Below are 288,358 nucleotides of genomic sequence, written 5' to 3' on the forward strand. Positions count from 1 at the left end.
AACTCGAAATTGAGGTGAGGTGCATCCTGTTTCCATTGATCATTCTTGAGATGTTTCTACAACTTGATTGGAGTCCACCTGTGGTAAATTCAATTGATTGGACATCATTTGGAAAGGTCCCACAGTTGACAGTGCATGTCAGAGCAAAATCCAAGCCATGAGGTCGAAGGAATTGTCCGTAGACAGGATTGTTTTGAGCCAGAGATCTGGGGAAGAGTACCAAAACATTTCTGCAGCATTGAAGGTCCCCAAGAACACAGTGGCCTCCATCATTCATAAATGGAAGTTTGGAACCACCAAGACTCTTCCTAGAGCTGCCCCCCCCACAACAAACTGAGCAATCGCAGAGAAGGGCCTTGCCAGGGAGGTGACGAAGTACCCGATGGTCACTCTGACAGAGCTCTAGATTTCCTCTGTGGAGATGTTAGAACCTTCCAGAAGGACAACCATTTCTGCAGCACTCCACCAATCAGGTGTTTATCGTAGAGTGGCCAGACGGAAGCCACTCCTCACGAAAAGGCACATGACAGCCCACTTGGAGTTTGCTAAAAGGAACCTAAAGCACTCTCAGACAATGAGAAACAAGATTCTCTGGTCTGATGAAACCAAGATTGTACTCTTTGGCTTGAATGTCACGTCAGGAGTAAATCTGGCACCATCCCTACGGTGAAGCATGTTGGTGGCAGAATCATGCTGTGGGGATGTTTTTCAGCAGCAGGGACTGGGAGACTAGTCAGGATCAAGGCAAAGATGAATGGAGAAAAGTGAAAAGTGCATAGAGATCCTTAAGCACACAGCCAAGATAACGCAGGAGTGGATTCAGGACAAGTCTCTGAATGTCCTTGAGTTTCCCAGCCAGAGCCCGGACTTGAACCCAATCGAACATCTCTGGAGAGACCTGAAAATAGCTGCGCAGAAACGCTCCTCATCGAACCAGAGACAGAGCTTGAGAGGAGCTTCAGAGAAGAATGGGAGAGTATCCCCAAATACAGGTGCTTCAAGTGTAGCTTAAAATACTGTACTGTAAAATACTCAGAAATCCTGAAAGATAACCCTTTTGGTTAGACTGCCACTTGAGGTCTAACCAAAAGGGTTATCTTTGATTTCAGAGTATAAAAAATTCATAATAGAAGTTATAAGTTTGAATATTTATTTCCCTGAACTGTATCTGACGACACCCAAACAAAACAAATCACAGAACCTGTCTAAAGTGTCTGTGTAGGATATCATGCTATGCAGGTGGCCCATTGGGCACAGACATAAATTCAATATCTATTCCACGTTGGTTCAACATAATTTCATTGAAATGACATGTAAACAACCAGTGTGTGCCCAGTGGGATGCTACTGAGCACTGGAAGTTTAAGACACAACGATGAAGTGAGTGACAGAAGAGTTGCTCTTCTATCAAAAAATGCATATGTTAATTATTTGTTTGAAGTTCATGTTTCTTGATGAAGTGAACATGCACTTCTTGTAATTATCTAATTATATTTCATACACATTTTAATCATATTGTTCATGATTGCAACAGAAGATTCAGATAAGAAGCAGTAATTGAGGCTTAAAGGTGGGCAGCAAAGGTTCCAGGGGGGGCAGCAGAGTTCTTCTCCCTAGAAGTGTCTCCATCGCACCTCCATGACTCCTCCGATTTGTTAAAGAAACTTAATAAGAACTTCAAGTTATGGTGGTTGAACAACTTTTATTTAGCTCTTTTTCTAAAATGCTGCCAATAGCTTTGTTTACTTACCTTCTGAATTGTTTGCAATTAGTTTTAATTAAAAATTGTTGATACACATATTATTATATGCCAATTGTTGAATGTTAATTATTACTAGTTATGTCCAGTTTGTTTATCACACTAATAAACTGCAAAATACATTTTTTAAAAGAGAATGGCTGGGCAATGCATTATTTATTAAATGTTTCATGGCAGTTCAGGAATACTACAGTATTTGAAAAGTTTGTTCCAATGCAAACATTGCCAAGGAAACTCAAGAAATGCATAGAACATAATGTATATTACATGTTTTATTTCAAATCAAGTACATTAGATCTTGGGACACACTTCAATGATTAAATACACACAATAAGAATTCATTTGCCTATTCAGTTACAGAAAACAAATAAAATGTGTATGATAAAGCTTTGCTGAAAACAAGTTATTTTGGCATTGTTCATTCTCAGCTAGTGTTTCTTAAATTAAACAAAACAAACAAAAAGAACAAACCTAAGCAACAAAGAATAGATGGCTCAAAATCTATTCAACACTAAGAATATGAAAACGTAGCACCTTGTACCAGTCAACATGTTTTTGGGGGGGGACTGGTTTGTAGTGGATAAGAAGCAATGATATTGAATGGGGAGCCTCAAACATAAATGAAAGGGGTATAGAACATTTCCCCTCCCCAACTGATTCTTTTGGACTGGGGAGGCAGACAGTACAGAAGGAAACACTTTGATCAGATTAATTCTGGTCATCAGGTGAAAGTGATTTGACTACTTTGATGTCAAATATCAGTCTGTTGTAGTTCATGTTACCCAGGACTCATCAACAATATTAGAATACCCACTGTATACTTGGTGCCAAAACATGACAATCCTGCCAAAAGAAATACTGTACATTATGTGCTGCTAAAATACAAAGTAAAATGAGCTGACGGTTTCAATGGTTTCTAATAAGAACTAAAGCTAACCCTAAGGCACTGCTCAAAATAAAGCAAAATAATCAAATAAAAAAAGATAGGGAGAGGCAGTGCAATCTAGCTATGGAAACTGGCAAGGCTCATGAACTACCACGTCTCCCCTAAAACTCATTACATCAGTAAAACAATGGAACACCAACAGCAATACCATATGTGGCATTGACAAGGCCTATAATGTTACTTAAAACATTGACAGACATTCCCCACTAATTGGTGAACTGTTGCTGACCAGAGGTAACAACAACCAGGTCTGTGATAGGCCCACGGTATGGATGATAACAATCCTACATATGGTTATTATATATAGTGAGAGAGGCCATTCAGGAAGGGAGTTCCACTCACTGTTCCTTTGAGACCTCGGCTTGATCGAAAATATAGTTTGATGCAGGTCTCTATCAATATAATTTTTATTTTCAATCAGTGCAAAACTTTTGAGTCGACGTTAGCTTAGCATAGTTAGGTTGATGTCTACATCCACACCACTTCAAAACACAAATGAAAAAAACTAAATGAAGGGAAAAAGTCATCAAACACATATACTCTCTAGTCTTACAATAGTGGTCCTGTTTGGCTCAGTTGGTAGAGCATGGTGCTTGCAATGCCAGGGCTGTGGGTTTGATTCCCACCGGGGGAACCAAAACAAAAATGTATACACTCACTACTGTAAGTCGCTCTGGATACGAGCAGCTGCTAAATGACTAAAATCTTGTGGAGGATACAGAGATATACATATAGGTGTGGACTAGGTTATTGTATCAGTGGGACATGGATACAGTAGCAGTAATGGAGCTTTAGTGTAATGTTTCAATAAACTGTTCTGGCTACAGTACCAGTGATACATCATGCCACGTATTTCTAGGGATGATGGCTGGGTTACATTCAGCATTTACATGCAGACAAGTTTGCTCTCCTTTGAGTTGTACTGTACTGATGAAACCAGCAACATGAAGGATTGTTTCATTTCAAAGTTGCATATCCAAATATGTTTTGTCAAAGGCAATTCAACAAAAATATATATATTTTTAAAATCAGTTTTGTTCAATGTTGTATGAGACATACATTAAGGAAAACAAGTTAGATTTACATGGGTGCCTTCAAGATTTCTGTTAAGACATTCCGTTATTAACATTAGATCCCAATCATATTTGGTATGAATGTATTTACTATAAAGATTATTTTTCAACAATAAATACTAAATGAAATATATTAAAGTAACTGTCCAGTTACCAGATTTCTATGAAATATGACATATAATGAATTACAATATGAGTGAAATAGTTGTTTTCCTTCCACAGTTTTTGAATGAAGAATGTAAAATTATTTTTATAAAAAGAATGCTATTCTGTGTTGGAATGGTGTGGGCATACCCCAACAACAGAATGGTGTGGGCATACCCCAAAAACAGAATGGTGTGGGCATACCCCAACAACAGAATGGTGTGGGCATACCCCAACAACAGAATGGTGTGGGCATACCCCAACAACAGAATGGTGTGGGTGTATACCGGTCATTAAAAATATTAACGTGAGTAGACCGCTGATTGGCCAGCTCACATCATCCTCTATAACCCTCAATCTCAACTCTGGATTTCAAAGTTAGTTCCACTGCATTTTTTCATTGTACCCTCTAATCAGGGACTAATTTAGACTGTGGACACCAAGTGAGTGCAGTTAACTATCAGGTAGAACAGAAAACCAACAGGTTTAACCCTCAAGATCTGATTGCTGTAATTGCAAAATAATAATAAAGTTCACCTGTGTGTACATGGGGGAAAGTGTTTTGTAAACAAAATGTTGAGCACTACATGCAAAATCAATGTATACAACAACACTTCTTGATTTACTGTACATAATATGCAACCCTCCATAGCTTATTCTCATACCTACCCACAACAATGTAGTTACTGCCTCTGCAAATATGTAATCTTGATGTATGTACCTTTGTCAAGTATAACACCCCTGTTGCCAGTGGAGACTGTACATGGAAGACACTTTGATACAAAATAATCAAGTTATTATATGTTGAATCCTGTCTTAGAGTCACCCAGGATTTTAAAGAAAGAGAATAATATTGGGCCCATTGTGGGCCCATTGTGGTTAATTAATCTAGCGCATCTGTAGGCTTTTGTCATATTTTCTAGTGGGGTCCTATCTGTAGTAGCAGTAGTATAGTTGCAGCCTGCTTCATGTCACTGTTTTCAGTACTTTTCCATCTTCCCCAAGGATTAAAACTGCCCCAAGGACTAAAAACAACAAAACTTAAATATTCATATAAAGGTAAGATGCTAAAGTGTATTTACAAATGTCAAGCAATAAGTAAGGGCCACATATGCCAATGTAGAATTTTGCACTTAACTTTCCTCATATAGTGAAAATGGTCAGGCAGCTAGTATGATACACCTTCACTCCATAGTCTCTTCAGCACCAGGAAAGACACCATTTCCACCATGAGAAAGTGAACCCAGACCCATATTGTAAACCTCCCAAATGCACAAATCAAACTTATATATTATATATATATATATATATTTAAAAAACATGAATATGCAACAGAAGTGTGACAGGTTTTGCTGCGTACCATGCTCAAGCCTGCCTTGCAAGTGTCCTAGCTGTGCATGCCACTCTTTCCCAGAGTCCCAAAGCGAGCGCGCGCACACACACACACACACCTCTATGAGCGATGTAAATACATTCTATAACAAAACAATGACATGGAGAGGGACGGAAGACATACGGTTGGTTTCCCTGACGACAAAACCTCCTGATGTGATAGGAGGAGAGGCATGGAGACAGTGGTTATCCAATGAGTTCCCCAGCTGCCTGTGCTGTGTGACGTCATAAAGGTCCTATCTATCCTATACTCCAAAAAGATCATCTAAGGCCACAATGTTCATCCAGAAAGGAAAGTGTAAACACTGCAAAAGAAGAGAAAAGACAGTCAGCCACACATCTCTTGTTGGATATATATTTACATAATGTAATTGTGTATGACCCGACTGTTTTCAGACAGACATTTTAGTCATTTAGTCAAGTCTGATAAGCAGTAGATCCATTATATGTGCAATATTTCTGTTTCCCCTCCACAAGTTTAATTTTTGCTTCTTTTACTTTCCGATTTGTACATCATTTTCAAACAGCTGAAAAATATTTTGGGTTATAAAGCCATTTCATATTTTTGGCTATAAAGATATTTAATATTTTTGGCTATAAAGATATTTCACAGTGGTTTAGATGGTACAACGATTCTCTATATTTGCTTGATGTCACAAACTGAAATCTGGCGAACATTTTAGAATTTTAGAAAACAGGAAAAGGCAGGGCTATTTCTACATATTGCACATTTAAGAAAAGCAAAAAGAGTAGTACTAGATAAAAGATAATTTTCTGTCAATATTAGCCTATAGATTATGGAGGAGTGTCCGTGTGTAGGAAATAGAGATGTGATGGAACAAACCCATTTATTTAAGGCACTTCAATAGCTACTCCTAGAGTCCTGTTTAGGAGTCGACCCACTGTTGAGGATTTCCTCTTCCTCTGCATCCCCCTCCTCTTCCTCCGTCCAGCCTCCCAGACGCAGCGGGGTGGGCATATTAGACAGGCTGACTGCTGTGTGGACGCTGTGCGTCTGAGAACCTGATTGCGTAGATAGAGGGTCGGAGCATAGACAGTTGGACAACTGGATGTCATAAGTTAAAAACTATCAACTACCAAACACGCTCCATCTGACGTTAGCCAAGATCTTATGTAAGTAAAAACAGATGAATGAATGTTTCGTACCTGCATTGCTGCTTAGCTCTCTCATTGGCACTGGGTTCTGCCACTGGCCGAATGTCCTCTGGTGGGGGAGCGAGTTCTGTTGGTGGACCTAGGGACAGAGTGGAACACACGTCACACACTCGGTGTGTGTGTGTGTAGAAAGGTAAATGAAAAGAAGGACCCTGAGGCCACCTCTTCGAGGTAACCTACCTCATGCATGTAAATAGCATGGAGACTCATCTCAGCCGAGGCAAACTCTGATAGCAATGTAGTGCTCTTCATTCGAGAATCACTGGCTGACATGCTGAGGAAATAAAAACAAGCTATTATCAGCAAGTCTAAAAAAAAAAACATCCAAGTACATTGTTATTAATCACTTAATTCACAGACTATGAACTAACCTCATATTCAATCAATAATGCACCTTCGACAAGCAGGTACTGTATCAAATCAATCAACACTTTTGCATTATGGATGAACCTAGACAACAGTGTTGTGTTTGCAGAGCATGGTGTCGGTCTACCTACCTGTCGATGATGGTGCGGTCACTGCAGTACATGGTGCTGTCGGGGTGGGTGGAAGGCAGATGGACATGCGAGCGGGAGCGGCTGGCGTGGGGGAGCTGAGAGTGGGAGCTGGATAGCGAGGCCAGGACACTGGCGGCGGCAGAGGCAGCCGTGCTGGGAGGAACGAAGCGGCGGTCTCGGCCTGGTAGGCCTGACGCGGTCAGCACCGGGTGGGCCAGGACACTTGCCAATAGGTTGTCAGGCTGGACAGGAAAACATAACCCAGAGGGCAGTATACAAGCAAATTGTCAAGATATAACTCAACATACTGTAATCCAATAACAAACCTTAGACAAATTGCAATACATTGACATCATTGTTGGATGAAACAGTTCAATGACTAGCAGAGTCTGGTTGCCGTTATAGTGTTGAGGCAAAAATCTACCTGTGTCCTAACTGTGACTGACAATGAATTAGCTGGATGGGGATGTGGGTGTAGTGGGGAGTTACTGTAGTTACTAACTTCATTGCCGGACCCGTTGGAGAACAGTGAGGAGCAGAGCGGGGCCTCAGAGAGCAGCAGCTGGGTGGGGGGTCCTCCCTGGGCGTCCTGGTGCACCTTCTCCTTCAGATGGCTGATGAACACTGAGCTCTCCTGGGGGGGCTGCCAACGGGGGTTCTTGATGGTGAAGTGCATCAGAGACAGCTCAGTCTTGCCGTTCTCAGCCTGCTGGTACACAGACGCCTCTGTCTGGCCCTCAGACATCCACTGAAACAGACAACGTGTGACAATTACTCACTGGAACAATGCAATATTGAAAAAAATTAACTATGCGGCCTCCCGAGTGGTGCAGCGATCTAAGCCTTTGCATCGCAGTGTTGTGGCATCACTATAGCCTAGGGTTAAATTCCAGGTTGTGTCACAACCGGCCGTGATCGGGAGTCCCATAGGACGGCGCACAACTGGCCCAGCCTCGTCCGGGTTAGGGGAGGGTTTGGCCGTTGGGCTTTACTTGGCTCATTGCCGCTCGAGTGACTCCTTGTGTGTGCCGGGCACCTGCAGTTTTACTTCAGTCGTCAGTTGAAAGGTGTTTTCTCTGACACATTGGTGTAGTTGGCTTCTGGGTTAAGCGAGCGGGTGTTAAGAAGTGCAGCTTGGCAGGTCATGTTTTGAAGGAAGCATAACTCGACCTTCGCCTCTCTTGAGCCCGTTGGGGAGTTGCAGTGATGAGACAAGATAGTAATTGGATGGCAATTGGATATCATGGAATTATGGAGAAAAAGAGGGTAAATAACAAAAAATTAATAAATAAATAACTATGCATAAGTGACTAATATCAGGAGAGGACGCATTCACATTCATTTCTGATGCAATAATGATGACCTGGTGATCACTGACCTAAAAACAGCAGTGAGAATCTTCATTTCAACAAAGTAATGACAATACTTTCCATAGCAAAGTCCCTTTCCCATACCCTAAATTACAGGCACTAACCAGAGGGTTCCCATGACGACGGATGTCCATCTGTGCGAAGGAGCAGATGTCTCCGACCCCAACTACCTCCACAGTGAAGTTCCTGAAGAAGTCGATGATGTCCAGGGACTTGTTCCTCAGGAGGAAGATGAGAATGAAGGGCGTGACGATGGGGCTCAGCAGCTCCTCCAGGATAAACAGCTAAACAGACAGACAGACACACAGACACAAAGACAGACAATACTGGATGAGAATTTGGCGCTATTCAGACTTGAGATCTGCACCCTTAACTTGAATTTTTTACATAGCCTATGTCATTCACTGATTTTTAATGCGAGAGTTGCGAGTAAAGTTAAGCACTTTGATCAAGTCTGAATACTTTCCATTGTGTCCCCCAAACAAATGATTAAATTGGCATAATATGAATTAGTTCCTGTGTGGAAAGTGACATACAATATTATGGTGAGGTCATATGAATTGGAGTGTACAAGCATAACTTAATACAATTAAAGCACGTTTAGGCATTGATCAAATATTGAGCAAACCCTTACATGTGTGTTACAAGTAGGGCTGTGGTGGTCACAAAATTTAGTCAGCCGGTGATTGTCAAGCAAATAACTGTTGGTCTCACGGTAATTGACCATAAATTAACATAAACATATTTAGCATCTCCTGGCTTCCACACCATTAAAAAAAACATGATACTTCAAAAATAAAGTATATTTCAGAAGAAAAGCAGAGCATACTCTGAGTTGTCCTTATGTTTTGCGGCAAATCCAAGATGGCAGCATGTCAAGTCGTTTGTCTTTGACTAGTACATTTTAACCTACTAATAACCTATTTATTTATGGTTGAGTAACTTCCTTGTTGTGTAGTGCAAACTTTTTTGTTTTTGCTGGTGTAAAGATTACGGGTCTCTCTCAACTCGGCACTTCATTACTTGAAGTTACCAAAGTAACCCCATCTCTGGCTGGCCTGAGTTCCTTCTTCATCCGCGGAGTGTCTCGTCCAAGCTGCTCCTTTTTGCTCTTCCCCTGGATGTCAGTGGCAGCTCAACAATCCCCAACCCGTTCTCTCAATCGACCTCAACACCCAATCTACTCACATGCGCAAACACTCACATTCAGACTCATACATACACGCTGTCCCTCTCTCCCCTTACCTTTGTTGGCCTCCATTTCTGACATTTGTCAGAGAAAAATGACAATTTTCGTGATATTGCTTTGTGCACTGACTTTACTGAACTCTGGAGAAAACTAAAATTGTCGCTGGGTGAGTACATCTGACAATGTGCTCTCCTGTCCATTAAGACATTTTGTCTCCAGGAACTTGCTCTTTTTCGCCCAGTCCACTCGTCCAAGTGCCTATGTATTTGTGGCATGATGTGAACAGTACGAATGTGTCACTACCAAAGTCTAATGGTTTTAAATGACTGTTGTATTGTCTGGAAACTCACTTGTAGAATTTGCTTGGATTAGGTCTCTTAAAAAAAGAGAAGCAGTGCAAGGTTAATAAACAGAGATGCCGAGTTATTCTTCTTTTGTTGATATCAGGTAACGTGCAACCTAACCCTGGCTTTGATATGCAATGTCTCCAAACCCCCTCTGATTTTAAATCAAGTTCTGGTTTTGGTATTTTTAATTTAAATGTACGCAGCCTGTTGTCAAAAATTGATGAGGTTAGGATTTGGGCTAAATCAACTGATGCTGATGTAATTGTGTTTTCTGAAACCTGGCTCAGCAAGTCTGTTTTTGATAAGGATATTTGTATAAGTGGTTACAATGTTTATCGCACTGATCTGGTTAAGAAAGGGGGGGTGTGGCTATATATGTAAAATCTAAATTCCCTGTAAGTGTGGCAAAGTCTGAAACTATTTGTAAACAGTTGGAATTTCTTGCTTTGAATATTGAGGTTTCAAAGGGTCTCTCTATGACTGTGATTGGCTGTTATAGACCCACCTCTGCTCTCGGTGATGCATTTTCTTCTTTGACGCACCTTATGTCTAAACTGCTTTGCAGTGAAATGATCTTGATTGGTGATCTCAACTGGTGTTGGTTAAAGCCGGTGTCTGATGATTTAAAAATGTTTTGTAATTCTATGAATCTTACCCAGTTGATTAACTCAATCACTCGCCCAAATCTTAAATGCCCAGATAAATCTACCCTGATTGACTTGATATTGACAAATGTTCCACATAAATATTCTGCGGTTGGTGTTTTTTGTCATGGTTTAAGTGACCATTGTGCTGTTGTTGCTGTTAGAAATACTAAGGTTCCTAAGACAAACCCACATTTTATTCGTAAGCGAAATCTGGCAGCTGATTTCATAGCTGAACCACTTACATACAGTGCCTTGCGAAAGTATTCGGCCTCCTTGAACTTTGCGACCTTTTGCCACATTTCACGCTTCAAACATAACGATATAAAACTGTATTTTTTTGTGAAGAATCAACAACAAGTGGGACACAATCATGAAGTGGAACGACATTTATTGGATATTTCAAACTTTTTTAACAAATCAAAAACTGAAAAAATGGGGCGTGCAAAATTATTCAGCCCCCTTAAGTTAATACTTTGTAGCGCCACCTTTTGCTGCGATTACAGCTGTAAATCGCTTGGGGTACGTCTCTATCAGTTTTGCACATCGAGAGACTGAAATTTTTCCCCATTCCTCCTTGCAAAACAGCTCGAGCTCAGTGAGGTTGGATGGAGAGCATTTGTGAACAGCAGTTTTCAGTTCTTTCCACAAATTCTCGATTGGATTCAGGTCTGGACTTTGACTTGGCCATTCTAACAACTGGATATGTTTATTTTTGAACCATTCCATTGTAGATTTTGCTTTATGTTTTGGATCATTGTCTTGTTGGAAGACAAATCTCTGTCCCAGTCTCAGGTCTTTTGCAGACTCCATCAGGTTTTCTTCCAGAATGGTCCTGTATTTGGCTCCATCCATCTTCCCATCAATTTTAACCATCTTCCCTGTCCCTGCTGAAGAAAAGCAGGCCCAAACCATGATGCTGCCACCACCATGTTTGACAGTGGGGATGGTGTGTTCAGGGTGATTAGCTGTGTTGCTTTTACGCCAAACATAACATTTTGCATTGTTGCCAAAAAGTTCAATTTTGGTTTCATCTGACCAGAGCACATTCTTCCACATGTTTGGTGTCTCCCAGGTGGCTTGTGGCAAACTTTAAACAACACTTTTTATGGATATCTTTAAGAAATGGCTTTCTTCTTGCCACTCTTCCATAAAGGCCAGATTTGTGCAATATACGACTGATTGTTGTCCTATGGACAGAGTCTCCCACCTCAGCTGTAGATCTCTGCAGTTCATCCAGAGTGATCATGGGCCTCTTGGCTGCATCTCTGATCAGTCTTCTCCTTGTATGAGCTGAAAGTTTAGAGGGACGGCCAGGTCTTGGTAGATTTGCAGTGGTCTGATACTCCTTCCATTTCAATATTATCGCTTGCACAGTGCTCCTTGGGATGTTTAATGCTTGGGAAATCTTTTTGTATCCAAATCCGGCTTTAAACTTCTTCACAACAGTATCTCGGACCTGCCTGGTGTGTTCCTTGTTCTTCATGATGCTCTCTGCGCTTTTAACGGACCTCTGAGACTATCACAGTGCAGGTGCATTTATACGGAGACTTGATTACACACAGGTGGATTGTATTTATCATCATTAGTCATTTAGGTCAACATTGGATCATTCAGAGATCCTCACTGAACTTCTGGAGAGAGTTTGCTGCACTGAAAGTAAAGGGGCTGAATAATTTTGCACGCCCAATTTTTCAGTTTTTGATTTGTTAAAAAAGTTTGAAATATCCAATAAATGTCGTTCCACTTCATGATTGTGTCCCATTTGTTGTTGATTCTTCACAAAAAAATACAGTTTTATATCTTTATGTTTCAAGCCTGAAATGTGGCAAAAGGTCGCAAAGTTCAAGGGGGCCGAATACTTTCGCAAGGCACTGTAACTGTTCAATATAACCCTGGAATGTAATGAATTTCCGAAAATCTGGAAATCAGCATTTGTCCTACCACTTTTAAAAGGGGGAGATCCAACTATTTTAAATAATTATAGGCCAATCTCAAAGCTGTCACCCCTGGTGAAAATACTTGAAACCCTTGTGAGTGAACAGCTAAAAGAGTTTTTATTTACTAACTCTATTTTATCAATGTACCAATCAGGCTTCAGGAAGAAGCATAGCACAATTACATCAGCCATGAAGGATTTAAATGATATCACTGAAGCCATTGACAAAAAGCAGCACTGTGTCTCACTTTTTATTGATCTCTCTAAGGCTTTTGATACAGTTGATCATGCTATACTATGGCAGAGATTGTCGAGTGTATGTCTTTCAGAGCATGCAGTTGCATGGTTTGCTAACTATCTGTCTGATAAAACTCAGTGCACTCAATTTGATGGGCTTATGTCTCTTAAATTGTCTGTCTTTATTGGTTGCCCCAAGGCTCTGTACTTTGTCCTCTCTTATTCACTATTTATATAATTTATTTAGACAAAAATATCCAAAATGCCAACTTCATTTTTATGCTGAAGATACTGTTATTTACTGTTGTGCCTTGTCTCTTACAAAAGCTTCCCAGAACTTGCAAACTGCTTTTTATACTGTTCAACATACATTGTGTCAATTGAAACTTATCCTCAATACTGCTGTTTTTGTTTTTGATATACTCTCGTGAAATCTATGGTTTTTACTAGATTACTTGCAGTTTTTCATGTTGTTTGTCTGTCATTTTTGTAATGACTTGGTGCTGCCTATCTTGGCCAGGACGCTCTTGAAAAAGAGATTTTAAATCTCAATGAGCCCTTCCTGGTTAAATAAAGTTGAAATAAAAATAAAAGGTTAGGTCCTGGTGTGGCTATGCCAAATGGCTATGGGCTACACTAGTTAATTTAGCAGAGAAGATTTGCTTATAATTCCGTGGCATTATTTTATAGTATTTTATAGTATGAAGGATACAATGGAAAATAATATAAATATGGTTTCCAAACGATTTGAGGGAGTGCACAAGTGGTTATTCTGTGATGTTAACAAAGAAATAGGTATTTACAAAGAAATAGGAATTCCTATATGCTTCATTTAGAGTTATTAATCTAACTTTAGTTGTTCTACAAACACTGGGCCATATGTTTTTATTTTTAATACATTGTACGGTTGCATGATGAGACGCTAATGATGATTTGAAAAAAACTTGCTTGAAAGGCACGAGCTGTGCTTTGTTTTTTTGCGCAGGCTGTAAACACTCCAATTAGTCTCTCATTCACATTTTGACAAGCATCCTCTTTGTGACGATAATGAACCCTAAACAAATTCATGTATTTTGTGGCCCAGAGTGCTGTATTGTGCCTTTCTCCCTGAGTGTGCTGCGCAATCCGAAGGGTCTCTCACTCGCATTGCTCTCCGTCACATGATTGGTTCATTCTCACAGAATTTCAGCATGCTTATTGGGAAGGACACTCAACAAGCACAGCACTTACACAAATGACTGATGATTGGCTGAGAGAAATTTATGATAAACTGATTGTGGGGGCTGTCTTGTTAGACTTCAGTGCAGCTTTTGACATTATTGATCATAGTTTGCTGCTGGAAAAACTTGTGTTATGGCTTTACACCCCTTGCTATAATGTGGATAAAGAGTTGCTTGTCTAACAGAACACAGAGGGTGTTCTTTAATGGAAGCCTATCAAATATAATCCAGTTAGAATCAGAAATTCCCCAGGGTAGCTGTTTAGGTCCCTTACTTTTTTAAATTATTACTAACGACATGTCACTGACTTTGAGTAAAGCCAGAGTTTCCATGTATGCAGATGACTCAACGCTATACACGTCAGCTACTACAGCGACTGAAATGACTGCAACGCTCAACAAAGAGCTGCACTTAGTTTCAGAGTGGGTGGCAAGGAATAGGTTAGCCCTAAATATTTCTAAAACTAACAGCATTGTATTTGGAACAAAACACTCACTAAACCTCAACTAAACCTTGTAATAAATTATGTGGAAATTGAGCAAGTTGAGATGACTAAACTGTGTGAAGTAACACAAGATTGTAAACGGTCACGGTTAAAAAATATTGATGCAGTAGTAGCTAAGATGGGGAGAAGTCTGTCTATAATAAAGCGATGCTCTGCCTTAACAACACTATCAACAAGGCAGGTCCTACAGGCCCTAGTTTTGTCGCACCTTGACAACTGTTCAGTCGTGTGGTCAGGTGCCACAAAAAAGGACATTGCAATTGGCTCAGAACAGGGCAGCACGGCTGGCCCTTGGATGTACACAGTGTGCTAATATTAATAACATGCATGTCAATCTCTGCTGTCCGAAAGTGGAGGAGAGATTGACTTCATCACTACTTGTTTTTCTGAGAGGTATTGACAGGTTGAATGCCCCGAGCTATCTGTCTAAACTACAGGCACACAGCTCGGACACCCATGCATACCCCACAAGACATCTTGGGGTCTGTGAAGAGGTCTCTTCACAGACCCCAAGTGCAAAACAGATTATGGGAGGCACACAGAACTACCTAGAGCCATGTCTACATGGAACTCTATTCCACATCAAGTAACTGACAAACAGTGTGATTTGATTTTGATTTAAAAAACGGATAAAAAAAACATCTTATGGAACAGCGGGGACTGTGAAGCAACACAAACATAGGCACATAGGGATTTAGTACTATAGATATGTGGTAGTAGTGGAGTAGGGGCCTGAGGGCACACAGTGTGTTGTGAAATCTGAGAATGTATTGTAACGTTTTAAAATTGTATCAACTGCCTTAATTTTGCTGGACCCCAGGAAGAGTAGCTACTGCTTTGGCAGCAGCTAATGGGGATCCATAATACATACAAATGTGATTAATTTTAAGAATTTATTTGGCGACTTTAGTTGTGATACAAACCTTATTAAAACACACACATCGGCCTATGGGCTAGGCTACATGAGATGTGCGACTATGAATCAAAAAGTTGAAAAACAACAACATTGTTTCTGATGCTGGGCATCATTAACAAGTGATATTATATAATTCACAAGTGACAAGGCTAATATTGTCACCCATCAGACTATTCTTCATTTATTCTCGTCTTTACATACACCACCGGTCATTTTAGAACAGGGTTTTTCTTTATTTTTACTATTTTCTACCTTGTAGAATATGTGAAGACATCAAAACTATGAAATAACACATATGGAATTATGTAGTAACCAAAAAAGTGTTAAACAAATCAAAATATATTTTATATTTGAGATTCTTCAAAGTTACCACCCTTTGCCTTGATGACAGCTTTGCACATGCTTGGCATTCTCTCAACCAGCTTCATGAGGTAGTCACCTGGAATGCATTTCAATTAACAGGTGTTCCTTGTTAAAAGTTAATTTGTGGAATTTCATTCCTCCTTAATGTGTTTGAGCCAATCAGTTGTGTTGTGAAAGGTAGGTATATTGATAAAAGACCAAGTCCATATTATGGCAAGAACAGCTCAAATATGCAAAGAGAAACCACAGTCCAACATTACTTTAAGACATGAAGATCAATAGGGAAAATTTCAAGAATTTTAAAAGTTTTCTCAAGTTCAGTTGCATAAACCATCAAGCGTTATGATGAAACTATCTCTCATGAGGACCGCCACAGGAATGGAAGACCCAGAGTTACCTTTGCTGCAGAGGATAAGTTCATTAGAGTTACCAGCCTCCAATAAATTGTTCACAGAGTACAAGTAACAGCTCCCGAGTGGCGCAGCGGTCTAAGGCACTGCACCTCAGTGCTAGAGGCGTCACTGGTTCAAATCCAGGCTGTATCACAACCAGCCGTGATTGGGAGTCCCATATGGCGGAGCACAATTGGCCCAGCGTCGTCTGGGTTTGGCCGCTGTAGGTCATTATAAATAAGAGTTTGTTCTTAACTGGACTTGTCTAGTTAAATAAAGGTTAAATAAAAACAGATATCTCAACATCAACTGTTCAGAGGAGACTGTGTGAATCAGGCCTTCATGGTCAAATTGCTGCAAAGAAACCACTACTTAAGGACACCAATAATTAAAAGAGACTTGCTTGGGCCAAATTTGAGAATGTTGGTTCCAACCGTCGTGTCTTTGAGAGACACAGAGTAGGTGGACAATCTCTGCATGTATATTTCTCACTGTAAAGCATGGAGGAGGAGGTGTTACGGTGTGGTGGTGCTTTGCTGGTGACACAGTCTGATTTATTTAGCATTCAAGGCAGTTAACCGGCATGACTACCACAGCATTCTGCAGCGATACACCATCCCATCTGGTTTGGGCTTAGTGGGACTATCATTTGTTTTTCAACGGGACCATGACCACAACACACCTCCAGGCTGTCTAAAGGCTATTTGACCAAGAAGAAGAATGATGGAGTGCTGCATCAGATGACATGGCCTCCACAATCACCCGACCTCAACCAAATTGAAATGGTTTGGGATGAGTGGGACTGCAGAGTGAAGGAAAAGCAGCCAACAAGTGCTCAGCATATGTGGGAACACCTTCAAGACTGTTGGAAAAGCATTCCAGGTGAAGCTGGTTGAGAGAATGCCAAGTGTGCAAAGCTGTCAAAGGCAAAGGGTGGCTAAAATAATCTCAAATATTAAAAATGATTTGTTTAACACTTTTTTTCATTACTACATGTGTTATTTCATAGTTTTGATGTCTTCACAATTATTCTACAATATAGAAAATAGTAAAAAGAAAAGAAAATCCCTTGAATGAGTGGGTGTTCTAAAACGGTTAACCAGTAGTGTATACTAAACAATATATGTGACATTTGTTTTGATTTAGAAGAGACCATTATCATGCACCTGTATCGAAACAGGGGCAGCGGGAAAAAAGACATGTCACCTACGTACTTAAAATAGCGAATGGAGGATGCTTTTTCCCATGGTTCATTTTCATGCCAGCCAGGTAGGCTATACTCCAGTTTTAAAGAGAAGCAATGAGCTTAATATTAGGAAAGTTGAGAAATATAGTAGGCTTAGCCTATAGAAAGCTAATAGGATCCTCCTATTTTTATTAGCGGCCATCACTGTTTTCTTCCACAATTGCATAGCCTATAGAAATGTTGCGCAACATGAGCTCTCACGAAGTGTCTGATTCGATTCTTGATTACATTTGCATTGATGTCAGAGTGACAGTTACCAAGTTTGGTAGGCTACTAATGACCAGCAGCAGAATCAGAGCTTGGAGAAGCCTAATTACCGAGACTAAACGGTCATGTGGAATTTGACTGCCTTCATGACTCATGACCACCAGTGTGGCGGTAATACGGCCACCGCAACAGACCTAGTTACAAGAGCATTTCAATTTCAGATCATATGTCATAAAGTCATACACTGACCAGCTGAATCCAGGTGAAAGCTATGATTCCTTATAGATGTCACTTGTTAAATCCACTTCAATCAGTGTATATGAAGGGGAGAAGACAGGTTAAAGAAGAATTTTTAAGCATTGAGACAATTGAGACATGGATTGTGTATTAGTGCCATTCAGAAGGTGAATGGGTAAGACAAAAGATTTAAGTGCTTTTGAACAGTGTATGGTAGTAGGTGCCAGGCACCTGTTTGTGTCAAGAACTTTAACACTGCTGGGTTTTTCACGCTCAACAGTTTCCCGTGTGAATCAAAAATGGACCACCACCCAAAGGACATCCAGCCAACTTGACACAACTGTAGGAAGCATTGGAGTCAACATGGGTCAGCATCCCTGTGGAATGCTTTCGACATCTTGTAGTCCATGCCTCGACGAATTGAGGATGTTCTGAGGGCAAAAGGGGTGCAACTCAATATTAGGAAGGTGTTCCTAATGTTTTGAACACTCAATAGTTCAGTAGTTCCATTCTATCTAAGCTGCAGCCAATGAGCAGTCTCTATTTACTGTCTGGCCCTTCTCACCCACCGCTTTGTACTGGAACAGCTGTGCTACCTCGTCCCGGGTCTCGCTCTTGTTGGCGTTGCCCCTCCAGTGGTCTGGCATGTAGTGGATGTGAGCAAGCACACACTGCAGCAGCTGCTCCGGACACCACACCATGTGTTCGTCTGGGATGAAGGACCTAGGAGGAGGGCATATTCACAGACATCATCTCTCTATTTCACACAACATATTATATGGATTATGGACAGACTGGTATGTCTGGAGGTTTAACATAGGCTGAAATATTCTCTAACAAAGACGTTTCCTTCTGCTCCCTCGCTCATTACTGTCTGTTAGAACTGGTGGGGTGACAACAATATGGTGGAATCAAGGTGGAGGTGTTGCATACCAACTCTGCAATGGGAAGGGGTAAGGAACACATTTTTCAAATGTTACACAGCCACAAATCACTGCAAGATCATCCCGAGAGGTCACCATTCCCCCTGTCCCCTGGCTTACCTGGTGATGGTGATAACCACTCCCAGCACGGTGATGGCGGTCAGGATGTGCTGCACGGTCAAGACATCCTCATCATACACGGTCAGTGCGATGAGCACGGCCAGCACCGAGCCCGAGAAGAACGCCACGTTCTTGGCCAGCACGGTGAGGAGCGGCGAGGTGAACGAGTTCATGTACTTGGAGATGGGCTTGTAGCCGCGGCCTAGCCTGCCGTGCAGCTCGTGGTCCAACTCATTGAAGTGGCGCAGGTAGAGGCGGCCGAACATAGACCAGCGGCGTGCTCCCAGACTCCCTGGCTCCCTCCTGATGACCTCGGTGTAGCTGAAGAAGGCGTAGAGCACCTGCCACACCAGGATGAAGGGGCAGAGGAGCAGGTTGGCCACGCCTAGTAGAAGAATGACCCGGCTCAGCTGCTGGGCCAGCTCCAGACGGTTCCCTGCTCGCTTGTACTTGGGGTGCAGGTTCCATTTGTTCTGGAACAGCGACCCCGGACCCCAGAAGAGAATCAGCTCAAAGTTGTACTTGAGGCCCTGGGTGAGAAACACCAGGTTTCCCAGAAGGGGGAGCTGAAGCTGTACAGGTAACAGTGACTTATTGACCATGGCCACCATGTAGTTCTTGAAGCGCAGGATGCGGTGGTAGATGTCCAGCTCAGTTAGCTCCTTCTTGTGGATACACATCTGCTGCTCCCGCTGCAGGCTGATCAGACGGTCCTGGACCTCCTGCCATGTGAAGTTACACAGCTCGTCCTGGAAAGGGGAGAGGTCAAAGGTGTTCAGACTTTGTACCCTGATATGAGGGACACTTACTTGCAGGTAAGCTGGGTGGGTATAAACATTTTTCTTCATATCTTTTGAAACCAATGGATTCCAAGAAAACTGACAACTACAGTAAGCTAAAATGGTCTGAAAAATCAGCATACCACTGTTTCATAAGACTCTAGGATCAAACGTAAAATAGGGTCAATTATCCCTTAATGTGTTATTCCTGGTCACTGAAACCTTTAAGGGGTTGACATAAAATGTCAACCCCTTATGTCCAGTGGACATAAAAAAAGCCTTACCATACTGATCTTCAGTGCTTTGATGTAGAACTGGCGTATCTCCCAGTAGCTGAGGATGTTGCAGAAGACCTTGATCATCCGGTAGACCCAGAAGATGGTCGCCATGATGAGCAGGAAGATGATCCAACTGTTCTCCTGGATCCTGGGGAAAAGAAGGGATGAAATAATTCAGATTTTTAGTCTCTGTTTGACATTAAAGGTTCATTTCAATTAATGGAAAATGCATGTGTATAGAGGGTATAAAACATCAGGAACACCTTCCTAATATTGAGTTGCAACCCTCTTGCCCTCAGAACAGCCTCAATTCGTCGAGGCGTGGACTTTACAAGGTGTTGAAAGCGTCCCACAGGGATGCTGGCCCATGTTGACTCCAATGCTTCTCACAGTTGTGTCAAGTTGGCTGGATGTCCTTTGGGTGATGGACCATTCCTGATACACAAGGGAAACTGTTGAGCGTGAAAAACCCAGCAGCGTTGCAGTTCTTGACACAGTCAAACAGGTGCATGTGGCACCTACTACTATACCCCTTTGGATGATGATGCAGGCCATGCATAGGTCAAAATTATTTATTTGCACCATTGATGTATGACCATAACTAACTATCTTATAAATATGTTAGTTTAAGACACAGGTGACCTTAACCAACCTTATAGTGTACCGTATGTTGTTGGGCCTGAGAGATATCTTAGGTAAATTAACTCCTGCTTAAGGTTTGTGGCTTGGTTATGTCCGACTAACGTGGTCTCTCCTGCGTATCAGAGAGCTGCTGAGAATCAGCTGGTAAACTTTTAAGTATCCCATGTCATTTCATAACACAGAACAAGTCACACAAAGGTTATGTTCCTCAACTCCTATTTTTCTTTTTAAAGGAACTTAGTTCACTTTTCAACTTACTCTTGAAAGTTTAAATAGTGGAATGCACAAGGTGCCATTTAAAAATTGGATAGTGCATCATTAGTGGGGGGGTGTTCCCTAATGCTGGAAGTTTGGGAACCCCTGATCTAGGTAACCACCCTGGAAAAACAGGAGAATGAACAATGAACATAAACATACATTCAGGAGTTTCATTTGGAAGTTTAAAAAACGAAAACAAACAACGTGACAAAGTCAGGCTACTTTGTGTGACATCTTTTTCATTTCCAGACCAATTCAAATGTTAAAATAGAGAGGAGTTAGGGGGAGGATGGGAGAGCAGGCAAATTCTGGTTTTAAATGATGGGACATGCTGTTCCTTGATTAGAATTCCTAGCAGTGGTGTGTCATCATCTTCCGTCTAAACACCCATTCAGTCATGGAGGGTTCTTAGAGAAGGGATTCGGGGGGGGGGCAGCATAAGATTGTGTTTGTGTGCAGAACCAGATTAATGATATGAAAACAGGAAAGCTTGTTTATCCTTATTGGAAAGAAATGTGGCTGTGGTGGGGGTGGAGGGGATTGGGTCTAGCAGCAGAGCTTGGGTGTGTCATGGGGTCCACAGACTGCCTGCCCAAACCTCAAGAGTGACTCCTTTCAGCTACTCAGTGAGCTGTCCCTGTGTGCGACTTACCATGTAGAGGCTATCCATTACATTGTTTTCCCTGGTATTACTCTGAACACAGTGCACTGATACACAAATAACCTGCTTCAAGAACCTGTCATCAACTACAGGCTGACGGTGTTGCAACTTGCCTCGTGTCTCCAAGTGTTTTAGGCCGAGGCTATGCGGATGATTTAGTATTTTGAAATAAACTATTCAAATGTAGTTGCAGGGACCTTAATTTATATTTCAGATTTGTCTTTGACAGAGAAGTCATGACTACCAAAGCCTTTGCTCGGTAGGTCTAACTAACTAAGCTCTTCAACACAAGGGTTCACCTAGTTCACAGCACACAAGGCTAACTAAAATAACTTTGGATCAAATTTAATTAAAACAGCAGCCCTCCCTCAGTCCATTGAACACAATTAGACTAAGATGCCAATAGCACTCCAAATGAATTAAATTAATGTCAACTTCCAATTAGATAATAGAAAACGACAATGATAAGACTTCACCACTCAAAAGAGCTCATATCGCAATTAGCATCTCTGATAAACAAGAAAAGGATTTCTTCATCATAATGTTCTGAGTGGAAGTATAACCCACAGGCAATGTGAAAGTAGGCCAGAGCTCTGCGCTCCACAGTGTATCTCTATGAATGTGATCATGTCTTACAGTAAAACCTCATCTGACACAACCAAATAAGCAAACATTAGCCTCAGAATTACTGGTCATCATTACATTTTGCTGGAAATCCCCTTTTCAGGCCTGATGAAGTTCTGCAGGTCCTGAGATGTATACCCTGGTATAATTCTGTCTAGTCACAAGAGAATAAAATACCCAATGTCATGAAGAAGGATTTACATTCTGGCATTGGCAGTGATTTTGGGATCCCCATTGGTGACAGCTAGTCTTACTAAGGTCCGACATATAACGAATAAGACATTACAGACAAAATACTTTACAATTGACATACATGTAAAAACATTAACAAGTAGTGTGTGTGTGCATCTATCAGTTACACATACATGTCAGTAAATACACATAACAAGTAGGTTACATGGGGGAGAGGCGTTGTAGTGGTAAGAAAACCACCCAATTTATCTATGCAGTCAAGCACTCAGATTTGTTTCTGAGGGATCATGTACAAAAACAATAAACCTGAACTGGCAACAAGGACAACTATTTCTACCTCAACTACATATTCTTATAGCCATCCATGCCTATATAGGCTACCAATCCATCTATTAAGCCAATGCTGATTGACCTACCTCTCAGTGCACTGCTGGCTTGGTAGGATGGCATCAGGCAGAGAAACCTTGTTCCTGTCCAGGGGGTTCTGGCCAGGTCCTGTGTGGTTCACTGCCCGGTTGGCAAACAGTATATCATACTCCACACAGTTGAAGAGGAATGTTGTGAAAGTGACCACAAACAGGAACTGACTGCAATAAGGAGTTTGAGATGTTGGGGTTAAACATTAGCCGATATAAACTTTGAATATTGTCTTAAAAGTTGAAACAATCTTAGATTAACATAAGGTTGGTAAATAAATGGATATACTTACAAAAGTTCAAAGAACTCTGATAACATCATACAAGCAAAGCCATTTTTCTGATGAAACTGATAGATGTGGAAATTTGAGTTAAGGAAAACAGAGTCAAGTGTTGTTTTTTTTGTCATAGCCTACAAAACAACCACTCTTGAAGTAATCGTTGATTGCTAATCAAATAATAACCGTGATGTAGGTTTTTTTAAGTAGACTTAATACATCCATTACAGAGAAACAAGACCACAACAAAGCAACGTAAAGTGAACCAGTATGGCATCAATATCATTAAAGTACAGAGGACGTTCTGGAAGGACACACATAATTGAAAATCGTTCTCCTGAGGCAAGTCTCTTATTTAAAGTCACTGTGCATCACGAGTTGCATTTATTTACAGCCACATCGTACTGTTAGAATCATATTCATGTCAAAGTGGTTTAAAATGGCTCCTTCCTAAATTAGATTGTTAGGTGATAATAATGATAACAGGCATGATAAAGCTGCAATTTTAAACATCATACTGAAAGTAATGCTTATTTACATAACAATAAGCTACAATACACAATACCAGTCAAAACTTTGGATACACCTACTCATTCAAGGGTTTTTCTTTAATTTGACTATTCTACATTGTATAATAATAGTGAAGACATCAAAACTATGACTTATGCTTGCGCCAAGAAACACAAGCAATGGACATTAGACCGTTGGAAATCTGTCCTTTGGTCTGACGAGTCCAAATTTGAGAATTTTGGCTGCAACCGCCATGTCTTTGTGAGATGCAGAGTAGGTGAACGGACGATCTCCACATGTGTGGTTACCACCGTGAAGCATGGAGGAGGAGATGTGATGGTGCTTTGCAGGTGACACTGTTTGTAACTTATTTAGAATTCAAGGCACACGTAACCAGCATGGCTACCACAGCATTCTGCTGCGATACACCATCCCATCTGGTTTACACATAGTAGGACTATCATTTATTTTTCAAAAGGACAATGACCCAATACATATTCACACTGTGTAAGGGCTATTTGACCAAGAAGGAGATTGATGGAGTGCTGCTGTAACCGATGTGAAATGGCTCGCTAGTTAGCAGGGAGTGCGCTAATAGCGTTTCAATCGGTGACGTCACTCGCACTGAGACCTTCAAGTAGTTGTTCCCCTTGCTCCGCAAGGGCCGCGGCTTTTGTGGAGCGGTGGGTAATGATGCTTTGAGGGTGGCTGTTGTCGATGTGCGCAGAGGGTCCCTGGTTCGAGCCCAGGTAGGAGCAAGGAGAGGGACGGAAGCTAAACTGTTACACTGCATCAGATGACCTGGCCTCCACAATCACCTGACCTCAACCCAACTAAGATGGTTTGGGATGAGTTGGACTGCAGCGTGAAGGAAAAGCAGCCAACAAGTATGTGGGAACTCCTTCAAGACCGTTGGAAAAGCATTCCAGGTGAAGCAGGCTGAGAGAATACCAAAAGTGTGCAAAGCTGTCATCAAAGTAAAGGGTGGCTACTTTGAAGAATCTAAAATATATTTGGATTTGTTTAGCACTTTTTTGTTTACTACAGTATTTCACTTCATAGTTTTGATCTCTTCACTATTATTCTACAATGTAAAACATTTTTGAAACAAAGAAAAACCCTTGAATGAGTAGGTGTCCAAACTTTTGACTGGTACTGTATATTGCCAGAGAAACATGTTTATCACAAACATGTCTTAAAAGGATATTCTTGTAAAGAAGTTGTCCAGATTCTTGATATGGTGCCATGAGTCTGCAAATTAGGGGTGGGAATAAAAGTAACATTGAGACTTAATGAAACCATTACTTTTGTTCAACAAAACAGCAATAACAGTAGTAATCAGGTATGATTTGAAGAAAACAACAACTTTCAGTGAATCTAGAGCCTGGGTTTATAGGAAATAGTTGTACTGTGTCATTCATTACAATGAATCACATTATCACACCAAATCATATTATACTATAACATAGCCTTTATGTCTATCCCTGATAGAACAATATATATTACGTTATAATATAACCAGTACAGTACCACTCAGGCCCTCTGGCACATGCACTAATAGGTCCTCCTCCCCGGGAGGTGAGTCCTCCTCAAAGTCATCAATCCGCTGGTACTCCTGGTAAGCTTCAAAGTTCGCCATTGTCCTTCACATTCTCCACTGTTCCTCCTCCAGTAAGCAAGTTGGGAACACACACACAGTGTTATTGTGGTGTGGATTGGAAAGAGCATCATTCATCAACGACGAGTGTCAGACACAGTGAACACACACTACATAGATGATGTCAGCGGTGTGAGACAATTTACAGCAAGATGAGCTGTCAACAACATTCAACTGGAGAGTTAGATAACCAAGTAAGTGTAACGTTAGATTTAAAATATCTGGTCTATTTGGTTTTCTATGCATTCTTGCCTTTCTTGGAATCTAACGTGCTAACGTTGGCTAGCAGTTGTGTTCACGACAGTGTGACAGGTAACGTTGGCTAGCTAACAGAAATAGGCACAACGTTACATAGCTAACGTTAGTTAGATTGACTAAATATTGTGTTATGTTGGTTACTTGTTGTCAACAACCAACCAGTCATTTTACAGATAAATAACGTTAGTTAGCTAACATTCGCTAAAGCGAAATCAGACAGTTGGGGACAGCTTGCTACTGCTATTATGCTAGTTGATGTTAGTTAGATACGTAGCATTACAATGTGACGTTGAATGGTTAACGTTACCTAACACCAACAAAGGCAGCAACAAATTACCAAGTAGCTAACTATCTAGCAAGGTAGCTAAATGTTCTTACCTCGATCAGCTTATTTTCTTGCTTGCCAGTCAGTTAACGTTACTCGTTTATCCTTGCCTTGATGTACTGCTATTAACGTTATTGTTCCCTTCACGGTCCATTCGCAGAATTCTACATTCAAATGGCCTGGACTTCAACGTTATTTGTCGAGCTATTGGAATAACCAATATTATATATTTAACTAATAGATATTAATGGTTGCTAACAACCTAACTAACAGTAGCTGGCCAGCTAAATAGCTAGAGATCATTCGTGGGCTTCCACTGTTTTGTCTTTCACAAACATATGTCAACAAAACACAATTTGACGTCACTTAATTTTAACGATCGTCACTTCCGCGAGACGAGTGTCTTTTTTTCCTTCTTTTTCCCAATGACAGAGATAATCCTTGCCAATGATAATGAATAAAGATTCATGTTGTAGCCTTTTAACATTGTTTTTAGCGATCAAAATGCGTGTTTTGTTATTGACATTAAACATGATCCCATTTACAGTGCCAATGAGATGCATTCTGGGATAGTGTCAACATGGCAGCCTACATGTTGTTCCTTGTACCCTTCTGAGTTAAGCGCTCAGATTCTTTGAATTTTGTTAGATTTCCGTGAAAACGTCTAAATATGTTTCACTTACTTTGTAATAGAGTCAGCACAACTGCACCGTTGCGCCCCCTCTACTCGCATTTGAATAGAACACAAGGTTTATGGAGACAGCCACGGTAGGACAACGTTCTAGTTGGCTAATGCCGGTAGTCAGCTGATCAGACAGCTACTATAGTTACAGACCTTAGAGTTTGCACTAGCTAATATTCCTTATGAAAACAACATTAGTTCAGCAATGTCCCAAAGTTGTAAGTAGTGTTGTTAACTGTTCAGTAAAGTGATTTTAATGGAATGGACCATCCAGAAGTGTCATGCCTTTTGTAATTTTTTTTGTCACAATTTTAACAATACATTGAGTGAAAAGCCCACCACATAGTTATTATTAGTTGTTAAGCTCATGTTGTCCATGTCTCTCAAACTTGTATAATACAGATCACACTACAAACAGTACAGCTTGTTATATTGTTTGTTTGTTTTGTTTTCGTTTCAGATCACGGCTATACACAACACAATTGGCCAATGCAGGCAACTCCTCTGGACAGCCAAGTAATGCTGCTGGGCGTATCTGGGGTCTGGCTCAAGCAGCAGTTCGCCAATCTGCCTGCTGGATGTCAAAACCACCAGGGGGGGCCCTGAAGTTCATCTTGGGGCCAGTGGTTCTCACCATCTCTGCTCGAGTACTTGGTAGTGTAGCATATTGCCAGGCAGATGTGAATAACAATGTTCTACTAGAGCTTCAAGCCAAAGAAACTGAGCCTGAGTTCGACTGGCATATCCTGTGGGAGTTTGTCAAACCCCAGCTTTTTGCCCTTCTTGGTGCTGTTGTGGTGAGCAACATAACTTAACACTACTGGACAATCTACTGTTTAGACAGTAGCATGTTGGCTAAACTCCAGTGGTGTTTTAATTGTATTGGAATGCAGAGATATTTCAGACCAATCATGTTTTTTTTGCAGCTTGCTTTTGGTGCTGCCATCTTGAATATTCAAATTCCCCTGATGTTGGGCGATCTGGTGAACATAGTGGCACGCTACATGAGAGAACATACTGGGAATTACATGAGAGAGATGAGGGGACCTGCTCTGAAGTTGCTGGGATTGTATGGTCTCCAAGTAAGTTGTTTGTCAAAAACGTCATTGTCAATTATTTAATTTAAATGTAGATTGAAAAATCTACTTCTGTGGAATACATAGAAAAACAATATGGTCATGAAATCTCTTTCCTGGCTTCAGGGTCTGCTCACGACTGGTTACATCATCCTGCTTTCCAGGGTAGGGGAGCGAGTAGCAGCAGACATGAGAAAGACTCTTTTCCAATCTTTACTCAGGTATACACCCAGTTGCAGTAATATATATTGAAAGCAACAAGAGGTAGAATAGACCAGTTCCAAGACAGAGAGTAGAGTGACTGACTAGATGTCACTAGACCTGCTATCCACTGTCCAACTTTTACTCTTGCTAACACAAGACTTGGCATTTTTGTTTCAGGCAAGATGTGGCCTTCTTTGATTCCAACAAAACTGGCATGCTGGTGAACCGTTTGACTGCTGATATTCAGGAGTTCAAGTCTTCCTTCAAACTGGTTGTCTCTCAGGTATGGCTGTGTACCAATGAATTTATTGGATAATTAAAAGTAGTAGGCTGCTCCAGCCGAAGACAACATACATTCAAAATTATCTCAGATAAAAACAAAATAAAGCTTATGTCCATTGTGGTTCCCTATGCACTTCCCTATTACATATTGCCATAACTTTTCAGTATAATTTATTAATTAGCTGTTGCTCCCATCTAGAGACAGTTCACAAGATCGAAATCTAATGATATTGCCTCAATTACTCATATCTACAGGGCCTGCGGAGTGTAACACAGACGGTTGGCTGTTTCGTGTCCCTTTATGTCATCTCCCCTAAACTCACTGGTATGACAGTGGTGATACTTCCCTGTCTGGTGGGGGCAGGAGCTCTGATTGGCTCAATCCTTCGCAGGCTGTCCCGATTGGCTCAGGAACAGGTGACATCATCACTCATTCTGACTCATTCACTGTCTGAAACACATTTAGAGAAATAGATAAAAGTGTCAACTGAGAAAGCATTCTACTGAGTTTATCAGAACTACAGCATAGAGAATAGGTGTCTGTTTGTGTCTGGACTGATATACAGTATGTGTATTGTTGTGGGTGTGTAGGTGTCGAAAGCAACAGGGGTGGCAGATGAGGCCCTTGGCAATGTGAGGACAGTGAAAGCCTTCGCCATGGAGGAGCGAGAGATGCAGTGAGTGACAGTCCAGATCAGACAATATTATCAGACCTGCCTTATAATAAAGTCACAATTGTCTTTCAAAGCATTCCTAATTTCACCCCTTATTAGAGGGATTGTGTGAAAGAATGTAACTATTTGTCTGTGTTTTGCAGGTTATATGCCTGGGAAGTGGACAAATCATGCGAGATGAATGAATCTCTAGGCTCAGGGATAGCTGTTTTCCAAGGAATGTCAAATATCGTCCTGAACTGTGAGTTCCTTTTATCATGAATAGTGGATTGAACTCGCTATTTATTTAAGTATGCCATTGCTTATCTGTTACATGGTTCCTTTTCTTGCAGGCATTGTTTTAGGCACCATCTTTGCTGGCGGGTCATTGATGGCAGGTGATGAAATGTCTCCAGGTGACCTCATGTCTTTCCTGGTGGCTTCACAGACGGTGCAGAGGTAAAATATTTGTTGTTAGCAAAGATAACACTTAAGCTAATCTCTCACACTGTAACGTGCCAAATGCTTGCATTATCAAATGGAAGTGTTCAATGAATGTTAGGTGAATAACAAATTATTTTTCTTAGGTCTTTGGCCAGCATCTCTATCCTGTTTGGCCAAGTGAGTAAAGACTTGACGTATAGAAGAAGTCAGAAATACATTGCTATCAATGTAGAGTTTCAGGTTTCACAAGGTGATCATTTGATATGGCAATAAGAAATTAGAACCTACCATGTTTTGCAGATGGTCAGAGGCCTCAGCTCTGGGGCCCGTGTTTTTGAGTACCTGTCTTTGGAGCCTACCATTCCACTTTCGGGAGGAGGCCGCATTCCTTACAAATCTCTGACAGGACGGGTGGACTTCATGAACATTACTTTCAGGCATGACCACATCAGAAAGACAAAATTAACAAAAAGACACACACAAACACATACAAATTATATATATCAGTAAGTGACATTTTTTGTATTTGTTTTTCCACAGTTACCCAACGAGACCTGGCCAACAGATCCTAAAGAACTTCAATCTCATCATCCCCCCCTGTAAAACTGTCGCAATCGTTGGAGAGTCCGGAGGAGGTAATGTTCCATGCGTTCCCATGGATACAAGTTCTCAATTAGTCTGATTACATAAACATAATGAAATATTTATGAAAATGGTGTGTCCGTTATGGTTCTCCTGCACTGCAGGGAAGTCCACAGTGGCCTCCTTGTTGGAGCGTTTCTATGACCCCAGCAGTGGTGTGATCATGTTGGATGGTCTGGATATCCGGACACTGGACCCATCCTGGCTCAGAGGACAAGTCATTGGATTTATCAATCAGGTAAATGTTCTAGAATAATCATTATGTTTTCTAGTGCATAAGTATGTTCTAGGATCTTCTTTCAGAACTGCTTCAGATTTGGTTATTGTCCTCCGTAAGAAACAGCCTTCTTGTGTGATTTTTGCCATAATAACAGTGATAGCAATGTTACTTTGTTATTAACAATTCAGAACCCACCCCTGCGTGTAGGAGCCTGTGCTGTTTGGCTCCTCCGTGATGGAGAACATTCGCTTTGGAAAGCCGGAGGCCACTGACGCTGAGGTCATCAATGCTGCCAAGCAGGCCAACGCCCACCGCTTTATCACAGGCTTTCCAGATGGATACAACACTGTGGTTGGTAAGTGACAGCACATATTTGAGAAAAAAATATATATATATTTTTGTGAAATCCTCTGATTTATTACTAGTCTATACCACTCTAATAAATCCCAGACACACACATTCAAATCAAATGTACTTAAATACTTTTTAACATAAGTAGTACTAATTGCATTACAATAAGTGCTTTTACTGAATATTGTACCTCTGTGGACACACAGGTGAGCGAGGAGTGACTATGTCAGGGGGCCAGAAGCAGCGTATTGCCATTGCCCGCGCCCTGATCAAGAACCCCAGCATCCTGGTCCTGGACGAGGCCACCAGTGCACTGGACGCAGAGTCAGAGCGGGTGGTGCAAGAGGCTCTGGACCGGGCCACCACAGGACGCACTGTGCTCATCATCGCCCATAGACTCAGCACCATCCAGAGGGCAGACCTCATCTGTGTCATGAACAATGGACGCATTGTAGAGGTGAGGGAGTGGCTAAAGCACTGAAGGAAGAGAGGGATGTCTATTGTCCTCTGTCCCATTGGTGTTTTTTTCCAGACATTGGACACTTTTCCCAATCACGTTTTCTTGTCATTAAAGTAATTATCGTAAAGTTTTTTAAAGAGCATCACAACACTTAATGATGTCAATTTAACTACAAATGCTTGGTTGTATAGTTTTTGTCTTGTCTCTTCCTAGGCTGGAACTCACACGGAATTGCTGAGCAAAGGAGGGCTGTATGCTGACCTGATACGCAGGCAGAGATCAGAGGGAGAGAAGTGAACACTACTTTGATATGGCACAGAACTGTAGGCCTATATCATGAACTAGGGACAACCTTTTCATAAGAAATGAAAAAGATGCATAGGTATTATCACTTGTTTTATGTTGGTGTAAAGTTGATTTAGTTTAATGGTCCAATGTCAAATTCCATTTTTTTTTTAAAGCCAAATGTATGGGTGGACCAATTGGATTATATTTTGTGGCCCAAGTAAGGCTGCTGAAATTGCAAGTGTGTATCATGTGTTGTTTATAGGAAGAGAATACTAACTGTACAGGATGTGAATGTGGTTTTAGCAGGGTTACTTGGCCCTGTCCTGTGTCTGTACATTTTGCAAGACTTTTAATCATTAAATTCTATTCATCCACACACACAGAGAGAGAGAGAAGAGGTAATTTGGTACAGAGCAGACCTAACCCATTATTAAATTAGTCAAAACAGGAACATTATACATCTGGCTAGAAACAGAAAAATGTCCTTGTGTGCTACCTACAGTGCATTCGGAAAGTATTCAGACTGTCACGAACCCGCTCAAAGCCTGTAACAAAAGGGAGACAACATGGAGATAAGGAGTAACAAAATATATATTTATTAAATAAGTAACTAAGTATAATATACAATGGTGTGTGTAATCAGTAGTGTAAGTGAGTGTTTTTCATGCATGAATGTGATAATGCAGGTTGTTGAAAGATGCTAAAGCAAACAACCAAAAAACCACCAAGAAACACAACAAAATCTATAAAGGTGTCTGCATGGAGAGAGTCTCTTCCATGAATGTGGAAGAGGTCTATTTATCCTGGGACACACCGGGCCCAGGTGTTTCCCATGTAGCTGATGACCCTCCCTACTCCGCCCACCGGCATCCTAATAAGGAAACAAGAACAAAGAGAGAATACGGCAGGCAGAGTGGGAGGGTCGTCACAAGACCCCTTTACTTTTTCCACATTTTGTTACCTTACAGACTACTTCTAAAATGGATAAAATATTTTTTCCCTCGTCCACACACAATACCCCATAATGACAAATTGAAAACAGATTTTCTGGAATCAAGAGGGAATAAGTGTGACAAATTCTTCCAACCATCCCTAGTTTTTCAACTGGAATTTCTGTAGGAAAAAAAAACAGAACCAACCGAGGCTGAGTTTTAACCCACCGGTAGATCAGTGGCGGTCTGTGCCGTTTAAGATGAGGGAGGATGATTTAAAAAATGTATTATAAACCATTTACATAAGGATTCAGACCCTTTACTCAGTACTTTGTTGAAGCACCTTTGGCAGCGATTACAGCCTCGAGTCTTCTTGGGTATGATGCTACAAGCTTGGCACACCTGTATTTGGGGAGTTTCTCCCATTCTTCTCTGCAAATCCTCTCAAGCTCTGTCAGGTTGGATGGGGAGCATCGCTGCACAGCTATTTTCAGGTTTCTCCAGAGATGTTAGATCGGGCTCTCGCTGGGCCACTCAAGGACATTCAGAGACTTGTCCTGAAGCCACTCCTGTGGTGTCTTGGCTGTGTGCTTAGTGTCGTTGTGCTGTTGGAAGGTGAACCTTCATTCCAGTCCGAGGGCCTGAGTGCTCTGGAGCAGGTTTTCATCAAGGATCTCTCTGTACTTCGTCCCGTTCATCTTTCCAGCGATCCTGACTAGTCTCCCAGTCCCTTACACTGAAAAACATCCCCACAGCATGATGCTGCCACCACCATGCTTCACTGTAGGGATGGTGCCAGGTTTCCTCCAGGCGTGACGCTTTGCATTCAAGCCAAAGAGTTCAATCTTGGTTTAATTAGACCAGAGAATCTTGTTTCTCATGGTCAGAGTCCTTTAGGTGCCTTTTGGCAAACTCCAAGAGACCTGTCATGTGCCTTTTACTGAGGAGTGGCTTCCGTCTGACCACTCTACCATAAAGGCCTGATTGGTGGAGTGCTGCAGAGATGGTTCACCCATCTCCACAGAGGAACTTTGGAGCTCTGTTAGGGTGACCATCAGGTTCCTGGTCACCTCACTGACCAAGACCCTCCTCCCTCATTGCTCAGTTAGGCCGGGCGACCAGCTCTAGGAAGAGTCTTGGTGGTTCCAAACTTTTTCAATTTAAGAATGATGGAGGCCACTGTTCTTGGGGACCTTCAATGCTGCAAACATATTTTAGTACCCTTCCCTTCCCAAGATCTGTGCCTCGACACAATCCTGTCTCGGAGCTCTACGGAAAATTCCTTCAACCTCCTGGCTTGGTCTTTGCTCTGAAATGCACTGTCAACTGTGCAACCTTTTATAGACAGATGTGTGCCTTTCCAAATCAAATCCAATCAATTGAATTTACCACATGTGGACTTCAATTAAGTTGTAGAAACATCACAAGGATCAAGGATGATTTTTTTATACATTTGCAAAAATAAAATAAAAAAAATCTGTTTTCATTTTCACTTTGTCATTATGGGGTATTGTGTCTAGATTGGAGAGGATTCTTTTATTTTTTATGAAGCTGTAACGTAACAAAATGTGGAAAAAGTGAAGGGTTCTGAATACTTTCCAAATGCACTGTATATCCCCCCAATAGAATCCCCATACTTTAACAATGACAGCTTCTCCATCCTAGAGGAGGAGATCAACCATTTCCAGGCCCAGGGACATGTACTAGTCTGTGTCGACGTAAATGCCAGAACTGGACAAGAACCTGACACTCTCAACACACAGCGGGACAAACACCTACTTGGAGGTGACAGTATTCCCTCCCAAATATTCCCCCCTGGACACAACCATGACAAAACAACCAATAAAAACATGTCACAACTCCTACAGCTCTGTCGCACGCTGGGCCTGTACATAGTCAATGGTAGGCTTCGAGGAGACTCCTATGGTAGGTACAGCTCATCCCTTGGCAGTAGTACTTTAGATAAATTTGTCACTGACCTCAACCCAGAGTCTCTCAGTGTTCCCAGTCAGTCCTCTAACACCCTTATCAGATCAAAGCAAAATCAGTCTATTTGAACAGAGCAATACTCAATCATGATGTGTCAGCCAAAAGGTACTGCACAATATTAAGGAATGCTATAGATGGAAGGAATCTAACGACTTCTGGGAAAATGTAAACACACTAAACAAACAACAACATGAAGACGTATCTATCCAAAATAGAGATGTATGGATAAACCACTTCTCCAATATTTGTGGCTCTATAACAAAGAACAAACAGCAAAAACATATACATGATCAGTTACAAATCTTAGAATCAGCTGTTAAAGACTACCAGAACCCACTGGATTCTCCAATTACATTGAATGAACTACAGGACCAAATACAAACCCTCCACCCCAAAAAGGCCTGTGGTGTTGATGAAAACCAGCTATATGCACACAACCCCAAAAATGAGGTAGAAACTGAGCTGCCCTTCCTAACCTCCTGCCAAATTAGAGACACATATTTCCCTCTGATTACACAGACCCACAAAGAATACCATAAGAAATCCAATTTTGATAAACTCCCATATCTATTGAGTGAAATTGCACAGTGTGCCATAACAGCAGCAAGATGTGTGACCTGTTGCCACAAGAAAAAGGCAACCCATGGAGAACGAACAGCATTGTAAATATAACTCATATTTATGTTTATTTATTTTCTTTTTTGTACTTTAACTATTTGCACATCATTTTAACTATGTACATAGTCATAATATGACATTTTAAATGTGCCTATTCCTTTGAAACTTGTGAGTGTAATGTCTACTGTTAATTTTTGATTGTTTAATTTACTTTTGTTTATTATCTATTTCACTTACTATCAAATCAAAGTTTATTTGTCACATACACATGGTTAGCAGATGTTAATGCGAGTTTAGCGAAATGCTTGTGCTTCTAGTTCCGACAATGCAGTAATAACCAACGAGTGATCTAGCTAACAATTCCAAAACGACTGCCTTATACACATAAGTGCAAGATGCAGTAGATGGTATCGAGTACAGTATATACATATGAGATGAGTATGTAAACAAAGTGGCATAGTTTAAAGTGGCTAGTGATACATGTATTACATAAAGATGCAGTAGATGATATAGAGTACAGTATATACATTTACATTTACATTTAAGTCATATACGTATACATATGAGATAAATAATGTAGGGTATGTAAACATTATGTTAAGTAGCATTGTTTAAAGTGGCTAGTGATATATTTTACATCAATTCCCATTATTAAAGTGGCTGGAGTTGAGTCAGTGTGTTGGCAGCAGCCACTCAATGTTAGTGGTGGCTGTTTAACAGTCTGATGGCCTTGAGATAGAAGCTGTTTTTCAGTCTCTCGGTCCCAGCTTTGATGCACCTGTACTGACCTCGCCTTCTGGACGATAGCGGGGTGAACAGGCAGTTGCTCGGGTGGTTGTTGTCCTTGATGATCTTTATGGCCTTCCTGTGACATCAGGTGGTGTAGGTGTCCTGGAGGGCAAGTAGTTTGCCCCCGGTGATGCGTTGTGCAGACCTCACTACCCTCTGGAGAGCCTTACGGTTGTGGGCGGAGCAGTTGCCGTACCAGGCGGTGATACAGCCCGACAGGATGTTCTCGATTGTGCATCTGTAGAAGTTTGTGAGTGCTATTGGTGACAAGCCGAATTTCTTCAGCCTCCTGAGATTGAAGAGGCGCTGCTGCACCTTCTTCACGATGCTGTCTGTGTGGGTGGACCAATTCAGTTTGTCTGTGATGTGTACGCCGAGGAACTTAAAACTTACTACCCTCTCCACTACTGTTCCATCGATGTGGATAGGGGGGTGTTCCCTCTGCTGTTTCCTGAAGTCCACAATCATCTCCTTAGTTGTGTTGACGTTGAGTGTGAGGTTACCACACTCCGAAAGGCCCTCACCTCCTCCCTGTAGGCCGTCTCGTCGTTGTTGGTAATCAAGCCTACCACTGTTGTGTCCTCCGCAAACTTGATGATTGAGTTGGAGGCGTGCGTGGCCGCGCAGTCTTGGGTGAACAGGGAGTACAGGAGAGGGCTCAGAACGCACCCTTGTGGGGCCCCAGTGTTGAGGATCAGCGGGGTGGAGATGTTGTTACCTACCCTCACCACCTGGGGGCGCCCGTCAGGAAGTCCAGTACCCAGTTGCACAGGGCGGGGTCGAGACCCAGGGTCTCGAGCTTGATGACGAGTTTGGAAGGTACTATGGTGTTAAATGCTGAGATGTAGTGATGAACAGCATTCTCACATGGGTATTCCTCTTGTCCAGATGGGTTAGGGAGTGTGGTTGAGATTGCATCGTCTGTGGACCTATTTGGGCGGTAAACAAATTGGTACTTTGGCAATGTAAACATGTTTCCTGTGTGTGTGTGTGTGTTTGCGATAATCATTGTGTAAAATAGATTATACTGTGTGAAGATGGTGGTTCTAGCTAAACTATTAACATATTTAACAAGATTGTACGCCTACAGGCTGTCTAATTGGACCAATGTCTGAGGATTTCGTTAGAAGGTAACATTAGAGGTGTTACATTTTTTGTAAATATTTCTAAGATTGACAGTCATTACAGGTTCATTATCCACATGAATGCTGTTTCACTGAGGGAATGGGTGGTGATTCACCCGCATGTTGCAGTTCATAATTTGACCGCTTTAGATGCCGGTGTAGCAGCAACATTGTAACTGTGAATAACAGCTGGCTAGCGAACGTTCGTTAACAACATTTCCACTGGGGCTGCATTCCACTACTATTAGCTAGCTAAAGGCTAGCTTTATTGACAAAATATGCAGAAGTATGAAAAACTTGAGAAGATTGGAGAGGGTAAGTGTGCCTGTTTCTTTCCCAGATAATCTCTGTTATCTAATAATGTTGTTTTCTGTTAGCATTGCTAGATCGCTAACGTTAGCCAGCTAGCGATTTTGAATGACAAGTCATTGACATGTTACACACGTTTGATATTATTTAGCTAATTTGACAATGTCTTTCCTACTTAGCAGCAAGATTAAGCCACAATTACATTTTAGTCAGTTAATTAAGTTAAGTTTGTTAGTTAGAGCTTGAGCTAGCTAGCGTGTCATTATTCCAGTCATGGGCAAGTTAGCTAGCAATGTAGCTAAGCAAGCTAACATAACCCATTCAGCCAAGCTAAAATTTGTGATTTCTTTCTGCAGGCACATATGGAACTGTTTTCAAAGCAAAAAATAGAGAAACGCATGAAATCGTGGCTTTAAAAAGAGTGAGATTGGATGACGACGATGAGGTGGGAATTATTGAGACTACAAATATAGCTATGCTAAAGCTAGTCAATCGGTTAGTTTGCTAAGGTTATGGCATATTTGTTGACGGCTCAATTTGCTTGCTGGTTTCTTGTAGGGGGTCCCAAGTTCTGCCCTGCGAGAAATTTGCCTCCTGAAAGAACTGAAGCATAAAAACATTGTGAGGTATGTCTGATGTGAATGTTGTCAATCTGAAAAATGCATAAATTAGCTATGTCCAACTAACTATTGTATGGCATACATCTTCCCGAATCAGAATTTAAGTGACTAGTAAATAACTTTTCAACAGTGTAATTTCTAGCATTATATTAAATATCTAGCTATGCAAAGAGTTTAATTCTCATTTAATTTTTGCTTTTCCTAGATTGCATGATGTTCTGCACAGTGACAAGAAGTTAACATTGGTGTTTGAATTTTGTGATCAGGTGAGTGCTGCCAGATGTATGTGAATGCCGTTTTTGTATGAAGAGGAGTTTGTTGCTTTAGCTATGACAATTTACCAAAATCTATTTAAAGTAGAAGTGCCCGCCCACAAGAAAGTTTTCTCCCCAGTTATTCACTTGTTTGATTTGATGTCTGATTTTATTTTTGCTAGGGTGCAGTGATTTAACTTGACTCTTACAACCACAGGATCTAAAGAAATACTTTGATAGCTGCAATGGAGACCTAGATCCAGAAACTGTCAAGGTGAGTCATTGAGATTCAAATAAGATGCAGAATATGGCTCTGAGAAACATGTTTGTGTAACCACACCATAATGTCCCATGACTGTAACTAGGTCAAATGCATGTAATGTCACACCAGTGGCGGTCAGTGCCGTTTAGTGCCCTGATTTATTTTTTTCAAGAGCATAGCCTTATTTCTATTACAGCATATTGGATGAGACTCATTCATATTCCATTCACCCAGTTTAATGTAACAGCGATAGGTTTAGGCTACTACATGTTACTCAAATTTTCCCAAAACCCAACATGTCGCTACAATCTATCCAATGAATGAAAGTAGGTGCACACAGGTCGAGACAAGTTTGAGGTGACAGACAGTGATATTCAATACTGCCTTGCACACTTGCTTGCATCTAGCTGATATAGGGTGTAATCATTAGTCCAACAATTGCAAACGAGTTTCTATTGGATAAATACAGGTTTTGGTCCTCGTTTTGTTTCCGTTTAAGAAACGTTTTTGAACAGAATCGGCAGAATTAATACACCACTTATCACGCTTAAACACAGTTCACTTTCATAGCAGCCACGTTGTATTCCTTCTCGTATCAATGCACTCTCCTCCTCTCACCTCTTCCCTTCACTTGTGGACTTCAATGCACAACACATCAGCTGTATGTGACCAGGCAACAAGCCAAGCTAAACCACTACACACAGCCTACATCATTGTCACCATATTATGTAAAGTATTTTTTTATTACCTTTATTTAACCAGGTAGGCTACTTGAGAACAAGTTCTCATTTACAACTGTGACTTGGCCAAGATAAAGCACAGCAGTTTGACACATACAACAGTTACACATGGAATAAACAAACATACAGTGAGTGCAAATGAAGTAAGATAAGGGAGGTAATGCAATAAATAAACCATGGTGGCGAAGTAATTATAATATAGCAATTAAACACTGCAATGGTAGATGTGCAGAAGATGCTTGTGCAAGTAGAGATACTGGGGTGCCACGGAGCAATACCAATACAGTATGGGGATGAGGAAGTTGCAGGTGCTGGGTGGCCTAGTGGTTAGAGCGTTTGACTTGTAACCGGAATGTTGCAAGTTCAAATCCCCGAGCTGACAAGGTACAAATCTGTCGTTCTGCCCCTGAACAGGCAGTTATCCTAGGCCGTCATTGAAAATAAATGACAGATGGGCTATGTACAGGTGCAGTGATCTGTGAGCTGCTCTGACAGCTGGTGAGGGAGGTAAGAGTCTCTAGCTTTAGTGATTTTTGCAGTTTGTTCCAGTCATTGGCAGCAGAGAACTGGAAGGAGAGGTGGCCAAAGGAAGAATTGGCTTTGGGGGTGACCAGTGAGATATACCTGCTGTGTTACGGGTGGGTGCTGCTATGGTGACCTGTGAGCTGAGATAAGGCGGGGCTTTACCTAGCAGCGACTTGTAGATGACCTGGAGCCAGTGGGTTTGGCGATGGGTATGAAGCGAGGGCCAGCCAACGAGAGCGTACAGGTCGCAGTGGTGGGTAGTATATGGGGCTTTGGTGACAAAAAGGATGGCACTGTGATAGACTGCATCCAATTTGTTGAGTAGAGTGTTAGAGGCTATTTTATAATGACATCGTCGAAGATCGGTTGGATGGTCAGTTTTTCCAGGGTATGTTTGGCAGCATGAGTGAAGGATGCTTTGTTGCGGAATAGGAAGCCAATTTAATTTTGGATTGGAGATACTTAATGTGAGTCTGGAAGAAGAGTTTACAGTCAAACCAGACATCTAGAATATGTGGACAACTACAAATACCTAAGTCAGAACCGTCCAGAGTAGTGATGCGGAACGGGCGCGAAGGTGCGGGCAGTGATCGGTTGAAGAGCATGCTTTTAGTTTTACTTGCAATAATGTCATAGTCAATGTAGCTAATAGAACTAACGCGTTAGTAAACCCACTACAATCATGCAGTAACGTTAGTGTACAGTCAGTAAGCAGTTACACGGGCGGGCCCCGGTGGCAATAAATTAGTAATACCAAAAGCTTACCATGACTTGGAAGAGTTCCAGTGTTGTGTTAAAGTCATAGCCAGCTATCTAACATAGCATCCCTCTGTTTGAGCAGGGTGTTTCAATGTCTAACTGTATTTGCTAGCTAAGTGAAACTGAAGGTGAAAAAAAAGACTCTTGCTTCTCCTTCATTTTGGAAGAAATTAACTGTTCAAATATTGTCTTCCTCTCTCTTTGAGTCAACTACTAACCACATTTTATACACTGCAGTGCTAGCTAGCTGTAGCTTTCAGTACTAGATTCATTATCTGATCATTTGATTGGGTGGACAACATGTCAGATCATGCTATTGACATTTGTTTATTCCATGTGTAACTCTGTTGTTTGTGTTGCTCTGCTTTGCTTTATCTTTGCCAGGTTGCAGTTGTAATCCTACCTGGTTAAAAAAATAAAATGCTGCAAGAGCTCTGATAGGCTGTAGGACAATGTCCTACAGCCTGTCATAATTACTATAAGTCTATGGAAGGGGGTGAGAACCATGAGCTTCCTAGGTTTTGTCAAGTCAATATAGCCACAGGAGAACGACGCTAGCTTTCCTCCGGCTGCACCATTGTGCTACCCTACAGAGTTCTGTTGAAGGCTACTATATTCTTTCCAGATAGTGTGTTTTAATAAATTCTTTGTTGACGTGATTATATTTAGTTTAGTTTCATTTAAAAATTATAACTTTTTAAATGTTTAGACCTTTTTTTATTTTTATAAAATTCACTGAGGATGGTCCTCCCCTTCCTCCTCTGGGGAGCCTCCACTGTGTGACACAAATTATCGTGTAACTCCGAAGACTACCACCAATGTCCCTCTCATTAATAATGAGAATGAAGTATTACTGCTTTGTTGTCTTTCTGTATCTCTGTGCTTAACTCATTCTTTCCCTACTTTCTGTATGTGCAGTCGTTCATGTACCAGCTGTTGAAGGGGCTTGCCTTCTGCCACAGTCGGAATGTTCTCCACAGAGACCTGAAGCCACAGAACCTCCTCATCAATAGGGTAAGTCAGTGGAATGTTAGGCTTTGACTGGTTAGGTTCTAGTTCTTGAAAGTTAGAGGATACACTGTGCTGTAAGTGTCTTAACTTAATTTCTGTTTATCTTGCTTGGTTAGTGAGAAAATCATTTACCTTTTCCATAGTCTACAATGTGGAATGATTTGCTCCTTTTTAGAATGGGGAATTGAAGCTGGCTGACTTTGGCTTGGCTCGAGCCTTTGGAATCCCAGTGAGATGTTACTCAGCAGAGGTGATATGACAATTATTGTATTAATTTGGATACGAGCAAAGAAAATGAATGCTTAAATTACTGGTGACATTCAAGCTTCTCTCTCTCTCTCTGTAGGTTGTGACATTGTGGTATAGGCCCCCAGATGTGCTCTTCGGTGCTAAGCTTTATTCTACCTCTATTGACATGTGGTCTGCTGGATGCATATTTGCAGGTATGTATAACCTTGAGGTCAAAATTGCACAGCAAATTAAAGAGGATGATTGTACACTCTACTTACCTGTGTTATATTCTCTGAGTCACCCAGAAGCTTCTCGACCCATTTAATTTTGCCTATCAACCTAGCAGAGGAGTTGATGATGCCATTCTTACCCTCCTTAACATGGTCTATAGACATCTAGAGGGTGCCAAATCCCATGTTAGAGTTCTGTTTGTTGATTTTTTTCTTCTGCCTTCAACATAATCCAGCCCTACATTCTGGCACAGAGACTCATTTGGGACTGCTCTTTAGATGGGGGGGGGCTGGTTTTGTGGCTGTTGGACTTCCTGAGCCAACGCTCATAGCGAGTCAAAATAGGTCCCCAAGTGTCAGACATACGCAATACCAACACAGGCTCTCCTCAGGGATGTGTTTTGTCCCCACTCCTGTACATATTGTTAAGTTCGCTGATGACACTGCCTTGGTCAGCCTGTTGCATGATGACGAGGAACATCATCTCCCAGTCCTAGATGACTTTGTAGAGTGGTGTGAGGAATCACACTTGGTCCTCAAGACCAAAGCGATGTGCATAGACTTCAGGAAGTGTACAACACCTTCAGAGATCAGAATATAAAGATTGTCGAGGAATACAAATACCTTGGTGTCCTCTTGGACAATTAACTTCAGTGGAGTAAATGTACAGACCTGACCTACAAAAAGAGCCAACAGAGACTATTTTCTCAAAAAGCTGGGATCTTTTAATGTAGGCTGTACTATACTGACTCTGTTTTACAAATCTTTCATTGAAAGTATTTTAACTTTTTGAATTATTTGGCAATGGCACTGTCAGCCAGAGAAATCTGCTGAGAAGGATTATCACCAAAGCAAGGTACTTGGAGTCAAACAGAAAGGCCTGGATGAGATATTTAAGGTCAGGGCCCTCCGCAAGGCTCACAAAATCATTTTAGACCCAAGCCACCCCCTGTACCCGGACTTTGAACTGCTCCCCTCTGGGCGCAGGTATAGGGCACCCCTCAGCAGGAAAAACAGAACTAGACATTCATTTGTGCCAAGTGTGATATCCCTCCTAAATAGCTCTGGCTAATTTTCCTATTGACTCAGTAAGGCCGCAGGCTAGTCTTTAAAACATTTTTTTATATATATATATTTTTATATTGGTATGTAACTGTTAGGAAAGTTGTATAGTCAATTTTGTTTTGTATTTAAATGCCACTTTAAACGTGTACATGACACTGCAACAATATTTCCCCATGGGGACAATAAAGTAAGTAAATAAGTTAGGGCCTCTACCTTTTGATCTTCTATAACTTTAGCTTTTTTTCATTTAGAGTTGGCAAACGCTGGAAGGCCCCTTTTTCCGGGTAATGACGTTGATGACCAGCTGAAGAGGATCTTCCGATATCCTTTCAGAGATGTTTAGATGGTAACCAGGTTCAATATACTGTCTGTGTTGTATGGTATGTAGAAACAAAGACACGGAAACTAAAGTTGGTCCACTTTGTTGAGATTAATCTATTGCAATGACTAAACTTTACCAGTCCTATTTACTGGTGAAAGTCTTTCCTTAATGCTGTGGCACATTGTTGGGTACACCAACTGAAGAACTGTGGCAGACAATGACAAAGCTTCCAGACTATAAGGTAGGCTATCCCACTGATGTTGTCAATTACTGATGACCATTCAGAAACTCATGTTTTCTACTGCCTTCAGGAAAATAAGAATATATGATTTACAAGGTATGAGAGTAATTGACATTTGTAGATCAGATTCATCGATAAGAGATGGAACAAATATTTTCTGCGCTGCTGTCTGTTTACTGTACATCCATTTTCTCTATCATTGTTTTTACCTACAGCCGTACCCCATGTATCCAGCCACGACCTCACTGGTGAATGTTGTCCCCAAACTCAGTAGCACAGGACGGGATCTCCTGCAGGTTAGTATTCCCCCACCATAACCAATATATTAATCAGTATACAATGTATTATCATGCTATATTATTCCTTGATGTTAACATAAACTTACAATGCAATGTCCTTCACTGTAATACTCTGAATTCATATGTTCCATATGAGCAAACCCACACTGGAGTTACAGCAAACTAGTTGTGTGTAGTGTACCTGGCAGACAGCTTAGACAGGAATGTCACGTTGTCACTAGGTGGAGTCAGTGGCTAAGCTTTTCCCAAATGCCACTTGAATACTTAAGACATGTTGCCTTACAAACAACACACATCTGACTTGCATTATTTATTTTTTCTCTCTTTTAGAATCTGTTGAAGTGTAACCCTGTCCAGAGGATCTCTGCAGAGGAGGCATTACAACACCCTTACTTTGCTGATTTCTGCCCACCGTAGATGAGGTGCCCAAACACGTCACTCAACTGAACCTCCTCCATCGGAATCAATCCTCTTTCACTCCCATCTTCTCAACAGGATCTGTCTATCCCGACTCCCTACAAGGCTCATCCTTCAGCAGCACCTGTTTTGACTAAGACACTTCCCTTCAGTTCATCCTGTTGTGCCTCCAAATGGAATCAAGTCCTTGTGGGCTCTGCAATATTTTAGATTTTGTTAGCAAACCTGTCTGCTTTTGTCTGTGAAGCGCACTGATATGGAAACATATATAACATGTAGCGAATAACAAATCTGGATCCAGAGAAACCGTGAATCCTTCTGAGCCATTAGCTGCGCAGCAGAGTAAGAGGTATGAGCAATTGAAGTTGTGTGCTGCATAATGTACTGGCAAAATGTAGGTATATGGATACATTGTTCAAATAGGTTTAATGTGCTACTGCTGTTAACTTGTCGATGTTGCATTTATTGGTCATAAGATTGGAGACAGACTTGCATATTTCCCTTGTTCTTCATCATAGTTTTAACAATATTCCACTTACAATAGGAGATTGTAAAATGGAGGGGGGGCATATTTATCAGTTACTTCTCAGGCTTGCTTTTTGTGTTTTTTTTTTTGTGCACTTTGTAAATAGCAGTTGCATTTTTAATAGTTTAGATCTCATCTACTCTATCAAGTAAAGTTGAACACTGAAAGACGGTATTGTCAAAGCTGGGGCCAACGGATATATTTTATGAACAGTGGACCATACGAACTTGAGTCATTGCTTTTATTTTATAGTTACATTTTTGTAACTTTGTACAATCTTTCATAATTGACCTAATCTCTTATAGCTTAAGAGAAAGTGAAGAGGAGGAAATCCACTGATACCTGTATTACCACATTACGATTGTTTTGCACCACTCTGACTTTGACTGTTCACTCAGATGGGTAACTTAATTTTGGCAAGGAACTAGCACATTTTTCAGTATTATTTTACTCCAGCTACTTATCCCACCAAAGCCACAATTATAAGTAATCTACCAAAACATTGATTTGCATGGAATAGGGAAATATGTATTTTGATGATGTAAGATGACAAGCAGAATGCATGTATTTATTGATAATTGAATGTCTGCTTATGTGTGCATTGTCTTTTTTTTCTATCAAACAAATTACTTTCAGGAGTTGTATAAGCTCTTCTTATTCAAATAATGACAATTGTGACACTTAGTTCCATGGCATTTTTACAGCTCTTTATAGTGTGCATTGATGTTTGCATCTGAGTTGAGATTCAGTTCCATTATCACATGCAGATAGATATGTTGGATCTTAATTTGACCAGTTTCTCACAGCAGAAAATGTGAATTATTGTGTGGATTATAATTAATAGACATTTTTATAGAGTTTGATACATTTTTAGATGGTGCAAATAAAGTCTGACATTTTAAAGTGAAAATTGCAAACTTTAGAAGCCTTTTAAACCTCAAATACACTACAAGTTTGCATTTCCTGTTGTGCAGGAAATTTCTTGCAACAGGGTGATAAAATTAAGATCCTACATCTGTAAAGACAAGCAATTCCAGTGCTTATTTTTTAGACAAGACTGCTGTAGATTATTAGTTTAAATATGACTCGTTTCTATTTTGAAAGAAGAATGGACTTTGCACTTTTATTATTATCATTGTTTTATTGTAAAACTTGGGTCAAGTATTTAGACAATTGCTGTGAGCAGTGGTCTTTTTGTGTACATTTTAAAACACAATGGTTCAGTATTCAATAAAGTGGACTCAACATTTTTTTGTTGTTGGAAAATGATTTCCTTTTCAGTAAAATCAAGACAAAGCTCCATCAATTTCAGAGCAGGGGCACGGTGGAAAAGATGGTCAACAACCACCAGAAGTGAAGAGCCTTTTCCAACTTTCTGCCCTATGCACCAGCTGGCGTGAGTGAATTTCCGTTAAGATGTTACCATGGTCCATCACCCAGGATTTTAAAGTAACTTTTTGCACCAAATATTGACAAATAGAATACCTCAGTTACACAAATGGTTCAAATAGTTGAAGGAACTCATATCATGGAGTGATATGTCACCATGTGTCTCCCGACCCCTCCTGTCTCAGCCTCCAGTATTTATGCTGCAGTAGTTTGTGTCGGGGGGCTAGGGTCAGTCTGTTACATCTGGAGTATTTCTCCTGTCTTATCTGGTGTCCTGTGTGAATTTAAGAATGCTCTCTCTAATTCTCTCTTTTTCCTCTTTCTCTCGGAGGACCTGAGCTCTAGGACCATGCCTCAGGACTACCTGGCCTGATGACTCCTTGCTATTCTCAGTCCACCTGGTCGTGTTGCTGCTCCAGTTTCAACTGTTCTGCCTGCGGCTATGGAACCCTAACCTGTTCACCATGCTACCTGTCCCAGACCTACTGTTTTCAACTCTCTATAGTAGGAGCAGTAGAGATGCTCTGAATGATCAGCTATCAAAAGCCAACTGACATTTACTCCTGAGGTGCTGACCTGTTGCACCCTCGACAACTACTATGATTATTATTATTTGACCCTGCTGGTCATCTATAGACATTTAAACATCTTGACCATGTTCTGTTATAATCTCCACCCGGCACAGCCAGAAGAGGACTGGCCACCCCTTATAGCCTGGTTCCTCTCTAGGTTTCTTCTTAGGTTCTGGCCTTTCTAGGGAGTTTTTCCTAGCCACTGTGCTTCTACACCTGCATTGCTTGCTGTTTGGGGTTTTAGGCTGGGTTTCTGTACAGCACTTTGTGACATCAGTTTATGTAAAAAGGGCTTTATAAATACATTTGATTGATTGATTGTTTAAGGGTAGATAAAGATGGTGTTACATGATCTACATGTAATTACATGAACGATGATGCATAGAAGACCAAACAATGCTGATTACATTTCCAGATAATTCTGCACGTGATGTTTCACGTAAGATTGAGAATGTTACACCTGGTTAGGAGAGGGTATTCATTATTTAATGGATATTTAAGGTCAATCACATGGTGGGAGTATCATATACATACAGTACATAGTGCCAGTTGATCCTAGTTCAGTTCCACAGCTGTCTGTAGGCCTCCAACAGTGCAAGACATACTATCATCTACTCTCTGTAAGATCCAGTCTTACAGAAGAATAACATTCCTTACAAGCCAGTGGCCACATACTGTACGTACAATATATATATTTTTGTTGTCAGGAAACATATCCCGGCTTCTCAGCCCCATGTTCAATACTTCATGGTCACTGAATATTGCACAACCCTAAGCCTAGTTTTTCATTAAGATTTTTTCATTCTAAAGATTGAACAGTACCCTACCACACAACATGGATATTAACCATCTCGCTCCCAACAAAATAGTAAAGTAACATGGCGGCTGATTATACACATGGATTATACACATGGAGTACACAATGATCATGCAAGGAGGAAAAGAGGTGAGGCGCAATAACAATACACATCATTAAGCTGCAAGAATGAAGGTCTTTAGACTATTAGTTGACATAAATATACAATACTGTCATCTACTTGGCTGTAATTTATTATGCTATAAAATACCCATTAAAAGACTTGAATCAATAAGCACAACCAGTATTGAGGTATTATTCAAATATGACAGGATCATGTCCATATTCTGTTTCAGTCTACTGACTATTGTGTTGCTTCTGCTCTGCTATTCTTTGATTGGCATTAAGGCAGGGTTAGATAAGGATTCTAGTATGGGACACAGTATGGCGTAGTACAAAGTATACATAAAACGTTAACCCCTTAAATTTGCTACCTGTTTTACTTTCAATCTCATTTATAATGAATTGAATGTAAATTAGATTGATGCTTACAAACATAAGCAAATAGTTGCAATGTATTCTGATTTCTGTATTTTTTCAGGAAGGACAGGTGATACCCCCTTGGTGGTGAGTTTTATAACTAACCTCCACATTGTCATGAAAGACCAGACGACAATGGGGGACACAGTTAACACCAAGACAATGTCACATCATCAGTTGTGGTAACCCAGTACAAAAATGAATTCCTTTATGCCAAATCCACAAATTCCATTAGTAGGGGAGTTGTGTGACCAGACTTGAAAATAAACAGTGTTAATAGCATTGATTTGACAATTACATTATTTTTGGACCAATGCATTTATTGCTCATAACAAAACACTGATTAACCATATCTTAAAGTTTACAACTTCAAAAAATAGACCCTTACTGAGTGATGTTTGGCTTGGTTCTAGTCTCACCCAAGACAAGGCTTATCCCAGGATACATAGTTGGATATAAGACGTGCCAATAAGGTAGCCAGTCTTGATCAGAGAGGGAGGTAATTGGCTCAGGAACCAAGGCTGATCTCAAGGTCTTTGTGCTTCTCATCAACAGTCATCTAATAAACAGACAAAAGCATAGAAATATAACTTCTAGAATTAGACATTTTCCATAGGAAAAAGGGTAAAGCTACAGATGTCACTTTGAATGTCCCTTTGAAGTGTTCTGGTTTCTTTTCTCTAAAATGACCACATAACAAAGTTTAACATGACTTGAACTAATTTCACATAGATAAAAAAAACTATGTTGTTAGCTAATTAATGCAAAGATCAACATGAACAGTAGCATATGAGAAAATAGACACAAAGGATTTACAAAAAAAGGTATGTACATAGGAAGATGGTTAAATATATAGTTTATTATATTTGATAATTTACACATCACAAACTGACTGTTAAGTTAGTCTTATTACATGTACTGGAATTCCAATAACAATAGTATATAACAATGCAATTATACAATGCATTTCAGTGTTTTAAACCAACTGAACTGAATAAAGTAGGGAACCTGGGACATGTATGTTTTTGAAGCACTGTATTAAACTGCCTCTGGCATCTAACAAATTCTACTCTGTGTCCGGTCCTAAAATTAAATAGAAGCTGGAAGACACTTGAAGTCCACTTGGATAACAACACAAACTAATGGACTCTTGGGGTAGGCCATTGTGTGCTCGTATGGCAAGTCTGCAGCTCCCTTGTCCTCCAATTCCCTTATGGTGCAACAGCAGTAATACATTTTTTTGTCTTTTTTTTTACATACTATAAACATATCAACATATGAGCGAGATTGAATTTCTTAATGGCATTTTGATCTGGTATTTACACATTTCAATCATTATTTAGAACACCACCTTGACAATGTTTGTACTCCACTAGTTTCCAATAGAGAATAGTTTACGATCACAGGGGACTTGTGCTAATGAGTGTTTTTGTAGCAGTTAAAAGCCATGGTCATGGAACAAAACCATTTGAACAACACCCACATAAACTAACTTTAAGTTTGGTGGATCATCTTGCTTGTTTGTCTATTCTATTGAAAGTGGTGATGAAGAGGGGGGCTGAGTTACAGCAGACTCCTGTGAAGAGTGTCCATTTCCAGTGACAGTACGGTCAGTACGACTCTTTTCCCAGAAAAAATGGGAAACCACGACAGAAGAAAATGTTGTCATTGATGTACATTTTTTCAGCAGTAAGCAGATAGAAAGCATGTCGAGCACTATATATAACAATGGGACATGTTCCTATTTTCCCCAAATCTCATGGAAAAGTTGTGATTGTTCATATGTGAAAACATAAACAGTTTTTTTCTACTTTCCAATATGTCACTTGAAAACAAAGAATTGCATTCAATTATCTTGCAATAGTTTATCTTCCGGGGGCCTAACGCGAGAAGCTTTCATTACTTGATGGTTTATAGTTTCAAATCAGTGATAGGATCAATCTCTAAACAGAATCATTTGAGTATGAAGGCAGCACAATTACTGTGAACTGTCTATTACTGGGGGGTTCAAGTTAGGTCTGCTGTTCTCCTTTGAGCATTGTGATCATAGTTGAGTGGGCATCACTGAAATCTGCATTCTCTTACTCTCAATGAGTTATAAATGAAAGAATGGTAACATGAATATGTCTTTAAAACCCCTCTTGATTCTACTAATGAATGGACCTGGCTATGCTGATGCTACACATGCTAACCATGGCTAGCCTCTCAATTTGATATTCAGCACACCAGAACTGACTGCTACACTGAACAAAAATATGAACGCATCATGTAAAGTGTTGGTCCCAAGTTTTATGAGCTGAAATTAAAGATCCAATAAATGTTCCATACACACAAAAAGCTTATTTCCCTCAAATTGTGTGCACAAATTTGTTTATATCCCTGTTAGTAAGCGTTTCTCTTTTGCCAAGATCCCCCTGACAGGTGTAGTATATCAGTTATCTGACTAAACAGCATGATCATTACACAGGTGCACCTTCTGCTGGGGACAATAAAAGGCCACACTAAAATGTGCAGTTTTGGCACACAACACAATGCCACAGATGTCTCAAGTTCTGAGGCAGCATGCAATTGGCATACTGACTGCTGGAATGTTCACCAGAGCTGTTGCCTGAGAACTGAATGTTAATTTCTCTACCATAAGCGTCGTTTTAGAGAATTTGGCTGTACATCAAACCGGCCTCACAACCGCAAACCACGTGTATGGCATTGTGTGGGTGAGCTGTTTTCTGATGACGTGAGCAGAGTGCCCTGTGGTGGTGGTGGTGGGGTTATGGTATGGGCAGGCATAAGGACAACGAGCACAATGGCAATTTGAATGCACAGAGATACAGTGACAAGATCCTGAGGCCCATTGTCGTGCCATTCATCCGCCGCCATCGACTCATGTTTCAGCATGGTAATGCATGGCCCCATGTTGCAAGGATCTGTACACAGTTCCTGGAAGCTGAACATTTCCCATTTCATCCATGGCATGTATACTCACCAGACATGTTACCCATTGAGTATGTTTGGGATGCTCTGAATCAATGTGTACGACAGCGCGTTCCAGTTCCCACCAACTTCACACAGCCATTAAAGAGGAGTTGGACAACATTCCACAGGCCACAATCAACAGCCTGATCAACTCTACATGAAGGAAATGTTTAGCGCTGCATGAGGCAAATGGTGGTCACACCAGATACTGACTGGTTTCCTAATCCACACCCCAACTTTTTTTTAAAGGTATCTGTGACCAACAAGTGCATATCTGTATTCCCAGTCATGTGATATCCATAGATTAGGGCCTAATTCATATATTCCAATTGACTGATTTCCTATGAACTGTAACTCAGGAAAATCTTTGAAATTGCTGCATGTTGCGTTTATATTTTTGTTGAGTATATTACAATGGTTTAAATAAGTTGACATGAACTGAGACCACCACTCTGAAGTCCTTTCCATCTACATTACTAGTCTTATACATTACTAGTCTTATACATTACTAGGCTGATTAAAACCAATTCAAACACACTAATGTCACCCTGTTTAATAGAATGCAACATGAATGGAACATCAAATAAATAGTGTCGTCGACGCCTTGATATGTCCGTCACCTGAGTTCTGCTTTGGAAATGGTTTTATTCTTATGATAGTGTTCTATTTCTAATCAGGCAATCGCTAGATCCTACTACTCTACACTAACCATGTTTGTAATAATACATGTTATTTCACAGTTTTCTGTCAACCCCGAATATCCCATGTGTCCCCCCCCTCCCCCTGCTTTATGTCGTCAACAAGCAAACTCCTCAAAGTTGCCTAGAGTCGGGTGACGAGGTAACATGTTCGGCGTGAATCCGAGACTGTCCGAGTGACTCCGGAGGGTGTCACAGGTGCTCTGTAAGACAAGGGAAGGGAGGGAGGGAAGAGGAGTTCAACCGTATTAAGGGAGGGGTGATGAGGGAGGGAGGAGAAGAGGAGATCGAGAGGCACACAGGTCACAGTAAAAATAGGAGGGGATGTGACATAAATAGGTAAAAAGTGGGACAATTTAACATAACCAGAACCAAGTGGAAACAGAATAGATGTAGATAACATGACGTTAACCATCATTGATACATCAGACAGAGGGAGAGGGTTGAAAGCATAGTACACACATTGACAAAATAATACAATACAAATGGGTGAACATTAAATTGGTAGTGTAGGGGACATTTAAAGTAGGTCAGTTGTGTTTCAGGGTATGGGTAGAGAGAAGAAAGAGAAGAGGGGTATGGTATGGATGAAGAAGGGAAAGAGAAAACAAAACAGTTTTTTAGTCCTTGTCTCTATGTTAGTATCTTGATTCCTACATGTTCATCGACATCCACATGATGTCTGCATACGTTTTGTGCAACTGCGGCTGTTTCAGTTAATATATTGCTGATATGTGGGTTCAAAAGAAGCATGAGCCATACTGTAGATGTAGATATCTATTTCAGCAGACAAAGAGCCATTTAATTTGATGCAAACTGCATTGCATGCAGACCTGTGATAGCATCACAAAGGAATGCATCTAGTGATGTTATTGGACACAGATTCCAGTAAAATGGTCCCTTTAAATGGACCTTGTTGCTGCAGGGAAGCAATATGTAGATGATCCCCTGCGGATCAGCTTTTGTTGTGCCATCTACAACAAATTATGTATGTATACACATTTATATTTTTCTCAGGAAACTGCATTTTATCCTAAGGGAAGGAAAGCATCTTTATTATTCAGTGAAAACAATAAGAAAGAAGCTAATTTTCTTATTGCAGAGTCCCAAATTGTCTTAACAGGTGGATAATCCAAACAATTCATTGTTTATAATAAACCGATAATAATCTCAGAATGAAAAATCCACACAGCAAACCTATTTACGGCATTAAGAGTCATTGATTTCAGAATAGACTCCACAGAAAATACATTGTATTGTATTTAGGAAGATTGACCTAACGCAATGTTGGAAAAACAAATGTATAAAGCAATCACTACTAGTATGTTTTACATCTCTGCAAAATCACCCACCAAACCAGCTTCAGGTGAACCAACATCTCTACAAAATCACCAACCAAACCAGCTTTAGGTGAACCAACATCTCTACAAAATCACCTACCAAACCAGCTTCAGGTGAACCAACATCTCTATAAAATCACCCAACAAACCAGCTTCAAGTGAACCAACATCTCTACAAAATCCCCCACCAAACCAGCTTCAGGTGAACCAACATCTCTACAAAATCCCCCACCAAACCAGCTTTAGGTGAACCAACATCTCGACAAAATCCCCCACCAAACCAGCTTTAGGTGAACCAACATCTCTACACAATCCCCCACCAAACCAGCTTCAGGTGAACCAGAATGGAAATGATGTATGAAATGGTTCCCAGAATGTCTGAAAAGGAAGGACAGTATGGGTGGGAGGAGCTATTATCAATGGGGTTTGCTACCTGGGGGCATGATTAGGCGTGACACCAGGGCTGGTTGGGTTCTCTGGAAACTCCTGGAATAGACATGATGAAAAGAAAGATGAGGGTGACTGAAATGAAATTAAAATACAATGCAGAGCTGATAAGTAAGTAAACAAGTGGCCCCTCCAAGCAAGTCTGTCTGTGCACAATGGCTAGGCTACAGCCCTGTGTAATTGATTAGTTACAGAGAAGAATGCTGCACACCTATACATAAATATCAGAGAGCTAACTCCATTCAGCCATTTAATTTTGATGAAAGTCTCAAAATCAGAGACATTTGAGAATGCAAGAGACCATTCTTAGTCTCTGTCCATGTATGTTTTTTGTAATTTAAAAAAATTTGTAGACATTCATTGAAATAGAAATCACTAATATACTGTATCTTGATATGAAAGGGTTGCTATTGGCGCCATTCGTCTTACATGCCATCTAATGTACTATGTAAAGTCAGTAGTCTTAGAACTATCATACCACTATGTTTAACATTAATGTGCATTACTGATTTTACGGTTTTCATATAGCACTTGTCTTGATCTCATCTAGGTTGATTCATTGGGTGGTTAGAGAGGAGAGGAGGTGAATGGAGTTGGACGTAAAGGAGAAGAGGATTGGGGAACATGACAGTAAAAGCTATTAAAGATGGCTTATCATTATGTTTCAATGCAAAGAAAGCCTCCAATAATGGATGATTACATGACATGGGTGGAGAAACAATGTTATAGTAAAACAGCATTACATCCACCTAAAGCTCCATGTCCTTGTTTCATGTTGCAGTATGTGCCTCTAGTCAGGGTATGTTACATAACATTGTTGGTTCCTGCGGATGAAAAGCATCTATAAAGCTGAAGCCTGAGGAAAAACTGTTGTGATGCCACAAAGGTCTTTTTTCTACTCTAGTCTGTTTTGATTTTACTAGGATCCCCATTAGCCGACACCAATGGCGACAGCTAGTCTTACTGGGCTCCGACACACAACGAAAAATACATTACAGACAACATACTTTACAATTTACATATATTTAAAAACATTTGCATGTAGTGTGTGTGGGCATCTATCAGTTACACATACATGTCAGTACATACACATAAAAAGTAGGTCACACGGGGGAGAGGCTTTGTGCCTTGAGTTGTTTCTTTATTTTATTTTTTTAAACCAGGTTTGATGTTAATTTGCACTATATGAGATGGAAGGGAGTTCCATGCAATCATGGCTCTGCATAATACTGTATGTTTCCTTGAATTTGTACTGGACCTGGGGACTGTGAAAAGACCCCTGGTGGGTTCTGGTGGGGTAAGTGTGTGTATCAGTGCTGTGTGTAAGTTGACTATGCAAAGAAAATTGAATTTCCAACACATTCATGTTTCTTATTAAAGCAATAAGTGATGAAGTGTATTTCCTTAACTCTTAGCTAAGAGAGACTGGCATGCATAGTATTGTTGATTCACCAAGAAACAGTTAAGTCAACAGGCATGAAAATAGGTTTGGGAGAAGGGTTTTTCTCCATGTGTCCAGATTTAGCTGTTCAGATATGATGGGTTCTACCAGTATCAAGCTGAGAGTGATAGTGCTGACACAATGTGATACTAAAGACACTATTCTATGCCTGGAGCGGATCTCTCATAGGGTACATCCAGTTGAAATTGTTTACTTCTCTCTCCTCTTTGTCACGTAGAATGCTCTGAATAAACATGTTATTTCCATTTGAACAAACAAATAAAAATACAGAACCTTATCTATGATATTAATTGTCAAACATCTCTTGCCTTTTCGACTGTTTAAATTACTATATACCTTTTGACTGTTTAAATTACAATAGACCCTTTAAACTGCTTTTTGTAGGATACTGTAAGTCAAAATGTATCCTAGTGACAACATGTCCAAATCTGTAGGCTGTATCCAACTGGACTTTCTATTTTACACATAATGCAAAAAGAGCTGAAAGCCAAGTAACAAAAGAAGTGTATTTTAAAGACTTCCTGTTCATTCAGTCTTAGAGTTTTTTAAATGTATTATTTGGTTTATAGGTTTTACAAAAATATCAGTAGGAGACATACCTCCTTGGCACATGCAGCTACAGTTATCTCAGTAGTGGAGCCAGGACATCTTTATCTAATATTTCCACCACATCAGTTTACTGGAAAAACTCCAAGACTGAAGCAACTGTGCATGCAGATAGCTCATGCAGAAACAGAAACCCAGGGCTTTTTCACTACCTTGGAACCAGACTTTGGGCATATACAGTGCCTTCAGAAAGTATTCACACCCCTTGAGTTGTTCCACATTTTTTTGTTTTACAGCCTAAATTTGAAATGGATTACATTTAGATGTTATTGTCACTGTTCTACACACAACACACAATGTCAAAGTAGAATTATGTTTTTAGACATTTTTACAAATGAAAACAAAATGAAAACCTGAAATGTCTTCAGTCAATAAGTATTCAACCCATTTGTTATGGTAAGCCCAAATAAGTTCAGGAGTAAAATTTTGCTTAACAAGTCACATAATACATTTTTAAAGCCCTTGAATGAGTAGGTGTGCCCAAAATGTTGACTAGTACTGTATGTAAATGAGATAATTCTGTATTTCATTTTCAATCAATGTGCTAAAATAAAAAATAAAAAATGTTTTCACTTTGTTATTATCGGGTATTGTGTGTATATGGATGAGAAAAAATCTATTTAGTCCATTTTGAATTCAGGCTATAACACAACAAAATATGGAATAAGTCAAGGGGTATGAATACTTTCTGAAGGCACTGTATATAACTAAAGAAAAGGTGCTCACTTTGATTTGCATTCCACATCTGTCATTGATTGGTCATGAAAAAGGCTTGAGATTCTGACACATTACAGTGCTTTACTTTGTTTGTAGTGCAGTGCAGAACTACAAACCAGTGCATTGTGGGAGACTCAAATTACCAGATTGTCGCTTGGACAACGCTGCGGTCGTTTCTTGCGCATGAAGTAACCCAAAACTTTATCCTTAAATACCTAAATACAAGAGTATCTAGTTAACATCACAACAAACCAGATATTGCAAACATTTGAAAACACTTAAAACCATATAGACAGACAGATCATTAGGACAAGGGTTTCTCGTATTTTTGATTACATTTAAATACTTCATCATCATGAATGAATTGTGTACTTTCAACATATAACCCCAACTCTACTACTTGAGAATACTTTTAAGTGATTAAACAAATGTGAATGCCTCCACTTTACCTCATATAAGTAGTCAAATATTTCCAATATCGTTAAAACACTGGCTCCAATGAACAGACCCATCTGCCCACCAATGTCACCTGAAAAGAGGATGACAGATGAAAAGACATAAACAGGCAATACCACAGTCAGACAGATAATAACCCATCATCACTATCAAACACTCCCTAAAACACTTCAGCGCACACGCCTTTCTAATCGACCTGGCCCGGGTATCCTGGAAGGATATTGACCTCGTTCCTTCAGGAGAGGATGCCTGGTTATTCTTTAAAAGTGCTTTCCTCACCATCTTAAATAAGCATGCCCCAATCAAAACATTTTGAACCAGGAACAGATATAGCCCTTGTTTCACTCCAGACCTGACTCCCCTTGACCAGCACAAAAACATCCTGTGGTGTACTGCATTAGCATCGAATAGCCCCTGTGATATGCAATTTTTCAGGGAAATTAGGAACCAATATACACAGGCAGTTAGGAAAGCAAAGGCTAGCTTTTTCAAATAGAATTTTTCATCCTGTAGCACAAGCTGCAAAAAGTTATGGGACACCGTAAAGTCCATGGAGAATAAGAGCCCCTCCTCCCAGCTGCCCACTGCACTGATGCTAGGAAACACTGTCACCACCAATAAATCCATGATAATTGAGCATTTCAATAAGCATTTTTCCACGGCTGGCCATGCTTTCCACCTGTCTATCCCTACCCCGGTAAACAGACCTGCACCCCCCACAACAACTTGCCCAAACCTCCCCCATTTATCATTCACACAAATCCAGATGACTGATGTTCTGAAAGAGTTGCAAAATCTGGACCCCTACAAATCAGCTGGGCTAGACAATCTGGACCCTGTCTTTCAACCTTTCTTTCGTATCGTCTGAGATCCCCAAAGATTGGAAAGCTGCTGCGGTCATGCAACGCCAAGCGTCGGGGATTCCCCCGCCAAGCGTCGTGGGACCCCTGGGACCACCCTTAAAAGTGGGGGAGACACTCTAGACACAAAATGTTACAGACCTATATCTATCCTATCCTGCCTTTCTAAGGTCTTCGAAAGCCAAGTTAACAAACAGATCACCGACCATTTCGAATCCCACTGTACCTTCGCCGCTATGCAATCTGGTTTCCGAGCTGGTCATGGGTGCACCTCAGCCACGCTCAAGGTCCTAAACAATATCATAACCGCCATCGATAAAAGACAATACTGTGCAGCTGTATTCATCGACCTGGCCAAGGCTTTCGACTCTGTCAATCACTGTATTCTTATCAAATCGAAGGGCCTGTTGTCCAGACCTCTGGCAGTCTCTACGAGGGTACCACAGGGTTCAATTCTTGGGCCGACTCTTTTCTCTGTATATATCAATGATGTCGCTCTTGCTGCTGGTGATTCTCTAATTCACCTCTATGCAGACGACACCATTCTGTATACTTCTGGCCCTTCTTTGGACACTGTGTTAACTAATCTCCAGACGAGCTTCAATGCCGTACAACTCTCCTTCCTTGGCCTCCAAATGCTCTTAAATGCAAGTGAAACTAAATGCATGCTCTTCAACCGATCGCTGTTCGCACCTGCCCGCCCGTCCAGCATCACTACTCTGGACGGTTCTGATATGTGGACAATTACAAATACCTAGGTGTCTGGTTAGACTGTAAATTCTCCTTCCAGACTCACATTAAGCATCTCCAATCCAAAATGAAATCTAGAAATGGCTTCCTATTCAGCAACAAAGCATCCTTCACTCATGCTGTCAAACATATCCTCGTAGAACTGACCATCCTACCGATCCTTGACTTCGGCGATGCCATTTACAAAATAGCCTCCAACACTCTACTCAGCAAATTGGATGCAGTCTATCACAGTGCCACCTGTTTTGTCGCCAAAGCCCCATATACTACCCACCACTGCGACCTGTATGCTCTCGTTGGCTGGCCCTCGCTTCATATCCGTCGCCAAACCTACTGGCTCCAGGTCATCTATAAGTCTTTGCTAGGTAAAGCCCCACCTTATCTCAGTTCACTGGTCACGATAGCAGCACCCACCCTTGCACGCGCTCCAGCAGCTATATTTCACTGGTCACCCCCAAAACCTATTCCTCATTTGGCCGCATTTCCTTCCAGTTCTCTGCTGCCAATGACTGGAACAAATTACAGAAATCACTGAAGCTGGAGACTCATATCTCCCTCACTAACTTTAAGCATCAGCTGTCAGAGCAGCTCACAGATCATTGCACCTGTACATAGCCCATCTTTAAATAGCCCATCCAACTACCTCATCCCCATATTGTTATTTAAAAAAACATTGGGCTCCTTTGCACCCCACTTGCACATTCATCTTCTGCACATCTATCACTCCAGTGTTTAATTGCTAAATTGTAATTACTTTGCCACTACGGCCTATTTATTGCCTAACCTCTCTAATCTTACATCATTTGCACACACTATATATAGATTTTTTATATTGTGTTATTGACTGTATGTAAATATATGTGTTTATATGTGTTATTGACTGTAAATAGTCTCAAAAGGAGTTTAGACCAGCAGGCATGATCACACAATGGGACAATGTGCAGTGCTTGCTGAGGATGTGATGTTCAGGCCTAGTGCGTTTCCTCTCAGTCGTAAAAACAGATCATGAACCTGATGGGAAAACTTGAATCAATCGCTCACCAAGCAACCCTGCAATTTCATACGCCTTCTTCTGTTCAATCTTCTCATAATTCAATGCCTCAAAGAAGATGTCCAGGACTAGTAAGTTTTCTCTAGAGACAAAAACAAATACATCGAAAAGGTGTTACTTTATAACGTACATCTATCTTAGAGATACAATTGATTGATTTAATTGACTAATTCTGAGACATTTTGCATTAATTTACAATAAAGGTGAACGGTGGAGACCAATATCATACTTTTATTATGATTTCTTTTAATAAAAATGCAAACCTCTGATCGTTATGTCACTTACCGTAAAACTTCAATTAATAGCCAGGGTGATTATTTGCTTAAATCATTGAACACAACAAGCGCTTAATAGATAGAGACTTCTGTTTCCTTAATGTACACAGATTTTGCTCATTTGCATACAGTTGAAGTCGGAAGTTAACATACACTAAATACATTTAAACTCAGTTTTTCACAATTCCTGACATTTAATCCTAGTAAAAAAAATCCCTGTCTTAGGTCAGTTAGGATCATCACTTTATTTTAAGAATGTGAAATGTCAGAACAATAGTAGAGAGAATGATTTCTTTCAGCTTTTATTTATTTCATCACATTCCCAGTGGGTCTGAAGTTGTTTACATACACTCAATTAGTATTTGGTAGCATTGCCTTCAAATTGTTTAAATTGGGTCAAATGTTTTTGGTAGCCTTCCACAAGCTTTCCACAATAAGTTGAGTGAATTTTGGCCCATTCCTCCGACAGAGCTGGTGTAACTGAGTCAGGTTTGTAGGCGTCCTTGCTCACACATGCTTTTTCAGCTCTGACCACACATTTTCTATAGGACTGAGGTCAGGGCTTTGTGATGGCCACTCCAATACCCTGACTTTGTTGTCCTTAAGCCAAACTTTGGAAGTTTGCTTGGGGTCATTGACCATTTGGAAGACCCATTTGCGACCAAGTTTTAACTTCCTGACTGATGTCTTGAGATGTTGCTTCAATATATCCACATAATTTTCCCCCTCATGATGCAATCTATTTTGTGAAGTGAACCAGTCCCTCCTGCAGCAAAGCACCCCCACAACATGATGCTGCCAACCCCGTTGTCACGTTCTGACCATCGTTCGTGTGTGTTTTCCTTGTTTTAGTGTTGGTCAGGACGTGAGCTGGGTGGGCATTTTATGTTGTGTGTCTGGTTTGTCTATTTCTATGTTTGGCCTGATATGGTTCTCAATCAGAGGCAGGTGTTAGTCATTGTCTCTGATTGGGAACCATATTTAGGTAGCCTGTTTTGTGTTGGGTTTTGTGGGTGATTGTTCCTGTCTCTGTGTTTGTTGAACCAGTATAGGCTCAGTCACTTTGGATTTTCTTTTTTCCTTGTTTTGGAAGAGAAGAAAATGAGCGCCATTCTTCTTGCGGAGATGGTGCAAAATACATCAACTCGGTTGGTCCCTGGGATTGGGCTGGCCAACACGATTCGTTTTGCTTGGAAGGAAAAGGAGTTGGAGCCTTTAGGACGGGAAACTTTTGGAAGGATAATATTGATGGGGATTCTAAAGCTGACGGTGAAGGACGTGTTTTGATTCCAAGGCAACTCGTTGGAGGGAGCATACAACGTGGCACTATATACAGAGGAGAAACACAATGATATCCTGAGAAGGGCAAGAGCAGTGGGAGGTGAGAGGCCGATGAGCCACTACGAAATAACAAGCCTGGCGAAGAATAACTTTAGGGTTGTAACTGTCAACATTTACAACCCATACGTTAAAGATGAAGAGGTGAGGGCCTTTCTGGGGAGATACATGGATAACGTCTCCTCAGCTAGGCACCTCAAAGACTCCCTTGGGTTTTGGAATGGGAGGAGAGGCTTCCAGGCCCTCCTCAGGGAGGACCCAAAGGGACATGGTGGCTACCGCCATCCTCCTGCTATGTTCTCCCTAGGGGTTGACAGGGGGACGTTGTTTTATGCACATCAGCCCCCATTTTGCAGGCGCTGTATGGCCTACGGACACATTATCGCCTCGTGCAGCATGAGAAAATGCAGATTTTGTGGATCTGAGGATCGCGAGGCGAGGGATTGTGACAAGCCTAAGGCGTGCCACGGGTGTGGCTCGTCAGCACACCTGTGGCGAGGGTGCCCGGCTCGTCAGAGGTCATATGCGTCTGCGGCTGGGGGGGGAGCAGGAGCGGGGGATGGGGGAAGAAGAGGAGGGGAAGGAAGCACGCCTCATGTCCAGAGTACAGGTCCAGAGGGGAAGGCCGCAAGGAAGGAGGAGGAGCAAGAAGCGGCGGATGGAAGAGAGAAGGAAACGGAAGGCACGGGAGTAGAAGAAACAGCAAAAGTGGCGGAAGAAGGCAACCGAGTGGAGGAGCATGAGAGAGAAGAAAGCGAGGGAGGAGTGTTGGAGAAGGAGACGGTGGAAGAGCAAGTGGACTGGGGGGAAAGTGCCCTGGTGGAAGAGATGAGGGGTATGGTGGAGGAGCTGGCGGGGGGAGGGTGGTATCTCTCCACTACCGCCATCACCAAAGAAGAGAATGAAGAGGAGGGTGCGATTGGCCGACAGTGAGAGGGAGGGGATTGCCAAGAGAGTGATGGGGGTGGGAGAAACTTCTGGGTTGCTGCTGGTTTCCCCAGGCCCTCAACTTCTGTTGGGTGGGGACACACCTAACAAGACTCAGGACTGGGTACAGGAGGAGGTGGGGAGTTTGTTTGGGGACTCAGCCTCCCCGATTTTCTTTTCCAATCCAGCTGCAGCACTGGGGAGGGGGAGGATTGTGGGGGTAGACCCAGGGTGCAGGGCACCCCGGAGCCAAACACTATTCCTGCATCCTGGGTTGGTGAGATGGAGGAAGAGGTGGGTATGTCGGGAATACGGATGGTGTTCTCACCGGTAGATATGGAGGAGGGGAGCATCGGGTGAGTCTCCTGATTTTGTTTTTTTTCTGTCTGGGTTTAGAATTTGAGTGTATTACATGTTTTTATTTTTTCATGGAGTCTAATTTCACTTTTGTTAGTTTAAATGTAAGGGGTTTAAGGGATTTTGTTAAGAGGAGGGCGGTTTTTAGTTATTTGGAGGGTGTGGGGTTTGATTTTTGTTTTTTACAGGAGGTTCACCTGAGGGATGGAGGGGATGTTAGTAGGTTTAAGAGGGAGTGGGACAAGGGGGAGTCGGTTTGGGGTGTTGGGGGGGGGGTGCACTCATCGGGGGTAGGGATTTTGTGTGGGCACAGGGAGCTAAAAGTGGAGGATTCTTTTGTGGTAATGCAGGGGAGGGTTATAGGGGTGGATGTCATGATAAGGGATTGTAAATTTAGATTAGTGGTGGTGTATGGGCCACAGGTGGTGGCAGACAGGAGGGAGATGGTGGACTGTCTGACGCCCCTGTGTGTCACAAATAGGAAATTAGTGATAGGGGGGGATTTTAATACAGATTTAGGAAGAGGGGGATAGCAGTGCAGGCGCCATTGCCAGGCTAATGGCTTGCCATGGTCTGGTAGATGGTGGTCTGCACACTACTCCGAAAATGGACGGTCCTACATGGCGCAACTCCAGGGGGGTTGAGCGGAGGCTCGACTATATTTTTGTACCCAGGTCTTTGGGGAAGTTGTCTGGGCGGCTGTTGCCTGTTTTCTTTTCGGATCACGACGGGGTGCTCCTGCGGGTGGGGTCGCCAGTCTGCCTCTTTGGTAGGGGGTACTGGAAGCTAGATCGGGATGTGCTGGAGGAGCAGGCTTTTGTTGACAGGTTTTATGGTTTCTTTTGGAGGCTTGAGGGCCTCCGGTCCATGTGCGAGGGGGTGTTAGAGTGGTGGGAATTAGTTAAGGTAAGGATTAGGGCTTTTATAATAGGGTATTGCAAGAGGAAAAAAAGGGAGGAGAGGAGGGAGGTGGATCGTATCCAAAGGTTAATTGAACTCGAATACGAGGCAGGCAACCTCGGCGGGTCGTTTGACTGGGAGAGATCCGCAACCCTAAAGGCGCAGCTCAGGTAGTTGCAGGAGCGGAAGGCTCGAGCTTTCCTGGAGCGTGCGCATAGTGGCTTTCTAGAACATAATGAGACTTGTTCTGCTATGTTCTTTAAGTTGGTTAGGGCAAGACAGAGTAGGAAGGTAATGCATGGTGTTAGGGAAGAAAATTGTAGTATAGTTAGAGAACCAGGGGATATGGTCAGGGTGACAACTGATAATTTCCAAGGTTTATTTAAGGAAAGGGAAATAGATGTAGAGCAGGGAAATGTGTTTTTAGAACACTTATCCAGGCGGTTGCCGGAGGACATTAGAGAAGTGATGGAGGCCCAGATCTCACTAGAAGAGGTTGAGAGCGCTCTTAGGAGGATGGGAAAAGGGAAGGTGCCTGGGATGGATGGGTTGCCGGCTGAGTTTTATCCCAAGTTTTGGGGTATACTTGGACCAGTGGTCCTCGAAGTCTTGAAGGCCATCCTTGAGACGGGGGTCCCGGGGGGATCAATGGCTGTTGGTGTGCTGTCACTTTTATATAAGAAGGGGGAAGTAACAGACCTTGGCAACTGGCGGCCGTTGACCATGCTGTGTGTAGATTACAAGCTACTTGCAAAGGTTTTAGCAGACCGGTTGCGCACAGCCCTTCCCTACGTCGTTCATGAGGATCAGACGTTCATGAGGATCGGGGCCGCTCTATTAGATGGGACCTACAGTTAATCAGGGACTCCATCGCTTGGGTTGAAGATAGAGGACTGCCTGTTATGTTAGCAGCGCTAGATCAGGTGAAAGCCTTCGATCGCGTGAATAGATCCTTTTTATTCAGAGTGTTAGGTCGATTAGGATTTGGGGAGAAGTTTATAGGATGGATTCGTACATTATATGTCGGAGCGGGGTGCCGAGTTAGTGTAAATAGTCACTTGGGTGACGTTTTTGACCTCTCGTCTGGCGTCAGGCAGGGGTGCCCACTCTCGGCTCTCCTCTTCGTTCTGTACATGGAGCCTCTGGGGGCTGCCATTAGGGCAGACACAGGGGTGGAAGGTTTGCTGATCCCTGGAAGTGGTGGGCTGCGTGTTAAGATGATGCAGTACGCCAACGACACTTCCTTGCTGTTGTGCAAGGACTCGTGCCTGACAAGGTCCCTTGCCATCTTTGGGGATTTCACCCGAGCGTCGGGAGCAGTTCTGAACCATGCAAAGTCTTCCGTCAAGTTTTTCGGAAGATGGCGCGGTAGAACGGATGTGCTTGGGGGGTTATCTCTCTGTGAGGGGGCCCTGAGGATTCTCGGGGTCCATTTTGAGACCTCCGGCTTCAGCGACACTAAACTGGAACATGCGTATCGCAGTGGTACAGAGGAAGCTAGCAATGTGGAAAGCTAGGTATTTGTCTTTTATGGGCAAAGTCCTGGTCCTAAAGGTGGATGTGTTGCCGTCTCTTTTGTATTTGGCATACATCTACCCATTGCCGGCTTGTCTGAGGAGGCCTCTAGTGAGGCTTGTGTTTCAGTTTATGTGGAGTGGCAGGTGCGAGTGGGTCGCCAGGGCACGCATGAACTGTCCCATCGGGGAGGGAGGTAGAGGGGTACCACATTTCCCCCTCAAGCTGGACACAATTTTTGTTTCTTTCTTGTTAACGGAGCTTGCTCAGCCAGTGATACACCCGTCCGGTTACCTCCTGCGGGTACTTTTCTCGTATCAGGCGAGAAGCATAATGGTGTGGTCTAACACGGGTCCTCGGGCGGAACAGCTGCCGTGGCACTTTGGTCATGCGGCCAAGTGGCTGCGTGCGCACCCTGAGGTTGAAGTTGCCCGAGTAGGTTTAGATCATAGGCACCTGTACGAGGAGGTCAGAAAGGCAGGGAGTCCGGCGCCTGTAGTGGGCATCTCGGAAGTGGTCTGGGAGGGAGTGCAGGCGTGGGGTCTGGACAACAGGCTCAAGGACCTGAATTGGTTGAGCCTTCATAAGTGTTTGCCGGTACGTTCCATCTTGTACCGGTATAGTTTGGTGCAATCCCCCACCTGTCCAAGATCCTCTTGTGGCAGGGAGGAGACTGTGCGCCATGTCTTTTGGGACTGTGCCTTTGCCGGAGTAGTATGGGCTAAGGCACGGGTGTTGTTAGGTTTGGTAAAGGGGGATTTTGTATTGACGTGGGCCAGAGCAAGAGGGACGGATAGGGACAGGTTTCTGCTCTGGCTTCTCATGAGTCTCTTTAAACGGGGGCTGTGGGAAGCAAGGCAGAACATGGTGAAGACAGGGAGAGATTGGGGGGTGGAAGGGATAGTGAGGAGGGTGGAAGGAGATTTGAGGGGGAGGATGAAGAGGGAGGAGAGGAAGTGGGGGCAGCATGCTGCTCGGGAGAGGTGGAAGGGGGTTTAGGGCTGGGTGTCATTTAGATTTGTAAGAGGATAGATTAGGGACGGGGAGAAGGGGAAAGGTATTTTGTAGGGTGATGGGGAGGGAAGATGCTCCCCTGAGGTTTTGTTTGGGGTTTATGTTTAGTTTAATTAGTTTAATTAAAATACCATTATTTGAGTATGTATGTAAATTATGAGTTGTAAAGAATGAATGGTATTGAAGATAATAAATTATTTTTTATAAAAAAAAAATAGGGCTGGTTTGGTTTTTCCACATTTCTTGTTTTGTAGATTGTTCATCTTTATTAAAGATGTTTACAAGTAACCACGCTGCATTTTGGTCCGCCTCTCTTTCCCCAGAAAACCGTTACACCCATGCTTCACGTTTGGGATATTGTTCTTCGGCTTGCAAGCCTCCCCATTTTCCTCCAAACATAACGATGGTCATTATGGCCAAACAGTTCTATTTTTGTTCTATCAGACCACAGGGCATTTCTCCAAAAAGTACGATATTTGTCACCATGTGCAGTTGCAAATCGTAGTCTGTCTTTGTTATGGCAGTTTTGGAGCAGTGGCTTCTTCCTTGCTGAGCGGCCTATCAGGTTATGTCGATATAGGACTTGTTTTACTGTTTCCTCCAGCATTTTCACAAGGTCCATTGCTGTTCTGGGATTGATTTGCACTTTTCACACTAAAGTACGTTCATCTCTAGGAGACAGAACGCGTCTCCTTCCTGAGCGGTATGATGGCTGTGTGGTCCCATGGTGTTTATACTTACGTACTATTGTTTGTACGGATGAACGTGGTACCTTCAGGCGTTTGGAAATTGCTCCCAAGGATTAACCAGACTTGTGGAGGTCTACAATTTTTCTTCTTAGGTCTTGGCTGATTTGTTTTGATTTTCCCATGATGTCAAGCAAAGAGGCACTGAGTTTGAAGGTAGGCCTTTAAATACATCCACAGGTACACCTCCAATTGACTCAAATCATGTCAATTAGCCTATCAGAAGCTTCTAAAGCCATGATATTATTTTCTGAAATTTTCCAAGCTGATTGAAAACACAGTCAACTTACTGCATATAAACTTCTGACCCACTGGAATTGTGATACAGTGAGTTGCAAGTGAAATAATCTGTCTGTAAACAATTGTTGGAAAAATGACCTGTGTCATGCACAAAGTCGATGCCCTAACCAACTTGCCAAAACTATAGTTTGTGGAGTGGTTGAAAAACGATGACTCCAACCTAAGTGTATGTAGCCTTTCGACTTCAACTGTAGTTCATTGTTTAAGTCCACTTCCAGTATTTTAATACATTTTTTTATTTCCTGCACTAATATGTTAACATTCTCTCTAAGTATACCTCTTTTAAAATAAAACTTCCTTGACAGAATAATTATTCTCCTCTGACTGTGCATTTTCGTCAGTTCTTACTTTTGCCACCAGAGCGTAATCCGCAACTGGAGCATGATTTCTGGGGGTCCGTACTCCCAAAGTTGTTAGCTCTTTTTATGCTAGCCAGCTAGCTAGCAGTTCTCAGCTGTTAGCAGCCAATGGCTGTCAATTTCTTAATGGCAATAAAAACAGATTGCCATATTTTTTCAGAGTCATTACTTAATTATTTAATGCAACAAATCTCACGTTAAACCGAGTAAACAATTCATGGCAAAATTGGAAACAATTCATTTACACCCAGCGTTTACTTGAAACAGTCATTTATTTGCTGAAATGTGTACCATTGCCGACTATTAAAAGGGACAGGTGGCTATTTGAGACTAAATGAATTTGAAGTTGTTAACTCACTGTAACTATCCAGATACTTACCCGATGTACTGTTCAGTTTTGTTGAATTTCTTGGCCAGATATTTGGCAGAGGCTTTACTGGGTATTTTCACCATGGACAGCTCTTTGCCATAGCGAGTCATGCTGCAGGGTGTCTCACACACACAGTAGTCGTTGTCTTTCTCTACCAAGAAGTCTGTGGGGGATGACAATAGAATGGGAGTCCTGGGCCCAATTCACTACAGGCCCCATGATAAAAGGTAGTACAATTCAAAAGAAGCTGCAAAAACAACCTTTGCTGCTCAGCAGTTCCTTATTTCAAAATGCTGTATTGTATAAACGCTTTTGTACTCATATCTCAAACTAAAATATTGTTTGGTGTATCTACTGATCAGTGATAACTGGTTCATATTCCTAATCCTTATATCATTACCATTGTTTCTGCCTTACCTAAAGCTGGGTCTGCACAGTCTTTGTACTGCTCTGGTGTGCATACTGTTGAGGTCCCTATTCAACACGTCAGAGAGAGAGAGAGAGCGGGGAGAGAGAGAGAGAGAGAGGGGGCAAAACAAAAATGTAATGTTAACATAACTACATATTCCTATGAATAACAACAACACAGAAAACATTATTAATCCATTGAGGAACTATGTGACTGTCAAGCCAAGATGTGTGTGAGTACCAGGCATGTGGACCATCCTGCAGTTACAGTTCTCCACCAGGTAGCGTGTCTCGCAGTCGATACGGCAGGCTGTGATGCTGTACGTGGAGAAGAACTCAGAGTCGATGGGAGTGGACTTGCAGTCTCCCCATGGGGGAGGGAGGTACTGAAGCTGCGACAGAACAGAGCATAGATTTCCCCTCAGTATATTGGCCACTTTCAACAACATCTAGTCAAGCCCAGCAGGAAATCCAAAATAAAAGTGCACACAAGCAAACAAACATATGTATTGATCATTTAATAAGGGAACATAATGAAATAAAGACATGTTTTCTGGCTTCTGTTCACATCTATAAGAATATTCCACACAGACAACGGTGTAACTGATAAGCACAGCTCACAGAAAGCAACAAGCAGACACCATGCAGAAAATCAGTGATGCAGGTCAGGTCTAGTCCTGAAAGTTTACATACACTTAGGTTGGAGTCATTAAAACTTGTTGGAGACAAAGATCGTACTTTTTGGAGAAATGTCCTGTGGTCTGATGAAACAAAAATAGAACTGTTTGGCCATAACAACCATCTTTATGTTTGGAGGTTAAAGGGGGATGCTTTGCAAGCTAAAGAACACCATCTCAACCGTGAAGCACGGAGTTGGCAGCATCATGCTGTGGGGTGCTTTGCTGCAGGAGGGAATGGTTCACGTCACAAAATAGATGGCATCACGAGGAGGATGGACAACGATGTGGATATATTCAAGCAACATCTCAAGACATCAGTCAGGAAGTTAAAGCTTGGTCGCAAATGGATCTTCCAAATGGACAATGACCCCAAGCATACTTCCAAAGTTGTGGCAAATGGCTTAAGGACAACAAAGTCAGGGTATTGTAGTGGCCATCACAAAGCCCTGACTTCAATCAAATAGAACATTTGTGGGCAAAACTGAAAAAGCGTGTGCGAGCAAGGAGGCCTACAAACCTGACTCTGAGTTCTGTCAGGAGGAATGGGCCAAAATTCACTCAACTTATTGTGGGAAGCTTGTGGAAGGCTACACGAAACGTTTGACCCAAGTTCAACAATTTGAAGGCAATGCTACCCGATACTAATTGAGTGTATGTAAACTTCTGACCCACTGGGAATGTGATGAAATAAATAAAGGCTGGCTGAAATAAATCATTCTCTCTACTATTATTCTGACTTTTCACAATAAAAGTTGTGATCCTAACTGGCCTAAGACAGGGAATTCTACTAGGATTAAATGTCAGGAATTGTGAAAAACTGAGTTTAAATGTACTTGGCTAAGGTGTATGTAAACTTCCCACTTCAACTGTATTTGTGTATGTACCAACATTCAGAGAAGCACATAGCCCATTGGACATAACAGATAACTGAAAAAGACCTTGGTGTGGCTTAGAGATTTTCCGAACTTCTCAATCATTTTCCCCAAATCTACCCTTGACCGTCTCTTGCGTCTGCATGCATTGGAAGACTGAGTGTGACAGATACAGACTGAGTGTGACAGATACAGACTGAGTGTGACAGATACAGACTGAGTGTGACAGATACAGACTGAGTGTGACAGATACAGACTGAGTGTGACAGATACAGACTGAGTGTGACAGATACAGACTGAGTGTGACAGATACAGCCTGAGTGTGACAGATACAGACGGAGTGTGACAGATACAGAGTGCCAGTAAGTCATGAAGTGACTTGAAATGGAATACTTGATTCATTCTTTATGGAACTTGATTGCCAGGCTACAGCCTCTCATAAACATTAATCATGTAGGAAATAAAAACCCAGAGAAAATAACAGGCCCTCTAGACATTAAACACTCATTATCCAGTCTTTGTCTTCATACAAGCTGTTGAATATGGTGCAACCAATATTATTTTGCAGTTACAGTATGTTTATTTGTTTTGTTGTTTTTGTGCTTTGCATTTGAATGTTGCATACTCCTGGGATCCTCTGAATCTGGTTAATGACTCCTAGGACTTTACTCTGGGAGGGTAATAGAACCACATTAAACACAACGATTGGCTAACAGAAGGCATTAGCCAGATGTAGATTATCCCAGCAATATAGAACATTCAAATGCAAAGCCCAAAAACAACAAAACAAACTAAACATAACAGCACAATAATATTGGTTGCACCATATACACAACAGCTTTTATGAAGACAAAGACTGGAAAATGAGTGTTTAATGTGTTAGCTGGAAAGGATAACATTATGTGCTAATATTCTATAGTGATGGTAGTTATGAAGAGACATAAGACAGAGATGAACCAGGAAGTGACAGTCGTTGAAATGAGGTCACTACAGCCACATGGAGGGAGGTGAATGGTCCATTCCATCATGAAGACTTGATCGGTAATGAGATTGGGAGGTTTGCTATGTACGCTACTGTACATATGGTATGCTACAGTACGCTACGTTAAGCTACAGTACACTACGGTATGCTATAGTACGCTACGGTATACTATGGTATGCCACCCGCTGCACTTGGGAGGAAACTAACGTTTGGAAGCCTGGGGTTACAGTTGGCCGAGGGCTTCCACCCCAAAACCCATCTAGTGTGGGAGAGGAGGCTCTGACTAGTGAATCTGAACCTTTACTCAGGCCTCATAGGACTTCTCATTTAGGGGAGGGACCAGTGAACATGTCACCAACAACAGAGAGCAGCAACAGTGATGCAACGGACAACATCTGTCAAAGCCCTTTGTTTGGCTCTCAGATATACAGTAAGCAGCCAGCCAGTCAACCTATAGGTGTTCATCTTACTGAGCCCCAAAACAGCTGAGCCCACGTCTGAGGACACAAACCCAAAACTGGTTCAGAAACATACATTTCTTGTCATTCAGCCATCTCTCAATAATTGTTCTCGGCCACTTGAAGCTCGATTGTTGGTAAAAATAGTGTTCCAAATTTCCACCCCAAGTTATTATACTGTATTTGCTTGCTGCAGAATGAAGTTGTCCTTTATTTAGTTCAGACATTTCTTCCACTGACATGTGTATCATGTATCATGTGGTTGAAGTGAGGCAGATTTGAGTGGTTCTGGTGAATGGAAGTATAATCATATATTGATATATTGATCAATCCCTCCGAAAAGGGTTTGAAAAGCATTAAATAATCAAAAGGATATGGGGTTAAACATTTTTAGCAATCAATTTGGATTCATTTGAGATGGTGTTACTAGTATGATTATTATAATATTTTTTTGAACCTTTATTTAACTAGGCAAGTCAGTTACGTAAAAAATCTTATTTACAATGACGGCCTACCCTGGCCAAACCCTACCCTAATCCGGACAAGGCTGGGTCAATTGTGCGCCGCACTATAGGACTCATGATCATGGCCGGTTGTGATACAGCCCAAGATTGAACCAGGGATTGAACCATGGTCTGTAGTGATGCCCCTAGCACTGAGATGCAGTGCCTTAGACCGCTGCGCCACTCAAGAGCCTATGATAGATGATTCCTATCAGATTTAAATGGCACACTAATCAATTCAGTACAATTATTATAAATGAATTGCTCTAGTCATAAGAGCAGATGAATTTACATATCACCTTATATATCTACTCATAGCTACTTTACAAGGGAAGTCGATTGAATTCCGAATTCAGTGTTGTTTGGATTGTTGTGTCCAATTGTCTGTTTTAGAGATGCACTGCATCGATAACCCTATGTTATTCTGTTGAATATGGCGTGAGGGATTTTGAAGAGACTTGTGACTTGTACCAAATAATATCTTCTCTGGGATCAAAGACTTTTTTGAATAACTTGTGGTTCAAGGTGTAATTCTAGGTATTATAATTAATTTCTGATGAGTTTGTAACTCATTCAGTAGGAAAGGTGCCACAAACCCCTACTCAAGAGAAACTGAGTTCTGACACCTAATGAGATTTGTATCTTCAATGGGTGTATAAAATGTGACATTGTGACATCAGTGACACTTTGCTGAGGTCCTTTACAATAAAGTGGTTGCCAAAGAAAATATCTATCAAAAGATCACAGCTGTATTTCACTGTCCTGTCACTGTTTTCAAAACACAGGATTTCACAAGCCGCAGCCTGAGTGGCATGTTATTGCAATAGATTTTATTAGATTTTATTTTATGGACAAAAAAACAATGTGCAATGCAGGGCTGGCTCTAGCATTTTGGGGGCCCTAAGCAGGTTTTGTTGGGGGGCCCCCACCTTGCGGAAAAACATTTTAGTGGCCCCCTCTTGAGAAAATTTCAATTCTCCACATTTTGCCATGGGCAATAGAGAAAATGTTGTAGTTTTAAAGCAAGTGTTCTGCTATTCTCTACATTTTGCAATGGGGAGAGGAAACTGCAATATTATAACATTTCATTCAATTCTACTCATTATGCATGGGGCAGAGAAAATTATTTTGCAGTTTTAGAGCAAATTTCCTGAATTTCTACCGATTTTGACATGGGTTTGAGAGACATTTTTGCAGTTTAGAGCAAATTTCCTGCAATTCTACCGATTTTGACATGGGCTTGAGCGGAATATTTGTCGTTTTAAAGCACATTTCCTGCAATACAACACATTTTGTAATTTCTTATGCCATGTTAATATGATATCTGAGTGAGAATGACAAAAAAAATCTATGGGGGCCCCTGGAGGTCAGGGCCCCTAGGCATGTGCCCTGTGTGCCCAGTCAGTATTTCGCCACGCGCTCTCACCACTGGTGTCCCCCAGGGCTCTGTTCTAGGCCCTCTCCTATTCTCGCTATACACCAAGTCACTTGGCTCTGTCATAACCTCACATGGTCTCTCCTATCATTGCTATGCAGACGACACACAATTAATCTTCTCCTTTCCCCCTTCTGATGACCAGGTGGCGAATCGCATCTCTGCATGTCTGGCAGACATATCAGTGTGGATGACGGATCACCACCTCAAGCTGAACCTCGGCAAGACGGAGCTGCTCTTCCTCCCGGGGAAGGACTGCCCGTTCCATGACCTCGCCATCACGGTTGACAACTCCATTGTGTCCTCCTCCCAGAGCGCTAAGAACCTTGGCGTGATCCTGGACAACACCCTGTCGTTCTCAACTAACATCAAGGCGGTGGCCCGTTCCTGTAGGTTCATGCTCTACAACATCCGCAGAGTACGACCCTGCCTCACACAGGAAGCGGCGCAGGTCCTAATCCAGGCACTTGTCATCTCCCGTCTGGATTACTGCAACTCGCTGTTGGCTGGGCTCCCTGCCTGTGCCATTAAACCCCTACAACTCATCCAGAACGCCGCAGCCCGTCTGGTGTTCAACCTTCCCAAGTTCTCTCACGTCACCCCGCTCCTCCGCTCTCTCCACTGGCTTCCAGTTGAAGCTCGCATCCGCTACAAGACCATGGTGCTTGCCTACGGAGCTGTGAGGGGAACGGCACCGCAGTACCTCCAGGCTCTGATCAGGCCCTACACCCAAACAAGGGCACTGCGTTCATCCACCTCTGGCCTGCTCACCTCCCTACCACTGAGGAAGTACAGTTCCCGCTCAGCCCAGTCAAAACTGTTCGCTGCTCTGGCCCCCCAATGGTGGAACAAACTCCCTCACGACGCCAGGACAGCGGAGTCAATCACCACCTTCCGGAGACACCTGAAACCCCACCTCTTCAAGGAATACCTAGGATAGGATAAAGTAATCCTTCTCACCCCCCCCTTAAATGATTTAGATGCACTATTGTATAGTGGCTGTTCCACTGGATGTCAGAAGGTGAATTCACCAATTTGTAAGTCGCTCTGGATAAGAGCGTCTGCTAAATGACTTAAATGTAAATGTTAAATGATTACAGCATGTTTAGATAGCTGGCTCGACTCACTACCAATCTAAAAGTTGTTCGCAAACATGGCTAATTGAGTGACTGTCAGTGACAGACATAACAAGAGAAAAACTGATGATGCGACCACCATTTGCCTCATGCAGCGTGACACATCTCCTTCAGATAGAGTTGATCATTCTGTCGATTGTGGCCTGTGGAATGCTGCCCCACTCCTTTTCAATGGCTGTGCGAAGTTGTTGGATATTGGCGGGAACTGGAACACACTGTCATACATGTCGGTCCAGAGCATCCCAACAGGCTCAATGAGTGACATGTCTGGTGAGTATGCAGGCATTTTCAGCTTCCAGGAATTGTGTACAGATCCTTGCTACATAAGGCCATGAGGTGATGGTGGCGGATGAATGGCAAGATAATGGGCCTCAGGATCTCGTCACAATGTCTCTGTACATTCAAATTGCCATCGATAAAATGTAATTTTGTTCATTGTCCTTAGCTTATTCCTGCCTATACCATAACCTCAATGCCACCTTGGGGCACTTCTTTCACAATGTTGACATCAGCAAACTGCTTGCCCACACAACACCCTACACGTGGCCTACGGTTGTGAGACCGGTTGTACATACTGCCAAATTCTCCAAAACAACGGAGGCAGCTTATTGTAGAGAAATTACCATGAATATCTCTGGAAACTGCACTGGAGGACATTCCTGCAGTTAACATTCCTGCAGTGCTCCCGAGTGGCACAGTGGTCTAAGGCACTGCATATCAGTGCAAGAGGCTTGGGAGTGATTGGGAGTCCCATAGGGGGTGGCGCACAATTTGCCCAGTGTCGCCGGGGTAGGCCGTTTTTGTAAATAAGAATTTGTTCTTAACTGACTTGCCTAGTTATATATCTTTTTAAAATTAAAACGTGCCAATTGCATGCTCCCTCAAAACTTTTGAAATCTGTGGCATTGAGTTGTGTGACAAAATTGCACATTTTAGAGTGGCCTATTATTTTTCCCAGCAGAAGGTGCACATGTGTAATGATCATGCTGTTTAATTAGCTGCTTGATATGCCACACCTGTCAGGGAGATGTACTATCTTTGCAAAGGAAAAATGCTCACTATCAGGGATGTAAACAAATTTGTGAGAGAAATAAGCTCTTTGCGCTTATGGAAAATTTGTAGGATCTTTTATTTCAGCTCATGAAACATTGTACCAATACCAACACAATACTTGTGCCGTTTATATTTTTGTTCAGTGTAGATGTTGCTGTTCACAGTGCCCAATTGATATAGGCTACTGTATAGGACTGTGGTTACAGGCACTGTCTGTAGCCTATAGCTAGGTATTTTTTTTCATCTGAAATGGATCCATACAATGTAAATGAAATCCTCTGGAAATAGTTTTGATTCAATGTACCAGATGCTCCATCATGTATTTATTTAGCATGTGGAATTGATTTGAACGAGAGAGAGAGCATCTGAAGCAATGACATTTCTGCTGAATTCTGTGCTAATCTTGGGAGGCATTTCTGACTACACTTCAGTCACAGCCGGTAATTTACAAAGCTTAATGATTTTGTTGGTCCTCTCTTACTCAAAGCCATGATAATTGTGGTACCATTGCCTTTTCGTTACACCACAAAATGTAACTCTATCGTTCTTTGTATTTTATGAAAAGCAAACCAAAGTCTTCCGAATGTTATTTTTCTCTCTACACAGTGTTATTATGCATAACTAAATCCAATTTATGTATACATGTAGGATCTTAATTTGAGCCAGTTTGCTACAGCAGGAAAATAATCCTGCATCAACAGGAAATGTGAATTATTATGTGGATTATAATTAATTTATATGTTTTTCCTAAGGGAAAATCAAAAATGACAAACCTCAGAAGCCTGCATTGCAGGAACGTCTTCATGCAACAGAATGATCAAATTAAGATCTTACATCTGTAGCATATATTATGCTATTGTTCTCTATCCAACTGGTATCAGCGACAGCAAGATTATATGGAAAATATACCTTTGAGCTGTCAGAGATTGCATGTGAACTGCCTGGGGTACTGTAGCTCTGGCCACCGATAACAGTGTAAGTACATTTACAGGCAATATCTGCTTTGTACATCCAATCTGTCTCTCCTTCTGTATTCCTTGTTGGATACATACTAGGTAGCAAATATTATATTGTTACTACTTCAGTTCAGAATCATTAGACAGTTTCTGTTCAGATTTAGCGATTGTGCTGGTCGCATGTTATTACGTGCATTATACAATAAGATAAACAGAATATATTTTCTCCAGGCTCTGAGACACAGATGTATAGCCAATGACAGGAGAAGGAAGAAGGGTTGGGGCTTTGGATAAAAACACAGACAAAAGCAGAGCGAGAGGAGGATTGAAGTAGAAAAAATGAAGGAATGAAGGGATAGGTGTTTGTGCAAAAGGCTAAGCAGTATGTACCAGTTGCTGCTGACATGACACAAAAGTTTGAAAACCAGGGGCCACACCAAATCCCAGCTGGTCAATGAAGGGAGGTTCATCCTGGCTGTGAATCTGAACCTTGATGCCTGCTTCGTACGAGGTCTCATCTGTGGATACATACAACAGCAGGCTAGAGAATGTAACAACAGAAAGCTCTGCTGATCGGTGTTCCCTGGTCAGAGACATTGGTTGTTGTGTTGGGAATGAGATATGTGTTTTTACTGGATATTGGACATCTGTTGTGATAAAGCCACGTGTTGAAAATGCAGTGCTAAGAATGAAATATTTTTTTCCAGGACGGAGACAATAAATGTGGTGTTGGATAAGTTGTTAAACTATATATTGTTGTAATAGTGTACAGGTCAAATTCAGCACTAGGAAAGAACCTTGAATGAATGCATGTCAGTCGGCTGGTTGATGTGTAAAGTTCATTCTACCAATGTCCCAAAATCCAAAGGCATTATTGTATTTATGGACAGATCAGTTATTGTGGTACTAATTAAGTGGTGTCATACCACTGGGTACTCACCTGTCTCTCCCCAAACAGGTAAGTATTCATCTTGTTGGATATCTAACATGATCTCCAGCCCATTTCCTGTCCCGCCTTTCAACGTTGTCAACATCGGGTTGCCATCCAAACCAGAGTTGAACGTGTAGCATTTTCCGTACCGCGTGTAAATCTGCAAGAAGAAGAAGGTACATGACATTAACTCAATGCAACAAATTGTTTTGACATAGCGACAACACAGACAGTAAACAGCACAGTCACTTTGAGCAATGGTCGCTCTCTGTGTAGACCAATTTAAACTGCGGTTGGGGATAGGGTTGCTGGGCAGGAAAGCTTTGCAGGTAATTATCTGAGAAAACACTGAACCAAACAAGATACTAGAATGATGAATGAATAAATAAATTAACACCTCTACTGTGGCAACTGGCAATCTTTACCCAGACCCATTTTTTTTTAAATTTCCCCTGAGTAATTTAGATACTTCTTTAGGATGTATTTTCCATTAAAACTGAAAGTTCTAGTTAATCCAAAGCAATATAGCCAAAACCCAACCTCTTCCATCCCACAAAACACTAAATTAGATTGTTCAAATACAATTTGTATTAGGAAGTGTCTTATAGACCCCTTCGAAGGCATTAACTTGTACCAATGCAGCTCAATGGTAATCTATAGATGTAGAATCTTAATTGGATCACCCTTTTGCAAGATAACATTTCCAGGAAATGTACAACATGCAGTAGCGTTAATGTTTTAAAAGGCTTCTGAAGCATGTCATTGTCACTTTGAAATTTCAGACTTGACTTTCCCTTAAGAAAATGTATCAACCCCTACAAAAATGTTTATTAATTATAATCCGCATAATAATTCACATTTCCTGTTGCTGCAGGATTGTTTTCCTGCTGTACAAACTGGTTCAAATAAAGATTCTACATCTGTACATAAATTGGATTCAGTAATGCATGATAACATGCAGAGAGAAAAATAACATTGACTGGTTGGCTTTTCATAAAATACAAAGAACAAAGGCAAGCTGTTGTCAAATTCCTTTTGTATAAAAGTAAATCCATTTCCTTTGAGTGTGAAAATAATATTTTGAGGTGTAACAGAAAGGCAATGGTAGCAGACTCTGAGTAAGAGAGAACAAAATAAATAATTAAGCTTTGTGAATTACCAGCTGTGATTTAGGTGTTTTAAGAATTTGGTTCCCAAGAGCAGCACAGAAGTCAGCAGAAATTCCACTGCTTCAGATTGCTGTAGCAAACTGGCTCAAATTAAGATCATACTTCTGTACTATTAAGTATTGGTACAGACAAAATTTTGCCTACAGCAAATAGCCAGCTGGTTTAACTGATTCAGAGATATACCGTGCTGATATTCCAGTATAGCACCACCATGTTCTTTAGCACCATCTCTCACACATTTCATATTGATGTTTTATTTTTTTGTTTCATTTTTTAAATAAAAAAAAACAAATTCTCACAGATGGGCGACTTTGCTTTCATGTGTGCCAGTAGAGCAGAAATAATCATTAGGAGCCTCTTAGAATGCTGCATCTGATTTTGCATAACTGACAAAATTCTCTATGCATTTTGCTGTGTAAGTGATTTAATTTCACCGAGGTGGAATTGATTGGTCATGCAGTGCTCTAAGGGTTTTATCTATACTGTCATACAGTTATCACCGACATGTACAGTGGGGCAAAAAAAGTATTTAGTCAGCCACCAATTGTGCAAGTTCTCCCACTTAAAAAGATGAGAGAGGCCTGTAATTTTCATCATAGGTACACTTCAACTATGACAGACAAAATGAGGGGGGGGGAGAAATCCAGAAAATCACATTGTAGAATTTTTAAAGAATTTTTTTGCAAATTATGGTGGAAAATAAGTATTTGGTCAATAACAAAAGTTTATCTCAATACTTTGTTATATACCCTTTGTTGGCAATGACAGAGGTCAAACGTTTTCTGTAAGTCCTCACAAGGTTCACACACTGTTGCTGGTATTTTGGCCCATTCCTCCATGCAGATCTCCTCTAGGGCAGTGATGTTTTGGGGCTGTTTCTGGGCAACACAGACTTTCAACTCCCTCCAAAGATTTTCTATGGGGTTGAGATCTGGAGACTGGCTAGGCCACTCCAGGACCTTGAAATGCTTTTTACAAAGCCACTCCTTCGTTGCCCGGGTGGTGTGTTTGGGATCATTGTCATGCTGAAAGACCCAGCCACGTTTCATCTTCAATGCCCTTGCTGATGGAAAGAGGTTTTCACTCAAAATCTCACGATACATGGCCCCATTCATTCTTTCCTTTACACGGATCAGTCGTCCTGGTCCCTTTGCAGAAAAACAGCCCCAAAGCATGATGTTTCCACCCCCATGCTTCACAGTAGGTATGGTGTTCTTTGGATGCAACTCAGCATTCTTTGTCCTCCAAACACGACGAGTTGAGTTTTTACCAAAAAGTTATATTTTGGTTTCATCTGACCATATGACATTCTCCCAATCTTCTTCTGGATCATCCAAATGCTCTCTAGCAAACTTCAGATGGGCCTGGCCATGTACTGGCTTAAGCAGGGGGACACGTCTGGCACTGCAGGATTTGAGTCCCTGGCGGCATAGTGTGTTACTGATGGTAGGTCATGATCATTTTGACCACACCGGGTGAGATCTTGCGTGGAGCCCCAGATCGAGGGAGATTATCAGTGGTCTTGTATGTCTTCCATTTCCTAATAATTGCTCCCACAGTTGATTTCTTTAAACCAAGCTGCTTACCTATTACAGATTCAGTCTTCCCAGAATGGTGCAGGTCTACAATTTTGTTTCTGGTGTCCTTTGACAGCTCTTTGGTCTTGGCCATAGTGGAGTTTGGAGTGTGACTGTTTGAGGTTGTGGACAGGTGTCTTTTATACTGATAACAAGTTCAAACAGGTGCCATTAATACAGGTAACGAGTGGAGGACAGAGGAGCCTCATAAAGAAGAAGTTACAGGTCTGTGAGAGCCAGAAATCTTGCTTGTTTGTAGGTGACCAAATACTTATTTTCAAATAAATTCAAATAAATTGCAAATAAATTCATTAAAAATCCTACAATGTGATTTTCTGGATTTTTTTTCTCATTTTGTCTGTCGTACTTGAAGTGTACCTATGATGAAAATTACAGGCCTATCTCTTCTTTTTAAGTGGGAGAATTGCACAATTGGTGGCTGACTAAATACTTTTTTTGCCCCACTGTATATTCATAACCACAGGACAGGTGATACATCAGTAAGGTACTGTGTATGGGCACAATTATCCATGACAGTGTTCATACACATATTACACATCCAAGATCATGGCACGAGACCTGCTTGCCTCTGCCTGCTCTCTCGACTACCATGTAAAAGGTACACCTGTTTGTTGGGAGTATTTTGTCTCATCAAACTAATGAGGCCTTATGATGGATAAATACCCACTATTTAATCCTTGCACAATGCCAACTACCATTTGATTTGAGCTGGGGCATTATATGTCAGTATTTAATAGCCGCTAACAGACACTAGCATGGTCAAGACAAGCCCTGTTGCTGAATTAATCATCACCTGGCTTAATACTCTGGTCCCACAGATATACATTAGAAGAGAAACAGGTAGCCCAGTACTCTGTAGCTATGGGCTACAGATTTCCCTTTCAATATCCATTGTGGTGAACGTTTTAGGGAGAGTGATGATGGGGAAGAGAATGATGACGCTGACAGCGTAACAAAGCCTCTCTCTAGATATCAGTCAGGCTTCCATGTCCCGTCTCAGATAGACCAACATCGGCTCAGACGGACATGACAAGGCTTCAGTTTCCTCTCTCCTCCTGTCCATAATGAGGCCCTCGTAGCAACTGGCCCCTGCACAAAATGGCAGCTGGAATTCAATTTTTTTTGCTGTTGGTTTGACCTTTGAAAATGTGCTGGTTTAATATAAAATAATCCCTAGGATGAAGCTTTACAATGCCTCACAATGAAGTACCAAATCTTTGTGGATAATCTCTTTGTCAAAGCTGTCAAAAGACTGAACCTAAAGAGAAAAGTCCTCCTTTAGATGGAATCTCATTTAATCCGATAAAACTTGAAATGACAGACGATAAAAATCTCTGGATCTGTCAGCTACTTAAACGCAAATCCCAAATTGTCTCTTCATATTTTTTCTAAACCTGTGCCATTGATAAATTGGTCATGTCTACTAAGCACTTGAATGTGACTAACAATGACATCCATTTTCTTTTCATGTCAAATTTAGCAGCAATCTGTTTGAAGAGTGCTAATAGCTTTGAGGTGAAATGATTGAGAGTAGCTGACTGTTATAATTATAGACTGGTGCATTCAGGGGCTTATTTTCACTGATAAGCCTAAAGCAATCCACCTCTCCGAGGAATAAGCTCATGAAATGGATGCACACAGTCAATAAACTTCCAGATATTTAATATGAGATGCAGAAACTTTAATTTTGTACATTTATAATGGTTGAATTATTGATGCCTTCATTAGTCTTCCCTGAAGCTGCCACTGTGGTTTGAATAGCAGTTACTAAAAGGATCATGTTTGGAGATGGAGATAATGTGAATGTGGTAGGATTCACTTTGTTATACCGTACCACTCCGGCTCTAAAATCATCTAGCGTTTTAACAATATGTAAAGAAATGGATCAATAACCTTCTCTAAACTGTATTTGGATTATTTGGATTCTTACAATTCATTGAACAACTATTATGTTTAATAGGCTCAAGAAAAGACTGAAATACTTTATGTGAAGGGTCCATAAATGTTTTATAAGGCATTTCTAAAACATTTCCAAACTGTTTGCGCACCATTTATGAATCATTACTCCCACATTTGAAAATCTTAGTAAGCTAATTATTCACAAATGTATATATATATATTTCCTTAAATATCCTCTATTGTGTGCCTATTCTTTTACCAGGTACTGCTGGAATGTCAACCAATGGCATGACAATCTTCTTGTGAGAAATAACACTGGACACTCCAAACATTTATAAAGTATTTATAAAGCATAAATAGCGCTCACTTTAAACTAGGGGCTGCAAAAAATACTCTACTAATGCTTAATAAACAGTGAACACATACTTTATAAATGCCTTATGTTTTATAACGGACCCTTCAAATAAGTGTTACCAAAAAGACATGGCATGTTTACCAAGGACCAGACAAATCATCTGACTTGATACCAGCAGCTACCTTCAATCCTCCTGCCTAGAGATTACCTGCTAGAGTGAATATCATTCAAACACACCCTTGAATTAATTATCATTACCATGTACACAAAATGCCATCAACAACACCTCTCAAACATTGGTCTCTATATCTCTGGACTACATTACTTTACATACAGTGGTGAAGTTCTGATGGGTGCAGTTCCCCCCCCGGAACCTGCATTCCAGCAACATGTCCTCCAGTTGGTGGCCCAGCCTGCCAATCATCTCAGTTGTGTTGACATGGTAATGTGGAGACGGGGTGTAGCCATTGAAGTCCAGCAGGTTGAGGAGGCTGTACTTGTGGTTGTCCCTCAGAAGAGCCAGGCTCCTCTCCATGACCGTGTGGTTCTGATGCATCAGGTCCATCCAGTAGCCGCTGTGGTATAGGTCAGCCTTGGTCAGACTGGACACCCGGAACAGGTTGTGGTTGCAGAAGGTCACGGCCGGGAAGGACATGTTGTGAGCCCACACCATCTTGATCTTGGTGACGGCCGGGTAGGACATCAGGTAGAGGATGCGGTTCCAGGACCAGGTGAACAGGAGACCCATGCACACAAAGAAGGCCAGGAGCCAGAGGACCCGCTGGGGTAAGGTCTTGTCTGGGGAGAAGACAAACTTCAGCCCGTGGACCTTGGTCCTCCTCATGAAGGCTATGGTGATCTCCATCCATGACTGTTTCAGCATGCTCTTCTTCCTCCTTCCTGTTTTGTTCTGGATAGTGGTTTCCTGGGCATCGTTAGGTAGAGACCCCAGGCTGTTTAATTCTGATGTGGGGGCAGTTAACATCATGATCTCCGTCCAAAGGCAACCCTGTAAGGTTCAAGCCAAAATGCAGTCTTCTTAGGCAAGCTTTAGGGTTTTCATTTTGCATACAGTGGCTTCCTGGAAAATCATAATGGGTTTTCTGGTTGAACTGGTGTCATCAATTCCAGGAAAAATTGAAAAAGAATATCCTTTTCAATGCTCCAGATAGACTCAGCTGTCCAGTACTTAGGCTTGATAACTTCACGATTTAATGAAAAAAATAAAAACAAAATTACATTTTTTAAAGAGAAGATAACCAACACCAGTCTCTCATCAACAGATGGGTGTGATAATACTATGTTGCAGGTGCAGGCATGTAGTTCAATTCCTGAAGCAATCAGTCACTTAGGAAATCTGTAAACACGTATCCCTGTTGCTCAGATGTTGTCTCTCTTTTTCTTCTTCACCTTCCTCTTCATCTCCACAATGAGACAATAGTTCTCCCAGTTTCCAGGGGTTTGTGCCTTTTGTGCGCAAGCTGCCTAGAAAGCAATCAACTCCTCCCTTCTGCTCAGCTGGAAGATATGCTTTTGTCTGTGGACTTGCAGCAGGAATATATAGCTACTTTCCCCCCTCACCCTCTTTTCTCTACAGTCGAATGGGAATGAGGTGGAGCCACTGAGTGAAATTGTTTTCCTCCAGTGATAGAATAGGCACAGATGCGAGGAGGGGAAGGGGAATGGTATTTCGAAAATACAAGCAAGAATACAGCAAAAAGTCCTATTGCAACAGGGAATGCCTCGGTTCCATTTCCATCTACTGCTACCTACACTCTGCTACAGTAGTGCTGCAACAGTAGCAGCTTGTTTACTGGGATCCATGACAACTGTATTATTGATAAACCAGAGAACAGTAAATCAGATACTAGCCAATAAACATGAACTCAAATTACACCCTCAGAATTCTAGTTGAAAATCAATCAAATGCATTTATAAACTTTGATATATCAGTCACAAGGGCTTTTACCGTAATCAGGCAGTATCAAATGTCACTTTTACTACTTGTTTTTGATTCTTTGGGTCTTAGACAGTTTTACATGTTAGTTTCACAAATAAAGTGCAATGCGGCCAAGGAGCTCCTACACAATTAACAGATATGAAAGAAGCAGCTTTCTTTTCATTGAATCAGAGCCTCAGAACCTCGAGAGCCAGCCAGGCAGAGGAAATTGGACCCAAGAGTATTGAGAGCCATGTCATTTTACGACATAATCAGCACAACACTTGCATGCGTGGTACAAGTTTTTCCCCACTGGAGTATAATAGACATAATATTCTGTTAATTGGGAAAAGTCCTACAGTATTTGTAGCATATATTTATTGAGGGCTTAAAACACTGAGACAGATGTTCAAAGACTGCAGCAGAAACTCTCTTGAACTACCCAGTCACCTGTATCTAAGTGGTTACAAGTTGGGAGCATGTTATGCATTTGTTACTGCAATGGAGCAAACATATTTTAATACATTTTAAATCAGGTTTAGGGTGGTGGAGAGTGAGCCAAAGGGTTAGTTGAGCCACACCTTGTTTCTAGGAAACCATACACAAAATAAATCATGTGAACAAACATCATTATATGGAGTCTGTGAAGGAAGAAACCACATGGACAAAGTGATACTCAATTTAGGTCCAAAAAACACATTTTCACAAAGTCAAATGAATTTAGTTTTTTAAAGGTTTCATGATGCTTGTTTCCAAACCAAAGTAAACACACTGTAGTTTTATACATCATTTGGGCTCACTACAATTCACAATATGAGGCCCTAAAATTAGAATGAAAGTGCATCCTTGTAGCTGTGTAGGCTAATATAGTCAAACTGTTGGCCTTAGGGTAATTTGAGACAAATGCCACCGTACCACCGCACAAATAACAACTGGTCAAGAAATGGAAGTGATATTGAACAGACATTCTTGGAAAATTCCATAAAATGATGTCATGGCTTTAGAAGCTTCTGATAGGCTAATTCACATGATTTGAGTCAATTGGAGGTGTACCTGTGGATGTATTTCAAGACCTTCCTTCAAACTCAGTGCCTCTTTGCTTGACATAATGGGAAAATCAAAATAAATCAGCCAAGACCTCAGAAAAAAATTTGCAGACCTCCACAAGTCTGGTTCATCCTAGGGAGCAATTTCCAAATGACTGAAGGTACCACGTTCATCTGTACAAACAATAGTACGCAAGTATAAACACCATGGGACCACCCTGTCGTCATACCGCTGAGGAAAGAGACGCATTCTGTCTCCGAGAGATGAACGTACTTTGTTGCGAAAAGTGCAAATCAATCCCAGAACAACAGCAAAGGACCCTGTGAAGATGCTGGAGGAAATAGGTACAAAATTATCTATATCCACAGTAAAACGAGTCCTATGTCAACATAACCTGAAAGGCTGCTCAGCAAGGAAGAAGCCACTGCTCCAAAACCGCCATAACAAAGCCAGACTACGGTTTGCAACTGCACATGGGGACAAAGATTGTACGTTTTGGAGAAATGTCCTCTGGTCTGATGAAACAAAAATAGAACTGTTTGGAAATAATGACCATCGTTATGTTTGGAGGAAAAAGGGGGAGGCTTGCAAGCCGAAGAACAATATCCCAAACGTGAAGCACGGGTTGGCAGCATCATGTTGTGGGGGTGCTTTGCTGCAGGAGGGACTGGTGCACTTCACAAAATAGATGGCATCATGAGGTAGGACAATGGTGTGGATATATTGAAGCAGCATCTCAAGACATCAGTCAGGAAGTTAAAGCTTGGTCGCAAATGGGTCTTCCAAATGGACATTGACCCCTAGCAAACTTCCAAAGTTGTGGCAAAATGGCTTACGGACAACAAAGTCAAGGTATTGGAGTGGCCATCACAAAGCCCTGACCTCAGTCCTATAGAAAATGTGTGGTCAGAACTGAAAAAGCATGCGCGAGCAAGGAGGCCTACAAACCTGACTCAGTTACACCAGCTCTGTCAGGAGGAATGGGCCAAAATTCACCCAACTTATTGTGGGAAGCTTGTGGAGGCTACCCAAAACGTTTCACCCAAGTTAAACAATTGAAAGGCAATGCTACCTATTACTAATTGAGTGTATGTAAACTTCTGACCCACTGAGAATGTGATGAAAGACATAAAAGCTGAAATAAATCATTCTCTCTCCTATTATTCTGACATTTCACATTCTTAAAATACAGTGGTGATCCTAACTTACCTAAGACAGGGAAATTTTACTAGGATTAAATGTCAGTCATTGTGAAAAACTGAGTTTAAATGTATTTGGCTAAAGTGTATGTAAACTTCCGACTTCAACTGTATATCTGAATGTAGGCATACATTTAAGATATACAGTACAATATACCACACTCCCATTCTATGAATATAACTTTGATTTACCAGCATCGTCACCCACTGTTAAAGGACACCATCCCCCACATACCCCAAGGCGACTCAACTTACCCTGTCCCTATGCTCAACTTACCCCATTCCCAGGGTAAATGGTGCCAACAAACCAACAAGCTACAGTCTTACAAAAAATGGTTCCAAAATGGTTCTTTGGTTGTACCCATAGGAGAACCCCTTTTTGTTCCCCATTGTAGCCTTTTCAGTTCCATGTAGAACCCTCTGTGGAAAGGGTCCTACGTGGAACCAAGAAGGGTTCTACCTGGAACCATAACAGGTTTTTCAAAAGGTTTTCCTATGGGGACAGTTGAAGAACCCCTTTTGGATCTAGATAGCACCTTTCTTTCTTTTCACCTTTTTTTTGTATGTTTTCAAAACTGTTAAATTTACATGAATTCTGTTTATTTCCAGAGATACACATTATCCTGAAATATATGTAGATATATCTGTTAGAAAAAAATACTATATTTCCCTTGATGTAGTGATGCTGAATGTACAAATGGCTCAACATACCCCACAGCAAATAATCCTTAGATATACTTATGTGACTTTCTCCTTGGAACCAGGTGTCTGTCTGTGTTTGTCATTTTGAGCTGATCATCCCTGTGGTGAGTGTGATACTGAAATAAAGCATCCATTTAATAGTAAAAGATGCCCATCTCCTATATTCATAAACAGGCCAGACTAATTCTTTAAACCATACTTTGTGGATTCCCCAAATCTCATTAAGCAAAAACGCTGTGTCAAACCTTATCCTGTTTAGTATTCAAGGCTATGATCAAATCTCTCCCGGTGAGGAGGGGAAGACTGGGTGAAGAGTTGACTGGGGTTTGAGGGCTTTACAATAAATATTTGTTGGAGCTATAAAACCATAAGCGATTTGAAGCACTGCCTAAATCTTTAGCTTCAATTACCTTTTTCTTGCACAGTCCAATAGAGTTCTTAACAAACACAAGTTCTTATCTGATCATTAAATGCCTGCCTGGGGTCTTGTCAAACCAGCTTTTTAATTACGCTTCCCCCCCCGTTCTTTTTGCTACAAGAAAAAAGTACACTTGAAAATTTAATGAGCCCAGATGACATTTTTTTCTCTGATAATTTTGTCTAAAAACAATTTGAATAATAATGTATGGCATGAAAAAAATCTGTAGACTGAAGGTTGACTACTGACTAGGGCTGATGCGGTGACCGTATTACCGCCACCCTGTGGTTGCAAGTCATGAAGGCAGTCAAATTCCACATGACCTTTTAGTCACAGTAATTTGGCTTCTCCAAGCTCTGATGCTGCTGCTGGTCATTAGTAGCCTACCAAACTTGCTAACTGCCTGGCCCCTCTAATCACTCTGACATCAATGCAAATGTATTTGAAAATTGAATCAAATACTTCATGAGGGCTCATGAGCTTCTCAACATTATCTATAGGCTATGCCGGCTATTCCCAAACTGAGACACGCGCAATGCCGTCGGGTTGCGCCAAATAAAAATGTGATTCACATTTTCAAACATTTTTCCTCACCTGAGAAACCTCGTTTCACTGCCTAAAATAAAATTAAACCATCTAGTGTTCAGCCAAATAACAACAAAATGTGAAATACAGGTAGCCTAGTCAAATAATTAACATCCATTCACATTAACCATTACACTCTCACAGGAATTCCACTAATTGTCCAAATGTAGCCAAATGTAGCTGCTGCTCATTCCATTTGCTCAAAAATGTATAAATATGGAAATAAAGTAAGGCCCGCGTCCATAGAGACACATACCAGCTCTACTGGTAGTACTGCTACAACCAGTACTACTCCACATGCAACTGTCGACTACACAAATTGTTCTGCTTCCACGAGCACATCCAATGCTAGCATGAGTAATTCTACATTTGTTGCTAGCCCAGCTAGCATGGGCACTGACAGTTGTCAATCTGATGCAGCTGAAGAGCTACTGCCCACTCACGGGAAAGCGGGAAAGCATTGAAGAGGCACAAATATGTTTACTTATATTGGGAGTAGTGCCTTTCCTCAGCCACAGTGTGTTATATGTGCAAAAGTACTTTCTCACAACTCGCCGAAACCATCACTCTTGCCCAGACATTTAGAAACGAAACATGCCAATTCTAAAAAATAAGCCACAGGAGTTTTTTTTATAGCAAGAATTAAGATGACTTTGGAGTAGTAAGACATGTATAAAAGCAACAGATATAAGAAGGGTCCAGAAGAGTCTTATGGTGAGCTACTGAGTGGCTAGGACAGGCAAGCCCCATGCTATTGTGGCGGACTTAATTATTCCTGCTGCCGCGGATATGGCTGGGACAATACAAACAACTGGATTCGTTATTAGTTTCTTAACCTGCCTCTGTGAAAATGTAATTTAATCAGAAGCCACTGCCAGATTTTTGGATAGGGCTGCGCTCAGAGTTTCCTGCCTTGGCAAATCATGCTGTTAAGACGCTGATGCCCTTTGCAACCACGTACATATGCACCCCTACGGCAGGGCAGCCTAGTGGTTAGAGTGTTGGACTAGTAACTGGAAGGCTGCAAGTTCAAACCCCTGAGCTGACAAGGTACAAATCTGTTGTTCTGCTCCTGGACAACCCACTGTTCCTAGGCCGTCATTGAAAATAAGAATTTGTTCTTAACTGACTTGCCTAGTTTAAATAAAGGTAAAAAAAAGTGTGAGAGTGGATTCTCAGCCCTCACCAGCATAAAAATTAAATACAGGCACAGACTGAGTGTAAAATTATGTAAGGCTCTCTACAATACAACGTTGCAGAGTTATGTGCATCCTTTCAAGAACACCCTTCTCATTAAGAGTTATTCACAATTTTCGATGAACAAATTAGGTTTTATATGTAAGATGGAAAGATAAAGAGCAAAATTAGATTATAATTATATTATTATTTGTGCCGTGGTCACGTCCCACGAGCCGGGTGGTGACAAAAACTCTCACTCATTCTTATGTTTAATAAATGTATCGTATAGTGTGTAGGCTTACAATAATGGCAAAAAACAACATCTGAGAGTGCACTGACCCTTGTGCTAGAGGGTGTACGCAGCTGAAGGTTGAATGTTTGAAGGGTTACGGGACTATAAAAAGTTTGGGAACCACTGGGCTATGCAATTGCGGGAGAAAACAGAGTGAAGCCGGTAATAAAACGAAGAGGATCCCATCAGCTTTCTATAGGCTAGGCCTACTATATTTATATCTCAGCTTTCCTAATATTAAGCACATTGCTTCTCTTGACAACAGGAGTGTAGCCGACCTGGCTGGCATGAAAATTAACCACTGGCAAAGCGTCCTCCATTCGCTACTTAAGTGCATAAATGAAATGGAACGCAATGTTCTAATCTGTTGCATCAGCCACATTACATGAACAAGGTTTTTGATGCTAGTGGTTGTATTAATATGGGATCTATGGCATCCTTCAACTGTTCCAGATTGTTTGGAAAATGTATTTCTCGCACAGAATAGAACAGGTTGACTTTTGTACTATGAGGGATAGTAGATTGACATAGGCTAGTCCCGATGTGTTTGTCTTAACTTGTAGCCTGTGAAAAAGACCTGATCATTTGACAGAGAGTGAGAGATGCTTCGGATTGCACACTCAGGGAGAAGTGCACAATGCAGCACTCCAGCCGCAAAAGGTATGGATTTGTTTAGGCATGGATTTTTTTAGGGTGCATTACGGCCACAAAGGGGATGTCGCTGTGAAATTCGAAGCATTATCAAGTGCTTGTCAAATTTTGAATGAGAGACGACTGAAGTGTGTACAGCCTACGCAAAAAAACGAAGCAGAGCTCATGCCTTTCAAGCTATTCTTTTCAAATCATCATTAGTCGCATCATGCACCATACAATGTACTAAAAATCAAAACATGTCGCCCAGTGTTTGTAGAACTAAAATGACATTAACAGCTTTAAATTAAACATATAGGAGAACCTATTTCTTTTTTAACCTCTCAACACAGAATAGCTGCATGTGCGCACTTCCTCAAATCTGTAACGGGATTCTTCCTGGGAAGGAGAGGCGGACCAAAATGCAACGTGGTTGAAGTTCATGTTTTTTTAATAAGAAAACTAAACATGAACATAATACAAAACAATAAACGTGGGAAAACCGAAACAGCCCTATTTTTTAAATATTTTTTCAATAAAAAATAATTTATTACCTTCAATACCATTCATTCTTTACAACTCATAATTTTCATACATATTCCAATAATGGTATTTTAATTTAACTAAACAAAAACCCCAAACAAAACCTCAGGGGAGCATCTTCCCTGCCCGTCACCCTACAAACTACCTTTCTCTATCTCCCCGTCCCTAATCTATCCCCTTACAAATCCAAATGACACCAAGCCCTAAACCCCCCTTCCCGAGCAGCATGCTGCCCCCACTTCCTCTCCTCCCTCTTCATCCTCCCCCTCAAATCTCCTTCCACCCTCCTCACTATCCCTTCCACCCCCCAATCTCTCCCTGTCTTCACCATGTTCTGCCTGGCTTCCCACAGCCCCCGTTTAAAGAGACTCATGAGAAGCCAGAGCAGAAACCTGTCCCTATCCGTCCCTCTCGCTCTCCCTACACCTCTCTCTAACCTGGCCCACGTCAATACAAAATCCCCTCTTACCAAACCTAACAACACCCGTGCCCTAACCCATACTACTCCGGCAAAGGCACAGTCCCAAAAGACATGGCGCACAGTCTCCTCCCTGCCACAAGAGGATCTTGGACAGGTGGTGGATTGCACCATACTATACCGGTACATGATGGAACGTACGGGCAAGCACTTATGGAGGCTCAACCAATTCAGGTCCTTGAGCCTGTTGTCCAGACCCCGCGCCTGCACTCCCTCCCAGACCACTTCCGAGATGCCCACTACAGGCGCCGGACTCCCTGCCTTTCTGACCTCCTCATACAGGTGCCTGTGATCTAAACCTACTCGGGCAACTTCAACCTCAGGGTGCGCACGCAGCCACTTGGCCGCATGACCAAAGTGCCACGGCAGCTGTTCCGCCCGAGGACCCGTGTTAGACCATACCATTCCGCTTCTCGCCTGATACGAGAAGAACACCCGCAGGAGGTAACCGGACGGGTGTATCACTGGATGAGCAAGCTCCGTTAACAAGAAAGAAACAAAAATTGCGTCCAGCTTGAGGGGGGAAATGTGGTACCCCCCTACCTCCCTCCCCGATGGGACAGAGCATGCGTGCCCTGGCGACCCACTCGCACCTGCCACTCCACATGAACTGAAACACAAGCCTCACTAGAGGCCTCCTCAGACAAGCCGGCAATGGGTAGATGTACGCCAAATACAAAAGAGACGGCAACACATCCACCTTTAGGACCAGGACTTTGCCCATAAATGACAAATACCTAGCCTTCCACATTGCTAGCTTCCTCTGTACCACTGCGATACGCATGTTCCAGTTTAGCGTTGCTGAGCCGGAGGTCTCAAAATGGACCCCGAGAATCCTCAGGGCCCCCTCACAGAGAGATAACCCCCGGGCACATCCGTTCTACCGCGCCATCTTCCGAAAAACTTGACGGAAGACTTTGCATGGTTCAGAACCGCTCCCGACGCTCGGGTGAAATCCCCAAAGATGGCAAGGGACCTTGTCAAGCACGAGTCCTTGCATAGCAGCAAGGAAGTGTCGTCGGCGTACTGCGTCATCTTAACACGCAGCCCACCACTTCCAGGGATCAGCAAGCCTTCCATCCCTGTGTCTGCCCTAATAGCAGCCCCCAGAGGCTCCATGTACAGAACGAAGAGGAGAGCCGAGAGTGGGCACCCCTGCCTGACGCCAGACGAGAGGTCAAAAACGTCACCCAAGTGACTATTTACACTAACTCGGCACCCCGCTCCGACATATAATGTACGAATCCATCATATGAACTTCTCCCCAAATCCTAATCGAACTAACACTCTGAATAAAAAGGATCTATTCACGCGATCAAAGGCTTTCGCCTGATCTAGTGCTGCTACCATTAAAGGCAGTCCTCTATCTTCAACCCAAGCGATGGAGTCCCTGATTAACTGTAGGTTCCATCTAATAGAGTGGCCCTCTACCCCGCACGTCTGATCCTCATGGACGACGAAGGGAAGGGCTGTGCGCAACCGGTCTGCTAAAACCTTTGCAAGTAGCTTGTAATCTACACACAGCATGGTCAACGGCCGCCAGTTGCCAAGGTCTGTTACTTCCCCCTTCTTATATAAAAGTGACAGCACACCAACAGCCATTGATCCCCCTGGGACCCCCGTCTCAAGGATGGCCTTCAAGACTTCGAGAACCACTGGTCCAAGTATACCCCAAAACTTGAGATAAAACTCAGCCGGCAGCCCATCCATCCCAGGCACGTTCCCTTTTCCCATCCTCCTAAGAGCGCTCTCAACCTCTTCTAGTGAGATCTGGGCCTCCATCACTTCTCTAATGTCCTCCGGCAACCGCCTGGACAAGTGTTCTAAAAACACATTTCCCTGCTCTACATCTATTTCCCTTTCCTTAAATAAACCTTGGAAATGATCAGTTGTCACCCTGACCATATCCTCTGGTTCTCTAACTATACTACCATTTTCTTCCCTAACGCCATTCATTACCTTCCTACTCTGTCTGGCCCTAACCGACTTAAAGAAAATAGCAAAACAAGTCTCATTGTGTTGTAGAAAGCCACTATGCGCACGCTCCAGGAAAACTTGAGCCTTCCGCTCCTGCAACTCCCTGAGCTGCACCTTTAGGGTTGCGGATTCCTCCCAGTCAAACGACGCACCGAGGTTGCCTGCCTCGTACGCGAGTTCAATTAACCTTTGGATACGATCCACCTCCCTCCTCTCCTCCCTTTTTTTCCTCTTGCAATACCCTATTATAAAAGCCCTAATCCTTACCGTAACTAATTCCCACCACTCTAACACCCCCTCGCACATGGACCGGAGACCTTCAAGCCTCCAAAAGAAACCAAAAAACCCGTCAACAAAAGCCTGCTCCTCCAGCACATCCCGATCTAACTTCCAGTACCCCCTACCAAAGAGGCAGACTGGCGACCCCACCTGCAGGATCACCCCTTCGTGATCCGAAAAGAAAACAGGCAACAGCCGCCCAGACAACTTACCCAAAGACCTGGGTACAAAAATATAGTCGAGCCTCCGCGCAACCACCCTGGAGTTGCGCCATGTAGGACCGGCCATTTTCGGAGTAGTGTGCAGGCCACCATCAACCAGACCATGGCAAGCCATTAGCCCGGTGATGGCGCCTGCACTGCTATCCTCCCCTATTCCTAAATCTGTATTAAAATCCCCCCCATCACTAATTTCCTATTTGTGACACACAGGGGCGCCAGACAGTCCACCATCTCCCTCCTGTCTGCCACCACCTGTGGCCCATACACCACCACTAATCTAAAATTACAATCCCTTATCATGACATCCACCCCTATAACCCTCCCCTGCATTACCACAAAATAATCCTCCACTTTTACCTCCCTGTGCCCACACAAAATCCCTACCCCCGATGAGTGCACCCCCCCAATACCCCAAACCGACTCCCCCTTGTCCCACTCCCTCTTAAACCTACTAACATCCCCTCCATCCCTCAGGTGAACCTCCTGTAAAAAAACAAAAATCAAACCCCACACCCTCCAAATAACTAAAAACCGCCCTCCTCTTAACAAAATCCCTTAAACCCCTTACATTTAAACTAACAAAAGTAAAATTAGACCCCATGAAAGAATAAAATAAAAACATGTAATACACTCAAATTCTAAACCCAGACAGAAAAAAACAAAAAAAAACAGGAGACTCACCCGATGCTCCCCTGCTCCATATCTACCGGTGAGAACACCATCCGTAATCCCGACATCCCCCCTCTTCCTCCATCACACCATCCCAGGATGCAGGAATAGTGTTTGGCTCCGGGGTGCCCTGCACCCTGGGTCTACCCCCACAATCCTCCCCCTCCCCAGTGTTGCAGCTGGTTTGGAAAAAATTTGGGGAGGCTGAGTCCCCAAACAAAAAACTCCCCAACTCCTCCTGTACCCAGTCCTGAGTCTTGTTAGGTGTGTCCCCACCCAAACGAGGTTGAGGGCCTGGGGAAACCAGTAGCAACCCAGAGGTTTCTCCCACCCCCATCACTCTCTTGGCCATCCCCTCCCCCTCACTGTCGGCCAATCGCACCCTCCTCTTCATTGGTGATGGCGGCAGTGGAGAGATACCACCCCCCCCACCAGCTCCTCCACCATACCCCTCATCTCTTCCACCAGGGCACTTTCCCCCCAGTCCACTTGCTCTTCCACCGTCTCCTTCTCCACCACTCCTCCCTCGCTTTCTTCTCTCTCATGCTCCTCCACTCGGTTGCCTTCTTCCGCCTCTTTTCCTGGTTCTCCTACGCCCGTGCCTTCCGTTTCCTTCTCTCTTACATCCGCCGCTTCTTGCTCCTCTTCCTTCCTTGTGGCCTTCCCCTCTGGACTTGTACTCTTGTCATGAGGCGTGCTTCCTTCCCCTCCTCTTCTTCCCCCATCCCCCGCTCCTGCTCCCCCCCAGCCGCAGACGCATATGACCTCTGACGAGCCGTGCACCCTCGCCACAGGTGTGCTGACGAGCCACACCCGTGGCACGCCTTAGGCTTGTCACAATCCCTCGCCTCGTGATCCTCAGATCCACAAAATCTGCATTTTCTCATGCTGCACGAGGCGAAAATGTGTCCGTAGGCCATACAGCACCTGCAAAATGGGGGCTGACGTGCATAAAACAATGTCCCCCTGTCAGCCCCAAGGGAGAACATAGCAGGAGGATGGAGGTAGCCACCATGTCCCTTTGGGTCCTCCCTGAGGAGGGCCTGGAAGCCTCTCCTCCCATTCCAAAACCCAAGGGAGTCTTTGAGGTGCCTAGCTGAAGAGACGTTATCCATGTATCTCCCCAGAAAAGCCCTCACCTCTTCGTCCTTAACGTAAGGGTTGTAAATGTTGACAGTTACAATCCTAAAGTTATTCTTCGCCAGGCTTGTTATTTCGTAGTGGCACATCGGCCTCTCACCTCCCACTGCTCTTGCCCTTCTCAGGATATCATCGTGTTTTTCTTCTGTATATAGTGCCACGTCGTATGCTCCCTCCAACGAGTTGCCTTGGAAACAATACACGTCCTTCACCGTCAGCTTTAGAATCCCCATCAATATTATCCTTCCAAAAGATTCCCGTCCTAAAGGCTCCAACACCTTTTACATCCAAGCAAAACGAATCGTGTTGGCCACCCCAATCCCAGGGACCGACCGTGTTGATGTATTTAGTACCATCTCCGCAAGGAGAATGGTGCTCGTTCTCTTCTCTTCCAAAACAAGAAAAAAAGAAAATCCAAGGTGACCGAGCCTATTCTGGTGCAACAAACACAAAGACAGGAACAATCACCCACAAAACCCAACACAAAACAGGCTACCTAAATATGGTTCCCAATCAGAGACAATGACTAACACCTGCCTCTGATTGAGAACCATATCAGGCCAAACATAGAAATAGACAAACTAGACACACAACATAGAATGCCCACTCAGATCACACACTGACCAAACTAAACATAGAAACATGCAAAGCAAACTATGGTCAGGGTGTGACAAAATCATTTGGAGAAAATATTTTGTATTCTTCATACTGTAAAATTATATAAAATAACACCTCGGAATTCTAAGCAAATCTTCTCTGTTAAATGAACTAGTGTAGCCCACAGCCATTTGGCATAGCCACGTTGGGACCTAACATCAGAACAAATCAGAGCATCATGGTACTATTATGTTCTACTGAAATAGACTACATCTTCTTCATATCATGCTCCTTTAGACCAGTCTTAAATAAATCATGGATTTATTGTGTAGGCTATATTACATGGATATATTAGACTTTATAAAATGGCTTGTAGGCTATGTGTGGAAGCGGGGAGATGTTAAATGTGTTTTATTAAAGATAGACCCCTTAAATATGCACTATACAGGCCTCTCCCTGACATTTCCTGGTTGACAAAATTCTAATAGTTTGCCTAATTTCAGTTTATGTAACAAAACAAGCAAGTATAGTGTAGAGAATCATTGTTCCGTCTAAACCGCTGTGAAATAGATTTTCCATAACCAAAAATATTGTATTTTTAACTGTTTGAAGCTATTGTACAAAGCTGAAAGTAAAAGATGCAGAAAACTTAAGAACAGGAAGCATGTAAAAATAGCAAACATCAAACAGATCTACTGCTTCTTAGACCTACTTTCAATGAGAATCACAGATCTATAACACACATTTCGATGTGAATTTGGTCGGGTCGCCCAGAAAGTTACATATTTCAGCTTTAATTGAAACACGAACGAAGCAGTCACCCCACCTCTGGTTTGATTAAAAGCTGATGGATGGGACTGGAGAAATATAATCACTCAAATTCATTGACAGAACTATAGATGCAAAGGCTGACTATCTATGATATCAATATTATAGTTTTAGTCATTAGAGGCTTTACAAGAGGCTTTACAATGTTTGCTTTACTTTGTTAACTAACATTGTAGTAAAACAAGCTTAAAATCCAAGTGCTTCACTATCCAAGTGGGTACTCATGGTACCAAACACTTTACAAAGAGAAGGATTAAATCTAGTTGATCTATTCCAACATTCCACTCATCTACTATAACTGTATATAATCAGAAATTTCAATAGTTTTCTGCACTGATCAAGTCAAATCTCATTTTATTTGTCACACTCGCCGAATATAACTTACTTACAAGACCTTAACCAAGCCCCAGTTTTAAGAAAGGAATTAATAAACTATTTACTGAATAAACTGAAGATAATAAACAGCGAGCAGCAGCAGTGCAAAAACAATTAATTGTTCAGCAGTATTTTGGCATAGGGGTAGAAGCTGTTAAGGAGCCTTTTGGACCTAGACTTGGCCCCTTAAGGTCAGACTTTTATTTATTTTTATTTCACCTTTATTTAACCAGGTAGGACAGTTGAGAACAAGTTCTCATTTACACTGTGACCAAGATAAAGCAAAGCAGTGTGACACAAACAACACAGAGTTACACATGGAATAAACAAACATACAGTCAATAATACAATAAAAAAATCTATAAAAAGATGACGAGCAGTTGCCATACCAGGCGGTGATGCAACCATTAAGGATGCTCTCATTGGGGCAGCTGTAGAACTTTTTGAGGATCTGGGGACCCATGCCAAATCTTTTCAGCCTCCCGAGGTGGAAAAGGCGTTGTCGTGCCCTCGTCACGACTTTCTTGGTGTGTTTGGACAATGATAGTTCGTTGGTGATGTGGACACCAAGAAACTCTCGACCCGCTCCACTACAGTCCTGTCGATGTGAATGGGGGCGTATTTGGCCCTCCGTTTCCTGTAGTCCACAATTATCTTCTTTGTCTTACTCACATTAAGGGAGAGGTTGTTGTCCTGGCACCACACTGCCAGGTCTCTGACCTCCTCCCTATAGGCTGTCTCATCATTGTCGGTGGCCACCGTTGTGTCGTCAGTAAACTTAATAATGGTGTTGGAGTCTTGCTTGGCCATGCAGTCGTGGGTGAACAGGGAGTATAGGAAGGGACTAAGCATGACTGAGACAGTCAATTGTTGCGAAATTCCTGCAGCTCAGTCCAACACACAAAGCCAAGGCACTTCTTAATAAACAAAGTGGCATCTCAAAATTGTAACAGATATTCAAGGGGATTTTAACTTTCCACATCTCAAGCTACAAACAAACTCCCAGCAGCAATTTTTTGGACATTTCCAGAAGGGTCTTTTTTCCCCAGTGATATCATTTAATGACACTTGCCTCAGCCTCACTGTGGAAAAAGACATCCAGGCTGTAGCATAAAAGTGAGTGTGAAAGATGGAGCGATTCACAGGGTGCTCCCACCCTGCATGATGCATTTTCTTTCACAAGTTGCAGTTTTAATGGTGAATCTTTAAAAAAAAATAACAGTGAACAACTGCTTTCATTAATGTCTGCAAAATGTTTATATCTGTCTTTCCCACATGCTTGAAATACCATAAAGATTTCACAACTTTAATTTCTGTATTTTCTCCAGTCAACAATTGACTATTATCTTCATAACTTAATCTCTCTCTATCTCTCTAACTATAAATCATGTGTTAAGAGTTTGTTATCCATAGCTGGCAAGTGGATTGGTCAAAGATTGGTCCAAACACTTACTGTATTCTGTGTTTATGTTCAAAAATATTTTTTACGGATGAGACTGTCATCCAAACTGAGATTTTTCTGTTATGAGATCTTCTCAAAGGCAGCGTTCAATTTATTCATGAAAATTACCAGCTCAAGGGCAATCATTAATGACTTTTCTGCTCTTTAAAATTGGAACCGCTACCCCAGCTATTGAAAATACATTTCTATCGCCTAAACATTTGCATTATCATTTTTCAAAGTGGATCTAACAATAAATTACCATTTAATTAAACATTTACACAGTATGCATAATTTGAAGACTGCCTTGTAAACCGATTTACCTTAGAAATTAAACTCCATTGAAGTCTGCAGTGCTAAAGGTAAGGGTGCATTTAGGGCCATATATGAAGCCAATCAAGCCATAGAACCCTTCTTTGTTCTATCTAACACCATTTCATCTACAGTAGCAGCGTGATTTCAATTCCAGGACTGTGTCCACACCTTGAGAGTAACTAAAACCTCAGCTATACCTGTGCCGTGTGTCAGACAGAATCCTCCCTGACCATGTACAGTTGGTTTGAAGACCCAGAGGACTCATTAAAAGGCCAGAGGAGCAGAATATGGTTTGGACTGTATGGAGAGAGCTAGCTCCTTCAAGGGCCAGTGAGAAGGAATGCTAGTTGCTTCACACATCACATCCTTCCCTAGCTGGCACCAATTAGACACACCTCAAAAATACAGAGAGGGAGGGGGGAGGGAGGGTAGAGAGAAATAGAGAAAGAGAGAGGGGGGTGGAGAAAGGAGGGAAGGAGATGGAGGAGGTGAACTGTGGATAATACAGTCATGTTGCTACAAGTGGTTTAGGACTCATTCATTCTCTGATGATAGTCCTGCTGTCTGAACCTCAATACAAATTTGATTGGAAATGAATCTGCAAACCTAGAAAGAAAAACATCTCACATGTTGTCCTAACTACTGGGATTTATAGGGTTCTAACAATTAAAAAGAGACAACAAAAAACTGTGAAAGCATCATGTACCATCAACCCATCAATTCATCCTCGCAGATTGTGACTCTGGCCTCTTCTTTTGTCGAAGAGGGACATCTTGTGGCCTGTTTTTAAATTAACCTAACCTCTGGCCAAGAGAGGGATCAACACATCCACTCTACATTCTACAGATGGAACGCAGGGAAACCAAGAATACATTCACATCAAAGACTACTTCCTGCTGTAATGTTATTCATGTAAAATGTACAGTTAGGGTGAATATTGAACCATCCTACCTCCGAAAAATCAAGTACATTTCAAGGAAGAGGACATTTCACATTGTTGCGGATTTTGTGCAACCGTACAGAGTTTTTTTTGGAACCGTTGCTATTTGAAAGATTAACTTGAAGCTATCTACACTGCAGAACATATTTGTTAAAAGCTTCTTGAAGACTTAACAAAAACTGTCATCTTTTAAAAAGCTCCTATTTAGTTATTCAGTGGGGAACGGGGTCTAAATTCAAAATAATTACTACGTTGCTCTCAAGTCTAAAATGATCTCTCTCCCAGACAGAGAGAGTTTTTTTTCAGGTAAGAAGAGGCCAGGAGTCAGCAGCCGGCAGCGTTACTTATTTGAAATCAAATTGCCAACATCTCTGCCTGAGTGGGTGTTGTGTGTATTCCCTGGGTGAACTGAGCCTGAGCCCCGAGCAGAGCAGAGCAGAGCAGAGGAGAGGCAGTCTATATCAATAAATACCAGATGCAGTTGCCTTCACAAACCCAGCAGGCAGCCTTCATCTAAAGGAAACATAATGAACTGGGCACAGACATCAGTTCAACATCTGGTTTTGATTTACAATTGATTGAGTTGTCAACAAACCTGAATTCAACGTGAAATCAACAAAACATTTCACCATGTCATTGGATTTAGGTTAAAAGTTGGGTTTTAAAAAAGACATGTTGATTCAACGGCATCACAACATTGATTCAACCAGGGTTTGTTTCAACAGTGGAAAGTGTTCTGTCTGTCAAAGACTTCTAGTCCATAGCTTGCAGTCACACTTTGAAAGACTCCTCATTCCTTGAATTCTCTCATTCTCTCCAACACATCATCTATTACATGGATCAAGCCCCTTCTGGTGTGGTAGTGCGGTAGTGCTTTCATACACCCCAATGCATTGGGTTTGGGTTGTTCACATTCAACTTTTGAGGTTTCTTCTTGAGATCTGACTTTGAGAATTAGTTTGCCCATTCTACACAAAATCAAGTGGACTAAGCACTTGCCTTGTGCATAGTATGCTGTAGCTATTTAAAATCCAATAACATACCGTTATGATTCGACAGGCACTTGTAACCACAAAACCTGTGCATTAACAATATTTCATTGCCTAATCTAAATGTAAAGCATTTGAAAGAGCATAAGTTACTATAAGTACCTCATCAGTCAATGCGACCAAACTAGGGGAAGTGGGTTCGGAATAATGTGAACTTTCTGGTCATTGTCTGATCTCCCACTTCCCCACAGTACAAGGCCACGGAACCCCTTGGGGAATCTCAATTTACAGGGAAGTAGATACACAACACCACGGAAGGTGCTACAAGGCTGTGCATGGATCGGAGATTCCATTAGAGGGAAACCAAAGCCAAATATTGACCTGAAGAGGTAAGAGGTAACTCTATATCAAAGGTGATTTGATATCAAATGATGATGAAGACTCCAGTCTAGTGATTCTGCCCAATGATAATCTGAGGAAAACATTATGTACAAGGTAGACAGTGGATACTGAGCCAACATCATAAAAACTATAATCTATCTAATATGATAAAATAGTGGTGTGACTGCTATTTGTTGTGGATGAATGTACTCACGCTTGGGTCTAATGTCTCAACCTTACAAAATGATGAGGTTAAATGGTCTGGTCACCGAGCTCTTCCACATTCTGACCTCTGTTCGATGTCTCTGTCTCTCTCTCATAGTCATTGCACTTACACTTAGAGTAACCATAGCTCGCTAGTTCTATGGCCTTGTCTTCATTCTATCTCTCTTGAGTCCTGTCTGCTTGTACCCATCCCTTCTCGACCTCGTATGCTGCTGACATCACAGCCTTATAATCCTTAGACTCCTTCACTCTATTCTGTCCTTCACCTCACTTAATGCCTGTTTCCAGTTGTAGTTTGTAGTTTCCTGGACGGCTGGGCTGCTGGCTGAGCTCCCAGCATTGCTGAGTCACCATGTGCCTGTCAGGCCTAAGCCTCCATCCCACTTCTCTTACTGGGACTACTACTGTATCTCTCTCTCTCTCTCTCTCTCTCTCTCTCTCTCTCTCTCTCTCTCTAGTAGTCTTACTCAATTAAATTTAAATTTAAGGTCTTTATTGGCATGGAAACATATATTAACATTGCCAAAGCAAGTTAAATAGATAATAAACAAAAGTGATAAAGACATTTCAAAAATCTGATTATGTGCAAATAGTTAAAATACAAAAGGGAAAATAAATATTTCTGCTGTGATGGCACACTGTGGTATTTCACCAATAGATATGGGAGTTTATCAAACGTTTTCGTATTCTTTGTGGGTCTGTGTAATCTGATGGAAATATGTTTCTCTAATATGGTAATACATTTGGCAGGAGATTGGGAAGTGCAGCTCAGTTTCCACCTCATTTTGAGGGCAGTGTGCACATAGCCTGCCTTCTCTTGAGAGCCAGGTCTGCCTATGACAGCCTTTCTCAATAGCAAGGCTATGCTCGCTGAGTCTGTACATAGTCAAAGCTTTCCTTAAGTTTGGGTCAGTAACAGTGGTCAGGTATTCTGCCACTGTGTACTCTCTGTTTAGGGCCAAATAGCTTCTAGTTTGCGCTATTTTTGTTGTTGATTCTTTCCAATGTGTCAAGTTATTATCTTTTTGTTATCTCATGATTTGGTTGTGTCTAATTGTGTTGTTGTCCTGGGGCTCTGTGTGGTCTTTTTGTGTATGTGAACAGATTCCCAGGACCAGCTTGCTTAGGGGACTCTTCTCCAGGTTCATCTCTCTGTAGGTGATGGCTTTGTTATGGAATGTTTGGGAATTGCTTTCTTTTAGGTGGTTATAGAATTTAACGGTTAATTTCTGGATTTTGATAATTAGTGGATATTGGCCTAATTCTACTCTGCATGCATTATTTGGTGTTTTACATTCAAGCTTAATGATGAGCTTGGGTCTGGGTCTGAACCCCGCCCTGTGCAACTGGGTCCTGGACTTCCTGATGGGCCGCTCCCCAGGTGGTGAAGGTAAAAAACAACACCTCCACTTCGCTGATCCTCAACACTGGAGCCCAACAAGGGTGCGTGCTCAGCTCCTTCCTGTACTCCCTGTTCACCTATGACTGTGTGGTGCCAGGAAAATAACCTCTCACTCAACATCAACAAAACAAAGGAGATGATTGTGGACTTCAGGAAAGAGCAGAGGAAGCACCCCATATCCACATCCATGGGATCGCTGTGGAAAAGTGGAAAGATTCAAGTTCCATGGCGTACACATCACTGACAAATGGAAATGGTCCACCCACACAGACAGTGTGGTGAAGAAGACGCAACAGTGCCTCTTCAACCTCAGGAGGCTGAAGAAATTTGTCTTGACACATAAAACACTCACAAACCATTCCAGATGCACAATTGAGAGCGTCCTGTAAGTCTGTATCCCCACCTGGTACGGCAACTGCACCGTCTGCAACTGCAGGGCTCTCCAGAGGGTGGTGCGGTCTGCCCAACGCATCACCGGGGGCAAACACCTACCCTCCAGGACACCTACAGCACTCAATGTCACAGGAAGGCCAAAAGATCATCAAGGACAACAACCACCCGAGCCACTGCCTATTTACCCCTCTATCATCCAGAAAGCAAGGTCATTACAGGTGCATCAAAGCTAGGACAGAGAGACTGAAAAACAGCTTCTATCTCAAGGCCATCAGACTGTTAAATAGCCTATATACTGTACATAGACTTGAAATCACTGGCCACTTTAAATTAAACACTAGTCACTTTAATTATGTTTACATATTTTGCATTACTCACCTCATATACTGTAATCTATTCAATTCAACTGCATCTTAGTCTATGCCGTTCTGACATTACTCGTCCATATATTTATATATTCTTAATTCCATTCCTTTACTTAGATTTGTGTGTATTTGAAGGGAAAGGGAAAGGTGGATCAGTCCTTAGTTCCAATTATTGGGGAAGATGCCAGAGCTGAGGATGATGTAAAAGAGCTTAAGTATAGCCAATTGGAATTTGAGGTCTGTATATTTTATAATTTCATTTAGGATACCATCAACACCACAGGCCTTTTTGGGTTGTAGTTTTTGCATTTGGTCTTGTAGTTCATTCAACGTAATTGGAGAATCCAGTGGGTTCTGGTAGTCTTAAATAGTTAATTCTAAGATTTATATTTGATCATGTTTATGTTTTTGCGGTTTGTTCTTTGTTCTAGGGCCAAAAAGATTGGAGAAGTGGTTTATCCATACATCTCCATTTTGGATAGATAACTCTTTCCCAGAAGTGGTTAAAGTCTATGGATTCTTCTTCTTCAGCTGATTTCTGTCCCTCCTTTTCCGTAGTGTATTTCTGTATTGTTTTAGTGATTCACCATAAAAAAGGCATAGGCTCAGGTTTTCTGGGTCTCTATGTTTTTGGTTGGATAGGTTTCTCAATTTCTTTCTTAGGTTTTTGCATTCTTCATCAAACCATTTGTCGTTGTTGTTAATTTTTCTTAAGTTTCTGCTTGGAATTTTTTTGATTTGATAGGGAAGCTGAGAATTCAAATATACTGTTTTTAGGTTTTCTACTGCCAAGTTTACAGCTTCACTATTACAGTGAAATGTTTCGTCCATGAAGTTGTCTGAAAGGGGTTGAATTTGTTGTTGCCTAATTGTTTTTGGTGGTTTCCACACTACTTTGCTTCCATCTATAGCATTTCTTAATATTATTCAGTTCCTTTGGCTTTCATGCCTCATCATTTAGTATTGCTCTGTTCAAGTAGACTGTGATTTCTCTCTGTCTGCCACCCTGGTGTCACCCCCCCCCCCCTCTCTCTGACAGACCAGAGGTGGCATTCCCATTCCAAACCCTTTTCTCACCCCAACCCAAGGCCGCCCAACAGTAAATGAAGGTAGCTCGCTATATTGCAAGAAGTGAATGAATAGCATATTTGGAGTTGCTGGGGCACAAGGACCGTCTGGGAGACACAGACGCTGCAACGCTGCAAAAAATCCACCTGAAGGCATTTTAAAAGTTATCCTTATCCTCAAGAAAGTGACAACTTGAGACGTTGACGGTTTGGAAACATCCATCACACCACACAAAATAATCGATTACAGAAAAATGCGTTAGTGTATTTACCCACCATCCTGGCACATCGTTGGTACACTGATGCACAAAGCCAACGTTTGATAGCGATGACATTACGCAACGCCAACTTCAGCCTGAGCAGAGCATGTATTCACTGACAACCAGGCTGATTTATGTGATCAGGGTTCTCGCTCCCTGCTTCAGACTTGTGAGTCAGGTTGAGCCGAACACAGATGTCTCTGAGTATTAATGAGCCTATCCATCAAACTCCACCTCAGAAGATAGCAGATCTGGGTTTAAATACTATTTGAAGTCTTTTAAATACTGTTAATGTTCGCTTTAGCCTGCCTAGAGGGCCAGATGGGAGGGATTTATTGTGTTGTGAATATTCTATTGGATCCATTGCGCCAGCCAAGTAAATCATGCCCTGATAAAGTATTTGAAAATGCTTCAAATAGTATTTGAACCCAGGTCTGGAAGACAGCCGCTATGTGATACAATGAGTGGGCAGTGTGAGATAGGTTCACTTTGATAATTAAATAAGGGGTTATGAAATTTACTTTGGGCCGATATACAAACGTTTCTGTTTAAATGTTTAGAGACTCATGCAATCGTTTTGCTTAATTTAAGATGGAATACTTAATAAGACCTATCAGAAAGGACATGTACACACCCAAACGCGCGCACGCACACATACTATACAAAACACAAACACACCTTTGCTGCAGATATAAAATGCTTACTGTGGCATTACAGGAAAATGTACATGACACCAAAAATAAGTCACAGATTCACATTTGTAAAACCAGGCAGTAGGATATATTTTAGTTTCTCTAATAATGACTACAACAAAGTCCAGGGAGAGACAAGACCATTGAAGCGTTTGTACTTAATACGGTAACACATTTATATTTAGCACTTGGCTGAGATACATATCTGCCATCTGCCAGCATCTTTCTACTTGATACTGTTTCTTCTCCAGTGAATTCCTGCACCCAGAAACATTCCTTCACTACTTGCAGAGGAAATAATTATTCCTGGTGCCCTGATATTTCTCTCCCAGACTCCTCAATATTATCGCACCAATATCTAACTCATTAACGGAAACATCTGCCGTTTCCCCAACTGCTGTAGTCATGCTGTGACATGGCTCATGCTTCCTCTCTCTCTCTTTCTTTCTCTCTCTCTCACACACACACACACACACACACACACACACACACACACACACACACACACACACACACACACACACACACACACACACACACACACACACACACACACACACACACACACACACACACACACACACACACACACACACACACACACACACACACACACACACACACACACACACACACACAAATCAAATGTATTTGTCACATGCTTCGTAAACAACAGTGAAATGTTTACTTACGGGTTCTTTTCCCACAACGCAGAGTTAAAGCTAAAAAACATGTTTTTTTTAATAATGTGAAAATGTATGCATGCACATTTTATCACATTTTATTGGTTGGATACACATATTTAGCATATGTTATTGCTGATGTCGAGAAATGTTTGTGTGCCTAGCTCCAACAGTACAGTAATATCAAACAATACACAAAAATACACACAAATCTAAAAGTAAAAGAATGGAATAAAGAAATATAGTAATATTAGGACAAGTGTGTGTATATATATATATATAGTATATACACAATGGGGAGAACAAGTATTTGATACACAGCTGATTTTGCAGGTTTTCCTACTTACAAAGCATGTAGAGGTCTGTAATTTTTTATCATAGGTACACTTCAACTGTGAGAGACAGAATCTTTTAAAAAATCCAGAAAATCACATTGTATGATTTTTAAGTAATTCATTTGCATTTTATTGCATGACATAAGTATTTGATCACCTATCAACCAGTAAGAATTCCGTCTCTCACAGACCTGTTAGTTTTTCTTTAAGAAGACCTCCTGTTCTCCACTCATTATCTGTTTAAAAGACACCTGTCCACACACTCAATCAAACAGACTCCAACCTCTGAAACAGCACATATGGAATCATATCGTAACCAAAAAATAAATCAATCTATATCTTATATTTTAGGTTCTTCAAAGTAGCCACCCTTTGCCTTGATGACAGCTTTGCATACTCTTGGCATTCTCTGAACCAGCTTCACCTGGAAAGCTTTTCCAACAGCCTTGAAGGACTTCCCACATATGCTGAGCACTTGTTGGCTGCTTTTCCTTCACTCCGCAGTCCAATTCATCCTAAACCATCTCAATTGGGTTGAGGTTGGGTGATTGTGGAGGCCAGGTCATCTTATGCAGCACTCCATCACTCTCCTTCTGGTCAAATAGCCTTTACACAGCCTGGAGGTGTTTTTTTTGGTAAATGATTGTCCTGTTGAAAAAAAATGATAGTCCCACTAAGCGCAAACCCGATGGGATGGCGTATTGCTGCAGAAAAGATACGGCAATTGGAACCAAAAATCTCAAATTTAGACTCATCAGACCAAAGGACAGATTTTCACTGGTCTAATTTCCATTGCTCGTGTTTCTTGGCTCAAGCAAATCTCTTCTTCTTAATGGTGTCCTTTAGAAGTGGTTTCTTTGCTGTAATTCGACCATGAAGGCCTGATTCAGGCAGTCTCCCCTGAAAGTTGATGTTGAAGTGTGTCTGTTACTTGAACTCTGTGAAACATTTATTTGGGCTCAATTTCTGAGGCTGGTAGCTCTAATTAGCATCCCCTGCAGCAGAGGTAATTCTGGGTCTACCTTTCCGTGGCGATCCTCATGAGAGCCAGTTTCATCATAGCGCTTGATGGTTTTTGCGACTGCACTTGAAGAAACATTCAAAGCTCTTGAAATGTTCCGTATTGACTGACCTTCATGTCTTAAAGTAATGATGGTGTGTCGTTTCTCTTTACTTACAGTATTTGAGCTATTTTCTGTATACCACCCTGTAAACCACCCCTATTCCACAAATTAACTTTTAACAAGGCACAGCTTATTAATTGAAATGCATTCCAGGTGACTACCTCATGAAGCTGGTTGAGAGAATGCCAAGAGTGTGCAAAGCTGTCGTCAAGGCAAAGGGTGGAAGTATCGCAAATATTTAAGATATTTTGATTTGTTTAACACTTTTTTGGTTACTACATGATTCCATATGTGTTATTTCATAGCTATGTCTTCACTAGTATTATACATTGCAGAAAATAGTAAAAATAAAGAAAAACCCTTGAATGAGTAGGTGTGTCCAAAATTTTGACTGGTACTATATACTGTATATACACTACCGTTCAAAAGTTTGGGGTCACTTAGAAATGTCCTTTGTTTTTCAAAGAAAAGCACATTTTTTGTCAATTAAAATAACATAAAATTGATCAGAAAAACAGTGCAGACATTGTTAATGTTGCAAATGACTACTGTAGCTGGAAACAGCAGACTTTTAATGGAATATCTACATAGGCGTACAGAGGCTCATTATCAGCAACCTTTGCTCCTGTGTTCCAATGGCACGTTGTGTTAACTAATCCAAGTGTATCATTTTAAAAGGCTAAGTGATCATTAGAAAACCCTTTTGCAATTATGTTAGTAAAGCTGAAAACTGTTGTCCCTTCTTCAGACTAGTTGAGTATTTAATTTTAATTTTATTTCACCTTTATTTAACCAGGTAGGCAAGTTGAGAACAAGTTCTCATTTACAATTGCGACCTGGCCAAGGTAAAGCAAAGCAGTTCGACACATACAACAACACAGAGTTACACATGGAGTAAAACAAACATACAGTAGAAAAATAAGTCTATATACAATGTGAGCAAATGAGGCAACCCCTTGAATTCCCTAGTCTGCAGTTGTCTAAAAAACAAACAAAAAATGTCCCCTTTAGTGTGTGTACTTTACTATTTATTTATTCAAAAATCGCTGGAGGACGTCTTTAACAAAAGGCACATCTCAATAGGTGCATCAGGTCAGACATGACAGATGGGGTGGCGTGTAGTTGTAGCGGGTCAGGTGTTTTTCACCCACACCCTCCCTCAATTGCTAATAACCCAATTTAGATATGTTTCTGCTTATACTTTCCAACATTTTAGTAAGCTATTTATTAGTCAACTTGTCTATAATTAGATACATGCAGCATCTCTTCTGTCATTACTTGTAGCAGTATAACACTAAATAAACCCTTGCTCATCCAGAATAATGTCATAAATGGATAGAATGCTTCAATCTAGTTGACATCAGTCAAGTTCTCTGTCATCTCTGCTTCTTTCATTTAGGGACTGAGGAAAAAGTCAATAATAAATAAATAAAAATAGAAACATTTCTAAAGGACATCAGTTTGACTGGTTCTAAGTAAATAGAAACCTGTGGAAGTGACCAAACACATTTCTGATAAGATTTTAGTTTGGCTTGGATTTTATTTTATTGAAATACTGTCAGCTTTTATGATGCTTATAAAGATAGCACCTCTACAGATGTTCTGCGCATTCACATTCTCTCAAGCTGCTGAAAGAAAGAAATCATATTTCTCCACTCCTGTTCCTGAGTCAAAATGTACATTTGGTGTAGAATTTTAATGCAAGAAATGATTCATTCTGCAGAAGTTCATATTCAGGCTATGTGAGAGGAACTACAATTGGTGTCCAGATTTCATTTTCCATTTAACCCATCTGAACAGTAGACCTAGGCAACAGTTCTCTTGACATGCCAAATGCCAATTTTAAGAGTGTCTTGTGACTGTTGAATTTGTATGGCACCTTACAATCATCACACACAACATAACCTACATTGCTATCATCCTTTTACCACTTTACCAAATATTTCCCAAACATAACTTTTCTGGCCCTCCCTTCTCTTTATTTTCAACTCGACATTTCACAGCTTTTGTCTTATTGAATTAACTCTGACAGTGTCCTTTTTGCCTCAGTGGATCGATGTTAACTTTTTCTGCCAGTTCCCAAAAGCATTTGGTGATTGGCGTGTAGGCTATTTCACACGTACAGTTAGGCCCTAAAGTTTAGGCTTATGCACTAATGCCAGACAGCCTAAAATAATGGAAGAAAAACCTCAAAGTAGCCTATAGATACAAATTGCTCAAGAATGATACACTCATGGATTGTTTTCTCTTACTCAATCCATTTATTCATTACCGTAAACTCGCCCGCCTCGATGATATAATTGCGGGTTATGAGTCAACCCGTGTATCACTAGTGGTGTGCCTTTCTTTTTTTTCTCTATTGCCCCAATATTGTTCCTCAATCAAGGGGAAGCTGATGGCATCACATTTGACCTGTATTTATACTTGGGTTATTGCTTTTCAACAGGAAAAGTAAAAAAAATCGATCAAGGACATTTTACCGTGGGTGACTCTGGGTATGTTTTGAACATGTCCTCTAGGTCAGTGAGATGTGTTTCACACATAATTCACCATAATGATTGTGGGTCTGGGCTTCCGGTGCTCAATGGTACACCTGATGACCGCATCTGGTGTACTGACAGGGTGGGCAAGATCTGAAAATGAATGTAGTCCTGCTTTTCTGTGTCTTTTCGCAAAGCCTCTATGTTATACCGATCACACTATACAGGGTATTCAGAAAGTATTCAGACCCCTTGACTTTTCCCAACTTTTGTTACATTACAGCCTTATTCTAAAATTGATTAAATTGTTATTTTTCCCTAAACAATCTTCACACAATATACCATAATGGCAAAACAAAAACAGGTTGGTAGAAATGTTTGCTAATTTATTAAAAATAAAACAGAAATATCACATTTACGTAAGTATTCAGACCATTTACTCAGTACTTTGTTGAAGCACCTTTGGCAGTGATTACAGCCTTGAGTAAGCTTGGCACATTTTTTTACCTTTATTTAACTAGGCAAGTCAGTTAAGAACAAATTCTTATTTACAATGATGGCCTAGGAACAGTGGGTTAACTGCCTGTTCAGGGGCAGAATGACAGATTTGTACCTTGTCAGCTAGGGGGTTTGAACTTGCAACCTTGCGGTTACTAGTCCAACGCTCTAACCACTAGGCTACCCTGCCGCCCCAATATATCATATACAATGTGATTTTCTGGATTTTGGTTTTAGATTCCGTCTCTCACAGTTGAAGTGTACCTATGATAAAATTACAGACCTCTACATGCTTTGTAAGTAGGAAAACCTGCAAAATCGGCAGTGTATCAAATACTTGTTCTCCTCACTGTAAGTTGTCATTTACCTTTTGGGTTTTGTGGGATCTTGTTTTCTGTTTAATGTCTGTGCCTGACAGAACTGTTCGCTTTTGTTTTCGCTTTTGTTATTGAGTTTAAGTATTTTTTTTATAAAAGGAATCATGAACACTGACCACGCTGTGCTTTTGTCCACTCTTCCTACCACCAACGAGAGCCGTTACAGAGAGTCCTTCAGGTGCCTTTTGAAAAACTCCAAGCGGGCTGTCATGTGCCTTTTACTGAGGAGTGGCTTCCATCTTGCCACTCTACCATAAAGGCCTGATTGGTGGAGTGCTGCAGAGATCGTTGTCCTTCTGGAAGATTCTCCCATCTCCACAGAGGAACTGGTGCTCTGTCTGAGTTACCATTGGGTTCTTGTTCACCTCCCTATCCAAGATCCTTCTCCCCCGATTGCTCAGTTTGGCCGGGCGACCAGCTCTACGAAGAGTCTTGGTGGTTCCAAATGTCTTCCATTTAAGAATGATGGAGGCCACTGTGCTCTTGGGGGATCTTCCATGTTGCAGAAACATCTTGGAACCCTTTCCAAGATTTGTGTCTCGACACATTCCTGTCTCAGAACTCTACGGACAAATCCTTCAACCTCATGGCTTGGTTTTGCTCTGACATGCACTGTCAACTGTGGGACCTTTTATTGACAGGTGTGTGCCTTTCCAAATCATGTCCAATCAATTGAATTTCCGCCTACAATCAAGTTGTAGAAACATCTCAAAGATGATTACTGGAAACAGGATGCACCTAAACTCAATTTCGAGTCTCATAACAAAGGGTCTGAATATTTAGGTAAATAAGGTTTTTACATTTTTTATTTGTAATAAATTAGCAAAACTGTCTAAAAACCTGTTTTTTTGTCATTACGGAGTATTGTGTGTAGATTGATGAGGAAAGACATTAATTTAAACCATTTTAGAATAAGGTTGTAACGTAACAAAATCTGGCAAAAGGGAAGGGGTCTGAATACTTTCTGAATGCACTGCATGATTGTGTGCATGTAGATATGGTTGTCCTAAAGCAATAGAACCATTGGATGTCTTTCAGTAATGTTCCTATCAGCGGATTCATTGCTAGATATACTGAACAAAAATATAGACGCAACATGCAACAATTTCAAAGATTTTACTGAATTACTGTGCTTATAAGGAAATCAGTCAATTCAAATAAATTAATTTGGCCCTATTCTATGGCTTTCATATGACTGGGAATACAGATATGCCTATTTTGGTCACAGATACCTTTAAAAAAGGTAGAGGCGTGGATCAGAATACCAGACAGTATCTGGTATGACCACCATTTGTGTTGTGCAGCACAACACACCTTCATTGCATAGAGTTGATCAGGCTGTAGATTGTGGCCTGTGGAATATTGTCCCACTCCTCTTCAGTGGCTGTGTGAAGTTACTGGATATTGGTGGGAACTGAAACGCGCTGTCGTACAAGTCAATCCAGAGCATCCGAAACATGCTCAATGGGTCACATATCTGGTGAGTATGCAGGCTGTGGAAGAACTGGGACATTTTCAGCTTCCAGGAATTGTATACAGATCCTTTCGACATGGAGGCAGATGAATGGCACGACAATGTGCCTCAGGATCCCGTCATGGTATCTCCGTGCATTCAAATTGCTATCGATAAAATGGAATTATGTTTGTTTTCTGTAGCTCATGCCTGCCCACACCATAACCCCACCGCCACCAAGGACCACTCTGTTCACAACGTTGACATCATCACGCCGGTTGGACGTAGTGCCAATTTTTTAAATTATGTCAGAGGCGGCTTATGGTATAGAAATTCATTTTCAATTCTCTGGCAACAGCTCTGTTGGACAATCCTTACAGTCAGAATGCCAATTGCATGCTCCCTCAAAACCTGAAAGATCTGTGGCATTTTGTTGTGTGACAAAACTGCACATTTTAGAGTGGCCTTTTATTGTCCACTGCACGAGGTGCACCTGTGTAATTATTATGCTGTTTAATCAGATACTTGATATACAACACCTGTCAAGTGGATGGATTATCTTGGCAAAATAAAAATATTTACTTACAGAGATGTAAACACAGTTGTACACATAATTTGAGAGAAATAACCTTTTCATAAATATGCAACATTTCTGGGATATTTTATTTCAGCTCTTGAAACATGGGACCAGCACGACATGTTGCGTTTATGTTTTTGTTCAATGTACAGTACCAGTCAAATGTTTGGATACACTTACTCATTCAAGGTTTTTTCTTTATTTTTACTAGTTTCTACATTGTATAATAATAGTGAAGACATCACAACTATGAAATAACACATATGGAATCATGTAGTAACCAAAAAAGTTTTAAACAAATTTAAATATATTTTATATTTGAGATTCTTCAAAGTAGCCTTTGCCTTGATGACAGCTTTGCACACTCTTGGCATTCTCTCAACCAGCTTCATGAGGTAGTCACCTGGAATGCATTTCAATTAACAGGTATTTCTTGTTAAAAGTTCATTTGCAGAATTTCTTTCCTTCTTAATGCCTTTGTGCCAATCAGATGTGTTGTAATAAGGTAGGGGTGGTATCCAGAAGATAGCCCTATTTGGTAAAAGACTAAATCCATAGCATGGCAAGAAAAGCTCAAATAAGCAAAGAGAAACAACAGTCCATCATTACCTTAAGACATAAAGGTAAGTCAATGTGGAAGATTTCAATAACTTTTAAAGTTTCTTCAAGTGCAGTTGCAAAAACCAGCCAGCACTATGATGAAATTGGCTCTCAAGAGGACCGCCACAGGAAAGGAAGACCTTGCTGCAGAGGATAAGTTCATTAGAGTTACCAGCCTCAGAAATTGCAGCCCAAATAAATGCTTCACAGAGTTGAAGTAACAGACACATCTCAACATCAACTGTTCAGAGGAGACTGCATGAATCAGGCCTTCATGGTGAAATTACTGCAGAGAAACCACTACTAAATGGTACCAATAAGAAGAGACTTGCTTAGGCCAAGAAACACAAACAATGGACAGTAAATGTAAGATTGTTGAGTGTCTTTGTGAGACGCAGAGTAGGTGAACTTTTGATCTCCTTATGTGTGGTTCCCGCTGTGAAGCATGGAGGAGGAGGTGTGATGGTGTGGGGGTGCTTTGCTGGTGAGAATGTCTGATTTATTTAGAATTCAAGGCACACAGAACCAGCATGGCTACCACATCATTCTGCGGCAATAAGCCATCCATTCTGGTTTGCACTTAGTTGGACTATCATTTGTTTTTCAACAGGACAATTATCCAACACACCTCCTGGCTGTGTAAGGGCTATTTGACCAAGAAGGAGAGTGATGGAGTGCTGCATAAGATGACCTGGCTTCCACAATCACCCGACCTCAACCCAATTGGGATGGTTTGGGATGTGTTGGACCGCAGAGTGAAGGGAAGCAGCCAACAAGTGTTCAGCATATGTGGGAACTCCTTCAAGACTGCTGGAAAAGCATTCCAGGGGAAGTTGGTTGAGAGAATGCAAAGTGTGCAAAGCTGTCATCAAGGCAAAGGGTGGCTTCTTTGAAGAATCTCAAATATGAAATATATTTAGATTTGTTTAACACTTTTTATGTCTTCACTATTATTCTACAATGTAGAAAATAGTCACACAAAGAAAACCTTGAATGAGTAGGTGTTTTGACTGGATATGTATATCAATCAATCAATCAATCAATCAATCAATCAATATCTTTATTGTCCCAATTGGGAACTTTGTTGTGCAGTCACGTTTCAACAATAAAATCAATATTAAAAACAGTGACAACCATACAACAGATATGCACATAAGATAAATAATGAGCTCGGTTTCAGTCTTAAAATCATATTGGCCTAAAGGTGACATGTGGGGTGGTGATTCCTCCTCTGGCCTCATCGTGCATTGTCCATTCACAATGAATGTTGGACCTTGTGTTACTATGAGCAGACAAATAAACAGGTGGTTGAAACTTCCTGATTCTACCAGTGAAATGCGCTTGTTCTAGGTTGGGTTGAAGAGATTTTGAATGTTTAGGACAAAACATAATGTTGTTAATATAATAATGACTGTATACAGTGGCAGAGCTAAGATGCATTGTCCCTTTAACCTTAGCTCCATGATGCACGTTAGAGGAGGAGTCATCTGAATTCAATCACCTCTTATTGTATCTCCCCACTACTGTCAGATCATCAGGCAGAGGAGAGGAGGAGGAGGAGGAAGAGGAGGAGGAGAGGATTAGAAATGAGAAGGAGAGGAGGAGAAGGACAAGGAGAGGATGAGAAAGGAGTAGGAGAGGATGGGAAGGATGAGAAGGAGGAGAAGAAGGTGAGATGAGATCGAGGAGAGGAGGAAAAATGAGTAGGAGATTAGATGGAGGAGAAAGAGGAGTAGGTGGAGAGGAGAAGGAAGAGGAGAGGGGGAGAGGAGAAGAAGGAGGAAGGAGAGGAGAAGTGGGAGAAGGAGGAGAAGAAGGAGAGGAGGAGGAGGAGAGGATTCATGCAGCCAGAACCTGGCTGAGACAGAGAGAGGAGATCTTCATGAATCTTTAATCAGGCTCCTCTATACTTAGGCCTTCTCAGCTTCTCCAATTTCGGACATTTAGATGAAATCTGCTCTTCATATTGTGAGGACGTGATAAGCCAAGGTCAGCACACTGACTAACCACAGACACATAAAAACCTGCTTCTTCTGGCCCCTCTATATGCCTCAATTAGCTTAGTACAGTAAGTGCTGTATTTATCTCAATTAATTTAGCTCAACAACAAACAGCATTATAGTTATTTTTAGAGTTCTGAAAGTGAAAAGAATAATGCTCCATTACAATACCTACAAAACCCAATTTTTAATTCTCTGTCTTAATGGACTTACTATACATGGATTCAAATACTTGCCTATTATTTCTATGTGAATGGTGACAATGCATGGAACACTAAAGGAGTCTGTGTCGGCACACGTTTAACAGTGGGGCATCATTTTTCAATTTAGACCTTTGTCTCCCCACACAAAACCTTAATGGCCACGGTGAGGCGTCTATGTAATTATGATAAGTCATTTGCCTCTCAGTTTCACTTCTGCTGCTGTACAAAGACACCGCGCTGCATGACAAACTCTTCCTGGTTCTAGGCTTTCATTACTCAAATCAATGGCCCATTTCATCGAAATACAATCCTTCCCCTGTCTCCGCAGCAGGACGATTAAGTTCCATTCAAATTCTGCTGACATGATTTTATCTCCTCTGCAGGGGGTTGTGGGTAAAGAAAAAGACTGAACCAGACAGAAATGACAGGTGAAATGTTGGAGAAAATAAATGTTCCTCAGCTTACTGCAAATCAAAATGCTGTGTTGCAAAAGACTTGTGAATATAAAATGTACCTGAAATGTTTTAAGTTCCGAAGATACAGTAGTTTAAATATCTGAGTGTTTGTCTTAGTTACTGCTGACAAAGCCTTCGAGATGATTAAAAGATTTCCAAGAATAACAGTGATATATTGAAACCTCTACTGTACTGGAAATCAGCATATGTTTGCTTCATAATGCATGATGAATGGGCTCAGAAGAGATTTGGTCCGGCCATCTGACACCTTAACAGTTTACATTTCAGAGCAGATACAATTTTAGAAATGGCTAGTATTCTCAACTGCTAAGAAAAAATGACCCTTGTTAATAAAATGAGGGACAAAAACTTGTGGCAACTGTTGAAGAAAGTGGTTTGGCATTGCACCGTATAGGGATTGGCATCACACCGTAGGAACTGGCATTGCCTACTCGGGATAGATACAAATCCCGCCTTATATTCACGCCTGAGACAGAAAAGTTCACACTTTGTCTCGTACCTGAATTTTAATCACCCCAGAGCTACGTACAATATTCCTTTAATCAACATGCCAGGATTGCTGTCCAACAATGCCAAATGCTTAGTCCTAATGAGCAGCTTGTGAATTTTAATCATCTACTCCACAATTTGAAAAGGAAGACATATTTAACATATTTGTTAACATATTTTGAATGTTTAAGTCATATCTACCCCAAAGGGTATTACTGTACTGTAAAATACGTAGTCTGCATCTACTGAGCTCATTAACTTTTTTTATTCTTATATTTTCTTATTGTAGAAGCATTATTGAGAGGGAACCCACAAGTAAACACTTCATTGCACTATGTATACCATATGTATCCTGTGCGAGAATAAACTTGAACTTGAACTTAAGGTGTGGTGGGTATCTCTTCTCATGACCGCCTTGGACACAGCTGGAATGACGTAGAACGAAATGAATCTTGGCCACAATAAATCTCCTAATTTAAATCTCCTGACATTCATAAACATCATTCATAAAAATAAATGTAATTATAATTAAACTCACCATCTGGTATATCTTCAAAACCATCTCTTGAAGCAACAAACTACTTGAATTACTACAATTAAACAGAAAGATCCCCTACAGACTTTAAAAGTACCAACACAATTATATTACCTTATATTCAAATGTATTCATAACTTAAGTAAGAGACAGGATCCTATTTCAAAAAATGAATTACAATCCATCTCCTGTGTGCATAAGCTTGGTAAGGTTTTAGTTCTTCAACTCATTGACAGCATCTGTCTGGTTTTAATACATTTCATAACTGAGTGTACCCAATTAGATCCCTGATTTAGATATATTGTAACATTGTTGGAAATGTCATGTAGCTCTTTCTGTCTGTAATTCTGGAGTCTCGGAAAGATCAATAATAGTCCTCTGTGGATCAGTGCTTACTACTTTACTCTGACAGATCCCCTTCAGTTGAAGCCGCTGATACCCATAGACTGCCTCTGAGACTGCCCCATCCATCCGTTCTTACCGTTGTAAAGTTCTCCGGACCGCACTCCCTCCCTCTGTATTTGCAGTCGAGCAGCATCTCGTCTATGTTGTGACTTGTCCGCTGCACAAACTCCAGCATGTTGAACGTCTTGCTGGGGAAGAACTTACTGTTGTCTGTGGGCGTCCCCAGTGCAGCCAGGAAGTCATCAAAGTCTCCCTGCTCCACGCCGAGCATCCCGGCCATCCAGAACAGGTCGTTCCTCGTCATCTGGGACTTACGGAAGCTGTTATAGTTACAGAGAGTAATGGCTGGGAAGGGCATGACAGGGCTGTCCATCTCGTCAGGATGGTGACGTGGGGGTACTGGTAGTACAGCATCACCATTCCTGCCACCTGGTAGAGGAAGGAAGACAGGGAGCTGGTGAACGCGATGGACCAGAGAAGACGCCGGATGGTCACCCCACCGGGAAGGAAGATGTGGCTGAGACCGTGGAGAGTGCAGTTGGCCCCGAACACCGTGATGTCAGAGGGCCCCCGGGGTTGCTCTTCTTCCTCTGTCGGGGAACCCATCCTCCTAAATCAAGTAGCGAATTTGATTTGATTTTTGATTTGAATGTAGGAGTTCCTTCACAACCACAATGTCTGCTCTGTTGGCCTGGGAAAGCTCTAAAAGACAGTTCAATTCAACCCCAACTTCTACTAATGTACACAAACTCCTGGTGCTCCTGTGAAGCTCAGAGAGACCGTTGGTAGCAGGGAGGTTGTCCAAAAGTAAAAGGGGCGAAGGCAATAGAACCAGGAAGGGTCCAGTTTCCCCAGCACCCAAGGGAGAACAAGGGGTGGGTTATCATCAGAAGCAGGAAAGGAGAAATGGATTGCTGAATCAACCAATCCTTTGCGAGATCTTAGAGGGCACATTGAAGAGCAGGAGATAGAGTTTCATTAGGATATGAGACATAGGGCTGGGTGGAGGGTTCAATCAGAGACACAGACACCACAGCAATGACGCACATTTAATTGAATTATAGGAGATACGGGACTAGAAATTCACAGGCGGCACATATAAGAAAGTGCTATATGCCTAGAAGAAACATAAAGAAACGTCTTTGGATCTCAATGTTCTCTGCATGATGTGGCTACAAGGTCATGATCAGCATGGAGTTATAATGTTATTGAATAGACAAACACTGGAATTCATATTTTCACTGGCAGCATAACGGTACTATGCTACAGAATATAGGAGAAGGTATCAATATTTGTGTAAATGTATCATTAAAATATTTTTAGATTTTTTTGCTTCTTCAATGATTCTGTCTGGCCTGACTCATCTAGCAAACCAGTTCCATCCAATGACTTTAAGGCTGTTCCACAATCGAATGAAAAAAAATGTCTGCATCGCCTGTATGCTTCTCCAAAACCAAAACGTCAACTAGAGGGAGCTGGACTCTTAACTTTGCTCAGCAGTTTACAGTGTGTCTTATTCTGCAGCCTCCCTACAACATACATAATTAATGAGGACTAAGGTATAATGGGGACTAGGCCAATGTGATGCAAGCCTGGCCAAGGCCATTATCATAGGCATCTGTTCCCATTCAAAATTTGATCTGGTGCAGACATGCTAGGGCAGAATTTCAGGTTAAAGAAATGTCTAGGTTTCTGAAGAGCGCTATCAAATTGTTTATGAGCTTTATGTTTTACCAAACATAACTATATATAGACATGTTCAATCTTTATTATTATTATTATGTTTATAATTGTAATTCAGTGTGATGTAGATCATAGGTGGGCAAGAGAATTTGGTCAAAGAGCTAGGTGTACTATATCAAATATACTCTTGTATTTGAAGAGCCAATGTTTGAGTTGGTTTTACAGCCACTGTGGTGAAGTGAATTTCCTGTGGAGATTTTCAACAGTGGGAAAGGGCTTAGAATAATCTCTGTTCCCTTTGTCCCAACGCAGGGAACAGACAGGACTGTGCAGGAGGGTGGCTGTGAACACTATCTTTACAATAGTCAGAAAATAAATCCCATTCCACCTTGGGCTGGCAGCACAGACCATAGAGTTTGTAAGAAAAGTGGTTGTAACTGAATTAAGGTTTAGGTGAGGGTTATCAGGGTTCCAATCACAACGCTGTTGTGAACCCAGAAATTATAGTATATGATTTTGAGTGACATGTTTACACTGAGTTGCTCTTATACCTATGTAATAACGCTGTAAATACTCTAGTAAAAACATAACAGTGAAGATGGCCTATAAAACAGTAATTAAAATGAACAAAAATATAAATGCAACATGTAAAGTGTTGATCACATGTTTCATTGGTTGAAATAAAAGATCCCAGACATGTTCCATATGCACACAAAGCTAATTTCTCTCAAATGCACAAATCTGTTTACATCCCTTTTAGTGAGCATTTACATCCAGCTGACAGGTGTGGCATATGAAGAAGCTGATTAAACAGCATGATCATTACACATGTGCACGTTGTTCTGGGGACAATAAAAGGCCACTATAAAATGTGCAGTTTTGTCACACAGAACAATGCCACAGAAGTCACAAGTTATGAGGGATCGTGCAATTGGCATAAAAACTGCAGGAATGTCTACCAGAGCTGTTGTCAGAGAATGCAATATTAATGTCTCTACAAACTTTGTTTTCGAGAATTTGGTAGTACGTCCAACCTGGCACATATCCGCAGACCATGTGTAAGCACGCCAGCCCAGGACCTCCACATCCAGCTTCTTCACCTGTGGGATCACCTGAGGCCAGCCACCCAGACAGCTGATGAAACTCTGGGTTTGCACAACCAAATCATTTCTGCACAAACTGTCAGAAACAGTCTCAGGGAAGCTCATCTGAGTGCTTGTTGTTCTCACAAGGGTCTTGACCTGACTGCAGTTTGGCATCATAACCAACTTCAGTGGGCAAATGCTCACTTTTAATGGCCACTGGCATGCTGGAGAAGTGTGCCCTTCACGGATGAATCCTGGTTTCAACTGTACCGGGCAGATGGAAGACAGTGTATGGCGTCATGTGGGCAAGCAGTGTGCTGATGTCAACGTTGTGAACAGAGTGCCACATGGTGGAGGTGAGGTTATGGTTTGGGCAGGCAATGAACACAATTGCATTTTATCGATGGTAATTTGAATGTACAGAGTTACCGTGACGAGATCTTGAGGCCCATTGTCGTGCCATTCATCCGCCACAAACTCCTCATGATTCAGCATGATAATGCATGGCTCTATGTCGCAAGGACCTGCACACAATTCCTGGAACCTGAAAATGTCCCAGTTCTTCCATGGCCTGCATACTCACCAGTCATGTCACCCATTGAGCATTTTTTGGCTCTGGATTGACATGTACTACAGCATGTTCCAGTTCCTATGAATTTCCAGCAACTTCCCACAGCCATTAAAGAGGAGTGGGACAACAATGAACAGGCCACAATCAACAGCCTGATCAATTCTATGTGAAGGAGATGTGTCGCGCTGCATGAGGCCAGTGGTGGTCACACCAGATACTGACTGGTTTTCTGATCCACGATCCTACCTTTTTTTGGAAAATTATCTTTGACCCGACAAGTGCATGTCTGTATTTCCAGTTACAGTTTAGGTCGGGAGTTTACATACACCTTAGCCAAATACATTTAATCCCAGTAAAAATTCCCTGGTTTAGGCCAGTTAGGATCTCCACTTTATTTTAAGAATGTGAAATGCCAGAATAATAGTAGTGAGAATTATTTATTTCAGCTTTAATTTCTTTCATCACATTCCCAGTGGGTCAGAAGTAAACATAAACTCAATTAGTATTTGGTAGCATTGCCTTCAAATTGTTTAACTTGGGTCAAACGTTTTGGGTAGCCTTCCACAAGCTTTCCACAATATGTTGGGTGAATTTTGGCCCATTCCTCCTGACAGAGCTGGTGTAACTGAGTCAGGTTTGTAGGCCTCTTGCTCGCACATGCTTTTTCAGTTCTGCCCACACATTTTCTATGGGATTGAGGTCAGGGCTTTGTGATGGCCACTCCAATACCTTGACTTTGTTGTCCTTAAGCCATTTTGCCACAACTTTGGAAGTATGCTTGGGGTCATTGTTCATTTGGAAAACCCATTTGCGACCAAGCTTTAACATCCTGACTGATGTCTTGGGATTTTGCTTCAAAATATCCACATAATTTTCCCGCCTCATGATGCCATCTATTTTGTGAAATGCACCAGTCCCTCCTGCAGCAAAGCACCCCCACAACATGATGCTGCCACCCCGTGCTTCATGGTTGGGATGGTGTTCTTCGGCTTGCAAGCCTCCCCCTTTTTCCTCCAAACATAATGATGGTCATTATGGCCAAACAGTTCTACTTTTGTTTCATCAGACGAGAGGACATTTCTCCAAAAAGTGCAATCTTTGTGCCAATGTGCAGTTGCAAACCGTAGTCTGGCTTTTTTATGGAAGTTTTGGAGCAGTGGCTTCTTCCTTGCTGAGCGGCCTTTCAGTTTAGGTCGATATAGGACTCGTTTTTACTATGGATATAGATACTTTTGTACCTGTTTCCTCCAGCATCTTCACAAGGTCCCTTGCTGTTGTTATGGGATTGATTTGCACTTTTCGCACCAAAGTACGTTCATGTCTAGGAGACAGAACTCGTCTCATTTCTGAGCGTATGACGGCTGCGTGGTCCCATGGTGTTTATACTTTTATACTTACTATTGTTTGTACAGATGAACGTGGAACATTCAGGCGTTTGGAAATTGCTCCCAAGGATGAACCAGACTTGTGGAGGTCTACAAACCCACTGGTGCACCTCCAGATGACTCAAATGATGTCAACTACCCTATCAGAAGCTTCTAAAGCCATGACATCATTTTCTGGAATCATTTTCAGCTTTTTCAAGCTGTTTAAAGGCACAATCAACTTGTATTTAAACTTTTTAAACTTCTGACCCACTGGAATTGTGATACAATGAATTGTAAGTTAAATAATTTGTCTGTAAACAATTGTTGGAAAAATTACTTGTGTCATGCACAAAGTAGATGTCCTAACCGACTTGCCAAAACTATAGTTTGTTAACAAGAAATTTGTGGAGTGGTTGAAAAACGAGTTTCAATGACTCCAACCTAAGTGTATGTAAATGTATGACTTCAACTGTATATGAAATCCATAGATTAGGGCCTAATTATTTTTTTTCATTGGACTGTTTTCCTTATATGAACTGTAACTCTGTAAAATCGTTGAAATTGTTGCATGTTGCATGCGTTTATATTTTCTGTCCAGTGTAGATCCCTTTAAACAGCAAACACACACCACATGCTTACTCCAAATGGGACAACACTACTGTGTGTCTCCAGAATATTATATTTGCAATTATGAGAGCAAACGTCACCCTTGGGAGGCCTAATCTTGAGTTTGTGGTAATGTAAAAGCACATTTCAGTAATTAACCTCTGCACGCTGAGTGGAGTACAAGTCCCTGGGACTCTGTGATCGATAGGGCACCAAGAGTTTTTCACACACTGGAAGTTAGCTTTAGGTGCATGGTTAATACCCTGCCTCCAAACATCATCACATCAGTAGAGTAGGACTTTTTTGCAGCAGGGCTGGCTGGCCAAACTCTTTTTATTTTCTTCCCTACAGTGGGGCGAGAGAAGCTGGAGCAGAGCTGCATTCACACGTGTGGAGATTACTGATCTCTTCGGAGACTAAGTGCCCCTTCTCATCATCCACTTTGTATCCCGGCCCAGCCATGCGATGGGAATGTCAGGCAGACCTGGTGTAGTGTATCTATAGCTGGCTGAGCACATGCTATCAGCAAACTACAAGGCTGCTATTTTCATAATGCTGAAAGGGCATTTGAATAAGCAGCATTGAGGGAGATGTTCTTTCTCTCTATTCTTTACATGATAATTACTTTCTCACCTGTTTTTTTACAAGACCCCATCATCATCATAATCTGGATAAACACCTTAGAAACTACGTGCCCCCAACTGTGCCCCCAACTGATTGTGTTTTTTGTTTGTTTATCTGCGATGTTTGTCTTTACTATTTCTTTACTATTTTTGTACATAATGTTGCCACTACTATCTCATCTCTAATGACCTGAAATAACTTCTAGACATCAGGACTGTGATTACTCACCACGGACTAGAAGAATCCTTTTTCTTCTTTTACGACTCTGACGAGCCCGAGGTGGAGGGTATACGGCTCCCCCAGGAACAGGGCCCGTCCAAGGGATCTACGTGAAGAGGAGGTGGAGAAAGAGAGGCCGGAGGGCGGGCTGCCTTCCGAGGAGTCAGAGGCGATCGAATAAACCCCCGCTCCCCTCAGTTCTGCTCCAAACTTGCAATCTTTGGACAATATAATTGACAGGTTGTTGGGAAGATTTAACTACCAATGGAACATTAAAAACTGTAACATTTTATGCTTCATGGAGTCGTGGCTGAACGACGACAATATCAACATACAGCTGGCTGGTTATACGATGAACCGGCAGGATAGAACAGCGGCATCTGGGAAGAAGGGGCAGCACAGCTAATGCACGATATCTAAGGAAGTCTCGAGCCATTGCTCGTGTGAGTTTCTCATGATAAGCTGCAGACCACATTACCTACCGAGAGAGTTCTCATCTATATTCTTTGTAGCTGTTTACATACCACCACAGTAAGAAGCTGGCACCAAGATAGCATTGAATGAGCTTTATTCCTCCATAAGCAAACAAGAAAACGCTCACCCAGAGCTGGTGCTCCTAGTAGCCGGGGACTTGAATGCAGAGAAACTTAAATCTGTTTGACCTAATTTCTATCAAAATGTTAAATGTGCAACCAGAGGGAAAATAACTCTGGACCACCTATACTCCACACACAGAGATATATACAAAGATCTCTCTCGCCCTCCATTTGGCAAATCTGACAATTATTATATCTTCCTGATTCCTGCTTACAGGGCAAAAATTAAAGCAGGAAGCATCAGTGACAAGATCAATAAAAAAGTGGTCAGATGAAGCAGATGCTAAGCTACAGGACTGTTTTTCAAGCACAGACTGGAATATGTTCCGGGATTCCTCCAATAGCATTGAGGAGTACACCACATCAGTCATTGGATTCATCAAACAGGCAAAGAGTCAATACAGGACTAAGATTGAGTCGTACTACACCGGCTCTGACACTCGTCGGATGTGACAGGGCCTGTAAACCATTACAGACTACAAAGGGAAGTACAGCCGAGAGCTGCCCAGTGACACGAGCTTACCGGACAAGCAAAACTACTTCTACGCTCGCTTTGAGGCAAATAACACTGAAACATGCATGAGAGCACCAGCTGTACCGGAAGACTCTGTGATTACGCTCTCCGCAGCTGATGTGAGTAAGACCTTTCGACAGGTCGACATTCACAAGGCTGCACGGCCAGACTGTCACGCCCTGGCCATAGAGAGGCTTTTTATTCTCTATTTTGGTTTGGCCAAGGTGTGACAAGGGTGGGCATTCTATGTCCTTTTTTCTATGTTTTGTATATTTATGTCTTGGCCTGGTATGGTTCTCAATCAGGGACTGCTGTCTATCGTTGTCTCTGATTGAGAACCATACTTAGGTACCCTTTTCCCCCACCTGTTTTGTGGGAAGTTAACTTTGTAGTTGTTCAGGGCACATAGCCCAAAGCTTCACGGTTGTTTTTTTTGTTCTTCGTTTTGTCGTTATTTTTAAATAAAGTTCAAATGTACGCTTACCATGCTGCACCTTGGTCTAGTCCCTCAGCCAGCCGTGACACAGACGGATAACCAGGACATGTACTGCAAGCATGCGCTGACCAACTAGTGTCTTCACTGACATGTTCAACCTCTCCCTGTCCGAGTCTGTAATATCAACATGTTTTAAGCAGACCACATAGTGCCTGTGCCCAAGAACACTAAGGTAACCTGCCTAAATGACTACCGACCTGTAGGACTCATGTCTGTAGCCATGAAGTGCTTTGAAGTGCTAAGGACCCTGGCAATAAACACCTCCCTCTGCAACTGGATCCTGGACTTCTGGACGGGCCACCCCCAGGTGGTAATGGTAGGTAGCAACACATCGGCCACGCTGATCCTCAACACAAGGGCCCCTCAGGGGTGCATGCTCAGCCCCCTCCTGTACTCCCTGTTCACTCATGACTGCACAGCCAAGCACGACTCCAACACCATCATTACATTTTCAGATGACACAGCAGTGGTAGGCCTGATCACCTACAACAACGAGACAGCCTATAGGGAGGAGGTCAGAGACCTGGCCATGTGGTGCCAGGACAACAACCTCTCCCTCAATGTGATCAAGACAAAGGAGATGATTGTGGACTACAGGAAAAAGAGGACCGAGCAGGTCCCCATTCTCATCGACGGGGCTGTAGTGGAGCAGGTTGAGAGCTTTAAGTTCCTTGGTGTCCACATCACCAACAAACTCCCATGGTTAGCACACCATGACAGTCGTGAAGTGGGCACAACAAAACCTATTCACCATCAGGAGACTGATAAGATTTGGCATGGGTCCTCAGATCCTCAGAAGGTTCTACAGCTACACCATCAAGAGCACCCTGACTGTTTGCATCACTGCCTGGTATGGCAACTGCTTGGCCTCCGACCGCAAGGAACTACAGAGGGTAGTGCGATCGGCCCAGTACATACATTGGGGCGGCAGGGTAGCCTAGTGGTTAGAGTGTTGGACTAGTAACTGAAAGGTTGCAAGTTCAAATCCCCGAGCTGACAAGGTACAAATCTGTCGTTCTGCCCCTGAACAGGCAGTTAACCCACTGTTCCTAGGCCGTCATTGAAAATAAGAATTTGTTCTTAACTGACTTGCCTAGTAAAATTACATTTAAAAAAATCACTGGGGCCAAGCTTCCTGCCATCCAGGACCTCTATATCAGGCGGTGTCAGAGGAAGGCCCTAAAAATTGTCAAAAATTCCATCCACCCTAGTCATAGACTGTTCTCTCTGCTACCACATGGCGAGCGGTACCGGAGCGCCAAGTCTAGGTCCAAGAGGCTTCTAAACAGCTTCTAACCCCAAGCCATAAGACTCCTGAACATCTAGTCAAATGGCAAGCCAGACTATTCACATTTCCCCCCCTCCTCTCACCACTGCCACCCTCTGTTGTTATCTATGCATAGTCACTTTAATTAACTCTACCTACATGTGCATACTACCTCAACTATCCAGTACCCCCACACATTGACTCTGTACCGGCACTCCCCTGTGTATATTGTTATTTTTTACTGCTCTTCCTGTTACTTGTTACTTTTACCTCTTATTCCTATCTGGATTTTTTGAAACTGCACTGTCGGTTAGGAGCTCGTAAGTAAGCATTTCAATAAAGGTGTAAATGTTGTATTCGGCGCATGTGACTAATACAATTTGATTTGATTTGATCTAAAAGGTTTCTCCAGCTGTCCCCACAGGAGAACCATTTGAAAAACCCTTTTCGGTTCCAGGTAGAACCCTTTTGGGTTCCATGTAGCGCTGTTTATACAGGGGTTTCTACATGGAACCCAAAAGGGTTCTGCCTGGAACCATAAAGAGTTCTATCTTGAACCAAAAAAGGTCATCTTTGGCGACAACCGAAAAACCCTTCTGGAACCCTTTTTTCTAAGAGTTTACTGACTAAAAACCTTGAGTATGCATTTTAAAAAACATATCATCCTAACTTCATGAACAACTCACCGACAGTATAAGAACCCTGTTTTCAGATGCGCTGCTAAAGTCGAAGCAGGGTAAATTAGCTCAATTAAAAAGCGCTGAAAAATATGATAATACACTTTTCACACCCTTGAATCCTACTGAGAAATTTATGAACAAATATGCAAAACAACAAATTAGAAGAAGAGCCTATAACACAAGATGAAAATAAAGACAGAGCTCAGCGAGTGTTCGACCCTCCCACTGGATACCTTTATGTCAGCAAGCATCTGCTGTTATCCCCTTCTTTCATGTTCAGATGACACCTCTACTGAATAAGTTGAGGTTTTTTCCTTATCTTTTAAAGGTTCAAACCACTTCCTGTCAGGACTCTAAATGGCAATTAGTTGTGATCACACCTGCAATAGCAGGGCCTTTGGGATTTCAGTGCAGGAGGATGGAAGCTTCAGTGCCTTCAGAAAGTATTCACACCCCTTTACTTTTCCCACATTTTATTGTGTTACAAAGTGGGATTAAAATGTATTTAATTGTAATTTTTTTGTCAACGATCTACACAACATACTTTGTAATGTCAGTGGAAGACAAATGTATTACATAGAGTAAGTATTCAACCCCCTGAGCCAATACATGTTAGAATCACCTTTTGCCGTGATTACAGCTGAGAGTCTTTCTGGGTAAGCCTCTAAGAGCTTTCCACACATGGATTGTGCAACATTTGCCAATTTTTGTTTTCAAAATTCTTCAATCTCTGTCAAATTGGTTGTTGATCATCCAGACAACCATTTTCAAGTCATGCCATAGATTTTCAAGCAGATTTAAACTGTAACTCGGCCACTCAGGAACATTCACTGTCTTCTTGATAAGCAACTCCAGTGTAGATTTGGCCTTGTGTTATAGGTTATTATCCTACTGAAAGGTGAATTCATCTCCCAGTGTCTGGTAGAAAGTAGCTGAACCAGGTTTTCCTCTAGGATTTTGCCTGTGCTTAGCTCCATACGGGTGATTTTTTTATCCTGAAAACTCCCCAGTCCTTAACTATTACAAGCATACCCATAACATGATGCCACCACCACTATGAATGAAAACATGGAGAATAGTACTCAGTAATGTGTTGTATTGGATTTGCCACAACATAACACTTTGTATTGAGGACAAAAAGTGAATTGCTTTACCACATTGTTTGCAGTATTACTTTAGGCCCTTGTTGCAAACACGATGCTTGTTTAAGATTTTTTTTTGTCTGTACAGGCTTCCTTCTTTTCACTCTGTCAATTAGGTTAGTATTGTCAAGTAACTACAATGTTGTTGATCCATCCTCAGTTTTCTTCTATCACAGCCATTAAACTCTGTAACTGTTTTAAAGTCACCATTGGCCCCATGCTGAAATCCCTGAGCGGATTCCTTCCTCTCCGGCAACTGAGTTAGGAAGGACGTCTGTATCTTTGTAGTGACTGGGTGTATTGATATACCATCCAACGTGTAATTAATAACTTCACCATGCTCTAAGGGATATTTAATGTATGTTTTTTTTTCATGTGTGCATTGGAAAATCTCCCTGGTCTTTGTGGTTGAATCTGTGATTGAAATTCACTGCTCGACTCAGGGACCCTACAGATAATTGTATGTGTGGGGTACAGAGATGAGGTAGTCATTAAAAAAAGCATGTTGAACATTATTATTGCACACAGAGTGAGTCCATGCAACTTATTATGTGACTTGTTAAGCACATTGTCACTCCTGAACTTGTTTAGGCTTGACATAACTAAAGGGGTTGAATACTTATTAACTCAAGACCTTTCAGCCATTCATTTGTAACGAATTTGTGAAAATGATATTTTGATATGATGTGGTATTGTGTGTAGGCCAATTACAAAATCTCAGTGTATTGTATTTTAAATTCAGGCTGTAACACAGCAAAACGTGGAAAAACTCAATGAGTGTGAATACTTTCTGAAGGCACTGTAGCTCATAGTATATCTGAGGTTGGGTGGGAAAATAAATGGTGAACACAAATTGACTCATTATCCTACTACAGTATGTAGTAGAAGAGACTGAGCTAAGTGTGTGTGTGTGTATCTTTATATAGATTTGCTTTACTAGGAGCTACAGTTGCTTGATTCCACCATCCCTCTGTGTTAGTATGTTATAGTAATAAAAGCATTCCCTGCCCAGAATGATGTAATGCTTTAAATCTGCATTGGAAATCATTCATCAGAGGGCCACAGGAGACTTCATAAAGCTGCTAAAGTACTCAAACAGAATACAAAGGCAAGCAAAGGCTTCAATGTGGTTACTTCAAAGGTCCCTCTCCAAAATAAATTCCTCCCAGTCGAAGAAACCAATTAGCTAGTACACAGACAGCAAGCGTAATATGAAAATTAAAGGTGACTTTTCATCCCCACTTAAGGGGATGATGCAGTATTATATTCTGACAAAATTAGAATTGGAAGATTGCTCATAAACCTTGACTCTTTCCTTTCACTTTACATCACCCTCCCAATCAATGGTATTGAAAGCAGTGTTTTTATACTGACTGTCCGGGGGACTCTTTTCCAATTACATAGTAAATTGGCTTGGTGTAACTGTCATCAGGCTACTGCTACAGACTTCAGTTAACTTATTAGGCCCACTTCACCCTGTAATGGGCGTGTTCAAATGCATGAGCAATTAAATTAAAGAGCCCCAGTAAACATCCTCTCCTACAACCTTTGACATCCACTCATGTGAAGACTGATAGACCTTGCTTCTCTTATTCCCCCTTCCAATTACAATAGTCACTATTTTAGCTAACTACATTACTTACTGTGGTTCCGGTTGGTCAGTGGTTTAGAGTGTTGGTATCATCAGGATTATGGTCTTATCTACAGTATATCTTGCAATAACAACTACAGTACATTGAAACCATGTAAATATACACAGAACGAAAAAATAAATGCAGCATGCCACAATTTCAAAGATTTACTGAGTTACAGTTCATATAAGGAAATCAGTCAATTTAAATAAGTGAATTAGGCCCTAATCTATGGATTTCACATGAGTGGGAATACAGATATGCATCTGTTGGTCACAGACACCTTTTAAAAAAGGTAGGGGCTTGGATTACAAAACCAGTCAGTGCAACCATTTGCCTCATTCGGCACGACACAACTCCTTCACATAGGTTTGATCCGACTGTTGATTGTGGCCTGTGGAATGTTGTCCCACTCCTCTTCAATGGCTGTGGGAAGTTTCTGGGTATTGGCTGGGAACTGGAACATGCTGTCGTACACATCGATCTAGAGTATCCCAAACAGATTCAATGGGTGACATGTCTGGTCAGTATGCAGACCATGGAAGAACTGGGGCATTTTCAGCTTCCAGGAATTGTGTACAGATCCTTGCGACATGAGGCTGCGTATTATCAGGCTGAAACATGAAGTGATGGCAGTGGACAAATGGCACGACAAAAGGCCTCAGGATCTCATCATGGTATCTCTGTGCATTCAAATTGCCCTCGATAAAATGCAATTGTGTTCGTTGTCTGTAGCTTTTGCCTACCTATACCATAATCCCACCGCCACCATGGGGCACTCTGTTCACAACGTTGACATCAGCAAACTGCTCACCCATGACACACTGTCTGCTATCTGCCCTTACTGATGAAACTGGGATTCATCCGTGAAGAGCACACTTCTCCAGCATGCCAGTGGCCATCAAAGGTGAGCATTTGCCCATTGAAGTTGGTTATGACAACAAACTGCAGTCAGGTGAAGACCCTGGTGAGGCCAACGAGCATGCAGATGAGCTTCCCTGAGACGGTTTCTGCCAGTTTGTGCAGAAACTATTAGGTTGTGCAAACCCACAGTTTCATCAGCTATAATGAAGTGAAAAAAGGTGGAGATTCTGGGCTGGACTGGTTACAAGTGGTCTGTGGTTGTGCATACCATCAAATTCTCTAAAATTCTCTTATGGTAAAGAAATTATCATTAAATTATCTGGCAACAGTTCTGGGGGACATTCCTGCAGTCAGACATTCCTGTGGTATTGTGTTGTGTGACAAAACAACATATTTTAGAGTGGCCTTTTATTGCCCCCACCACAAGGTGCACCTATGTAATTATCATGCTGTTTAATCAGTTTCTTAATATGCCACACCTGTCATGAGGATGGATTATCTTGGCAAAGGAGAAATGCTCACTAACAAGGATATAAACAAATTTGTGAACAAAATTGAGAGAAATAAGCTTTTTTGGGATCTTTTATTTGAGCTCATGAAACATGGGACCTATGCTTTACATGTTGCGTTTATATTAGTAAAATAGTAAAACCATAATCTGAAAATGTTTTTCTCTGTTGTGGATTGAAAGATTTCAGCCCCACCCCCAAAATTGACATTATTTTGGTAAAAACAGTAGGATAAATAGACATATAGGTAGAGTCCATTCTCGTAATTTTTTTCCCTTTCAAATGACTTCTCCCACACCCACAAAGTGTCCTACAGTGAAGGAAAGATACAGTAATATTATTTATGAGGAGGTACTATCAGACGTTTCCCTTCTTGTGCCCCACAACTTTTCTCTCATCACAGTCCAGGTGTTGTAATGTCACTGAGGACAGTTGCGAACACAAAGGCAACTCATTACTTTGGACGTAGTCACAATGTTCAGGAAAACATTTTTGCCGTTGCTTGGGTGTTCACACCGGTCTTCGTTGTATTGGGTGCATTTGGGCTGATCAGTGGTGTTGTGCTGGACCCCTCAGAAGACAGACAGTGCAGAGAAAGGCATCAACTCGTTCTCCTTCCAAGAGCTGCCTCCTTAACAAGCTCTCTAGTGAGCCTAACAGATATCCTGCTTCTTCACTGAACATCCACCAAGTACATACTGACAGTATCTCAATCCAATTCTGTCTTCCACACAAGACCTAAGACACGCACGCACACACACTGACACACAGACGCACACTAACACACACGCTCCTTCTCTACTCCCCAGTAACTAGCCTAACATTCTCAACAGCCACCCACTCCAACCCTAAGTCTCCTACAGGGGCGGATACTATTAGCATTCGAACACATTACAGTGTAGTGTATTTAGCATGATATGTACAACTCATATGTCCTGGGGCTAAGTTACTGAATCTTTACCATTCTTTATACACACATACATTAATAGGATTTACATGAGCATTAGCAGGGTTAGTGGCGTGACATTTGTATCCACTGAATAAGCCTGTCGAGTTAATCCATGGACGATGGGAAGAGAGAGGATGGCTGTCGTTCACTACATCTCTCTGTAGCAGAATCGAAAAGCAATTATTTTGTGGCCAAACCTGAATTAATAGAGTCTGGCAGCAGGTGGCAATGTTTATTTAGTGAGGGGACGCAGACAGTGGAACTGTCCTTGCTTTGTTTCTGGCTTGATGAATAGACAGACATTGAGACACTCCTACAGGAGTCGTGCTATGACTAATTGATATAAAAATGTAAATAAAAACATTTGGCATATTTTGACAGATCAACATTATCGACATTGGAAACACTGCAGCTGTAGAAGGCTATTCAAGTCAAGATGACAGTGACATTTCCCACGCCCACAAGGTGTCCTATAAGTAGTCCATTTTAAATTGTATGCTGATTGATTCGACAGCGGCCGGCCTTTCAATCTTCCATCTAGGCTGGTCTGAATCTCAAGAGTTGCCTTACTTAAGCAATAAGGGGTGTGGTATATGGCCAATATACCACGGCTAAGGGCTGTTCTTAATTAAGCACGACGCAATGCAGAGTTCCTGGATAAAGCTCTTAGCCGTGGTATATTGGCCATATACCACAAACCCCTGAGGTGACTTATTGCTATTATAAACTGGTTACCAACGTAATTAGAGCAGTATAAAGACATGTTTTGTCATACCTGTGGTATATGGTCTGATGTACCATGGCTGTTAGCCAATCAGCATTCAGTGCACGAACCACCCAGTTTAATATGTTTTAAACACCTCACAGGTGGTCTTATCCTTGATTTAGGTGATTTAGGTAGATGACGTTTATAAAAAATATGGTGTTTTTTAATTCATAATGGAAATGCATACATCTAAACCATTACACAAGCAATAGATAACAAATGCAGGGGCTGGATGGACATGATGCCAGATCCGACTTTATTCACGAATAAACCGTGGCTCTTGGACAAATACCAAAGTATTCCATCATTGTGCAACTATTGAGCCACAAATCATTCTGTTAGCATTCACAAACAAGCTATCTATCCTCCCAACACAGGATATGCCCATGTCAGAACAAACAAGTGTGTAGATGCTCTATTTCCCCCCAGTCTTACTCGTAATGCATTTTCCCTGTATGCTAGTATTAAGACAAAGGGTCCAATTTTGAGGTGTAGATGCATAAAAGATGCATTACATTAGAAGTTCACCTTCGCCATGCATACCCCACCTGCTCTCAAGCCTCCATGACCAATACCAGAAAGGCTAGAAAACAAGCCTGTCCAGCATTGATAAATGCTATCAGGGAAAAACTGTGAATGTGCCTGTCTGTCTGATAGAAAAGCCATTTACTGCCTCCACATAAACACTGCAGGCAATTTGAGGGGCTATCATCATCTACTCTTATGTCCATGTCACTGTCAAGGAGAGAGAATAGAATGTAATATCAATATCTTGGTCGCTCCCTAGTGTATGTGCATATAGAAATAGAGCCTTTCATCATATACACACTGTAAATGTCAAATATGACATACATTTTCAACCATGCCTGTTCAAGTTCATGATCAATTGGCCTTTTGATCTCTTTGTCTTTATACCAATCATGTGTGAGGCTGCAGCTGTTGGTTGTCAGATAGAGACTTGCCCTGTTTTAAAGACTAGCCCTGTTTTAAAGGCCCAATCTGTGATATTCACAACCATTTTGGATCATTCAAATGAATGATATGTACCCATCATTAGATACATAGTTCCATCTATGAATTTGAGATTGTCTCCATTTCTCCAGCCCTATTCCTCAGCTTTATAGCAAATTAAATCAAATTGTATTAGTCAAATGCGCCGAATACAACAGTGAAATGCTTACTTACGAGCCCCTAACCAACAATGGAGTTTAAAAAAAATTGTAACAAGTAATTAAAGAGCAGCAATAAAATAACAATAGCATGGTGGGGCTGTCGTTTTTCCAAACAAGGAGTTTACCTTTAATAAAGATGGACCACTGATGGACCAAGCGCTGATGGATGGGAGGTTGGATGGATTTGGTTTCAGGGCTGAAGCTTTTTAATTTGTGCGAGATCTTTAACGGAGAACGCTCTCTTGTTTGTGGCTCTGGAGAAGAGAGAGAGATGAAAGTAACGCAACAGAAGTAAAGCCCCTGATCTACCTTCTACCTAGCAGCTATTCATTCCTTGGTTTCAGACTGCTAAACAATTCCAACACACAATATAACAACATTCTATACATTCATATGATATATTCTATGCACATACATAGTTTATTAATGCTGTACAAATGTGACTGTAAACATTGCAGAGGAAGAATACCAGACAACCAACTAGATTTTCTAAGAAGTCCAAGCTGATTTATCCTGTATTTGTCATTGGATCCCACTCCTACGCTTGCAGCAAGGTGTGTGGGCTTTAAGTGTTGAACCGGGGTCTTATTTAGTGCTGCAGTCACTATGTCAAGTAGATGCATATATGTAAACAGTGGTACACATCTGAGCTGGATTTGCCTGGCGGGGTAAAAATAGACATGTGGTGCTGTAACCTCCAGCCTCTTTCCTTCCTGTTGCACTCTTTCAATGGTGCGTCATTCAGGCTTGCTCAACACCTAAGGAAATGTGTTAGCATGACTAAATTGAGTTTACTTTACTCTGCATAACTTATCATGGGCATTTCTGAGTCACACTATCGTCCCCAGTAGGGCAATCATTGGCATAATGGATTTGATTCACACAGCAGCATTTTCATCAGGAGTTTGAAGTGCTTTAGTGTAGGCTACATTGTATGAGGGTATCTCACCTCATCCACTATCAATGTGTAGCACCCACCCAAATCATCATAATAACACCTATGGGTATTGTGTGCTGAAGCGCTCTAACTAAAACACACCACCTACTCACATAGATGTAAGCCATAGCCTGCGGATTAGGATTCAATAGAACTGCCTGCCAGTGGAGACAGGATGGTTGTTGATACATTGACAATGTATTCAAATGAATGATAGATTCCAATCTGAAGTCCTTTTGACAGTTTTAATGATATAAAAGAAACACCCATACTGGTGATCTTGATGCTTCCAAACATGTCAGTGTTTCAGTGATAAAATAGGTGTTGGATTTCCTCTAAATGGGGACAGACGTTCCATATTCCTATGGGAAGCTGACTCTGGCACAATGCTCTTCGCTGGTTAAAGATGGAATCCGCAGTAGTGGGAAACAGCACCACTGTTCGCCTCACGGATGTTGTTATTGTTTTTGTTTTGTTGACAACCAGAGGTGGGTAGCACCGCACATTCAAGGTATCGCCCATACAATTACAGGCGGCAGGTAGCCTAGTAGTTAATGCGTTGGAGGTTGCAAGATCGAATCCCCAGGCCGACAAGGTAAAACATCTGTCGTTCTGCCCCTGAACAGGCAGTTAACCCACTGTTCCTAGGCCGAAATTGAAAATAAGAATTTGTTCTTAACTGACTTGCCAAGTTAAATAAAAGTAAAAAAATAAATAATAATTACGTTACAGCTTTAAGGAAGTGGTTAAATGAACAGTTTCTGTTAGCTTTGTCTGTTAGAAATGAATACCCCATGAGTCAGTGGGTGCTTCCCCTCCCCCTAACTCCCCCAAATCAATATAATACAACCAGGTATTGAACACGTCTTAATTGTGATTGCTTTTGGAGATCAAATGTTATCATAGCCAGGCTTATTTAACTAACTAGGTTGGCTACATGAGAATTAATTACAAAGGTGTGGCATTTGGTTTGTTACCCTACATTATCCTTTGTTACATTAAAATGGAAGATGAATCTAGCATCTTCTATTGGCAAGTAGCTAGAAGACTGTTATCGACGATTGTCTTTGAGTGGCCAATCTTCGGAAATGCTTAAATGTCTTCTCCAAACACAACTGGTTAGAATGAAAAAATGCTGACAAAGCAGTAATGGATGAGTCTGGTACATAAGGTTAGTTTGTCGTTTTGTTGAAGCTAATATTTATGCCATGGTTCCAATGGAATTTTTCTGCTGCGGAGAGGGAGACGGGGAAAGCAGTTCTGCTGCGTCGGTCATATTAGATGTAAATGGAAAGTATGGTGGTGAATAATGTAGGTATTGAGGAGAAGGTATGTGTGAGAGAGTGGTAACTGATGTTGGATGCCGCATTGAATGGAGCTGCAAATCAGTCAGTTATTTTGCTTAGTCGTCATTTACGTTATTATTACCATAATTCAAATGTCTAATAGTTTGTTAAGCTACAGGTTACTACATGTGATAAGAAGGCTCTAATCTCCAACTTGGGAACAGAGAATAACAAGACAATAAACAGTAAATAGCTCATCCCTAACTTCAGTTCCTTTTCTTAATTTCCTATTTCACTTTTCGAACATATTCGGTAATTATTCAGTCTATAACCTACTAATCCTCACAATAAAAACTCAATTAGTTTTACACAGAGAACACCATATTCCCCAACACTTCTCTGCTGCTAATCCTTCAAAATTTTGCCATTGTGCAGAATTTATGATTCATTAAATTGACACTCATCTCAATTAAACAACGTGCATTCATCTTTGCTAACATTGTTTTCATAAACAACCTCTTTAAATGTCCACCTTCTCCTATCTGTGATAACTTATCAAGGTGAAACTACCCGGGTTAGAGCCTGTTTAATATGCATCTGATGGCAATCTCAAAGCAGCCAATCTTAATTCCCATGTTACAGTATATTTTGGTGCCTGTTCGTGTGTACGTAGTACAACATTGACACTGTAGTATCTGAAAACGATCTGAGCAACAATGAAACTCATTACATTAAGGTAATAAGTAAATGGGGGCTCTAAAAAACACTATTTGAATGGGTGTAGTCAAACATAATGTTCCAGAGACATTCCGACAAGGTCAGAGCAAAACATGACATTGTTTTCAATTCCTGGAGCTCTGAGAATGTTTTCCTCAGGTGTTTTGGGATAGGATATTACGTGAACTGCACGTGGTTCAATTAGTAATTAAACTACATTTTGCCGTAGGTTGGTGGTAGTTCAAATCGATGTGGTGTTTTTACTAGTTTTTTCCCCATGTAGTGGTGTAGCTAATTACTGAAAATACTTGTTTTTGCAAAAAGAAAATAAAGCATGAGGTAAAGTAGACAAGAATGTGCTTTCTTTCTCAACACCAGACCTGCCTAATTCTCATTTGAAACATAGTTTGTATGTTAAACTGATGGATTTTGATGGGGATTTTTTTATTATGTTACGTAGATTGATGCACAGGTGCGTCTATGGACTCTTAATGTCACGCCCTGACCTTAAAGAGCTTTTTATGTCTCTATTTTGGTTTGGTCAGGGTATGATTTGGATGGGCATTCTATGTTCTATTTTCTATGTTTTTGTAGTTCTTTGTTTCGGCCGTTTATGGTTCTCAGTCAGGGACAGCTGTCATTCGTTGTCTCTGATTGGGAATCATACTTAGGCAGCATTTTGCCCTTTTGTCAGTGTGGGAAGTTGACTTGTGTTAGTGGCACTTAGCCCTCAGCCCTCGAAAGCTTCACGGTTGTTCATTTTGTTTCTTGTTTTGTTGGTGTCATTCCATAATAAAAGGAAAATGTACGCTGCACTTTGGTCCACTTCTTTCGACGGCCGTGGCACTTAAGAATTTTTACAGAATTACAGAATGTGTAATTTAGCCTATTAAGCTAGAGATATCTGCATGGGCTGCGTCTCAATCTGCCACATCCGCCTATATCGGCGTTCCGCATCTGCTGTGGAAGGTGGCTGAGCTACTGCGGTGTATGTAAGACCATGAGACATCCCAAAAATCGGTCCTCTTACGAACACGATGGTGTTCTCCATTTTGCTCTACAACCCTCACAAGCCCCACGGGACTCGTCTGACGTCGGTAACGCTGATGTGCCAACTTCTGTCTGTAGCATTCGAACATTTGGGCTACAAACTTTCCACTGTGGAAAGGGGAGAATCTCTCAAACACGATGGTGTTCTCTGTTTTGCTCTATGACCCCAACAATGGTCCAGTGGTGTAAAGTGCTTAAGTAAAACTACTTTAAAGTACAACTTAAGTAGTTTTGGGTGGTATCTGTACTTTGCAATTTATATTTTTGTCAACTTTTGCTTTTATTTCACTATATACCTAAAGAAAATGATGTACTTTTTACTCCATACATTTTCTCTGACACCCAAAAGTAGTCATTATATTTTGAAGGCTTAGCAAGACAGGAAAATTGTCCAATTCACACACTTATCAAGAGAGCATCCCTGGTCATTCCTATTGCCTGTGATCTGGTGGACTCACTAAACAGAAATGCTTTGTTTGTAAATTATGTCCGAGTGTTGGAGTGGGCCCCCGGCTATCTATAAATAAAATGCAAAAATAAGTCAATTGTGCGTCTGGTTTGCTTAATACAAGCTATTTCTAATTAATTATACTTTTACTTTTGATTCAGTACTTAATTATATTTTTTGCAATTACATTTACTTTTGATACTTAAGTATATTTAAAACCAAATACTTTTAGACTTTACTCAAGTAGTATTTTACTGGGTTACTTTCACTTTTACTTCAGTCATTTTACATTAAGGTTATCTTTACTTTTACTCAAGTATGACAATTGTGTACTTTTTCCACCACTGCAGTTGTCACGGGACCCGTCTGAAGGTAGCCCATACAAATTAATGGAAGTGTGGAGGTAGTTTTGTGCCAAATAAAACAAAGGGTTAAATATGTGTCCATTTTTTTCCCTGAGCTCTCCTACATCTCGTAGATATAAGACAGACTTTAAAATCATATTCCTTATGATTTATTTATATTTTTGCCATTTATGGATGTGTTATTCAATACATTGTAATGTGCTTTTTTATACCTAAAGGGGTCCTACAATTCAAAAAAAATAGCTAAATGACCCATGGTATGACTTTGTTAAAACAATTCCATATGTTAACTCAGCAGTCCAACAAACAAACAACAACCAGTCTACTTGATCCAAAAGGATAGCTTTGCTTACCCCCAGGGGTACGCGCAATGCCGTTGGGGGTACGAAGCTACTCAGTCCATTTATATTTTCCAACGGGGCTACACATTTTGGTGAGTTCTTTTTCTGACCTGAGTAGCCTCGTTTCACTGCGTTTCATCTAGTGTTCATCAAAATAACAACACAATGTCAAATACAGGTAGCCTAGTCAAATAATTAACATCCAATCACATTAACCATTAGTGGAATTCGACTAACGGTCTGAATGTAGCCAAACGTAGCTGCTGCTCATTCCGTTTGCTTGAAAACAGAAAAATGGTTAAAACAAGTACGGCCCGCATCCATAGAGACACATACCAGCTCTACTGGCAGTACTACACCTGCACCTGTCGACAACACAAGTTGTTCTGCTTCCATTAGCACATCCAATGCTAGCATCAGTAATTCAACATTTGTTGTTAGCCCAGCTAGCATGGGCACTGACAGTTGTGAATCTGATGCAGCCGAAGAGCTACTGCCCCCTTACAAGGGAAAGCACAGAACAACAGACAGAGACGTTGGATCATCATAGAGGCGCAAATATGATGAGAACTACTGTACATTGATTTGGGGTTCACGTATATTGGGAGTAGTGCCTTTCCTCAGCCACAGTGTTGTATATGTGCAAAAGTACTATCTCACAACTAGATTAAACCTTCACTCTTGTGCAGACATTTAGAAACAAAACATGCCAAATTTAAAAATAAACCACGGGAGATTTTTGAACGAGAATAAAGACGACTTTCGAGTAGTAAGACATGTATAAAAGCAACAGATACCATTAATAAGAAGGGGCTAGAAGTGTCTTATATGGTGATCTACCGGGTGGCTAGGACAGGCAAGCCCCATACTATTGTGGATGACTTAATTGTTCCTGCTTCCGCAGATATGGCTGGGACAATGCTGGGGGAAAAGGCCCAAAAAACTATACAGCCAAAGCCTTCATCAAACAATACTGTTTCACGACGCATCAGTGACATGGCAGGAGATGTTTTGAAACAATTACTACTTCCCATACAAGCCAGTGAATTCTATGCATTACAGCTGGATGAGTCAACAGACGTGGCGGGCCTGGCACAGCTCCTGGTATATCTCTGTTACGTTTATGGGGGGTCAATTAAGGAAGGCATTCTCTTCTGCAAACCACTGGAAACCAGGACAACAGGAAAATATATTTTTTATGTAGTGGACAACTTTGTGATATCAAATGGACTTTGGTGGTCAGATGTGTTTATCTGTACTGATGGCTCAAAAGCCATGACAGGGAGACATTGTGGAGTGGTAATGCGCGTGCAAGCAGTTGCTCCCGACACCACTTGCATACACCGCAGAATCCACCGAGAGGCCCTTGCTGCCAAAAGAATGCATGACACCTTGAAAGACGTTTTGGCTACTACAGTGAAAATGGTTAACTTTGTGAAATCAAGGCCCTGAACTCTTGTGTACTTTCTGCACTATACAATGATAATGCATGCTGAAAGATCCTTGCTGATGGAAGGAGGTTTTCACTTAAAATCTCACGATACATGGCCCCATTCATTCTTTCCTTTACACGGATCAGTCGACCTGGTCCCTTTGCAGACAAACAGCCCCAAAGCATGATGTTTCCACCCCCATGCTTCACAGTAGGTATGGTGTTCTTTGGATGCAACTCAGCATTATTTGTCCTCCAAACACAACAAGTTGAGTTTTTACCAAAAAGTTATATTTTGGTTTCATCTGACCATATAACATTCTCCCAATCTTATTCTGGAGACACTTCTGGCACTGCAGGATTTGAGTCCCTGGCGGCGTAGTGTGTTACTGATGGTAGGCTTTGTTACTTTGGTCCCAGCTCTCTGCAGGTCATTCACTAGGTCCCCCCGTGTGGTTCTGGCATTTTTGCTCACCGTTCTTGTGATCATTTTGACCACACCGGGTGAGATCTTGCATGGAGCCCCAGATCGAGGGAGATTATCAGTGGTCTTGTATGTCTTCCATTTCCTAATAATTGCTCCCACAGTTGATTTCTTCAAACCAAGCTGCTTACCTATTGCAGATTCAGTCTTCCCAGCCTGGTGCAGGTCTACAATTTTGTTTCTGGTGTCCTTTGACAGCTCTTTGGTCTTGGCCATAGTGGAGTTTGGAGTGTGACTGTTTGAGGTTGTGGGCAGGTGTCTTTTATACTGATAACAAGTTCAAACAAGTGGCATTAATACGGGTAAAGAGTGGAGGACAGAGGAGCCTCTGAAAGAAGAAGTTACAGGTCTGTGAGAGCCAGAAATCTTGCTTGTTTGTAGGTGACCAAATACCTATTTTCCACCATAATTTGCAAATAAATTCATTAAAAATCCTACAATGTGATTTTCTGGATTTTTTTTCTTATTTTGTCTGTCATAGTTGAAGTGTACCTATAATGAAAATTGCAGGCCTTACTTGCACCATTGGTGGCTGACGAAATACTTTTTTGCCCCACTGTATGTGAGAGTGGATTCTCGTCCCTCACTAGCATGAAAACTAAATACAGGCACAGACAACGTGTGGAAAATGATTTAAGACTGAAACTCTCTCCAATACAACCCAACATTGCAGAGTTATGTGCATCCTTTCAAGCAAACCCTTCTCCTTAACTTCTTCGGGCTAGGGGGCAGTATTCAGAAGTTTGGATGAATGAGGTGCCCAATGTAAACTGCCTGTTACTAAGGCCCAGAAGCTAGGATATGCATATAATTGGTAGTATTGGATAGGAAACACTCAAAAGTTTCCAAACCTGTTAAAATTATGTCTGTGAGTATAACAGAACTAGCAGGCAAAAACCCAAGGAGAATCCATCCGGGAATTTGTTTTTTGGGGCTCACCACTAATTATAATGGCTGTCTATGGGAATATAAAAAGAATACCTCCCCGATTGCAGTTCCAGGGCTTCCGGTAGATGTCAACAGTCTTTAGAAAGAGTTTCAGGCTTGTTTTTTGAAGAATTAGCTAGAATTTGTAGTTTTTGTAAGTGGCTCCCATGTTGGCTGTAGTGTTTGTTGCGCGCTCAGGTGAGGGCGTGCACTTCGTTATTTATCTTCGGTAATGAACATACTATTCTCCATCTTAAATTTGATCCTTTATTTACATATTAGTGTACCTGAGGATTGATTATAAACGTTGTTTGACTTGTTTGGACGAAGTTTATTGGTAACTTTCAGGATTCATTTGTATGCATTTTGAACAAGGGAAACCGGTGGATTACTGAGTCAAGCACGCCAACTAAACTGACTTATTTGGGATATAAAGGAGGACTTTATCGAACAAAGGACCATTTGTTATGTAGCTGGGACCCTTGTGATTGCAACCAGATGAAGATCTTCAAAGGTAAGTTATATTTCCAACCTCTGCTTGGTTGGAAAATGTATGTAATGCCTTTGTGTGCGGGGCTCTGTGCTCAGATAATCACATGGTGTGCTTTCGCCGTAAAGCCTTTTTGAAATCTGAGAAAGCGGCTGGATTAACAGGAGGTTAAGCTTTTAAACGATGTAAGACACTTGTATTTCCATGAATGTTTAATATTACGGATTTTGGATTTTGGATTTCGCAATTTCACCAGATGTTGTCGAGGCAGGGAGCTAGCGGTACGCCTATTAACCTGTGGTGAGTAATTCACAATTTCTGATGAACAAATAAGGTTTTATATGTAAGATAGTTAAATAAAGAGCCAAATGATTGATTATTATTACATTATTATTTGTGCACTGGTCCTATAAGAATTCTTTGTCACTTCCCACGAGCCGGGTTGTGACAAAAACTCACACTCATTCTTATGTTTAATAAATGTATCGTATAGTGTGTGTTTGGCAGGCTTACAATGATGGCAAAAAAATACATTTGACAGTGTGCTGACACTGGTGCTAGAGGGGGTACCTAGCTGGAGACTGAATGTGTGAAGGGGTACAGGAATATAAAAAGTTTGGGAACCACTGACCTAGAGGGAAACAAATACCATGCTCATGACTTATTTGTTAATTTCTCTTCAACGTTTAATACAATCAAGCACTCTACCTTGGCTCAGAGACTTATGGACATAGCCTGGTGTTGAGGATCCTTAAGTACTTGAGCATCAGAACACAGGAGTTCAAGGTGGCATAGTGGATTTCGGACAAGCGCACCACCAGCATGATCTCTCCTTAAGACTATGTGCTTTTTCTTCTGTTGTACATCTTTTACACCCAGAGTCGGCTCTAGCCGGTGGACTGCCTCGCAGCAAAACATTTTAGTTGCTTCTGTCTTGACGGAGGAGGTTAATTTCCTGCAATTCTCCACATTTTGCCATGGGCAATAGAGAAAATGTTGCAGTTTTAAAGCAATTTTTCTGAAATTCTACACATTTTGTAATGACGTTTGCCATGTTAATTATGCTCGGCTATGAAAAGCCAACTGACAGTTACATTGTTTATGGATGTATACAAAGAAATGTCAATTGAAAAAGCTAAAACAAAGCGGAGTGCAGCTAGTTTGCAGTCTTTCCAGCATCAGTTTGAAGTGTTTGTGTTAGCTGTGTTGTTGGCTAGCTCCTCTGAACAGTGTCCTTACGAAAGAGCTCTTTTTCTAGGCAAAATCGTGCCTCATTGGGGCGGCAGGGTAGCCTAGTGTTTAGAGCGTTGGACTAGTAACCGAAAGGTTGCAAGTTAAAATCCCAGAGCTGACAAGGTACAAATCTGTCGTCCTGCCCCTGAACAGGCAGTTAACCCACTGTTCCTAGGCTGTCATTGAAAATAAGAATTTGTTCTTAACTGACTTGCCTAGTTAAATAAAGGTCAAAAAAAACATTTGTTATGGATGTATCCAAATAAATGTCACTAGAAAACAGCTTAAACAATTGCAGCTACTGTTGTCATTCTGTCTGCACTGTTTGGCAATGGAACATTCAGAACGAACGACTGGGTTGCATCCGTAGATACAGAACAAAAAGACTGAAAGACTGGGTTGCGTCTCCAGCAACTGAAAGAACAGAATGAACGACCAACTGGCTTGGGTAGCAACCCTAGGTTTGTTTTGCGACTATATTGTATCTTGTGGAAGGATGAAATAGTACGAATAAATTCATCAAAATAATGTTTTTTATGAAAATATGTCAATCATTATTTGAATATGTTGGCAACCCATTGTATAAAAGTGATAATGACCACAAAGTTGGGGTTTGTAGGATATATTGGCATGGTTTGCCTGCCGTCGCCGAACAACACAGGTGCCAATATATCCTCCAAACACCGGCTTCTTTGGCATTATCACTTAAATGATCACTACAAATTTAGATAGCTGGCTAGATTAACTACCAGTCTAAAAATTGTTAGCTGACATGGCTAATTGAGTGACTGTCAGTGACTGATATAACAAGAGAAAAACTGCTGATGCACAACCACATTTCTAAATTACGCCTGGTGTATCTACTATTCTTGCTCTCAATAGTAAGTTGAGACCCAGACCGAGTTCCTCCTAATGGCCAGGGGCCCTAACGCTTATGCCTGGAACCGTCTCTGTGTACACCAATGACTGTAAAAGCTTTTACCCTGCTAGACACCTGGTAAAATTTGCAGACGACACAACGCTAGCCAGACTACTCTAGAATGAGGAGGAGGAGCATGGGCCAGTCTTGGAGGACTTTCTGAAGTGGTGTGAAGACTCTCACTTAGTGATCAACACAAAGAAGTCCAAAAAGATGCAAATTGAAAAATGTAACAGCCCCCCCCCCACTGACTGTTGTTAAGAGACATAGAGGAAGTGAAAGAGTATAAATAGACTATATGACCAAACGTATGTGGACACCTGCTTGTAAAAAATCTCATTCCAAAATCATGGCTATTAATATGGAGTTGTTCCACCTTTTTTTGCTGCTATAAAAGCCTACACTCTTCTAGGAAGGCTTTCCACTAGATGTTGGAATGTTGCTGCAGGGACTTGCTTCCATTCATCCACAAGAGCATAAGTGAGGTCGGGCACTGATGTTGGGTGATTAGGCCTGGCTCGCTGTCTGTGTTCCAATTCATCCCAAAGGTGTTTGATGGGGTTGAGGTCAGGGCTCTGTGCAGCCCAGTCCAGTTCTTTTACGCCGATCTCAACAAACCATTTCTGTATTGACCTTGCTTTGTGCACAGGGGCACTGTCATGCTGAAACAGGAAAGGGACTTCCCCAATTATTGCCTCAAAGTTGGAAGCACAGAATCGTCAAGAATGTCATTGTATGCTGTAGTGTTAAGATTTCCCTTCACTGGAACTAAGGGGCCTAGCACAAACCATGAAAAACAGCCCCAGACCATTATTCCTCCTCCATAAAACTTTACAGTTGGCACTAAGCATTTGGGCAGGTAGTGTTCTCCTGGCATCCGCCAAACCCAGATTTGTCAGTCGGACTGCCAGATGGTCAAGCGTAAATCATCACTCTAGAGAACGCGTTTCAACTGCTACATGGTCCAATGGCGGCGAGCTATACACCACTCCAGCCAATGATTGGCATTGAGCATGGTGATCTTAGGCATGTGTGCGGCTGCTTGGCCATGGAAACACATTCCATGAATCTCCTGACCAATAGTTATTGTGCTGACGTTGCTTTCACAGGCAGTTTGGAAGTCGGTAGTGTGTGCTGCAATCAAGAACAGATAATATTTACGTGCCACGTGCTTCAGCACTCGGTGGTGCCGTTCTGTGAGGTTGTGTGGCCTACCACTTCACGGCTGAGACGTTGTTGCTCCTAGATCTTTCCACTTCACAATAACAGCACTTACAGTTGACCAGGGCAGCTCTAGCAGAGCAGAAATTTGATGAACTGACTTGTTGGAAAGGTGACATCCTATGACGGTGCCACGTTGAAAGTCACTGAACTCTTCAGCAAGGCCATTCTATTGCCAATGTTTGTCTATGGAGATTGCATTAGCTGTGTGCTCGATTTTATGTACTGGTCAACAACAGGTGAGGCTGATATAGTACAGTCCACAAATGTTATGTGGTGTCCACATATTTTTGTAGATATAGTGTACTTGGGTGTCATACTTGACCACAAGCTACAATGGTTAAATCAGAGCAGATTTATAACAAAGAACAGCAAAGGCTCTACTTTTTAAGAAATCTACACTCTTTCAATGTTGATCGTGTTTTATTATAGCTGTTCTACAAGTCATTAATTGAGAGTGTCTTAACATATCTGCTAGTAGCCTGGTGGTTAAGAGCATTGGCCTAGTAACCGAAAGGTTACTGTTTTGAATCGCCTGACTGACTAAGTGAAAAATCTGTTGATGTGCCCTTGAGCAAGACACGTAACCCCAATTGCTCTGGATAAGAATGTCTGCTAAATTACTAAAATGTAAAGTGTCTTAAGAAAAATTGCTTGCTCTGCAAGTAAGGTGCTGAGGGTCAAGCAGATGAGTCTGAAATTATGATTAAAGAACCCTCACTAAAGCCCACAAAGTACTGATGGACACCAGAAATGCTCTTTACCAGGAGTTTGAGATATTCCCCTTGGTTGTTACCAGGGCAACAGGGCATAAATGGAATAGAACCAAACAATAATTTGTCCCAGTGGCAGTAAGGCTCCTGAAAAATGACAACTACTAGTAGGACAAGCAGGCTGGCCTACAGTTGACATTGTAGATGACAGAATGTTATGTTGCGTATAGTGTATGAAGTGTCCAGACAATCATTGATCACTCATGAACTGCTTTTTCTACCTGTATTATATTGTCTTTGTCTGTCCTTGTCTGTTTTTATATGCACAGAGCCACAAACATACTTTCCCCACGGGGATAAAGTAATTCTCTCATCTAGCAATAGTCAATTTGTTAAAAACACACGCGCACACACACACACACACAACACAAACAGTCACAAGAAGCTGAAACACTTTCTCTATGTAATCTAGCAGTAATCGTTAATCTCTCTAGTCTAATGCAATCATGATTACTGTGCTGCATCTGTATAATATTAAGCTTATACACAATTATCAGAGCTGAGCTACTTTACTTTTCATTTTGTCGACAGTCCAGTTTTTTTCAATTGTTTAAGCACAATTTTGAAAACAGGGCCCGGTTTGTCAAAACACTACACACAATTAGCGCAACCCTACACCAAAGTAGCACAACACTTCAGATCATTTGCAAAATGGAACACTTGTTTAAACTATATACACTATACTATATATTTTGTTACCATATGAAACACACATTTCATATGACTTCAATCTCTTTGAACCAGTTACACACTGCTGTTGCTAACCTAAAACACTTTTAGCAAGTATAATTGTCAGTGATTAGAGTACTATAAATTAAGTACACACAGAAAGTGCAACTACACAAACACTACACAAGACCAATGCTGCAGACTGAGGAAAATATAATTTATTTCTCTCCATATACCCAAATCAGTCAACATGTCAACATGGAGAATCACAACATAACATGTCCCAAGGTTTCATGCTACTACAGTAAATCAAATTCAAATTTTATTTGTCACATACACATGGTTAGCAGATGTTAATGCGAGTGTAGCAAAATGCTTGTGCTTCCAGTTCCAACAATGCAGTAATAACCAACAAGTAATCTAACTAACAATTCCAAAACTAATTTCTTATACACAGTGAAGGGGATAAAGAATATGTACATAAAGATATGATTGAGTGATGGTGCAGAGCAGCATAGGCAAGATACAGTAGATGGTATCGAGTACAGTATATACATATGAGATGAGTATGTAAACAAAGTGGCATAGTTAAAGTGGCTAGTGATACATGTATTACATAAGGATGCAGTAGATGATAGAGTACAGTATATATGTATACATATGAGATGAATAATGTAGGATATGTAAACATTATATTAGGTAGCATTGTTTAAAGTGGCTAGTGATATATTTTACATCCTTTCCCATCAATTCCCATTATTGAAGTGGCTGGAGTTGAGTCAGTGTGTTGGCAGTAGCCACTCAATGTTAGTGGTTGCTGTTTAACAGTCTGATGGCCTTGAGATAGAAGCTGTTTTTCAGTCTCTCGGTCCCAGCTTTGATGCACCTGTACTGACCTCGCCTTCTGGGTGTTGTCCTTGATGATCTTTATGGCCTTCCTGTAACATCGGGTGGTGTAGGTGTCCTGGAGGGCAGGTAGTTTGCCCCCGGTGATATGTTGTGCAGACCTCACTACCCTCTGGAGAGCCTTATGGTTGTGGGCGGAGCAGTTGCGGTACCAGGCGGTGATACAGCCCGCCAGGATGCTCTCGATTGTGCATCTGTAGAAGTTTGTGAGTGCTTTTGGTGACAAGCCAAATTTCTTCAGCCTCCTGAGGGTGAAGAGGCGCTGCTGCGCCTTCTTCACGATGCTGTCTGTGTGAGTGGACCAATTCATTTTGTCTGTGATGTGTATGCCGAGGAACTTAAAACTTACTACCCTCTCCACTACTGTTCCATCGATGTGGATAGGGGGGTGTTCCCTCTGCTGTTTCCTGAAGTCCACAATAATCTCCTTAGTTTTGTTGACGTTGAGTGTGAGGTTATTGTCCTGACACCACACTCCGAGGGCCCTCACCTCCTCCCTGTAGGCCGTCTCGTCGTTGTTGGTAATCAAGCCTACCACTGTTGTGTCATCCGCAAACTTGATGATTGAGTTGGAGGCGTGCGTGGCCGCGCAGTCGTGGGTGAACAGGGAGTACAGGAGAGGGCTCAGAACGCACCCTTGTGGGGCCCCAGTGTTGAGGATCAGCGGGGTGGAGATGTTGTTGCCTACCCTCACCATCTGGGGGCGGCCCATCAGGAAGTCCAGTACCCAGTTGCACAGGGCGGGGTCGAGACCCAGGGTCTCGAGCTTGATGACGAGCTTGGAGGGTACTATGGTGTTAAATGCCGAGCTGTAGTCGATGAACAGCATTCTCACATAGGTATTCCTCTTGTCCAGATGGGTTAGGGCAGTGTGCAGTGTGGTTGAGATTGCGTCGTCTGTGGACCTATTTGGGCGGTAAGCAAATTGGAGTGGGTCTAGGGTGTCAGGTAGGGTGGAGGTGATATGGTCCTTGGCTAGTCTCTCAAAGCACTTCATGATGACGGAAGTGAGTGCCAAGGGGCGGTAGTCGTTTAGCTCAGTTACCTTAGCTTTCTTGGGAACAGGAACAATGGTGGCCCTCTTGAAGCATGTGGGAACAGCAGACTGGTATAGGGATTGATTGAATATGTCCGTAAACAGACAAGCCAGCTGGTCTGCGCATGCTCTGAGGGCGCGGCTGGGGATGCCGTCTGGGCCTGCAGCCTTGCGAGGTTTAACACGTTTAAATGTTTTACTCACCTCGGCTGCAGTGAAGGAGAGACTGCATGTTTCCGTTGCAGGCCGTGTCAGTGGCACTGTATTGTCCTCAAAGTAGGCAAAAAAGTTATTTAGTCTGCCTGGGAGCAAGACATCCTGGTCCGTGACTGGGCTGGATTTCTTCCTGTAGTCCGTGATTGACTGTAGACCCTGCCACATACCTCTTGTGTCTGAGCCGTTGAATTGAGATTCTACTTTGTCTCTATACTGACGCTTAGCTTGTTTGATAACCTTACGGAGGGAATAGCTGCACTGTTTGTATTCGGTCATATTACCAGTCACCTTTCCCTGATTAAAAGCAGTGGTTTGCGCTTTCAGTTTCACGTGAATGCTGCCATCAATCCACGGTTTCTGGTTAGGGAATGTTTTAATCGTTGCTATGGGAACTACATCTTCAACGCACGTTCTAATGAACTCGCACACCGAATCAGCGTATTCGTCAATGTTGTTGCCTGACGCAATACGAAACATGTCCCAGTCCACGTGATGGAAGCAGTCTTGGAGTGTGGAATCAGCTTGGTCGGACCAGCGTTGGACAGACCTCAGCGCGGGAGCTTCTTGTTTTAGTTTCTGTCTGTAGGCAGGGATCAGCAAAATGGAGTCGTGGTCAGCTTTTCCGAAAGGGGTGCGGGGCAGGGCCTTATATGCGTCGCGGAAGTTAGAATAACAATGATCCAAGGTTTTGCCAGCACTGGTGGCGCAATCGATAAGCTGATACATTTTAGGGAGTCTTGTTTTCAGATTAGCCTTGTTAAAATCCCCGGCTACAATGAATGCAGCCTCAGGATGTATGGATTCCAGTTTGCAAAGAGTCAAATAAAGTTTGTTCAGAGCCATCGATGTGTCTGCTTGGGGGGGAATATATACGGCTGTGATTATAACCGAAGCGTATTCTCTTGGTAGATAATGCGGTCTACATTTGATTGTGAGGAATTCTAAATCAGGTGAACAGAAGGATTTGAGTTCCTGTATGTTTCTGTGATCACACCACGTCTCGTTAGCCATAAGGCATACGCCCCCTGCCCCTCTTCTTACCAGAAAGGTGTTTGTTTCTGTCGGCGCGATGCGTGGAGAAACCCGCTGGCTGCACCGCCTCCGAAAGCGTCTCTCCAGTGAGCCATGTTTCCGTGAAGCAAAGAACGTTACAGTCTCTGATGTCCCTCTGGAATGCTACCCTTGCATAACACTGTTAGCTCAGCAAACAACAAACGTAAAATACTGTATCCAGTACAATTACAGTAAATAACAACAACAACAAACATAAAAAATATTCTGAAAAACACTGACAATATTGTACAGAAAATACTACATTAAGCATACTATACATTATCTCTTCACCTAGCTGGATCTGGCCAGAGAATTTCATCAACATCACAAGCAATATCATCATTAGCAAGACAACGCGGGAAGAACCGTCTTGAAAGTCAAATCCATCCTTGCACAGCTGCGGCATCGACTTGGTCACAGGCGTCCTCCATGGCCTGAATGAGGGGTACCTGAGCCTGGGGCTGGAGATCGTAAACCTTCCTGACCTGAATGAGGGGTACCTGAGCCTGGGGCTGGAGATCGTAAACCTTCCTGGCCTGAATGAGGGGTACCTGAGCCTGGGGCTGGAGATCGTAAACCTTCCTGGCCTGAATGAGGGGTACCTGAGCCTGGGGCTGGAGATCGTAAACCTCCATGGCCTGAATGAGGGGTACCTGAGCCTGGGGCTGGAGATCGTAAACCTCCATGGCCTGAATGAGGGGTACCTGAGCCTGGGGCTGGAGATCGTAAACCTTCCACCGCCATGCAGAGAACAACTCTTCGACAGGGTTTAGAAACAGAGAGTATGGTGGAAGGTATAGTACTTTCAACTGTGGATGGTGTTGAAACCAGTTCTGGACCAAAGCAGAGCGGTGGAATGACACATTGTCCCAGATGACCGTGTATTGCATCTGGTGCATTTCATTACCTGCTGTGACGATGTGATGCAATCGGTCCAAAAATGTGAGAATGTGAGGTGTGTTGTAAAGGCCCATTTTGGCATGACGGAGGACAACCACATGCTGTGAAATGGAAGCGCAAAGGGTGACGTTACCCCCACATTGCCCTGGGACATTGATAATAGCCCTGTGGCCAATGATATTTCTGCCTCTCCTTCTTGCTTTTGTGAGGTTGAAACCTGCCTCATCAATATATATGAATTCATGCAGGATTTCCTCAGTATCCATCTGCAAAGCTCCCTGAAATACAGTGGAAGACAAGATTGTGTAGTTCAGGATAGGTCTAGTATACAGTCAATGTAAAAAGGTCATGTGTGCAGTATGCAACATCACAGTACTAAAGTGAACAATACAAACCTCCACATACTCATGCCGCAGCCATTTGACCCTCTCTGAATTCCCGCTCAAAGGGCACTCGATAAAGTTGTTTCATTTGAACCTGATGTCTTTTCAAGATACGTGCCAGTGTTGACTGAGAGACCTGATGGACATTATTGAAAATGGCATGGTCACCGATAATGTTGGCTTGTAGTTCTCTGAGCCTGATAACATTATTGGCCAAAACCATGTTTATTATCTCTCTCTCTTGTTCTTGCGTGATTATGGGCCCCCTTCCTCCTTGTCGTTCCCGACCCTCAATCCTATGTAGAGAATAATACATGTAACTTAATGTACAATGTCTCAGGAAGGGGTATCACAAGTGCTGATATGGTGCATACAATAAGCAGCTGATTACTGTAACTGTAGACAGATCTTTTACCTGTTTTCCTGTCGAAAAGTCCTTATGACAGATGCCACTGTATATCTGCTAAGATTTGGCTGAACTCTCAGTCCAGCCTCCCTCAGTGTCAATCAATGGTTCTCAACATGGTCCACTAGTGTTGCACGAATGTCATTTGATAAGTTTGGTCCTCTTCTTCTTTGTGCACTCCTCCTGCTTCAGGTCTGCCTCTGCCTCTGCCTCTGCCTCTGCCTCTGCCTCTGCCTCCTGCCTCCGCCTCCGCCTCCGCCTCCGCCTCCGCCTCCGCCTCCGCCTCCTCGGTGTACTCCTCGTCTCACCCTCACTCTTCTTCTGACTCCTTCCATTTTGGTTGAAGGCAGGTGAAACTACCTGCTGCATTTTTATAGTGCTTAAACCTGATTGGTGTGTCAACAATTTAGCAATCATGTGTTTGTGCACCTGATGGCTGTGTTTAACAGATTGGCTCATCGGTGTGGTAATTGACAGTCAGTGCTTTGGAATTTTAAGGAAGTGACATCGTGATATACTTCTGTGTCTGATGTATACAAGTACGTTTAGTGTTTTGCAAATCACTGTGTGTAATGTTTTGTAAATAGTGTGAAGCTGACAATGTGCTTACAGTTGTGCAAATCTAGCCTTGCGTTTTGCTCCTTGAGTGTAAGGTTTTGCCAGTTGTGGGAAAAGTTCAATGTTAGTGTGTAAGCAATCGTAAAAAACTGTAATAAGAGAACTGAATAAACAAAAAAATGAATCTAGGAAGAAAAAACATTCAAATCTTTCTTTCTACAATCAAAGGAAACAATCAATAGAATGAATGAAGTGTATGCCCTAGGACCCTTTGGGTGAATTAAATATCTAGGACTTCTCTATCATCAACAAAACCATCTAAGAAATAATTTGATAAAAGCTGAGAACCAAAGCAAGCACTGTGACCAAAGGTATGATCTACACAGAATTGTAATAACTTGGGCCTCTACACACTGCAGCTATTGAAGGTATACACCCAGATTAGAATATATATATATATATTTTGTAGCAGGCCTATGTAGGCCATATTCATCAAAAATAATAAGCGTGACGTCATTGTTATTAAGGTCGTTTTTAGAATAATGATGTCACCGTTATGGTTTCTTGAGCTGCTCCTCATTATACACACAGGTCTCGTCATGACGGTTCACCCAACATTCATGATTGAAGGTGGGGGAATGAAAAGAAGCTCATTTTCTGATACAACCTAATATGGCGCCCCCATTTACTCCCTGACATTGAGGGAGAGCACTGGCTTAATCGCTTTATGGTAATTAAATGTTTGAATGAAACATTTTACACTCGCAGTCAAAGTAAGGAACATATTTCATTTGTAGCTGTGTATTTAAGGTGTGTATATAGGCGAGAAAAGGGAAGAAAGGTGTGCTTCAATGGAGCAGAAATCTAAAACCAGGAAATTCCTTTGCCTTCAAGCTTGCTGCAGAGATAAACATATGGATTTTCCCCCCACCGCCTTCGCTCTCTCTTAATTAAATGCAAAGCTCTCCACAAAGTGATTTAATGTACAACCACAAGTCAATAAGAATGGATGGTGTGCAAATTTCTCATGAGGGGTAAAATAAAGAGTTCAAAAGATTCCAGATTGACCATGACAAGCGTTCATGCGTTGCTTTCAGTAATAAACTGTAATAAAAGAGAACAATTCTACAAACAGCTCAGATGAACATATAGTCACATGAAAGTCTATGCATTTATCACATAGACCTGCTGTTGGTAACAGTGTTCATAGATTGGCCATTTGATTTGTCATATGCTAACATAGCTATCTGTATCTCTAAACTTGTAAGACCTTTGAGTCTGTTTACGAGTTAGAATCAACTAGGAAAATATAATATAGTGTACAAAACATTCTGAACACCCAGTGCTCAGTGGTGGTGAAAGTACCCAACTGTCATACTTGAGTAAAAGTGAAGATACCTTAATAGAAAATGACTCAAGTAAAAGTAAAAGTCACCCAGTAAAATTCTACTTGAGTAAAAGTCTGAAAGTATGTGGTTTAAAATATACTGAAGTATCAAAAGTAAATGTAATTGCTAAAATATACTTAAGTATCAAAAGTAAAAGTATAAATAATTTCAAAGTCCTTTATATTAAGCAAATCAGATGGCACCATTTTCATTTTTTCTTATTTTTTTAACGGAAAGCCAGGGGCACACTCCAACATTCAGACATCATTTATAAATGAAGCATGTGTTTAGTGAGTCCACCAGATCGGAGGCAGTATGGTTGACCAGGGATGTCCGGTTGATAAGTGTGTGAATTGGACTTTTCCTGTCCTGTAAAGCATTCAAAATATAACGAGTAATTTTGGGTGTCAGTGAAAATGTATGGAGTAAAAAGTACATCATTTTCTTTAGGTATGTAGTGAAGTAAAAGCAAAAGTTGTCAAAAATATAAATAGTAAAGTACAGATACCCCCAAAAACTACTTAGATTGTACTTTAAAGTAGTTTTACTTAAGCACTTTACACCACTGGACCACATAGAGCAAAACATAGAACACAATCGTGTTTGAGAGATTCACCCCTTTCCACAGTGGAAAGTTTGTAGCCCAAATGTTTGAACGCTACAAACAGAAGTTGGCACATCAGCGTTACCGACGTCAGACGAGTCCCGTGGGGCTTGTGAGGGTCGTAGAGCAAAATTGATTATATTGTCAAAAATATAAATAGTAAAGTACAGATACCCCCAAAAACTATTTAAGTGGCACTTTAAAGTATTTTTACTTAAGTACTTTACACCACTGTTTATCCATGACATAGACTGACCAGGTGAATCCTGGAGAAACCTATTATCCCTTATTGATGTCACTTGCTAAATCGATTTCAATCAGTATAGTTGACGGTGAGGAGACTAGGTAAAAACATTTTTTTAAGCCAAGAGACAATTGTGACATGGATTGTGTGTGTGTGCCATTCAGAGAGGGAATGGGCAAGACAAAAAATGTAAGTACCTTTGAACGGGGTATGGTAGTAGGTGTTTCAAGAACTGCAACACTGCTGGGTTTTTCACCCTCAACAGTTTCCCGCGTCTATCAAGAACGATCCATCACCCAAAGGACATCCAGCCAACTTGACATAACTGTGGGAAGCATTGGAGTCAACATGGGCCAGCATCCCTGTGGAATGCCTTCGATACCTTGTAGAGTACATGCCTCAACAAACTTAGGCTGTTCTGAGGGCAAAACTCAATATTATAAAGGTGTTCTTAATGTTTTGTGCACTCAGTGTATTTTCTGAAGGATAATATATTTGCTGAAGAGGAGAATGATTCAAAGCATTCTCAGGTGTGATGATGCATCCCAATACGGGTTTACAGGTCTAGACAACAACTAGGAGGAATACATTACACATACAAATAAGGAGAGAGAACATTGTGTATTGCACCATGAATCTGAATTTGAAGTTCCATAATAGAGTTGGGTTTTCACTCAATGTTCTACCATTTCTTGGAATCGCTCGGAAGCCCTTTATCCTGTTCTATTAGGTCTGTGAGTTCTATCTCCCATTCCTCACACTGCAATGTTCCGCCAGCTAGAGACAGTAAATGACGGATGAAAAACAACACATTCTTTTTCAGTCAGTTAACTTCACAACCATGGAACCCTGAGACTTAATGACATCCCCGAATTGTCAATAGCAGTAGTTGCACAATGTGAACGCTTTCTTTGGGATCAGAAATACAGAATGTCAGAATGCTGAACAGCCAGTGTGAAATCCAAGCAGCCCTACTATGTCACAACAAGGGGCATAATGTACAGTAGTCATTCACACTTTATGCAATGTACTTCATGTTACTCTGCCTTTGATCCATCTGTGTAGGCACTTCCGTATGTGCCAGATGACACTGGAGCATCCCCTTACCCCTCACTGTAAGGGCATAGCTCCTACAGCAATAGCCAACAGCAGGTATTCCTGTGCTTCAGTGCCATAGACAGGAGACATAACATCCACCAGCTTGTTAGTGGCTCAGAGGAGACTATGTACAGGTACAGCTGGTCTACATTAACCCACAAGTCCAGATCATATCCACCTGGGACAGTAAACTGTGTGGTGTTCATTATATCTGTCCAATGGTAGTAATTGCCACCCCTATTCATTCCCATGAATCAACAGGAGATTGACCTCTGTGGAATGTTCTATGGGTATTTCCTCATTTACAGTGGGGTCCGAAATAATTGACGCCCTTGATAAAGATGAGCAATGACTGTATAAAATAAATAATACAAAGAAAGGCCCACACCACCCACCAAACCATTGGTGTGCATAACCAGAGCACCAGTTCCAATCCAAGTACAATGTTGATTAGCAATCTCCAGACGGTGTGGTGGTCAGATGACATGAAAAAGAGCTCTTTGGCCACGCACACCAACCTGGTTTCTTCAGCAAGTGGGCTAGAACTTGGCTGCAAGTCTTCCAGCAAGTCAATGACTACAAGCACACATCAAAATCAACAAAAACATTGTTAATTGACCACAAAATCAACATTTTAAAATGGCCATCTCAGTGTCCAGACTTGAACCCCATTAAAAACCTGTGGTTTGAATTTGAGGGCAGTCCATAAGAGCAGAAGACTGATATCAAGGATCTGGAAAGATGTGAAGGAATGGTCTAAGCCCTCTCCAAATCTGTTCACCAATCTCAAAACATTTTAGAAATGTCGTTATCCTATCAAAAACAAAATGTCTTTCTCTCTGAGCAAATCTATTAGTGTACAATATAGCTCAGCATTGAGATTATTATTTTATACATTCTGTACAGTGCCAATAATTCTGGACCTGACTGCACATCTGTCTTTGTGTCCCAGATGTATACTTCTATGTCTTAGGAGAAACACAGAGCGAAATATGATACATTGGGATTGATTAAAACGACCCCACGATTTGGCCCTTTATACCAAAAAAAAAAACAGAAATAGAGGATAGGAAAAGGGTGTGAGGAGGAGGAACAACTGTAGGAAAGCCCCTGTGATCAGCTTTCAACGGGAACCTGGACAGGGGTGCCCTTTCACTCCATCACCACAGTGAACATGTCACACACACACAGACACATGGAGACACAGCAGGGGGGTAGCTTCATCAATCAAACCAGAACCATGAAGAACCACAGATATCTAGCTTTGTACCTCCCTTAGGGAGAACTTTGAAGACAATCAGTGTGATAAAAACGTGACAAAATATCAACACATGAGTCATGGATTGCAGATGTTTGAGTTAGAAACAGAAATCTGGCGTGAAATAAAAACTGCTGATAAGGATTCATGTAAACTTTTTGTTGTTTCTTTACAACTTTTTAATGAAGGAAAGGAAATGAGAGGATTCAACACAATACAACTTTTTTGTGTGGCAGACTGTGGCAGCCGAACTGCGCCAGAGAACAATATGAACGGTACCTGTAAAAAAAGATAGCAATCCATTTTTTGAAATTAAGGAAGAGGAGAGTATGCATAACACATCTCAACGCAACAGTGGAGCCCTGGTCTGCTCTACTCAGCTCCTGTTCCAGCAGGCTTCAGTGGAGCAGTTGAATTAAGATGATTTATGTGGACCTATCCCGACTACACACCGCTTGATTAGGAGACATTCCTGCTAAACAGAGATAACAGATTGAGATTCTGCACTGTTCTGTGTTCTCCTCAGATAAAAAAAAAACGAGTTGAGCTGGGATGACACAGGGCTTTAGCGAATGGGAAGAGAGTAATCTGCAGCACTGAACCCATGCTGTCAAATCAGAACACAAATAGCAAACCGATTGCATAGACAGAGGATAAATCATTGGCCAATCAGATTGAGAGGCCCATCAGTTTCATATTAGCAACAGTAGAGTAATAGGGGAGTCAATTGGTGCCTTTGTACTGAAGACCATTCATGTGGCCATGACCAAAATAAATTGAGAGAATTAACAGGTTTGGTGATGCATTTTTGTGACAAATATCTTACAGAGAAGCTGAACCCACAAAATAAGACTTCTCTTGAACAGGGAGTATGTGGCATCAATAGTAGTCATTAACATAAAATATAGTTTGGTCATAAAGTCAGTAACTGTGTTTTGAGGGATGGAATCGAGGATGTCACCAATTTCATAGAATAATTTAGGTTTGAGTTTAGATTTCAATCATGCCCACATGTCCACGGGACCAAATCATCTGAGCATGCTGCACAGCTGCACACTATCCAATCGTAGGAGCAGAATCAACCTAAAGCCCACCCATTTCTTTACAGACAGCAGAACAACCCAATTGAGTCATTAGCACACAACATGAGACCACGAATGAGACATAGATACAATACATCATTGCCAATGTTATGTTGAAAGAAAGAGACTGGGGTTTTATCCAACTCAAACATCTACACATTTGTGAGTTAACGTTAGCATCACAAAGACAACTATCACTACATTAGCCAAAGTCAAGGATAGTACGGTGGCTCAGAATGTTTAAGATAACTCAACTTTGGTGAGTGAAGAGGAAAAACAACAGTAACTGCCAGAATATGATATAGCGAACATAACACACCAACATCAAACCAGACCCCCAAGATGCAAATCTCATTTATGTGTACAGATGATTACTGGAAAGCTGTTATTACTGTCAAATTACCAGGTTTAAGTTATCATTATTGATTACTCATCTGAATTAGAGAATTACATTTACATTTTATTTTTTTTTTAGGCCATCTAACGTCAGAAATTGATGCCCATCAGTCCCTTGTGATGTAAAACACATTTCAACAAATGTGAGACATTTCAACCACATCTAAACCACATATATAACATCAATTAACAGCATAACATTTGAACATGAATTGCAAAATTAAGTAATAATAGCAGGTGCATTGTTGACAAGACAGATGACAGGCAACTATCAGCCTTGGGTTGAATAAAAATCTATTTGTATGCAACTTGAAATGATACCACACTACTGTACCTAAATCAAGTCACCACATACCGTAGCTGCTAAATCAAAATACAGTATAGGCACAAAACTTTATTTTGTGCCTATAACTTTTTCTCTCTTTCATTGTGTCTGAGACCAGCTGCTTTCTGTAAACTCTATGGAGGGAACAGAGCAAATTCTTCAAAGAGCTTCTGATGCAGTCTTAAAAGACAGGTTGGCTTTTAACATAAACGCTTTAAACATTTAACACAATGTGGTTACGGTTGTGTGTGTGTGTGTGTGTGGGGGGGGGGTCTCACAGGTCTTTTCTCAGAGTCTGGAGTATGACCTTTCCACATATTTAAGTCCCCAGATTCAAACAGATGAAAGTTCAGACGCTGATCAACTCTCTCAGCTTGTCTCTCATGCTCCCTTGAGTGATCTTACCTGCTTCTAACTTCTTGTGTCAAAAAATGAATTAGTTAACCTCTTGCACTGTAAAAGTTTTCTGAGGGTAACGAACTAACTTTCCAGTGATGCTAATGTGAAGTATGATTGAATTTGACTGTTTCATTCTTGTCAAAACCCTAGCCCTCCATCTGAACCTGACCACCGTTCTACAAAGAAGACAAGGCATAATCCTCCCTTCTCTAAGTGAGTCAACCTGTGTTTGGTTAGCGGTGGTTGAGTGCTCAATTTCATACCTTGTGTATTCAATAACAGTAGCTAATGCAATTTGTATTTTGTATTTATTATGGATCTACTGCCAGGGCAGTAGCTACTCTTCCTTGGGTACAGCAAAATGTAGAATTAAAAAACAACAACATAACAATACATTCACGGACTGTGTGCCCTCAGGCCCCTAATCCACCACCGCCATGTACTGTATATACTGTACAAAATCCATGTGTAAGTGTGTGTATAGTGCATATGCTATTGTGTGTGTGTGTGTGTGTGTGTGTGTGTGTGTGTGTGTGTGTGTGTGTGTGTGTGTGTGTGTGTGTGTGTGTGTGTGTGTGTGTGTGTGTGTGTGTGTGTGTGTGTGTGTGTGTGTGTGCCTATGTTTGTGTTGTTTCACAGTCCCCTCTGTTCCTTAAGGTGTATTTTTATCTATTTTTTTACTGCTTGTATCAGTTACTTGATGCGGAATAGAGTTCCATGTAGCCATGGCTCTATGTAGTACTGTGCACCTTCCATTGTCTTCTCTGGACTTGGGGCTGTGAAGAGACCTCTTGTGGCATGTCTTGTGGGGTATGCCTGTGTGTCCGAGCTGTACACCAGTAGTTAAAACAGACAGCTCAGTGCATTCAACATGCCAATACCTCTCATACATACAAGTAGCAATCAAGTCAATCTCTCCTCCACTTTGAACCAGGAGAGATTGACATGCATATTATGTATATTATCTCTCTGTATACATCCGAGTGCTGCCCTGTTCTGAACCAAATGCAATTTTCCTAAGTACTTTTTGTGGCACCTGACCACATGACTGAAAGGTAGTCCAGGTGTGACAAAACTAGGGCCTGTAGGACCTGCCTTGTTGACAGTGCTGTCAAGAAGGTAGAGCAGCGCCTTATCATGGACAGACTTCTACTGTTGTTTTGACCATGACGGTTTACAATCCAGGGTAACTCCAAGCAGTTTAGTCACCTCAACTTGCTCAATTTCCACATTATTTATTACAAGATTTAGTTGAGGTTTAAAGTTTAGTGAATGATTTGTCCCAAATACAATGCTTTTAGTTTTAGAAATATTTAGGGCTAACTTATTCCTTCCCACCCACTCTGAAATTAACTGCAACTCTTTGTTAAGTGTTGCAGTCATTTCAGTTGCTGTAGTAGCTGATATGTATAGTGTTGAGTAATCTGCATAAATAAACACTCTGGCTTTCCTCAAAGCCAGTGGCAATTCATTAGTAATTATTCAAAAAAGTAATGGGCCTAGACAGCTGCCTTGGGGAATTCCTGATTCTACCTGGATTATGTTGGAGAGGCTTCCATTAAAGAACACCCTCTGTGTTCTGTTAGACATGTAACTCTTTATCCACAATATAGCAAGGGGTGTAAAGCCATAACACATACGTTTAGCCAGCAGCAGACTATGATCGATAATGTCAAAAGATGCACTGAAGTCTAACAAAACAGCCCCCACAATCTTTTTATCCTCCATTTCTATCAGACAATCATTAGTCATTTGTGTAAGTGCTGTGCTTATTGAATGTCCTTCTCTATAACCATTGTGAAAGTTTGTTGTCAATTTGTTTACTGTAAAATAGCATTGTATCTGGTCAAACACAATTTTTTTCAAAAGTTTACTATGGGTTAGAAACAGGCTCATTGGTCGGCTATTTGAGCCAGTAAAGGGGGCTTTACTATTCTTAGGTAGCGGAGTGACACACATTCTAGTAGGCTTAAATTGAAGATGTTGCAATATCGTCCGCTATTATCCTCAGTAATTTTCTGTCCAAGTTGTCAGACCCTGGTGGCTTGTCATTGTTGATGGACAACAATCATTTGTTCACCTCCTTCACACTAACTTTACGGAATGTAAAATTACAATACTTATCTTTCATAATTTGGTCAGATATACTTGGATGTGTTGTGTAAGCATCTGTTGCTGGCATGCCTACGTTTGCTAATCTTGCCAATGAAAAGTAGTTGGCAATATCATTTGGTTTTGTGATGAATGATCTGTGTCAATGAATGATGGAGCTGAGTTTGCCTTTTTTCCCAGAATTGAATTTAAGGTGCTCCAAAGCTTTTTACTATAATTCTTAATTTAATTTATCTTTGTTTCATAGTGTAGTTGCTTCTGATTTTTATTCAATTTCACATGATTTCTCAATTTGCTATACGTTTGCCAATCGGTTGTGCAGCCCTCTCAGCCATACAATTTTTCAATTCCTCGTCAAACCACCGGGATTTAACCGTTTTTACAGTCATGCTCTTAATGGGTGCTGCTTATTAGCAACTGGAATAAGCAATTTCATAAATGTTTCAAGTGCAGTGTCTGTTTGCACCTCATTACACATCACAAACCAACAGATATTCTTTACATCAATAACATAGGAATCACTACAAAACTTATTGTATGACCTCTTATAACCTATATTAGGCCCAGCCTTTGGAACTTTGGTTTTCCTAGATATGGCTACTATATTGTGATCACTACATCCGATGGATCTGGTTACTGCTTTCAAGCACATTTCTACAGCATTAGTAAAGATGTGATCAATACATGTTGATGATTTCATTCCTGTGCTGTTTGTAACTACCCTGGTAGGTTGACTGATAACCTGAACCAGGTTGCAGGCACTGGTTACAGTTTGAAGCTTTTTCTTGAGTGGGCAGCTTGATGAAAGCCAGTCAATATTTAAATCACCCAGAAAATATACCTCTCTGTTGATCACATACATTATCAAGCATTTCACACATTATCCAGATACTGATGTTAGCACTTTATGGTCTATAGGAGCTTCCCACCAGAATGGGCTTTAGGTGAGGTAGATCAACTTGTAGCCATATTACTTCAACAGTATTTGACATGAGCTTCTCTCTAATCTTTACAGGAATGTGGTTCTGAATATAAACCATTACACCTCCACCATTGGAATTTCTATATTTTCTATAAAAGGTATAACCTTGTATTGCTACCACTGTATCATCAAAGGTATTATCTAAGTGAGTTTCAGAGATAATCAGAATATGAATGTCATCTGTTACTAGAAAATGATTGATTTCATGAACCTTGTTTCTTAAGCTACATAAATTAATGTGGGCTATTTTGAGCACGTTTCTTCTGGGATGCTTACTTTCTTTCATTGCTTTCCTGAGAATCTTAACAGCAGTAGATGTGCTCATGTTATTTATGTTAGTGCAGGGTGAGCTGCACACAGTGGACTTCCTCCTAGGGCACACCGGCTTAGTGCTAACAGTATAAATCTGCTTAATAGGCACATGATTACTGAATACAATAGCTGTAGGTTCAGTAGGGGCATTCAGGGCAGTTAAAGGGACATCAATTATGTTACTTATATTGTGTCTACTGATGCCCCTGGTGTAACGTACAATTGCTGAAGCATTATGACAGCTATGTGTCACAATCGTAGCGATTAGCTGTGCTGGGTTTGAGTCATTGATAAGTCATTGTCTCAACGCATCCTTACAGTGCTGTGAAAGGATCCAGGAACCCAAATGATTTGGGTGGATCCCATCCTCCTTAAATTGTCAACAAAAGTTATACCCATTGAGCTGCAATAATCATATAGCCAGTTGTGAAGAGAAAGAATCCTGCTAAAGCGTTCAGAGATGTTGGGTCTTTTGTTAGTGTTTAGCAGAGAGTCAATTAACTCTTGAAATCCAGTTTCAACTTTTCAGAGGTGCCCTTCATAATGTCATTAAAACCCACATAGACTATGATAGAATCAATTTCCATGTCCTGGTGTAGTACATTCGGGAGCACCTGAGTAATGTAATTTACTCCAGCTCCTGGATAAGATATTGTTTTTGGACCAGGAACGGTCAAATGTTTTACCATGGAATTGCCCAGAATCACGGCTGGCGAGAAGGACGAGGAAATCCGCCCACTCCCACGCTTCTCAGGATTCTGAGGATAACTTGAGCCTGTTGCAATTAGGGAAGTTAGGGTGGAGCTGACCTATAAAAATCCAAACATCATTACTAAACACGAGCTGGTCAGGGCCCACATCAAGGCCAGCATGCCAGGCACACTGGACCCATTCCAATTTGCCTACCTCTCCAACAGATCCACAAACGATGCCATTTCCATTCCTATTCACATGGCCGTAACACATCCGGACAAGAAGAACACCTATGTGAGAATGTTTTTGACTACATTGACTACAGTTCAGCATTCAACACTGTTGTTCCCTATAACCTCGACACCAAGCTCAGAGCCCTGGGTCTGGACACCACCCTCTGCGACTGGATCCTGGACTTCCCGGCGGACAGATCACAGGCTTTGAGGATTGGCAACAACACCTACTCCATACTCCATAACTCCTACCTACTCCACAACTCCTACTTCACACAGGGGCCCCACATGCGTGTGTCCTCAGTCCTCTGCTGTACTCCCTGTTCACCCGTTACCGCGTGGCTTTGCAAGAGGGAACATGCCCTAATCCACATTAATGTAGAGTGAACATGCACAGATCCACGTCAATGTAGAAGAGAGAGTGACGGGTTTTAAGTTCCTCGACGTCCACCTCAGCAAGGACTTATCATGCACCAACAACACCACCACTCTTGTCAAGAGGACGCAACAGCGTCTCTACTTCCTAAGGCGGCTGAAGAAATTCTACTGAAGAAATACTACTGCTGCACCATCGAGAGGGTCCTGACCGGTTGCATCATGGCCTGGTACAGGAATTGCTCCGTCCACAAGTGCAAGACTCCAGCGGGTGGTGAAGATGGCCCAGTACATCGCTGGGACCGTGCTTCCACCCATCCAGCTGGTACCAGACTATTATTAATCTGCTCAATTTATGCACTTGCCCCCCGCCCCTCCCCCCTTCCCCAATACAAATGTATTCTACTGAGCATTTCATTTCTGTTCGTACTCTTTTTTTAAACTATTTATAGTTGTTGTTGCATTGTCGAGAATTAACCTGCAAGTAAGCATTTAGTTGGATGATGTATACCATGCTTGTGCTGTACAAATGCATTTTGCCCATGTATTTAATTTGCACTCAGACACATCTCAGCAACAGTGTAAATTGACTGTGAATGTAACCCAGGATCTTGTATGCATTCATAATGACAGGCCTACACACGGCTCATTCTCTTTCCTTGTATACTGGGAGGTTGTTGTTGTTGTTTATTCTAGTTTCCAGGGTAAACAAACTACAGTCAGACATTTTCAACTTCCTCTTGACAAGTCGGCTGAGCCAACCACCAACTGCTTCTCATAGAACCGACTGGTTCTATTTAGGGTTCAAACGTAACACCACCCTGCATGGCAGAAGAGACATTAAGGAGACATTAGCGTGGACAAGTGTATATTAATACCTGTGGTGTTTGAGGAGGCCTCAGTCAATATTCCACTTGGCTTTATCTTAACTTTGCTGAATGGAATTACTGATTTATGGTGCAGTTTTATCGACTGAATGCAAAACTCAGGGTTGCACCAAAATCACATTCAACGACGGCTGGCAACAGGCCCTGAGATATGAAACTGCAAATATTTCTTCCACGTCTGGGTTGGTGTATGGCTCTCTACATTCTGCCTTGGTAACAGCTCTGTCTTCTGACCTCGCACACTAAGAAGGTGATGAATATTCAGTGTTTCCCCTATCATTGTACATACCGGAAGTGCCTCACCACCTGTTTCCCCCAACCTTAACATTTACTTTACTGACTTTATTGTCCCAGTGGGGAAAAGGTTGTATACACATTTAAAATGGTGTTAAAAATAAAAAAGAACAATACATACTGTACATTCAACAACAAATTCACAATACAAATTGATAACAGTGATACACAGAATAAGCAGTATGTGAAGACCAACCCCAGTTGTTAAGGAGGGATATTGCTCATGGCACAAATTATTGTCCTGTTTTTTTCTGCAAGCAGATGCCATGTACAGTACTTGGGCCCAGACGGCAGTAGTTCAAAGTCTTGCTGCCTGTCTGACCTTGAGTACCTTGCTTGCTGTTGGCTTTGATTGGTTACAATTGAAAATGCCTGGATAATTATTCTTAGTCTTCAACTGCTATGCTTTATCTTGGCCAGGTCGCAGTTGCAAATGAGAACTTGTTCTCAACTAGCTTACCTGGTTAAATAAAGGTGAAATAAAAAATGAATAAAAAATTACAGTAAGGAGATGAAGACGACATATTATATGTATTACTTTGTTGTCATTGTAACCCACTGAGATTTAACAACACCACGTTTCAATGTAAAAGAAAGTCTTAAAACTGATTATCCTCCTCATATGTTCATTCATGTCTAGCTGTCAGAGGAAAATTAATTATCTTCCTTTAGTCCTTTACAAGAACACGTTGAAATGCTACTGTAGCCTGTTTTGCAGAAATAGGTATACACCGAGTGTACAAAACATATTTCCATGAGATAGACTGACCAGGTGAATCCAGGTGAAAGCTATGATTCCTTATTGCTGTCACCAGTTAAATCCACTTCTATCAGTGTAGATGAAGGGGAAGAGACAGATTGATGAAGGATTGAGACAATTGAGATTGTGTCTGTGTGTGATATCAGACGGTGGATGAGCAAGACAAAATAATAAAGTGCCTTTGAACGGGGTATGGTAGTAGGTACTAGGCGCACTGGTCTGTGTCAAGAACGCTGCTGGGGTTTTCGCACTCAACAGTTTCTCCTCTGTATTAAGAATGGTCCACCACCCAAAGGACATCCAGACAACTTGGCACAACTGTGGGCCAACATGGGTCCTCATCCATGTGGAACGCTTTCAACTCCTTGTAGTCCATGGGCCAAACGAATTTAGGCTGTTCTGAGGGAAAACGGGGATGCCACTCAATATTAGGAAGGTGTTCCTAATGTTTTGTACACTCAGTGTATACAACGTTGCGGGAGATGAATATGTTTCCATTTCACATGCCACCTACTGAGCTTACTTCAAATTGGAACAAACGATTAGACTGAATGAAAGAGAAAAAACTCCTAAATCTCCACTGCATTCAGTATCTGTTAAATTTGGGCTAAAATCCCAAACCAAATGTAAAGCTGCCTGCTCAGCAGTTTCATCTTTGAGGAGGAGTCAGTCAGCCTACATAGTGGAATAACAGAAAGATACACGACGCAGCACATCTGGTTGCCACCAGACAAAAGTACATTTCCTGATATCTTCAAAACCACTGCCTACAACGGTATAAAAAAATCTATGTACATCAAAAATATATTTCGTATGACAGAGGCATCATGCCCATAGAGGATTTGTTCTGTAAAATCTAACTTAGCTGGCATTACTGCTGGCAAGGTTAGTAGACATTTGAAAAGCAATCAATGACTAAATATACTGAATCAATCTTTTACTCAGATTTTAGCTGATGTAACAGAGTTATTATTGGTGACTCCTACTCAACATGGAATCTTACTGGCTGGATTGAGTGGCTTGCTTACGAGGGGCGGTGTTTGAGTTAGAATCGTCCCAATCAAGAAGTGCCAAGCCAGCGGTACATGGAATCTTACTGGCTGGATTGAGTGGCTTGCTTACGAGGGGCGGTGTTTGAGTTAGAATCGTCCCAATCAAGAAGTGCCAAGCCAGCGGTAAATGAAAGGGATTTTTATACTCCTACGTGCAAAATGGAATGTACAGGTTATATTAATTTGTTTGTAAACATTTCTATAATATTGTACATGAGATTGTAAATATTTGTGGTGCATTTTGTCCAATATAATTTCAGCTAATACTACATTCACTGTGTCTGGTGGTGTTTTATGTATTTTGTAAAGCGCGCGTGCAGAGATTAGAATTATCTGTGGTGGCTGCATTGCATGATGTGCTATCCATGCTGTTTCCCTATCAAGTACATTTGTGCATTTATTAGTATATTGTATATTGTAATTTTCATGTATTCCTGTTGTGATAAACACATATTATTTTTGGTAGCTATGCTTACCCAGATCAACAAGCATTAAACCAGGGCGCGTGTATGGAGAGTAGAATGATCTGTGATGGCTGCATCACAGACCATGCAGTTTCCCTATCAGATAATAAACCCATGACTGGTGCTACATGTTGGAGTCCTTGTCGCTGATTGTTCATAACACAACACAAGAAGAGTACTGTTACACAGAGAAGTTGCAGAGTAGTATATTTTGTTAATTTAAAAACAACCACCAGTCAGGAGGATACAGACAGCTCAAGAGCTGTGCTTAGATATGCAGAAAAAGAGACATAGAATTAAGAATAATGATTATAGCTCTAGATTGCAGGAAAATGCTTTTTCAGGTGTTTGAAAAATGCTAAATTATCCATCATCACAAAATTGTCGAAGTTCAACTTTTCCCCTGATGCCTTGAGATGGATGAAATCATACCTTGAAGGCAGAACTCAGTGTGTCAGAGTGAGCAATGAGCTGTCGCCCTATCGTAGCTATGATGTGGGCGTGCCCCAAGGGTCAATACTGGGGCCCCTCCTGTTCAGCCTGTACATTAATGATCTGCCTTCTGTCTGTACTGGGTCTGAAGTTCAAATGTATGCAGATGATACAGTGATATATGTGCATGCAAAGAGCAAACAACAAGCTGCACAAGAACTCACTACTGTAATGGTCCAGGTTACAAAGTGGCTCAGTGACTCGTGTTTGCATCTCAATGTGAAAAAAACTGTTTGCATGTTCTTCACAAAGAGGGCAACAGATGCTACTGAGCCAGATGTCTATGTGTCAGGGGAGAAGCTCCAGGTGGCATCCGATTTTAAGTACCTTGGCATCATACTTGATTCCAACCTCTCTTTTAAAAAGCATGTGAAAAAGGTAATTCAAATAACTAAATTCAACCTAGCTAATTTCCGATTTATACGAAATTGTTTGACTACAGAGGTAACAAAACTGTACTTCAACTCTATGATACTCCCCCACTTAACATACTGCTTGACTAGTTGGGCCCAAGCTTGCTGTACAACATTAAAACCTATTCAGTCTGTCTACAAACAGGCTCTCAAAGTGCTTGATAGGAAGCCCAATAGCCATCATCATTGTCACATCCTTAGAAAGCATGAGCTCTTGAGTTGGGAAAATCTTGTGCAATACACCGACGCATGTCTTGTATTCAAGATCCTTAATGGCCTGGCTCCCCCTCCACTCAATATTTTTGTTAAACAGAAAAGCCAGACATATAGTATAGTTCCTGTATAGTTCCCCTAAGGAAAAGCACCTTTAGTAAATCTGCATTCTCTGTGAGAGCTTCCCATGTCTGGAATACACTGCCATCAGACACACATAACTGCACCATATATCACACTTTCACAAAATGCTTGAAGACATGGCTAAAGGTCAATCAGATTTGTGAACATGGTCCCTAGCTGTGTGTTGCCGCTTTCCATGTTGTCTGTTGTCTGTAGCTTGTGAGTTGTGGAAACACTTTGTTGCTTTTATGAATTTTGTCTTGCTGCTTTTTGCTCTATGTTGCTCTGTCTGTATGCTACGTCTTGCTTGTCCTATGTTGCTACGTCTTGCTTGTTCTATGTTGCTATTGTCTATATTGTAATTGTTTTTAATAACCTGCCCAGGGACTGCGGTTGAAAATTAGCCGGCTGGCTAAAACCGGCACTTTTACTGAAACGTTGATTAATGTGCACTGTCCCTGTAAAAATAAAAATAAACTCAAACTCAACTGCGGAACACCCCGCAGATGGGGTACATACTTTCACATACTTTGTTCCTCCTCAGATTTTTGGAGTGCATGATGACCCTGCTGTACGCTGAAAAAGCCTAGAATACTGTAACGCTACAAAGGCTTATGGTGCTGTGAAAAAGTATTTGCCTTTCAAATACTCTCTACTTTTCATATTTTTTTATACTGAATGTTATTGGATGATTTTGTTTGGCAAAAACCAAATACTGCATTCCACAGTAAGAACCTAATACCAAAGGTCAAGCATGGTGATGGTTGGGGATGCTTTTCTGATATGCTTTATCAGATAATTCTACAGGACAATGTCAGGTCATCCATTTGTGAGATGAAGCTGAAGTAGCTGGGTCATGCAGCAAGACAATAATCCAAAAACACACAATCAAGTCTTCATGAACATGGTTAAAAAGCAACACATTTTTCATTTTTGAATGGCCTAGTCAAAGTCCAGACCTAATCGAAATTGAGATGTTGTGGCAGGACTTGAAACGAGCAGTTCTTGCTTGAAACCCACAAATGTTGCTGAGTTAAAGCAGTTCTGCATGCAAGAGTGGGCCAGAATTCCTCCACAGCAATGTGAGAGACTGATCAACAACTACAGGAAGCATTTGGTCTCAGTCATTGCAGCTAAAGGTGAAACAATCAGTCATTGAATGTAAGGGGACATAACTTTGTTAATGAAATACATAAATTAAGCATATATATTTTTGTTATTTGTAAACTCATGTTCCCTGTTTAACGTACAATTTCAATCTATCTAATCGAATAGAATCCACAGATTGTGAGTTGAAGATAAATACCTTTACTAAGAGTATTAGTATACTAGTAAGTGACTGACCAGGTCTCTCCAGATCTCCTAACAGTACTATTTCTTGGGTCAATTTTAGATCAATGTTCTGCATTTTCAGCCATTCCTGAACCTGAGACCAGAAACAGGCTACCTGAGGGCAATATTGGATCTGATTATTTTTCGAATATTATCTCCAAAGTATCGTCCATGTAAAAAATTTGACTGATCAGGATGAACAACACCTGGTAAAACCCTTTTAATTCTGAGTGCTAAGCATTTCACTAGTATTTTTGCATCACAACATTGAAGTGTAAGGGGGCTTCTAGTTTTTTAGATAGACTGGGTCTTTATATTTGCCATCTGGGTCTTGTTTTAATAATAGAGAAATCAGACCTTCCTGCTGAGTACCTGACAGACTACCATTTCAATAGGAGTAGTTAAAACAATCTAACAATGGAGCTTTAAGTATATCAAAAAAGGCTTGACATACCTCTACCGGTATGCCATCAAGCTTTGGTGTTTTTCAGACTGAAAGGATTTAATATCCTCAAAAGGTTCTTCCTCTGTAATTTGGCCTTCGCACTCATCTTTCTGTACATTTGTTAATTTTCATTTTTTTATTATTTGGAAAGAATTCCTTACTGTAATCTTCATTCAGTGGGAGAGGATGAGATGGAAAAGAGAACATCTGCCTAAACTAATTAGCTTCCTCTTTTAAAATATAATTCGGAGAATCATAGTTGACTCTGTTTTCAGTAATGAGTTTTTGCAAAATATTTCTGTATTGGAGATTCAGGAAGAATTTTGAGCATTTTTACCCATACATTTTTTCAATTTAACCTTTGATGCAAGAGAGAAAGAGACAAGAAAGTAGTCAAAACGACTAGCTTGATTAAGTCTCCTCCATGTATATCTCAATAGGTCGTTGTTTTTTAGTTTCTAAATATCCACTATTTCTAATGTGTCCATAATATCTGTGATTTCCTTAAGGGCACGGTGATGATAGTTTGTAGAGTGGTTACCTTTACGGTCCATTGAGGTACTTAACACTGTCTTATAGTCTCCTACCATAATGATTTGATTATTTCTTGCCTGTAACTTCAATATATTGGTATAAATGTTTTGAAGAAGTATGAATCATCCTGATTTGGACCATATAGATTAATGAGCCAAATCTATATTTTGTCCACTTTCATATTCAAAGAGATCCACCTTCCTTGCTTTTTTGTTAATTAATATCATCACACCTTTTGAGTTCCTTTGTCCATGACAGAAAATTATTTCACCACCCCATTCCTTTTTCCACGCAACTTAATCTAAGGATGTAAAGTGAGTTTCCTGTAAACAGTATATGTTATACTGCTTCTCTTTTAGCCATATAAAGATCTTCTTCTTATAATCTGCTAAACCGTTACAATTATAACTGGCTATACTTATTTCACCTCTTACCATAAGTAGATACTATTCTCAGTCTAAGTTTACCATAATTTAGTGCTTGTAAAGTTACTGCCATCAGAGGTATTATGACAGTCAAAATTAGAGCTTTCAAATGTCTGATATTTAGAATTCAATAAATAGGTTCAAGCAATATTTGTTTTATTCCCTTGCCTGTTTGCCTGTGAGCCAATTCCACAGATGTTAGAAAATTGAGACAAGATATATGTGTGTAGTAAATCTGAGTAGGTTGATGTATATGATATTGGATGTGATTTAGTGAGTGTGTACGATGTCTGTATAAGAGTAAGAATATAATTTGTGATGTCCAAATAAATAATAACTCTGCCAATTTGCATGGTTGAGTGTCTGTGTGTGTAACATGTAGTGTGTATAGCCTTAATATTCATGATGATAATTGTAATCCATATCGTATCACTGTCATAGTTGCATCATAATTACATTTCCATAGCAATTGACGTTTCACATGATCATGAACGAGACCTTGCGTTACTCTAGAGACGGCTTCACTCCAGTACAAATGTATTCCGTACAATATGTTATTATTCCCCAGTGCCGCTACTCTGATATCTTCCCCTTGCTTGTTGTAAACATATATAAACTTGTAGACAAATACATGAAAAAAAGACAAACAAACACAAATTAAAAAACAGTTCTCGACAATAGAGATAGAGGGAGAGAAGTGAAGAGAAAATAGAGAAAGAGAGAGTGAAAGAAGAGAGCGAGATCAGGTGTGTGTGTGTGTATGTATAAGTCCGTATGTGTAAGCGAACATATAATTGAGTATGTGTGTGTTCATATCCACTCCACACTTTTTTTTGTAACCTGAAGTCCCTGTAGAATGTAGTACAGCCATGGTGTTATGGAGCTGTCTCGGAATAGCTGTTCATCTGTAAAGACTTTGTCCACAATGAGAAAGGCACGCTTACCTGTCTCTCTTTGTTGCCTTTGTACCAGATACAGTCTCTTACGATGTTTGTTTATCTCCCTTGTAAATTGGTCATTGAGACTGAATTTGGTCCCTTCAAGCTACCTTCCCCTGCTTTTGATCAGTTCCTTTTGTTGGTAGTGTTCAAATTTTGCGGTGATCGGTCGGGGACCCTTGGTCTTGTCGCTCCGAGCTCGAAGTCTGTGTCCTCGGTGGAAAGCCACCTTGTTTACAGTCTCTTTAGGAAGTTTCAAGGCGGACTGCATGAATTCTCTGATTACGCCCTCTGGATAATTGGATGCGTCCTCAGGAATCCCAGAAAAAAAAATATTTTCACGCATGCTATGACTTTGTATGTCTAGTACTGACTCCTTCATCACCCTGTTTTCCCTGAGTAGACAATCCATGTAGGAATCGTGGATTTTTACCTTGGCTGTGAGTGCCTTGTTTTCTCCTTGGAGTGTGAGAATTTCACTCTGGCTAAACTCCAAACTCCCCCCCAGCCCTGCTACCTCCTCACACAACTTTTTCAGTGTTGCATGGATTCCAGCAAAAGAGCACTAGCCTCTACTTCAACGGTAAATAAATTGTCCGTGTCTGTAGATTAAACTGTTATTATATTTTTGTTGGGTTAGTTAGATCATCAGTCATGATGGAGTATGTTGTTCCTCCATAGCGTAAAGCTGTTAGTACTCGTCGATTTCCCTCAGGATCTCCTTAGTATCCAGGTTGGCTCTTTACTGCAACCAGTTGTTTTACAAAAAGATAACAATGAGTCTTTCCCACGACGACAACAGGTGTCTGTAGTACAGCCGGCTAGCATTCGCGGAATCCATCAATTTCATTAAAATGTTTTAATATAAACAACAAACTGAGTGTAGACAGTACAATGTTCTGTTGTGCACTCTGATGCTTATTTGAGCTTTTCTTGCCATAATATGGACTTGCTATTTTACCAAATAGGGCTATCTTCTGTATACCAACCCTACCTTGTCACAACACAACTGATCGGCTCAAACGCATTAAAAAGGAAAGAAATTCCACAAATTAACTTTTAACAAGGCACACCTGTTCATTGAAATGCATTCCAGGTGACTACCTCATGAAGCTGGTTGAGAGAATGCCTAGTGTGTGCAAAACTGTCAAGGCAAAGGATGGCTACTTTGAAGACTCTCAAATATAAAACATATTTTGATTTGTTTATCACTTTTGATGGTTACTACATGATTCCATATGTGTTATTTCTTAGTTTTGATGTCTTCACAATTATTATACAATGTAGAAAATAGTAAAAATAAAGAAAACCCTTGAATGAGTAGGTGTCCAAACCTTTAGCTGGTACTGTGTGTGTGTGTGTGTATATTTACAAAAAAGCTACAATCTGCACTATTACATTTTTTTAAAAAGGAACCTACAATCTTCCACCCCTTCCTCATGACTTGAACTGATAGCAACATGCAGGTGTTTGCCAACTTCATTCCAAAAAATTCTGATGTTTGATTGCTTTACACGTTGCTTTACACTTTACCCCAGGTCCCCCAGTCACGAGGGAGATGGGGAAGTGGGGATGTGAGGGATCCTTGAGGCAAAACAAGCCATAATCCCTTGCCACCAGAATGAAAACAGGCAAAGCACTAGTCATTAATGATTAGTAGATAACAGTAATGTATAAATAAAAAGGATAATCCTTGAGTCTGGAACAGAGCAATAAAAGAGCTTAATACGCAGTGAAATAAAAAATAATCAAAAAAGTTAAAGACAGAGCTTTGGAGTTTTTTAAAAGTTAGGTTGAGGGTATTGAGGAGCCAAGGTGTGTGTGTGTGTGTGTGTGTGTGTATTTATGAGTTGAAATTAAAATTAAATTTGACAAACAATGTAGAACTTGAATTTGAGTGACAGGAAGTAGAATTTAATTCAGTGCAATTAAATAGAACATGAGTTTAATTGAATCTGACAGTTCACACTTCCAGATATCAAAGAATATATAACTTTCCTCTGGAAGCGATGTTCACATACTCTTTTAACCTTTGTGCTTAGAATATGCAATTATATTTCAAACAATTGTATTTGTTTGGCTTCGTTTTAAAGGTGTTAGGGTTAACTTGAGGGTTAAAACCTATGCATTCTGGGAAATGTAGTATTTTCCCCATGTTGAACAACATTTAAAAGGTACACTATTCAGAAATAACACCGCCATTTCCTGGTTGCTAAAATTCTAATTATCTGGTATGAAGGGAAGACCCAGATGCAGACCAGGTTGAATAAACAATAGTTTAATGTTCCAAACAAAAGTAGGTAATAGACAGGCCAAGGCACTCAGGGGTCAGAAAACCAGAGGGGGGCAATGGTACCAGACAGTGGTCAAGGTAAAGCAGAGATCGGTAATCCAGAGGGTGGCAGAGGTACCGGTCAGCAGGCAGGCTCAGGGACAGGCACAGGCAGAGTTGTCAGGCAGTTGGGCTCGGAGTCAAGACAGGCAAAGGTCAAAACCGGGAGGGCGAGAAAAGAAAGACTGGCCAAAGCATGCACTGAGACACAAACCACTGGTTGACTTCAACAAACAAGACAAACTGGCACAGACAGAAAACACAGGTATAAATACACAGGGGAAGATGGGGAAGATGGGCGACACCTGGAGGGGGGTGGAGACAATCACAAAAACAGGGGAACAGATCAGGGTGTGACACTAATAATTTGCCTAATTTGGGATCCTGAGTGGTACAGCGGTCTAAGGCAGTGCTAGAGGCGTCACTACAGACCCATGTTCGATCCCGGGCTGTATCACAACCGGCCATAATCAGGAGTCCCATAGGGCGGCGCACAATTGGCCCTGCATCATCCGGGTTAAGGGAGGGTTTGGCCGGGGTAGGCCGTCATTGTAAATAAGAATTTGTTCTTCACTGACTTGAAAGTTAAATAAATTAAAATACATTTAAATTTAAATTCAGTTTGTGACAAAACAAACAAGTCTAGTTTAGAGAATCATTGTACCAAACCGTTGTAAAATATATTTTCTGTAACCAAAAATATTGTTTGAAGCTGGTGTACAAAACCGAAAGTAAAAGATGCAAAAACTTAACATAAGAACGGGAAGCATAGAAATGGTGCACATAGAACAGAATCTAACGCCTCAAGACTTGCTTTCAATTAGTGACATATCAATAACTATATCTATAATTTCTATGTGAATATTACATATTGCAGCTTTAAGTGATTCATGAAGTTTCAAGTTTTATTGTCACGTGCACAAGTACAGTGACATGTCTTCCTTGCAAGCTCTTTTCCAACAATGCAGTAATCAATGTCAGTCACAGGAGGCTGCTGAGGGGAGAACGGCTCATAATAATGGCAGGAACGGAGCGAATGGAATGGTATCAAACACCTGTAGACCATGTGTTTGATACCATTCCACTAATTCCTCTTCAGTCATTACCACAAGCCTGTTCTCCCCACCAACCCTCATGTGATGTCAGTAATACTATAAAACCAAGTAAAGTAGAACAGAAACACATGAGAAACAGAAATAAGAAGAACGTACGTAAGTAAGCTACTGTATATACAGGGTCAGTGCTAATACCATATTTTCAATGTGCAGGGATACTGGTGTGATAGAGATAGATTTGGATGGTGGTAAGGTGACTAGGCATTAGGCTATATGATAAAAAGAGTAGTAGCAGCGTACAGTGCATTTGGAAAGTATTCAGACCCCTTGACGTTTCTACATTTTGTTACGTTACTGCCTTATTCTAAAAAGGATTCAATTGTTTTTCCCCTCATCAATCTAAACACAATACCCCACAATGACAAAGCAAATACTTTTGACATTTTTGCACATATTGTTGTTTTTGTCAAAGCATTGAGTTAGTCTGATAGAGAGGCATTGTTGGGCAGGTCATGGCTGGGTCTTCCTTTGTAATAGACTATAGCAGCTTCACATGTGGCGGCCATCGGAGCCCGTGTTATAGGATTCCACCTTGTTCCTATATTGGGCTTTTGCTTGCTTGATGGCTTTGCTGGTGTCGGAGCAGGACTTCTTGCACTTTTTCATGTCCTCAGCCGTAGCCTCGGGATTGGCTGCTATAGCCCTATGTGCAGTAACCCTGTCCTTTAGCTTAGTGCCAACCTCAGTGTTAATACAGGGCTTTTGATTGGGGAAAAAACAAGCCTACACTGTGGGGACAACATCGGCGATGCTCTTCCTAATGAAAACGTGGACGGAGGAGGTTAGCTTGTCAATGCTATCGGCAGAGTCCCGGAACATATTCCAGTCAGTGCTAGCAAAGCAGTCTTGTAGCATAGCCTCCGATTCGGAGGACCATTTCTTGACGGAGCGTGTCAGGGGTACTTCCTGGTTGGACTTCTGCTTGTAGACAGGAAGCAGGATTATAGATAGAGTCATGGTCTGATTTGCCGAAAGGGGGACAGAGAAGGGCCTTGTTTACCTGATTGTGGGTAGAGTGGTCTAGAACATTATCACCCTTAGGGACAAAGGAGACAAGTTGATGGAAGTTGGGCATCACATGTCTTAATGACGCAGAATTAAAATAACTGGCAACAAGAAGAGCAGCCTCATTGGGTGCATGATTTCATGCTTGTATATAGCCTTGTACAGGGGCGGCAGGGTAGCCTAGTGGTTAGAGCATTGGACTAGTAACCGGAAGGTTGCAAGTTCAAACCCCGAGCTGACAAGGTACAAATCTGTTGTTCTGCCCCTGAACAGGCCGAACCCACTGTTCCTAGGCCGTCATTGAAAATAAGAATTTGTTCTTAACTGACTTGCCTGGTTGAAAAAAGAAAACAGTTTGTTAAGTGTCCTGAGGTGGAATATATACAGCAGTCATGATAACAGCTGAAAACTCAAGACGTAGAAGGGTCGGCATTTGACCATCAAGTATTCCAAGACAGGTGGGTCCACTCCGCGTGTGTTAGTCAGCACGCCATTTGCTGTTGATGAAGATGCAAAAAGCCTTGTCCGAAAGCCACCCCTCTCCCCTTCTTGATTTCCCTGATTCCAATGTCCTGTACACTCAGTGAATGGAGAATACATTGAGATGGATAGCCATGTCTTGTCCGAAAGCCATGTTTCAGAAAAGCAGAGAATATTGCAGTTATGAGAGTCCCGTTGATAGCAAAGCGATCGAAGGGCATCTATCTTATTATCAAGTGACTTGGCCAATAGAATGGAAGGAAGATGGTTGTTATTGTTGAAAAAAATAACATTTAAAAATTGCAGAACGCAAGGAAGAGGTGTCAGGTTCTCCCTTCGCCTTAATCTCACCAGGACTCCTCCTCTCCTGCCTCTGTAATGCCGGCGGTTCCTCTTGGGAAGCCTGAAAATGGGTTTGGAATTACACAAAGAGCCCAGGGCAGGTTTGGAATTACATAAAGAGCCCAGGGCAGTTGAAGTTGAAGCTGGAACTAATGTTAATAAATGCCGAGCTGATGTTCAAAAGTTCTTGTCGATCATAAGAAATTATATTGGATACATTTTCTTTCAAAAAAAGTTAAGATCAATGTCACAAAATAGCAAAGTTAGGTCGGAGTTCACAAGACACTAGCCATACAGTACGGTGCCATCTATCAAAAATATTTGCATTTGAATTTCATTGAATTTCATTGAATTTCACTGAATTAAATCTTCTTTTTTTCCAATGAAATTTGAATTCCAATACTGTATCTTGTTAACTACTTAAATTCAAATTCAATTCAAATTCAGTAATTTTATTGGAATTTCTGAGGCATTCTCAATTCAATTATGAATTGAGCACAACCCTGGTGTGTGTGAGCATGTGCGTGTGTTTGTGCGTGTGTATGCATGCATGTATTTGTGTGTGTGTGCATGCCCGCGCACTTGTATTTTCTTCTGTGTAACCAAGCCTTTATCAAAGTCAGGTGTCCTCTTTGATTGTCAAGTAGCTGTGATCTGCATGACATGTCAAGGCTCTCCACAAACATGAAATGGAGCATAAAACATTCAGTCTCAATGTCTATGGTGGATAGAGTAAATTAGGAATGCTGCTATGGCAACCACTTCCTAGCCCCAACAAGTTGTCTGTTTATAAACATTATCCAATCATCAATTTATAACCCCATTTTACCCTGATATGATCTTTGCTGTCCATGACAACAGAGCTATGGAAACACTGAATTAGTGCATTTCAATACTTGTGCCTCCCCTTCCTCGTCTCCTCTCTTTCATCTACACTATTGTGATCACATAGGCATTATTAAAGCAATATGAAGAATACCTACCAGGAATTTACCTGAATTTTAACTTTGAATTTAGTGAAGATGGAGGAAAGGAGGTGAGGAAAGGAAACCACTTTAGAGAACTGAGATGCATCCAAGCTTCAGATGGGTCAGACACATTTCTTTCTCCTAACATCAAAACAACAGAGGTCTGATGACAACATGGGGTTGGTCAATGGGGTTGTTGAAGACGAGAGTGGCGGCGTGTCTGTGATTGAAATAGCCTCATAGGACCTCTGTAAGACAGTTTGACGTTACAGACCAGTGGCCATCAGAGCCACAGCCCACCTGCAATCCATCACAAACACACCACCACAATGCATCAACAGCCAGAGAGTGTATTGAAAAGCATATAGCCAGTAGTGACGGAGAGAGAAAATCTGCCCTCACATTTCTACTCGTCATCACACGCAGGCACACAATCACACACACTCTGCAGATACTGTCTGCATTCAGCATATAGCTCCAAATGTAAACAGCCATGCGTAGGTTGTGTGTGTCTGAGTATCAGTGTGTCTGAGTATTAGTGTGTCTGAGTATCAGTGTGTCTGAGTATACAGTGTGTGTCTGAGTATACAGTGTGTGTCTGAGTATACAGTGTGTGTCTGAGTATACAGTGTGTCTGAGTATACAGTGTGTCTGAGTATACAGTGTGTGTCTGAGTATACAGTATATATTCTACTCGGTTCCCCTTCTGCCGTCGCTGTGCTATTTTTACCCTCTCATAATTCCAGGGACAGGAGCACCAGATAATTACTGATGTTTCAGAGCCTGTGGACCAACGCTGCAATAACAGCACCCTTCGCTGCTAGAACACTAACCAGCCAGCCAGGCACTCAGAGAGAAACCACCAGCGGCACTCTATTCTCTCTCTGTCTGTGTCTATACACACTACTCCTCTACTGGAACAAAATTAAAAGACTAGGCTGCTACAGTACTGGCTCTGGATCACCTCACCCCATGCTTCCCTCAGTTCCTCTCTATGTTCCCCTCTACTCACCCCAATGGATCCCTCTGTTTCTCTCTGTTCACCCCATCCCCCCCCCCCCCTATGTTCCCCTCTGCTCACCCAAATGGTTCCCCACCCTGTTCCCCACTCTGTTTCCCTCTCTGTTTCCCTCCCTGTTTCCCTCTGTTCCCCTCTGCTCACCCCATTTTCCCCCTGTCTGTTCCACTCTCTCTTCCCCTCTCTGTTATCTTCTGCTCACCCCATGCCTCTCTGTTCCCCTCTGTTCTGACATGGCTAAAAGACCAAAGACATGACAGTGATCCTTTCCTGAGGATTAGGTGACCTGGGATGGACCACCATGTGTCACTCGTCACTCTATGTATGGTGTTTGGTTTTCTGCATGAAGATATAGCCATGGTTTTAGGAACATTGTTTTGATGTTGTCAGCTATTGTTTTCTGTGAAATTGCCATTTCCAGTGGGTGTGGTCTGTTTCCCATTGGAGCACATTGGCTGGATGTCAAAATAGATCTCAAAGGTTTCCAGGAGCACCAAGGAGGTATGCCTGCAGATTGCTATCGTGATCACTCTGTTGCACATCAGTTTATTTTCCTGCACAGCAGACAAAGCAAACTTGTAGTGTATTCAAGGTTTTAAAAGTCTTCTAAAGTTTGCAATTTCATATTAAAAATGTCAGACTTGATTTGCCCTAATGAACATTTCCTGTTGCTGCAGGATTATTTTCCTGCTGTGAGAAATGAATCAAATGAAGATAGGACACCTGTTTAGATGAATAACATTCACCTCTACAAGAGATTATACAAGGACATAAAATGCAGGAATAAGACATTTGCAGCAGATGTCACACTGCTTGCTTAACAGTATAGCTTCCTTCCTAACTCACAAGTCCTTACCAGCCGTTGATCTTGGATCCTGCTAACACACTTGACCACCCTCTTGACAACATCTTAGCCAGCTGTGCTACTGAAAAGCTAGCAATTCGATGGCACTGGTTGAGACATTTCAGGTTGAGTCGTGAGGTTACCAACCCTACTTTAGTCCAACTTCATTCCATCCCACATGGTTTCATTGACTGCACTTGGTTGAAAGTGTAATTCTTAAGGTTCTTTCCTTCATTGAGTATCCAGCTGGCCATCAATCTAAAGTTTGTTTTTAACTGCTTAGATCCATCTCTAAAGGTCTGTCTGTCTGTCTGTCTGTCTGTCTGTCTGTCTGTCTGTCTGTCTGTCTGTCTGTCTGTCTGTCTGTCTGTCTGTCTGTCTGTCTGTCTGTCTGTCTGTCTGTCTGTCTGTCTGTCTGTCTGTCTGTCTGTCTGTCTGTCTGTCTGCCTGCCTGCCTGTCTGTCTGTCTGTCTGTCTGTCTGTCTGTCTGTCTGTCTGCTGAGCGAGAGGAGAAGCTCCCGGGTACAGCTGGCCTCCATGGCACACAGCCAACGGGAAATTAACTGAGTGTGTCCCATATTTCTCTCCTCCACTGACATGAGTCTGCACCCACCATCCGCCACACACACCCTAAACGCAACGCGGAGCAGTGCAACTCATCAGACCTCATAGCGTGGCTTGGCACTTTTACTGTACAGAGAGGACAGCACTACTACTGTACTGCCATCACTTCCCACAGCTGCTCCCAAACTGAGGGGATAACACATAGGAAAATAACCTGTAAGAATGACAGACATCAGGCACTCTAGTGCAGACACACTCAATCAAATGCCCCTTTTACTGTAAGAAAAGGTCTGGTCAAATAAATAGCTAAGCTGACTAAAAAACATATAGTATACCATATTTTACAGTGAAAGGCATTGCACTGAGACCAATGAATAAATAAACCATCTCCAATAATGGTGGATGTTTAAAATGACTTCATTTCAAAATCGGTTGTTTTGGTATCGATCCTGATTCGAAAGCAATTATAGCTGGTATTTTTTTTATCTCGTCGTTTTAGTCTGTAGTGGAGCATCGCAAATCAAATCACATTTGATTTGTCACATGCGCCGAAAACAAATATTTACAAAATTAACTAAAGTGAAATAAATTATACAAATAAAAAAAATGGAAAAGTAACACAAAATTTGCAACATTTCCAGACATTGTAAACTCATCAAACAGGCATAGCTGCGGGAAGTAGTTTGGCAGCGGGGACACTGCAATTTTTTGGCCGAAGTAGTACTTATGTTCATTTCCTGAGAGCCTGATGATGATGAGACGCTGGGGGGGTGGAGAAAAATGTTTTGCCAGCGCTGTAAAGGCCCAGTGCACTACTTTTGTGATATTTTTAACTAAATGTAATTGAGTGTTTATCAGCATTTGTAAATTGAGTGTGATAATCATCTGTACAAAACAGTTCATCTGATAATACTTGCTTGATATATGTTTTCCAGTTTCTTAGAATACTTCATTTTTGAAATGAAGACTGAAACGGTCTATTCATTCCTTTTCCATTTTAGTAGATGCTCTTATCTAGAGCCACTTACAGTAGTGAGTGTATACATTTTTGTACTAGTCCTCTGTGGGAATTAAACCCACAACCCTGTTGTTGCAATCACCATGCTCTACCAACTGAGCCACATCCCCATATCACATGATAACAAACCACTTGATGCTTCAATGTACTCAATTATTGTATTGTTTTTCTTCATGGTGATGGAAAGTCTACAGGTACAACCCTAGATGACCAGCCTATGTACAATACAGTAATGTACATTTACATTAAATGGTATGTAACGATAGTAAATTAATACTGCATAAAGTTGTTGTTTTTCATGTTATTTGATCAAGAAAAATATTTTATTTGCTGTGGATATTTTGTGTCTTTGCCCATAACTTTGCACCTTTTGATGTAAATATTTAAGGACAGGGTTTTGTTCTTTCTGGATTCCATTAGAATGACAATCTCCAGCAAGTGAATCCTGCAAGATAGTGTTCTTAATTATACAATTACATTTTTGCCAAAGCTTCTATGCTGAAAAAGATTTGGGGCCCGCTCTACAGACATCTCCATAGGTCCGCTAATACTAGTAAAGGCCCAGTGCACTACTTTTGTGAGAAAAGGTTTTTTATTCAAATGTTTCGGGGGTGCTGAAGTACCCTCAGCACCCATACTTATTGCGGCTATGCAAACGGGGGATTTCTGGGCGTGAGTAGTTTATAATCAGAAACAGTTGGCTATATAATTTTAGGCTGGGTTGTGCAAAGGGCCCCTGGCAGCAGGCTTGTTACATCGTAACATAAGGCTAATGTGTTTTAATCGACAGCCAGACAGCAGGGCAAATGACAAACACTAATATTCTATCTGTAATATAATATTCTGACTGTTTGACTAAGGGAAATGTTACAGCCATTTAAATACAAATACCACTCATCAGTAGTATTCTGCATCTATGAGAGCCAGAAGAGGCTGGGAAGTGGCATGGTGGGGACCGCAGCTATCAAGGGGGATTTGCTTGCGAGGTCCTGGTGCTTGAAGTTTACTGAATCATAGAGACCGATAGAAGGGCTCTGAATGTCCGAGTTTACATTTACAAGATGAAGACTTTAAATTTGATCACTGGCAATTAGGGGAAATTCCATCTAAAAAGGTCAGCATCCACATCAACACTCCTCATACTGAATGAGGAAATACCGTAACTGTTCTTTGCTGCTTTAGGCTCCAGTATTAAATGCTTTAAATAAACTGAAATCTCCTCAAATTCTCCAACTTTTATAAGTAATTCTGCTGAGTGCTAACATTCTTGGCTAAAAAGAAGGTAATGCAAGAGAAATCTAAATCCAAAGCTATTATCTAAGATTTTCACTATTAAATTGAACAGAAGCTATTGATAGAATGTTGACAGGCGTAAAGACCAGCTATTGCTTCCAGTCGACGAAACCCTTTAATGGTGTCACGTTCTGACCATCGTTCGTGTGTGTTTTCCTTGTTTTAGTGTTGGTCAGGACATGAGCTGGGTGGGCATTCCTTGTTGTGTGTCTGGTTTGTCTATTTCTATGTTTGGCTGATATGGTTCTCAATCAGAGGCAGGTGTTAGTCACTGTCTCTGATTGGGAACCATATTTAGGTAGCCTGTTTTGTGTTTGGTTTTGTGGGTGATTGTTCCTGTCTTTGTGTTTGTGGCACCAGATAGGACTGGTTTGGTTTTTTCACGTTTTGTAGATTGTAGATTGTTGTACTTTCATCTTTATTAAAGATGCACAAAACAAACCACGCTGCATTTTGGTCCACCTCTCTTTCCCCAGAAGAAAACCATTACAAATGGCCACTCAGTGGAATGCCTAGTAAACAACTGTTCAATCATTTTCTCAATCATTACTTAAATTTGCTTTTACAGTGTACCAGAAAAAAGCAGGGAAGGGCACACCATAGCAAAACAGTTTGCAACAGAAAATGCTAATCTGTGTTCTCACTGGACAAGTTAAGGTAGTACCTCCCCCACTGTTTAAAATATGTTTTGTCACTAGCCTAGCTTTTCCCAGCACTGCATTGCTGTGAAGTCATGCCATGGCATATGAGGCCTAGTGGTCCTACTGCCTCATAAGACCACCAGGCCCGTATGGATGGGCAGTGGGTCCTTACAGCTCCCTGATGGACAGGTGGTGTATCTACAGCACCCTGGTGGATGGGTGGTGTATCTACAGCACACTGATGGATGGGTGGTGTATCTACAGCTTCCCGATGGATGGGTGGTGTATCTACAGCATCCTGATGTATGGGTGGTGTACCTACAGCACCCTGATGGATGGGTGGTGTATCTTCAGCTCCCTGATGGATGGGTGGTGTATCTACAGCCCCCTGATTGATGGGTGGTGTATCTACAGCACCCTGGTGGATGGGTGGTGTATCTACAGCACCCTGATGGATGGGTGGTGTATCTATAGCTCCCTGATGGATGGGTGGTGTATCTACAGCATCCTGATGTATGGGTGGTGTACCTACAGCACCCTGATGGATGGGTGGTGTATCTACAGCACCCTGATGGATGGGTGGTGTATCTACAGCACCCTGATGGATGGGTGGTGTATCTACAGCCCCCTGATTGATGGGTGGTGTATCTACAGCACCCTGATGGATGGGTGGTGTATCTACAGCACCCTGATGTATGGGTGGTGTATCTACAGCACCCTGATGGATGGGTGGTGTATCTACAGCACCCTGATGGATGGGTGGTGTATCTACAGCACCCTGATGGATGGGTGGTGTATCTACAGCACCCTGATGGATGGGTGGTGTATCTACAGCACCCTGATGGATGGGTGGTGTATCTACAGCACCCTGATGGATGGGTGGTGTATCGACAGCACCCCGATGGATGGGTGGTGTATCTACAGCACCCCGATGGATGGGTGGTGTATCGACAGCACCCCGATGGATGGGTGGTGTATCGACAGCACCCCGATGGATGGGTGGTGTATCGACAGCACCCCGATGGATGGGTGGAGTATCTACAGCACCCTGATGGATGGGTGGAGTATCTACAGCACCCTGATGGATGGGTGGTGTATCTACAGCACCCTGATGGATGGGTGGTGTATCTACAGCACACTGATGGATGGGTGGTGTATCTACAGCACCCTGATGGATGGGTGGAGTATCTACAGCACCCTGATGGATGGGTGGTGTATCTACAGCCCCCTGATGGATGGGTGGTGTATCTACAGCACCCTGATGGATGGGTGGTGTATCTACAGCACCCTGATGGATGGGTGGTGTATCTACAGCTCCCTGATGGATGGGCGGTGGTGGGTGGGTGGGACTGGGTTCTCTACAAAGAACCAGGTGGCCGTACAGCAGGGGTCTCTTGGATGGGAGGGTGTAACACAGCGAGACTGGAGGGGAGGAGTACATTGTGAAGCTGGCTGAGGAAGCCGAGCAGAGTGCTTCTCACCCCCTGGTACAAGCTGAGGCCCTTCATCCTGCCAAACGCAGGCCTTAGGCAACGTGGGACTTCCTCCAAGTCTGGGAGGGACGAGAGCGACTTTGATTGTTATGAAACTCGGTCTTGAGGCATTTTAAAGGCCCTGTACTGTACTGTACTTATGTTCATGGCCTGAGAGCCTGATGATGAGAAGCTGGTCGGAAACTATTTATAGCCTCTCAGTCCAAATTTTCTGTCCAACTTAATAGATTGGGCCTATAGGCTATGCATTCAAAATTACAAGAAATTGACTTTCACATACATGTCAGGGACAGGACAAGACGTTAAACATTTCACACCGTCCGGACAAGTGGAGGAAATTGGTGTGGTAAATGAGATGAGGGGTGGCGGGGGGTCAAGGAGCTTGGAGTGAAAATCCTCTTTAAAGGGTCTGGAGCAGCGATCTTCGGTGACAAGCCCGAAAGAGGCCAGCCTTAACCTGGCCAATTAAGAGAGACCTGTCTGTATCAGCCAAAGAGACCCCACACACACACACACACACACACACGCACACACACACACACACACACACACACACACACACACACACACACACACACACACACACACACACACACACACACACACACACACACACACACACACACACACACACACACACACACACACACACACACACACACACACACAATACATCAGAAAGCAGGGCAGTGACTGCCGCTTCCATTGCACCACACAGCAGCACGTTGGGAGTCTGACAGACAGATGATGAGATCAGTACCCAATATTATATTCCAACTGGCACTCTGCACCGCATCCATGGCTCAGGGCTCATATTGATGTGCGGTTGTTTGGTAGACTATGTGTAGCTAGATGGAACTTCAAATTACAGCACTGAATAAAGTGTAAATATTATGGAAACAGTATGGTAACAAGTTATAGTTACTCACAATCACATCTATGTACTGGATTATGCCCTACGTTTATGCCATTGTCAACATTACTGCGACAAAAAATAATTATTCTGATAAAAGTCTATTATTAGTATGTGTTTATTATGTTAGTTTTTGAAATGTAGCAAACAATTAAGGAACCTCATTGCCCTAATCACAGAAAAATTCACACACACATTTTCCAATAATTTTGACCAAGGAAGACAATTATCCGCCCTATAACTCAATTAAGATAGAGAATACATCACTATTGACTATTTCACTATCTTAAAGTTCTGTATAAGTTTAGACTCAAGCAATTTAGATTAGCAAGACCCCAACACACTCATAGAAATGGTTTGAACAGATAACACTAAACACATCGGCCCAGAGAAGACATGGCATGGCAATACCGATACCAGCCAGTTACTGGGAGAACTGACATACAGGATCTTGTAAACAACATGTAACACCCTAGTAGTGTAGATAGCTGCCATTGAAAAGCATGTTAGAGCTCTGAAAACGGGAACATCTAGCCTGAATAATGACTGATCTTTACCAAAAATCTATTGATTATTATTATTTAAAGAAAAATCTTTAGAAATTGTTAATGACGGATGTGGGCTATAAAGAATCAAGACCTTGTTTACCATTGGAAAGAAGACATTCTGTACTGTATATGTGCAGAATGTTCCAAGTGTCAACAACACAAGATTGTTTATGAAAAAAATGAAACAAGTCTGTCCAACGTGTAATCCTAATGAATCACCAGCAGTCGTGTCTCCTACTGTAACACCGCCCAACAAAACAGATGCTGTCTTCACATTGTCACTACTCATCCCCTGCTCTGCATGACACATGTGAATGAGTTCAAATCTTCCATCATTAGCCCCTGAAATGAGCGTTGGCACATCACCGTGAGAAGATTTGAAATACCACTCAGCAGAGCTAGCAGATAATAAAGCAACAAGACAATTATCTCCTTTAATTTATATACAGTGGAGTGATCTCTCTCCGGCGTGTTGGACCTGACTCAGTATGGAGAGAGAAAAGTGGAGAGAGGAAGAGGAAGAGAGAGAGAGAGGGGTGAGAATGATTGAGAGAGGGGGATAGAGAGATATAGAGAGAGGGAATGGGAGAGAGACATTGACTTGTCAGCATTGCAGCGAACCTTCCCACGGCCATGATCGATGTGGGTTGGAGGGGAGATGAGAGCAGCACCTCTTCCATTCTGGACATTCTTTAGTCAGCTGATGAAGGAGCTAATACTGTAGTCTGTGGTAAACAAGAGGATATTTGTATATCATAGACACATTTATTCACTATAGGTGGCACATGCAAGATTCAAACGGACAACCCTGGTGCTGCTAGCACTGGAACCAATACGTAGGTCTCCCACAAATTGGGTAAGAATAGCCTTGACTTCACTTTATTATGGCCAACTGAGAACTGCTTGTAGCAGAGAATTGGGCATGATAAGAGTAAATATAAAGAGTAACGTTATGTGATTACACAGTGTCTGGAGGAACATGATGCACACCCATTCCTTCAGAGACGATCCCTTCTGAGTAGAACACTCCAAACGGCTTGTTCCTCAATAACTACTCAGCGGCCCTAAAGGGTCTTCAAAAAGCAGTGCAACCCTGTGGTTGTGAGACGTAGAGTCTCTAATAGGCTCTATCTATTGGAAGATACAACAGAGAGAGGAGCGTGTAGAGCAGCCTTTACTAAGGAGAGAGATTTCCACTGGGTCGTCCTGAACATTCCTAAGGTACATTCATTATATGAACCGCTGCGTTGGTTCAACTTTCAAGGCAAAGAGGATAAGTGCTGCACTACATTATCGTAGCAATCACTATATTCTCAGGCAGCCCAAATGTCATTGTAATAGCGATTCATTATTCACTAGCCCAGTTTTACTTCAATACACACGGAAATTGCGTGTTTTATTGAAAAATGAAGGTGGTGCACAGTGGTCTAATTGGGCCTAATGTGGTTATACATGTAGTTCTGAAGACTATGATTTGGTAAACATGCTTTCTTTTTTTCTCTGTGTTAGACTCATTTTGCACTCAGACTAGAATGCTCAGACACTTGGAGATAAGCGGCAACACAGAACCTGTAACGACGTTCTTCTGTTGAAGGAGGAGCGGACCAAAATGCAGCGTGGTGGTTACTCATGTTTAATGATGGAAAATGACTTGACATGAAAATACTGAAATGTACAAAAACAACAGACGGAAACGTGAAAAAACTATACAGCCTATCTAGTGAAACTAAACACAGAGACAGGAACAATCACCCACGAAACACTCAAAGAATATGGCTGCCTAAATATGGTTCCCAATCAGAGACAACGATAATCACCTGACTCTGATTGAGAACAGCCTCAGGCAGCCATAGACTACGCTAGACACCCCACAAAACCCCAAGACAAAAACACACCACAATAACCCATGTCACACCCTGGCCTGACCAAATAAATGAAGAATAAACATAATATATTTCGACCAGGGCGTGACAGAACCCAAAAACTCAATGGAAAACAGATGAGTCACCACACTATCTCCTTCTTCACAGGTAAAAACAACATATTCCAGTTTAAGGATATTATAATAGCAGATAACAAGACTGTTGTCCCGCCTGTACTTTCGGTGTGTAACAAAAACACTGAGTTCTATTTAACTCATGGGGAGACAACACAAGTCTTCAGGTCTCAGACAGGCAAGGTGAGTCATAATGCGAGCGTGGTTCTGTACACTTACACCATACACTACTCCATCTCTGGTAATAACCTGAGGCCACACACACACACACACACACACACACACACACACACACACACACACACACACACACTGACTGAACCACTGACATCCTGAAGGGGGATTCTCATTAGTATTCATTCTGATGTACAAACCAACCAACGGACAATATATACCGTTACCATTTGTAACATAATGCAGTGGCTGCCTGTAAAGTGTTATGGCTTTGACCATGCATACAGATATCCCCCTCAAGTGTCCACACTGTGACAGCAGATCTAGAAAGAGCACCTTGATAGGGACGGCAGAAACAAACTGGTTACCATACTCTCTTAATTCAAAGACGTGCTGTGGTTTGAGGGGCTCAAAGTCTCCTGTGAAGCCATTATTTCATATCCTCCAGTTTCAGTCATAATGAGTCTCCGGGGAGGGCTGGCTAATAAGAAGCATCATCTTCCACCGAACACAAAGGGAGACCGGAAGAAGGTTTCAATAAAATAGAACTTGTTGCAATTGTCCTGCTGTGAATCGATCACATAGAGGATGATAGAGGATAGAAGGGCCTAGCATTTTTAAACCTTTTTATAAGGAAAATGCTGAACTATCCATACATGACAAGGCACATATCTGAGGTAGCTTAAGCCTATATGTCAGTCATGAAATGCACATGGTTGAGTATACTGTAAATAAGGCAATATATTTTGCCTTAACACCGTCTGGAGCAGTTCATTTAATTTACACTTGACAATTAGGTTCATTACCGTGAGTCTTGTACACTAAATGAAGAAGCTTGAATGGTTTGAATTCAGGGATGTACCAGGCATTCTGATGGATGGAACTTTATCGAATAGAAATCCAAATTGATTGAGTTTGCCACTGGAATTCAGTGAATACGTTTAAGATGCAGTTTAATTGCCATAACCAATCATATTACATTCATCAAATCAAATCAAATTGTATTGGTCACATACACATGGTTAGCAGATGTTAATGCAAGTGTAGTGAAATGCTTGTGCTTCTAGTTCCGACAGCGCTGTATCTAACAAGTAATCTAACAATTCCACAACAACTACCTAATACACACAAATCTAAATGGATGGAATAAGAATATGTACATGTAAATATATGGATGAGCGATGGCCGAGCGACATAGGAAAGATGCAATAAATGGTATAAGATACAGTATATGCATATGAGATGAGTAATGTAAACATTGTTAAAGTGGCATTATTTAAAGTGACTAGTGGTCCTTTTATTAAAGTGTTCAATGATTTGAGTCTGTATGTAGGCAGCAGCCTCTCTGAGTTAGTGATTGCTGTTTAACAGTCTGATGGCCTTGAGATAGAAGCTGTTTTTCAGTCTCTCGGTCCCAGCTTTGATGTACCTGTACCGACCTCACCTTCTGTATGATAGCGGGGTGAACAGGCAGTGGCTCAGGTGGTTGATGTTCTTGATGATCTGTTTGGCCTTCCTATGGCATTGGGTGCTGTAGGTGTCCTGGAGGGCAGGTAGTTTGCCCCCGGTGCTGCGTTGTGCAGACCGCACCACCCTCTGGAGAGCCTTGTGGTTTAGGGCAGTGCAGTTTCCGTACCAGGCGATGATACAGCCTGACAGGATGCTCTCAATTGTGCATCTGTTTGTTTGTCAGGTTTTTAGGTGACAAGCCTAATTTCTTCAGCCTCCTGAGGTTGAAGAGGCACTGTTGCAACTTCTTCACCACACTTTCTGTGTGGGTGGACAATTTCAGTTTGTCTGTGATGTGTACGCCGAGGAACTTAAAACTTTCCACCTTTTCCACTACTGTCCCATCGATGTGAACAGGGGGGTGCTCCCTCTGCGGATTCCTGGAAGTCCACAATCATCTCCTTTGTTTTGTTGACGTTGAGTGAGAGGTTGTTTTCCTGACACCAGACTCAGAGTGCCCTCACCTCCTCCCTGTATGCTGTCTCATCTTTGTTGGTAATCAAACCCACTACTGTTGTGTTGTCTGCAAACTTGATGATTGAGTTGGAGGCGTGCATGGCCCCGCAGTCATGGGTGAACAGGGAGTACAGGAGGGGGCTGTGCACGCACCCTTGTGGGGCCCCAGTGTTGAGGATCAGCGAAGTGGAGATGTTGTTTCCGAACTTCACCACCTGGGGGCGGCCCGTCAGAAAGTCCAGGACATAATTTCACAGGGTGGGGTTGAGACCCAGGACCTCAAGCTTAATGATAAGCTTGGAGGGTACTATGGTGTTGAATGCTGAGCTGTAGTCAATGAACAGCATTCTTACATAGGTATTCCTCTTGTCCAGATGGGATAGGGCAGTGTGCAGTGTGATGACGATTGCATTGTGTATGTTTACCTGATGGGGCAGTATGCAAACTGAAATGGGTCTAGGGTGGCAGGTAAGGTGGTGGTGATATGATCATTGACTAGCCTTCAAAGCACTTCATTATGACAGAAGTGAGTGTTACGGGGCAATAGTCAGTTAGTTCCGAGTGTCTTTGCCTTCTTGGGAACAGGAACAATGGTGGCCATCTTGAAGCATGTGGGGACAGCAGACTGGGATATGGAGTGATTGAATTTATCTGGAAACACACCAGCCAGCTGGTCTGCGCATGCTCTGAGAACCGAGGAGTGGGAGGGCCTTGTATGCATCGTGGAAGTTAGAGTAGCAGTGGTCCAGTGTATTGTCCGCGCAAGTGCTGTAATCGATATGTTGATAGAATTTAGGAAGCCTTGTTCTAAAATTTGCTTTGTTAAAATCCCCAGACACAATAAATGCAGCCTCAGGATATATGGGTTCCAGTTTACATAGAGTCCAGTGAAGTTCCTTGAGGGCCGTCGTGGTATCTGCTTGAGGGGGGATATACACAGCTGTGACAATAACTGACAATAATTCTCTTGGGAGATAATATAATAATAAGGCATTTGATTGTAAGGAATTCTAGGTCAGGTGAACAGAAGGACGTGAGTTCCTGTATGTTGTTATGATTACCCCATGAGTCGTTAATCATGAAGCATGCACCCGCACTTCTTCTTCCCAGAGAGATGTTTATTTCTGTCGCCACGATGCGTGTAGAAACCCCGTGGCTGTACCAACTCCGACAACATATCCCGAGAGAGTAATCTCTCTGATACAATCTCTGTCTCCCTGGAAGGCAACCCTTGCCATAATTTGGTCCACCTTGTTGTCTAGATACTGAACATTGGCAAGTAATATACTCGGAAGCGGTGGGTGGTGTGCACGCATTCGAAGTCTGACCAGGAGGCCGCTCCGTCTACCTCTTCTGTGGCGAAGTTGTTTTGGGTCAGCCTCTGGGATTAGATCCAATGTCCTGGGTGGTGGTCTGAACAAAGGATCCGATTTGGGAAAGTCGTATACCTGGTCGTAATGTTGGTAAGCTGACGTCACTCTTATATCCAATAGTTCTTCCCGGATGTATGTAATAACACAAGATTTTCAGGGCTAACAATGTACCATCTCTGTCAGCGCCATCTTGCTAACCTGACATCATCGGCTACTACTGCTTTTGGAGTATGTTGGGGCTGACATTATGCTATACTCTGTTGGACTCAAGAGCTCTTATCAATGTACCTTATGCACCATTTATATACTTTGGATTTAATTCAAATGTATACAAAATAACAGAGTGAAATGTTGAGGGACCATGAACCAAAACAATGGATGCCCCTTTGTCCTTTCACTGGTCTCTCTGGAGGATAGAATGAACAATGAAAGCAGTGGGGGAAAAATCCAAGTATTCCACTAGTTCAATGCCTTGGACCTAGACTATTGAATCACATTTGCAAAGTACAAAATGTGGTCCGATTTCAGGCCCAACACACTCAAAAAGTGGTTCCTTTGTATTTCAAATGTTTTTCAAACCTGCATGTCTGTCAATAGTGAATGGACCAAGCCTCATTGTGCTGTGAAACATTTATGAATAAATAGACTACAGCTGTATCATAACTGTCACTCGAGGACAATGTGAATTGAAAGGACCATGTACAGTTCAGTATGGCCTTAGAATCTACACAATAAAGGAAAGTTACCAGACAATATAAGAGGGAACCTACTGAATATACCTAGAAATCTTACATGCTGTGAAAAAAAGAGTGGCAATTTAAGTATTCCCAGTGTTGCCCAATCTGCTGCTTTTGATAATACCAGATGAGACACTGTTACTGCCATGGCAACAGAACAGACTGGCCCGCGGTAGCATGGGAAGATACTGCAATTCAGATGTGAGAAAAAAACACCCTGAACAAATCTGAATTCATGAAAATCCAACATGCCACTCATCCAACATTCCACTTTACGTTGCACTAAATACCTTGAATATTTACATATACAATAGCTATGAAGGGGTTCGGGGTAAAATCAAATCATCAAATCAAATTTTATTTGTCACATACACATGGTTAGCAGATGTTAATGCAAGTGTAGCGAAATGCTTGTGCTTCCAGTTCCGACAATGCAGTAATAACCAACAAGTAATCTAACTAACAATTCCAAAACTAATTTCTTATACACCGTGTAAGGGGATAAAGAATATGTACATAAAGATATAAAGGTACAACAGCAGCACATGAAGGTAAATGTGTAGCCTACATATGCATCTAAAGCTCTGCAGTACATTGTGGTTTATACAGGTTATACTTTCTTTAGCTTTGACATTATTGTTTGGTTAGAAGATTTCAGAATTATACTCTCAGCTGATGATGCCAGCATGTTTTCCCAGGTGATTTGTTTAGTTAAAGTTGAATAAGAAATGTGGTCAATAGATGATGGATTAAATGATGGATTACATGCTTTGCTGTTCACTGATTGATGATAATTTTGTCTCAGCTGATTGGAGGTCATAATGAATTATTCTCTGGGAGCAAATCTTTTTAATATTTTCTGTGATAAGCGTGTGTGTGTGTGTGTGTGTGTGTGTGTGTGTGTGTGTGTGTGTGTGTGTGTGTGTGTGTGTGTGTGTGTGTGTGTGTGTGTGTGTGTGTGTGTGTGTGTGTAACATTTTGGTTCCATTATTCGACTCCACTAATGATGTCAGTCAAGTTCTTTGTTTTATTGGTATTTCATTAATTTGTTTTCTTGATGCCCAGAAATTAAATCTATGAGAATAAACACAATTTTAATCCCCCAATATAAATAAAAATCTCTCTCCATTTTCCAAACTACGTCTATCACATTTTAAAGATGTCGGACGAGACCCAAACTAAATAATTAAATGCAGTTGATAATAAAATTAGTTTCCTTTGTATAGTTTGGTTGCCTCTCCCATAAATTGTTGCTGCAATGTGGTTTCAGTAGTCAAATCCTACTGTCAGTAGGCCATAAGGTTATCTGAGGGGACAAAAACACTCACATGGAAACATTGTATTGGTCTGCTAACCTCGTGCACACAAACATTGACTGGATATACAGTGTATGACCTCATGCTCTCGTCACAGGCTAGTGCGTCTCGCTTCATCTAACAGCTCTAGTTTCTGTCACCTAACAGTGTGCTCTTTGATTGCATGGTGCCTGCTGTTGCTGCGACTGCATTTCTAATTCAGTTTGAAAGCCTTCTCAGTTACAGTTGTTGTACAAACCTCGACTCCATATAGTTCCATTGGTGTAAGAGAATCATAGGATGAAAAAAAGAATGCCGAGGGTTCAAGGGTTCTATTGATGTAACAATCAGAACGCAGTAAGCTTGCCGACGTTACAAAACAGCATTACAAGTTATACAATGTGCCATGCGTATGATAAAAAGAGCAGGGAAGGCCTGGAACAAATATTAAATTATTACCAAATGAATTATCATTTAAAAACCACAATAGTCCTGAGCAGGGATTCTTGTGGGATAACTCAGAGGCAAGAATGCATGACAGAGCACGTTTAATCAGTCGGTACCCAGAACAAACAAAATTCATTTTAGGGGTGAACAAACGTTAATTGAGCCAGTGAAAAGCTAGAGACACACACACACACCAATCTCTCTCTCTCTCTCTCTCTCTCTCTCTCTCTCTCTCTCTGAGATTAATTTCATAAAGAAAAAATAATTCAAACTTCAAGCTCATGTCTAGAAGATGAAAATGCACGATCCACAAATTAAAAAATAACTTTGAAACTTGCATCCAGTTCTTAGGCAAAAACCAACGCCACATCAGAACCCTTTTTGTTGAGATGTTGGTGGAAGAAAACATTTCCTCTGTTCCTCCAAGTCTTCAGATTACACAGCTAACACATGTTTAAAAAAATGCTTGGCCATTGTTGTTCAAACATCTATAATCGGAAAGTCTGTAGCCGGTTCTTACATGTCTTTTGATCCTTTGTCTTCTACTGTATCTCAGAGCTGACAACGGGTTTTAAATAGTCATGAAATGCTAACAAAGCTGCTCACAGCATTATAATAGTCAGCATAAACAGTCAGCTAGTCAAGTGGGACAACAGAACTGGATCACATATGAACATTGACAGAATGACAGCTGGCTTTTTAAAAGATGACGAAGAAGAAAAACCCATTACCTTTATTGGAAACTCTCGGGTCTTTCTGAACCACAGTGGTGACCTAAGAGCATGCTGGTGACAGACCAAAATTGAATCACAGCAATTCCTAGTAGGAGGCTGGAATGCCTACTTATACAGGACGAAACAACCTTTTAACAACATTATTCAGCTTCTCATTGCATGAAAATGGACCTCAGACTAGGGTAATTTCTTTCATGAATAGGACATGTGCGGTAGAACATGTTGTACAGTTATTTGGCCTCAAGCTCAGTAATCCACCATTGTGGCCATTCATAAAGATAACTGCAGCCAATTAATTTAAATGAGTTGGGAACCGCAGCACCCCTTTTGACTACGCAAGACCGACTGCAATCAAGTCAGTGGCAGGTAAAAATACTTTTACTCGTTTAGTTTCACCATGCGTGTGTTGGTCATGATGTGTGAGGGTGCACTGACATAATGTATTTTGAGGACTGGCCTAAGTTGCTGCTCTTAAGAGCTTCTTGCGCCAATGAGTTATTCGTTTTTCCGGGACGATTTTAAGGGGATTAATAAACATTCAGAACGTGTAGGAATGAGGCAGAATTGATTTTTAGAGTGACATTAACTTGAGCTCCACTTGTTTTGTTGCTGTAGTTTAATAGGAAAAATCATTCGCGCAAATGAAAGAGCAGACTTGGGGTGGCAGGTAGACTAGTGGTAAGAGTGTTGGGCCAGAAACTGAAAGGTTGCTGGATCAAATCCCTGAGCTGACAAGGTCATTCTGCCCCTGAACAAGGCAGTTTACCCACTGTTCCACAGTAGGCTATCACTGTAAATAAAAACTTGTTCTTAACTGACTTGCCTAGTTAAAAAAATAAATGTATTTATTATTTCACCTTTATTTAACCAGGAGGGCCAGTTGAGAACAAGTTCTCATTTACAACTGCGACCTGGCCAAGATAAAGCAAAGCAGTGCGACAAAAACAACAACACAGAGTTACACATAAACAAATGTACAGTCAATAACACAATAGAAAAGAAAAATAGAAAAATATATGTACAGTGTGTGCAAATGTAGAAGAGTAGGGAGGTAGGCAATACATAGGCCATAGAGGCGAAATAATTACAATTTAGCATTAATACTGCAGTGATAGACGTGCAGATGATTTTTTAAATATTTGTATTTATTTTACCTTTATTTAACCAGGCAAGTCAGTTAAGAACAAATTCTTATTTTCAATGATGGCCTAGGAATAGTGGGTTAACTGCCTGTTCAGGGGCAGAACGACAGATCTGTACCTTGTACATGTAGAGATACTGGGGTGCAAAAGAGCAAGAGGGTAAGTAATAATATGGGGGTGAGGTAGTTGGGTGTGCTATTTAATGATTGGCTGTACACAGGTACAGTGATCGGTAAGTTGCTCTGACAGCTGATGCTTAAAGTTAGACAGGGAGATATAAGACTCCAGCTTTAGAGATTTTTGCAATTCCTTTCAGTCATTGGCAGCAGATAACTGGAAAGAAAGGCAGCCAAAGGAAGTATTGGTTTTGGGGTTGACCAGTGCAATATACCTGCTGGAGCGTGTACTACAGGTGGGTGTTTCTATGGTGACCAGTGAGCTGAGATAAGACGGGGCTTTACCTAGCAAAGACTTATAGATGACCTGAAGCCAGTGGGTTTGGTGACGGATATGAAGTGATGGCCAGCCAAAGAGAGCATACAGGTTGCGGTAGTGGGTAGTATATGGGGCTTTGGTGACAAAACGGATGGCACTGTGATGGACTACATCCAGTTTGTTGAGTAGAGTGTTGGAGGCTATTTTGTAAATGACATCGCCGAAGTCAAGGAACGGTAGGATAGTCAGTTTTAGGAGGGTATGTTTGGCAGCATGAGTGAAGAAGGCTTTGTTGCGAAATAGGAAGCCGATTCCAGATTTGATTTGGATTGGAGACGCTTAATGTGAGTCTGGAAGGAGAGTTTACAGTCTAATCAGACACCTAGGCATTTGTAGTTGCCCATATGTTCTAAGTCAGAACCGTCCAGAGTAGCGATGCTCGTCGGGCTTTATTTTTATTTAAATAAAGGTTAAATAAAAATAAAATAAAAATAGTACTTGGTTTCCCACCGACCGACTACGCCTGAGCAAGGACTAGATGCTTGTTTTACAAAAACAGAATAATTTGTTCTTATTTTATGTATCAATTGCTCTCTGGAATTATATAATCCTATAGTAGTACTGCACGCTATGGGCAAATAAAATGTATTGCGTTTTTTGAACCAAACCTTCCGATTGCGTTTTTATCTGCAATTATAGACCAAAACACTTGGATAGACTGTTGGAATCATATACATAAAATAATCATTCTAATTTTATGGTTGGAATAGAGTGGGCACTTGGAATGCAACTTGTTTGGCATGGCAACGAATTAAAAAGTAAACAGAGGAGATGGTTGTGACAGAGTAGGAACGAAAGTGTTGGACAGTGTTTCCCATGGGACCCTATTTAGATTGAAATTGATAGGTTCATTCAGATTAAGATTTTATAGTATTAATTGAACAAGCAATGCTGATATACTCCCCACTGCTACCAGCCTGTAATAGAGCAACAGTTTGCTAGCAAGGTTTGCCCTTCTCAGTGGATTTAGCTACCCAGCTAGCTTGCTATAGCGATTAACATTAGGCACTAACCCACATTTTTAGGCACATTTCAAATCAAATCAAAGGTATTGGTCAAATGCACGTGTTTAGCAGATGGTATTGCGTGTGTAGCGAAATGCTTGTGCTTCTAGCTCCATCAGTGCAGTAATATCTAACAGTTTCACAACATATACCCAAAATACACATAAATCTAAGTAAGGAATGGATTCAGAATATACATATATGTCAGAGCAGCATTGGTCTAAAATACAGTGGCATAGTATAGAATACAGTGTAAACATATGAGATGGGTGATGCAATATTTACACACAATTAAAGTGACTAAGATACCGTAGAATAGTATAGAGTACAGTTTACACATATGAGATGAGTAAAGCCAGACATTATTCAAGTGGCTAGTGTTTCATTTTCTTAAAGTTGTCACGCCCTGGTCTTAGTATTTTGTGTTTTCTTTATCTATTTGGTCAGGCCAGGGTGTGACATGGGTTTTTGTATGTGGTGTGTTTTGTCTTGGGGTTTTTTCACATATATTGGGATGGTAGCTTAGTGGGGTGTTCTAGGTGTATCTATGGCTGTCTGAAGTGGTTCTCAATCAGAGGCAGGTGTTGATTGTTGTATCTGATTGGGAACCATATTTAGGCAGCCTTATTCTTTGAGTGTTTCGTGGGTGATTGTCCTTTTGTCCCTGTTCTGTGTTAATTTACACCAGTATAGGCTGTTTCGGTTTTCGTTACGTTTGTTGTTTTTGTAATTGATTTGTGTTTACTTTTGTTTATTAAACATGGTTCATAATCTACACGCCGCATTTTGGTCCGACTCTCCTTTGCACATAGAAAACCGTAACAAAAGTGGTCAATGATTCCTAATCTATGTCTACAGGCAGCAGCCTCTGATGTGCTGGACGTGGCTGTTTAACAGTCAGTGGTGTAGTATACAATGCAATACAGTAAATACATACTGTGTGAGATGGGTGATGCAATATGTAAACATAATTTAATAGTGACTAAGATACCATAGAAAAGTGTGGAGTCCAGTTCATACATATGAGATGAGTAATGATAGATATGGAAACATTATTATAGTGGCTAGTAATCCATTTCTAAAAGTGGTCAGTGTTTTCTAATCTATGTCTATAGGCAGCCGCCTCTGATGTGCTAGTGATGGCTGTTTAGCAGTCTGATGGCCTTGAGATAGAAGCTGTTTTTCATTCTCTCGATCCCAGCTTTGATGCACCTGTACGGACCTCGCCTTCTGGATGATAATGGGGTGAACAGGCAGTGGCTCGGGTGGTTGATGTCCTTGATGATCTGTTTGGCCTTCCTATGGCATCGGGTGCTGTAGGTGTCCAGGAGGGTAGGTAGTTTGCCCCTGGTGATGCGTTGGGCAGACCGCACCACCCTCTGGAGAGCTTTGCGGTTGTGGGCGGTGCAGTTGCCGTACCAGGCGGTGATACAGCCCGACAGGATACTCTCAATTGTGCATCTGTAAATGTTTGTGAGGGTTTTGGCTGTTGCGCCTTCTTCACCACACTGTCTGTAGGTGGACAATTTCAGTTTGTCAGTAGTGTGTACGCAGAGGAACTTAAAGCTTTCCACCCTCTCCACTGCGGTCTCATCGATGTGGATAGGCGGGTGCCTCCTCTGCTGTTTCCTGAAGTCCACAATAATCTCCTTAGTTTTGTTGAAGTTGAGTGAGAGGTTATTTTCCTGGAACCACACTCCCAGAGCCCTTACCTCCTTTTCCTGTAGGCTGTCTCATCATTGTCGGTAATCAAACCTACTAGTGTTGTGTCGTATGCAACCTTGATGATTAAGTTGGAGGCGTACTTGGCCACGCAGTAATGGGTGAACAGGGAGTACAGGAGGGGGCTGAGCATGCATCCTTGTGGGGCCCCAGTGTTGAGGATCAGTGAAGAGGAGGTGTTGTTTCCTACCTTCACCACCTGGGGGTGACCTGTCAGGAAGTCCAGGACCCAGTTGCACAGGGAGGGGTTCAGACCCAGGGCCTCAAGCTTGATGATGAGTGTTGAATGCTGAACTATTGTCAATGAACAGCATTCTTACATAGGTATGCCTGTGCAGTGTGGTGGCGATTGCATTGTCTGTTGATCTATTGGGGCAGTAAGCAAATTGAAGTGGGTCTAGGGTGGCATGTAAGGTGAAGTTGATATGATCCTTTACCAATCTCTCAAAGCATGATGACAGAGGTGAGTGCTACGGGGCGAATAACCTTTGCTTTCTTCGGTACAGGGATCTTGAAGCACGTGGGGACAACAGACTGAGAATCGGGAGATATTAAATATATCTGTAAACACACCAGCCAGCTGGTCTGCGCTTACTCTGAGGACGCGGCTAGGGATACCATCTGGGCCGGCAGCCTTGTGAGGGTTAACAGACTTGAATGTCTTACTCATAGTGGCCACGGAGAAGGAGATCCCACAGGCCTTGATAGTCGGCCGCGTCGGTGTCACTGTATTATCCTCAAAGCGAGCAAAGAAGGTGTTCATTCTGTCCAGAAGCAAGACGTCGGTGTCCGTGACGTGGCTGGTTTTCCTTTTATAATCCGTGATTGTATGTAGACCCTGCCACATATGTCTCGTGTCTGAGCCATTGAACTGGGACTCAACTTTGTCCCTATACTGACGCTTAGCCTGCTTGATTGCTTTTCAGAGGGAATGACTACACAGGTTTGTATCCTTCCATATTCCCAGTCTTCTTTACCTGGTTAAATGTGGTGGTTCTATCCACGGTTTCAGGTTGGGGTAGGTTTTAATAGTCACAGTGGGTACAACATCTTCTATGCACTTCCTGATAAACTCATTCACCGTATCAGTATATGTGACAATATTATTTTCTGAAGCTACTCTGAACATATCCCAGTCCTCGTAGTCAAAACAATCTTGAAGCTTGGATTCCGATTGGTCAGTTCCAGCTTTGAATAGTCCTTACCACATGTGCTTTCTGTTTGAGTTTCTGCCTATAGGCAGGGAGGAGCAAGATGGAATTGTGGTGCAGGGGAGAGCCTTATATGCATTCTGGAAAGTTGTACAACAATGGCCAAGAGTTTTAGCAGTGCAAGTACAACAATCAATTTGTTGATAGAATTTCGGGAGCCTTTTCCTCAAATGTGCTTTGTTTAAATCCCCAGCTACAATAAATGCAGCATCAGGATATGTGGTTTCCAGTTTGCATAAAGTCCAGTGAAGTTACAGACCGCTGTGGCTATTATTGACGAAAATTCTCTCGGGAAATAGTACGGTCGGCATTTGATTGTGAGATATTCTAGGTTGAGTGAACAGAAGGACTCGAGTTCCTGTATGTTATCACATTTACACCATAAGTCGTTAATCATAAAACATATACCTCCACCCTTCTGCTTCCCGGAGAGATGTTTGTTCCTGTCGGCACGATGTACTGAGAACCCAACTGGCTTTACAGAGTCAGACAGTATATCTCAAGAGAGCCATGTTTCCATGAAGCAGAGTATGTTACAATCCCTGGTGTCTCTCTGAATAGCAACTCTGGCCTTGAGCTCATCAACTTTCTTATCCAGAGATTGGACATTAGCAGGTAAAATACTCAGGAGCGGTGGGTGGTGTGCAGGCTTCCTAAGTCGGACCAGAAGACCGCTCCGAGTACCTCTCCTCCGCCGACATTGTTTTGGGTCAGTCTCTGGAATAAGTTCAATTGCTCTGGGGAGATTGAACAAAGGTTCTAATCCAGGGAAGTCATAAACCTGGTTGTAATGTTGGACGTTCTGGTGAGTTACCGTCGCTCTAATATCCAATAGTTCTTCCCGGCTGTATGTAATGACACAAAACAATTCCTGAGCTAATAATGTAAAAAATAGTACAGAAACAAACACAATACTGCAGAGTTTCTTAAGAGATCGGTCTTGCAGCTTTCTAAGACCAACAAACTAGTGTTTTGCAGAAAGCAAGTTACACAGACAAATAGTATAATATGAAAAGCATGTCGATTTATATTCATAAGCAAAGTGGAAAGCTGCGTCATTCTTGTTTGGAAAAATCTGTTGACTGCATGCTGTTTGGTCATTGTGAGTGAATCTCGAGCATGCGGAATTGGTCTGCTTGAGTGACAGGAAGTGGGGCTTGGTGTGTGTGGGATTGGGAAGCGGCCAAAGAGGAGCAACAGAGAGAACTTGAGCAATAAATCAAAAGTAAAACAAAAGTGACATTTTAAAATATCGCAGCCTCTTGCAAAATGGATAACATTTGATTAATCGTGCAGCCCTATCCTATAGAACATTGTTTCTTATCCAGGTCCTGGGCATCCAATGGGGTGCACATTTTTGATTTTGCCCTAGACTAGCACTAACACACTGGATTCAACTAATAATCTCACCAACAAGCCTTTGATTAATAGAATCTGGTATGTGAGTGCTAGGGAAAAAACTCAAATGTGCACCCCTTTGTGTCCTTGGGACCAAGAAGGAGAAACACTGGTATAAGATATTATGGTTGCCTCCAAAATGGAACCCTATTCACACTACATTTGACCAGGTAAGTATTGTAACTATATAGGGAATAGGGTGCGAAAGAGTGCTTGTTAGGAGCTCGTAGATTTACATGCTCAGTGGGTGCTGTGGTAATATCTAAACCCATTAGGCATAGCATTATGTCAATCAGCCCCAGTAATACCAGCTAGCGACCTATCACAGATACGTCTCACACCCCCTCGACACCTGCTGTCATGGAGAACACTCAAGATGAAAGGCGATTTCAAGTCTTAAAGAAGAACACTGAGCTTCAGCAAAATGCAGTGATGAATACTGATTCTGTTTGTTCGCAGTCAGATCTATGTGTGAGAAAATGCCAGGGTAAGGCGTACCCTAGAGGGACTTGTCTCCGCTACACCTGTCAAGAATAAAGACTCTAGTATTACCTCAGTGCTATCAGATTATGATAATCAACTTCTCGCTCACTATAGCTGACAATTCCATCAAAGAGTGAGAAACAATTTACATGCTCTGCTGGGCATAGACTCTTGAAGGTGGCTAACCAATAGATACATATCGATAACAGCCCTATCTTTGGCAGGAAAACATGATCATTTCACCATACTCTTTAAACCACAGTTGGACAATTGTCCTTGAAATAGTTAGCATAGGCCTATAATCTAATAAAGGTAACAGTCATAGGGCATATTCAAGCAAAACATATGTACAGAGGTTTCCAGGATATGGCAAAACAACATTTCTCTCCAACTTTGAGAGAGCATTGCATAAATATTTAGTTGAATTTTAAATCAAATTGTAGCCAAAACATTCTCAAAGCATGTAAAAAAAGTTTGGTCTGAACTTCTAAATAAGTATTATGGAATAGGCCACTTTTTCAACTGAGTAAAAAATTGTTAAGCCTTGCAATAAAATTCTATTAAAATTAAATCCTACTGAGTAGCTCTCCCACTGAACTTGAAAAGAAAATGTCTTAGCAGGCATTTCAGGATTACAAGGAAATATTATGAAGGGGTTTGCAAGTGGAAAGCTTTATGCAATAAATATTTCAATTGCAAAGCATTCTTAAGTACTTGATAGATGTGCGAATTAGGACTGGCTCTTATTTGTTCGATCTCTCAATGGGCTCAGTGCTATTAAACCACTGCCACAATGTGGACATGACAATTATGATCCAAATCAAACTAATTTTGATTTTGTATTGAGAGACCTCTTCAGAGAAATGTCACATCCACAGCCAATTGGATTTTGTCCTATGAAAATGTAGCGGATGGCAATGTTAGCAGCGCTACTGCCTTCTTGAGTCCTGAAGTACTGTAGCCCCCAGACCAAGAAATGCCCTGGCTTTACCACTACCACTGAGTCAGTGGTATTGACAGTGCTCCTGCAGTATGTTGTGGCGTGTGTTCAAATCCAAAGACCACAATTGCAGGAATAGACCACACTATAAGCACTCATACATTGCTGAGCATTTCCAAGTGAACCTGGAAGATAGGCCCCATAATGTAGTCTTTAGCTGAAACCTATTCAACAACAGCTCTTGGACACACTTAAATTAAACTCAGAAATAACATTGTAGCGAAATGAGGAACGTCACAAAAAGCCAAAGCCGAAACCAAATCGGTGCGTGAACAGCAGCCTTCACCTGTGAACTGATGAGGCTCTCTTCTCCAGACGAGCACTGCAGAGCAGCACAGCTTTGATTTCCCTTCTTTTATTAGCTAAACCATATGGGGATAGATGAAGGAACTAGTACCGTAAGACTGATGTCTGGGAAACTCTATGTGTATATTTTCTGTGTTGTTTCGAATATACAGCAGGTTTGTATGATGGGTGGAGGGGGTTACAAATAAAAAATTTGATTGACATTGAAAATGTAAATTGTGATCTTTTTCTATTTATTTTTTTACTTTAAGGTGAATTTTAATGCTTTCCAAGCTCCATTGTGTCACACTCCAGACTTAATGGAATTCCTTCCTCGTTTACTCAAGGTCAAAGCTCATCCCTCCCACAATCCTTTGCATTGTAAATCTCTCTCACCAGACCTTTCTAGTGGAATTTGAATAATTTAATGTTTCCTGTGGCATTTCTCTAAATATTGGTCTATAAGCCTACTGCTTTTTTTTACAAAAACAAATTCCCATTATCACAATGATAAGAAATGCATCAAATGACGTAAGGGTGGTATCTAATTCAATCATGTCATAATTAATATTGACTGATTCCCATGTGTTATGCACAGTTCTGAGCATAATCAGTGTGTGCCATATAGCAGGTTATCAACAGAGTGGTTACCCCCAAAGAGGGTTAATGGGATAGATGTAGTGTAGCACTGAGCTCACTTCTGGATCAGTAGTATGTAGTCCTTCTGGCATCCAGCCCAACAGTGACAAAAACATTTCTGCATGGCGGTGCATGATGTAGTATATTGTGGCGATGCTTCATTCACTCCATAAAAACACAGCAATACCTGATTGTTGGTGTGTGTTTGAAATTGGTGGTTTGACAGATGTTTACTGCTTCAACACAATCCTTTAATTATCAGATATGGTGTATGACAATGAATGTGTAAGACCACATGTGTATTCAACCACCGGCGCCAATGGAATGTGCATTCACAAAGATGGGCTCTAGTGGGCACTAACTTAACCAGGTCTTTGACCTGGAAAGTGTTTTCAATCAAGCATTACAATGTAAATTACTGATGAAAGATTTGCTGTTCCAAAGCCAAAGACTGTTGCTTGGCAACAAACATGGAAATTAAGATATTTCCATTTCATACAAAAAAGGAACATGCAATTGAAATGACAGTTGTGACTACTTCACAAGCAACATGGGATTTCAGTTTAAATGTCCCATTGCTTAGACAAGAGAGTTCACCAGAATACCAAATCACAGTCACAGTCTAATCATATAAGCCCACACTGGATATGCCAAGCCATGTGCCAAGTTCCTATTTCAAGGTCTACAGAGAGCACAGCGTTAACACTCTTAAGATACAAAATGTCTTCTGAATGACCACATGCAGTTGCTTCACACAAACTCACTTGTCAATGGCCAAATATTACTCTTCTCAAAACCTGTAAAAGCGAGGTTACATGATTCTATTGCTGTGAATATGAAAGTCTGGGATAGAAACAGAACCCTGCACATTGGTGTACCTGCTTATTCTTCTTCTTCTTCTGATAAGCTAGCCACTGGTTTGGTGGTAAAGTAATCCTTAAGATACAGTAAGTCTACTCCGTCTCTACTGAGAGTCAAAACCCAAATGGACTTTTTGTCACACCCTGAACTGTTTCACCTGTCTTTGTGCTTGTCTCCACCCCCCTCCGGATGTAGCCCATCTTCCCCATTCCTAAGCGCTATATGGCTATTTCAGGTGCATATGATGCCATGTTCGTCAGAAGAATGTTGCAAAGCAATCCAATAAAGAGGGCCATGCCTGGGGAAAATCAGTTGAATCATTGAATCATTCTCATAAAATAAATGCAAATAAAACTATTTCACCTGATCAAATTTAAGGTTGCGACTAGCTTGGAGGCGTTTCTAGTTCCACCTGAGAGGGCACAGGGGAATGACATACATGATGTGAGAGAACTAATGAGCCCTCTCAGAATGGAGCCTACAGTACTTTCTGCAGAGTCACATTAAGGGTTTGAAAAGGAATAAGGAGGAAGAAAGACATTTCTGCTTGCTGCTACAGTACTGCCAGAAATACTGTACATAAAATATAATATATAACGCTTTAGTAAAGCATTGGCTTAATCAGACACTTTTCTAGTTAGAATACTGTACTGTATTGTGTCAGATTGATTGTGATACTGATATCAGTGTGTCCAAAGAATTTTCCCAGTGAAAATAATACCTGCTTAGTTCTTTATTTGGAAGAATATTCATTTAGCCATTAATATGAGAGCTGAGGTTTTTAAGATGATGAGTAGGCACAATGTCAAATTCAAACCAGCCAAAATTCAAATTTTTCAAAGATTATTGTAGCCTACCAGTGTACTGTAGATCAAAACTATTGGGTGAGAAAATTAGAATTTCCCTGAACCAATACCTCATATCGCCACCATATTCACATTATCTTGAAGTACTAACAATGTAGATGTCAGTTTATAGCTGAACCTATGACTCAGTCAACTGTAGCTACAGGTACTGGGTCTACAGGTCTGTTATATCATCTGGACTAATAGAGGGTTTCTATTTCAACTCATCACTTCATTATCCCTCAGGTGCACAGGGGTGGGGCAGCACTCACAGCACTCACATGAAACAGAAATTATTAGGCAAAGGAAATATATTACATTTCTGAAGCACTATGATTAGCCTAGCCTAAATCCTGGTAATGCACACATGCAGTCTTTATATAAAATTATATGAAACCATCTTAGGCTCCAAATTGTAAGCTGAGCTGTTTCCATTTCATTTCCTTTTCAATCACACACACAGCATCATCACACACTGTCTCCATTTCCTGACCACAATGGTAACATCATAGGCGTAGGTGACATTTAACCAGGATACTAAAAGTCTCATCTGGTGAGATGTCAGTTTTATTTGACCAAAGTATAACATTTAGGACACTACCTAATGAGCTTACTGATTTGGAGGGAGATTTTTTTTCTCTCATTCACACAGGATCAAAATAAATTCCTTAGAGAACTGTGAGATCAATAGAAGAACTTGGTCCATCATTTAACAAAAAACTAATCAGTAGTTGGTTTCCATCCAATTGGCAACAGATTTCCATGTACATTTTTCCCACCGTTGGTGTTTTTCCACCAAACTGACTTGTTGCAGATAACAATCTGTGCATGAAAACCTCTACACCTGCATTGCTTGCTGTTTGGGGTTTTAGACTGGGTTTCTGTACAGCACTTTGTGACATCAGCTGATGTAAGAAGGGCTTTATAAATACATTTGATTTGATTTGATTTGATGATGTCGTGCAGTGTTTCCCAACTCTGGTCCTCGAGTTCCCCCAACAGTACATAGTTTTGTTGTAGCCCTTGACAAACACACCTCATTCAACTCATTGAGGGCTTGATGATTAGTTTGACGAGTTGAATCAGGTGTGCTGGTCCACGGCTAAAATAAAAATGTGTACTGTTGGGGGTACTGGAGGACCCGGGTTGGGAAACACTGGCGTAGTACACACACAAATGTACATTTAGCTTAAGTTTTCATGTAAACATCACAAAAACTGTTGCGTTAAATAGCAAATGTGCCTACTCTGGTTTTGGCACGTGCTCACAGATACAGTGCGGTAAGCTCGTCTACATAATGAGATTAATACGGATAAGAGCGAGAATATTTGTATTTGTCAAACGGCAGTCACTATCCATCATCATGTCACCAGAATCAGACCCTCTATATTTATTGGAAAGGAGCATCAAGATCACTGTGCACTTTCACCACACTGTGAAGTTCATCATAAATTACTGAATTTCATCTGTAGCCTAATAAACTGCATGGTTTCCCGAGTTGTAGTGGGAGGACCATATACCATATCATGCATGACTCCAAGTTTACCTCGATATGATGATTTTTATATCAATATTTGCGCATAAAGGTATTTCCACCGCCATATAGCATTACTATATTACCGACACAAAAATATCCCATCATGTCATACAAACAAATTATCTGTTGGCATTCAAAATTGTACTGAAACTTCCTGTTGCAATCACAGCTGTCGTGATTTACTCGCATAAAAACGTGGCTATTGTTATTGGTCGGCGGCATAACTAAATGGAATATGAATATAAGTATGCATTAACACACGACAGACTGTGCCTTGCCAGGGAATTATCGCACACCTCAGCGGTGTGAGAAAGCACGAGGGCCAAGGCCTCTCTGTTATTTTGCTATATCTGACAGCCTTATGTAAAGTTGGCCCAGTGTGTTGATAAGGCATTTTAAATGTAAAAACATTTTCCAAAATGTCAAATCACAAATAATTATTCTCATAAATACATTTTCTCCGTCACAATGTAAATGTACATCAGAATTTCTCAAACAAATATTCCATGAATCATAAAGTCAGTTATCAAAAAACACATAATAAAACAGCAATTAATATAGGAAAGGTTACACAACTACACTATACCCAATGGTAATGCTATTGGAAGTTGCTGCCAAGGGCACATGAAGTATGTAATCCCCTATCTACATCGTTATGAGTACTAGATTTACACCGTTTTTTAAGTACACATTTATTGTGATTTGATGTTTCAAAAAATTGCTCACTGTACAGCATGTCTGCTGAAGAGGGACATGAGAGAGGATGATAAATTAATTGTTTTATTATATACAGCACCAGTCAAAAGTTTGGACACACCTACTCATTAAAGGGTTTTTCTTAATTGTTACTATGTTCTACATCATAGAATAGAGTGAAGACATCAAAACTATGAAATAACACATGGAATCACGTAGTAACCAAAGAAGTGTTCAACAAATCAAATTATATTTTATATTTGAGATTCTTCAAAGTAGCCACCCTTTGCCTTGATGACAGCTTTGCACACTCTTGACATTCTCTCAACCAGTTCCTCTGTCCAGTGTCTGTTCTTTCTTTCTTTCCAGTCTGAGATATGGCGTTTTCTTTGCAACTCTGCCTAGAAGGCCAGCATCCCAGAGTTGCCTCTTCACTGTTGACGTTGAGACTGGTGTTTTGCGGGTACTATTTAATGAAGCAGCCAGTTGAGGACTTGTGAGGCATCTGTTTCTCAAACTAGACACTCTAATGTACTAGTTACTTGCTCAGTTGTGCACTTGGCCCTCCCACTCCTCTTTCTATTCTGGTTAGAGCCAGTTTGCGCTGTACTGTGAAGGGAGTAGTACACAGAGTTGTACCAGATCTTCAGTTTCTTGGTAATTTCTCCCATGGAATAGCCTTCATTTCTCAGAACAAGAATAGACACGTTTCAGAAGAAAGGGTTTTGTTTCTGGCCATTTGGAGCCTGTAATCGAACCCACAAATGCTGATGCTCCAGATACTCAACCACTCTAAAGAAGGCCAGTTTTATTGCTTCTTTAATCAGAACAACAGTTTTCAGCTAAGCAAACATAATTGCAAAAGGGTTTTCTAATGATCAATTAGCCTTTTAAAATTATAAACTTGAATTAGCTAACACAACGTGTCATTGGAACACATGGTTGCTGATAATGGGTCTCTGTATGCCTATGTAGATATTCCATAAAGAATCTGCCATTTCCAGCTACAATAGTAATTTACAACATTAACAATGTCTACACTGTATTTCTGATCAATTTTATGTTATTTTAATAGACACAAATTTTTTTTCAAAAACAAGGAAATGTCTAAGTGACCCCAAACTTTTGAACTGTACTGTACATGTAGGTAGGTGTAAAGTGACTTTATTACTGTATGATTTACTCTATACCAAAACCAGATAATATACCCAATAACAACATGCCCTTCACAATGTATGAACAATACTGTGCTTTTTTCATGAATGTCTAGATTAGATCATAATTTGACCTGCAAATGGCACCTCATGGGCAGAGTATCCCAACGTCTACTGTATATCACCGCCTGAGATTTCAGTGTTCCATGCTACTAAAATGTATGGATTTAATCATGTATCATTACTTCTCTTCACAAAAACAAAAGCTTAGAGAAATTAAGGACGTGTCTCTAATGTGCATCATCAGTTTCTCATCGCTCACCTCATCTTTAGCCATGACCACTAGAGTAGCCTGAACCACAGCTAATGCTTTTCTTACAGTAGACTACCATCTAGAAAAAATATAATTACAGCTAGCCATTGACAGTGTTCAATGGCTAGGCTACATTGGCAGTGTACAATATTATTAATGTGACCGTCATGACCAATTCTGGATTTCCCTTTAGGCTATGGATCACCTTTAAACATGTACAACTTTCAGCACAGCAACGCCATAGCAGGTCTCAGGTGAGTAACTGTACCTTGTCTGTGACAACACAAGCATGAAAGCTTTTGGTTTTAATCCAAAGTTAGTGTGACAATCAATTTCTACGCTCAACAGAAGCCTTATGTGAATCTTGAGGGAGCATTCGGACTACACAAAAACCAACATGTCCACTTCTGCTTCTATGGGGACAATGGGGACAGTGAATTAGTTCCAAGTTCTCTGAATCAAGATATTAGGTGTTCCTCTCAAGCCTCAATTAATATAGAAACTACTTAACTAAAACGGTTGAAATCCAAACTTTGTTAAGTCTGGAAAATAACACCTAACACAAACCCAGAGGAAAACCCCAAACCACATAACCATAAATGATTTGAAGAGACTTACGGTAGTGAAGTTCCATGGGTAACACTCCGATCCCCGGAATGTGCAATGCAGCAGCATGTCACTGATATCGTGGCCCGTGCGGTTGTAGAAGTCTGTCATGTTGAACTGCTTGGGCTTGAAGTTGAGGAAGTTGGCCTTATCCTTGAGGGCGTCCAGCACCTCGGGCTCGGCCAGGTGAGTGTTGGCTATTTGATAGTTGGAGTTCAGGAGGGCCAAGAGCTCCCCCACATGATACAGGTCGTTCCTGGTGATCTGGGAGAAGCGGAACTCATTGAGGTTGCAGAAGGTCACAGCAGGGAAGGTGAGGTTAGGCGCCGCCACCTCATCCAGTTTAGTGACATGAGGATACTCAAAGTAGTAGGACACGCGGTCCATGCATACCAGCATCAGCAAGGCCAGCGAGCCCAGGAACGAGAGTGTCCAGAGGAAGCGGCGAAACGTCATGTGCCCGTAGGCAAATATGTGGCTCATGCCATGTAGAGTGGACATGTTGGCGAATGCTTGCAGGTTGGAGGGCCGAATGCTCTCGATGCTTTCCTCTGAGTCCCCCTTCATGGTTGCAGGTGAGTGATCCTCAAGACGCTAGTATTTCCTCAACAAGAACTTCAGGTTCGAGAGACTTGCTTAGCAACAGAATGTAGCATAAACCAACCAGTCGCCAATGTTTTGGCGCGGCAACCTGAGCCTTTTATTCCAACGATAATCTGCAAGTGGCAAATTCTAACCGCTATCTTAAAATTGTTTTCAGACGCTTTTACAATTTCTCTTTTATAACAATTCACCTTCCAGAGGGTCTTAGTTATTCCATGTAGTCCCAGGTCTCCCCTTTTCTTTGAAGCTCCTCTTCTATTCTCTTTCTCTCTAGCTCTCACTCTGTCTCTCTCTCCCGCTCTGCTGTCTTTTGTAGCAGAACCAAACACAATGACAGCTCCAGAAACACCCACTTCTACCAAAAAGGGAATGCCTTCTGTACCCTTGGCAGTGTGAAAAGGATAATGAAAAGAACAAACAGGAGAAAATAACGGTCGGAAGTGAGGGAGAGGAGAGGGAGAGATGGGGACTGGTAATGAAAGGGCTGCGGAGGGCTGAAGAGAGGGGTTCAGCCTCAACAGTCAATGGGACCCTTCCTCCTCCTATCGGCATGAACGCCACTACATTTCGGTGATAAAGGGATGCAATGGATTTTGGAATGGAGGAAGGAATAAAGGGACAGATGGCTCACTATCCTTCGCTGCCACCTTAAATTACTTTATTTTCTCTATCTGCCACTCTATTCTCTCTTTTCTCCAGATGAAAATGATGAGGGGGGTCATAGACCTCCCACTAACCCACCTCTCCTGTGTGGTTGACAGACAAGCCCAGTGTTGGTAGGTAGCCTCCACGGTATGTACTTCCTTGCTTCGCTCTCATCCACAATTAGCAAGGAAGCCCATGCACATCTTGATGCTTTACGGCCACCTTCGCCATCCGAGCCACTAAAGCCTGTTCATCGCCATTAGCGTTTTCCCTGATCTCAACATACAGATTTCTATTCTTCCCTCTCTTTCGCTCCCTCGCTTGCTCGCTTGCTGCTCTTGCTCCCTCCCACCACCACTCTTTCTAGCCCCCCCTCTCTTTCTCTACCTCTTTAGTAGTCAGGATCCATCCTACTGCCGAATGGCTGCTTTGCCTGTGTGTCTGTGCTCACAGGGGGAGTCTCTCATTCTGTGCTGCCGGTAACTTCACTATTGTTATGGTTTTCTAATATGCTCTAACAGTCAGCGTCTGTCATCTGCAATTCAGTGATAGCTCCTTACTGTGTATGGGAATGCCACAGGTTGCATGTAGATATGGATGTAAAAATTCATAGCCACAAAGAGTATGATTTATCTGTAACAGGGGATGTGGTTGCAAGAGCCTACGTCTTCACATAGCTGAGAGCATGTGTCTCCATTTGATGTTAACAGACATCTGTCAAATAAATGATCCAAACATTGCAGAACTGAATCCATCAATCTTCTCATATTGAAAAGAGTATTTTTCTCAGGAGTATTTGGTCTCTTCTAATAGGATAGTGAAGTGAACACATTGGCTGCCACTTCATTTCTGTTAGACTTCGGTAAGTATTAACCGGCCCTACATCCCCAGAGCTCATTGTTGCCGCCTTGGTCCAGGGGAACAACCGACCCTTGGAGGGTCTTTCCATGATAATTATTGCTCCAATTATGGGCCAGGGTTTCAAGGCTTGACCAATAATAATTGGCTTGGGCTTTTATTGGGGTTAAAAGTTCATCTCATCCTAAAGAGAAACCCCGTTCATTATTCTTAAGAGCAAACAAGATGATCACTCATTGGCTCACCCTGAGAAGCCTTATTATCATAACAATAGACAAATTACCAAGGATTTTGACCACAACCCTGGAGAATTAAATCAATATATATGTCCTGGTAACCAGGAGCTCACACTCACAGCATAGCAACCAACCATTACCCATCCGCGATACTAACTTCATCAGTCGTGCTATTGAGATAATGCAAAAAATACCCGGTCATGCATCAACTTGTCAAATGGATATTGGCATAATAGAAATAGCAATTTGAAAAACACTCTGAGGAAGACACAACATGATGCCTGGAGTGATAAGACAATTTGGGTTTTATGTCCACTTTCTACATTTCTCTGTGTTTTCTGCTTTTGTTTTTTCTTACAAATTAAGACATTTTCTTTGGCAATAAAATCTCTAATGTTTTGAGGTTGAAAACAGATGAGGAAAAAACAACCATCACCCTGCTACGGGTGTAAAGGTATAAAGTATGAAGAAAATTCTAAATACATCTTCGTTAGTCATTCATGTACTTTTAGACACCAAAAATTCTCCCCACAGTGATAGCCAATGTTCTGTTAGTGTTGTGTTCTGACACAAAATAGCTGTCACCCATCACTTAGGTGGAGGCTATTCCTTGGAGTTGCATGAAGTCACCCCTTTACTCCCACTTTTGATGTAAAGGGCTTTGAGGCCTAGTGAAAAGCTTTAAATAAGCGATCTATGATCATTATGACAATCCATCATGTCATCCCATTTGTACCACATAAACATGTCCATACAATAGGTGCCTAAGTTTGACATAGGGGCCTAATCAATAAAGTGACTCAGTTGTCAACTGCAATTGGTTCACCATATTTGCATAGATTTTCATCTAAATAATTTAAACTCCACAAACATATTCAAGAAATGTAAATAACTGACAAACGTACAGCCTATGCACTTATTTGCATTTTACTTGTACTACTGTAGTACATTATATGTAGACAAACAGATTATACAAAATCAAACTGGTTAAAGTTTTTGCATTCATGCTTGTTACAGATTGTAGAGGGGAAAACTGTGGACTTTTCGCTTAGTAATTGGCTTTCAAGTGGCTGGTGATTTGCGAGGCATAATGCAGTGAATATTAATAGGAAGAGAAACATTTGAAGCACTCACTCCTAAGCGATATATAAATGGTTCTCTTTATGTGGGTCTTTTTGAATGTGTGTGCCTGTCACTAACTACAGCAAATACAGACACAGTTATGTCTCTCTGACTGCTATACAGCTCAACTTAAATGTAACAAAATTCTGCTCCTACATGCAATGCACCAAAAACATGTCTTCATACTGCACAATGCACCAAAGATAGGCTTTATACTGTGATGCACGATGCATTACATAAATGTCTTCATATTTTCTACTAGTTCAGAGAAATGCTTGGAAATGCACAGAGTCATCCTCATATTGACTTGGTCAATTCAGTATTCCTGGAAACTGGAAGGGAAGCAGCTAAAATGATACAGCTTATAATTTATGTCCAGTACTCTGCATAGCTGCAGGGCCTAGTGGGATAAATTAAAACAGGATTTATTTGACTTTATACTGATCCAGTGGTGAAGGTTTGTTGGCTAGTTAACTGGATAGTCCAACAACAGGAATAAATTGTAGCTTGTGACATATTCAATATAAGATATGTGCTAAAAATTTGAATCACACATGAGTACCTCAAGTCAGGATGCAGCAGGTGATGTCTTTGTTCTATGGTGTAATCAATAGGAGGAAACGTTTCCTGCAGTCAAATGACCAAATCGCACTCTAGTGGCCTCATGGGTGAAATGTTATTCATATTTTTCATAATTTCGTAGTTACTCAATATTTTTTCTTTTAATAAAATAAAAATCTGGTGTTTCAATGTCAAACAGTTTTGTTATTTTTCAGTCTTCTGTGATTTATACATATTGGGATGCAAACTCAAAATTGAATACATTTCAACTTTATATCTGATATGGTAAGGGTGTCTTCTTTTTTATCGTGTGCGAGGTGTATAGAGTTGAAGGCCGTCATTGTAAATAAGAATTTGATCTGAACTGACTTGCCGAGTGAAATAGATTTTCCTTTTTTATATATACAGTATATGTATATACACACACTGCCGTTCAAAAGATCTGGGTAACTTAGAAATGTCCTTGTTTATGAAAGAAAAGCAAAGAAAATTGGCCATTAAAATAACATCAAATTCATCAGAAATACAGTGTAGACATTGTTAATGTTGTAAATGACTATTGTAGCTGGAAATGGCTGATTTTTAATGGAATATCTACATAGGAGTACAGATGCCCATTATCAGCAACCATCACTCCTATGTTCCAATGTCACGTTGTGTTAGATAATCCAAGTTTATACTTTTAAAAGGCTAATTGATCATTAGAAAACCCTTTTGCAATTATGTTAGCACAGCTGAAAACTGTTGTTCTGATTAAAGCAATACAACTGGCCTTCTTTAGAATGGTTGAGTATCTGGAGCATCAGCATTTGTGGGTTCAAAATAGCCAGAAACAAAGACCTTTCTTCTGAAACTCGTCATTCTATTCTTGTTCTGAGAAATGAAGGCTATTCCATGCGAGAAATTGCCAAGAAACTGAAGATCTGGAACAACGCTGTGTACTACTCCTTTCACAGAACATTGCAAACTGGCTCTAACCAGAATATAAAGAGGAGTGGGAGGGCCCGGTGCACAACTGAGCAAGAGGGCAGGTACATTAGAGTGTCTCGTTTGAGAAACAGACGCCTCACAAATCTTCAACTGGCTGCTTCATTAAAAGGTACTCACAAAACACTTTGTACTCTCAACGTCAACAGTGAAGAGGCAACTCCGGGATGCTGGCCTTCTAGGCAGAGTTGTAAAGAAAAAGCCATATCTCAGACTGGCCAATAAAAATAAAAGATTAAGATGGGCAAAAGAACACAGACACTGAACAGAGGAACTCTGCCTAGAAGGCCAGCATCCCAGAATTGCCTCTTCACTGTTGACGTGAGACTGGTGTTTTGTGGGTACTATTTTTTTAAAGGACATTTCTAAGTGACCCCAAACTTTTGAACGGTAGTGTATATTTGGTTTAAAACCAAGAACCACTCTGTGTGTCCCAGATTTAGCCCACTGCATTGAAACAACATAACTTGTCATTTATAACATACAACAGGGAAGGGAAACTCCAGTCCTCCGGGACCGAGGTGGTGTCACACTTTTTCCCCCATTCCTAGCTGATTAAACTAATCACATTATAAACTGACAATCATGGTTGATTATTGAAGTCAGGTGTGTTAGCTGGGGCTGTGCCAAAAGTGTGACACCAACCCCCTTATGCCTGTCTACATGAATGAATCCTGGTCTACATCTCTAAAGTACTCATCTGGTGTATTACATATTGTTCTACGACAGTCCTTCAGGATTGCTATTGTACAAATCTAAGCTCTCCAGCCAAGGAATTTTCTAAACATCCCTCTTGCTCTTTTCAAATGCCAGCTCTGTTGGTATCTGCAATTGTAAAGTCATCCTCTCAATCACAAACCTACCCAAAGAAACACCATCTGTGCCATCCAGAACAGCCAAGCATGGCCAGGAAATGATTGGGTTCCAAATTTCTATTGATTTTTTTGAGAAAGAAACAAAATCTTAGGCAACAGAACATTTGATGGTCCAATAACTATTCCATTCCTCCTCATGTAATTAAATAAAATGCCATTGCCTCTTTTACATTTTCAATTACACATCCCGACGATTCAGTCATTTCTACAGTGCCTTGCAAAAGTATTCATCCTCCTAGGCGTTTTTCCTATTTTGTTGCATTACAACCTGTAATTTAAATTAATTTTTATTTGGATTTCATGTAATGGACATACACAAATAGTCCAAATTGGTGAAGTGAAATGAAAAAAAATACTTGTTTAAAAAAAAAAAATGGAAAAGTGGTACGTATATATGAATTCACCCCCTTTGCCATGAAGCCCCTAAATAAGATCTGGTGCATCCGATTACCTTCAAGAGTCACATAATTAGTTAAATAAAGTCCACCTGTGTGCAATCTAAGTGTCACATGATCTGTCACGTGATCTCAATATATACACCTTTTATGAAAGGCCCTAGAGTCTGCAATACCACTAAGCAAGTGGCACCACCAAGCAAGCGGCACCATAAAGACCAATGAGCTCTTCAAACAGGTCAGGGACAAAGTTGTGGAGAAATACAGATCAGGGTTGGGCTATAAAAAAATTGCTGAAACGTTGAACATCCTACAGAGCACCATTAAATCCATTATTAAAAATTGGAAAGAATATGGCACCACAACAAACCTGCCAAGAGGCCCACCAAAACTCACAAACCATGCATGGAGGGCATTAATCGGACAGGCAACAAAGAGACCAAAGTTCCACAGTGGAGATTGGAGTATCTGTCTATAGGACCACGTTAAGCCGTGCACTCCACGGAGCTGGGCTTCATGGAAGAGTGACCAGAAAAAGAAAAAAAAAATCCATTGCTTAAAGAATAAAATAAGCAAACACGTTTGGTGTTCACCAAAAGGCATGTGGGAGATTCCCCAAACATATGGAACAAGGTACTCGGGTCAGATGAGACTAAAATTGAGCTTTTGGGAATTCAAGGAGAACACTATGTCTGGTGCAAACACAACACCTCTCATCACCCCGAGAACACCATCGCCACAGTGAAGCATGGTGGTGGCAGCGTCATGCTGTGGGGATGTTTATCATCGGCAGGGACTGGGAAACTGGTCAGAATTGAAGGAACAATGGATGCCACTAAATACAGGGAAATTCTGAGGGAAACCGGTTTCAGTCTTCCAGAGATTTGAGACTGGGACGGAGATTTACCTTCCAGCAGGACAATGACCCTAAGCATACTGCTAAAGCGACACTCGAGTGGTTTAAGGAGAAACATTTAAATGTCTTGGAATGCCTAGTCAAAGCTCAGACCTCAATCCAATTGAGAATCTGTGGTATGACTTAAAGATTGCTGTACACCAGCGGGAACCCATCCAACTTGAAGGTGCTGGAGCAGTTGGACTTGAATAATGGGCAAAAATCCCAGTGGCTAGATGTGCCAAGCTTATAGAGACATACCCTAAGAGACTTGCCGCAGCAATTGCTGCAAAAGGTGGCTCTACAAAGTATTGACTTTGGGGGGTGAATAGTTATGCACACTCAAGTTCAGTATTTTTTGTCTTATTTCTTGTTTGTTTCACAATAAAACATATTTTGCATCTTCAAAGTGGTAGGCATGTTGTGTAAATCAAATGATACAAAGAAAATCAATTTTAATTCCAGGTTGTAATGCAACAAAATAGGAAAAATGCCAAAGGGGGTGAATTCGTAAGCCACAGTATTTAATTCTGCTCTTTTGACCTCTTTATATACTTTTATTAAATTCATGCACCTGATGTGGATTGATTGTGTCTATTGTTATTATGGCTCCATTTCCTGTCTTCAGAGGCTCCTGTCCACAATGACTATGTCCCCCTACATTTTGGGCTAGTCATGCTACTCTTATTAAAACTGATGAATTCTCATCTCATTTGTAAGGGTTTTTCTTGTCAGGGAATATGGTCAGTAATGGACACAGTGCTCTAACCATGAGTAGGAGGTGCTCTTGTTGGCAATGTAAGCCTATCAATAAATCAATCAGTATTCATCATCATACACAGATATCTCAACATTTATGTTTACACTATGTTTACACTCCTTATAATGACTTATGCACTGACTCTTCCACCTGAACACAGCCTTCTAGATCAGCTAAGCAACACACTTTGTGCCCTACCAAACCAAACTGCAGCGAGAGCTGGCCCAGGCCCCAAGCCTCAGAGGATGCATTAGACCCCATTCCAATGTGGCCCAGTGGGTGACTTTGTAAAAGGGTAAACTATCTGACATTTGAGGGCAGCATGGGCATCAGACAGTGATAGAGGGACTGGGATGGTCCTCTATGCCCAGAATGATGCAGTGCCACTTTTCCAGAATGGAGGAGCCAGAAACAGTGCATTAGGATTACAGAAAGACAGATGCTTAGACTGAGAACTGCTCTGCACACCTTCACCTTGACAAACCTGATCACCAGCCCTTTTGCAAGACTAACACTAGGTTACATGTACTAACAGAATAGCACCCTGTTCATTTTCATCCAGAATACAGAACATTTTACAGAATAGCGAAAGGGGCACTAATGTGCATTGAATATGCAATTGTGCTGTAAGATGAAACATGACATACATACGATAAAGGTAAAATGGTACAATGAGTATATCAGAATCATAGCCATCAACTGCAAGAGACTACTGACAATTTAGGCATGGACATCTAGTAGACAAATGCTTCTATATTAATCCTTAGCAACAGTAGTCAGGGAATGCAATGTCAGTGGAATGTTTTAAACAGTACCAGTTATCTCTAAGATGTATTGAAATGTTAATTAGCTATTTAGGGGTTTGTTTCAGCACTCATTTGGGGGAAGAGCAATTTGCGGGTGGGCGTTCTCAAATTGATAGTGAGGGGAAACTGTTCCATTCATCTCATTATATAGAGCATGTTTTAAAACTATCATGTTTCAAGGTAAGACCCAGATGCAGACAACGTCGAATTAACAATAGTTTATTTATCCAACAGGGGCAGGGAAAAGACAGGTCAAGGAAAGCCAGGGGTCAGTAATCCAGATAGGTGGGGAAAAGGTACAGGACAGCAAGGCTGTGAGACATGGGTTTAACTCTGGACACATGAAAGGTGGGATGTATACGAAGAGTACGGGGCAACAGAAGATGAACAGCAGAGGGGTGGACAGCCATACCTTCTGCCCAGGATGATAGTGGTCCGCTTGACGATCCGCTTGTCGTCAATACTTGGAGGTGCTCTTGAGGAGGGCCAACTGGGCTCTCCTCCAGGTACGACGACAGCAGCAGACAAACATCTGTGCAGAAGGTATGCCGACCTCTTCTTCCTGCTCAGGGAAGAGTGGGGGCTGATACCCCAGGGAACACTCAAATGCCGTTTGGCCCGTGACAGAGCAGGGAAGGGTGTTGCAGGTTTATTCCACCCACACAAGCTCTGGCTCCAGGTGGTGGGGTTATTGGAGACCAGGCAGTGCAGGGTGGTCTTAAGGTCCTGGTTGGCTCGCTCTGACAGGCCATTGGACTGGGGTGGAACCCAGAGGATAGGCTGGCCAATGACCGAATGAGGGTGCAGAACGCCTTCCAGAACTGGGACGAGAATTGAGGACCCCGGTCGGAGACCATGTCCACGGGCAGTCCATGGATCGTGCTACACCATGAGCTGGGCCGTCTCCTTGGCCGAGGGTAGTTTGAGGAGAGGAATGAAGTGGGCAGCTTTGGAAAACCGGTCAACCACAGTCAGGATGACAGTGTTGCACTCAGATGGGGGGAGACCCATGACAAAATCCAGGGATACGTGGGACCAGGGACAGTGACAGGGCATCTGGCTTGACGTTCTTGGATCCTGGTAAGAGAGGGAAAGTTGAACCAGGTAAACAGCAGAGCCCATCTCGCTTGCCTGGAGCCAGTGCCTCCATTCCTCCAATGCCATCTTCACCGCAAGAAGCTCTCGATTCCCCACATCATAGTTCCTCTCTGTGGCACTGAGGGCGATGGGAGAAGAAAGCACAGGGATTCAGCTTAAGGTCCAGGGCAGAACGTTGGGACAGGACAGCCCCCACTCCAACATCTGAAGCATCGGCCTCCACCACAAACTGACGGGAAGGACCAGGATGAACCAAGATAGGAGCAGTGGTGAAGCAATGTTTGAGGTCCCGGAATGCCTGGTCAACGGCAGAGGACCACGTGAACTGAACCTTGGTAGAGGTGAGTGTCGACAGGGGGGGAAAATGGTGAGATCCTAGTACACCGCGGGAATGGTGGAGAGGTCCGGGGCACCTTCCGAGCCCCCTAGAAGACGTTCCGGGGCAGGTTGTGTTAACTTCAGACAATGGGCGTGGCAGAACGGACTCCAGCCTGTGAGGTCAGTAATCCAGATAGGAGGGCAAAGGTACAGGATGGCTGTCAGGCTCGGGGACCAGGAAAACTAGAAAACAGGAACAATCAAGAAACAGGAACAAAACAAATTGGCAACAGACAAAGAGAACACAGGTATAAATACACAGGGGATAAAAAATGGAGGTGGGTGACACCTGGAGGGGGATGGAGACAATCACAAAGAAAGGTGAAACAGATCAGGGTGTGAGAAAACTTGGCAAACCCTTTGAATGAAGACAACAGCCACACAGCTAGTACAATACACTACAATACAGCCTAAAGAAGACATTTCCTAGAGATTACTAAAGGCAAAATCCATTTCTTTGTTCCTCTATGTGCGGACTGAACATGTGTTTGTTCAATTGTACTTATTGTTACCCTTATTGACGTTAATCTTGTGTGTGTGTGTTGTTTCAGAAGTTTCACTGGTGATTATGTATCTCATGATGTGTTTCTCGTGTGCATTTCTCAGCACCAGTATGTCTTACAAGCCTCTTTACAACATTAATAGAAAGACCAAGTTCTTTGACTGAAATGCGTACCCTTTTTATCCTCATATAATGAAGTTATAAGCCATCAAACACACTCGATCCACTTGTGACAACTAGCACCATCATGGGGTTGGTTGTCACACAGTATGGGGTTGGTTGTCACAATGTTTGCTGGTGGCTTATTTATTCTGCCTACTATCAACTATCAATCACATAGATCATGTATTTTCAGGTAGAGATACATCACGAAGCAAGTGCTTTCTATCCTTCTCGATCAGACGTTCTCGCTTTTCTCCATCTCCGTGTCTGCTCCACACAGACGGGATAAATCAGCAGGCGTGTAATGGATTATGGTCATGGTAGTTAATTGCCACATTTTCTGGGCTAAACTATGTAGAATATTGGCCTGTTGGAAACTACAACTCCCTACTACATAGCACAGTTCTGGCTTGATCTGATTTATCTCTAGAGAAACTGCACATCGAGCTCACAGAAAATAAACAAATACGAATGGAATTCAATTCAAATAATTGAACAGACCTCATCAGTTAGTTGTTTAAAAAATGAAAGATAACCAACATTTTGGTTAATTGCTCAGCACTATATGTCGGCCAAAGGTGTTTGTGTTTACTTGAAAGGGGAAAAGAGCTTGGGATTTATTGTATAGTGGCACTGGCAATCTCCCCATTCAATAATTCAAGAATTCTATCTTCCCACCCCCACCAATGCTAATTAACATGCTAGTTACCACATGGCTTGACCTAGCAACTCAGAAATAGGTTTGGAATGTAAACCTCCCTTTCCTCTTTTCAACAAACATAATTGTTCATGTATACTCCCAAAGCTAAACACTTAGAAATAAAATACCAAGACATCTGGTTTTTACTTTCACCTATGAAAAACACATTCCCCTCACCTCAATGTTTTGTCAAGCTGACATGAATTGACAAGGTGGATGAGTTCTTTCAAAGAATTCACACATTTGAATTGTTTTATTATTACACAGCATCCTTTAGATTGGGAGTAATAAGCACCCATGAGACAACCAATCCGTGAGACAACCAACCCCGGTCTCCCCTTTGTAATGCACCCTGGTTCCACAGGAGAAAAGCACCAGAGTATATGTATTTATTCACCTGACATATGACTCATTACAGCACTGAAACGAGAGAGGGACAAAGACTTTGAGGGACAAAGACGGTTTTATCCACAGTGGTTACATTATACACATATTCATAGAAATATGGTCCATTAGGGACTTGAACACACAAATCTGATGTTTACAAGCAGCACTTTCAAAACAAGAGAACTACCACACTGGGACCATAACGTGTCTCTGATTATGTTACAATACTCTAAGTAAATAATTTCAGATTATCCCTAAAAACAAGCCCTTAACCAACAATGCAGTTAAGAAAAATAAGTGTCAAGTAAAAAATAGATAATAAAAATGTATAATTAAAGAGCATCAGTAAAATAACTATTACGAGGCTATATACAGGGGTACCGGTACAGAGTCAATGTGCGGGGGCACAGGTTAGTGAAGGTATTTGAGGTAATATGTACATGTAGGTGGAGTTAAAGTGACTATGCATAGATAAAAAACAGAGAGTAGCAGCAGCGTAAAAGAGGGGGTGGGGGGGACAATGCAAATAGGCTGGGTAGCCATTTGATTAGCTTGAAACATGTTGGTATTACAGACTCACTCAGGTTGAAAATGTCAGTTAAGACACTTACCAGTTGGTCAGCGCATGCTCGGAGTACACGTCCTGGTAATCCATCTGGCCCTGCGGCCCTGTGAATGTTGACCTGTTTAAAGGTCTTACTCACATCGGTTACGGAGAGCGTGATCACACAATCGTCCGGGAACAGCTGATGCTCTCATGCATGCTTCAGTGTTGCTTGCCTCGAAGCGAGCATAGAAGTAATTTAGTTTGTCTGATAGGCTCGTATCACTAGGCATTTATTCTGCCTACTATCAACTATCAATCACATAGATAATGTATTTTCAGGTAGAGATACATCACGAAGCAAGTGCTTTCTATCCTTCTCGATCAGACGTTATTCGCTTTTCTCCATCTCCGTGTCTGCTCCACACAGACGGGATAAATCAGCAGGCGTGTAATGGATTATAGTCATGCTAGTTAATTGCCACATTTTCTGGGCGAAACTATGTAGAATATTGGCCTGTTGGAAACTACAACTCCCTACTACATCGCACAGTTCTGGCTTGATCTGATTTATCTCTAGAGAAACTGCACATCAAGCTCACAGAAAATAGTTTGTCTGATAGGCTTGTGTCACTAGGCAGCTCGCGGCTGTGCTTCCCTTTGTAGTCTGTAATGGTTTGCAAGCCCTGCCACATCTGACGAGATTCAGAGCCGGTGTATTACAATTCAATATTAGTCCTGTATTGACGCTTTGCCTGTTTCATGGTTCGTTGGAGGGCATAGTGGGATTTCTTATAATTGTATAATTGAGTTAGAGTCCCACTCCTTGAAAGCAGCATTTCTACCCTTTAGCTCAGAGCAGATGTTGCCTGTAATCCACGGCTTCTTGTTAGCGTATGTACGTACGGTCACTGTGGGGATGATGTCATCGATGCACTTATTGATGAAGCCAGTGACTGATGTGGTGTACTCCTCAATGCCATCAGAAGAATCCTGGAACATATTCCAGTCTGTGCTAGCAAAACAGTCCTGTAGCTTAGCATCTGCTTCATCTGACCACTTCTTTATTGATCGAGTCACTGGTGCTTCCTGCTTTAGTTTTTGCTTGTAAGCAGGAATCAGGAGTATATAATTATGGTCAAATTTGCCCAATGGAGGACGAGGGAGAGCTTTGTATGTACCTCTGTGTGTGGAGTAAAGTGGTCCAGAGTTTTTTCTCCTCTGGTTGCACATTTAACATGCTGGTAAAACTAATTTAAGTTTCCCTGCATTAAAGTCCTTGGCCACTAGGAGTACCGCCTCTGGATGAGCATTTTCCTGTTTGCATATGGCCTTATACAGCTGATTGAGTGTGGTCTTAGTGCCAGCATTGGTTTGTGGTGGTAAATAAACAGCTATGAAAAACAAATAGTGTTGTCTACAGCTTATCATTAGATACTCCACCTCAGGCGAGAAAAACCTTGAGACTTCCTTAATATTAGATTTTGTGCACCAGCTGTTGTTTAGAAATATACACAGACACCAACCCTTGTCTTACCGGCGGCAGCTGTTCTATCTTGCCGATGCAGCGTAAAACCCGCCAGCTGTATTTTATCCACGTTGTCGTTCAGGCACAACTCGGTGAAACATAAGATATTACAGTTTTAATGTCCCGTTGGTTGGATATTCGTGATGGTAGCTCGTCTATTTTGTCATCCAATAATGGTACGTTGGCTTACAGGACTGGTTACACCTACTTATTCAAGTGTTTTTCTTTATTTTTACTGTTTTCGACATTATAGAATAATCGTGAAGACATCAACACCATGAAATAGCACAAGTGGAATCATGTAGTAACCAAACAAGTGTTAAACAAATCAAAAATATTTGAGATTTGAAATTCTTCAAAGTAGACACCATTTTCCTTGATGACAGCTTTGCACACTCTTGGCATTATCTCAACCAGCTTCATGAGTAAGTCACCTGGAATGCCTTTCAATTAACAGGTGTGCATTGTTAAAAGTTAATTTGTGGAATTTCTTTCCTTCTTAATGTGTTTGAGCCAATCAGTTGTGTTGTGACAAGGTAGGGGTGGGATACAGAAGATAGCCTTATTTGATAAAAGACCAAGAAAAAACTGTCCATCATTACTTTAAGACATGAAGGTCAGTCAATATCGAAAATGTCAAGAAGTTTTTTCAAGTGCAGTCTCAAAAACCAGCATGCGCTAAGATGACCTGGCCTCCACAATCACTCGACCTCAACCCAATTGAGATGGTTTGGGATGAGTTGGTCCGCATATGTGTGAGCTCAGCATATGTGGGAGCTCCTTCAAGACTGTTGGAAAAGCATTCATCATGAAGCTGGTTGAGAGAAAGCCAAGAGTATGCAAAGCTGTCATCAAGGCAAAAGGTGTCTACTTTGAAGAAAATATATTTTTAGATTTGATTAACACTTTTTTTGGTTACTACAAGATTCCTTATGTGTTATTTCATAGTTTTGATGTCTTCACTATTATTCTACAATATAGATTTTTTTGACTGGTACTGTATTTGAGTATCTTTGAGTTGCTGAGTTGCTAGGTCAACTAGCATGTGACAACTAGCATGTTAATTAGCATGGGGGGGGGGTTGCCACAGTTGTCACATAGAATGTGGGGTTGGTTGTCACTATATGCTCCATTATAACCATATTGTACAGGGTGATTACCAGTGCCACTACATCGCAAACACAGGAGGTTGGTGGCACCTTAATTGGGTAGGACGGACTTTTGGTAATGGTTGGAGCGGAATGAGTGGAACGGTATCAAATATATCAAAATACACCATCCCATTCGCTCCATTCCAGCCATTATAATAAGCCGTCCTCCCCTCAGCAGCCTCCACTGATTCCAAACCTATTTCGAGGTCAAGCAATGTGGTAACTAGCATCTTAATTAGCATCCGTTCGTCTCCTCCCCTTCATCTAGACGGACTGAAGTGGATTTAAGAGTTGCTATCAATAATGAATCATAGCTTTCACCTGGATTCACCTGGTCAGTCTATGTCACGGAAAGAGCAGGTGTTCCTAATGTTTTGTGCATTGTATACACAACAACTGAAATATTTTATTAAAGTCATGTGAATAAATTATGGTGAATAAGTGATAAGCAGTAATTGGCAGTCACTACCATTATGGGACCTTTATTAGTTGTTTTATTCTGTGTTGTTACAGCATTCAACCCACATAATGCATAGTGCATTAAATGTCTACAAAAATATAATCAAAACCAAAACTGAACCAACTTCAAAAAGCACTAATCGCTCAGCACTACGACATATCAAAATGTGTTAGGAATATGTAGTGTGGAGAGCGTTTGCCGAGGGATCAAAATAGGATGTTGATGCCTGGCCAATGCATAAACGATGTAGAACTGTAGAATTTAGAATGTAGATATTCAAATACATCTGTGAGATGTCTTGCCACTTAGCAAACAATGTCTAAACTGCATCTTCCCGATGCATCATGTATACATCTGTTGGACAGAGGTATCTGTGCTATCTGGGTTGGTTTCCTCTCTCTCACACATATGTTTTCTGTCAAACACCCACGCATGTACACGTGTGTGCAAACACACAAATACACACACATATGACACTCAAATGTCATATGTTGTTCTTAAGGCATAAAATGCTGAATTTTGTTCGGAATATGATTCAATCAAAGAAAATCGTTCGAAGACACTGTATATTATATTGCCTCACTTCCTGTTACACAAGGAATAAGCTACCAGCAAACATTGTGACAACCAACCCCATACTCTGTGACAACCAGCCCCGTGATTAGGCTGCTTGTCACAAGTAAACAGAGTGTGTTTGATGGCTTATAACTTCATGTTGGAATAAGATATAAGGATAAAAAGGGTTCGTATTTCAATCCAAAGCCTTGGTCTTTCTATTAATGTTGTAGAGTCTTGTAAGATATACTGTTGCTGAGAAATACACAAGAGTAAAAAGTGTGTATAAATGGTGGTTTGCACATCTCCCCTATTGTATACATGACTGAGGTCATTGTCATTGAATGATGATATTGTTTGAGATAAGGACTTAATGTTCCATTTTTATTCCACATGTGAATAACATGGGTCTTTGGACCTGGATTTCTTGCACCACACAATACTGTGTTAGCTCACTGAGCTAAAGCCTGAGCGTTAGCTTGGGGAACTTAAACAAGTCTTGAGGTCTTAGGCAACGTGGCTACTCATCAAGCGAGTGTGATTCACTGAACACCCTCAGTTACACACAGCTGACGAAATATAATGGATGCTGTTGTGTGCTTCTGGAGAAAATAACCCCAAGTAATTAGCAAGAGCTAAGGTCTGAGACCTGTGCTCCATGGCAATCTACTGTAGGGAGGCTTAAGCATCACGACGGTCTGGAAGAAACAGCCAATAAGAGATTGCTAATTGTAGCAGCCAGGAGAGGACACTACATTGATCAAAATACATTTAATTAAATCTCTCCAAAGTGTGTGTAAGAAATCAAATAAGCTTGTTCAAAGTTTGGAATAATAAGCTCATTGCTCATTTAGCACTAACTTTGTACTTGATGAAGCTGTTACTGGGTTTTGACTAGGTAGCATACAGCTACAACCGGATGTTACTTTTCCCAGCAGGTTAGGAGAATTAACATAGCAGGTTAGGAGAACTAGGTTAAAGTTAGGGATAGAGTAAGCTCTCCTAACATGATACAAAAAGCAACTTCCAGTCGTAGCTGTACTCCATCTAGTCACAACCCTGTTAGCACTGGCATGGGGGATGGCGCCCGGGGAACAGTGGGTTAACTGCCTTGCTCAGAACGACAGATTTTTACCTTGTCAGCTCGGGGATTAGATCCAGCAAACTTTAAGTTACTGGCCAAACACTCCTACACGCCAGGCTAGAAAGTCTATCCTTCAAAGTAAAAAATGTCAACTGCATATGATGAAACTGTCCAATTCCTGCAATGACAGACACATGGACTCTCATCAACAGACAAGCTCTGAATTCCTGTGATATGAGCTGGGAGATATGACAAGGCCACATATGGACATCAAGCATATGTTATTCGTCACAAAGATCTTATCAGAGACTCACAATATACAAGACATGTGATTTGCCATCTGAAGTGTCAAATGGATTTAATTCTGACTAACTGCAAAGACCCTCTTTAGATAGTGGTGAATTAAACACGGAATGGTACATGAAGGTTATGATCAAACCTTTCTGTGGTTGTAAGATCATTTCCTTGACTGTATTGAAACTGTTTTCTGACAGACACAGATGTTACTGCAAGCAGTTTGCTGATGTCAATGTTGTGAACAGAGTGCCCCATGGTGGCTGTGGGGTTATGGTATGGGCAAGCATAAGCTACGGACAATGAACACAATTGCATTTTATCGATCGCAATTTGAAAGCACAGAGATACTGTGACATGTCATTAATCCGCCACCATCACCTCATGTTTCAGCATGATAATGTATGGCCCCATGTCAAAAGGATCTGAACACAATTCCTGGTAGCTGAAAATTTCCCATTTATTCAATGTCACCCATTGAGCATGTTTGGGATGCTCTGGATTGACGTGTATGGCAGCGTTCCAGTTCCCGCCAATATCCAGCAGCTTTGCACAACCATTGAAGATGAGTTGGACAACATTCCACAGGCAACAGCCTGATCAACTCTATGCGAAGGAGATGTGTCGCCTTGCCTGAGGCAAATGGTGGTCACTGCAGATACTGTTTTTTTTATCCATGACCCTACCTTTTTTGTACCTGTGACCTTCAGATGCATAATTGTATTCCCAGTCATGTGAAATCCATAGATTAGGGCCTAATTAATGTATTTCAATTGACTGAGTAAAATCTTAGAAATTGTTGCGATTTGATTTTTTTTGTTCAGTATAATTGTGACATACATTATTTGCATGTTGAGCGTAAGTAAGTGTAAGTAAGTGTGCCGCCCTATGGGACTCCCGATCATGGCTGGTTGTGATACAGCCTGGGATTGAGTCAGTGTCTACCCTGACACCTCTAGCACTGAGATGCAGTGCCTTAGACCTTTGAGCCACTCAGGAGCCTAATGTAGGCTATCTTGTGTGATTACATGCTGCCTTTGGTGTCTCCTGAAAATACAGAATACAGGAGTCTTTCAAATGGTAACAAAAATATTCAGCCAATTTGCAAGGCTGAAAGTAAAGTTTTCATAACCAGTTATACACACAGTCAAGGACCATTAGGCACTGTGTAAATTGTTGAGGAAAGTGTGACCACTGTCGTCATTCTACAAGAAAATGAATTTACTTGTACTCTAAAATCTCAATTACGAGCTGATGATGACTGTTGTTGATGCAATGCGTATTGACACGTACAATGCTGGTGCACGCACGACCCCCAGTGGACAGTGCATGAATGACAAGGCTGATTTTTTTATACGCTGCACCTACATGGACACCACGTGAGCTGTCCATTAATTAATGGCCACTTAAAAACAGGTTGTGACAGCTTGATGAGGCGGGAATGACAGATGACTAGACAACAACAGTGTTGACAGCATTAGACATATAATCACGGTTGCGCTGTATCTAGAGGTAGGTCTTAAACATAAACAAACGTCTACCTTATTAAGACAATGTCCTGTTTAAATTGAGACTTATCACTTAAATTACTGTTGTATGCAGAGTTTCAGAAATGAGTAACGATGTAACCAAGAAGAAGGGAAAGGCAGTCGGGGAGAAAAAGACTAAAAGAAAAGCCAAGCGGAGAGAGACTTATGCAGTGTATATCTATAAAGTTTTGAAGCAGGTAAATGTCGGAAAATGTGCTTTCATGTATTTTTTTTATTGTTGCTTAGTCTCGTTTTAAAGACCTTAGTTTCGCCCATGCGCAATTAGGCTGGTGACGAGATTTTTTTTTTTTTGCAGTTCTATCCTATCAATATATTTTAACCCCGTAGTTTGAGGCACCGCTGCCTCGTTCTAAGTACCAAAAATAAAATTTACATCCAACTCGATCAGTTTAAAATAGACATCTGTTTTTGCATGGGCTGCGTCTCAATCGACTTCTTTTTTTTTGTCACCCTTCCACATCTGGTGGAAAGTGGCAGAGCTTCAGCGCTGTTTCTCAGACCAGGAGACATCCCGAAAATCTGCCTTCTCGTGAAAACGTTGAGCTGCTAGACGTTTGGGCCACAAACTATTACAAACACTGTATAGAAAGGGGAGACTCATGAACATGATGGTGTTTTGCTATAAAGTCAACCCATACAAATAATGGATGTTTATGCCCACAAATAAGGTGTTAAATGTGTTAACTATCTTGAGTTCTCATAGATTATAGGATACTTCAACCTTTGAGGTGGGTTTTTCGTGCTGTTTCTGCAGTCTATTAGTAAAGGCCAAATTTATTTTTGGGGAGGGGTGTACCTAGGGGGTCTTTAAAATGCCAAATCTATCTAAATGATCCATGGTATGACCTTAAAACATTTCAATATATGTCAGCTTAGAAACCCCAAGTTTTCAACTTGTTGACATGTGTTCTTTGTCTCTAGGTCCATCCTGACACTGGGATCTCCAGCAGAGCAATGAGCATAATGAATTCCTTCGTCAACGACGTATTTGAGCGCATTGCAACTGAGGCATCTCGTCTGACCCAGTACAACAAACGCTCAACCATCACCAGCCGAGAGGTACAGACCGCAGTCCGACTCTTGCTACCTGGAGAGCTGGCCAAGCACGCCGTGTCAGAGGGCACCAAAGCTGTCACCAAATACACTAGTTCCAAGTAGAAAATGTGTGCATCAAATGCTGCAAGAAAGCAATTAAGGCTATGGATGCACCACTAAGTTTAAGTTGAATCATTATTTTTGGAAAATAAATGCACTAAATTGATTTCTTTGGGTGTTCCCCATGATTAAATGTTTCTGCAATTTTCATTTTTTGCCACAAGATGGGACTATTACTCTAGTTATATTTAGCTGTCATTTTCAGTCAGAACATGAATACCCTCATCACAACATTGGCAACCTCTACCTAGACCCTGTGCAGGTTGCTCAATTTATGTAACTGCACATATCTAATACATGGGCTATCTAATGTAAATAAGCTATAAGTGCATGTGGCTGTTTTGCTCAAGCTATATTAAGTATAAATGGAGTATTGCAAGTTAATGCTATACTATGTTACAAAACTGTAAGATAAACTATGTGCAGATGTTCTGGTAAAAGATCATCTAGAGCAGGGTTCCCTCCCAATTTAGATTTTTATTCCCCTAGTGCTACACCAGTTTTTGCCCAAATATAGAGGGTAATTTATTAAAAATCTATAGCAGGGGTATTTAACTAATACACTATGAAGTCTGTAACCTGCTGGTTTCTGTTCAACCTGAATTACACACACCTGGTGTCCTAGGTCTAAATCAGTGCTTGATTAGAGTGGACCGGTAGGGGGGGGAATCAAATAAACCATCCAAATTGCTAAGTGTTTACACAGGCTTCCCAATTCTGATCTTTAACCCAATTATTGGCAAAAGCTCTGATTGGTCAAAAGCCCAATTAGTGAATAAAAAGATCAGAATTGGTTTACCTGTCTAAACGTAGGCCTTTTTTGAGCTGCTGACAAGTGGAAGACCATCCAAAGGGAATGCAAGGGATACAGCCTTTTGCTTACATTTTCAAATTAAACATTACACATCTAGACTATAATCATAAGATGTGAATTTGCTGAATAGTCTTTGATTACTGCATAATAACACTAATGAGGTCTAATTAGGAGGAAATGGAAGTCTTTACAATTAGGATAATATTTACGTCCTGACATACTTCTATGGGTTATTTATATAAAATAACTATTACCCTTATCAACAGCCCAGAAATTCAAGCAGCATTCATTGTTAATGGGCTTGTATACCAGACAGTTCCTTCTCCCCTCTGTCACACTCATGGTATCCATCTCAGATGTTTTTTCCTGATATATTGCTAATGACATCTATGGACCTATTACCACGGGTGTGATCTGATGCTATCAATAGTAGCTAGCATGGCCAGTAGTGTTTTTGTAAATTATCATTATAGCCATTTGTGCGACTGCCTGGGTATAACAACCCCCCCCTAACGCCTTAAGATCCTTACTCCAGCCCTGGACTTTGCCTCACTCTCCTAGCTCTTTGTACCCATTGCTGTGTCCTTTAGGGAGTGTTATAAACACATTATGGATGGATACATTAGTGACTGATGCAGAAGCACCGGGCTCGCCTGCCTTGTTTTGGTGCGAGAGAGAGCTGCATCATTAGAAAATGTTCCACTTGGCGGGGAAGCGCGTATTAACTGCACTTGCAATGAAATGAGGTGGTGATATATGGTTAAAGTTATAGAGGGACTATTAGGTTGAAATATGAACCTCTCAATTGTCATAATGAAGCAGGGGCTATTTGCGTGCATGGCGATCAGGTCGTTATAGGAGACAATTGGAATCCGTAACGACACACTATACATTACAGAGGCTAGGTAGTGGGTTTAGGGTTTAGAAGGGGGTGAAAGTAATCATGCCTTCACAGAATGGTACAGAGCTTCCATCAACCAACAATTCAAATTCATTTTTGTTCCCCCTAATGTTTCTAGCAGTAAAGTGATGAGATGGGGACCGAGGTTGGTTGGACTGCATCTGGCATTTCTCGGGTTAGGCTCTTCTTTAAGGACTTCGATGGACATCCCTGCCTTTGTTGACATCACCAGGCATTTGTGGCCCATAATGGCCCCTCAAAGAAGAGCTTACGCGGAGGGAGGCATATAGTGTGTCACATAGTGATCCAAATGCATTATAGGCCTAGGCTACAATGGCACAATAGGAACTCTATAATAAAGTGAAAGTGCACATGGGAAGTGCCAGGTCAATGGTAATTGTATATAGGAATAGAAATATACACTGCTCAAAAAATTAAAGGGAACACTAAAATAACACATCCTAGATCTGAATGAATGAAATATTCTTATTTAAAAACTTTTTTCTTTACATAATTGAATGTCCTGACATGATGTCCCAGATGTGCTCAATTGGATTCAGGTCTGGGGAACGGGCGGGCCAGTCCATAGCATCAATGCCTTCCTCTTGCAGGAACTGCTGACACACTCTAGCCACATGAGGTCAAGCATTGTCTTGCATTAGGAGGAACCCAGGGCCAACCACACCAGCATATGGTCTCACAAGGGGTCTGAGGATCTCATCTCGGTACCTAATGGCAGTCAGGCTACCTCTGGCGAGCACATGGAGGCCCCCCCAAAGAAATGCCACCCCACACCATGACTGACCCACCGCCAAACCGGTCATGCTGGAGGATTTTGCAGGCAGCAGAACGTTCTCCACGGCGTCTCCAGACTGTCACGTCTGTCACGTGCTCAGTGTGAACCTGCTTTCATCTGTGAAGAGCACAGGGGGCCAGGTGCGAATTTGCCAATCTTGGTGTTCTCTGGCAAATGCCAAACGTCCTGCACGGTGTTGGGTTGTAAGCACAACCCCCACCTGTGGACGTTGGGCCCTCATACCACCCTCATGGAGTCTGTTTCTGACCGTTTGAGCAGACACACGCACATTTGTGGCCTGCTGGAGGTCATTTTGCAGGGCTCTGGCAGTGCTCCTCCTGCTCCTCCTTGCACAAAGGCGGAGGTAGCAGTCGTGCTGCTGGGTTGTTGCTACAGTGAAAGCACCACCAGCATTCAAAAGTGACCAAAACATCAGCCAGGAAGCATAGGAACTGAGAAGTGGTCTGTGGTCCCCACCTGCAGAACCACTCCTTTATTGGGGTTGTCTTGCTAAATGCCTATAATTTCCACCTGTTGTCTATTCCATTTGCACAACAGTATGTGAAATGTATTGTCAATCAGTGTTGCTTCCAAAGTGGATAGTTTGATTTCACAGAAGTGTGATTGACTTGGAGTTACATTGTGTTGTTTAAGTGTTCCCTTTATTTTTTGAGCAGTGTGTAACTCCACTATAATAACCTGTTAAAGGGCCCAATTAGTCCCTTGTTCCCCGCCCTGTTTCCATGGTCACCACTTATGACTAAATAGGTCTTTAGATGAGTGATCTGACTACTGTCAAAAACAACAGGTTCACAATGTGTCATTCCATGTAATTTCAGCAAGCCATGACACCCACCATCTCAGATTGTTCTGAAGTTGTTTCTGTAGTTAGAAACATCAAGATTTGTATTCCTAAAACATATGTATTTTATCTCGGAGAAATTAACCTAATTGATTGCACCCAAATCGGCCATTTTAATTGATAGGATTCAGATAATATTAAATTAATATAGTACCCAAAATCTGATTTGGACCAATGTTCTTCCTACCATTGAGTAAGACACGAGGAATAAAAAAATTACAAAAAGCCACCAACAGGTATAAGGGTATAAGCATTAGGTTGCTAAGAGAAGGACAGACTGAATTGCTTTCATGGAGTACTGGCTTGAGTTGTGAGGATTACTATACAATTTATTTTAGTAATGAGCCAAATCTATTGGTTTTCTACCCAAATTTGCAAAGGAAATGTTGTGATCTATTGAAAAAAACATACGAGACTGCAAAAATGTGTAAGTGTAGCGGTATAGCAGGAACAGTGGCATCTAATGGTCAATCTGGTACACACTACTTCATGGTAAATAATGCAAGCGACTTCAATTACTAATGACCAGATTCACAGGGAATACATGACATAGTATGGAGAAGCAATACTCCAAGCCACAGCTTCATACTGAAACAGAGAACTGATACTGTATACTGGTTGTTGGGGTGGGATTGACATGGGGTGTGGGTGTCCATAGGTGGCTTTTGACAACAACAACAACAACAAATATTTCTCAAGTCTTACTCATTGGTAGGAAGAAGTTTGATCCAAATCAAATGTTAGGTAATATATTTATTGAATATTATTTGAATCCAATAAATTTAAATGTACAGTTTCAGTGCAATCAATATGATCTGAGAAATTAGGCTAATTATATTTCAACAAAATAATGTTTCAGGAATGCTAATCTATACTGAACAAAAATATAAACGCAACATGTAAAGTGTTGGTCCCATGTTTCATAAGCTGAAACAAAAGATCCCAGAAGTTTTCCATACACACACAAATATTATTTCTCTCACATTTTGTGCACAAATTTGTTTACATCCATGTTAGTGAGCATTTCTCCTTTGCCAAGATAATCCATCCACCTGACAGGTGCGGCATATCAAGAAGCTGATTAAACAGTGTGATAATTACAGAGGTGCACCATGTGCTGAGGACAATAAAAGGCCACACTAAAATGTGCAGTTGTCCATGTAGACCTTCAAACAACATCAAATACCAACCATAACTCCGTACCCAATACACACCCTTACATTTCTATATTGTGTGCCATCTTTGGACTTTTTGTCCATTCATGTTTCATAAATCAGCAGTGTTTCTGCTGTTATTATCTGGTGGGCTGTGGCCTGTTGTTACAAGATACGTTAGTCTCCAGAAAGGTTTGGACACATGCTTTTTATATAAGTAATTATGTTGGGAAGAAGTTGGATATCAAGTGGTGGGCAAGTTGGTTTACGGATTGCTATAGGGAAGAGTAGTTCCATAATTGAACTGCATTCCAGAATTATATGGTTCAAGGGTTCCTTTGCTTTTCTTTTTACACTCATATTTATTTTGTAAATAATTTTAAGATGCTACTACAAAAAAATGTAAACCACTAGTAACACCTTAATTTTTAAGTATATAGTAACCAACCATGACTTATTTTCTATTCACAGTGGTAATGTCTTTTGTTCCACTTTCATTACTAATGACTTTCCTTACGAAGGGCTTTATTACAGACAGAAATACTCCTCAGTTTCATCAGCTGTCCAGGTGGCTGGTCTCAGACGATCCCGCAGGTGAAGAAGCCGGATGTGGAGGTCCAGGGCTGGTGTTGTTACACGTGGTCTGTGGTTGTGAGGCCGGTTGGACGCACTGCCAAATTCTCTAAAACATTGTTGGAGGTGGCAGGTAGCCTATTGGTTAGTGTTGGACGAGTAACCAAAAGGTTGCAAGATCGAATCCCCGAGCTGACAAGGTAAAAAATCTGTCGTTCTGCCCCTGAACAAGGCAGTTAATCCACCGTTCCTAGGCAGTCATTGAAAATAAGAATTTGTTCTTAACTGACTTGACTAGTTAAGTAAAAAATCAAAATAAATTCTCTGGCAACAACTCTGGTGGACATTGCTGCAGTCAGTACACCAATTGTGTTGTGCAAGCTCCCTCAACTTGAGACATCTGTGGCATTGTGTTGTGACAAAACTGCACATTTTAGAGTAGCATTTTATTGTCCTCAGCACAAGGTGCACCAGTGTAATGATCATGCTGTTTATGTTGATGGATTATCTTGGCAAAGAAAAAATGCTCACTAGCAAGGATGTAAACAAATTTGTGAACATTTGAGAGAAATAAGCTTTTTCTGCGTATGGAACATTTCTGGGATCTTTTATTTCAGCTTATGGGACCAACACTTCACATGTTGCATTTATATTTGTGTTCAGTATAATATTTCTGTAACTACTGTGTACTTTCCATTATGTTCTCATGAACATACTATCGGGAGGCAGGGAGGGCTATAGCTAGTTTAATTCCCTCCACTGTGTAACGGCATGATTCCATAGTTAGTAGTACTCAAAACAGCATTAAGAGCCTGGTAATCAGAGGGAACTAATTGCATAAATGAAGCGAGCCAGAGACACATTAGGTCATTAGCTGTTTTCAATATGTCCAGTCTTTGTCATTTTGAGGAGGTTGACCACAATGCAGAAGCCCCGTACAGATAGCTACTGATAAAAAATGGTGAGGAAGTCAAAATATTTAGAATGTCCACAGGGGGGCTATAAGGGCAGGGAGGGTTACCACATAGATGTGTTCCTGTCGTCCCCCACTTCAGTAAAAAAAAATGAGAAAAAAAGAATGCCCACCATTTGAGAAATGAATTTATCGAAGTCACTGTCTTTTTCCCCATTAGTAAGTGTTTAGTTCAGCGTTTTAAATAATTGCGTTACCAGGAATGATATTTAAAATACATTTGGGAGTCAATGAGGCGGGAAAGTGCCTACATGTTTTCCTGATGACACCCGGGCCATTTGGAAGACATCAAAGTAGAGAGGAGGTAGCCCAGATGCATATTATAAACTCATTATGGGTATCATTTAAAAGGATGTACTCCACTCCAGCAGCAGAAAACAATATTCCCAGTCTCTCTCTAGTAATGTGTGTTTGCAAAGTCAAAACTCTTAGAGACGCCTTCAGTTTAATGTGCCATCTATTACCCCCAAACTGTAACATGAAACAAATGGCATTGATTTCCATATACTAGACTTGTCATTAAGGTATAGTATAAGATGTGAATGTGAGTCAATGTTTTCTGATAGAAAAGAGAATGAGAAGAAAAGGTACTCCAAATACCATCATGAGTTCTTCCACAAGTACTAGTGCAATTCAGATCAGTATAAATCTATTTTTCTCTCTAAGAACACACAAGCAGTCAGCAATTGTAGAGAACCCAACAAACCACCGTAATCTATACACAGACATAATAATGTAAACTGCCAAACAAACCCCAGGCTGCTAGAACAATTAAATGCTAATTATTTTAACTATAATTTCAAAATGTCTGTGGTAGTTAAAAATGATCTTAAGATTTCACTCCACAAAGACACACCTGCCACTCAAATAAACCCGTCTTTACTATTAAAAACCTCAAGGTACAGTAAGTAGCCCTACGTGTTAATGATGGGCAAGCACAGTGTATTCCAGTCTGGGAAATTGAAGGTTTATCCTTCAAAGGAAATGTGTGTCAGATGTACTGAGTAGACTTTAAGAGGCTTAACTGTGTGCTGTCCCTCTACCATTATAACACTACTACCCGTGGGGTTGAGTGAACCAGCGGTGTCCAAGCCACTCATTCAGCCTAATGTTCTTTAAATGTAGAAGCCATGTGGATACAGAGAGTGTTTATGGCCACAAATATAGTGGGCTAAAATACACATTTTTACAAACCTTTCACCAACTATGCCACTATAGAGTTAGTGGTTGTATCTTGTCATTTTGCTTTGGGGTGAATGGATGGATATATCCCTGATCAAATACAAAGCAGAAGAAGAGTCAATGAGTATTTCAACATGATCTTATTAGTCATACAGTAAATGTCAAAATAGTGCCATTTAACCATTGTAGTTATATCACCAAAGCTGACATATAATATGTCTGTTGCATGTCATTTGTTGTGACATTACTTGTGTCATTAGAATAAACTGTTAGATACAGTATAGCACTGGAGTAAGGTTTTGCATTTGCAGTAGTTTCACTACAGTGAACTAAAAGACCCTGCTGGTTGCTATGGGGATGAGTTCACCATCCATTGAGTCTCATGTAGAAAGAAGGTACTTGACCATGTGTTATTTTCACCCTATCTGTTATTGTAGTGTGTGGTGTAAGCCCAGCCACTGAGTCAAAACACAAAGGGGCTTTGCCCTGCAACAGTAATACTAACCAATGAAAATACACAAATGTGATTTTATTACCTTTAAAATCGTATATGATATTGTGGCTCAAATCGTAGATGTTACCAATAACACACTGGTTCAAACAGTTTCTTCTTTTGAGAGTCTTTTGACACAGAACAGCAGTGGCGACATGGTTGACACTTTGGCTGGTGTCTACCAGGGGAAACAAAGTTGCCATGTGAGGGACGGGTAAAAATAACCCTTCTGCTCATGCTGCAGGGAGGCTCTCTTATAAGATATCAAAACAACTGAACAGCTGGGAGGCAGAAAGTAGGCACGAGACCATAACATAAAGGGAGAGAGAAACAGAGAGGTGACAGAGAGAGAGACCATAATGAGAGAGTCTACCAGACCTGAGAAACTGCCCTTACTCAGTTTCCTACAACCCACAGTCCTATCCTGAGCGTGAAGCCAACAAGTCATTCATTCATTCAACATGTAGGGAGGAGGAAGTTTTGTCTTCACCCCCACGGCCTTGTGTTCCCTCCAGCTGAATGAGGACATGCTGGAGTTACACAAGTACAAGAAGCAGCTGGCCAGCCACCAACTCAACGGTTACATGCTGAAAAAGGAGGCCAGTGACAGGATAGATCCCGCACCTACGTTAGACCCCCAGCTGTGTGCCATGACTTTGTCAAACAGAATCCTCTCTACCCGGGGGATGGGTACGCTGTGCAGCCCTTCTTCCCCTGGGGCATCACGTCAAATCTGATCATTGAGCCTCAGGGAGGGGACATGCACGGGCTGTCCAGGTGAGAAGGTAAACAACATGGTCTTATTCAAATATTGCAAAAATAATTACATTGAACCTTGTAGTTAACTCACCAAAGTTAATATAAGTTGTGTCACACCGTGACATATTAGTTATACTGTTTGTCATAATAATGGCGTATGTCTGAGGTAATTGCAGAGATTGAAATCTATCAGCAGTAATGGAACTGGCATCATGATAATTGATTTCCATGCTCTAGACTTGAGACCCTGATTGTTGATGAGGGGTTGTCTTTATTTATCACAATGAATACAAAACCATTTTGTGTGTGAAAGAATTAGAGTGCATTTGTTCAATAAGCTTAACTAGGTAATTGCATTGTAGTCTGAACATTGCACCAATACCAACTGATGTAGTTTTTTACTGATCGACACTTTCAAAGTCCATAAGCCATGGATGTAGCCCTTGGCCTGTTTGTATTGCTTATAAGCCCGTGATCAAATGCAACTCATCATGGCCGTATCAAATGGCAATTTATAGCCATTATTTATATACTGAACAAAAATATAAACGCAACATGTAAAGTGTTGTAAAGCTTATTTCTCTCAAAGTTGGTGCACAAATTTGTTTAAATCTCTGTTAGTGAATCTCTGTTAGTGTCACACAACACAATGCCACATTGACCCCTCCTTTCTCAGCCTCCAGTATTTATACTGCAGTAGTTTATGTGTCGGGGGGCTAGGGTCAGTTTGTTATATCAGGAGTACTTCTCCTGTCCTATTCGGTGTCCTGTGTGAATTTAAGTGTGCTCTTTCTAATTCTCTCTTTCTTTCTCTCTCGGAGGACCTGAGCCCTAGGACCATGCCTCAGGACTACCTGACATGATGACTCCTTGCTGTCCCCAGTCCACCTGGCCGTGCTGCTGCTTTATTATTATTGGACCATGCTGGTCATTTATGAACATTTGAACATCTTGGCCATGTTCTGTTATAATCTCCACCCGGCACAGCCAGAAGAGGACTGGCCACCCCACATAGCCTGGTTCCTCTCTAGGTTTCTTCCTTGGTTTTGGCCTTTCTAGGGAGTTTTTCCTAGCCACTGTGCTTCTACACCTGCATTGCTTGCTGTTTGGGGTTTTAGGCTGGGTTTCTGTACAGCACTTTGAGATTATCAGCTGATGTACGAAGGGCTATATAAATAAATTTGATTTGATTTGCCACAGATGTCTCAAGTTTTGAGGGAGTGTGCAATTGGCATGCTGACTGCAGGAATGTCCACCAGCGCTGTTGCCAGAGAATTTAATGTTAATTTCTCTACCATAAATCGCCTCCAATGTCATTTTAGACCGCAGACCACATCACGACACGACACCCCCATTCAGGTCTGGGGAACGGGCGGGCCAGTCCATAGCATCAATGCCTTCCTCTTCCAGGAACTGCTGACACACTCCAGCCACATGAGGTCTAGCATTGTCTTGCATTATGAGGAACCCAAGGCCAACCGCACCAGCATATGGTCTCACAAGGGGTCTGAGGAGCTCATCTCGGTACCTAATGGCAGTCAGGCTACCTCTGGCGAGCACATGGAGGGCTGTGCCGCCCCCCAAAGAAATGCCACCCCACACCATGACTGATCCACCGCCAAACCGGTCATGCTGGAGGATGTTGCAGGCAGCAGAACGTTTTCCACGGCGTCTCCAGACTCTGTCACGTCTGTCACACGTGCTCAGTGTGAACCTGCTTTCATCTGTGAAGAGCACAGGGCGCCAGTGGCGAATTTGCCAATCTTGGTGTTCTCTGGCAAATGCCAAACGTCCTGCACGATGTTGGGCTGTAGCACAACCCCCACCTGTGGACGTCGGGCCCTCATACTACCCTCATGGAGAGAAGGGCTGCAGTGTAGCCTAGTGGTTAGAGCATTGGAATAGTAACCGAAAGGTTGCAAGTTCAAATCCCTGAGCTGACAAGGTACAAAATCTGTTGTTCTGCCCCTGAACAGGCAGTTAACCCACTGTTCCTAGGCCTTCATTGAAAATAAGAATTTGTTCTTAACTGACTTGCCTAGTAAAATAAAGGTAAAAAATAAAATGGAGTGTCTTTCTGACCGTTTGAGCAGACACATGCACATTTGTGGCCTGCTGGAGGTCATTTTGCAGGGCTCTGGCAGTGCTCCTCCTGCTCCTCCTTGCACAAAGGCGGAGGTAGCGGTCCTGCTGCAAGGTTGTTGCTCTCCTACGGCCTCCTCCACATCTCCTGATGTACTGGCCTGTCTCCTGGTAGCGCCTCCATGCTCTGGACCCTGCGCTGACAGACACAGCAAACCTTCTTGCCACATCTCGCATTGATGTGCCATCCTGGATGAGCTGCACTACCTGAGCCACTTCTGTGGGTTGTAGACTCCGTCTCATGCTACCACTACAGAGAAAGCACCACCAGCATTCAAAAGTGACCAAAACATCAGCCAGGATGCATAGGAACTGAGAAGTGGTCTGTGGTCACCACCTGCAGAACCACTCCTTTATTGGGGGTGTCTTGCTAATTTCCTATAATTTCCACCTGTTGTCTATTCCATTGGCACAACAGCATGTGAAATGTATTGTCAATCATTGTTGCTTCCTCAGTGGACAGTTTGATTTCACAGAAGTGTGATTGACTTGGAGTTACATTGTGTTAAGTGTTCCCTTAATTTTTTTGAGCAGTGTATTTATATTGACTAATTTCCTTTCATGAACTGTAACTCAGTAAAATCTTTGAAATTATTGAATGCATTTATACCAAGGGAGTACCCCAAGGCCCGATCCCAAGCCCCACGCTCTTCTCAAATTACATACACAACATAGCCCAGGCAGTAGGAAGCTCTCTCATCCATTTATATGCAGATGATACAGTCATATACTCAGTTGACTCCTCCCCAGATTTTGTGTTAAACGCTCCACAACAAAGCTTTCTTAGTGTCCAACAAGCTTTCTCTGTCCTTAATCTTGTTCTGAACACCTCCAAAACAGAGGTCATGTGGTTTGTTAAGAAGAATGCTCCTCTCCCCACAGGTGTGATTACTACCTCTGAGGGTTTAGAGCTTGAGGTAGTCACCTCATACAAGTACTTGGGAGTATGGCTGGACGGTACACTGTCCTTCTCTCAGCACATTTCAAAGCTGCAGGCTGAAGTTAAATCTAGACTTGGTTTTATCTATCTGTCACGCCCTGACCTTAGAGATCCTTTTTATGTCTCTATTTGGTTTGGTCAGGGTGTGATTTGGGGTGGGTATTCTATGATCTATTATTTGTACTTCTATGTTTTGGCCAGGTAGGGTTCTCAATCAGGGACAGCTGTCTATCGTTGTCTCTGATTGAGAACCATACTTAGGTAGCCCTTTTCCCACCTGTCTTTGTGGGAAGTTGACTTTGTGTGTGGCACATTGCCTTTAGCTTCACAGTTTGTTGTGTAGTGTTTATTGTTTTGTTCAGCGTCTATCCTATTAAAAAGAATATGTACACTCAGCACGCTGCACCTTGGTCCACTTCCTTCAACAGCTGTGACAGAACTTCCCACCCCAAACGGACCAAGCAGCATGGTAAGGGGGAGCAGCGGGTTCAGGAGGAGAGGACATGGGAGGACATCCTAAATGGCAAAGGATCCTGGACATGGGAGGAGATCCTGGCAGGATCTATTCTATTAAAAATAATATGTACGCTCACCATGCTGCACCTTGGTCCACTTCCTTCAACAGCCGTGACACTATCGTAATCGCTCCTCTTTCACCCCAGCTGCCAAACTAACCATGATTCAGATGACCACCATGCTAGATTACGGAGACATAATTTATAGATCGGCAGGTAAGGGTGTTCTCGAGCGGCTAGAAGTTCTTTACCATTCGGCCATCAGATTTGCCACCAATGCTCCTTAACGGACACATCACTGCACTCTATACTCCTTTGTAAACTGGTAATCTCTGTATACCCATCGCAAGACCTGATGCTTATTTATAAAACCCTCTTAGGCCTCACTCCCCCCTATCTGAGATATCTACAGCAGCCCTTATCCTCCACAGACAACACCCTTTAAAAACATTGTTTTTTACCTTTATTTAACTAGGCAAGTCAGTTAAGAACAAATTCTTATTTTCAATGACGGCCTAGGAACAGTGGGTTAACTGCCTGTTTAGGGGCAGAACGACAGATTTGTACCTTGTCAGCTCAGGGATTTGAACTTACAAGTTTCTGGTTACTAGTCCAACGCTCTAACCACTAGACTACCCTGCCGCCTCTTTCTGCCAGTCACATTCTGTTAAAGGTCCCCAAAGCACTGCAGCTAGTGACTTAAATGAGCTGCAACAAACACTCAAACTGGACAGTTTCATCTCAATCTCTTAAGTCAAAGACTCAATCATGGACACTCTTACTGACAGTTGTAGCTGCTTTACGTGATTTATTGTTGTCTCTACCTTCTTGCCCCTGTGCTATTGTTTGTAACATGTTTTGTGCTGCCACCATGTTGTGCTGCTGCCATGTTGTGTTGCTACCATGTTGTTGTCATGTTGTGTTGCTACCATGCTGTGTTGTCATGTGTTGCTGCCTTGCTATGTTGTTGTCTTAGGTCTCTCTTTATGTAGTATTGTGTTCTTAACTGACTTGCCTAATTAAATTAAATGTTGTTCAGTGTAGATACAGTCCACCACTTGGTTCAGAAACATTCCAGCAGGAAACTAATGTATTAGTCGTGTTAGGTTTTCCATTCAAACACCTGTCTAATGTTATTCTCTTATGGCTAGGTAGTCAGTCAAGTGTTCTGGTCTGTACGCAGTCCAATTATCCAGTCCAGGGGTTTTGGTAACATAAAAGTGAGTGAGTGTGTTACCAGTGGTGATTTTAGCATGTTAACCTTGGTGGGGCAAACTCCCCAACAATGTTTTAGATGCATGCCAGCAAAGCAACTACACAACACTAAACAATACATGAATTGCACTGTAATGGTGACCAATGGTGCCCACAAACTGTTAGGGCCTACATAAAGCTGTCCCAACAGCAAAGCTTTCTTTTCAGCACCATAGAGTGAATCCTTACCACTGCTACACCTGGCTATCAGCGGAGCCTTGGCTGGCAGTGAAACTGTTAATTCAGCGTCAATTAATGCCTTTTAGAAAAACATAGCTGATATGGCTGACTTGCTAAAACAAATGTGGTTTCTACTGACAATTTAGATATGCAAACTATGGCATGAAGGGACGGCGAGCAGATAAGAGGTAATAGGTCATTTGGATTAAGCGAGCCAGGACAAACGTAGTCAATTTAACTTTTTGTTCAGCACTTTTGAAACGTACAGTGACAGAATTCAGAACATGGGTTGTTCTTATAGAATTCTCTCTGTACACCCAAGTCAGAACCGTAGGATAAATAAAGGGGGCATTTAAACTCTTACAATTTCAATGACATTTTTCTAAAACAGGCTATAGGCTATAGACAACGCATACAATTAGTATTATTTTCTTAGCTACAGTATACATATCTCCGTGGCATATTGCATTATTTATGCAGCGGCATACAATACATTTTTGGACTCACCTTGTTGTGCTGTGCTGACTTGAACAGGAAGGTGGTGTGGCAGTCCTTCGTGGGAAAATTTTGTCACCAAACTTTGTCTGGATTTATGACAACTGGGAACTCAGACAAAAACAAGGTTGAATCATGATGACGTCAGTGATTTTCAGGTCAGAGCTCTAGAAAGCGGCCCAAGTTCCCTACTTGCAATTCTGAGTTGGATGACCATTCAAAATGTATTTTCCCAGTCGGAGCTAGTTTCCCAGTCTGAGATTTCCCAGTTCTGAATTTCCAGTTGGTTTGAGCATGGCTGAAGTCATGCTGGATTGACAGCATGGCCAGCGTTGAATGTTTATCCTTTTAAGGTTGGAAAAGAGACCTTGAAACCCAAACTTGGGACCAAACACCCACTTCACAGAATAGCAGGCTAGTGATTGCTTTGCGATGCTTGCAGTTAGCCACTGATTCCTTCCAAACCACTCATTGTTGAATTTGTGATTTCCAACTTGTTGTGTAATGTTTATGTCCAATGGCCGATGAGCACCGATAGGTTTTATCTATAATTTCTCTTCATTATTTATCTTAATTTGACAAGGATTGAAAAGGATTTGTCAGCAGATTGTTGACTTGATTCATGATGATGACTGCTAGCTTGCTAGCTAAGATTTTGAATGTATGATGTTGACATGATCAGTCCAATTAAAGCTACTGTAGATATGGCGTGATTTGACGTCATTTTATCTGTGGCCAATGACCTTGAGCCTTCTTGGATAGGCACTTCTAATGTAACTCTATGGCAGCACCCAAGGTGCACTACTAGCTTGAATTTTCAAGCTCTCCCCTTAGATTTCACAGTGACGTAATGTCCCCATGAGTGACAGAACACTGAGCCAATCACGGCGCAACTAGAGAACATTACCAACCCCTACGCTCCGTATTTTCCGCTAGCTGCCCCACCACCACAGAAAGCACTGAGCTAGGCTAAAACATATGCATTTTGGAGCTGCCTTACTCAAGAAAGAAAAAATAGACCAAGTTTGTATGCGGCTTTATAAACTCAATTATTGATTTATTTAAAAAATTACATTGTTTGCAAATGTATATGTCACACGTTTAAATGCCAAAATAACATGCAAAACAGGCAAACAAATAGGTGAGGCTCAAAACCCCTGCCCTGAATGCAGGTTGCCACTGTATACAGTGCCTTCGGAAAGTATTCAGACCCCTTTTTCCACATTTTGTTAGGCTACAGCCTTATTCTAAAATTGATTCAATAGTTTTTTTCCCTCATCAATCTACACACAATACCCCATAATGACAAAGTAAAAACTGATTTTTAGACATTTTTGCTAATTTATTCAAAATAGAAAACTGTCACATTTACATAAATATTCAGACCCTTTACTCAGTACTTTGTTGAAGCACCTTTGGCAGCGATTACAGCCTCAAGTCTTCTTAACTATGACACTACAAGTTTTCTCGGGTTTCTCCAATTCTTCTCTGCAGATCCTCTCAACCTCTGTCAGGTTTGATGGGGAGCGTTGCTGCAAAGCTATTTTCAGGTCTCTCCACAGATGTTCGATCGGGTTCAAGTCCGGGCTCTGGCTGGGCCACTCAAAGACATTCAGAGACTTGTCTCGAAGCCACTCCTGCGTTATCTTTTCTGTGTGCTTAGGGTCGTTGTCCTGTTGGAAGGTCCTGAGCGCTCTGGAGCAGGTTTTCATCAAGGAACTCTCTGTACTTTGCTCCATTCATCTTTCCCTTGATTCTGACTAGTCTCCCAGTCCCTGGCCTTGAAAAAAATCCTCACAGCATGATGCTGTCACCACCATGCTTCACCATAGGGATAGTGCCAGGTTTCCTCCAGACGTCAGGCCAAAGAGTTCAATCTTGGTTTCATCAGACCAGAGAATCTTGTTTCTCATGGTCTGGGAGTCTTTTAGGTGCCTTTTGGCAAACTCCAAGCGGGCTGTCATGCCTTTTACTAAATAGTGGCTTCTGTCTGGCCACTCTACCATAAAGGCCTAATTGGTTGTCCTTCTGGAAGGTTATCCCATCTCCACAGAAGACTTCTAGAGCTCTGTCAGAGTGACCATCGGGTTCTTGATCACCTCCCTGGCCAAGGCCCTTCTCCCCCGATTGCTCAGTTTGGCCGGGCGGCCAGCTCTAGGAAGGGTCTTGGTGGTTCCAAACGTCTTCCAATTAAGAGTAATGGAGGCCCCTGTATTCTTGACGACCTTCAATGCTGCAGAAATCTTGTGGTAACCTTCCCCAGATCAATGCCTCGACACAATCCTGTCTCTGAGCTCTACGGACAATTCTATTGACCTCATGGCTTGGTTTTTGCTCTGACACGCACTGTCAACTGTGGGACCTTATATAGACAGGTATGTGCCTTTCCAAATCATGTCCAATCAATTTAATTTATGACAGGTGGGCTCCAATCAAGTTGTAGAAACATCTCAAGGATGGTCAATGGAAACAGGATGCACCTGAGCTCAATGTTGAGTCTTATAGCAAAGAGTCTGAATACTTATGTAAATAATGTATTTCAGTTTTTTATTTTTAATAAATTAGCAAAAGAAACTTGTTACAAATGTAATTTTGCTTTGTCAATGGGTCTGAATACTTATGTAAATACGATATTTCAGTGTTTTATTTGTAATAAATTAGCAAAAGAAAAAACATTTTTACATTTTGCTTTGTCATTGTGGGATATTGTTTGCAAATTGATGAGGGGGGGAAACAATTTTATCAATTTTAGAATAAGGCTGTAACGTAAAAAAATTTGGAAAAAGTAAAGCGGTCTGAATAGTTCCCGAATGCACTGTATGTACAGTACCAGTCAAAAGTTTTAGATAAACCTACTCATTCCAGGGTTTTTCTTTATTTTACTATTTTCTACATTGTAGAATAATAGTGAAGACATCAAAACTATGAAATAACACACATGGAACCATGAAGCATCTAAAAAAGTGTTAAAAATATATAAATATATTTTATATTTGAGACTCTTCAAAGTTGCCACCCTTTGTCTTGATGACAGCTTTACACATTCTCTCAACCAGCTTCATGAGGTAGTCACCTGGAATGCATTTCAATTAACAGGTGTGCCTTGTTAAAAGTTAATTTGTGGAATTTCTTTAATTCTTAATGCTTTTGAGACAATCAGTTGAGTTCTGACAAGGTAGGGGTGGTATACAGAAGATAGCCTTATTTTCTAAATTACCAATTCCATATTATGGCAAGAACAGCACAAATAAGCAAAGAGAAAGGACAGTCCATCATTACTTTATGACATGAAGGACAGTCAATCCGGAAAAGGTTTCTTCAAGTGCAATCGCAAAAAAACATTGAGCACTATGATGAAACTGGCTCTCATCAGGACTGCCATAGGAAAGGAAGACCCAGAGTTACCTCTGCTGCAGAGGATAGATCCATTAGAGTTAACTGCACCTCAAATTACATGTGACACAGAAGTAATTTGGCTGCTGCGCCAGGCTTTGCTTGGGTCATACAAAATATCACATAACATCACTGTTGTGCCTCCCCGAAATAGCCTCCTGTGAACAAACAGGCTTCAGAACAACACAGCATTTACCTCAGGAGAAAGAAACCACCATTACTGCTACATAGAAACAACAAACAAAACCCAAAATGAACCAGTCAGTTGATACTCTTCTTACAACTTAAGTTACACAATGTTGTGCTCGCCACAGCCCAGGCTACACTTTATCCGGTTAAATATATAATCCAAAATGTCATCTATATCATCCCCAAAAGTAATTATTATCATGAGAGGGCCATAAACAATAACTAGTAATGCTACATTCTCAAAGGTTGAAATCTCTCATTTCTGGTCATTTTTGTTATAAATTGCTGAAATGTAGTTACTTTGACGCACATAAGCTCAAGTACATAGTACAAATATGATGTAAATATGAAAATATTAAATATTTTCGTGTTTCCTATTCACAAAACTATGAATAAGGCTTCAAATGACTGATGCTTTCTAAATATAGCATAATCAAATTTTAAAACGACTAACTATAAGATTTCACTTTACTTATAACTGTAAAATACATATTTGCATGTTTAGCGTTAGAGATCATTTGCATATTTTCTTAAGGTCTCTCTTGATCAAAACGTTTGCCTCCAGTGCTGTGAATGTCTCACAGAGCTCTAACATGGCTTCCTGAACTCGTTAGGAACTCTCCTTTCGTCTCATATTAATGTGTTTTTTGTTTAACATCTATTAATTATTTTAGATCCATGGCTATCAATTGATCTCTGAATGTACCGTAATGAAACACTCTCCTGTTGCGCTACTATGTAACGATTGCAGGCACGAGCTTTGTCCGGGGCTGTGATGTAGGGTTCAGTCAAGAGTTGGACGGTCGGAAGATCAAATTAAATGTTAGGAGGGACATCCCAGCTTCAAATCGTTTCAGATTTCACATCCTACGTCACAAAGGCTTAGAACAAATACTACTGTGTCCGTGGCAACCAGGGCTATCGCTCAAACCTACTCATTCCAGGGTTTTTCTTGATTTGACTATTTTCTACATTGTAGAATAGTAACGACATCAAAACTATGAAAAAACACATGGAATCATGTAGTAACCAAAAAAGTGTTAAACAAATCAAAATATATTTTATATTTGAGATTCTCCATCATTACTTTAAGAAGGTCAGTCAATCTGGAAAATGTCAAGAACTTTGAAAGTTTCTTCAAGTGCAGTTGCAAAAACCATCAAGCTCTATGATGGAACTGGCTCTCATGAGGACTGCCACAGGGAAAAAAGACCCAGAGTTACCTCTGCTGCAGAGGATAAGTTCATTAGGGTTAACTGCACCAGATTGCAGTCCAAATAAATTATTCACAAAGTTCAAGAATAGACACATCTCAACATCAATCAATGATTCACGAGTATGTGTGAATCAGGCCTTCATGGTTGAATTCCTGCAAAGAAACGACTACTAAAGAACACCAATAATAAGAAGAGGCTTGCTTGGGCCAAGAAACATGAGCAATGGACATTAGATCGGTGGAAATCTGTCATTTGGTCTGATGAGTCCAAATTTGAGATTTCTGGTTCCAACCGCCTTGTCTTTGTGAGATGCAGAGTAGGTGAACGGATGATCTCCGCATGTGTGGTTCCCACCGTGAAGCATGGAGAAGGAGGTATGATGGAGTGGGGGTGCTTTGTTGATGACACTGACTGTGATGTATTTAGAATTCAAGGCACACTTAACCAGCATGGATACCACAGCATTATGCAGTGATAGGCCATCCCATCTGGTTTGCGCTTAGTGGGACTATCATTTCTTTTTCAACAGGACAGTGACCCAAAACACACCTCCAGGCTGTGTAAGGGCTATTTGACCAAGGAGAGTGATGGAGTGCTGCATCAGATTACCTGGCCTCCACAATCACCTGACTTCAACCCAATTGAGATGGTTTGGGATGAGTTGGACCGCAGAGTGAAGGAAAAGCAGCCAACAAGTTCTCAGCATACAGTTGAAGTCAGAAGTTTACATAAACTTAAATTGGAGTCATTAAAACTCATTTTTCAAGCTCTCCACAAATTTCTTGTTAACAAACTGTAGTTTTGGCAAGTCGGTTAGGACATCTACTTTGTTCATGACACAAGTCATTTTTCCAACAATTGTTTACAGACAGATTATTTCACTTATAATTCACTGTATCACAATTCCAGTGGGTCAGAAGTTTACATACACTAAGTTGACTGTGCCTTTAAACAGCTTGGAAAATTCCATAAAATTATGTCATGGCTTCTGACAGGCTAATTGACATCATTTGAGTCAATTGGATGTGTACCTGTGAATGTAAGGCCTACCTTCAAACTCAGTGCCTCTGCTTGACATCATGGGAAAATCAAAAGACATCAGCCAAGACCTCAGAAAAAAAATTGCGGACCTCCACAATGCTGGTTCACCCTTGGGAGCAATTTCCAAATGCCTGAAGGTACCACGTTCATCTCTATAAACAGCATGGGAGCACGCAGCCGTCATACCGCTCAGGAAGGAGACGCGTTCTGTCTCCTAGAGATGGATGTACTTTGGTGTGAAAAGTGAAAATCAATCCCAGAACAACAGCGAAGGACCTTGTGAAGATGCTGGAGGAAATAGGTACAAAAGTATATATCCACAGGAAAACCAATATCGACATATCCTGAAAGGCTGCTCAGCAAGGAAGAAGCCACTGCTCCAAAACCGCCATAAAAAAGCCAGACTACGGTTTGCAACTGCACATGAGGACAAAGATCGTACTTTTTGAAGAAATGTTCTCTGGTCTAATGAAACAAAAATAGAACTGTTTGGCCATAATCACCATCATTATGTTTGGAGGAAAAAGGGGGATGCTTGCAAGCTGAAGAACACCATCCCAACTGTTAAACACGGGGGTGGCAACATCATGTTGTGGGGGTGCTTTGCTGCAGGAGGGACTGATGCACATCACAAAATAGATGGCATCATGAGGGAGGATAATTAAGTGGATATATTGAAGCAACATCTCAAGACATCAGTCAGGAAGTTAAAGCTTGGTCGCATATGGGTCTTCCAAATGGACAATGACCCCAAGCATACTTCCAAAGTTGTGGAAAATTGCTTTACACGACCAGGTATCTATAAACACATGTTTTTTAGTTTTAAGTAATGTGTTATTCATTATGAAATTATATATCTTTCAGTTTCTGAAGTACTTCCGTCTCCTCGTGCACAATCAAGGTTTTTCTGAATGCATATGATCGCCTCAAGATTACAGATGACAGGGTGGAGGATGTTTCACCAGATATGTTTAAGGTCAGTTCCTAGGATCATAGCGATTTCATTCTGTTCTATTCTGTTCTCATAGATTATGACTCTGTCTAACTGACTGTTCTGTGTGTATCTCTCTCCAGGAACACAATGGGTTCTATAAGTCCCTGTTCTCCCTGCAGCAGAACCCTTGTTCCCTACAGCACCTGGCTTGCTGGACACTACAGAACTACCTAGATGGACACATGCACAAGATGGTGCCACACCTAGACCTGCCCACCTTCATCAAGAACAACCTGCTGCTGTAGTTCAAATACTACGTTCACTGAGTCAGAGATAGAGCCAGGATGTATATAAACCCTAAACACTGGATGTATGGCATACATGGTATGATATGATGAGAGCTCCCAGCACTATAGAGCTCTGTATGTACTGTAGGCTACAGCACAAACACTAGGAAACACTAGGAATTCAGTCTGTCTGTGACAATATTTGTTTTGCAGAATGACACAGGAGGGTCATCGTCACAGACCTACTGATTGTGTTACTAAGTTGACTACAACTCCTGGGTTCAGAATCCTTGAGATTGCAGAGTGTGAGTAAATGGATACCATTATGTACTGTACAATATATGGCAAAACAATCTATGTCAAAAAGTATGTATTTACAATTGATTGTGTTCATTGTATTGCTATTTTGGTTCATACGAAAAAAATTAATTTGCTTTACAATCAGAACCGTGTTACTCCGCGTCACCACAAGGGGGTGGTGTGGTCTTTAACTGACAAATTAAAGAGATGTACTGTATTAGAGGGCTGGCTTTGTGCTTTTTTCTAGGATATTTTTCAACGAAAGGTGTAACTTTTGTATTTATAGTGCTATCATGGAACTGAAGTGTACGTGCATAATGTAGTGTAAAATAAAGGAGTAAAGGAAATAGATTTACATTTTGAGCTTTTTCCCCCAAAGTAGTCGTGACTTCAGGGAGAAAGAGATTACTTATTTGGCTTAGCACCTTGTCATATATGGTAAGATAGTGAGATCAGTCAGTATATGAACATATATGGACAATGACCCTAAGCATGCTTCCAAAGTTGTGGCAACATGGCTTAAGGACAACAAAGTCAAGGTATTGGAGTGCTCATCACAAAGCCCTGATCTCAATCCCATAGAAGATTTGTGGGAAGAACTGAAAAAGTGTGTGCGAGCAAGGGGGCCTAAAAATCCGACTCAGTTACATGAGCTCTGTCAGGAGGAATGGGCCAAAATTCACCCAACATATTGTGGAAAGCTTGTGGAAGGCTACCCAAAACGTTTGACCCAAGTTAAACTATTTAAAGGCAATGCTACCAAATACTAATTGAGTGTATGTAAACTTCTGACCCACTGGGAATGTGATGAAATAAATAAAAGCTGAAATAAATCCTTCTCTCTACTATTATTCTGACATTTCACATTCTTAAAATAAAGTGGTGATCCTAACTGACCTAAGACAGGGAATTTTGACTAGGATTAGATGACAGGAATTGTGAAAAACGGAGTTTAAATGTATTTGGCTAAGATGTATGTAAACTTCCGACTTCAACTTTATGTGAACTCCTTCAAGATTGTTCGAGAAGCATTCCTCATGAAGCTGGTTGAGAGAATGCCAAGAGTGTGCAAAGCTGTCATCAAGGTAAAGGGTGGCTACTTTGAAGAATCTAAAATATACAAATCTATTTAGATTTGTTTAACTCTTTTTTTGGTTGCTCCATGATTCCATATGTGTTATTTCATAGTTTTGATGTCTTCACTGTTATTCTACAGTATAAAAAATACTACAAATTTTAAAAAGCCCTTGAATAAGTAGGTGTGCCCAATTTTTTACTGGTACTGTGTAAAAACACAATTCAGCCACACACGTGGATAGATTGTATTTCACATACTGTAATCGAAGATATGACACAAAAATGTTTTACAACTTATTTCCATTGTGGTCCTCTGAAGGTGGTGGCCTACAAGATGGAGCACAAGCCAGAGAGGTTGGTTTGCTGTCTGCTCAACCACAGCTCCATCAGGGTTTGGCGTGGAGCACTGCCCAAGGTAAGAGCCAGAAGTGGCTCCTGCTGTAAGCGGGAAAAGCAACTGCTTAGGGCCTCCTCACCATCATCTCTGATTAATTCTATGAATATTATCTAGTTAAGAGCACAGGCGCTAGAGAAGGAATAGTGTTTGATGGTAGGACTAGGAGTAAAATAAATGTGTAAAGAACATGCCAATACATCTTGAACATTTTATTTTACTAGGCAAGTCAGTTAAGAACAAATTCTTATTTACAATGACAGCCTAGGAACAGTGGGTTAACTGCCTGTTCAGGGGCAGAAGGACAGATTTGTACCTTGTCAGCTCGGGGGTTTGAACTTGCAACCATTCCGGTTACTAGTCCAACGCTCTAACCACTAGGCTACCCTGCCGCCCCATACACATATTGTTTAATCTAGCTGTGCATTCAATCAGTCATTCAAGTGTTCATAATAGTGTAGAAATCACCTGACATTAAACAGATTGGTTCATGTTTCATAAAAGTGTAATTAAATCAAATCATCAGCTTGTAGTTGTTCTTGATGTACCCAATGGTATAACTATAACAGAATGTACAGTTGAGAATAAACAGATGATGTAGTATGAACACTAAAACGGTTCAATTAATAATTTATTTCTCTCCTCAACATGAATTATGTTCTCACTGTGGGAAACGGAAACTACTACTATTCACGGAACCAAACCTAGGTTCAAATGCTATTTGAAAGAAATAATTCTAATGCTTTAGCTGTCCTTGATTGTGCTATCCTGTTGCAATGGAACCAATAGAAAGTCCTGTGCTTTCCCAGTGCACCTGGCACCCCAGTCAGGCTAAAGCAAACACTCAAAGTATTTGAAACATTTCAAATAGTAATTGAACCCAGGTCTGCTACTATTCACTGAACCCACCACATGCTCCGGAACAAAATGCCTGACTCCTAATTAGGGAGCGTTAATAGGAGATTAATTAGCACTAATTGCATAATTTCCAGTTAAACCTCCAGAGGGTAGACCAATCTGTTCATCTCACCAAGTGTTTAATTACTTTAGTTTATTTCTTATATTCTATCGATGAATCACAAGTCACAACCTCCTAACTCCAACATGAAGTGAGGACATCTTATGACTTGTTTCTTAGGAGATCAGAAAAAGAGAATTGGATCAAATTTAGGAAATTGTATGCAGGTATTATGTGTTATTTACATTGTGCCTTTTACAGTTATAAAATGTGGGAATATTTACTTTGTATTTGGACTGATAAGGTTTAAAAAAATAAGTAAGGCAAAAAAATTTGTAGACTATAGTTTAATTCCTCAACACGACCAGGTATCTATAAACATGTGTTTTTTAGTTTTAAGTAATGTGTTATTCATTATGCAATGAAGTATCTTTCAGGTTCTGAAGTACTTCCGTCTCCTCGTGCACAATCAAGGTTTTTCTGAATGCATATGATCGCCTCAAGATCACAGATGACAGGGTGGAGGATGTTTCACCAGATATGTTTAAGGTCAGTTCCTAGGATCATAGTGATTTCATTCTGTTCTATTCTGTTCTCATAGAGTATGACTCTGTCTAACTGACTGTTCTGTGTGTATCTCTCTCCAGGAACACAATGGGTTCTATAAGTCCCTGTTCTCCCTGCAGCAGAACTCTTGTTCCCTACAGCACCTGGCTTGCTGGACACTACAGAACTACCTAGATGGACACGTGCACAAGATGGTGCCACACCTAGACCTGCCCACCTTCATCAAGAACAACCTGCTGCTGTAGTTCAAATACTATGTTCACTGAGTCAGAGATAGAGCCAGGATGAATATAAACCCTAAACACTGGATGTATGGTATACATGGTATGATATGATGAGAGCTCCCAGCACTATAGAGCTCTGTATGTACTGTAGGCTACAGCACAAACACTAGGAAACACTAGGAATTCAGTCTGTCTGTGACAATATTTGTTTTGCAGAATGACACAGGAGGGTCATCGTCACAGACCTACTGATTGTGTTACTAAGTTGACTACAACTCCTGGGTTCAGAATCCTTGAGATTGCAGAGTGTGAGTAAATGGATACCATTATGTACTGTACAATATATGGCAAAACAATCTATGTCAAAAAGTATGTATTTACAATTGATTGTGTTCATTGTATTGCTATTTTGGTTCATTAGAAATGGTTTAATTTGCTTTACAAGCAGAACCGTGTTACTCCGAGTCACCACAAGGGGGTGGTGTGGTCTTTAAATGACAAATTAAAGAGATGTACTGTATTAGAGGGCTGGCTTTGTGTTTTTTTTCTAGGATATTTTTCAACGAAAGGTGTAACTTTTGTATTTATAGTGCTATCATGGAACTGAAGTGTACGTGCATAATGTAGTGTAAAATAAAGGAGTAAAGGAAATAGATTTACATATTGAGCTTTTTCCCCCAAAGTAGTCGTGACTTCAGGGAGAAATAGATTACTTATTTGGCTTAGCACCTTGTCATATATGGTAAGATAGTGAGATCAGTTAGTATATGAAAAAAATGTGCGCACTGCTTTATCACAAAAAGGAACCAATTATGGAGGTAGCTATAGCCTACTAAGTATTTGGTAGAGAAATAATGACTACTTTTTAGAAGAAAATAAGCTAGGCACTCTTGGTCAGAATATTTCTCATTAATAATTAAGATAAATGATTACATTTAATCTCTGCCACTTGTATCCAAAGCGATTTACAGGAGCAATTAGGGTTCAAGTGCCTAGCTCAAGTCGGCCATGGGATTCGAACGAGCGACTTTTCGGTTACTGGCCCCACGCTCTTAACTGCTAGGTTTACCTGCCATCCCAGATTAGAACGTTATGTGATTTCACTGGCTTTACGGAAGTAAATGCAGGCTGTGACTTCAGTCATTTTGGAAATAATTCAACATTAACTGAAAAATGTATTTATAAAGACTTCATGAGAATAAATATGAGAGACTGTCATGCAAAGGCTCGGAGGTTATCTTATATTACAAAAGTGGTAGACAAATACAACACGACAGTGATGGACGGAAATCATGAATAGACTATTGAATAAGCAGTGAGCTTTTATATGTACGTTGCCAAGAAGGTTTATCGATGTTTTAAAATCTAGCAAATAGTGGGATGGACAACAATGGAATGGATAACAAACGAAAATATATATATTTTAAACATTGACCAAACATAATGCAATATAGCCTAGTAGTTCTACACTATTTGTAATTTAACAGAAATGTCGTTGTAAAACTACTTAGGTGAGGTGGGCGTTTCCAGTTGATAATTATGTGGAGAGGTCCATATGTATGATTGTATGGGATCGGAAAGAAGTAGCATGCTTTTGAAAACCAACCACCCGGCTTGGGGAGAATGGTGAACCTGTGTGACAGAGGGTGGTGGCACCGAGACAGTATGCTGACTTGGGTAATGAACCTGTCACAGTGAGGCTCTTGAACTAGGCTACGCTATGTGCCTAGCGCATGCGGAGCTACAGACATATCAAATAAACTAAACCTGCAATGAAAAATAATACGATTGTAAAATAAAAGATATATTAGCAATATGTTACAACTTGAATACAAATTACAATAATGTAGATTATATTAAGGCTTCAAGGAAAGTTAATCATCCCGTTCTTAGTGACATATACCAGTAAAAATTAATACTAACAATCATTTCTGATTATTGGGTGACATAATTGTAATGTAACTGATCAAATAAACTATAGATTCCTGACTCGTGAAAGAAAACAAGAATAAATCCAATCCTAGACATACATGCAGAATGTATCACACATCGGAGAGAAAAGTTGAGGAGGTATGAGGAGGTTCTGGTTTGAGACGATATAATCAGAGTCCACTCCACTCTTAAAAAACGAAGAGGAGAGGAGCGCGCGGGAGAGGAAAGCTATCTGGTTTCAATAGTTCAAAGCAAGGTGGTGCTGAATGGAGTCATTTGCAATTATAAGAATAATTAGCATCCCTTGGCACTCCATTGCTAATCAGACTCGGTTGGTGATATGTTTATGTCTTCATGCAATCAGACGGCCAGTTGGAGTGCCCGCGCGCCCCAAGGACTCAATAGAGGCTAATCATCATCAAGCATTGGCATATAAACGGTAAAATGATATCCGATTAAATCAACACTTATAAGAAAAGAGATACCTGATTTTTCATTATTGCACATTTTAATTTTAATATAAATTTATACGCATATAGAAAATGAGTGGCCAAAACCCTGAAAGCGTCGATGCGTAATTTTAACTATTCAACATTTAATTGGCAATTAGTTTAGGATGCATGCTCATTACATTTTACATTTTAGTCATTTAGCAGACGCTCTTATCCAGAGCGACTTATAGTTAGTGAATTCGTCTTAAGATGTCTTGGTGGGACAACCATATATCACAGTCATAGTAAGTACATTTTTCCGCAATAAAGCAGCTATCAGCAAAATCCGAGCTAGTAAGCGGGGTTCATGTGCGAGTGTTGTTCACGAGTTAAGTGCGTGTTTTAGTTTAATGTTAGGCCTATCTTAAAACTGAAAAACGATTGTCTGCATATACAACTAACTTAATGGTAGCCCTACAGATACAAGCACGTTGGTACCCTGTTGTATTTTTAATCGAATAAAGTTTAGTCTCCAAAATGCCACTTTCAAAACGGCGCCGACTCGTTTTAAAATTGCCGTTGACCTCACATGTATGTCTTTTATCAGAATCAAATGGTGTACAGGATAACTCACTCTAGGGAATAATTATTACTGCACTTTTCTAAGGCCAAACGCATTGTTTTGGCTCGAGAGAATAGAAAAGCTTTACTCTTTCAAGAGAGGAAAAACATCTGCCTCTCCTCCGGCCCACTCCGATGCCATCCGTCCCGATGCCATACATCCCAAAATTTCAACAAAAGCACCGTTGTTTTATGTCATCCCTTGAATCCAAAGTAATTACTTATCATCAATCAAAATTAATAATAGCTGATTGGGTTGGTGTGGTCAACGATTATAGAAGGGTAAGGGCTGAAGCAGTCTCTCACATCGCTTCCAGTCAATGTGGACCGGGCAAATGGGGTGGAGGGCTGGGGGGGGGTCTATTCGGTATCCACTGGGAAACTACCGCCTCTCAAGGCGGCCAAAAAGTCCGACACTGAAAAAGGAAATGAAGCGTAATTTGAGGAAGATGGATGAGTCCCCAGGGTACACCCCCTTTCATTCCTCTTGTATTGCAGATGATAAGCTAGGGCTCTCGCTCTGTGTGTGTGTGTGTGTCTGTGTGTGTGCGTGCGTGTGTGCCTGTGCGTGTGGGAGAGAGCCCATTGAATTGAAGTGAGAAAGAAGTGGAGGGAGGGAGACGTAGAGGGGGAGAGCGTGTGTTTATGTCTCAGTGTGTGACAAATAGGGGGACAGGGAGTGGGCACAAAACAAGAAAGCGTCAGGTTTCAGTAAGCTTGAGGAGGTTTCGAGGAGCTGGTTAGTCAACGGGATAACATCACAGCGAAGGGACCTAATAACTTCACTCGACCTTTGAATCTAAGGTTTGGCGATTTGTTGAGGGAAGGAACGGGCGCCTGAGTTTTCGAAAAAATAAGCCACAATTTTCTTCACAATGCAGAGACCGGGCGGCCAAGGGACGGCGTTTTCGATCGACTCCTTGATAGGAACTCCGCAGCCTCGGCCGGGACACCTGCTCTACACTGGCTACCCGATGTTTATGCCGTACAGACCCTTGATGATTCCTCAATCTTTATCTCATTCACATTTACCGTCTGGCATACCTCCTTTGGCGCCGTTGGCATCTTTCGCTGGACGTCTTACCAACACATTCTGTGCGAGTTTGGGACAGGGGATGCCGTCCATGGTGGCTCTCACCACAACACTGCCGAGTTTCTCGGATCCGCCGGATAGTTTCTATCCTCCCCAAGAGCTCCCCGGACCTCGGTTAAGTGCCGACCCTGGAACGAGGAGAATAGAGAGCCCCCACTCAGATGATCTGCATGGAAGAGACAAGGGATCGGACTTACTCAACTTCTCGGAAACTTTTCAAACTATGCCAGGTAAGCTCCAGTCCCAGTGTCCATACGTTTCCGTTAGATTGACACGTTGAGACCGAAATTAGAGTTTGGACTGGACTGCATGGACATTTAGCAACAAAAAAAGACACTCAGTTCTGAGCATAAAGTTACACGCAGTTTATCCAAGGCAAATATGATGCTGACATTTAAGACACCATCCACACTTTTTCGAAGGCTGAAATTGTCATCATAACATACTATTCCACAAATACATTGTTTCATGACAAACCACACGTTCAAATGTGTATTAAGTCGAATTGTGTAACCTAACTCAATTTTGTGAAACACTGTCTTCAATCTATTTGTTACATTAGGCATAATTTTACACAGTTTTTTACTTAACGTGACATTGGCCAATGTTACGTTAATACAGGTGTTATAAATGGCACTATAGGCCTACTAATTTCCTTTTACGAAAATAAGGCAGAATACGAACTCTCCAACATGCCTATTCCATTTTCATTTTAGAGGCTTATGTGGCCAAGACAATGTCTCTGAATTTTTAAAGAGATAAATGCCTAATTTGCATTTGTGAGATAAACGTGTTGGCTGAACATAACTGGTTGTAATATATGTTGTCTTTCTTCATTGTCACTTTTTAGGTGAGACTAAATTGTACAGCTCTGACGATGAGAAGTTTGACCTGAAATCAGCAGACGCAGTTTGCAGTGACCGAGATGACAGCTCTGCCGTCGACAGCGAGAACGAAAGCTTCTCCGATGGGAACAACTGTGGTTCTTTATCCCAAAAGAGTAAACTAAAACCCGGGTCACAGGAAGCATTACCACCAGGAAGCTCAGCAGGAAAGAGCAGAAGAAGACGGACAGCTTTTACAAGCGAGCAGCTACTTGAACTTGAGAAGGAATTTCATTGTAAAAAGTACCTTTCGCTCACCGAACGCTCTCAAATAGCACACGCACTTAAATTGAGCGAGGTGCAGGTCAAAATTTGGTTCCAGAATCGTAGGGCCAAATGGAAAAGAATCAAAGCGGGAAACGTCAATAACAGGTCGGGTGAGCCTGTGAGAAACCCCAAAATTGTGGTCCCCATTCCAGTGCACGTCAACAGGTTTGCGGTGAGGAGTCAACACCAACAGATAGAGCAAACAAGGCCATGATGAACTATCCTGGCCTAAACTTTAAAAAATAAACGGACATTAATTCTGACAAAAGAAAGTTCAGGGTTGTTAAATGCATGAAGCACAAAAAGGGATGGAATTTTTTGGTCAGCAAGATTACTTTTTACATCACAAGAGACATAATGTCCGATTAACTTGACAACATAGGATATCATGTTATCGCTTGGCAGATTAATGAATTTGTCAAAAATGATATCATGTTTTATTTATTGTTTGTACATTTGTAAATATTATGTGTCGGGTGACACAGACAGCCACTATGAAATGAGATTGTAAACATTATTTTCTAAAATATTTATATCTAGGGCCTATAAATGTTCTGTTTATTATCTGCATGTGCTTCATTCGGTGAAGCTATTTCAACATTGTTGTATTTGGTATCGTTTCGTTGATCACATGTTGCATGTACCTTACAAAGTTTTCATTTTTGGTAGGCTACTGTAAGAACTGTATTCGCCAGCTGTTTGTGAGAGAAAAAAATATGTGAAGAAAAATAAATAACCAAACAAGGAAATACTGTAAAGTATATTGACTTATTAAATCAATTTATATTAAAGGTATGTATCTAAATGCATTATTATTGCTGTTTTAGCCATAGTTTTAGAGATAGTGATTTGTGCTTTATATATAGCATCTGTCTGCTCTCAGAAAATTAACAGTGAGCTATCTTTCTAAAGAATATATTTTCCTCGCATTCATTAAGTAAAATACCACTAGGCTATTACATGACACTGTATTTTAATAGCCTACTAAAACTTGGAAGTGAACTATAACAATAAACAAATAATAAAACAATTTGGAATAATATAATTGATAATTCATTATAATACACATATTCATAATAGTTATGGAAATTCTCATATATTATCTCAATCTCAAAAGTTGTTTTGCTTTGTAAAATAGGCCTTAATAATCTGATATTATTGATTTCAGATAATAAGTAAATAAAACGTCTGTATTGTATACCTATGTAATATCTGGCATGAATATGAAGACATTTTTGCACACTGTAGGCCTGGATGAGTTTGCAATGTAATGATATTGTAGGTCTTGAAAAAATACAAACGTGTCTCCTATCGTGAGTGGATTAGCTACATAATTGGACGACTGATACTACTGAATACTAAATCATATTCCACTTCACCTACTGTGTGCAAAGTCCAGCAGTTCGCCCTATCTAGGCGTTGATGATATACATTCAATGAAGGTTCTCATTAAGCAGACAGAGATAAAGGAGAGAACAGACGAGGGTTTTGTGACTGGAAGCAGCAGTTATCTTTAGGAGGGCATGTTGTCTCGAGGTGGAGTGATGGAGCGCCATTAGAACGGTCAAAACATACATTCTTATAGGAGTTGAGGAGACCAGACCAGGGAGGATGAACACTGAACAGTGTGTGTGTGTGTGTATGTGTGTGTGTTTTATGTATATAAGCAACTCAGGAATACAGAATACATTTTCACAGCTGCAACTTCATTTGGTCGCTACAGATTCATGTTAAACGTATTTTGATGTGTATGTAATTCATTTTGTATTCAAGTATAGATCCATTTCCATCCATTTCAAACCTAAGAGCAAGTCATAAAAATCACAAATAGAACGTGAAAAAAGCTAGCAAATATTTGTTACTGGTGCACCTGTAAAACCAATTTATTTTAGGCTATATATAGGCTTGTGTCGTCGTTACTACACGTGCTGAAAACGTTATAAAATATTTTCCCCCAGATGTTATCTCAGCAGATGTTATCTCAGGTAGACCTACTCCCTGTTCGAATAACTGATCCCACACATGTCCACGAAATTATCAAGCGCGATATTTGAGTCAATAAATTAAGCTAATTAGCGACACCTGCTTTGCATTATGCTGTCATGTTGAAGTCAACTCAATTATGACGATACAGATTAGGTATAACGGAAATAAGTGAAGAGATAATATGATAATATTAAACGAAATATAATACAATATTAGCCTATTGTAAATTAAAAAACAATTGCTTTGACTAATTAATTTCCGACTTCAAATAGGCAATGCCAGAGCTGACAGTTGTTGGTCGAGGTTGAATGATTTTAGAGTCTCGACCTCCGATGACGCCAGAATGTTTGGTGTGTGTTTTAGTGCTTAGCTGCTAATTGAGGGAACAGAACAGAGTTAGCGTGGGGATGCATGGACACACCCAAGACGTTACAGTGAGCTAAGCCTATTCCAACACTATTCAAACAAAGTGGATGTCATCATGCATCGTCATATGACAAAAATATAATTTACTCTGTCATATCACTCCTTGAAATGTTATGTGCCACTTAAGGACACAAAATCAAAACCCTATAGGTGTATTGTTAAAATGTACTACCTGGATGTGTATCCAGTTAGCACATTTGGTTCCTTGGAAGTTGTGGGACGTTTTTGGTTTCCCCTTGGGTCTGGGAACGGAGCCATAATTATCCTGACCAGTAAAACTGAACATTTATTAAACATTCTAAGAATGGAAGTGCACATTTTGCCTGTTCTGGGAAGGTATATTTTTAGTTTGCAGGGAGTTCTGAGAACGTTTGACTATGGTTCCCTGAAAGTTTTCCTGGGAGGTCTTATTAACGTTCTGAGAACAGAAAATCTATGTTATTTGAAAGTAATGAATTAACGTTCTGAGGACATGTTTCAATAAGACTTTTAATAACACTGCTAGCTTAATTAACAGTGTTGAACTCCAAGCACAGATTGGACACATGGACATTAATTTGCTTGGGCATTAATCATGCACACACAATTCTTATTGTGGTATGGCATCAGTGAGAATCCAACATATGATCTTTTGTTCTATTTGTTTAATTAGTCCACTGCGCCACCAGGATGGAGCTAGCATACCATGTTTTTTTAAATTCATACAAAGCTGTTGATGTTAGTCTATTCAAACAGACCCCATGTAAAAAAAAGCAAGCACTCATTATCATCAGGTGTGGCCAATTAGTGGGCATGGCCAACACACCTGCGCACACTTAACAAGGTAGCGTTTTGTTGCCGCTGAGAAAGGAATGTATATGTTTTTAAATAACATTCTTTGAAAGTTATTTAAACTTTACTAATATTTTCTTGTGGTTTTTATGGAAAGTTTTCTTAATGTTCTGAGAACATAGATTCATGAGGAAACCTGAAGTGTTATGCTGAAGTACTTAAATTCCCACAGAAGAACATTGTTCAAATCGAATCAAATCAAATTGTATTGGTCACATACACATGGTTAGCAGATGTTATTGCAAGTGTAGCAAAATGCTTGTGCTTCTAGTTCCGACAGTGCAGCAATATCTAACAAGTAATCTAACAATTCCACAACAACTACCTAACATACACACATCTAAGTAAAGGAATAAGAATATATTCATATAAATACAGTGGGGCAAAAAAGTATTTAGTCAGACACCAATTGTGCAAGTTCTCCCACTTAAAAATATGAGAGAGGCCTGTAATTTTCATCATAGGTACACTTCAACTATGACAGACAAAATTAGAAAAAAAATCCAGAAAATCACATTGTAGGATTTGTAATGAATTTATTTGCAAATTATGGTGGAAAATAAGTATTTGGTCAATAACAAAAGTTTCTCAATACTTTGTTATATACCCTTTGTTGGCAATGACTTAGGTCAAACGTTTTCTGTAAGTCTTCACAAGGTTTTCACACACTGTTGCTGGTATTTTGGCCCATTCCTCCATGCAGATCTCCTCTAGAGCAGTGATGTTTTGGGGCTGTTGCTGGGCAACACGGACTTTCAACTCCCTCCAATGATTTTCTATGGGGTTGAAAATGTTGTTTCCACCCCCATGCTTCACAGTAGGTATGGTGTTCTTTGGATGCAACTCAGCATTCTTTGTCCTCCAAACACAACGAGTTGAGTTTTTACCAAAAAGTTCTATTTTGGTTTCATCTGACCATATGACATTCTCCCAATCTTCTTCTGGGTCATCCAAATGCTCTCTAGCAAACTTCAGACGGGCCTGGACATGTACTGGCTTAAGCAGGGGGACACGTCTGGCACTGCAGGATTTGAGTCCCTGGCGGGGTGTGTTACTGATGATAGGCTTTGTTACTTTGGTCCCAGCTCTCTGCAGGTCATTCACTAGGTCCCCCCGTGTGGTTCTGGGATTTTTGTCACCATTCTTGTGATCATTTTGACCCCACGGGGTGAGATCTTGCGTGGAGCCCCAGATTGAGGGAGATTATCAGTCGTCTTGTATGTCTTCCATTTCCTAATAATTGCTCCCACAGTTGATTTCTTCAAACCAAGCTGCTTACCTATTGCAGATTCAGTCTTCCCAGCCTGGTGCAGGTCTACAATTTTGTTTCTGGTGTCCTTTAACAGCTCTTTGGTCTTGGCCATAGTGGAGTTTGGAGTGTGACTGTTAGAGGTTGTGGACAGGTATCTTTTATACTGATAACAAGTTCAAACAGGTGCCATTAATAAAGGTAACGAGTGGAGGACAGAGGAGCCTCTTAAAGAAGAAGTTACAGGTCTTTGAGAGCCAGAAATCTTGCTTGTTTGTAGGTGAACAAATACTTATTTTCCACCATAATTTGCAAATAAATTCATAAGAAAATCCTACAATGTGATTTTCTGGAGAAAAAAAATTCTTGTTTTGTTTGGTACCTATGATGAAAATTACAGGCCTCTCTCATATTTTTTAAGTCGGAGAACTTGCACAATTGGTGACTGACTAAATACTTTTTTGCCTCACTGTATATAGATGAGCAATGACGAGCAGCATAGGCAAGAGGCCGTAGATGGTATAAAATACAGTAAATACATATGCGATGTGTAATGCAAGATACAGTGGGGGGAACAAGTATTTGATACACTGCAGGTTTTCCTACTTACAAAGCATGTAGAGGTCTTTAATTGTTATCATGGGTACACCTCAAGTGTGAGAGACGGAATCTAAAACAAAAATCCAGAAAATCACATTGTTTGATTTTTATGTAATTCATTTGCATTTTATTGCATGACGTAAGTATTTGAACACCTACCAACCAGTAAGAATTCCTGCTCTCACAGACCTGTTAGTTATTCTTTAAGAAGCCCTCCTGTTCTCCTCTCATTACCTGTATTAACTGAAACTGTTTGAACTTGTTACCTGTATAAAAGACACCTGTCCACACACTCAATCAAACAGACTCCAACCTCTACACAATGGCCAAGACCAGAGAGCTGTGTAAGGACATCAGGGATAAAATTGTAGACCTGCACAAAGCTGGGATGGGCTACAGGACAATAGGCAAGCAGCTTGGTGAGAAGGCAACAACTGTTGGCGCAATTATAAGAAAATGGAAGAAGTTCAAGATGACGGTCAATCACCCTCGGTCTGGGGCTCCATGCAAGATCTCACCTCGAGGGGCATCAATGATCATGAGGAAGGTGAGAGATCAGCCCTGAACTACACGGCAGGACCTGGTCAATGACCCGAAGAGAGCTGGGACCACAGTCTCAAAGAAAACCATTAGTAACACACTATGCCGTCATGGATTAAAATCCTGCAGCGCACGCAAGGTCCCCCTGCTCAAGCCAGCGCATGTCCAGGCCCGTCTGAAGTTTGCCAATGACCATTTGGATGATCCAGAAGAGGATTGGGAGAAGGTCATGTGGTCTGATGAGACAAAAATAGAGCTTTTTGGTCTAAACTCCACCCGCCGTGTTTGGAGGAAGAAGAAGGATGAGTACAACCCCACGAACACCATCCCAACCGTGAAGCATGGAGGTGGAAAAATCATTCTTTGGGATGCTTTTCTGCAAAGGGGACGGGATGACTGCACCGTATTGAGGGGAGGATGGATGGGGCCATGTATCGCGAGATCTTGGCCAACAACCTCCTTCCCTCAGTAAGATCATTGAAGATGGGTCGTGGCTGGGTCTTCCAGCATGCCAACGACCCGAAACACACAGCCAGGACAACTAAGGAGTGGCTCCGTAAGAAGCATCTCAAGGTCCTGGAGTGGCCTAGCCAGTCTCCAGACCTGAACCCAATAGAAAGTATTTGGACGGAGCTAAAAGTACGTATTGCCCAGCGACAGCCCCGAAATGTGAAGGATCTGGAGAAGGTCTGTATGGAGGAGTGGGCCAAAATCCCTTCTGCAGTGTGTGCAAACCTGGTCAAGAACTACAGGAAACGTATGATCTCTGTACTTGCAAACAAAGGTTTCTGTACCAAATATTAAGTTCTGCTTTTCTGATGTATCAAATACTTACGTCATGCAATAAAATGCTAATTAATTACTTAAAAATCATACAATGTGATTTTCTGAATTTTTGTTTTAGATTCCGTCTCTCACAGTTGAAGTGTACCTATGATAAAAATGACAGACCTCTACATGCTTTGTAAGTAGGAAAACCTGCAAAATCGGCAGTGTATCAAATACTTGTTCTCCCCACTGTATGTAAACATTATTAAAGTGGCATTATTAAAGTGACTAGTGATACATTTATTAAAGTGGCCAATGATTTCAAGTCTGTATGTAGGCAGCAGCCTCACTGGGTTAAGTGAGGGCTGTTTAACAGTTTGATGGCCTTGAGATAGAAGCTATGTATCAGTCTCTTGGTCCCAGCTTTGATGCACCTGTAGTGACCTCGCCTTCTGGATGGTAGTGGGCTGAACAGGCAGTTGCTCGGGTGGTTGTTGTCCTTGATGATCTTTTTAGCCTTCCTGTGACATCGGCTGCTGTAGGTGTCCTAGAGGGCAGGTAGTTTGACCCAGGTGATGTGTTGTGCAGACCGCACCACCCTCTGGAGAGCCCTGCGGTTATGGGTGATGCAGTTGCCGTACCAGGCGGTGATGCAGCCTGACAGGATGCTCTCAACTGTGCGTCTATAAAAGTTTTTGAGGGTTTTAGGTGACAGCCACATTTCTTCATCCTCTTGAGGTTGAAGAGACGCTGTTGCACCTTTTCACAACAATGTTGTTGTTCGTAATCAAACCTACTGCTGTTGTGTTATCTGTTTCTTAACATTCTCTGAATATTCTTAGAACATGCCTTTAAATAGAACCATCAGGAAACCTGCAGAAAATGTATGCAGATGTACAGAAATTCCAACAGAAGAATGTTGTTTCTTAATGTTCTCAGAACATTCTGAGAACACAACTTGAAATAGAGCCATGAAGAAATCTGTAGGAAACGTTGTGCTGAAGTACTGAAATTCCCACCTAAGAAACTTATGGCTCTCAGAACATTATGTGCTAGCTGGATATCCTGCACCATTCCCATAAAGTTGTGGGAAGGTTTAATGCACAATAGCCATAGGACAACCATACTCACACCAAGCTCTAAGAAACATATGGTTCTCAGAACGTTATATGCTAGCTGGGTAGGCTCACCCAATTCTGCAGATATCCTTCATCCTCCTTTTCTAGTTCTCTCTCTCAACCCAGAGGAGTTTTTACATGGCAATTTAATGCTTGAGTCTATGGTCCATCTAAAGTGGGGATGCCAAATTTCTAAAGGGGAAGGCTGCGGGGTCGGCTGTACAAAATATCAAGCTCTGCTTGCCTTAGTATCCGGATGTGAGTTTGGACACGATAGGTCTCTTTGAACTGTTCCCAAATTGGGCTCTTATGATCCTGTAGCTATATTATAATATATTACTGTAGCTTAATTAATCAGCTCGCACCAGTTCTGAACCAACACATTGCTCAAAATGGAAGAGAGATAGCCCAGTTAGCACATAAGGTTCTGAGAACCATGTGTGTTTTAGAGCTAGGTGAGAGCATGGTGTCCTATGGTTATTTTGCATGCAACCTCCCCACAAAGGTCTGGGAATGGATACCCAGCTTGCACAAAACCATGTTTCTCAGGTGGGAATTTTAGTACTTAAGTGTAACGTTTCCTACAGGTTTCCTCATGGTTGTATTTAAAGTCATGTCTCAGAACGTTCAGAGAACATTAAGAAACAACGTTCTTCTGTGGGAACGTCAGTACTTCAGTTTTCTTCAAGTTTCTTCATGGTTCTATTTAAAGTCATGTTCTCAGAACATGAATAAAACTTTCCGTAGAAACCCACAAGAAAACATTAGTACAGTTCAAAAAACGTTAAAAGAATGTTATTTAAAAACATATATATTCCGTTCTCAGCGTCAACAAAACTCTCACTATCGTCTATCTTGTTAAGTGTGATTTTAATGAGTGCTTGTACCCTTTGAAATGGGGTCTGTTTGAATAGACAAAATTGTACAGCTTTGTATGAGGAAAAAATATATATCTGCATCCTGCTAGATTCATTCTGGAGCTGCAGTGGACTAATTAATTGGATATAGAACATAATATCATAGGTTTAAATCTCACTGATGCCATGCCACAATAAAAATGAAACATGTTTGCATGATTAATGCCCAAGCAAATTAATATCCATGTGTCCTATCTATGCTTGGAGTTATAAACAGTTTTAACCTTTTATTTAACTAGGCAAGTCAGTTAATTAAGAACAAATTCTTATTTACAATGACAGCCTACCTCAGCCAAACCCAGATGACACTGGGCCAATTGTGCGCCGCCATATGGGACTTCCAATCACAGCCAGATGTGATGCAGCCTGGATTTGAACCAGGGACTGCAGTGACACCTCTTGTGCTGAGATGCAGTGCATTAGACCACTGCACCGCTTGGTAGTTAACCCAAACTAAACCAGCAGTGTTATTAAAATTCTTATTGAAACATTTTCTCAGAACGTTATTTAATTACATTCAAATAACCTATAATTTCCATTCTCAGAAAGTTAATAAAACCCAGGAAAACTTTAAGGTAACCATACTAAAACATTCTCAGAACCTCGCCACAACCAAAACATGTACTTCCCAGAACAGGCAAAATCTTCACTTTAGTTCTCAGGACGGTTAAAAAAAAGTTCAGTTTTACAGGTCAGGAAACTTATGGCTTCATTCCCAGAGCCAATGGGAAACCAAATGTGCTAGCTGGGAGGTCTCCACATGTCCATGAAGACTATATAATAAACTGAACTTGAGACATATCTTGACTTATAAACTAAATATTGTTTTTATTAAATATTAACCGAGTAACAAGTGGTGCAACTGTTGACATGGGCCTCAAAAGCCATGGGGGAAAGTTAATATCTTCCTTATGTCCTTTTAGGAAATAACAATCAAGATTTTAAGCTGCCGTTGAACTTCAATGATTGAAGTGATATAATACAGTATCTGAGAACCATAGCCTATATCAAACTATAAGGCTAAGTTAAAGTAAATGCACAGCTTAAGCCTGCTGTTGGTTTTGGCAATGATATTTGTATCAAAAGCCCAACTGCATAACTTGGCTAACAAAGGGCATGAGTAGCATTGCCATCTGACCAACCATGACAATGTGAAGTCATTTGTTATTGTCCACTTCATGCATCAAGATTGTGACACTGGGATGGTGATATAAGGATTAATGTTGTCGGGAGTAAGTGATGGAGGTTTTATTATGGTCTTAAGAGAGCTGACGAATGCTGGATGTCAAGTAGATTACTTAGTACCAGAGTGTTATGGCTATTTCAGACTAGGTGAATTTATACACAATTAAAGTACAATGACATATTCCCAGCTGAAATACTGCAGTTGTTGCAAGAGAAACTGTAATTTTCCATGAGAATAAATAAGGAGAACATGGCCAAATTGCTTACACCATTCATTGTAGTATTGTACTGAGTATCATACAATTATTTTTACATTGATGCCATAGTACTTATGCCTAAACACAGCCCCCTAACTGAGACACATTATACATTTTCTTGAGATCTAAATTTAGTTAAGATTCTTTCCTTGCTAGAGAGCTGCATGGCAAGACAGAGAGACCATCCCATCCCTCACAGTGAGTGTAGAGACAGTATTATACATGGACCCGAGGCCTGTCTGACCTCTTGGGAGGGTCTGCATGCTGGAAGCCCCCTTCACATCTTCAACAGTGATGTATGAAATGTATGTATGAAATCTGCGCCTATATTTTCCTAGATAGCCGCGCATAGAGAGCCAGGACATTCCATCCCATACCCGTGCCCAGACGAAAGCCCTGACTTCCTGGCAGAGTCTGCATGCAGGACATCCCCCTCTCCATCTCCAAGCGTGATGTATGGGCAGATGCATCAAATCGCACAAGATAAACAAGCGCTGAGTTTCATCAGGGCCATCATAGCTTTAATTTGGCTGCCTAATGAGTCAGATCTAGTGGCGGAGATAAGAGTTGTCAGAGGCCTGGCTCTAATGAATTTCTTGCCACTTGTAATCAAGGTTGCCTGTCTGAGGGGGGATGATTAATGGAACCCTGGAGGATTCCCTCGGCCCTCAGCCTTCATTACAGCTAATGCATTCTCAGGCAAATTAACAGCGGAGAAACTAAATGCATGAACACGAGCCAAGGGGGGCAGAGAGAGAGAGATGGAATGAGGGGGTAGAGAGTAGGAAGAACAGGGAAGGGAGAAAGAATGGGAGAGGGAGGGATGGGTGAGAGAGTTGGAGAAGGAAAGAGCCAAGAACGGGGAGAGAGAGATATGGAGAAAGAGAAAGCGAGAAGGAGATGAAGAGAAGGGGAAAGGTACGAAGGGAAGAGAGAGATGGAGAGATGCTGAGAAACTCTGGTTAGCAATAGGTAAAGATATGGAGGTGAGTGTGGAGAAATAGTTATGAGAGGTCAGGTCCGAAGATGCATGGATATCACTGCTGGTCACGTATGATGGAGGGGGAAATCATGAATGGTTATTCAGGAGGTTGTCAGGAAGGACAGAGTAAATGAGAATGGGGTAAGGAGAGACATTTACATTCAGCATCATTCCGTCCAGGGAAATATAGTATTCTTTCTAACAAAGATATCTACATATATTTCAGGATGTGGTATTTCCCTCGAAATGATCATAATTCATGTAAACATTACCGTTTTGAAAACATAGCATTTCCAAAAAAAGTGGTCTCCAGACACAACTTACCCCAGGTATGGGGTAAGTTGGGCATTGTGACAGGGTCAGTTAAGCCGCCAACACATTTTTGTACTGAAGGAAATATTACCACTACCTTTTAGAAAACCATGTCTATCTTTATTCCCAAGTACAAGTCAACATAATCACAAATGATTTTTTTTGTCTTTTAGTAATTTTAAGCATCTTTTAACACAGGCTTAACACCTAACAAACACTGTACATTTTATTAACACTTGCCATTTTGTCCCTCATAGCCCAGTGATAATGGCTTGCAGTACTCCTGGAAAGAAAACATTTCAATTGGCTCAATCATTGGCTCAACTTACCCCAAGGCAAACATTTTGACTATTAGCCCACAAAGGATGCACATATTGAAGCATATAGAGACCCGTACTTATGTATAGAACAATCTTAAAATGATCTACTTTGGTTTAGACACAAGCATCATAAAACCTCTTAACTCAATACATTCATTTGACTTTTTGGACCTAACTTGATTATCACTTTGTCCATGTGGATTCTTCCTTCACAATATTCCAAGATGCATAGCAGTGCAGACGTGTTTTGTTCGTCCTCTCATGTACTTTTGTACTTTTTCGCCTTTAATGTATATATTTCAATTTTATTTTCAATCTCTTCTCCATTTTAGTTCAATTATACCTTCCGGTAACCTGCCTCACCCAATGTGATACGGAACCGCTATTAGTTTGAATTGTAGCAAGAACCCCTAGCCATCAGAAGCTAACCAGCTAATTAACTACAAGCTATTTAGTCATTATTACCCACTGCTAGCGGCCTTTACCTTCTGTACAGGTACCAGCCCTTTTTTAGCTTGGATAGTACTTGCCAGCCTACCAGTAATGGACTGTCTCTTCACTACAACACCGGATTCCTGCCGTAATCCCTGGACCATTCTCCTGATCTTCACAGTTAGCTAGCACCCACCGAGTTACCCAGTACCGAAGCTATCCCTGAGGCCCACCTCCCGGCCTACTCAGTTGTTCACCCGGACTCCACCCAAACACGGCTAGAACACACTACTCCACCGGATCCTTGCCGTAAGCTCTGGACCTTTGCACCGGATCACCGCTGCTACCGAGTGGCTATAGTGGCTAACGCCCCTGCCCCAAAGCTAGCACCAGTTAGCCATGAGCCAGGCGCATCTTCCGGATAGAAAACTAAATTACTACAAATACAATACCTCTTTCGCCATCTGGCTTGGATTCTTAGTCGACACGGCGCCCCGCCGCACCACCACGACAGGTCTGCCGATGAATACTCCATCCTCTGTGCCTACAACCGACCTCCGTCGGACGTCGGAGCAGACGCTTCTACTAGCCCCGGGCTACTAACTTTAAACGCTGTGTCCTCCGCATGCTAGCTTAGTAAAGACTACTCCGCGGCTTCCCTGTCCTATCTATTGTTGCCCCCTGGACCCTATGATCACTTGGCTACATAGCTGATGCCTGACCATTAATCACGGTACTCCATTCTTTTTCTTTTATCTGTCAGCCCCAGCCGTGAACTCAGGCTCTGTGTGTAGATAACCGACCCTCTCTGCCTATTCATCACCATTTTACCTGTTGTTGTTTTAGCTGATTAGCTGTTGTTGTCTCACCTGTTGTTGTCTTAGCTAGCTCTCCAATTCAACACCTGTGATTGCTTTATGCCTCGCTGTATGTCTCTCTCATATGTCAATATGCCTTGTATACTGTTGTTTAGGTTAGTTATCATTGTTTTAGTTTACAATGGAGCCCCTAGTTCCACTCATTATACCTCTGATACCTCCTTTGTCCCATCTCCCACGCATGCGGTGACCTCACCCATTATAACCAGCTTATCCAGAGATAGAACCTCTCTTATCATCACTCAGTGCCTGGGCTTACCTCCGCTGTACCCACACCTCACCATACCCATCTGCACATTATGCCCTGAATCTATTCTACCACGCCCAGAAATCTGCTCCTTTTATTCTTTGTCCCCAACGCTCTAGGCGACCAGTTTTGATAGCCTTTAGCCGTACCCTCATCCTACTCCTCCTCTGTTCCTCGGGTGATGTGGAGGTAAACCCAGGCCCTGCGTGTCCCCAGGCATCCTAATTTGTTGACTTCTGTGATCGAAAAAACCTTGGTTTCATGCATGTCAACATCAGAAGCCTCCTCCCTAAGTTTGTTTTACTCACACTCCGCAAACCCCGATGTCCTTGCAGTGTCTGAATCCTGGCTTAGGAAGGCCATCAACAATTCTGAGATTTCCACTGCCCATCCGTTTTGTTACCAAATCACCTTATACCACCCACCACTGCGACCTGTATGCTCTAGTCAGCTGGCCCTCGCTACATATTCGTCGCCAGACCCACTGGTTCCAGGTTATCTTTAAGTCTATGCTAGGTAAAGCTCCGCCTTATCTCAGTTCACTGGTCACGATAACAACACCCAGCCGTAGCACACGTTCCAGCAGGTATATCTCACTGATCATCCCCAAAGCCAACACCTCTTTGGTCGCCTTTCCTTCCAGTTCTCTGCTGCCAGTGACTGGAATGAATTGCAAAAATCGCTGAAGTTGGAGACTTTTTTTTTTTTTGGAGATTTCCCTCACCAACATTAAACATCTGAGCAGTTAACCGATCGCTTTTTTTTTTTTGGAGATTTCCCTCACCAACATTAAACATCTGAGCAGTTAACCGATCGCTGCAGCTGTACATAGTCCATCTGTAAATAGCCCACCCAATCTACCTACCTCATCCCCATAATGTATTTATTTTATTTACTTTTCTGCTCTTCTGCACACCAGTATCTCTACTTGCACATCATCATCTGCTCATTTATCACTCCAGTGTTAATCTGCTAAATTGTAATTATTTGCTCCTATGGCCTATTTATTGCCTACCTCCTCATGCCTTTTGCACACACTGTATATAGAATTTATTTTTTCTACTGAGTCATTGACTTGTTTGTGTTATTGGCTTGTTTATTGTTTACTCCATGTGTAACTCTTGTGTTGTTGTCTGTGTCACACTGCTTTGCTTTATCTTGGCCAGGTCGCAGTTCCAAATGAGAACTTGTTCTCAACTAGCCTACCTGGTAAAATAAAGGTAAAATAAATCAAAATAAAACAGACTCCCATGAAATGATGACCTCTTTCTAAATATTTGATCAAATTCTACATTTTGATTTTAGAAACAATGTTTTAGAAACAATGTTGGCTCAACTTACCCCACTCTCCCCTATGAATACCCATGGTAAGTCGTCAGGAAGACAGATATAATTACTGGTCAAAGTGGAACGGGTTTAGCCTGGTTTGTGCTATCTTGTCAACTCCTATGGTCATTGGCCCAAACAGCCTAGTCGGCTCAGGGATTCAAACCAGTGTCCTTTCGTTTACTGGCCAAACGCTCTTAACCACCAGGCTACCTGCTGCCCTAGGTGAAAATGTACAGAGCATTCGGAAAGTATTTCAGACACCTTGACTTTCTTCACATTTTGTTACGGTACAGCCATATTCTAAAATTGATTACATAGTTTTCCCCCCTACTCAATCTACACACAATAACCCTAATTATGAAGCAAAAACAGTTCATTTGTATTTTTTTGTAAATCTACTAAAAATGAAAACTGAAGGGTGTTAAAGTACCTTTGACAGCGATTACAGCCTTGAGTCTTCTTGGGTATGACGCTACAAGCTTGGCACATCTGCAGAGCCTCTCAAGCTCTGTCAGATTGGATAGGGAGCATCACTGCACAGCTATTTTCAGCGCTCTCCAGAGATGTTCGATAGGGTTCACGTCCGGGTTCTGGCTGGGCCACTCAAGGACATTAAGAGACCTGTTGGGAATAAACTGCCTCCTACTCTTTCCCAGATGGGAATATATGCATATTATTATTACTGGTGGATAGAAAACACTCTGAAGTTTCTAAAACTGTTTGAATTATGTGTGTGAGTATAACAGAACTCATATGGCAGACAAAACCTGAGAATAAATCCAAACAGGAAGTGATAACTCAATTTAGAAAACAGTGCCATTGGATGTCCATCTTAGATACGGATGTTTATGCACTTCCTAGGCCTTCCACGAGATGTCACCGTCTTTAGATTCTGGTTGTATGATTCTACTATAAAGGTGGGGCTCATAATAGCTCTTTGAGTGGGTGGTCTGGCAGAAAGCCTCGGTCTTATTGCGCGCAGTCACGAAAGAGTGTTCTTGCGTTCCAATGAGTTTCTTCAGACGATGAAACTCTCCGGTTGGAACCTTATTGCTGATTAATGTTTAAAACATCCTAAATATGGATTGCATACATCATTTGACTTGTTTCTACGACCTGTAACGGAACTGTTTGAGTTTTTGTCTGGAGGAATTGCTCGTGCTTTTTGAGGATTAAATGCTGGGCTGAACAAGCTAACAACAACTGGCTAAATTATGGGCTTTTTGGAACTTTATGGAACAAATCAGTAATTTATTGTCGAACTGGGATTCCTGGAACTGCCTTCTGATGAAGATATACAAAGGTAAGTGAATATTTATAGTGTTTTTTGTAGCTTCTGTTGACGCCAAAATGGCGGCTATTTCTTTGGGTTCTGAGCGCCGTTCTCAGATGATTCTTTTTCTGTAAAGTAAAAAAAAATATCTGACACAGCGGTTGCATAGAGGATACATTTATCTTTAATTCTGTGAATAACACTTGCATCTTTTATCAATGTTTATTGTGAGTATTTCTGCAAAATCACCGGATGTTTTGGAATCAAAACATTACTGCACGTTAAGCGCCAATGTAAACTGAGATGTTTTATATATATATATGCACATTATCGAACAAACCACACAATACATGTATAACATGATGTCCTATGAGTGTCATCTGATGGAGATAATCAAAGGTTAGTGATTCATTTTATCTATATTTATGCTTTTGTGACTGTGAAAAATCGCTGTGTGTTTTTGAATTTGGTGGTCATCTAACATAAATATATGTTGTGTTTTCGCTGTAAAACATTTTAAAAATCGGACACGATGGGTAGATTAACCTCTAGCATCTAGCAATCCCGTATCTGGGAGCGTAATCATAGCCTCAAGCTCATTAGCATAACGCAACGTTAACTATTCATGAAAATCGCAAATGAAATGAAATAAATATATTGGCTCACAAGCTTAGCCTTTTGTTAACAACACTGTATTCTCAGATTTTCAAAAATATGCTTTTCAACCATAGCTACACAAGCATTTGTGTAAGAGTATTGATAGCTAGCATAGCATTAAGCCTAGCATTCAGCAGGCAACATTTTCACAAAAACAAGAAAAGCATTCAAATAAAATCATTTACCTTTGAAGAACTTCGGATGTTTTCAATGAAGAGACTCTCAGTTAGATAGCAAATGTTCAGTTTTTCCAAAAAGATTATTTGTGAAGGAGAAATCGCTCCGTTGTGTTCATCACGTTTGGCTAAGAAAAACCCCCGAAAATTCAGTCATTACAACAACAAACTTTTTTCCAAATTAACTCCATAATATCGACAGAAACATGGCAAACGTTGTTTAGAATCAATCCTCAAGGTGTTTTTCACATATCTATTCGATGATAAATCATTCGTGGCAGTTGACTTTCTCCTCTGAACCAAATGGAAAAGTGGACGCAGCCGGAGATTGCGCAATAATTTTGACGGAGGACACCAAGCGGACACCTGGTAAATGTAGTCTCTTATGGTCAATCTTCCAATGATATGCCTACAAATACGTCACAATGCTGCAGACACCTTGGGGAAACGACAGAAAGTGTAGGCTCATTCCTGGCGCATTCACAGCCATATAAGGAGACATTGGAACACAGCGCATTCAAAATCTGGGGATTTCCTGTCTGAAATTTCTTTTCTTGACAAATACCTTGTTTAAAACGGGAACGTTTTTTTATACAAAAATTAAAAGAGCGCCCCCTACATGGTAAAGATAAATGTACGCAATGAGACAACAGTTGATCCTACAGAGAAGCCTTCTGAAACAGAATTTCAGCGAATTGGCCTATTCATGCATGCCCTTGGCTGATTTTTACAATACTAAACCTGTACCCGGAGAGGCTGTTATGGAGTATTGGGTTCGATTGAACAAGGCCGTAGATGTCGCTGACGAGGGCCTTAACTTCTTCGATATAGGGGGCGCTCTTTTAATTTTTGGATAAAAAAACGTTCCCGTTTTTTTCTCAAACTAAGTTAAGAGATTAACTATGGACCTACATACAAAATTGGGTGTTATTCGGACTCATGGATAATGAAAAGACATTTTCAAAAGTTATTCATAGGTTTTCCAAAATTTCCAAGATAGAGGAAAATCTATCCTGACAGACTTAATGGCCCAGATTTGTTCAGCGTGAGAAAAGTAACCTACATACAAAGTCTCTATGTCAAACGGGGCGGCAGATATGAGGATTTAAGTGAGACTGCTTATAACAGCGCCACCTATAGGCCTATCGTTGCCATTCTTTTTGACCAAGTTACTCGTGGCCTTTAGTTTCTGTGTGCCAAATTAGAAATAATACTTACTAATCTATGCATGAGTTACTTGACCATGTCAAGGAAAAAGAAAATCTAAGAATAACACTAAGTTTCTCAGCTTTGCTGTGAACCCCTAATTACCTTGGGGCCGATTCCAACCTGAGGTAAGCGTTCAGAAATGGAACGCAATTCCCTTTTTATGCACATTTCTCTATATGCATATTCTGATCTTGAACTCAAGCATGAGAATAGCACGTGATTCAACCGTTAATCGTTTGGGTGGAGACCTAAGAAGTTAAGGTGTGGTGGAGGTGTTTACAGATAAACAGAATTCTGACCTTGACTTAATTCCCCTCATAACCATGACTAAACATAACTAAGATCGAGCGAACCTGCCAAATGGTAAAATCATCTACTTTCTTTTTCCTATAGAAATAACAGCATTCTCCATGCACTGTAACTTATATATTGATAATAGCTATTGATTAGAGCTAGGTAAATTAGTAATCCGTTTGGAGAACAGGATTGTAAATAAACTTCCCTCTGATCCTTCGAGACAAATGTGGAACCATTCATATGGAAGCAAACTAAAAATCCTATCAACTTGATATGTATTGCGAACCCTATTCGACAGTGAAGTAGGCTATAAATAGCTATGCCCTCAATTTGCATGGATGAAATTTGGAGCCCCAAGTAATAGGCTTCTGTAGGGCTGTACCTGCCAGGTTGATGTATGTGCTTTAGAATGTTTTAATTATACGCCCAGGCTTTTCTCAGTTTTATTTAACAATTTGTATTATGCTAAATATTAGCCACTAACGGGAGCCACCGCCCGTAATACCTACATACATTTATAACTGTCACTTTAGTGTTAGTTTGTAGCTTAAATTTTGCATCATTCCATTCAGTTGACCATTCTTTCCTCTGTCACATCTGTGTAAATTGTTCTTGAGGGTCGCTAGCAGTAGTGGATCATATTTGGTTAACGTTGTGCAATAATTTGGTACATGTAGCCTATTTGAATCATTATGGAACTCAGACCACACGTAGCAGGTTAAACTTGGAGCACGGTTCACGACTAATGGACCGTTGTCATACAGTTCCATGATTATTGATGATTAGGGTAGATTTATAAGACTATTGTTCAATATTTAGTGTCTTTCAGTACAGTACTTTCCTAACCCTAAAATGTACCTAAATCATCTACAAAATCAGAGTATTTTTACATCTACCAGTTGGTGCTGAAATGGAGACGAATATGCATATATTTAGATGGATTTCTTTCATTGATCCCCATATTATTAACCACTTCTCTGTCACGTCCTGACCTTAGTTCCTTTTTTATGTCTCTATTTTGGTTTGGTCAGGGCGTGACTTAGGGTGGGCATTCTATGTTTTGTTCTGTGTGTTGTATTTCTATGTGTTTGGCCTGGTATGGTTCCCAATCACAGGCAGCTGTCAATCGTTGTCTCTGATTGAGAACCATACTTAGGTAGCCTGTTCCCAACTGTGTTGGTGGGTAGTTTTTTTCCTGTTTTGTGTTTTTTTCACCATACAGGACTGTTTCGTGTCATTCACGCTCTGTTGTTTTTTTGTCATTCAGTGTTCAGTTTATTTCATTAAATTTACTATGAACACTTACGACGCTGCGTGTTGGTCCGATGATTCCTATTCCTCATCATCAGACGAAGAGGAGACCCGTTACATTCTCTCAATGTAATCTGCCAACAAAATTCTAATTAAAGGTACACCGTATTTAAAGGGATGGCTTAAGAAATATGTACTATTGAAAGAAAATCCTACAGAGAAAATGTGTTGGCCAGAAAGTGGGTGATTGAATTACATATACTGTACAGTATTCAGCACGCAAGGGAACTACACCTGCAAAGCCCATTGCACACCAAATACCAACTACTGAGAAGTGCGTAGGAAAGTTGTGCATAGGAAAGGTGTTCATTTCCTATGTCAGAATCGGCCCACTTGTGAGTAGGTAGTGCAACCCTTTACGGAGATTTTGAATTAATGTTTTCAAATATGTTCTCGTCAGATGTTTGTGTAGCCATCCATCAGAGGTAAACCCTCCTCTGCAATCTGGGAGGTGATTTGTCTAAGCCAAGGTGGGCAGCACAGAACACTCCTCAGTGTTTAGCTACCTCCTATGCAATAACATAACAGGGTTCTGTTCAGTAGGTAGAAAACTTTTAGAAATTAAGTGAAACGAGGAGGTACTATCTGAAATTATCCAATTAGAAGACAGATTTTTGTTTTCACTTGTCCGTATTGCCTTTCCTTAGCAAGTGACAGTATTGACTCATATTGTATAAGCTACTTTTTCAACTATGTGTGTGTGTGTGTGTGTGTGTGTGTGTGTGTACGCGCACGCTTGAGTATGCACGTGTGGTTGTATCACCATCTCAGTCTTTAAAGAGGAAGGAAGAAGAAAAGAAAGGCATGTAATAAGAGACAACAGAAGAGAAAACAGAGTTGGGGGAAGCGCAGAGCCGCCTGCATTTGCGGAGAGCAGATTAGCTGAAAATAAGGAGTAGATTAGTGGTGTGCTTTGACTCCTCTTGACAGAGACCTTTCACTTTCTCCCTCCGCGTCACGCTGCCTGACACTAAGCCTGGCTCTTTCTCTTAATTCTCCTTACCTGGAGGCTATTGGGACTGTCAATTGGGGGGTGGGGGGGATGGCACATGAGCAGGCAGTGGAGGGGTAGAGGGGGTAACTCACTTAGCCAAAGGACTGGCATAGGAACGAGGCATCTGAGCTCTGCCACGTTCTGGTACCCATGAAACATAATTGTAACAATGGTATACACACTTAATTGTACACACACTGGTGTAAAGTACTTAAGTAAAAAATACTTTAAAGTACTACAGTTATGTTATACTTTTACCTGACTAAAGAAAATAATGTACTTCTAACTCCATACATTTTCTCTGACAACCTAAAGTAATCGTTATATTTTGAATGCTTAACAGGACAGGAAAATGGTCCAATTCACGTATTTATCAAGAGAACATTCTGATCATCTCTACTGCTTCTGATATGGGGGACTCACTAAACACAAATGCTTAATTTGTAAATTATGTCTGAGTGTTGGAGTGTGCCCCTGACTGTCTGTAAATAAAGAAAAAACAAATAAATGGTGCCATCTGGTTTGCCTAATATGAGGAATTTGAAATGATTTATGCTTTTACTTTTGATACTAAAGTGTATTTTAGCAATTACATTTACTTTTGATTTTTATTTGAGTCATTTTCTATTAAGGTATCTTTACTTTTACTCAAATATGACAATTGGGTACTTTTTCAACCACTGGGTACACACAATACACACCAATGGGCCATCCTCAGTGTCCCAACACGAATGCTCATTTGAAACACACCAACACAAGGGGATTATCTTCACTGTCTAACTTCAATGGATCTGACTGATTGAGGCTGGCTAATGATCCTATATCCATGACTTATATACTGTAGAATAATAATTTTAAACGTATTAAACCTGGATATTGAGACAGAATGTCATATATTGGCACATCACAGTATATCACACAGACGGTTAGATAGGAAGTGCCGTTAAGAAAATGGAGGACTTGTGTAAGATGGGAGTTATCAATGTTGCCTTGGGAGTGGCACCATGTTTTAAGAGTGGTTACAATGTATGTATGTCTGTCTGTCTGTCTGTCTGTCTGTTTGTATGTACAGTGCCTTCCGAAAGTATTCGGCCCCCTTGAACTTTGCGACCTTTTGCCACATTTCAGGCTTCAAACATAAAGATATAAAACTGTATTTTTTTTGTAAAGAATCAACAACAAGTGGGACACAATCATGAAGTGGAACGACATTTATTGGATATTTCAAACTTTTTTAACAAATCAAAAACTGAAAAATTGGGCGTGCAAAATTATTCAGCCCTTTTACTTTCAGTGCAGCAAACTCTCTCCAGAAGTTCAGTGAGGATCTCTGAATGATTCAATGTTGACCTAAATGACTAATGATGATAAATACAATCCACCTGTGTGTAATCAAGTCTCCGTATAAATGCACCTGCACTGTGATAGTCTCAGAGGTCCGTTAAAAGCGCAGAGAGCATCGTGAAGAACAAGGAACACACCAGGCAGGTCCGAGATACTGTTGTGAAGAAGTTTAAAGCCGGATTTGGATACAAAAAGATTTCCCAAGCTTTAAACATCCCAAGGAGCACTGTGCAAGCGATAATATTGAAATGGAAGGAGTATCAGACCACTGCAAATCTACCAAGACCTGGCCGTCCCTCTAAACTTTCAGCTCATACAAGGAGAAGACTGATCAGAGATGCAGCCAAGAGGCCCATGATCCATGATCCAAGCCAAGAGGCCCTGAAAACTGCTGTTCACAAATGCTCTCCATCCAACCTCACTGAGCTCGAGCTGTTTTGCAAGGAGGAATGGGAAAAAATTTCAGACTCTCTTTCAACGTTTGTTGTTTTGTATTGTTCGTGTTCTTCTTCATTAAAGATGTATCGAACGAACCACGTTGCATTTTGGTCCGATCCTTATTCCACCTCTTCGTCAGAGAAGGAGGTAGAAAAAAGCCGTTACAGAATCACCCACCACAAACGGACCAAGCAACGTGTCAACGGGCAGGAGCCATAGGAGAAGCAACAAAGGCAGCAACAGCGATCACAGGACTTCTGGACTTGGGAGGAGAAATTGTTCGGAGAAGGACCCTGGGATCAGCCTGGAGAATATCGCCGCCCCAAAGAAGAACTGGAGGCGACGAGAGCTGAGAGGCGCTGGTATGAGGAGGCAGCGCGGCGACGTGGATGGAAGCCCGAGAGTCAGCCCCAAAAATGTATTGGGGGGGGGGGAGGCTCAGGGAGAGTGTGGCAGAGTCAGGAGTCAGACCTGAGCTCACTCTCCCTGTTTATCGTGAGGAGCCAAGGAGGAGACCAGAACCGGTGTTGGAGGTGAGCGAAGCAGAGACTGTGAAGGAGTTAATGGGGAAATTGGAGGAGAGAGAAATGAGGGAGTTGCGGTGTTGGTGCTTTTTGCATGGAATTCGCCCGACGGAACGTGTCAGGGATTTAATGGCACCTGGGTCAGCGCTCCATACTCGTCCTGAGGTGCGTGTTAGTCGGCTGGTGAAGTTGGTGCCAGCCTCACGCACCAGGCCTCCTGTGCACAACCCTAGCCTTGCACGTCCTGTGCCAACACTGCTATCAAGATCTCCAGTACTCCTTCACGTTCTAGCCCATCCTGTGCCACCTCCACACATCAGCCCTCCGGTTGCAGCTCCCCGCACCAGGCTTCCTGTGCGTGTCCTCGGCCCAGTACCATCAGTGCCAGTACCACGCATCAGGCCTACAGTGCGCCTCGCCTCTCCTGCGCTGCCGGAGCCTCCCGCCTGTTCAGCGCTGTCGAAGCCTTCCTCCTCTACAGCGCTGCTGGAGTCTCCTGCCTGTTTAGCGCTGCCAGAGCCTTCAGCCTCTACAGCGTTGCCGGAGTCTCCTGCCCGTTTAGCGCAGCCAGAGCTGCCAGTCTGCATGGAGCAGCCAGAGCTGCCAGTCTGCATGGAGCAGCCAGAGCTGCCAGTCTGCTTGGAGCAGCCAGAGCTGCCAGTCTGCATGGAGCTGCCAGTCTGCATGGAGCTGCCAGTCTGCAAGGAGCTGCCAGTCTGCAAGGAGCTGCCAGTCTGCAAGGAGCTGCCAGTCTGCAAGGAGCTGCCAGTCTACAAGGAGCAGCCAGAGCTGCCAGTCTGCATGGAGCAGCCAGAGCTGTCAGTCTGCATGGAGCAGCCAGAGCTGCCAGTCTGCATGGAGCAGCCAGAGCTGCCAGTCTTCATGGAGCAGCCGTGAGCCGTCAATCAGCATGAAGCAGCCAGACCCGTCAGTCTGCCAGGATCCGCCAGTCAGCCAGACTCTTCCAGATCTGCCAGTCAGCCAGACTCTTCCAGATCTGCCAGTCAGCCAGACTCTTTCAGATCTGCCAGTCAGCCAGACTCTTCCAGATCTGCCAGTCAGCAAGATTCTTCCAGATCTGCCAGTCAGCCAGATTCTTCCAGATCTGCCAGTCAGCCAGACTCTTCCAGATCTGCCAGTCACCAGACTCTTCCAGATCTGCCAGTCACCAGACTCTTCCAGATCTGCCAGTCAGCCAGACTCTTCCAGATCTGCCAGTCAACCAAACTCTTCCAGATCTGCCAGTCAACCAGACTCTTCCAGATCTGCCAGTCAGCCAGACTCTTCCAGATCTGCCAGTCAACCAGAAACGTCCAGATCTGCTAGTCAACCAGACTCTTCCAGATCTGCCAGTCAGCCAGACTGTTCCAGATCTGCCAGTCAGCCAGACTGTTCCAGATCTGCCAGTCAACCAAACTCTTCCAGATCTGCCAGTCAACCAGACTTTCCAGATCTGCCAGTCAACCAGAAACGTCCAGATCTGCTAGTCAACCAGACTCTTCCAGATCTGCTAGTCAACCAGACTCTTCCAGATCTGCTAGTCAACCAGACTCTTCCAGATCTGCCAGTCAGCCAGACTCTTCCAGATCTGCCAGTCAGCCAGACTCTTCCAGATCTGCCAGTCAGCCAGACTCTTCCAGATCTGCCAGTCAGCCAGATCTTCCAGATCTGCCAGTCAACCAGACTCTTCCAGATCTGCCAGTCAGCCAGACTCTTCCAGATCTGCCAGTCAACCAGAAACGTCCAGATCTGCTAGTCAACCAGACTCTTCCAGATCTGCTAGTCAACCAGACTCTTCCAGATCTGCTAGTCAACCAGACTCTTCCAGATCCGCTAGTCAACCAGACTCTTCCAGATCCGCCAGTCAGCCAGGATCTGCCAGAACTGCCAGCCAGCCAGGATCTGCCGGATTCAACTGCCTGGCTGGGCTTCCTCTCAGTGCTGGGCTTCCTCTCAGTGCTGGGCTTCCTCTCAGTGCTGGGCTTCCTCTCAGTGCTGGGCTTCCTCTCAGTGCTGGGCTTCCTCTGCCCCGAGCTGCCCCTCTGTCCCGAGCTGCCCCTCTGTCCCGAGCTGCCTCTCTGTCCCGAGCTGCCCCTCTGTCCCGAGCTGCCCCTTTGTCCCGAGCTGCCCCTCTGTCCCGAGCTGCCCTTCTGTCCCGAGCTGCCCCTCTGTCCCGAGCTGCCCCTCAGTCCAGTGGGGTTCTGGGTGAGGACTACTAGGCCATGGTCGGCGGCGAGGGTGGACAATCCTAGGACGCGAGGAGGGGGGACTAAGACATTCATAGAGTGGGTTCCACGTCCCGAGCCGGAGCCGCCGCCATGGACAGGCGCCCACCCGGACCCTCCCTATTGTTTTGATGTGCGTCCGGGAGTGCGCACCTTAGGGGGGGGGGGGGGTTCTGTCACACCCTGGTCTATATTTATTATGTTATATTCATTTATTGAGTCAGGCCAGGGTGTGACATGGGTTTATTTGTAGTGTGTTTTGTCTTGGGTTGTGTGGGGTGTATAGATTAGTCTATGGCTGCCTGAGGCGGTTCTCAATCAGAGTCAGGTGATTATCGTTGTCTCTGATTGGAAACCATATTTAGGTAGCCTGGGTTTCACTGTGTGTTTGTGGGTGATTGTTCCTGTCTCTGTGTTTGTTGCACCAGTCAGGGCTGTTTCGGTTTTTGACTTTTGTTGTTTTGTATTGTTCGTGTTCTTCTTCATTAAAGATGTATCGAACGAACCACGTTGCATTTTGGTCCGATCCTTATTCCACCTCTTCGTCAGAGAAGGAGGTAGAAGAAAGCCGTTACACATACATACAGTACATCACTTACACAAGTCATTTAAAGAAGATACAATGAGAAATGCAAAGAGAGAGAGACACGTTTCATCTTTTTTGTTATTTCCCAAATCCAGGAAAGGCTACATTGTTTTATTGGAGTGTTTGAATAGTTCACCAGTCATCCAAGCGTCCAATCACGCTGCAGGTAACCCTTTAGCTTTAACCTTTGTTTCACGTTCTAAACGTAAACAGAGAAAAAAAATTACGGGAAAATTAAACGAAAAAACAAACCATATTTACATACTGCAATATAAATATGTCCAATGTACATCATTATACACAGAGTACCTCAAATGGTCAGATCATGTAGATACATTGAGACCAAAGTACCTAAAAATATGCTTAAAAACAAAGAGGAAAAATTTAACAAGATATAAAAATAGGGTTGACAAGTCAAAAAGAGTGACCGGAAACTCAAATCTTTTCAATTGTTTGTCTGGAAGCTTGTCTGGTCATAGGGGATCTTGGACCCATGTCTACAGTACATCCTGGGTGTGTCCGAAATGGTAATTAACCTTCTCCCTTATAGTGCACTACTTTTGACCAGGTCATGCAGTGAGCTCTGATCAAAAATAGTGCACTATTTAGGGAATAGGGTGCCATGTCAGAACAGCCTGTCTATGGGGGAAAACACTTTGCTTAGAATGAATAATGGTTATAGTCAGGCAACATTAAGAGCAATGGGGAAGGGAAATATTACAAGGGTGAAAAAGGTACTATGGCATCAGGTAAGTATATACTGTAAACTCCTATAAGAAATAATCTACTACCATTATATCAGACATACTTGGACATTTACTCAAGAATGTATTTAATTAAGCTGATGCCATGGTGGTTTATACACATACTGTACACCTAAGGAAAAAAACAACTTGTCAATGTACCGTTATTACTTAAGGCTGTCTACAAGCTCTGTTGACCATCAGTCAAAATGTAATTTGGTTATTTATTTAACCAGGTAAGTCAGTTAAGAACAAATTATTATTTACAATGATGGCCTGCCTACCCCGGCCAAACCCAGACGATGCTGGGCCAATTGTGCGCCGCCCTATGGGACTCCCAATCACGGTCGGATGTGATACAGCCTGGAATCGAACCTTAGACCACTGCGCTACTCGGGAGCCCCATTGATATTCTGTGAGCTTCAATAAACTACAAATACAGAGGGAATACACCGAGCCAAGCTGGTTTAAATGATGTCATTCCAACCAGTTTACAACCAGATTGTAATATGGTTATACTGATATAATTCCAACCAGTTATGCCCGCTGGGAATCAACAAAACCATGTAGATAAAGTACCAGGGTTAATATGAAGAGCCTTTGCCCTGTAAACATAAACACCACCATAGTAAAACCAGAAAACAGGGTTTTAACTTCAATCCTTAAAACAGTGGAAGTGCGAGGAAAAATACATGTCTCTATAGATTTTATACCAATATCACTTGAATATTCCTGTGGTCA

At 41.5% G+C, this 288,358-nt stretch overlaps 6 protein-coding genes across 13 annotated transcripts; 4 read left to right on the forward strand and 2 right to left on the reverse strand.

Annotated features, from left to right (window-relative positions):
• Window positions 1-2,015: 2,015 nt before the first annotated feature.
• On the reverse strand, window positions 2,016-26,074 carry LOC135512461 (autophagy-related protein 9A-like). Of its 2 annotated transcripts, XM_064934510.1 has the most exons (15): window positions 25,773-26,074; window positions 25,010-25,145; window positions 24,685-24,730; window positions 22,985-23,047; window positions 22,692-22,862; window positions 19,905-20,046; window positions 18,842-19,590; window positions 18,368-18,521; window positions 8,461-8,640; window positions 7,489-7,734; window positions 6,987-7,228; window positions 6,670-6,763; window positions 6,481-6,568; window positions 6,158-6,336; window positions 2,016-5,618 (listed from the first exon to the last, which is right to left on the reverse strand). In XM_064934510.1, exons 2-14 carry the CDS (start codon window positions 25,116-25,118, stop codon window positions 6,176-6,178), a joined length of 2,445 nt encoding a protein of 814 aa, XP_064790582.1. In that variant the 5' UTR covers window positions 25,119-25,145; window positions 25,773-26,074; the 3' UTR covers window positions 2,016-5,618; window positions 6,158-6,175. The 2 variants fall into 2 exon arrangements, with proteins under 2 accessions (XP_064790582.1, XP_064790592.1); XM_064934520.1 differs by lacking the exons at window positions 22,692-22,862; window positions 22,985-23,047; window positions 24,685-24,730; window positions 25,010-25,145; window positions 25,773-26,074 and adding an exon at window positions 20,162-20,287.
• On the forward strand, window positions 25,180-31,401 carry abcb8 (ATP-binding cassette, sub-family B (MDR/TAP), member 8). Of its 3 annotated transcripts, none has more exons than XM_064934543.1 (16): window positions 25,180-25,330; window positions 26,862-27,198; window positions 27,328-27,483; window positions 27,604-27,698; window positions 27,859-27,964; window positions 28,219-28,380; window positions 28,555-28,640; window positions 28,781-28,878; window positions 28,970-29,075; window positions 29,204-29,237; window positions 29,361-29,497; window positions 29,601-29,695; window positions 29,807-29,940; window positions 30,130-30,277; window positions 30,480-30,730; window positions 30,947-31,401. In XM_064934543.1, exons 2-16 carry the CDS (start codon window positions 26,980-26,982, stop codon window positions 31,028-31,030), a joined length of 1,911 nt encoding a protein of 636 aa, XP_064790615.1. In that variant the 5' UTR covers window positions 25,180-25,330; window positions 26,862-26,979; the 3' UTR covers window positions 31,031-31,401. The 3 variants fall into 3 exon arrangements, with proteins under 3 accessions (XP_064790615.1, XP_064790623.1, XP_064790605.1); XM_064934533.1 differs by lacking the exon at window positions 25,180-25,330 and adding an exon at window positions 26,263-26,487; XM_064934551.1 differs by lacking the exons at window positions 25,180-25,330; window positions 30,480-30,730; window positions 30,947-31,401 and adding an exon at window positions 26,167-26,487 and having other exon boundaries at window positions 30,111-30,276.
• Window positions 31,402-36,500: 5,099 nt separating this feature from the next.
• Window positions 36,501-47,342, forward strand: LOC135512501 (cyclin-dependent kinase 5-like). 3 transcript variants are annotated; one of them, XR_010451421.1, is made up of 14 exons: window positions 36,501-36,788; window positions 37,139-37,227; window positions 37,341-37,408; window positions 37,608-37,668; window positions 37,874-37,930; window positions 40,861-40,956; window positions 41,129-41,203; window positions 41,300-41,396; window positions 42,731-42,800; window positions 42,982-43,042; window positions 43,258-43,338; window positions 43,672-44,107; window positions 45,566-45,733; window positions 46,005-47,342. XR_010451421.1 is itself a non-coding variant. In XM_064934601.1 (12 exons), the coding sequence occupies exons 1-12, from the start codon at window positions 36,752-36,754 to the stop codon at window positions 43,756-43,758; spliced, it is 879 nt and encodes a 292-aa protein (XP_064790673.1). In that variant the 5' UTR covers window positions 36,501-36,751; the 3' UTR covers window positions 43,759-45,534. The 3 variants fall into 3 exon arrangements, 1 of the variants encoding a protein (XP_064790673.1); XR_010451420.1 differs by having other exon boundaries at window positions 45,566-47,342; XM_064934601.1 differs by lacking the exons at window positions 45,566-45,733; window positions 46,005-47,342 and having other exon boundaries at window positions 43,672-45,534.
• asic1c (acid-sensing (proton-gated) ion channel 1c) lies at window positions 47,337-212,837 on the reverse strand. Of its 3 annotated transcripts, none has more exons than XM_064934580.1 (11): window positions 211,343-212,837; window positions 76,466-76,616; window positions 75,916-76,043; window positions 67,692-67,842; window positions 67,460-67,516; window positions 67,052-67,205; window positions 58,932-59,023; window positions 56,274-56,353; window positions 55,968-56,039; window positions 53,026-53,078; window positions 51,334-51,455 (listed from the first exon to the last, which is right to left on the reverse strand). In XM_064934580.1, the coding sequence occupies exons 1-11, from the start codon at window positions 211,895-211,897 to the stop codon at window positions 51,377-51,379; spliced, it is 1,572 nt and encodes a 523-aa protein (XP_064790652.1). In that variant the 5' UTR covers window positions 211,898-212,837; the 3' UTR covers window positions 51,334-51,376. The 3 variants fall into 3 exon arrangements, with proteins under 3 accessions (XP_064790645.1, XP_064790652.1, XP_064790637.1); XM_064934565.1 differs by lacking the exon at window positions 211,343-212,837 and adding an exon at window positions 81,812-83,092; XM_064934573.1 differs by lacking the exons at window positions 51,334-51,455; window positions 53,026-53,078; window positions 211,343-212,837 and adding exons at window positions 47,337-48,140; window positions 81,812-83,092.
• A 17,691-nt stretch (window positions 212,838-230,528) lies between these two features.
• On the forward strand, window positions 230,529-231,624 carry zgc:92591 (uncharacterized protein LOC436997 homolog). The gene is made up of 2 exons (XM_064927598.1): window positions 230,529-230,642; window positions 231,388-231,624. The coding sequence occupies exons 1-2, from the start codon at window positions 230,529-230,531 to the stop codon at window positions 231,622-231,624; spliced, it is 351 nt and encodes a 116-aa protein (XP_064783670.1).
• A 28,360-nt stretch (window positions 231,625-259,984) lies between these two features.
• LOC135507874 (homeobox protein GBX-1-like) lies at window positions 259,985-262,153 on the forward strand. The gene is made up of 2 exons (XM_064927612.1): window positions 259,985-260,542; window positions 261,163-262,153. Exons 1-2 carry the CDS (start codon window positions 260,095-260,097, stop codon window positions 261,675-261,677), a joined length of 963 nt encoding a protein of 320 aa, XP_064783684.1. The 5' UTR covers window positions 259,985-260,094; the 3' UTR covers window positions 261,678-262,153.
• Window positions 262,154-288,358: the final 26,205 nt, after the last annotated feature.

The sequence above is a fragment of the Oncorhynchus masou genome, chromosome 3, assembly GCF_036934945.1.
Source record: "Oncorhynchus masou masou isolate Uvic2021 chromosome 3, UVic_Omas_1.1, whole genome shotgun sequence".
Lineage (NCBI taxonomy): Eukaryota > Metazoa > Chordata > Actinopteri > Salmoniformes > Salmonidae > Oncorhynchus > Oncorhynchus masou.

Excerpts from the sequence above, each read along its gene's own strand:
- abcb8 (XM_064934533.1), top strand. The coding sequence starts at position 26,390 with ATGTTTCACTTACTTTGTAATAGAGTCAGCACAACTGCACCGTTGCGC. Across the intron at positions 29,076-29,203 it reads GCTTCACAGACGGTGCAGAG|GTCTTTGGCCAGCATCTCTA; the intron begins GTAAAATATTTG and ends TATTTTTCTTAG. Across the intron at positions 30,731-30,946 it reads ACAATGGACGCATTGTAGAG|GCTGGAACTCACACGGAATT; the intron begins GTGAGGGAGTGG and ends GTCTCTTCCTAG.
- zgc:92591 (XM_064927598.1), top strand. The coding sequence starts at position 230,529 with ATGAGTAACGATGTAACCAAGAAGAAGGGAAAGGCAGTCGGGGAGAAA. Across the intron at positions 230,643-231,387 it reads TCTATAAAGTTTTGAAGCAG|GTCCATCCTGACACTGGGAT; the intron begins GTAAATGTCGGA and ends CTTTGTCTCTAG.
- LOC135512501 (XM_064934601.1), top strand. The coding sequence starts at position 36,752 with ATGCAGAAGTATGAAAAACTTGAGAAGATTGGAGAGG. Across the intron at positions 37,228-37,340 it reads GATTGGATGACGACGATGAG|GGGGTCCCAAGTTCTGCCCT; the intron begins GTGGGAATTATT and ends GGTTTCTTGTAG. Across the intron at positions 43,339-43,671 it reads CAGGACGGGATCTCCTGCAG|AATCTGTTGAAGTGTAACCC; the intron begins GTTAGTATTCCC and ends TCTCTCTTTTAG.
- asic1c (XM_064934565.1), bottom strand. The coding sequence starts at position 82,465 with ATGATGTTAACTGCCCCCACATCAGAATTAAACAGCCTGGGGTCTCTA. Across the intron at positions 76,044-76,465 it reads ACCTGTTTGGGGAGAGACAG|ATGAGACCTCGTACGAAGCA; the intron begins GTGAGTACCCAG and ends ATGTATCCACAG. Across the intron at positions 56,040-56,273 it reads TATTTGACTACTTATATGAG|GTATTTAAGGATAAAGTTTT; the intron begins GTAAAGTGGAGG and ends TCTTGTATTTAG.
- LOC135507874 (XM_064927612.1), top strand. The coding sequence starts at position 260,095 with ATGCAGAGACCGGGCGGCCAAGGGACGGCGTTTTCGATCGACTCCTTG. Across the intron at positions 260,543-261,162 it reads AACTTTTCAAACTATGCCAG|GTGAGACTAAATTGTACAGC; the intron begins GTAAGCTCCAGT and ends GTCACTTTTTAG.
- LOC135512461 (XM_064934510.1), bottom strand. The coding sequence starts at position 25,118 with ATGGCGAACTTTGAAGCTTACCAGGAGTACCAGCGGATTGATGACTTT. Across the intron at positions 19,591-19,904 it reads AAGCACTGAAGATCAGTATG|GACGAGCTGTGTAACTTCAC; the intron begins GTAAGGCTTTTT and ends TCCCCTTTCCAG. Across the intron at positions 6,337-6,480 it reads AGAGCTAAGCAGCAATGCAG|GTTCTCAGACGCACAGCGTC; the intron begins GTACGAAACATT and ends CTACGCAATCAG.